The following is a 271853-nucleotide window of genomic DNA, read 5'->3' as shown; positions in this document are numbered from 1 at the left end:
CTTTGATGCATAACAAGCCTATGACACACTAATAAATAGAGTGCTTTAATAAATAAATAGAATGCTTTGTCTGTTTCTTCTACCCAAAATCAGAACACAATGGCAGCATGCCTTGTGAGTTGCCCTGCAGAAAAGATAAATTTCCTTTTGGTCCATTCCTGTGCTGAAGCTGCAGGTATTGGTTCATGCTTCATAAAGAGAAGAAACAGAAAGAGAATGGATTTTTCCAGTGAAGAACTTCACTTTGGCATCAGCATAAGGTGTTGGTTCTCCTTATGTAGGATGGCTGGGGGAGGGAGCAAACAGGTGAATGAAGATAAAGGGAGGGAACAGATCCACGTTACCCACATTTGCAAAGCAGCTTGAATTCTGCAGGGCCAGCGGAAATTTGCAGCAGTTTGAGTGAGTGCAGTGGGTCAGAGACGTTTTTGTTCTGGGAGTTTTCCAAGCCTGGGTAGAGGACACTGTCTCAGCCCTAATAAATTTGTACCTTGGAATAAAGTTTTCCTTTCTGACAATGACAGAGACAAAGAGCTGTGACCACTTGCTGAGTGTCCCACGTGCCTTGGAGAGGCCTTTGTGTCAGGAGCTGATGGAAATACAGGATGGGGCAGTGCTGGGGCCGCTGCCTGCTCCGGGGCAGATCCCAGGGAATGGTTGAACTCATACATCTTTCCCTCCAGGGCTTGGAATGGGTGCGTGTTTTGGGGATGAAGACTGAATGTTTACTGTTTATTGGAGCCTTGAGTGGCTGCCAGAGGAAAAGATTTGGAGCAAAACAGCCCCAGGTCTGCAGTTTGTTATTTTCAAATTAGGCTCCTGGTCAAACCATCTGCTGCTTAATAAAAGAGCATTTCATCACATGGTGAAGCTGTTCTTTTAGATTAATTGTATTCACAACAGGCTGAAGGTTCTTGGTCATCTAAAAAATGTTCCTGGAGGGTCCAACTTTGTTAATTAAATCCAGGAATACTTGTTCTATGTTCTGTGGACCCTGAAACCAGCCTCAATACCTCATTATCTGCCATTTAGTTTTGAGTTGGGGAGGTAGTGTTCCTGGCCTTCCTCACAAACGGAAGAATATTGTTTCTAGATTTACTTTTAGTTTATGGTCTGATGGCATCAGTCAGGCCTGGGAGGAATGTATTTTTATACATTATGTTTGCATTTTGACCTCTGTTTGTTTTTGGTAAATAAAGCTTCAGCTCTCCATCTGCTCTCACAGCCCCTCCAACATCCAGGTGTCCAGTTCATGGGAAACTTCTGGATGCAGCACCTCAGGGGCAAATCTGTTGTAGGGCTGCTGCAGCCTCCAACAAAGAGAGGAGGAGGCACGGGAAGAACCATAAACCACAGAAACCCATATGGCCACGCTCTGATTCTCCCAGTTTTCCAGAGAAAAACTCTGGAAGTGTTTTCCCTCTGTTCCCACAAGAGCACACGGATGGGCAAATTGCAGCTCTGAATTCACAGCCCTTGAGCCTCAGCCTGTTGGTATCACCAACAGCCACAAAAATCATTCTAGAAAAGGCTGCAGAGCAAGAGAAATTTATTCTCAATTTAAAATAACTAATCACAGGGCAAATAGGAATGTACAGCCAGCTCTGAACAAACCAGAGAGAAGGGCTTAGGCAGGGGAAAGAAGTTTGATATTTTATTTATTGATACTGTATTTGCCTGTGCTATTTCCTGCCATTTCATTCTTTGCAGACTAGGCCACATTTTACATTAAGCTTTATGGAGCTGTCTTGGGTTATAATTAATCTATTTTTCTTAGCTTGCAGGTGCTTGATATTACAACTCGACTACAGGGAAAGCCCAAAGAGATAAAAATCATCAATAGGTAAAATGTCCCTGAAGATCAGATCCAGTTGTTGCCTGAAGTAACTGTAGTCTGAAAATGTCAATCTCTAAATCCACCCTCTGCCAGCAAAGGCCCTGCTCTGAATTTTCATGTTATGAAGGAAATCTCAGAATCATGGAATTATTAAGTCTGGAAAAGGCCTTTAAGGTCATCAAGTTCAACCCTCAACCCACCACCACCATGGGCACCATTAAACCATGTCCCCAGGCGCCACATCCACATGTTTTTTGAACACTGGCAGGGATGGGGACTCCAACACTGCCCTGGGCAGCTGTGCCAGAGCTTTACAACCCTCACAGTGAAGAACTTTCCCCAGCATCCACCCTGAGCCTCCCCTGGCCCAGCCTGAGGCCGTTCCCTCTCCTCCTGTCCCTGTTCCCTGGGAGCAGAGCCTGACCCCCCGGCTGTCCCCTCCTGTCAGGCAGTTGTGCAGAGCCAGAAGATCCCCCCTGAGCCCCCTCTTCTCTTTCTGAGCCCCTTTCCCAGCTCCCTCAGCTTCTCTTGGGGTTTCAGCCCCTTCCCCAGCTCCACTCCTGTCTCCTGATGTGCTGCAGCCTCTAAATGTCCTTCTTGCCATGAGGGGCCAAAAGCCAGATATATCAACATATTAAACCTTTGAATCAGAGATGCTCTATCTGATATGAAACATCTGCTGTCCTACAGCTCATTAGGTGTCAGTGTCTTTGTGGATCGTTTGCTGGTAGAGGATCTTTTTGCATTGTGATCCTTGAGATTTTCCAGTAGAATGGATGGAAAATTCCCACTGATTTCCATGGGAGGCACCCACAGCCCAGCAGCCAATCTCAGGAACAATGGTGGAGTTGTGTTTTCGGTGCACAGAGCCCAGAGCTCGTCCTGATAACTGCCCAAGGTCAACATGCAGGTGGGTAAGGTGGAGCTCGTTGGCACTGAGCACAAGGTTAACGCCTGGAGAGCAGCACAGCTCCTGTGCTGCCCCGCTGGCACTGCAACCAGAGCTGTCACTAAGATCAGAAAGGAGCCGGTGCACGAGCTGAGATCCTAAAAACACATTTGCTTGAGGAGTCTAGAGAGGGAGAAATTGTCAGGATGTGATTCGTTATCTTGAAAGTTATCTGATCTTCCCAAGAGCTCTTCTCCACCCAAGTAATATGCACATTCTGGTAGTTTATCTAAGTCCCCGGCCAGGCTTGGTCTGTAAAAAGCAGGGAATTTATTTTATGTGGAAGATCACAGATCACGGAGTATTCCGAGCTGGAAGGGACACACTAAAGAGCTCAGTGGGAGCGTCTGGCTGTGCCTGGGTGAGTATCTGTGTGTGTGTGCACTGGCAGCTTCTGTAAATTCAAACCATGTTTATTCCTGGCTGGAATATCAAGATAACGCTGATTGTTTGCTCCCAGCTTTGTTTTAAAAAGCCTGAAAGGTGTTTGAAGGCATTCCTGGAATCCAAGCCATGGTATTGTTGGATGCTACTGACAGCTGAAACACGTCAGGCATTCAGGGCAGGCAGGATCAGCCCACTCTGGTCACATCTCCACCCCTCTGCAGCTCAACCTTCCTCATCCCCGTGGGGAGGAAACCTCTGTGGTCCCTCACTGCCAAGGACTGCAAATTTTCCAGTCACCTGTACTGCACATTAATCCAAGATGCTTTTACCGTTGAGCCCGTTCTCCTGAGAACTTCCCACCTCCCCAGATTTCCCCAGATTTTTCCCAGGGCAGTTTACCAAGGTCAGGATGTGACTGCTGCACCACTGTTGATCCTTTCAAACCCAGAGATTAATGTGGAAACCCTTAACCTGCTGAGAAATACCTTGTAAATGAAAGACACCACTTAAATCAGGAGGCATGGCAGATTTTCATGTATCTCGTCTGACAGGTCAAAACAAGCTTTCCAGCTTGCAGCAAGTCATGAAAAGGGACAGTAATTAACATTTTTTCCCTTATAGAAAGGATTCCCAGTAGCAGGGAAAAATTAAGCCAGACTGAAGAATTAAGCCTGCTAAATTAAACATAAATGGTGTGGTCTGGGCAGGCCAAAGATGTGAACAGATTTCCTCATCTGCTGAGTCTTCCCACCCTTTTTTTTTTTTTTTTTTTTTCCCCTACCAGGGCACAGTCAGGAGAGGAAAAAAAAAAATTACTCATTAGACAAGACCAAAAGTTGCCCCTGGAGTGTGTGTAACCACTACGAATTGCTCTGGTCGTGCATTGAACAACACAGCAAGATCCATGTGCATAAAGAGGACAAATTCCTCCCTCCAGCTTCAATCAAGGTGCCTGATTTTAAGTACTCAGATTATAAATTATCAGGAAGTGAGCTGGATCTTGCACCATTACTTATTTAAAACAAGTAAATGTCTTGGCCAATGAGCCAGGCCAGATTTCCAAGGAATGCACCCCAATCCTGGTGTATTTATTTCTTTCTACTGGAGCCAAGCACGGAGTGAGATTTCCATTGTCCACTAGATGGCAAATGGTCACAGCATCCTCGGGTTTTTGACGGCAGCTGGGACCCAGGTTGGTGAGATGCGCTGTCATTGGGCCGGTAAAAACACTGACTGTGAGCCAACCACAGCTCAGAAATAAAATAGATTTAATCCTGTCTACCAACAGTGAAAACCGAGTTAGGATACAAAGCATATATTTTTAAATATTCTATTATCTAATGGGACATTGCCTTTGCACGAGGTTTATCAATCAAATATTCCAAAGTGCTGCAGAAACACAAGTAGCAAAGGCTCACAAGCTCTAACACGGATGAGTGAAATCCTTTCCCTTTCAGAAAAGGTGCCCAGCAGCAGATGGAGGCTCAGGGTGACAAAGGCCAGCCCCATGCTGACCATGAGCACAGGTGCAGGGAGCAGCTCCAGCACTCCTTATCTCTCTCTTATCACCACCCTGTGCCACCAAGAGAAACCCAAGCAGCTCCTCCGCTCCTGTCCCTGCCCAGTCCTGCTCTGCCAGGGGGTCTGTGCTCTTGGCTCTTGTTTCACTTGGTTTTTTTGGAGGGGATCAAGGGCAGAGGGGGCTGGAAGCCTGGCTGGAGCTCTGCAGCCAGGTCTGTGCTCCTTCCAGGCAAGTCCTGCCAGTCCCACCCCTCCCCATGGCCATGTCCCCTGCTGGGTTTAGCGTCCCTCATGCTCCTGTGAGTCCTTTTCTCTGCCCTTTTTTGCGGCTCACCAAGAGGCAGCCAGACACAAGTGATCTGGCAGATCCCACTTTATTTAATTTTCTGAGGGTGTGTGCCAAGAGAGGATGGTGATTTAGACGTACTCAGTAGAGTCAACACAGGTTGTCATTTTTTGTTGGGTAGAAAAGCAAATGTAGCACCAAGTCGATCCTTTTGTAGTAATGCTGAAAGAGAAGAAAACACCTTTTAAAAAATCAGTTTGTATTTGCTGGTACTGGGATCAGAATTGATGTGGGCATTGGACCAGGTTGCTGTGACAGCTCCTCACAAACCAAGCCATGGATCCACAAAATAATTTCCAGCCTGTAAAGACATCTGCAGGAGCTGTTGCCTGTGGACCCTCACTTGCTTTGCCTCTTGTAAACTGTTTTTAAAAAGCTGCCAAGGAAAAAAGGACATTTTGATGTGCTTGTGAAATTTGGAGAGGATTCAGTGCTTCAGTTTGTTGCCTTGGATAGAGGTAAGATTTTCCAGGTGAGGAGATTTCAGCAGCTGCCCTCTGAGCCTTGGCCAGACCCCTGGCCAATGCTACTCTGACCAACCCAGACAACACAGCTGCAGAAGCCAGGCCAAGAGGAACAGAACATATTTGTAATTTTTGCTGCAATTGAAGTCAAAATTAGTGGGGTGTTTGAGCCAGTTTCCCTTAAACAAAAGGATGGAAAAGACAAAATTTGATATTCATCTGCATGGCAATCGAAGCAGAGAGAGGCTGGTGGCAACTTTTGTTTACCCAGTATGATTCCAATCGCTGAGTTACAGAAAACAGAAAGTAATACACTTTCATCTGTGATTTTTTAAGGCTAAACTTGAAAAAGTTATTTTTAAATGAATCAATCTTCTCTATTGTTATGTACAATTTCCTTTCCCTTTCTGATTCCAACCCTAACATTAAATAAACAGAGCAAGTATTAGATATGCTTGTCTAATTTTTCCCCATGTTTTGCTGATGTGATTACAAGCTGTTGACTTAGTCATTAATATCTAGTGCTGAGATATCAGCTAACACTGCCAGAAAATATTCCATCTCTGCTTAGCACTCAAGTTGACAGTTAAATAACTTAATGTTATTAATCAAAATTGTCAACAAAATAATTTTTGCTGACCCGAGTCTGTTTTACTCCCCATTGTTGAAGATCAGGACTCCTCAGTTCTGAAACCCAAGGACAAAATTTAGTGATTATTCCCAAGAACTTTGGTCATTTAGGGCTGTGAGAGCTTTCAAATGGAGCTCTGATTAAGGAAAAGAATCTTACTCCTCAAAAAGCCTGCTTGGACATGGAGCTGACAAGGAAAGGAGACAAGTCTGGGAGGTTTCTGAAATGTTTTTTCTGCAATTTTTTTTTTTTTTTTTTGTCAGTGTCACTGGAGCTGCTCAGAGAGTTTCCTGAAGTTTAACACCCACATGAATACCAAAGCACCAGAAAATAACTGCGTGTTGAGAGAAAGAATTTCAAAAATGTAAAATTAAAACTTTCTCTTGACCTTTTTCTGTCAAACTGTTCTGTGAAGGGAGTGTGATAAGAAGCCTGCAGAGTCCAAACCCCAGGGATTAAACAGCAGCTCCTCTCTGCTCATTAGCACTGCTCTCACTTTCTGTGTGAAGATATCAAATAGGAATTGATCTCTTTTTGACCATGTCTCACCAGGCTTGAATTAATTGAGGACTGAATTAATAAATTGTGTGACCATAAAAGGTATTAAATTTTTAATATTCTTAGAGACTGCATCCATATTTACCAAGGCATGTACCAAGCTCACGGGAGAGGAGAAGAACCAAGAGATTTTGAGACATTTCTCATCCCCTAAATGATATAACCAAGTAAATTCCTGCCCCTTGAATTAAGTGTGCATTTCTATTGCCTCTGTTTGTTCATTTTGATAATGAGCAGGGGGGGGGAAAAAACAGATTCAATGCTGGACTGTGACAGTCTCATGAAAGGTTCTAAGAATTTCCTGGGAATCCCTCTCCAACTGCAGGGCTGGGCAGTGAACTTGGTGGGTGCTACAAATTTCCCAGCTGAGAGCAAAGCCCAATCATGGCAGTGGCAGCTCCTCCAAATGTCTGCTGGAGGAGCGAGAACACCAAGAGCTGGGAGCTGGTGGTGCCTTTGCTGCACGTGACTGACAGGACACTGACAGCAAGGCCATGTCCAGCCATTTTTCCAGCTCTTTTCTTTCTGTTTCAGTTCCTCAGGCTTTGCCCTTGCATGGAATTCCCAGCTTCTCCTCATTTCTCTGTGCTGCCACGTGGCCGCTGGCCCACGAACGAGCCCAGGTTGCTCTGGAGCAAACGCACGTGGATGGGATCCCTTCCTGGAGCCTGGAGCTTCTGCTACCTCAGCAGGATTGAAAGAGGGAGGAAAGGGAATTTCCAGTGTCAGTGCAGGTAATTTGTGTGCCCTGCTGGATTTTGGGATCCCCATCCTCCTCACTTGCCTGGGAACGGCTGAGGGAGATGAGCCCTGGGCTCCCTGCGCAAAGCCAGTCGTGCTCCAGGTCAGGAGGAGCTGGTGTCACACAGGTTAAGGAATTCCCTGTGTCAGGAGGAACTGCTGTCTCTCAGTGTAAGGAATTCCCTGTCCTTGTGGCTGCCCAGCCTTCTCCCTTTCCTTCTTCTCCCTGGTATTTTTTCTTGATCACACAGGCTGTAATGCACTGCCGCATTTCTCCCCCGACACCCTTTCGGTAAATACCGTCCTCTAGTTTTCCAGTGACATCTGAAATGGGAATAGAGCCCCTGGGAAGAGCCCATTTATGGACAGGGAATCCAGAGCAGCCACGAACCAAGGCATACGGGAATAAGGACTTGGGCAGATGCAGGAATGGAAACTAATTTTAGTTATTCCACTGCAAGCTCATCACACTGTCAGTGTCACACTCCTCTTTATCTCCCATCTCACACCCAGCAGTTACCTCATGCCACAGTTATCTCCTGACAGGGACCATTGTGGGGCATTTTTGCAATAATTCCATTCTTGTATTTTGGAAAATCTCAGATCACATGCCGTGGTTGCTACAGCACATTTGCATCCCTCTCCTTCTTCCCTGCACTGGTGTGACCTAATGGAGGTCCCTGCCTAGGGAGCAGCCTTGATCCAAAATTCCTGGGGGGAGAAAAAAGGGATCAGAGAAACATTTTTTGACATTTTAAATGAAGCCTACTCTGTAGTAACAATCTAATTTAAAAGTCATAATGAAATTTTTAAGGTATGGACAGCTGAACCAAAACCCACATGAGTTTACAGGTGGGGAAATTAGATGTGACACTGCATAACTGGCAGACTTTTATCCCCTGGGGAACTATTCATGCCCAGAAAGCCCAGCCCACTCAAGCAAACACTGATCATCTTTTCCTGGGAAAGGTCCTCCCTCCAAGGCTGCTCTGAGCCTCTGGCTGAGGGCAGGTGTTACCCTGGTTTTTCTGAGTTTTTTAAAGCCTTTTGAATTTTCATAAAAATGGAGTCAGATCTTTTTAGTTACTGTACAATATTAAAAGCAGTTCTACCTTTTTCCCACAGATGTAACATAAACAAATCCTTTGTTTCTCATTCTCTCTCCTTTGTTTGCATATTTCTAACCTGAAAACAATTGTAACTGGTCTGGCCATTTGGCTTGAGAGGTGAAAACTCTAAAAGCCAATCTTCTGCTAGACCCACAAATGTATATAAAGTAAGAAATAAACAAGGAGGCTCTCTCTCCGCCTGGATTCAGCCTTGGGCCGGATCGGAGAAGGACCTCTGCCCTGCGAATCCTCTCTCTCCGTGTGACTGTTTGTGTGTCTCGGTAACAGGCAGGTGTTCCTCCACCCCCAAAACCGGGCTAAGAAAGGGCAAGGATGCTTCAAAACTACTTCATATTCCTTCTTGCCCAGAGGAGCATCGCACCCTCTGGCTCTCGTGTGTCCCGACCCTGGCACTCAGGACAGCCCTGCCTCACTTCCCAGCCTCCACCACTGCTCCTGCCCCCACATTCCTGCCCCCACATCCCTGCTCCCACATTCCTGCCCCCACCTGGCTCTTCTTCCTTGGCAGAAGGAGCTCTGGAGGCATCAGCTGGGAGGAAGCTGTGGGGTACCCCAGGTTAGAGTCTATTTTGGAGCCCCACAGTCTTCAGGATGGAGCCTCTGGACACGGGAGGGTTCCCAGGAGTGGCTACAGAGCCTCAGCTGTTCCTGTCCTCTCTGCTGAGCACTGGGGGCAGGAAAGGCCTCTCCGCTCTCTGGGCTGATTTTCTCTCCTGTTCTTCCCCTGGCAGAGGAAGGGATCCTGTCCAGCCCATGGTGCCTCACCAGCAGATCCAGCAGAGAGCTGAGGAGGGATCCCCTGATGCCAGGGTCAGTGCAGAGCCCTGGGCTGGCAGCAGCCTCGTGTTTCCACTGGGGGATGAGCACCAGCTCCATCAGAGTGAGGACCAGGAGCCCTTTCTGTGACCTTTCTGTAACCCATGCAACGAACCTCCTACTGCTGCTGAAATGGGGTCATTGTTGTTGCTGCAGATTGAATCACGATTAAACTGCGATGCTCATTAATGTTCCCTCTCCAGCTACCTCAGGTGATCTGGTTAGCACTGATTTTTTTGAAAGCAATTTCTTTCTAGGATACTTATTGGGTGTTTCTAGGGTGTTTCTTAGTCTCTTTCTAGGATACTAATGGTGTAAATTGCAGTGCATATGAGGGGAAAAAAAAGACAAACCCTTTCAGTGACATGAAATAAAGTCCTTCTGTTACACAAATCAATTCAGAAAAAATAATTATCAGTTTGTTAAAATCATCAGCCTGCAGCCTAAGGAAAGAGGAAGCTGCTTTTCTATCAGATGTGCTCTCTGGGTATTCCTTGTCTGGCAATTCCCCAGCAGGGTCTACATGGAATAAGTCAGGAAACTCAGCACAAGCTGCTTTGTGTACAACCCCTGCACTCTGCCGTTGTTCGAGGACTTATCAAAACCAGAGCAGAAATGCGAAAACACTTGGAATGTCTGAGCAAGAATTGTGCTCCTAATGAGCCACTGAGGCAGGATGACACTGCTGGGTGAGGAGATGGATGTCAGATCCCTGTGCTCACAACTGCTTTTTGCTTTACACAGTAATACCTGCAGGATGGGAAATGACAGGTTCAGAACAAACGGGCCGGGGCTGAGCAGGGCTCGGGGAGGTCCCAGCCCAGCCCCTGCGCTGCTCTCAGTACAGCCAGAGCAGCTGAAATGTTGCAGTTCAGTGTTGGCACCCAGAGATCTAGGGCTGCACAACAGGCTGAGCCTTAGTTCATGGAAAAGGAGAGCAAACCTAGAAAAGCTCCTCTGGCTCTGGAAATGCTCGTCTGCAATTCAAGAGAGTAACAGAGAGAATTTCATCAGTCTCTGATCAAGGGCCAGTGGCAGACCCCAGAATAGTTAATGTGCTCATGCTGAGAGCAGAAACTCAACTCAAAAACTCAGAGTGACACAAATTCTGGAGAAACCTTTTTAAATTCCAAACCTTCAGCCCTGAATCTCACAGAAAACCCCCATCTCTTTGAAAGGAGTTCCACAGATCCCAGTGCAGCAAGCTGCAGCTCTTACGATGTGCTTATCTCTTTAATTGAATAATATCTGCATATATATATATATTAAATCAGTGCATTTTTGAAACTAATATTAAAGCATTAAAAAAGGAAGCGCTCTGACCCTCATGACAAATGTCCTGCATCACTGGTTGTGACAAGCAGCCCCGAAGATTTTCCTTTACAGGACTCAGTGCTGTGCTGCATCAAGGAGTTAAGGCTAAGCCAATTCTCAGGGGTTTTGATGTTAACCTCACTTCCTGTGGAAGTAAAGACCTTAATTTGGTGATGAATCATCAACAAAAAGAAGACTGCACTTTTCTCTTAATTAACAGAAGTGACTCAAACTGCTCCAAGCCTTCTCCAAGATTTCTCCAAGATTTCTGTGCTCAGCTCTGGGAAGCCACAATATCCACAGATCAGCCATGATACAGCTGTACAGGATTTATAGGTAGCCATGAACTCCACAGTGAGGTCTAAATTAATCTTGCCAAGCTCGAATATCTACTTCTAATGTGGTGTAGCAATAACAGAGACCTTGACAGCACACTTTTCCTCTAGCATCAGGTTTCCCATGTTCAGAAGAAGAAAAGTTGAATAAAATGAGGTTAAAATGCCATGTCAGTGTCTGGCTCCATGACAGCCACACTGCACATGATTTTCACAAAAATATTGATATTTAATTAAAAACATAGAGGATTAAATTAAAACAGGCATGACTTGACCATGGTTCTCACTGTTGTGGCTGTTTGTGAGAGATTTGGTCAAACGACGAAGGAAGAAGATTGCAGCAATGGGGCAGCAAATCAATGAATGTGCTTAGACAAAAAGCAGAGTCCTGAAAATCCAGCAGGTCAGTGATTTAGTCCTTGGGTAAAATTCTCAGTGCTTGCAAGGAAAAGCTCTGCAGCACAAGCAGAAACGCCTCTTTATCTTGAGTGTCGAACCCCTCGGGGACAGGCACTGAGCTCAGGCCACGCTGCCAAAACAAGAGCACTTTGGAAAGTCTGTGGAGAACAGGGAGATTTAAGTGGACAATGTTATCTATGAACCAGACCAATTTTCGCCTGCGCACTGCTCACATTTTGTTGAAATTCGCACTCTAACACAAAAAGCGCCATTGATTTTAGCACATGACTTTGCAAAGTCATTTCTGTATTCTCCACACTGTATCCCTGAGCTGTTCGAATTGTTGAGAACCTGAAATCAGAGTCACCTGTTGGCCTTTGTGTGTTTTTAGTAATTTTTTATTTAGCAGCGCTATGACTAAATCAAGTATAACCGTGATTTGCCAAGTCACGTATGAAAGATGAATGAAAGAAAGATTTCTGAATCATTTGCAAATACTCCAGTCATGGAATCATGGAATACCTCAAGCTGGAAATGACCCAGGAGGATCACCAAGTCCAACTCCCTGCTCCTTGGAGGATGGGATTCTTGTTGCTCACCCTGAGCTCTTCTCCTCTGCATCCAGGGCCTGGTGGCCCTGTGCTATGGTGGCACCAAAAGCTCTGCACTGCACAAGTGCAGAAGAACTGAATTTTTCCCAAAGAAATTCCTTTTTAAGTTTAACGTAAAGGCCTGACTCTAAAATAGTTTTGAAAAGGGCAGAGGGAGCTGTTGTTTGCCCTTGGTGTGAAATGAGCGCATTTGGAGAGAGGCTCTATGGAATTTACGGGCTCACCTGCAATCCACACGGATGGAAACGGTTCACGTACAGCAGGCAAAGTCAGCTACCGGGAGGGAGAAAGGAAGGGCAGCTCCTCTCTGAGGAGAAACTTGTCCTATCTCTGAGAGTCCCGCGCAGAATGTTTACAAAACGCTCATTAAGGGAGAGGGGATGGCGAGATAGCAACAAATCTGGTGAGCAGCTTCCACTGGCCGAGATAAGAGAGGCAAGGCAGCCATAGAGGAGAGCGAGATCCAATTACTGAGACCTGGTTTTGGGGAGGGGGAAGGGGCAGACAGACAGGACGGATCACAAGTTTCAAGACAAGAGTTTCCAAACTTGTCATCCCTCTGTGACACAAGCCGCGCACAACCCAGCGGATAAAACCGCCACTGAGCCCACACGAGAGCCAGAGCTCATTGAGCGCGGTTGGAGGCTCGGGCAAAGCCATGGATTCTGTTGTCCTCCAGCTCTGGGCTGTCCTCTCCCTCCTGGTTCACCTTGCAGCCTGCAGTCCCATCCTCAGCTTGGAGCACTCTTCCCTCGAGGAAGACGCGCCTCTTTTTGATGAGATCCTCTCTGAGCAAGATGGGGTTGATTTCAACACGCTGCTCCAAAACATGAAAAATGAGTTTTTGAAGACGTTGAACCTCTCTGACATCCCCCTGCACGAGTCGGCCAAGGTGGACCCGCCAGAGTACATGCTAGAGCTGTACAACAGGTTTGCCACAGACAGGACATCGATGCCTTCTGCAAACATCATCAGGAGCTTCAAAAATGAAGGTAAGAGCTGCTCATCTCTGGGAGAAGCGAATAGAAAGGAGTGTCTTTAGAGCCAGCGTAAAATGCTCTGACCAAGTACAGAGCATGAAGCGTGCTGGGGAAAAGGCCTTTTGCTGAGGGGGCCTTGGAAATCAGCAGCTGTGGCAGGGCTGCCCAGACCCCAGCTCTGGAGGCAGAGTCCTTTGTCCTCTGCTCTGGAGACTGCAGGGTTTGGGGGTAGATGTGTCTTTAACATTGGGGCAGCACCAACTGCCATTTTAGTGCATCAATTTATTTATCCCCATAGTGACACGGATCATGTATAATCAGCTGATTGATTTTTTAAATGGCTACCTTAGGTAATATTTGAAATTAGAGGCAAGTTTCGTTTTTCCACACTGTTCAAAGTGTGTTTTCAAGTGTAATATTTTAAAGTTATGAGCTTAACCAAGTACAGCTTTCTGTTAATGCCTTCTCACTGTTGATCCCCGTGGCATTTGTAACGTTTTCTCCCTTTGGCATCGGCGCACAGTCCAGAAAATACACAAAAATAGGTGAAGAGAAATTTTGGATAACAAATAGGTTCTACTTTGGAGTACCAGACTATAGCCTAATAAAAACAAAACAAACAAACAAAACCTGAAGAAGCCTAATTATCACAGAATATTCTGTGTTGAAAGGGACCCACAAGGATCATCAAATCCAACTCTCAAGTGAATGACCCACACAGGGATCAGAGACATAACTCTGGCATTATTAACACCCTGCTCCAACCAACTGAGCAAATGCCCTTGTACCATTTTCCTCTCTTTTTCCCTCTGTTTTTTCTTCCACATTCCCCTCAGTTCAATGAGGACAAGATAATGCTGGAGCACTAACATTCAATAATTTGTCAATACCTTTTTATACCAAGAGGTTTCACGCTAAAAACATTTTTCAGCTAAACAATTTCAGGTATCCATTAATCCAAGTGGCAAATGTGTTTTAATTCATGTTCAGTTACCCAGGGGCACATGTGGCTGTTGAAGCTGCCGTGGGGCCTCTCTCCTCCTCTGTTTGTTTAATTAGTGAAGTTAACGACATTATTGCTTTTTCCTCAACATTTGCAATTTCAAAATGATGAGCTGTGAGGAGAGGCTGAGTGGAGGTGAGTGGGATGCCAGGAGAGAATCTTGAAGCTCTGTTCTGCTCCCATCTCCTGCCAGGCCCAGGCACCTTTTACCAGCAGTGCTTTTCTGGTGTGAAGGGACTCTGCACTGCGGTTTAAAGTTTCTTCACATCTCCTTTTCTCCAGCGTGGAGAAATTTCTTGGAGGCCTGGTGGCAAGCCCACTGCAGGCAGTGGTGGCTGGCTGCTCACCTTGCCGTGCCTCTGTCTGCTCAGCAGCAGGAGTGAAGGCACACAGGGGAGGGGTTGTTCTCATTTTGTTCTGTTTGAAAAAGAAATAGTGGCACAAAGATTGCCAAGTACAACGTGGTAAAGAATAAAACACCCTGCAGTTTAGTGATGCAAATCTGAAATCATTCCACCTGCAAAAATTCGGTTTTGCAGCACTGAAATGGCACAGACTGACCTTTGCCAGGGGGTGCTGGCAGCTCTGCGCTGTCCTGCTGTGCCTCGTGCAGAAGTTCTGCATCAAATGGAGAAAATTCACCTTAAATTTCTGCCATTTCAGATATTCTCTCACCTCTTCCAATCCAAATCAGCAAGATGCAAATGCAAGACTGCTGATGGGAACACAGCTTCACAAATACATACAGTTTAAGGACTGTGCAATTCATATTTTTTCATGTGTCCTCAAGGCCTGGATAATTAAGAACCATCCATCCCTTTCATGCTAAAGAGCTCTTTTGATCGAGAAATTAATTGCTTGCAACGAGAAGGACAGGAAAAACAGACCATGGAATTGTTTTGTTCACCTGCCTGATGAAAACTGGCAGTAATCCCATTACCATCCATCAAATCCTTTATTATAAAAATATAACAGGTGGCATGGCTGGAATTAGCTCTTTGTTTTAACCCAAGGACCGTAACAGTTTAGCTGTTAATGGGGCTGTAATCAGAAATAAAGTTTTAAGGGATTTTTTTCTTTTTCTACGGACTCCAAATCTCCCTTCCCAATCCTCCCAGGGGTATACTGGAAACAGCAGGAGGTCTGGCATGCTATGGACTTCCCAGCTGAAGAACAGAGTCACATCCTGGCTGGATGAGAGGTGCTCAGTGTCCACTCCTGCCCTGGCTCTGCACAGCGGGTCCTGCTCCCACCTTTACCAGCTGACAGGGAAATGGGAGCAGAATCTCCCAGCATGTCTTTTAATTTCTGAAGAGATAAAAATGCAAAATGAAAAACACACACACAAAAAAAAGCTAGGTGCCTCAAAGCCTCCAAACTGGAGTTAAACAGCACAAGTCACGTGCTGAAGTTCATGGCTTGCCTAAGTGCACTGGTGGAACATGGCCAGACCTTGTGGCTTTATCAGAGTAATTTTTCTACAAACACAGAAAAATTGGGCAAGGCAGAGATGAAGGGAGTACTAGGTTAATTACAGTTTGCCTTTGCATTAATTATAGTTACAGCCTCTGTGTCCTAATCTGCCTTCTGGGTTGCAAGGAGGCAGCAAACGCACCCTCATGAGCAGATCCTGCACTGTGGGAAGAAATGGATGTTGCTGCGCAGACAGCAGCAGTGCAGCTGGGACAGGCAGCCGAGGGGACGCCAGACACTGCCCTTCTCACCTGTTCAATTGCTAAAGGCGCCCAGGGGCCCTGGCTTGTTGCTGGTTGTGCACCCAAAGCCCACGGGGCCTGTGGCGATGTTGCTGTGGCCACCAAGTCACCCTGGTGTCACCACCTGTTCTTCCTGGTGTAAAACATCTTCCAAAGCAGCTTTTCCTCTCCTAGTGCTTGGCCCTTTCCATGTCTGAGGGGTGTTTGAGCAGCAGGGAATCCCTGCTAGCAGAGGAACACTACAGATTATGGTTTGTTGCCCATTTCATGTTGGCTTCAGTGCCACGTCCTTCAGCATTCACGCACCAATTAATGTTTTCCCTTCTTTATTAAACAGCTGCTGTGTGGCAACCTAGAAGAGATTTTTATGTCAATATTAGGCAACACATTTTTAATATGTAAACCTTCCAGTTGACAAGAAAGTCCCTGGAAAGCCTGGGGACAGAAGGACAATCACTCATTCCAGGTCTGTAGCGTGTCTGGGACCTTGTTGTCCTGACACACCTAAAATAACCTTGGCCCTTTTTCCAAGTGCAGTTGTGGGAAGTGCTGGAAAAACATTTTGATGGAGCTGTCCAGGAGAAACCCAGCATGCTGGATGACCCTCCGTTGGTGTGTTTCTGGATGTATAGACTGCTCTAAAACATTTAATTTTTGTCCTTTGCAGACTTGGATTCCCACCCTATTGGCATTACGGGAACTCGGAAATACCCGCTCCTGTTCAACGTCTCCATCCCTCACCACGAGGAGATCACCATGGCGGAGCTGAGGCTCTACACCCTGGTGGAGCGGGACCAGAGGCTCTACGAAGGGCTTGACCGGAAGGTCACCATCTTCGAAGTGCTGGAGAACATCCACGTGGGGGCTGGGGAAGAGAGGAAGATGGTGGCCCTGGCCTCCAGGCATATCTACGGCACGAGCAGTGAGTGGGAGAGCTTCGAGGTGACTGAGGCCATCCGGCGCTGGCGCAGGGCAGGGCTGACCACGCACCGGCTGGAAGTTCACATCGAGAGCAGGGAAGGGGAGGAGCAGAACGGGGAAGGGAAACTCGACATCGACATCAACTCCGAGGCCAAGCACGTGCCCCTGTTGGTTGTGTACTCTGATGACCAAAGCAATGACAAAAAGGAGGAGAAGGAAGAGCTGAATGAGATGATAGACCACGAGCAGCTCCTGGACCTGGAGAACCTGGAGATTGGCAATTTCCATGACCAGCCCGGGGAGGAGGCGCTGCTCCAGATGCGCTCCAACATAATTTACGACTCCACCGCCCGGATCCGGAGGAACGCCAAAGGCAACTACTGCAAAAAGACTCCACTCTACATCGACTTCAAGGAGATTGGCTGGGACTCCTGGATCATTGCCCCGGCGGGGTATGAAGCTTACGAGTGCCACGGCGTGTGCGCCTACCCCTTGACGGAGCACGTCACACCAACCAAACACGCCATAGTCAAGACTTTGGTGCACCTGAAGAACCCCCAGAAAGCCTCCAAGGCCTGCTGCGTGCCCACCAAACTCGACCCCATCTCCATCCTCTACCTGGATGCAGGGGTGGTCACCTACAAGTTCAAGTACGAGGGCATGGTGGTGTCAGAGTGTGGCTGCAGATAGTAGGAGGGAACGCACGCGCGGGGAGGGCACAGGGGGAGTATTTAATGATTCAGTCTGTAAATTTGTACATTTGGGATTTGCTATTTAATGAGGTTATTTAATGAGGCCTGTACAGATAATTGTATGTTTCCTGTAACAGGGGATGGGCGCATCATGTAGGGATTGTATATTTTGTTCCATTGCTTCCTTCTCGCTGCTCTTCGCTGTCCAGATCGCGACCGAGTCTCTCTTCCTGTCAGGGCATGGAGCTGATCACTGGATTGTTTGGGAGGGCTCTTGGTGCCAAAAGGGCACATCCAAATTCATGAAAATAAAGGCATATTTTTGTACTTTATCAATGTTGATTGGCATCACCAGGGCTTTCCAGAGTTGTTAAAGATACGTGAGTGATGGGCAATCACACCTAGATTGTTCAGTGTTCTGTAATATCTTTATAAAGTTCTTTATGTGCTCATTTTTTTCTTAATTTTATCTTACATCCCAATAATTCTCATGCTCCTGAATCACTAAGTCACAAGGCAGGTTTTTTTCCTTTTTTCTTAATACTTTCTTCACTCTTTCCCTGTTTCATTCAAAGGTAACTGGGAGGGATGATTTGGCATCTGGAGCAGAAGAGCACCATTCCCTTTCCCATCTTTCTTAGGAAAGCAAATGGCTCAGGAGCAGCGCCAGTCATGGGCCAAGGCAAGAAATTCCCCTGTGCAGGTTTATTACAAAAACACTCTGAGGCAGCTCTGGCTGTGCTGCACCAGCCGTGGGTTGGCTCACATGGGCCAGAGCTTTAGGTGGCAGAAGGAAGTGCAATAAATTCCCTGAACCCTTGGAGCTGTACCAGATAAAATTGTCCTTGAAACTTCTACCAGCTGAGAACCAGTCCCCGCTCCCAGTTAGTAAATCCCATGAGATGCAGCTGCATAATCTGACATGAATGGCCCAGCGGTGCCAGGGAGAACAGCAGAGCCCTTTGTGCCAGTGGGGCACGAGCATCTTCCCTTTCTCTAAGTGCTGAATTGTCCATTCACAGGGATATTCCTCCCCCCAGACTCTACAGATGGAGTCACATGCCATGTTTCCACCACTCTTCTGCAACAAATCGTGGTGATAAGGAGGTGTCAGAGCTGAGAAACAATAGACCCGTCACTTTATTTATACTAAGCTGCAAATTTGTCAGATTCTTGGGAAAGTGTAAGTGATGTTGACTCTTTTAGCCTGTACCAGAGCTTACTGTACTGTCCCTGCATCTGTTTTACACTTTTAAGGGAAAGTTATCTTCCCTGGAAATGATAAGGGTCTTTGAAAGAATCACTCTAACACTTCATGGGAATGAACACCAAAGACTTTATCACACTCCAACTAAACCCAATTTCACCCATTTTCACACATACTCTTCTGTGCTTCCCATAATTTATTGACCTATTTATTGACTGCCTGCCTTTGTAATATAATGTAGAATACAGAATGTTTTATTTTTGTGCTTGTGTGTAATCCCACTTGGATAAAGCCTTGTACTGATCCTACTTTCCATGGAATCTCTCTGTTGAGTTGTGTAGCACAGAGAATGAGGTTGCTGACTTCTTTTTCCTCCCCTGGACACTTGTAAATTCCACATGGCTCAGCTGCCCCCTCGCTTGCAGAGCTGCTCCCTCACTGCAGTGACTTCAGTGTAGTTCTGGAGTACGGTCTCATCCAATTTACAGCTCCTCTTGCAGGGGTATCACAGCTCCAAGTGCTCCGCTGTGTAGTTTATTGTAGAGTTATGCAGTCTCCAGATAGTGGCCGGCACACTGGGCTGTGATATTGCTTTATTCCTCACCCCGTGAGTGACTGACAGCCCTGACAGACCTTTCCCCCAAGCCACTCTGCAATCAGAGCCCGTGGCTCATGGCACGTTGGAGGAATTCGGGAGAGGTGTTACATTCGCTCTGCTGACATCAGCTGCAGCAGCCAACGGTTGAAGTGTGACCACACAGACCCTTTCAAAACTATCCACAATTCTTATGAAGCCATTTGCCAAGACAAGCCATTCACCTTGTTAGGAGTGATAATCCAGCATTAGGGAGATAATCCGACATTTGCTTTTATCATCTCATTTCTGCAGGCAGTCCCGAGGCAGAGCTCTGCCCTCCCCGCCTTTCTCCCCATCCTTCCCCGACACTGCCAATGCCCCAGAACAGGCTGCAGGGAAAGCTGTGCCTTAAAAACAATAAATAACCCGCTGCAATCACCCATAAATGTATGAACTCTCACTGTAAATCCTCAAGTGACCACGTTGCAAAGCAGAGCAGTGCCTGCACTCTGTGTCTGTCAGAGATTCACTCTGTCTCTGTCTGTCAGAGATTTGCTGGAGCAGAGCAAAGTCTGTGGTGTGCTCTGGTGCATAGCAAACACAGGCAATGTGTGTTTTATCATTTTATCACCTGCATGTGTGAACTCCTACAAGATCAGTAAAATTGTCAATAAATACTGATGGTAGTCCTTCAGAATTAGGGAGCAGCTGTTGATGTAACTTCTCTTTATAAAGAAATGAGGACTGTCCTGCTGGTTGAGGAGGATTTCAGCCAGAGTCTGTGGTGGAAGAAGCAAGCTGTGTCTCATTGTGCTGTTCTGGGAGAAAACTGAGCACCTCTTGGATCCTTCAGCTGCACCTGAGATCAGAATTCCTGGGAATGTTGTTTCATTTATCTGGGGTGTCTGTCAGGAGTCCACAGCTGCTTTATGAGCAAAATCCTCCCTTTGCCTTTACTTTCAACCGTGCAAAGGCATTTCTTGGGTGTTCATGCAATTCAATGACAGAGATCAGACCAAAAAAGCAAAGGAGGGCAGTTATTTCCTAAAGGTCTTTCCCCAAGTAGCAAATCAAAGCTGTTTCTGCAAGTTCAGAAGTGCTTGGCTTTAAAGCCCCTGTCCAAATAGACACAACACTCACAAATAACAGGGTGAGGGTGTGACAAGAGCCAGGGCTGCCAAGCTGGGAGTCCCGGGAGTCCCTGAAAAAATGTTCCAAGTCCCTGAAAAAAATGTTCCACTGCATGTTTTTGTTTTCTTTGTTTCTACACTCCTTTCTTCCATCCATCCATCCATCCATCCATCCATCCATCCATCCATCCATCCATCCATCCATCCATCCATCCATCCATCTGTCCATCCATCCATCCATCCATCCATCCATCCACCCACCCACCCACATTAGTACTGTGATTTCTGTTTCTAAAAGACTTTATTTGTCACATTAAACTCTGGTGTGCACTGATTCTCCTTTCATTTCTGATCCATTTTATCTCAACATATTAGCAGATGCTTGACTTAAATCTTCAATTCAATCTTAATTTTAGAAAAGTTTGGGAAAATATGGCTTAATTGTGGAGTTATCTATCTTTTCATCCATCTCTGAATTATTGTAAGCAACTAAAGCAACCCTGTCTCACTGAAATCATCAGCATCAGTAGGGTTTTTGCTTTCATGTTTCTAGTTGAACATGTATAAGAAATTGTGAGCAGCTGTGGAGCCCCTTTTTTGCTGGATACTGTATAAAATTCCAGGCAGTGCTTTCAGAGGCAGGAATAGGCAAAGGGGTGGGAGCAAAACAAATTACCCCAGAGTGGAAGAGCCTGGAGAACAGGTCAGCGAGGGAGCTGAGGGAAGAGCTTTGGTCTTGGATTGCTGCTCTGAAATCCACACACACAGAGCCTCCAGAAAAGCATAAACTGAGACATCCTCCTCACTCCTGGGCCTGGGCAAGAACGGTGACAGCTGTGTCTCCTGAGCCAACACTCAGCACCCAGGCCAGATTTCACCAAGCACTTGGAAGGTTCCCCTGAAGGATCCATATCTCTGAGCTCTCTGCACGTGGGCTCCAATTCCTCAAATAGATTTCTCCCCGGAGCCTCGCTGCGTTATCCCTCCCTGGGCTGTGACCCCAGCGTCCAGCCTCACTCTTCAGCACCCCATGGACCTGACTGAGGATACAGATTCCCAATTTTTTGAGTGCCAAACCTGATAGCTCAGCATGGTTTCCTGGCCCTTGCTCCGGGCTCTTTGGGGTGGTCTGAGGGCCTGGTCACAGCCAGGAGAGCAGGACACCCCTCTCCCTGGCAGTGCCTGTGCTGGCTCACGCCCATCCCATTTGTGGGAACCCAAATGCCAGTCTCTGGGGGGAATAAGTGCATTCCTCAGTATTATGGACACATCTCTTTCCAAGGTCTCTGTGCCCTGCCAGGTGAGCAGCATGTCTGGAGTTAAAGGCATGAGATGAACCTCCCCAAAACTGAGCTCACTTAGGAAAAATCATCCGAAGCAGCAACCCAGAGCCTATCCTAAATTTCTCCTCCCCAAAATTACTGCACTGTCCTTCTGAGACTGCTCAGAGAGCAAAGCAAACCAGAACCTGCAGCAGTGCAGAATTACCAAAGGAACATGTGATTTTTGACAGCAGTTTGGTTACCCACAGCACGATGGGAGAGGTGCAGTTTAGGATTTTCTGTGACACACGCTGAGCCAAAGCCCTGCAAAATCTATTGGGATTTTAGGGAAGGAAAAAAAAAAAAAAACAACCCACACAACAGGAAGATTTCATGGCACTTGAACATCTGCTTCAAACATTTGAAAAACTACAGCCCAGTGTTAATTTAAACTTCCTTATAACCCAGTTCATCATTTGGAGTGCAAACACTGTTAATAGGATGGGAACCGGGGTGGTGGTGGTTTGCTTACTATATTGGGAAACAAAACCAGAACAAAACCAGCTTGAGATAGAGTTTTTGTTTATGTTGCTGACCCATCTGTCTTCATTAATGCATTATTTACAGGAAAAGTTAAAAAATTAGCTTCTGCTCCCTCTTCAAGTGCAGCAGCAACAAGTAAAGGCTGAATGGTTCATTTGCCCTCGACTAAAAATGGAAATTCTTATCAGCATCCCTTGGATGAAGGGGTTTATGATGTGGAGTGTATTATTGTTGGGTATTATTGCTGGGATCAGGCCTTTGGCCACAGCTGGGTGTTTCCAGCCCAGGCAATGTCAGGGGTGCAGGGCAGCCAGGGAGCTGCTGTGTCACAGAAAGCAGAAAACGGCCACAAAACATGACCCTTATCTTACTCTAAACTTCTGCTTTGACATTGAAAGGAGAGATTCTGTGTTCTTTTCCCCTGTACTGACCCATGCAGGGTAATGGTGTGATTTTCCTGGTGGGAAAACATTTGGGGCTAAGCCCTGGCATGGCTCAGGAATCACCCAGGTGTCTCTGGCCTTGAGGACATGTTCAGTGTGCTTCTCTTCCCTGCACAAACTGATCCAGCTCCTGCTAAGCATTTCAAGGGCTTTGCAAGACTTGATTGCATTTTTTAACCAAAGACCGGAAACAGGAGGGATAAAAGCAATCAACAAGGCTGTAATAAAGGAAATTATATGAGAGGAATGGATTTCCGTGACACAGAGCAATGCTTCCTGAGCAGGAGGGTGTTGGCTTGTTCCATAGCTCCAAATATTTTGTTTTCTGTCCTGACCAACAAAGACAACACACTGGTTTTTAGCTTAGCTGGGCAGCTGCAGTAGCATTCATCCAAAATTACCACAAGAATCCTGCAGGAGCTGCTGCCACTTGTGCCTGCGGTGACTTTAGGCTGAGGGATGCTCGCTGCAGCATTTGAGCTCCCAAAACAGCGTCCTTCAGCTCCGTGTGACTGAGCCTGTCCAGGCTGGGAGCTTCACATGGTGTTGAAAGTCTATGTGTCGAGTTAAGTGAGAAGGTTTAGGTGCAGGGTGGTCTCTGCAATCAGGTACAGTAGCTGGCTAGCAACAGCAGCTAAACAACAGCCCAGCCTGCCAGGGAGCTCAGGTTTATGTTGGCTTTGCTGTAGCAACTCCTTATCTGCCAGAGATTAGAGCAGCTCCCATCAGTTGCTGTGAGATTTGGTGGAATCCATTTCCTGAGCTGTCACCGCTGCCTGGCCGGGCGCTGGGGAGATGCAAAGTTTTGGGAGAGCAAAACTGCAACGCTGAGCGAGTTCTGCCTGCTTCCAGCATTGCCAGGTTTTAGGGTGTTTATAAAATTTGGCTTAAAATTAGTCTAGGTTAACTAAATTTAGGTTAGATATTGGGCAGGAATTGTTCCCTGGGAGGGTGGGGAGGCCCTGGCACAGGTGCCCAGAGCAGCTGTGGCTGCCCCTGGATCCCTGGCAGTGCCCAAGGCCAGGCTGGACAGGGCTTGGAGCAGCCTGGGACAGTGGAAGTAGTCCCTGCCATGGCAGGGGTGGCACTGGATGAGCTTTGAGTCCCTTCCAACACAAACCAGTCCATTATTCCCTGATTTTGGATGCCAAGCTCATCCCAGAGAAGCCTCCAAGGCTGATCCCGCCCCAGCTGAACTGGAAGCAGAGCAAATGAACTGTAGGGGTAGTGAGCCCTGGTACCATTTCTGCAATCCCTGGGACTGGGTTCAGCAAGTTTTGCTCACAGTGCTCCTCATCTGGTCTGCACTGGGTTTTAACCTGTGGGGATTCAGTGTAGGGTCACATCTGCAGAAGTGTGAGTCCACACTCACTGGAGGCCCATGGGCTGATGCAGAGGTTGGAATGGGTGGAAATGATTCAATTTTTACTTAGAGCAGTCAGTTGCTGCTGAGACAGACATAAAATAGCAACATTATGCAAGTACAGCCTGCAATCCTAAATATTCCTTGGATCTTTCCTCCAATTTTGACATCATTCTGGCAGGGAAAGCAGCTACTTTCATCCACAGTCGCTTTCCTCACTGAGCTCCCTCCTTTTCCCTTGGGATTTCTTCTTCTCTGCCCATCAACAATTTACACCAGCTGCAAATACGGCCCAGTAATATTGACTGCGTGTCTTATGCTTCCTCTGTGGGCCCTAATTAGTGCCTTGGAGATAATGAGCAGGGAGTTAATGGCAGGGGAGCGGAGCAGGCCGCGCTTGGCAGGGCTGCCCCTTGCCAGCCTGACAGTGCTCAGGGCACAGCATTAATGAGCTGCAGGGCAGGCAGAGGAGGCAAGGGCTCAGCGAGCTGCCCAGAGATGCATTAACCCCTCTCTGTCACCCTCTGGACAGAGCTGGCTCAGCCAGGCCGTGCTGCAGTCCTGCCCATGGGAACACAGCAGCCTCTGAGGGACTGGGAGCCACTGGGACACAATAAAACCTCTGGGAATGAAGAATTGCCCACTCTCAGCTGCTCTCCTGTCAACAACCATCCTGTTCCTGCAGCATTCTTCCCAGGGGATGAAACCACTCTCTTCACCACGGGCACTGACATTGTCAACGTTTCTGGCCCCAAACCCTCAGCCCAAAGTTGCTAAAAGGAAGGGTGAAGCCTGGTGATCAAGTTATTATCACAAATATATTTACTGTAAGCTGGGACTCAGGACCCCCGAGTCTTGGTGTGGCTCTGCTCCATATGCGCCCTGCAGACATTTTCATAGGCTCCATCACTTCTGTGCCTTTTGGAAAAGCAAAAATCTGCGCCCTCGATGGCCTGGCCTTCACTGGGACAGGTAGAGGAATCCGTTTGGTTTGAGCTGAGCACTCAAGTGCAAATTCCTGCAGGGTGCAGGATCCTGGTGCAGGACCTTGGGCCGAGGACTCCTTGCTCAGGTCCCAAAGCTCAGCAAGGATGAGGAGGACTAGCAGGGGAAGCAAAGAGCAGCCTGAGCTCCGCTGGGCACCACCGTGGGTGCAAACCGTGCCCAAGCTCCAAGGCTGCAGTGGGATGTGAGGGAGCTTTGCCCCCACTGCTCTCCCTGCCTCTGATTTCTCAACTGCTGACAAACGGAGCAAAGGCTCAGCTGCAATTTTATTTTTAAAAGCCATCACCAGTGGGGCTCGAGCTCTGGGTGAGCAGGAGGGGTAGGGGGGCTGACAGCAATTTAATCTGCTGCTGCATTTCCATACTTCCCTGTGCTACCCCTGACCCCACGCCAACGCCTTTGCGCTGCCAGCAAGGGGACAGATCCAGCTCTGTGGAGACAATGAGTCTCTGAACGTGTGTCCCATGCCTCCTGCAAGCTGTAAATGTGATTTATCCCCATCTCACACCTTACAGAGCTTTCTTTACCCTGCATAGGAGGGATATAGCAAGGGAGCTCCATGTTTCCAGTCCCCCAGTGGAAACATCTCTTCCCAGGGTGCGACAGCACTCCAGCTTCCAGTGGATATTTTGACCTTTCACTCCTCAGCGCTGTCTGTAGCTGTTGTGTTGGGAACAACTGTCCTTGGGGTGCTTGGCTGACCTCCTGACTTCTTTTGGAAAGGCATTTCCATAGAGCTCTCAGCACTTCAAACGAGCACCAGACTTTTAGTGGCACCAGAAATGTGGATGCATGTGAAGGGAACACTTGACAGCGCTCAAAAATCCTCCCCCCGGAGCTCCAGGAAGGGACACACAGGGTAAAGGTGTTGCTGAAAAGACTCAAAACCCCCACTGGCCCTAGGGGTTGAGTGCGGATCTCACCCAGAGCACGTGGAGCTCAAGGGGAGCCTCTCCGGCTGGATGGCAGCCTGAGCCTGCCTTTATCGGGGAGATGAGGAAGGAAACACGGCAGCACTGCCAGGCAAAGGAAAGATTTACCTCTCACATGCTCAGAATGCAGGTGCCAGGCTGAGGCTTATCCTCATTTCGTTAGCCAGAGGTCGAAGCCTGGCCCCTGCCGCCCTGGCTGGGGGGAAATCTCTCCCTGGATGCACCAAAAGCTGGGGCCAGCTGAGATTACGGGAACGCTGCCCTGTTCCCAGCCCCTGTTATCGGGACATTGTGTGAAGAGGGCTGAAATATCACATCGTGTTTTTACGCGTGATAAAGCAAATTTTCACAAGCCGCACCAGCGGCTGCTGACGGCACCGGGAGCGCCGGTGCCCTCGGCCACGCAGGGGGTGCAGGGAGACCTCAGGGACGGGGTTCTGTGTGAAAAAGCCTTTTTGTGGAGCTTCCTCCCGTGATGGGCTGGGGAGAGAACAGGGAATCTCCTCTGCTGGGCGCGCTGCTCACCTTGGTGGATCCTCTGACGTTTCCTGAAGGCTGAGCACAGCCCGGAGTCCCGCAGTGCCAACACCGCTGAGACCTCTGCTCTGCCCCAGAGCCGGGAAAATCACACCCAAACCCCTGCCTCTGTATTTTAAATTGTAAACTTTATTTATTGGGACATCCGATCCCCAATTAACTGCTGGGCATTCATTCATTCATGGGAATTACCTGCTGAGGAAACTCCTGCAGAGGAAAAGAGGAGTTCGTGCTCGAAGGGAGCCCGTGGTGGGGATCCTCATGCAGGGAGAGTTTGGCAGCATGGATTCTCCAAGGACTGGAGCCCCTGTGCCACGTTCCCCACACCAGCACTCAGGGCCTGCTTGAACATCTTCCTAAACCTGCAGGGTTTGGGGCTGGAACAGACAAGGATTTTCTCCAAAGAGCTTATTTGGATGATTCTTACCCTCTGCTACCCCAGCTGCTTCCTCCTGCCCACATGTTCCCTGGCATTATCAAGATGCTTCTTTTTTCCAGGTTATTATTCCTGCAGGCCACTGTGGCTTCGTAGATCCTGGTGCTACAGCAAGGTGACAGGAAAACCAAGGGATGGTGGGACAGTGGGAATGCTGCTGCCAGCCTTTGGGGCGCTTTTCCCTCCCCACCTTGGTAAAGAGTTGGTTGTACACCCAGTCTGGGGGTGTTTTCTTCCCAAAAGCTGCCCGGTTCGGAGGTATCTTCCAGCTCTCACACAAAGGAAGGATGGACGGACTGCATCACTCTGGAATTGCCGGGGAGAACAACATGTTCTCACTGCTCCTGGGGTCTGGACAAGGCCTCCTCAGCCACGGCTGGACACTTCCCACACGTCCACCTCGCCTCCCACAGCAACGTGCTCCTCTGTGCACTGGCCAGGCTAAAAAAGGAAAGTTTCTATCATGCCAAAAACACAACTTTGATAAATATGAGGGGATAAGTCACAATAAGCATGACTGGCTTGGGATCCAAACGCAATAATGTGGGAAGGATAATTTTCTTTTCTTCTTCTCTCACGCCTACCAAACTCTTAGATACAAGAGAGTGAACTCCTAAATGAATTTATTTAGTAAATACCGGAGAAGAGCAAAACAGACTTTCTGCTCCAGCACAAAGAATGCAGTGAGGGGACTGAAAGGACGACCTGAAAGGTATCTTACTTTCATCCCACACTGAATGATTTAGCAGTTTTGGATGCATTGGGATCTGTGGTTTAGCAGCTCTCATCTGGAAAGCCACGTCACATTTAAAGGGAGAGGAAAATCCTCAGTCTGATCTCAGGGTTATCACCACGGTAAAGCTCTTGTGTCCTCACTGTGCAGTGGGAGGGTTAAGGGGTGAAAAATGTCTTCTTGGAGGTTTCCAAGCCTACAGGACAGGGCTGGAAAGGATCTTCCTTCTCTGTGGTAGACAGCCTGCTGAGTTTTTATATGACAGGAGCAGCACCACAGTCTCCAGGGGATCCAGAGTCAGTGCCCAAAACCTGCTGGGCTGAAAGGCCACGAAACCCCCACTGTGAGTTTAAAATGTCCCTTGCAACCCCGGCCCCAGGAACAGGAGAGATTCTCTGCTGCTCCCACCCCAAAAAGCCTCATGGCCTGGCTGCAGAAATAGAGGGAGAGAGGAAATGTAGGCTGGGCTCCAGTCAGTTTTTGGGGATCTCATATTGTGGGGTCTCTCAGAAGATGTGCAAGTGCCGAAAAAGCAGGCTCTGGGCTGAGCAGAGAGGAGACCCACCCCCTCAGGGATGAAGAGGGTGCAGTTTCACAGGTCTGGCATGGGCAGTTCACCGTTCTCTGTCTCTGGAAAAAGCTCATTTTTAAAAAAAAATAAATCCTCATTATCTTCTAGCGCCCATGGCAGCACCAGCTCACAAGGTGCCCGTGTCTCCCTCCCCTCCAGGCTCTCAGGAATTTCCAGCCCACCTGACCTCTGTTGGAAAGTCTCTCTTTCACAGATGACCTCTATAAACCCTGCAAATGTTAATGGGTGGAATATCTTCAAAGGAATCCCTCTGGTCCTCGCAGCCATGGGGTTGTTTTTGCCTATCTGAGGGGAAGCAGAGGAATGCACAGTTTATTTTAAATAACGTGCACTTGTCCTAATCGTGGAGATTTCTGAGCCTCAGCCAAGCCTTTGCACGTCATTACAGTCTGCTGTGAAGGAATTATTGGCCTCTTCACACTTTTGATCTTTGCAGAAAGGAGCGTGTGGCATTTCCAGCCCAGATGTTCACGATGCTGCTCCTGAACCCCACAGAGAAATTTCTCCCCAGTGACTCCCGGGCCTCACGCTCAGATTGGTGAGGAGCTTCTTGCAGAGGTAAAAAATTAAATGAACACTGAAGCAGCTCTGTCAAGGTCATTTGAAATCACAGAAAAGACTCGTGAATGGCAGCTGTGAAATTGTGGCACCTCGGAAGCTCTGGGTCGGAATGTCGGGATGTCACAGGTCCCACGGTGGGGACTCAGACTTGCAGCAAAAAGAAACTGAAAGAGACCTCAGGACGCAACTCCTGTGGTGTGTGGGACCTGCAGGCGTGGGAAGGGGAGCTTTGGGCGGTCATGGAGGATGGCTGAGCCTGGTGGAGGCCGCCCTGCCCTCCTTGGGGCTCCTCTCCGCGACGTCCACCCCTCTGCAAAGCTGTGGAGCTGCACCAGCAGGTCCAGGCCCATTGCCCAATCCTCACCATGGTCCTCACTGAGATTTCCCATCGCCAAGACTGAGATCTGAACCATTTTAGTCACATTTAAAACCCTGGGCTCAGGCTCTGTCCCTGGGAGAGCAGAGGACCTTGGCTCAGGGTCCTTGGGAGGGATTTTGCAAGGATTTTCCCTCCCAGGCCTCTGGAACAGTCCCGGTGTGAAGGTTTGTGGGCAGGGCAGTGAGGAGCTGTGTGGTCTCTGGGGGCTCTGTGCAAAGGAAAACCCCTGGAGTCAGGGTGTGCTGGTCAAATGAGCCACTCAGGGGTTGGATTTCTGAATACAGCTCAGCTTTCACAAACTGCTCCTTCCCCAGAATTCATACCCACAGCTGAGCAAAGCTGGGTTCAGTGCACCAAACTGAACCTGAGACAGTCTGGGCTCAGTTTTAGAGCTAAACCAGTTCCCCCTACCCCCAGCAAGGCGGAGAGCAGCAAGTGCTTTGTACCCAACACTGACTTTTATTCTCCAATAACATTTTCCCACTCCCACGTCCCCTTGTTTCCCACATTTTCCTCCGTGTCCCTTTCTCCCCCCAGTTCATTTTCCCTGTCACACAGCTCTGCAGCCCGTCTGGAGCTGAACTTTTGCCTCGCCAAAGCCGAGACCTAAGCAGCCAGAACCCAGAGTTGTGATTCCCCTCACCATGCCTGGCGCAGAGCCACGTCCTTGGTCCTGCTTGAAACCTGCAGATCTCTGTGGTTTTCCCTTTTGTGTCCCCATCAGGGCTCTAGGCTGGGCTGCTCCCCTTCCTCAAATAAATAAATGAAAGGATTTCTGTAGAAGAAAATGACTGTCCAGAGTCCTGTTCTTCTTCTTTCCTCCACCAAAGGCTGTGGCAGCACTGTGGTACTCCTGGAGGGACTCTGGCAGGGGTGGGGGACAAGCAGAAACCCACGAACAGCCACGGGGACACCTTTGGGTCCATGGGGTCTTTGCACCGATGGGGAGAGACCCAACATCCTCGCTGGGGTGCAAACCCAGGGATCCACAATCTGGCTGAGGAAATCCTGTTCTGTGCTTCAGGAACAACAAAACACCAAAAGCAGGGGCAGTAAACAGGTTCAGATTTGCCATCCTTTGAAGTCTGCCCATCAGGGAAAACACAAAATTTCTGTGCTGGAGTTGCTGATGGACTCCCCCTGCACAAAGAGCTCCAGGTGCAGGTGTGTGGAAGGGCTCTGTCAGCTGGGCTGGATTCAGGAACACCCAGCTGTGGGGTCAGTGACCCAAAACAGCTGAACAGCCCCGGAACTGAAAAGGTTTGTGTCATAGTGGGATTTTCCACCTGGAGCCACAGTGGGGGCAGGTGGCACAGCACATCAGGTGATGCTGCAGGAGATCTCAGACTCTGGCCCTGCCCCAGGAGAGCACAGAGCAGCTGGGGATTGATGTGAGCACCTCCACCACCCCAGGGCTGTGACTCCCCGGGTCCTGGGGCTCCTCTGCCTGCCCCAGATCCGAGATCTGTGGATGTTTTGCCTGTGGGTATCTCCAGCAAGGAGACAGGCAGCTGGAGGAGGGACACTTCTGCTTTCTCTTTGTGAAGGCACAATGTGTCCACAACCCAAACTCATGAGTGCAATTCTGGCTGAGCAGCAGGAAGTGTCGGCCTGTTCTCCAGGTAACCTAAGCAGCTGAAATAAGAGTTGAAATAAACACACCCAAAAAAAAGCTAAAGGATATTTCTGAAAATTTCTGGTTCAGAGCATGAACCAGCCTCTAAGCTCTGGTCTCCTTCCTCCCCTCGGCCTGTGGGCAGGAGCAGGACAAGTCCCTGGCTCTGAGCCTGCAATTCCTGTGCATTCACACAGCAGCATTTGGTGTCTGTGAAAAGCTGGGTGTCTCCTCCTAGTTGACTTTGGCACAGGTTTTACTCGTGGGTTTAGTTAAGTTTTTTATCTCCTCCTCGAGCATCTTGGCTTTCTTCTCCAGCTCCTCCTTCAAGCGCTGCATGTTCATCAGCCTCAGCTCCAGCTCCCCACACTTCTTCTTCTCCTGCTCCATGTCCTGGTTCAGCCTCACCACTTTGGCCCAGGCCTCATAGTTTTCCTTCTGGAGGCTGCAAAGGGAAACAGAGCATGAAAGGATTGGATTGGATTGGATTGGATTGGATTGGATTGGATTGGATTGGATTGGACTGGACTAGGGCTGGGAAATCATTTGGCTCTCTGGGAGTCTGACCTCAGCATCACTCAGCAGCAAAACAAGCAGAGATGCTGTCCTGAGCCCTGCAGTGGTCACACAGCTTGATGCAATACATCAATAAACATGACACGTGTGTATTGATAATGGGATTAAAATCATACTAAAATAACAATACGTGGGGCTGACGGTTACAGCCAATGGTGTAAATAATGCTACTGGTGAATTCTGAGAGTCTAACGGTCCGATGTCACAGCAATAGCAGGAATTATGACAGTGCAAAGGAAGGCAGGAACACTGCAGTGCCATTGAGTGACGTGATAAGAGCTATGGAGTATTGATATTGTAATAACACGTATCTGTGGTGAGAGCACAGCTCGTGCAGTACAGCGCATTGATTTTTAGACAGCCTGCTAAATACTGCACTTCATCATTAATCACTGCTATTATATACTGCATAACATTGCTGGGAAATAATCTGTGCAGCGTTCGCTGTGCCGAGCTGCGCATTTCCCTCTCTGCAGAAAGCAGCGCCCTGCAGTTACCTTTTAATTTGCTCCTCGTAGTCATTTCTCTGTGCCTCCATATCCTTTTCCAGCTTGAGGATCATGCTTTGCAGGAACTCCCTGCTCTCCTGCTCGGGGTTGGGGTCCTCAGCAGGGCTGCTGGTGGGACTGGCGGGTTCCTTTGGCTCGTGGCCGGGGCTGAAGCAGGGCAGGAATTCCTTCTCGGAGATGCTGCTGGCAGGGCTGGGGCTGGAGCCGCTGCCCTCCCCGCTCTCTGCCTGCGAGGGGGGAGCGCTGTCGTTGGTTGAAGCCCTGTGGAGGTCGAGCAGCTTGAAAAGATCATGGGACAACGTTCTCTTGTGTCCATCAGAGGCCACGGGGCGTGTGCTGCTTTTCCAAAAGTCACTGCCAAGGACGTTGTTCCTCTCCTTGCTGCCCTTCTCCCCCGGAGCGGCCGCTGCCGGGAAGGATTTCTTCGTTGGTAAAGTCTGAGTTCTTTTCCTTGGCTGTGTTTTCCACGTTCCCAGTGGGTCTGTGTCCTCCCCGGGGATGCTCGAGGCGGCAGCTGGGCCAGGGGCGCTGCTGGAATTGGGGTGATCCCTCTGGAAAAGAGAGCACGGCTTTGGGAGAGCCCTGGAGCAGCCCGGGCTGCCACCACAGCCACTGCTGCACTGCAAGGTTTACAAAGGGCACGTTTGAGAGTGCAGGAGGAATGGCCACACTTTTCCATAAAAAACCACTTTGAACTGCACCACATTTACCATTTTTGCAGAGATTCCTTCAGACGAAAGCGTTTAATCCTCAATGTTTTCCCTTCACCAGCCTGAGCTGAAGAGGTTTCATGTGCTCAGCTGTTTGGCCAAAAAGCTTTGGGAGTTTTCATATTTCCCAGAACAGCAGATTTTCCACAGGAAAGTGGAAAGTTTATCTACACCATTTTCCTGATGTAAATATTCCAGGGGTGACAGATACAGCTTTTTAACCTATAAATAGCACTTCAGTGCTTTCGTGGCTCGCTGACCTGTCAGAGCCTGCCACAATTAACCACACGTTTAATAAACGTAGCTTTGATTATTCCCCTGGGGATCAATCCTTACCAGCTGAGTGGAGCCTCGGGGTGCTGCGGGGTCCTCTGCAGCTCCCCAGCCCACAGAGCTGCGAGGCACAGGAGCTTTCTTCTCGGTTTTTTGGGCAGGTGGGGAGGGAGGCACATCCTTGGACGGGGGAAAGAGCTTTTCATGGTCACTGATCATCACAGTCATCACCTTCTGGACCTGGGGTGTGCCTGGAGGAATTAGAGATTGTCAGGGGCAAACCCAGTGCCACGGGATCCCTCACACCACTTGGGTTTCCTGCTTGGTGTTTCTGGTGTCTAAGATGGAGACGGAACGGAAAGCAAGGAGCAGGATCATAAAGCCAAACACAGTCAATTTAATGAGTAAAAGAAAATGAGTTCCCGCATTTCTTTGAGTTCCCCCAAGAGGGATTTTACACATTCCTGCTCTAAGCAGCGCAGAGATGACCCCACCAAATTCCTGAATCTGCTGAACTCCATGAAGGGAACGCACAGTGTAATTCCTGAGGGGTTTTTGTCACCATAAACAAAGACATGGCTTGACTCTGCCCTGCTGCACTCACTGTGCCCAGGCACATTTCTGGCTTTCTTTCAGCTCCACCACAGAAAATCTTTAATTTCAAGCCTGTGGATGCAGCTCAAGATTTCAGCGTGCCAGGTGTTCCTATGCCAATTATTCCCAGAGGCCCTTTTACCTCTCATGATGATTGCAGGGTCCTCTATCCTGGGTCTGATGAGGTTCACTCCAATCACTGTAGCCAGGTTGTCCACACTCATCTTGTTGACGCTGGAGTTCAGTTGTATTTCATAGAGAAACCTGCCAGAATTCCAGAGATAACATTTCACATCAGAGGTGGAAGATTGCAAAAAGCCTCACTGGTGAAAAAATCCTGATTCACCCTCCCAGCTCCTCCTCTCAGTCACAGGACAGAAATGTTTGGCCTCAGAACTGACCTGGATTTTACTGGCACCAGAATAAAACCCACCATGAGAGGAGTTGCTCCCTTTAGAAACAAATCAGAAAGGAAGAGAATCCCCTCATCAAACCTCCAACCAGAGAAAAACCACCCAGGCTGGGTGAAACCGGGAAATTTTGGCACACAAAGCTTTTGTCCAGGAAAACTACACCTGGTTTTCCTCCTCAGAGATTTGTGAGTTTGAGGGTGGTGATTCATGCTCAGACATTGTGAGGGGCTTTACCCCAGGGGCTGAAATTCTCCTCTACAAAAGTCGGGATCTGGTGACTCAAGAGGAACCAAGGCACAGCTTAGGAAGGCTCTGCCTGGAGGAGTCATCCTTCGGGAGGACGTTCCTGCTCCCCAGCACCAAACCTGAGCTGTCCATGCCTCGTGCAGAGCACTGACCTGCAGATGTAGCTGAGGAGGTTGTAGTTGTCTCTGGGGAGGAGGGACAGCTGCTTCAGGAGCTCCTGGTGGCCCTAAATGGTAAAGAAGAGTTCCAGGAGGAGTCACAGGCACAAAGGGATCCAAGAATGACTCTTGGTCCCTCCAGTCCTGTGTGGGGTCTCCTCCTGGACACTCCACCAGTCCCAGGGCAGTGGGGGCATCCCCAGCCTTCCAAACACGTGTGGTGGCACTTGTGGACGGGGTCAGTGGTTGATGATCTTGGGGATCTTCTCCAAACTTAGTTAATCCATGACTCTGATTCTCCTGGCATTTGCTCCCCTTGGAGTTACATTTCTCTCTGGGACACAGAGAGGTTCTGCAGGGCTCAGCAAGGAGGAGCAGCCACAGAAGGAGCAGGGTCCCCTCCAGCCCAGCACATGTGGGATGGGCTCTGGAAAGAGCTGATCCTGCCTCATCTCCTCTTGTGTCTTGTGTAGAAATATTTAGGACATTTTAAACCCCAAGGAGAAGCAGAAATTTAAGCTTTAAAACTCACAAACCCACATGGCTTGGGAAGCCAAGCTGGGAAACCTCACTGGCTCCGGGGGAGTTTTTCTTTTCAATGTTTTTTTCCTTCCTTTTTTCCCTCCCCGGATTCCAAAGCTCAGCGGCCGGTGCCGCTCTGCATTTGGCACCTCCAGCTCACAACGTGCCCTGGCACTGCACTGACCTTAAGGCCAGGAGGAAGAGAACCAAAGCACCTCTACCTTTGCCTCATCAGCCTCCAGAGCCTGCCCACAGAGCAGGAAATCCTCGTACTGCAGCCAGGGCACGACGGGCTCGGGGAGCTCCCGCAGGTACAGCTTGAACAGGGAGGCGACGGTGTGCACATCGGTGTCCCTGCAACGTGCAAAGGGAAGCTCAAACCCAGCAGGTCCTGGCTCTGTTTGAGCTGTTTGAGCTCTGTGTGCAGCTGTGGAGACACAGAGGTGGAAACGAGGAGGCCGGAGCGAGCTAGGGGCGTCCACGGCCAGGGAATGGCCGGCAGGGAAATGAAGGATTGGGGATGATTTTCCCCACCTTGAGGGTTGGCAGGTCCCAGTGTCCACACCTGGGCTGCACTGGGGTAGCAGGAAATCCTTTGAGGGCTCCTGCCTCCTCCCAAAGCCGAGATTTGAGCAAGCACAATCAGAGTCGTAGCTTAACTCAGCTGGCCTTCCCTTGGACATCCTGGCAGGCAATGCCTGCTCTGGCTGCTCCATCACCCTGGCACAGCTCTGGGCACAGCTTTGGGCACTGCAGGAGCCAAAGCCAACAGCAGCTGTCCCTGGCACGACACAGGGTTTGCTGTCTCAATCTCCCTGCTCTGCTTTGTGTACCTAAAATCACTTCTCTTCACCCACTGGACTCCTCTGGAGCCACTTTGTTTAACGAGTGGGAGGTGCAGGTCTGGAGCACCACCCTGGCTCTTGTCACTGCATTCAAACGGGTGAAGAACCAAGGAAAAGAGAGCAAAACCCTTCTCCCACCTCCCACTGCCAGCAAAGGCTGCTCTGGGCTCCCGAGGGTCCCGTGCAGATCCTCCCCTGCTCGGCCGCCCTCCCCAGCAGAGCCTCGGCGGGATTCCAGAGCAGCAGCAATTACTGGGGATGTTCTGCCAGGACAGATGTTTGCAGCTTTGCAGCCCTTGTATTTACATCCTGTCAAGGGGACACTGTCAAGATCACGGGCCTCTAATCTGACCTACCTTGAAGTCTCCAAACTCTTATAAACTTCAAGCAAAAATCCCCCAGGTCAGTTACTTCGACGATTGGTCGGGGTTGTAAAATACTGCTATTTATAATACTACAAGCATAAAAACGGAGGGACTTTCTCAGAGCTGCGTTTTTGTAGGACTTACCAATACCCTTCACTGGGCACCCTGGGTGCCTGGACTGCAGCAGCAGCTTTCTACCACTCCCCCCTCAATCCTGGCGTGTGCTTTCCTTTATTCCCAGGAATCTCATCTCAGCACCCTCTGACTCCGTTTTTGTGGTTTCTGCTGAATCCTCTCTCCTCCTCAAGCCCTCCTGGAGCGTTCATCTTTCCTGCAGGGCACTGCTGGGCTCTGGAAGGTGGAACTGGCTGCTCTTCCCTGGAATTTGGGGGTGGGAGAGGGGGAGGCAGCGTTACCTGTCGAACGAGGGTCTCTCCCCGGCGTCGAAGGCGTCCCGGAGCTGTCTGACCAGGTTGTCCTGGCCGGGCAGGCGGAAGATTCCCTCCTCGCCCACGCCGTGCTCCCGGATGAACTCGGTGCTTTTCTGCACCAGGATGGGCACCTGGTGCTGCCCCAGGTTCTGCTCGTAGGCCATGGTCTCTGCCAGGTGCTGCCCGAACACGGCTGGGGACAGGGCACCGGGTCAGAGCTCAGCTCAGGGTCAGGCCTAAAGGTTTAGCTTTCGTATTTCGTTAGTAAATAACTCTGAACTCCGTATAAAGTGTTAGTAAATTCTCATCACGGTTTAGTCAGACAAAACAATCCTTTTCCAGCCTGAGGACCAAGAATGACATTGCAGCTTTGGGCCCAAAAAGTGCAAACAGGGAATCGAGGAGAGCAGACTGGGAGGATGGATTCATCACCTGAAGCTGTAATTGGACAATTACCCCCAATATGGAAATGGACCAAGACTTATAAAAATGTGAAAACTCGTGACCCATCGTCTATCTTGGGTGTAGCTCTGCCCAGGCTCCTGCACTGCCCAAGCTGTGTCCTTTAAAGGCCTTTTAATAAATACCCCCGTTATTCCTTTAACACTGCCTAGCCTCTGTCCCAGGTGGCCTCTCAAGGCATCAAGGACACCTCACCTGCCCAGGTGTCGGGGCCAGCAGGAGCTGCTGCTCTGCCAGGCACCAGAACCCTCTGAACCCCTCTGCAGAAACAAAGTTCTGCAGGAAGCAGAGCTTTTCCCAAGATGAAAATGGCAAATCAAAACCTCGTTCCTCCTCCAAGCAGCTGACAGGTCTCAAAATGACTGAAAGAAGCCCTGGGGGCTGCTGCCTGTGAGCAGGACACTGATCCAGAGGGAGACAGGGCACAGGGAGGGAAGGAAGCTCATCCCACAAAGCTGAGGGGTGTAGAAAGCACAGGAGACCACCAAGAAATAAAAAAAAAAAGATCCTTGCAGGGATTTGGAGCTGGAATTCTTCCTGATCCAGCTGCTTTTCTTCCGTCTCCCCTCTCCTGAAACTCCCCTGTTTCCAAGGACAGCTGTGCTCCACAGGGGCTGGCACCTTTCCTTGCCATTAAACCTGGCATTTTCCCCCTGAACTTGCAGGAGAAGCAGAGCCTGGATCCCAGCTCTTCCTGCTTGGGGCCTGGAGCATGGCCAGAGCAGGAAAATCCCAATTCCATCTCTGGAATACCAGCAGCAAAGGGTCCCCTGCTCCTCTGCCACGCTCCTGCCCTGGCAGTGCCTGGGGTGTGTTCACCTCGTGGGCTGAGGGCTGAAATCGCTCCCAGGCATCCTCCAGAGCAGGGAAATGCAGGGAAACCTCATCTGGGGCCACAAGGCTTGTCAGCACCTGCCTGCCCCTGGGGCTGTTTCATTTGTCACTTGCTCACACTTCATTTTAAAGCCCACAAACCTGTCACTGTGCACACCAGGAGCAAACCTCCCTCTCTTTTTTTTTTTTTTTTTTTTGGCCCCTCTGCTTTGGTAGCTGATATTGAATTGGTTATTTCACTGCAGATTTGTTGCTCTGGGGGCACCTTCCCCAGGCCGTGGGAGTGGCAGCCAGCCCTGCAAAACCACACCGAGATTTTGGAGATGCTGTTGCTGTTTTCTTCACACTCTGCAGCTTTTCTGCTTCTCGGTGTGCAATAAGTTCACAGGACCTGGGCCATGGGGCTGCTCCCAGCTGGGGTCCGGCCAAAACTCCCCCAGGCAGGGCTTCCTCTAAAAGCTCATCTTGCCCCAGTTTACACTGGAGCCAAAACCCTCAAGTTTGGGGAGCTTTGGGACCTGTTACCCTGTGTATTGACATAAAATGCATCTCCACAGTCCCTGACTTCTCTGCTGTCCTGTGCTGCTATAAATTCACATTTTCTTTCATCTAAAGTCACTTAATTTAGCTGCAAGAGACCAACGGCCTCCTAAGTTTAAAAAGGATCAGAGGCAGAGCCATTATTAAATATTAGAGCCAGCTGGGACAATGCCCTGGGAATTCCTGGCTCAATTCTCCTTTCAGCTGGGTGATGCTGCCTCCCCCAGGGCACAGCCTGGTCCAGTTTAGAGGCAGAAAAACTCAGGGATGCAGAGGGAAAACAGGCTGGGAGAGCTGGGGGTGTCCAGCCTGGAGAAGAGAAGGCTCCATGGAGAGCTCAGAGACGCTTCCAGGGCCTGAATGGGCTCCAGGAGAGCTGGAGAGGGACTGGGGACAAGGGGTGGAGGGACAGGACACAGGGAATGGCTTTAAGCTGAAGGAAGAAAGATTTAGATGGGATATTGGGAAGGAATTCCCAGCTGGGAGGGTGGTGAGGCCCTGGCACAGGTCCATGCCTGGGTGTGTGAGGGTGAGGGTGTGACCCAGGCAGGCTGGAGAACAAATGGGGGCAGAAAGGAGGGGCTGAGCCAGAAAAGGCAGGGGAAAAGCAAAGCCAGGAGACTGGCAGGTGAAATACAACATTCTTTTCAAGGCTTTGTCCCTGAATGGGAGCTGTTCTCAAGAACATTTTCAGGGTCAAAAAGCCCAGGAGGAGGTTGACAGAAGAAGATGAAGCCAGCCAAGAGATGTTCACCCAGCCTTGGCTCTCCTCAGCACTGCCCCAGCGCCAGGGGCTGCTCCGGGAGCAGCTCACAGGGGAGTCACAAGGGACACGTTCCAGCCCCGTTTTCCAGGGATTTCCGAACCAAACCCTCCCGAGAAGTGCTGCAGGCCCCAGGGGAGCGGGCGATCCCCCTGCAGGAGCTGTCCCTACTCCCCTCCGTACCTCCGGGCGCCGGGCCCAGCGCGCGCTGGATGGATTTCACCCACTCCTCCATCTCCGCCTGGGAACTGGCCATGAGCACGCAGGAGTCCTGCCCGGCCCGGTTCTGCTCCCCAGCCACCCCTGCAGAAACAACACATCTAAGGAGGGGTTCTTAAATCAAAACACCTTCTCGTTGTTTTCTTAGTTCAGTGCTTCTGGCTCCGAGTTTCCCCATTAAAGCCCCGCTGGCTGCGGGGGGAGCGGAGCTTGGACGTTTCCCGCTTCGAGATCCGCAAGGAAGGAACAGAAACTGCTGCAGCTGCAGCTTGGCAGAGCTTCTCCTCAGCCTGGGACACGGGTACGGCCACAGGGCCCTGCCCCAGCCCCGGCGTGTGGATATGGAGAGCAAGAAATTCATTTTCCTGTGGGACGGCGCTCCGGGAACCCCGGAAAGAGGTGGGAGCGCAAGGACGGCGAAAGGAGCGGCCCGAGTGATTTTGGGTGGCCGGTCCAGCCCCAAAGCACGTGAGGAGCATCCTCACCTGGGACGATCTCAAAGATGAATTTCCCTCCTTCCTCTGGGTTAGCGGCCACCACCTTGATGGTGCTCCCCTGGAGGGACAGGCAGCCCTAGGACAGAGCAGAGCAATCCCCTGAGTGCCACCTCTGCCCTCAAACACCTTGCAGGAGATCATTTTACACAGGTATTTTCCTATAAACACACTATTATTTTCAAGCAATAAGGGTCACTCCTTAAATGCCTTTTTTTTTTTTTTTCCCCCCCAGTGAAGTGATTCTCAGAAGGAGAAAACCGCTTCTTTTGCTCTTTCCTATTTTTTTCTCACTTCTCTTGTCCTTTTAGCCCTTGTTGGGAATGGAAGAAGAGAGAACAGAGAATGGACTCGAGAAAACCCCAGGACATCCTGTTTCTCCTGGGCAAGGGCAGGAAAATGTTGCTTTAACACAAAGCACCAAAAGCCAACCCAAAGCTGGCAGGAGAGGAGTAGGGAAAAAGGAGAGAACGGATGGGAAATGAACAAATAAAGTGGAAAACCCATTTCTGGGGGAACTTCCTCCCACCGGCTGTGGAGGCAGGAAACCAGGCTGCGCCTCAGAAATGAAATTTCGCAGCAATTTCAGCCTCCTGGAAGGCCCCGAGCTCAGCCGGGGGCCTCGGGGCTGGATGCTGCCAGAAGCGTCACGGAAATTTTTCACGGCTCTTTCTGTTCCCAGCTCCTCCCCATCCCCCTGGAAATGGAGCTGGGTCCCACCGGGAGCTCCCACCCCGAGGATGCACTCAGCACCTTCCCCTTGAGAGTGTTTGGTCTTGAGAGGAGTTCTGCTGCTGGCAGTATTTTGTAGAGGTTACTAAAATGTTATTATTAAAAATTAATTATTTTATATATTAAAAAAAAAAAAATTGTGGAGGGAACAGCTTTTCCAGCAGATGAGACTTTTCCCTGGAATTTCTCCAAAGGAGGAAACGGTGGTGGAAACTCTAAAAGGGAGTTATGGCATGGAGAGCATGGTGGGAAAATAAAATAAAATAAAATAAAATAAAATAAAATAAAATAAAATAAAATAAAATAAAATAAAATAAAATAAAATAAAATAAAATAATAAAATAAAATAAAATAAAATAAAATAAAATAAAATAAAATAAACAAAATAAATAAAAATAAAAATAAAAATAAAAATAAAAATAAAAATAAAAATAAAAATAATAAATTTGGTGGGGAAACCACCTGATTTCTTCCAGACAAGTGCACTGGCCAGAGAGAGAGGAATTTCCTTCCCTTCCAGCTGCCTCTCCTGAGGAAGCAGCTGCCCTTTCCTGCCAGCCTTGGGCTGCCCCTCACCCCCCGGCTGTAAATGCTGCTGCTCTCCCACGGCTCTCCGAGCCCCCCGTGCCCCCGCTGCTGCTCCTGGCCCGGGGCTGAGCTCTCCATCCCTGGTTTGTTCCTCTGGGAAATGGGAGCAGCTCTCGGAGCTGAGCTCTCCATCCCTGGTTTGTTCCTCTGGGAAATGGGAGCAGCTCCCGGGGCTGAGCTCTCCATCCCTGGTTTGTTCCTCTGGGAAATGGGAGCAGCTCCCGGAGCTGAGCTCTCCATCCCTGGTTTGTTCCTCTGGGAATTGGGAGCAGCTCCCGGGGCTGAGCTCTCCATCCTCGGTTTGTTCCTCTGGGAAATGGGAGCAGCTCCCGGAGCTGAGCTCTCCATCCCTGGTTTGTTCCTCTGGGAAATGGGAGCAGCTCTCGGAGCTGAGCTCTCCATCCCTGGTTTGTTCCTCTGGGAAATGGGAGCAGCTCCCGGGGCTGAGCTCTCCATCCTCGGTTTGTTCCTCTGGGAAATGGGAACAGCTCCCGGGGCTGAGCTCTCCATCCTCGGTTTGTTCCTCCAGGGAAATGGGAGCAGCTCCCGGGGCTGAGCTCTCCATCCCTGGTTTGTTCCTCCGGGAATTGGGAGCAGCTCCCGGGGCTGAGCTCTCCATCCTCGGTTTGTTCCTCCCGGGAAATGGGAACAGCTCCCGGGGCTGAGCTCTCCATCCCTGGTTTGTTCCTCTGGGAAATGGGAACAGCTCCCAAGGCTGAGCTCTCCATCCTCGGTTTGTTTCTCCCGGGAAATGGGAGCAGCTCCCGGGGCTGAGCTCTCCATCCTCGGTTTGTTTCTCCCGGGAAATGGGAGCAGCTCCCGGAGCTGAGCTCTCCATCCCTGGTTTGTTCCTCTGGGAAATGGGAGCAGCTCCCGGAGCTGAGCTCTCCATCCCTGGTTTGTTCCTCTGGGAAATGGGAACAGCTCCCGGGGCTGAGCTCTCCATCCTCGGTTTGTTCCTCTGGGAAATGGGAGCAGCTCCCGGGGCCGAGCTCTCCTCTCTGCTTTGTTTCTCCCGGGAAATGGGAGCAGCTCCCAGAGCTGAGCTCTCCATCCTCGGTTTGTTTCTCCGGGAATTGGGAGCAGCTCCCGGGGCTGAGCTCTCCATCCCTGGTTTGTTCCTCTGGGAAATGGGAGCAGCTCCCGGGGCTGAGCTCTCCATCCTCGGTTTGTTCCTCTGGGAAATGGGAACAGCTCCCGGGTTGTGACTGGCCTGGGTTTTCCCAGCTCCCCATTGCTGGGCTCGGACGGACCCGGCCCACAGCGGGCACCTGAGGAGCTGAAATGCAGCAGTGATGTTCCTGAGCGGGACCGCTCATCCCTGTCACCGCCCAGAGGCAGGAAACTCCTTTAACACCCAACCCAGACCCATCCCAAAACATTTCACGGAATTACAGAATTCCGGGATGGTTTGGGTGGGAAAAGATCACCTTGTTCCACCCTCTGCCACGGGCAGGGACAAATCCCGCTGTCCCAGGCCGCTCCAAGCCCTGTCCAGCCTGGCCTGGGACATTCCAGGGATCCAGGAGCAGCCAGAGCTTGTCTGGGAATTCCATCCCAGCCCTGCTCCGCCCTCCCAGCCAGGATTCCCTTTCCGAACGTCCCCCCCATCCCTGCCCCCGGGCAGTTTGAAGCCATTCCGCGTTGCCCTAGTGAAAAGTCTCTCCCCATCTTTCTTTCCAGCTCCTTTCAGGCGCCGGGAGGCCGCGATGAAATCGCTCCGGACGCTTCCCTTCTGCCGGGCGGCCACCCCCGATTCCCGCAGCCCGAAATCCCCGGCTCCGGGGGACTCCGGGGGGCGGCCCCACCGCACCCCACCGCACAGCACCGCACCCCACCGCACCCCACAGCACCGCACCGCACCGCACAGCACCCCACCGCACCGCACCCCAGAGCACCCCACCGCACCCCACAGCACCGCACCGCACCGCACCCCACAGCACCGCACCGCACCGCACCGCACCCCAGAGCACCCCACCGCACCGCACCGCACCGCACAGCACAGCACCGCACCCCAGAGCACCGCACCGCACCGCCCCGCCCCGCCCCGCACCGCCCCGCCCCGCACCGCACCCCACCGCACCGCACCGCACCCCACAGCACCGCACCGCACCGCACCCCACAGCACCGCACCGCACCGCACCGCACCCCAGAGCACCCCACCGCACCCCACAGCACCGCACCGCACCGCACCCCACAGCACCGCACCGCACCGCACCGCACCCCACCGCACAGCACCGCACCCCACAGCACCGCACCCCACCGCACCGCACAGCACCGCACAGCACCGCACCGCACCCCACCGCACCCCACCGCACCGCACCCCAGAGCACCCCACAGCACCGCCCCGCACCGCACCGCACCGCACCGCTCCCCACCGCACCGCACCCCACAGCACCGCACCGCACCGCACCGCACCCCACCGCACAGCACCGCACCCCACAGCACCGCACCCCACCGCACCGCACAGCACCGCACAGCACCGCACCGCACCCCACCGCACCCCACCGCACCGCACCCCAGAGCACCCCACAGCACCGCCCCGCACCGCACCGCACCGCACCGCTCCCCACCGCACCGCACCCCACAGCACCGCACCGCACCGCACAGCACCGCACCGCACCGCACCCCAGAGCACCCCACCGCACCCCACAGCACCGCACCGCACCCCACCGCACAGCACCGCCCCGCACCGCACCGCACCGCACCCCACAGCACCGCCCCGCACCGCACCCCACCGCACCGCCCCGCACCGCACCGCACCGCACCCCACAGCACCGCACCGCACCGCACCGCTCCCCACCGCACCGCACCGCACCTGCGGCTTGGCATCGTCCTCGTCCTTGTAGTAGAGCAGCTGCTGCCCGCGGAGCACGAAGAAGCGCAGCTGCCAGTTCTTGACGATGGAGCGCTGCTTCCGGAGCCAGCCCAGCTTCAGCGGCCGCTCCGGGGCGCGGGGGGAGCCCGGGCCCGAGCCCGCCGGGTCCCCGCTCATCACACTGCGGGAGCGGGCTGCGGGACACACGGACACGGGCTGTGGGACACACGGACACGGCGTGGGGACACACGGACACGGGCTGCGGGACACACGGACACGGCCTGCGGGACACACGGACACGGGCTGGGGGACACACGGACACGGGCTGTGGGACACACGGACACGGGCTGCGGGACACACGGACACGGTGTGGGGACACACGGACACGGCGTGGGGACACACGGACACGGGCAGTGGGACACACGGACACGGCGTGGGGACACACGGACACGGGCTGTGGGACACACGGACACGGCGTGGGGACACACGGACACGGGCTGCGGGACACACGGACACGGCCTGCGGGACACACGGACACGGGCTGGGGGACACACGGACACGGGCAGTGGGACACACGGACACGGCGTGGGGACACACGGACACGGAGTGTGTGAACAGAGAGACGCAGTATGGGGACAGAAGGACACAATATGGGGACAGACAGATACAAGAATCAGGACAGAGGGACACAGTATGGGGACAGAGGACAGACACGGGGAGTGAGGAGAGACGGACACAGTATGGGGACAGACGGACACAGGAGTGAGGACAGAGGGACACAGTATGGGGACAGACAGACACAGTGTGGGGACAGAAGGACACAATATGGGGACAGACAGATATGAGAATGAGGACAGACGGACACAGGAGTGGGGACAGAGGGACACAGTATGGGGACAGACAGATATGAGAATAAGGACAGACGGACACTGTGGGGACAGACGGACACAGGACACGGGGAGAGGCTCTCTCTGCCGAGAGAACTGGCCCCGCTTTACAAAGGAAGTGGCTGCAGTAGCTGCCAGTGTGTGCTTCCTTTTTCCTGCGTGGGAGGAATTGTCTTGCAAGTGAGAACAGAATCATTAGCGCTATTTTTTCACTTGTTTGTTTGTTGTTTTTTGGGGTTTTTTTGAATGGGATTGTGTGGTTTTTACGCCCTCCCCAGAACAGCAGTGACAGCAGAGTGACCCAAACGGTTTGGAGGTCCCAGTTTTGCTCTGGGACAGCCGGGTGTTCCCAGCGGGGCAGATTCACATTTATGGGGCTGGAAAGTCTCCAAGGATGGCAAGAACACCAGCCTGGATTTGGCACTGGGCAGAGCAGTGTCCCTGTCACCTGTTTGCACGGCCCCACTGGTGCCAGGGCTGGTGGCACGGCCCTGTGGCATCTCCAGATGCCTCTGTGACAGCAAATGCCTCACAGGAATCACTTCCAGATGGGATTTTTGCCTCTGGACCAGGCACTGCACGCCCAGAGCCAACCCGGCTGGGCAGAGTTTGCATTTATGGCTGCAAGGCAAAAATAATGCCAAGGCTGCAGGGGAATTCGGCCTCAGCGGGGTCTGCATGTGGTGATTCCCTGAGGTGGAAACCACCTGGTACCCAGGGCTCCAATGGTTCTGTGCAGGGTGTCCCCATTTCCCCTCCCAAAACCTCCCAGAGCAAGAAACCCCACTGGGTGTTCCCTTTGTCCTGGGGAGCACCCCCAGCTCACCTCCCACTGCAAACCTGCCACAGGCTTGCAAATCACTTCCCAAACCCCAAAAGGACTGTGAATCCCAAACCCCAAAAGGACTGTGAATCCCAAACCCCAGAAAGGATTGTGAATTCCAAACCCCAGAAGGATTGTGAAACTCAAACCCCAAAAGGACTGTGAATCCCAAACCCCAAAAGGATTGTGAAACTCAAAGCCCAAAAGGACTGTGAATCCCAAACCCCAGATGGACTGTGAATCCCAAACCCCAGATGGACTGTGAATCCCAAACCCCAGATGGACTGTGAATCCCAAACTCCAGGACTGTGAATCCCAAACCCCAGAAGGATTGTGAATCCCAAACTCCAGAAGAATTGTGAATCCCAAACCCCAATAGGACTGTGAATCCCAAACTCCAGGACTGTGAATCCCAAACCCCAAAGGACTGTGAATCCCAAACTCCAGAAGGATTGTGAATTCTAAATCCAAAAAGGATTGTGAATCCCAAACCCCAATAGGACTGTGAATCCCAAATTCCAGGACTGTGAATCCCAAACTCCAGGATCATGAATCCCAAACCCCAGAAGGACTGTGAATCCCAAACTCCAGGATCATGAATCCCAAACCCCAGAAGGACTGTGAATCCCAAACTCCAGGACTGTGAATCCCAAACCCCAGAAGGACTGTGAATCCCAAACCCCAAAAGGACTGTGAATCCCAAACCCCAAAGGACTGTTAATCCCAAACTCCAGAAGGATTGTGAATTCTAAATCCAAAAAGGATTGTGAATCCCAAACCCCAATAGGACTGTGAATCCCAAACTCCAGGACTGTGAATCCCAAACTCCCGGACGTGAATCCCAAACCCCAGAAGGACTGTGAATCCCAAACTCCAGGACTGTGAATCCCAAACTCCCGGACGTGAATCCCAAACCCCAGAAGGACTGTGAATCCCAAACTCCCGGACGTGAATCCCAAACCCCAATAGGACTGTGAATCCCAAACTCCAGGACTGTGAATCCCAAACTCCCGGACGTGAATCCCAAACCCCAGAAGGACTGTGAATCCCAAACCCCAAAAGGACTGTGAATCCCCAGCGAGCCCTCAAAGCACCCTGAGGATGCTGCACGTGGCCCTGAGGAGGATGGGGTTGGAACCAGGGACATTGCAGAGGGATTTCCCAGCCGGCTGCTTCTGGGGATTGCCCTGATGGAAAACCCAAGCGGGGTTTCCAAATTGCTCCTCCAGCTCTGGCAGCTTCTTTGCTCTTTGTCCAAGCACCTGCATTCCTCAGATCTTGTAAATATTACAGGTTCTCGGCAAAGTGCTCAGGACCCCATAAATCACATTCCTTCATGTCGTGTGGCTGTCCCTGAGTCCTCAGGGTGAGGACTTTTGGGAGATGCCCGGCAGGGCTGGAGCAGCCCTGGGAGTGAGGAGCCTGGAGGGGCACAGAGCTCAGCCCAGCAGCGCTGATATTCCAGCAGCACAAGGAGAAATTGCAGGGTTTTAGGGAAAATGCAACAGTTTGCTGCCTTTTACGGGGGATGTCAGCCTGCCCCTCAGGCTGGCACTGCACCGGGGCTCTGCTGAGGGCAAGGGCGCTGCAGCCTGGGCTCCTCCTGCTCTCAGCCTCGAGCTTGGCTGGTCCAGCCTTGCTGGGAATGAGCTTTATTCTCTCCCTCCTCGCAGCCCCTCCAGCCCAGTCAGGACCCTGGGTTCAGAGGGATCCCCTGGAGTTCCCTTTCCTGAGCTCGAGGCTTAGTCCTGGCTTAGTCCTGGCTTAGTCCTGGCTTAGTCCTGGCTTAGCCGTGCTCCTGCAGCCCCACAGCTCCATCCTCCCTCTGCGTGGGACAGCTCTCTGTGGACTTCGGGCCCACTGAAGGCCAAAGGAACAGTTTATTATTTTTATTTCTTGCCCATGATGTGAGAGGTGAGGGGAGGGAGCTGCCCTGGGGCCCTTGGCCCTGCAGTGGAAAGTTTTCCGCCTTCTCAAAGCCAGAACCGCCGAGGCCGCGGCTCCTCCCTCACCACTTGTCCAGCTCTGTTTGTTTCTGGTTTGTGGCCACCTCAGAGCTTGGCATGGGGGCGAAGCTTTGCTCTGGCTCCAGAGCTTGGAAGCATCTCCTTATCCAGGGCATCCAGCGCGCTCAGCCCCGCTCCTGTCAGGGCAGGAAGGAGCCACGAGGAGCTTTGGTGGTGCCCCCAAAGTGTTTCCTGCCCCAACGGCCTTTGGGGTTGGGCATTTCCTCCAAAACATCCTCGTGCTCCCGCTGCAGGACATCTGCAGGGAGAGGTGCCCCCATCCTGCTGCCCCCTCCCCAAAACCAGGAGAAAGGGCAGAGGGTGCCCAGGCCAACGCTGGCCCCTGGCCCCGAGCCCCCCGGCACCTCCTGCTCCTGCCCAGGGGAACTCGCAATAAAAAATCCACTGAAAGAGCTCTCACCAGGGAATTTCTATCTCACTGAAATAAAGAGCTTTGCATTATTCTGGAGTTTCCAAACGCTGCCTGCGCCGCAGCCGGGGCTGGGGGTGGGGAGGGGGAAGTGTCCCCAGGCCAGGAGCAGCCAGAGAGGGCGGTGGCAATTTGCAAACGTTGCAAACATTTGCAAATGTGACTTCTTACATTTCTGCAAGTGAAGTCCCAGCAGCCCTGGAGACAAACACACCAACTCACACACACGAACCCACGCTCATCCAGCGGCTGGGAGCTGCAGAAAGCACCAGGGATTTCACCAAGGGGTAGATTTTCTTGAAAAACAATTCCTGGCACCAACACAGGTTCCAGCCTCTGCCCCATCTCCCCAGCACCCTTGGCGTCTCCCCTGGCCTTTTTATCTGAGCTGTTGATTGACTTCACCCACTGCTCTACAGACTCTGGGCAAAAAAAAAAAAATATTAATTATCCTAGGAATGAGCAGTGCAGGAGTCCAGGATGCCCCTGTGAAAATTCCGTGGGGATTTCTCCCTTGGAGCGTGGGAGGTGGCACCGAGGCCCTGCTCAGCTCGAGTTTCTGGGCCACCCGAGGTCTCACCCTGCATTTGGGGCTTCCATCGCTTCATTTGGAGCTTTGTGTGCAGAGAGTGGTTTGGCCACTCTGATACAAGTGGCTTCAGACAGAAATCCACGTTGGCTTTGCAGGGAAATCCAGCCAAGCCAGGGAGGGAGAGCGGGGCAGAGCCCAGCTGTGCCCAGCTGCGCTCCGGGCACAGACGCAGCCCCAGCGTGGGCTCTGGCCGTGTTTTGGCACCAGTGCCAGGATGGCCTGAGCCTCAGAGCTGGGCTCTGCAGCCCCTCGCTGACCACGGCATCATCAGCCCTGAATCCCCTCCCTGCCTGCTTGCCCCAGCCCCAGGCTCTGGGATTTTGGCCCTGGAGCCCACACCAGGATCCCGCTCTCCTGCCCTAAGGAGTTCTCCGGTGGTTTCCGTGCTGGAGAAGGATCCTGGGGTGGATGAGAGCTCAGCAGAGCCCGGGCAGGGGTGAGAGGCGGCTCAGGAAATCCCGGGGTGAGGCTGTCCCACAGCCCTGGGACCCGAGGGCTCCCTGGCACCCCTGAGAGGAAACCACTGATGTCAGAGGGGTCAGGAGGCCGGAGCCAGGGCCGGCTTGTTCCTCCAAACTGGGCCACGCCAACGTCCCTCGGCCTGAGCCTCACCTCCTGCAGGGTTTGTGCCACCAGAATGGCCCTGGGTGGGTTAAATCCTCCCCAACCCAGATTTTGGGGGCCAGCAGCCCTGTCCCCCTGCTCTGGCGGCATCCCGCACTGACAGCTGTGCAAAATCACTCCTTGCAAATCATTTGCAAATCATCTGCTCTCTCTCAAAAGAGGCACTTGGGGGCCAGGTCCCCCCACGCTGGGGCCAGAGCCAAAATCTCAGCTGGCCTTGGCCAGAGCCCCCGCAGCCCCTGACCCACCGCGGGCACCGAGGGGCACAAAGGAACGGTCACCGTACCTATTTTTGCGGCATCCATCTTCAGGTTGAAATCCCAGTTCCGCGGCAGCTTGAGGGACATTCTGGATCAGGAAGGTCCCTTTCTTTATTTCCTCGAGGTGAGTTTGCCGAGGAGATGGGCTGGAACCAGGCCCCGGTGGCCCCCCACAAAGAGCAGCAACTCAGCGAGGGTTGGTTTGCCAGCGAGCTTCCTGCCTCCGAGAGCCGCTGTGAAAAACCCCATAAAAGTCCTTTCCTGCCCTGCTTTCCTGCCCGGCCCTGGCTTCCCCAGCGATGCTCTGGGGTGATGCCAGCTGCGGTGCCCCCTCTTTGCCCCTGTCCTGCCCGCTGGGGACACGCAGCCCAGCCTGGGGCCGCTCCCCACGCGCCGCTTGGGGAACTTGAGGAAGTGGTGTCAGGAGCTCGGGGTGTCCTCCTGGGGCTCTGAGAGCTGCTCCGAGCAGGAGCAGGGCAGGAAGAGCCCAGCTCGGGGCTCTGGGGAACGCTCTGCCGCGGGGCAGAGCTCAGGTGTGAGCTCAGGGTGACACCTCTGCCTGTCCTGGGCCAGCCCCTGATGCCACCGGCGGCTTTGATTTCTCCTGTAAATCGCTGACGTGTCCCCACGGCTGATTTCAGGGTTTTACAGCGGTAAAAGCCAAACGGGTGTGAAACGAGGCAGCTCTGGGAGAAAAGGCCGCGGAAATCAGAGCGGTGAGCACCAAGGGATCTTGGAGCCGTGGAACAGGCTGGGTTGGGAGGGACCTCAAAGCTCATCCAGTGCCACCCCTGCCATGCCAGGGACACCTTCCACTGTCCCAGCCTGGCCTTGGGTGTTACCCTGGTTTTTCTGAGTTTTTTAAAGCCTTTTGAATTTTCCATAAAAATGGAGCCAGTTCTTTTTAGTTACTGTACAATATTAAAAGCAGTTCTACCTTTTTGCCACAGATGTAACATAAACGAATCCTTTGTTTTTCATTCTCTGTCCTTTGTTTGCATATTTCTAACCTGAAAACAATTGTAACTGACGGCTGGTCTGGCCATTTGGCTTGAGAGGTGAAAACTCTAAAAGCCAATCTTCTGCTAGACCCACAAATGTATATAAAGTAAGAAATAAACAAGGAGGCTCTCTCTCCACCTGAATTCAGCCTTGAGCCGGATCGGAGAAGGACCTCTGCCCTGCGAAACCTCTCTCTCCGTGTGACTGTTTGTGTGTCTCGGTAACACTTGGGCACTGCCAGGGATCCAGGGGCAGCCACAGCTGCTCTGGGCACCTGTGCCAGGGCCTCCCCACCCTCCCGGGGAACAATTCCTGCCCAATAGCTAACCTAAATTTAGTTAACCTAGACTAATTTTAAGCCAAATTTTATAAACACCCTAAAACCTGGCAATGCTGGAAGCAGGCAGAACTCGCTCAGCGTTGCAGTTTTGCTCTCCCAAAACTTTGCATCTCCCCAGCGCCCGGCCAGGCAGCGGTGACAGCTCAGGAAATGGATTCCACCAAATCTCACAGCAACTGATGGGATCTGCTCTGACCCCCCAGCCACGGCAGGGCCCCCCCCAAGGCTGGTGGAGGCTCCAGCCCCATCTCCCCGCACCCTGGGAAAGCCCAGGCCCTGTTAAGAGGGAAGTTGCCCCGAGCAGAAGCAGGAACAGTGGCAGGGGGATGAACAAGGACGCGGCCGATGGTTCCTGTTGTGATTCCCAGCCCAGCTTTGTGCCCAGGAGGCACCAGGACACCTCCAAAGGGGATTTTTGTCAGTGTTGGAACATAAACTGAGGACAGGAAAGAGCTGGAGCCTGCGCTGGGCGCCTGGTCACAGCACAGCCAGGGTGGAGCCTACTGGGGTTAATTAATTTAGCTTTAATTTGGGTTGATCACAGCTGAAAAACGACTTTGTTGCTCTGGGAAGTGACTGGAGCCAGCTCAGAGATCCCCAGCTCACAGATTCCACTTCCCAAAGTCCAGAGAATGTGACAGCGTGGAATTTCACAGCAGAGCAGCCCAGGACGTTCCCCCAGCCTGAGATTAACCCAAAACCCAGCTCTGGACCCAAACTCCTCCATTGGCTCCATTTCTGCTGCACCCTGAGCAGGGGGCCCCGAGTGAGCCCTGGACAAAGCATTTCTGGCTCTCAGTCATATCTGCAGGCAGCTGAAGGAGCTCCACGGGCTCACACATTTTGATCCTTTTCCCCTCAGCCGGGCTGTCTCTGGCTGTCTCTGGCTGTCTCTGGCTGTTTCTGGCTGTCTCTGGCTGTTTCTGGCTGTCTCTGGCTGTCTCTGGCTGTTTCTGGCTGTCTGTGGCTGTCTCTGGCTGTTTCCGGCTGTTTCTGGCTGTCTGTGGCTGTCTCTGGCTGTTTCTGGCTGTCTCTGGCTGTCCCTGGCTGTTTCTGGCTGTCTCTGGCTGTCCCTGGCTGTCCCTGGCTGTCTGTGGCTGTCTCTGGCTGTTTCTGGCTGTCTCTGGCTGTCCCTGGCTGTTTCTGGCTGTTTCTGGCTGTCTGTGGCTGTCTCTGGCTGTTTCTGGCTGTCTCTGGCTGTTTCTGGCTGTCTGTGGCTGTCTCTGGCTGTTTCCGGCTGTTTCTGGCTGTCTGTGGCTGTCTCTGGCTGTTTCTGGCTGTCTCTGGCTGTCCCTGGCTGTTTCTGGCTGTTTCTGGCTGTCTCTGGCTGTCTCTGGCTGTTTCTGGCTGTTTCTGGCTGTCTCTGGCTGTCTCTGGCTGTCTCTGGCTGTTTCTGGCTGTCTCTGGCTGTCCCTGGCTGTCTCTGGCTGTCTCTGGCTGTCTCTGGCTGTTTCTGGCTGTCTCTGGCTGTCCCTGGCTGTCTCTGGCTGTCTCTGGCTGTCTGTGGCTGTTTCTGGCTATTTCTGGCTGTCTCTGGCTGTCTCTGGCTGTTTCTGGCTGTCTCTGGCTGTCCCTGGCTGTCTCTGGCTGTCTCTGGCTGTCTGTGGCTGTTTCTGGCTATTTCTGGCTGTCTCTGGCTGTCTCTGGCTGTTTCTGGCTGTCTCTGGCTGTCCCTGGCTGTCTCTGGCTGTCTCTGGCTGTCCCTGGCTATCTCTGGCTGTTTCTGGCTGTTTCTGGCTGTCTCTGGCTGTCTCTGGCTGTCTCTGGCTGTCCCTGGCTGTTTCTGGCTGTTTCTGGCTGTCTCTGGCTGTCTCTGGCTGTCTCTGGCTGTCTCTGGCTGTCCCTGGCTGTTTCTGGCTGTTTCTGGCTGTCTCTGGCTGTCTCTGGCTATTTCTGGCTGTCTCTGGCTGTCTCTGGCTATTTCTGGCTGTCTCTGGCTGTTTCTGGCTGTCTCTGGCTGTCCCTGGCTGTTTCTGGCTGTTTCTGGCTGTCTCTGGCTGTCTCTGGCTGTTTCTGGCTGTCCCTGGCTGTCCCTGGCTATCTCTGGCTGTTTCTGGCTGTCTCTGGCTGTCTCTGGCTATTTCTGGCTATCTCTGGCTGTTTCTGGCTGTCTCTGGCTGTCTCTGGCTGTCTCTGGCTGTCCCTGGCTGTTTCTGGCTGTTTCTGGCTGTCTCTGGCTGTCTCTGGCTGTCTCTGGCTGTCCCTGGCTGTTTCTGGCTGTTTCTGGCTGTCTCTGGCTGTCTCTGGCTATTTCTGGCTGTCTCTGGCTGTCTCTGGCTATTTCTGGCTGTCTCTGGCTGTTTCTGGCTGTCTCTGGCTGTCCCTGGCTGTTTCTGGCTGTTTCTGGCTGTCTCTGGCTGTCCCTGGCTATCTCTGGCTGTTTCTGGCTGTCTCTGGCTGTCTCTGGCTGTCTCTGGCTGTTTCTGTCTGTTTCTGGCTGTCTCTGGCTGTCTCTGGCTGTCTCTGGCTGTTTCTGGCTGTTTCTGGCTGTCTCTGGCTGTCTCTGGCTGTTTCTGGCTGTTTCTGGCTGTCTCTGGCTGTCTCTGGCTGTCTCTGGCTGTCTCTGGCTGTTTCTGGCTGTTTCTGGCTGTCTCTGGCTGTCTGTGGCTGTCCCTGGCTGTCTCTGGCTGTCTCTGGCTGTTTTTGGCTGTCCCTGGCTGTCTCTGGCTGTCTCTGGCTGTCTCTGGCTGTTTCTGGCTGTCTGTGGCTATCTCTGGCTGTCCCTGGCTGTCTCTGGCTGTCTCTGGCTGCCTGGAGCCCTTTCGGGGCCGTGTCACAGGCAGGATGTCACGAGGTCCTGTCCCCTCCTCCAGAGCAGAAACGCTGCTTGAGCCCCAAACCGCGCTGCAGCCCGAGGTTGTGGTCACAGCACCGAGCTCAGCCCGCCCTGGCACCCCAAAACAGCTCCTGTGAGCGCCCCAGAGCCGCTCAGGGACCTGGCAGCTGCTCCAGGCTTGGGAAAGGACAATACCAGGTTGAGTTTGTTCTTAGCCAGCCCTCAGGGCAGCTCGTTCCTGAGCTGGACCGTGGAATTCTGGAATGGTTTGGGTTGGAAGGGACGTGAAGAATGATTCAGTTCCACCCCTTTCCACACCTTCCACTGTCCCAGGCTGGCCTTGGACACTTCCAGGGATCCAGGGGCAGCCACAGCTGCTCTGGGCACCCTGTGCCAGGGCCTGCCCACCCTGCCAGGGAACAGTTCCTTCCCAATATCCCATCCAAACCTTCCGTGTCTCACAGAGACCTAAAAAAGGCCAATCTCCGCCCATGAAGTTGTTTTCACATCCCTCTTCCATCAGGATCTCGTGCACAGCAGGGCACAGGGAGGCAGCCTGGCCTCACTCTCTGCCTGGGGCTGGAGCACAGCGAGCAGCAGGATTCCCACTGGGAATCTGCAGTTTTCCACCTCTGACCAAATTAAATCGGCCCAGGATGGGGGAAGGAGGCAGCGGGGAGCCCTGGCACTGGGCTGGGCTGGGCTGGGCCATCTCCTGTCCCTGGCCCATCTCCTGTTCCTGTCCCATCTCCTGTCCCTGTCCCATCTCCTGTTCCTGTCCCATCTCCTGTCCCTGTCCCTGTCCCATCTCCTGTCCCTGTCCCATCTCCTGTCCCTGTCCCATCTCCTGGTCCTGTCCCACCTCCCGTGCCTGTCCCATCTCCTGTCCCTGTCCCATCTCCTGTCCCTGTCCCATCTCCTGTGCCTGTCCCATCTCCTGTCCCTGTCCCATCTCCTGTCCCTGTCCCATCTCCTGTGCCTGTCCCATCTCCTGTTCCTGTCCCATCTCCTGTCCCTGTCCCATCTCCTGGTCCTGTCCCACCTCCCGTGCCTGTCCCATCTCCTGTCCCTGTCCCATCTCCTGTCCCTGTCCCATCTCCTGTGCCTGTCCCATCTCCTGTCCCTGTCCCATCCCCTGGTCCTGTCCCATCTCCTGTGCCTGTCCCATCCCCTGGTCCTGTCCCATCTCCTGTGCCTGTCCCATCCCCTGTCCCTGTCCCATCTCCTGTCCCTGTCCCATCTCCTGTCCCTGTCCCATCTCCTGTCCCTGTCCCTGTCCCACACAGCCCCGGTGTCACAGCTCCACGGCTGCCTGAGGGCTCCAGAGCCCCTTTCCTGGCAGATTTACCACCACAGGGTCAGGCAGCCCTCAAACTGCTTCACACACCGCTGAATACTGAACGTTGGATGTTGAACGTTGGATGTTGAATAGTGAATGTGGAATATAATGTTGAATATTGAATGTGGATATTGAATGTTGAATACTGAGTGTTGAATATTGAATCTTGGATGTTGAAATGTTGAAGGATGAATATTGAACGTTGAACGTTGGACATTGAATGTTGGATGTTGAATATTAAATATTGAATGTTGAATACTGAGTGTTGAATATTGAATGTTGGACGTTGAATGTTGGATGTTGAATGTTGAATATTGAATGTTATATATTGAATATTGAATATTGAATGTTGAATGTTGAATACTGAATGTTGAATATTGAATGCTGAATGTTGAACACTGAACGTTGGATGTTGAATGTTATATATTGAAAATTGAATGTTGGATGTTGAATGTTGAACGTTGAGTGTTGAGCGTTGAATACTGAATGCGGAATATTGAACACTGAATGTTGAACATTGAATACTGCCGCCCAGCAATGTGGGAGTTGGGTTTGGAGTCACCTCCATCGAGCTCTGCTGCTGCTGGAGGCTGAATTTGCCTGCAAGTGCCCACGCAGTGACAGGAAGCCCTGAGAGGCAGCCGAGGGGCTGCTTTGGCTTAGCCGATAAGTCGAAAAACAGACAAAATAACACCAGAGCTAAAAATAGCGTTTTGCTGGGTAAACAGAGGACTCTGCCCTCCTGACCCCCGGCAAGTCAGGAGAAAGGGCTGAAATGAAGGAGTAACTCATGGTAAGGGGAACTCGCAAGGATTTTTAACATTCCCAGTGAAATCTTCAGGTGAAACGAGCTGATTTTGCAGGGGGCAGCAGTGCCGACACTTCCCTCACCACTGAGCAGGATAAACCTGGATGATCCGAGCCCAGGGTCACCCCAAATCCCCAGGGAATGTGGCTCTTCGTGCTCCGGTCCAGGCCTGCCCACCCGTGTCCTTGCCACAGCCAGGTCTGCTCTCCAGAAAATCCCTCAGGAAAGGGAGCTCCAGGGCAAGGAATGTGAGTTTGGAAAAGGTGGAGCATCCCACAGCACTGAATGAAACTCCTCCCCGGATAATGGAATTTATATTTATTTAACAGTAACATACAGTATATAAATAGGGTAAATACTTTAAAATATACAATATTTCACATTCGAACATTCGGTCAAAGAAAGGCAACTCTACGTGTGTAGCTAAAACTGGAATCAAAAGAACAACACACAGAGAAAGAAGCCGGTGGTGGGAAGAGGCCGGAGCTCGGGAATTGCACAGGGATTACAGGAGCACAGAGCTGCCACCCCGGGGCTTCCACGCGCGGGTTTTCGGGACTGAGCTGTCCCCAGGAGGGGCTGGGTGGGCACACACAGCCCTGCCCTGCTCCCACACAGAGGGCAGGATCCCCCCAGCCAGGCTCGGGGGGCTCCCTGCACACAGGGCACACGGGGCACATTCCCTGGAATGGGATTCCACAGCCAAGCTTTGGGGGGATGCTGCAGGAGCCCGGCTCCACGAGCCACAGGAGAGCTGCCCCTCAGCTCAGGCAATTCTATTTAACCCAGGGAATTCTGTTTAACCCTGCAAACGCCTGCTTAAGCCCTGGGAATTCTGTTTAACCCAGGGAATGCCTGCTTAGCCCTGGGAATTCTGTTTATCCCAGGGAATTCTGTTTAACCCTGGGAATGCCTGTTTAACCCTGGGAATGGCTGTTTAACCCTGGGAATGCCTGTTTAACCCTGGGAATGCCTGTTTATCCCAGGGAATTCTGTTTATCCCTCGGAATGCCTGTTTAGCCCTGGGAACTCTGTTTAACCCTGGGAATTCTGTTTAGCCCTGGGAATTCTGTTTAGCCCGGGCTGATCCCACAGCATGGCTGCAGAACCCAGGCCTGGTGCTTCCCTGAGCGTGGGCTGGCCCCTGCCTCCCACCTGCAAGCTCACCTGGGCTACAGCCAGGCAGGAAAAGCAAATTCCCACCCAGGTGTCCACAGGCCTGGCACAGCTGTGGGTCAAACGCGTCCAAACCCAACCAGCCCCTAACAAACCAACCCTGGGGGTGCCCAGTGTCCTGCCCAGCAGCCTCCCAGTGCCATCCCAGTGCCTGCTCCCAGCTCCCTGGCTCAGTGACACTGGGCAGAGGTGGCTCCCACACCAGCCTGTGCCCTCTGCACCAGGCAAATCCTTCCTGTCCCTTTCTCCCAGCCCACACACACAAATCCCAGCTGGCACCACCTCCCCTTTCTTGCTCTGCTCTTCCCTTTGGAGCTTCCCTGCCGCTGCTGGAGCCCACTGTGAGCCATTCTTTTGTGCCAGGCTGAGCTGCAGCCCTGCAGCTGCAGAGCTTCCCCCAGCTCTCCTCACCCACCATCCCTGGGGTCACTCTGGCCCCTCCACAGCGAAATTCCCGAGAGCTGCAGCATCACCAGGCTCCTGCAGGGCTCCGTGTGCTGCTGCACATCCCTGGACAAGAGTTCCCCTCTCAGAAGCAGCCCAAGTCAGGAACAGCAGTTTTCATCTTTCCCCAGGGAGTCACGAACGCCCCATCCCCGGCAGTGCTCGGGATCAGACGTGGAGGGGATATTCCCTGCCCATGGCAAAGGAGGTGGAACAAGACTTTAAGGCCCTCTCCAACCCAAACCCAGGATCCAACCCCCGATCCTGTGAGTTCAGCTGCACAACTCTCAAACAAATCCCAACACCCGCCACCTCCCTCCCTCCCTCCCTCCACTGCTCCCTCTCACTTCGCAGGAAACCCTTCCCAGGCAGCTTTCCCCGTGAGGACCAGCCCAGGTTTGGAAGGGAAGAAGCAGGAATAAAGCTGATCAGGGCTCTTCTGCTCAGGAATTGTCCGATCAGGGAAGCCACCCACAGGCAGAGCTGCTGCTGCTGCCGCTTCTCTCGCAGCTGCTCGGTGGAACTGCTTTGCCCTCCAGTGCCCACATCCAGCATTTACAGCCCAGACCTGCCCCAGAGCAGAGCCTGCAGCAAAGCTTTGCCCCGCTGATCACGACAGAAGAGGAACAAAAGGTTTAAAGCAGACGAGCAGGGGACTAAAGACCCACCGAAGGAATTTGTCACTAAAACAGAGCACACCTTTGTAATATTTATCAACACTGTCGCTCCTGCCTGTGACCCAACAGCCACAGCAAGGGGTTTTGGCAATGGGCAGGGAAAATGCAGAGCAGCAGGAGCTGGTCCAGCCCATGGCAAAGCAAACCCTGGCACCCCCAGCCTGCTCCCATGGGTGCTCCTGGCAGGGGCCTCGCTGAACTCAGGCAAACCCTCATTAAACACGGCCCAAATACTGTCCCTGGGCAATGCCAGATGGAAGCAGCTCCATTCCCCTCTGCAGTTTCTGTATCAGGGGCTTGGACCAAAATGTGTTCCATCGACAGAAAACAAACCCCTGCCTAATTCCAGCTGGAAGGGAACAGTGTCCACAACCAGGAAAAACCTCTGCCAACACCAAACCCAACCCTGAAGTGGCTCAGTGCAGAACTTTGCCAGCACCAACTGACAGTACTTGGTAAGAACAGAGCCTTCTCTGCAGCCTGTGCTTTCCACCAGATGCTTTCCTGTGCATTTGGAGCCCAAACCTCAGCTCCTGCTCAGGGGAGGAGCAGAGCCCTCCACAGGCCTGCAGAACTGCAGGAGAGAGGCTGGGACCTGTGCTGCACATTTACACACACCCAGGTAAATGAAGGCAGTGGCATCATCAGAACATGGAGTAAAGGCTCTGAATTTGGGGTATTTTCAGGTGGTTTGTTTTCTGTTGATGCCAAGCCAGCTCTCAGCAGGCGCAGGTCTCACATTGGGGGGGCTGTGGCTGAAATTTTGTGGCAGCAATTGCTTGAAAACATCAGTGTACTTCTGTGTGAGCTCTCCCTGTCACTCGTTCCCCAGGTTAAAATAAGGTAAACTTTCTCTCTCCCATGCACAGACAATGGAAAGAATGAAAATCAGAGTCAGCTCGTGTTTGGGAACATTGCAGGAGGTGTAAATGGGGATATTTTCACTAGCTGATAAAACAAAAAACAAAACAAAACAAACAAATTTTTTTTAAAAAAAAAAAAAAGGAAAAGTTTTCAAATCTTTAGGGCCCTCGTTTTTAAATAATAAAAAAGCATGACAAAATAAAGGAAAGGACTTTGATAAAACTTGTGGCTATAAAGAACAAACTATTTCTGACAAGATTCAGCGAGCGAAGCAGGACAGTGACTTGCAGAGAAATGGACCCAGACTGAAACGCAACACAGACCGTGGTAAACTCAGCAGCACGACTTCTACAACTCAAGTAACAAACAGACATGATCCCTGAAAGAAAACAAAACCCCCAGCTGCAGCTGGAGCCCACCCAGCAACAAAACTGGCTGGAAACTGCTCCCCAGGTTACTTCAAATATCCCAGTGTGGGGTTCCCAACCTTGGATAAATGAAGAAGTGTGGTTTTTGAAGGTTATTTAATGGGGGAAAGACAAACCAAGTTGTTTAAAAGTTGTTCTCACTTGGCAGGAATTGCTCAACGGAACTTCAACGTTCTTTAAAACTTACTTACTTCCATCAGTTTTGGAAGAATCTGAACCTCCCACATTCCCACACACAACTGCCACTTCCTCGACTCCTCATCCCCAGTCTGTTTCTGGTTTAATTGGTTATAAAAAATCTGATTTGCCGAAACAGCAGCCCTGGAGGGAGGGAATGTGAGAGGCTCTGCAGAAGCAGCAGGTGAGAGCAGGAGCAGGGCTGGGCAGAGGAAATGGGGCTGGGTTAGTACAAGATCCTTGTGCAAGGAGATTCCCACGGCAGGAACTGCTGGGACAATTCCCAGCGTACTCCCAGCTGTCCCTGGAGAGGAGCAGGGTCCCCAGAGCTGCCACCCTGAGCACAAGGGCCAGGGGAGAGCACAGCCCCAGGCTCTGCATTCCCTGCCAAACCCGCTCCCAGGGAAAGCTCAACTCTGCCCACACACCCCAGGGCTCAGAACAATCCACCGGGACAGTCACACCCTCCTGCCCCACCCAACAGTCCTCCCAAGCCTTAACTCCTCCTCAGCTACCAACCCAAGATTTGCTCGTTTGAACCAAAGCTCTATAAATATATTATTTAAAAAAAAAAAAAAAATAAACCACAAATGCAAACATTTACCAAGAAAGGAAGAAAAGTTACAGTGAAATGAGGCCTTGTTATTGTCTCCAATCAGGCAAGCCAGGAATTCCCTGGAGGAGGCCTGTCTGTTCTCAGTCCTGCTCCAACCACCTCCTCCTGTCTACGCGTCCTCCAGGCTCCCCAGGACTCCCCTGTCCACCAGGTGAGCTTTGAGCGTGTTGAAGATGTGGAGCTGCTGGTCTGGCCTCAGGGTCAGGAACTGCTGGATCAGTTTGCTTGGGTTGGGGCCTCTGCAACACAAGAGCATCGTCAGCAATGGGGCTCCAGTGAATTCCATCGGAGTAACGGGCTGAGGTTGATTGCTGCGCTGTCCATTCCTCCCCCAGCTCTACCCTGGGAGCCTAACTCCCGGTGGGATGTGGAAATGCACTCAAAAAGCACAGAATAAACACAAAATAACACCCCAAACCCGATCTATCTGAAGAGGATTGTGCATCTCATCAGCAGATGCTCCCCCTCAGAATTCGAAGCAGCCACACAGACAGCTCCTCAGCTCCCCCAGCACATCCTTCATGGAACCACAGGCTCCTTTCCTCTGTGCTTGGCTGCAGAATGCTTGTCAGTGCTGCAAAATTAGATTTCCCTGCTTGTTTGACTCCAGAAACCTGTCCAGGATTCCCAGAAGGGACACGGAGGAGTTTCACTGGGACTGGAATAAAACAGCCCACGGGGAAGCCAGGGCTGCATTTCCAGCTCTGCTGAAGATCCTTCCCCTCCTCAAGCCCCAGTTTCCTCTGCCTTGTATTTTCAGCTGTTCAATGTCTCAGAGAGCACAAGGGCCTCTCATCCCAGCCTGTGCAGGGCTCACCCACCTGATGAAGCTGGCAATGTACACGTTGACAAAGGTGGCCATCAGGTACTGGCAGTCGAAGCGATCCATGATCCCCCCGTGCCCCGGGATGGTGTTGGCAAAGTCCTGTCAGGGCAGAGGGGTGGCACTGAGCCCTTCCCAGGCTCTGTGCTCGCCCTGGCGCCCCCACACACCACGCTCACCCCCTGCCCCAGTTCCTCCCAGAAGGCAAAGTCAGACCAAGGAAACATTTTGTTTAATGTCTTCCGGCTTCCAGAAGCTTCTCCTTTATGAAGCTGCCGGTGCTTGAGGGGCAGCGAGGCTCAACTCAGCTGTTACTCAAAGGTCAGGGAAGACAAATGTTTATCTGCTGCCACCCTGCCTTGCCTTTCAAGGCATCTAAACTGAGCACAGGCTGTTTATATGTGAAACCAGCCTGCAAAACATCAAGGGAAACCTCAGATTGCAAAATTTCCTTCCTCTACCTGCACCACAGCGGGGTTTAGAATATCACAGCCGAAATCTTAAGGTCTCTTTCCTTTTGGTCAAAAACCCCAGATCCTGCTCCAGCATTTTATCTGTGACTGACCAAACCTCCCTTCCCCTCCTTTCCCTTGGAGCTGCCTCGTGTGGCAGCACCCACTTTGTGTTTCCTCCCCAAAATCTCCATCCTCACCTTGATTTTGAAGGCCCTCTTAAAGCCACTGGCAAAGAACCCCCCGAAGGGCCCGATGAGGGAGGCGAAGGTGGAGAGGGCGATGCTGTGGATTTGGAAGGGGTACATCCGCACGGTCTTCTGCAGGAGAAACAGCACAGGAGGATTTTCAGGGCCTGCCCCTCCTTCTCTGCCCCCCAGGCTTTAGCTCAGCTGGCTTTCAGGTGGGCTGATGTCCCACCAGGCTTGTGATAATTCAATCAACAACAGGCACTGCCGCCGCACTCCCCCTTTTTTTCTGGATGCGCCTTTGTTCTTTCACACCAAAACCAAGCCCTGCTCTTTCCTTAGAGACCCTACCCCGCTAAATAAGAGCCAGAGAACAGAGAGGGTCGTACCCAGCCCACCACAGACTGCAGCACCACGGGGATGTTGTACTCCTGCAGCTGGAACAGCTCCGAGGGCTCGCAGTCCACGGTGAAGCTGTTGGTGTCGTTGTTGAACTCCACGGGGCAGGTGAAGCAGCGATACCCCGACATGACGTAGGACAGCTCCAGGAAAAAGAGAAAGAGAACAGGATTCATGCTTTCCCCAGGGATTTCTCAAGGGGAAAAGCCGTGCAAGGACACGAGGGAGGAGGGAATCACATTCCCAGCTTCATTAAGGAGATTACTCCCATGAGCAGCAGTAACTGGCTGAAGGCAGAGGAAGAGCGAGGCTGCACCCTGAGGTGGAGGGACAGCAACAGCAGCCACAGAGAGGGGCATAAACACAGGGAGAAAAGACTCCAGGAGTGTGGAATTCCCCACACAGCCCCCGAAACGATGCACAGCACCACCCAACAGCACCAGAGGGAAAATGGTTAATTATTGTAATGAGCACATCACAGGGTCTAACAGGGATTAAAAACTTCCTCCGGCTCCATCGGCAGCGCCTGCACACAGCCAGGGATTGCTTCAAACCCTGGGCAGCAAGAAAAGGTGAAATATCTGACAGAGATTCAAGCCTGACTGCATCTTTTAAACAGAACACCAGGACCCTGTGGAGGGAAAACTCCCGTGGGGGAAGTGACAGCCACTTACCAACAATCCAAAGAGAACGGTGGAAAAAAATCCTCCGATAAAACCCTCCCAGGTCTTCTTTGGGGAGAGCTGCCAGAGAGAGAGAGAGAGCAAAGGGACAATTATTGATGCACCTCTGCAGCCCTTCCTCACTTGTGAACCGCTGAGGCAACACAGAGGGATGCCACCAACCCACAGAGGGTAGTTTGGTCAGGATCTGACCCCAACAGCTCGGTATGAGATGGTTCATTCACGGTTGGACTCGATCATCTTTCCAACCTCAGGGGATCAATGATTTCATCTCACAGCCTCAAAGACTGGGATGCACACTGGGTTTCATTTGGAGACTTGCTTCACACCCCTCAGAGGCCACAAAGCAGGAGCTGGGGGAGCACAGAGCTAAGACCCAAAGGAGCCAAAGTTCACGTTTTGTCCCCCAAAACGTCCCAAACCTTGATGAGCGGCGTGCGGCCGAAGAAGAACCCGAACATGTAGGCCATGATGTCATTGCAGATCACACAGGAGATGGGGACAATGAACCTGCAGGGGACAAGAGTCAAACCATTGGCAAGCGCCAACATCACACAGCTCCGAGGCTCAGGGAGCAGCTGCCACCACCCCAGCATCCAGCTCAGCGCAAGGAACAACCAGGAGAAGCTCCAAGGGGAATCTGGGGTCACTCCAGGTGGTGTCCCCAGAAGGGTCTCTTCAGCCACACCCAGCAGGGTGCTGGACACCCCCTCCTGACCTCCTGTGTAAATATTTCCTGCATTTCAGCCCTAAGCAGGAGGATCCCAGAGCACCCTGGGCTAGTGTGACACCCTGAGAAACACAACCTGAATTCACGGCTGGCCCTGCTGGTTTTGGCAGGGTCACCAGAGGAGCCCCCCCGTGCACAGCAGCTGCACTGAGGATGGCAGCTCCTGCCTCTCAGGGCTGCTCTCACCACAGGAGCAGCGCATTCCCAGCCACTGGGCACCTGTGGCTAGCAGCAGAAAGCACCTACCCAAAGACATCTGAAAGGTCCCTGCACCTCACAGCAACTTCACAAAATTCTCCTTTACAACACCTCTCTATATGGTGAAGCAGCACAAAGCAAGTCCTAAATCTCTGAGGATTCACTTGATCTGCTGGTCCCTCACAGGAAGCACCTCCTCCTTGGCCATTTGCTTTGGAGAGAACGGTTTTAACTCAAAACCGAGTTTTGAGATTAAAAAAAAACATAGATATTAGGAATTTATTCCTACTATAATGGTGGGGAGGCATCGGTACAGGCTGCCCAGAGGGGTTCTGGACTCCCCATGCCTGGAAATGCCCCAGGCCAGGTTGGACAGGGCTTGGAGTAACGTGGGATCCTGGGAGGGTCCGTGCCCGTGGCACTGGATGATCACTAAAGCCCTTCCCATCCCAAACCAGTCTGGGATTCTAGGATAAGACAGGATATTTTTTTTTCCAGGCTGCAGAAACCAAAGCAGCTCAGGGGACAGAGCAAACTCACCAGATCATTCCTTCAAACAGGTTGTGGATGATGAGGTGGGACTGGGTGACAACGATCAGCAACGTCACGTGGGTCCAGCCGAACTGCAGGAGAGGAGAGCACCTTGTCCAGCCTGCCACTGGCCAGCTGAGTGCTCTGAGCTCCTCAGAACAGCTCCAGCACCAGGGCACCCCTCACAGAGCTCATTCAGCAATTATTGTTTGTCAATGATGACGGACAAACAGCACGAGCTGCCCTGGACAATGGGGCCAACACCGGCCTGGCACCTCCCAGCTGCCAACAAACATCTCACTGGTGAAGGAACATCTGAACAGACAAGCTGGAAATTCCAACCCCAAATTTAACCTCACCAAGACCTGAATTTGACCTCACCAGGCCTTGAATTTAACATCACCAAAACACAAATTTTAACCTCACCATGACCTGAATTTAACATCACCAAAACATGGATTTTAACCTCACTAGCCCCTGGATTTTTAACCTCACCAGGCCCTGGATTTTTTAACCTCACCAGCCCCTGGATTTTTAACATCACCAGCCCCTGAATTTTAACCTCACCAGCCCCTGGATTTTTTAACCTCACCAGCCCCTGGATTTTTAACATCACCAGCCCCTGAATTTTAACCTCACCAGCCCCTGGATTTTTTAACCTCACCAGCCCCTGGATTTTTAACATCACCAGCCCCTGGAGTTTTAACCTCACCAGCCCCTGGATTTTTTAACCTCACCAGCCCCTGGATTTTTAACATCACCAGCCCCTGAATTTTAACCTCACCAGGCCCTGGATTTTTTAACCTCACCAGCCCCTGGATTTTTAACATCACCAGCCCCTGAATTTTAACCTCACCAGCCCCTGGATTTTTTAACCTCACCAGCCCCTGGATTTTTAACCTCACCAGCCCCTGCAGTTTTAACCTCACCAGCCCCTGGATTTTTATCACCAGCCCCTGAACTTTAACCTCACCATGTAGAACTGGAGGCGATAGTGTTTCTTCACCAGACTCAAGACAAACATGCAGAAACCTGAGGAGAGAGAGGAGGAAAGTCTGTGGTGGGAATGTGCCTTCAAATTCTTTTGGGCCAGAAATCCTTTTGGGCCACGATATTGCACAGCTGCCGGGGATTTTACTGGAATAAAGGAGCGCTGTGCTTTGGAGGGCACACCAAGCAGCGCTTGGGCAGATGAACAATCTGGCTGCCCCCATGAAGATTATGGAGTTTTCTCCTCCAGGACCTCATGGAAAAGATTTGCCACCACTACTCCAGAAAGAATTGCCAACTTCCAGCATCCCTGGGGAGCGGAGATGATTTGCTGCGGATCCTGCACTGCACACAGCACTCCAGGCAGGAGATTTCTTCCCTCCAGCCCAGCCAAAAATCAAGGTGGTGCCCACCTGTCAGGTAGAGGGCAAAGGAAATGAAGCGATGGTATTTGCTGAGGATCCTCAGGGGCTCCTCCCTCTGCACCAGGGTGAAGAAATAATCTGTCACCGTCTCGCCGTAGAAGAAATAGTTCACACACAGCAGGAAGTACCTGGGGAGGGTGGGAACCTCGTCAGCAGGAGCCCTAAAAGCTCCTGAAGTGGCTGACCCCTGAGGCCTGGAGGCTTCTCTGTGACGCTGCCCAAACGTTTTGTTTCTGCCAGCCAGAGCTGAGTCCTGCAGTTTGGAATTGTCTCCTTCATTCCAAGGAGAGGCTGCAGCCTCAGCCCCAGGCTGGGATGGGTCACAGCTGGGGTTTGTGCCTCCCCAAATCCTCTGTCCTGTGACTCTCAAAATCCCACACCCTGTGCCTCCCAAAATCCCACACCTTGTGCCTCCCAAAAATCCTCTGTCCTGTGACTCTCAAAATCCCACACCCTGTGCCTCCCAAAAACCCACACCCTGTGCTTCCCAAAATCCTCCATCCTGTGCCTCCCAAAATCCCACACCCTGTGCCTCCCAAAAATCCTCTGTCCTGTGACTCCCAAAATCCTCCATCCTGTGCCTCCCAAAATCCTCCATCCTGTGCTTCCCAAAATCCTCCATCCTGTGCTTCCCAAAATCCCACACCCTGTGCCTCCCAAAATCCCACACCCTGTGCCTCCCAAAATCCCATATCCTGTGATTCCCAAAGTCCCACACCCTGTGCCTCCCATAATCCCACACCTTGTGATTCCCCAAATCTTTCACTCTGTGATTCCCCAAATCCTCCACCCTGTGCCTCCCAAAATCCCACACCCTGTGATTCCCAGAATCTCTGTCCCTCACAGAAGCCCCTTTCTGGAGCCCACTTTTGGGGTTTCTGTGCCCCACAAGCCCCGGTCCTGCCCTCTCCACAGCCCCCAGGCAGTGACAGGACAAGGGGAATGCCTTACCTGCACCAGGGCAGGGTTAGATGGGACACTGGGAAGGAATTCCTCCCTGGGAGGGTGGGCAGGGGCTGGGCTGGAATTCCCAGAGCAGCTGTGGCTGCCCCTGGATCCCTGGCAGTGCCCAAGGCCAGGCTGGGCAGGGTTTGGAGCAGCCTGGGACAGTGGGAGCTGTCCCTGCCAGGACAGGGCGGGCACCGGGTGAGCTTCAACGTCCTTCCCACCCAAACCATGCTGGGATTCTGTGACTTTCCTCTGCAGGCGCTGCCAGCACAGGTCACTGCCAGCGCAGGGGCTGCGGCTGTGCCCCCTGGGTGCCCAGGTGAGGGCTCAGGGGCACAGAGGCCACGGGAGCAGCCCTCACTCACCAGCTGAGCGTCCTGAACCAGGGCAGGTCGTACGAGTGGTACACGTTGTAGCCGATGGTGATGATCTCGTGGAAACATTTGATCTGGACACACATCACCTGCACAGAAAGGACAGCCAGGCACTCCAATTAATTAAACACCTCTTCCCTTGAGGAGATAAAAACCAAGCACGTGCACGGCACAGGGTCCTTCAGCAGCTGCCATCGGCCCTGCAGGAGTCTCCCAGTCACACATGGGATACTCAAGGTGGCATTTTTCTCCCCCAGTCCCACGTGGGAAGCTCAGGGTATCATTTTTCCCTCCCAGTCCCACGTGGGAAGCTCAGAGTGGCATTTTTCCCTCCCAGTCCCATGTTGGAAGCTCAGGGTGGCATTTTTCCCTCCCAGTCCCACGTGGGAAGCTCAGGGTGGCATTTTTCCCTCCCAGTCCCACGTGGGAAGCTCAGGGTATCATTTTTCCCTCCCAGTCCCATGTGGGAAGCTCACGGTGGCATTTTTCCCTCCCAGTCCCATGTTGGAAGCTCAGGGTATCATTTTTCCCTCCCAGTCCCACGTGGGAAGCTCAGGGTGGCATTTTTCCTTCCCCTTTCCCCTGCAGGAGGTTTCTAACATCCCCTTGTGTGTGTTCCAGCTGCAGCCAAATACTGACCAGCAGATTCCTCCCAGGTTTCCTCCATGGAGAGAGGACTCCAGGATCTCTAGCACACGAGGCCCTGAGCTCCCCACCACCCCAGCAACCTCCCCTCGCTGCAGGGGAGCTCAGGACACCTCTCTGCAGCACTTACTATTGTCATCAAGACCATGGGGCCCAAGTAGATGATGATGAAGAAGAAGGTGATCATTGCCAGCGTGAGGATGCCTCTCACCCACCAATTTTTCCATCTGGGCCAAAGAGAAGGAAAACATCAGAGAAAGACAAGACAGAGCAAAGCAGCCAAACAGTACTTCTGCTCTGTGTGTGTGTGTGTGACAGGAAGGAAACTGAGCCCTGGAAACCCCAAGTTTCCTCTCAGTGGTGCAGAGAGACCTTGGTGTGCTGATAAAGGCCTGGCTGCAGCAGCTGCACTCGGGCCTCACTAAAAGCAGGAAGCTGAGCACCTGCCAGGGCACTGAGACGGGACAGGGCAGCCTCTGCTCCGGTCTGCTGCAGCTCCCCCACACCTTGGACAAGCTGCAGGATGAATTCAAACTCTCCATGAGGAGAGGGAGCCCCTGGCACGTTGTACCCTCACTGCTTTCCTGCTGGGAGCCTCTCCCACCCTCACAGCACACTCAGGAAAGGCACCTTCTCCTGTGATATAAACAAGGCCATTTCCTCCCAAGCAGTTTGTGGAGGATATCCCTGGCTTGTTCCCAAATCCTGTCCTTCCCGGTGCAGCTCCTCAAGCATTCCTGCACAACTCAGTTACAGCAGGGGCTGAAAACCCCCACAGCTCAAACCTTTGCTGTCAAAGTCACCCACGAGCTCTGGGGGTCTGCTCCACCCAGGCCTGGACCTGCCAGGACCCAGCAGGCAGCGAGAGCCCCCAGCACTGCCCTGCCCACTCCTTCCCACCCAAATCCCTGACCCTGCTGCTTGCCATGGCCTCAGGGGCAGGGAGAGGCTGGGGAGAGGCTGGGGAGAGGCTGGGGAGAGGCTGCTCAGCTTCCAGTAGCCCCCAGTGCCGTGGGGAACCATGGAAAAGGTGCAGAGCCCTGGGAGGGCACAGGAGGATGCTCAGGGGTCTTACCTCCAGGACAGGTTGGACAGAGCCCTGCTCAGGGGTGTTATCTCCAGGACAGGTTGGACAGAGCCCTGCTCAGGGGGGTTACCTTGAGGACAGGTTGGACAGAGCCCTGCTCAGGGGTGTTACCTCCAGGACAGGTTGGACAGAGCCCTGCTCAGGGGTGTTACCCTGAGGACAGGTTGGACAGAGCCCTGCTCAGGGGTGTTATCTCCAGGACAGGTTGGACAGAGCCCAGCTCAGGGGTGTTATCTCCAGGTTGGACAGAGCCCTGCTCAGGGGTGTTACCTTGAGGACAGGTTGGACAGAGCCCTGCTCAGGTGATGTTACCTCCAGGACAGGTTGGACAGAGCCCAGCTCAGGTGATGTTACCTCCAGGACAGGTTGGACAGAGCCCAGCTCAGGTGATGTTATCTCCAGGACAGGTTGGACAGAGCCCTGCTCAGGTGATGTTACCTCCAGGACAGGTTGGACAGAGCCCAGCTCAGGTGATGTTATCTCCAGGACAGGTTGGACAGAGCCCTGCTCAGGGGTGTTACCTCCAGGACAGGTTGGACAGAGCCCAGCTCAGGGGTGTTACCTTGAGGACAGGTTGGACAGAGCCCTGCTCAGGGGTGTTACCTTGAGGACAGGTTGGACAGAGCCCTGCTCAGGGGTGTTACCCTGAGGACAGGTTGGACAGAGCCCAGCTCAGGGGTGTTACCTCCAGGACAGGTTGGACAGAGCCCTGCTCAGGGGTGTTACCTCCAGGACAGGTTGGACAGAGCCCTGCTCAGATGTGTTACCTCCAGGACAGGTTGGACAGAGCCCAGCTCAGGGGTGTTACCTCCAGGACAGGTTGGACAGAGCCCAGCTCAGGGGTGTTATCTCCAGGACAGGTTGGACAGGGCCCTGCTCAGGGGTGTTATCTCCAGGTTGGACAGAGCCCTGCTCAGGGGTGTTACCTTGAGGACAGGTTGGACAGGGCCCAGCTCAGGGGTGTTATCTCCAGGACAGGATGGACAGAGCCCTGCTCAGGGGTGTTACCTTGAGGACAGGTTGGACAGGGCCCTGCTCAGGGGTGTTACCTCCAGGACAGGTTGGACAGAGCCCTGCTCAGGGGTGTTACCTCCAGGACAGGTTGGACAGGGCCCTGCTCAGGGGTGTTACCTCCAGGACAGGTTGGACAGAGCCCTGCTCAGGGGTGTTATCTCCAGGAGAGGTTGGACAGAGCCCTGCTCAGGGGTGTTACCCTGAGGACAGGTTGGACAGGGCCCTGCTCAGGGGTGTTACCTTGAGGACAGGTTGGACAGGGCCCAGCTCAGGGGTGTTATCTCCAGGACAGGTTGGACAGGGCCCTGCTCAGGGGTGTTACCTCCAGGACAGGTTGGACAGAGCCCTGCTCAGGGGTGTTACCTTGAGGACAGGTTGGACAGGGCCCTGTTCAGCACCTCTGGGGTGTCATCCGAGGTTGGCACTGGGGATGAACCCCCAAACTCGGATTTGCTCTCGCTGTCTGACGCTGTCTCTCCATCCAGCTTGTTCTCAGACTCTGACTCCTGCAGGACAAAGAGAGCCAAGGAGCTTTAGCAGCCACTCTGGAGGAACCTGGCCCAGCCCGCTGGCTCCAACACTTGCCACCACTCCGCTTCTGCACGAGAGAGGGAGGAGAAGAAAATATTCTGGCAGTTACACAGGGGTAAACACACGAGAAACATCCTCAGGTGTTTTAGGTGGCATCCAGAGGGGTTTGAAGAGGGTCTCTTTCCCCTGCACAATGACAGATGCCTCGAGGTTGATAAATGAGCGTCTCCAAGAGCAGCAAGTGCTCCGGGGCTTGTTAGCAGGAATTTTTACAAGGTCCTGATCCCCAGGCAGGTCTCAAAGAATGTAACACTGCCCAAATAAGCCAGGGAGAAAGGCCTCCAAGTGGACAGGCTCAAGGCTTCCAGACAGACTTCTGAAGTGCTGACTACTTGAGGACACTAAAAATACCGCTGAGCCCATCCTCAGGCAGCTGAGGAGGAAGAGCCTGGCTTATCACCCCGGCCCAAGCATCCCCTCTGGCCACGGGAGAAACGAGGTGCTGCAGGGGGACACCCGTGCTCTGTGCTCTCCCTGCCCCTTGGACTGCTCCAGCACTCAGCCCCGAGCAAAGTCCTGTGCTTAGGGGTGAATAAACCCAAGAGAGGCGGGGTGCTGAAGGCTCTGCCCCAGCCCAGGGCAGGGAAGGGGACTGCAGGTGAGTCCAAGCGGCACTTTTCACTCTGACCCAGCTCCTGAACGGGGGACAAACACACAGCTCCACATTTTGCTCCCCGTTTCAGCAGCACAGCTTCATCCTGCTCCTGGCAAGGAAGGAAAAAGCCACTCCCTGGGGAGCATCCAGGCAAGGCAGAGTCCATGCCCTTGGCCTCAGCCCACGGGCTCTCTGAAAACTCCCAGAAAAGTGACTTTGCCTGCAGGGGAAGCTCAGGGGGAGCTGAGCTGACAAATGCTGGGAGCTCTGCGAACAATGAGACTTCATCCCCTGGGGCAGCTCCAAAACAACCAAATCTGCTGGGTGCAGTGCACGGCAGGGGGTTCTGCAGTTCAGCAGAGCAGGAAGGCTGGAGCTGCTCCCTTATTTAAAGCAGGAAAAGGTAATTACTCCCCAGGCTGGAACGTGTCAATGGCTGCAGGCCAGGATCTGAAATCAGACAAGGACAGCGAGGCACTGTCAGGTGGAGGCAGCTAAAAATACCTCGGTGATGTCAGAGATTATTCCCAGGGATGAGCAGAGCTCCGGCCATGCACCGGCAGCACCCAGTGTCGCCTCCTCGTCACCTCCCTCCACGCTCCTCCTTCCCATTCATCCGCTGGGAAGGAAGAGTTTGGATTTGCTTTCAACCCAACGCCTCTGCCAGCCCTCACACAGGTTCGGGGAGCTGGCAGTGAAATGCAACCTGGATTTTCTCAGGTGTTTTTTAACTGACCCATAAAATTCATTTGGACCTCAGGTTTTGGAGAGATGTAGTGCCATTTAGCTGGGAACACAAATCCATACGGCAGCTGCAAATGGCAGCAGGCAAAGAGACTGGAAATGATAAAAGTCCCTGGAGACAACAGATTTGGCATCTTCCAGCACAGCACAGGTCAGGTTTTGGGCAATCTGTGTTCTGTATTTAGCTACAGGCTCCTCTCCCATTGCAATGCATTCTCCAATGAAAGGGTTCTCTGCAGAATTCCCCTGGGACCAATCGAAATAGCTCCAGCCAGAGCAAAATCAGCTTCTCCTCTGCGCAGGCTAAACTCCAAATCCTCCTGCACGCTTCTCCTGCAGTCCTGGCGTCCCTCACCCCACACAGGTCACCAGCCAGGCAGGATCCAAGCAGCATCCCTGGGTTTTATTCACCAAACTGCAAAGCAGGCAATTCCTGCCTGGGGCCAGGAGGATTAGAAGCTTCCCAAAGTGCCCAGAGACCAAAGAAAGGGAAAGAGCACTTGTGCCTTCTTCACTTCCACCACTGGGAAAGAGGTGATGAAAGAAAAGCTCAAGGACTGAGGAATCTCACAGGGCAACCAAGCTGATGTCCTGATCCCTGCCACATCCTGATCTCTGTCACACCCTGATCCCTGTCACAGCCTGATCCCGGCTCACCATGATCCCTGTCACACCCTGATCCCTGTCACACCCTGATCCCTGTCACACCCTGATCCCTGCCACAGCCTGATCCCTGCCACAGCCTGATCCCTGCTCACCATGATCCCTGTCACATCCTGATCCCTGTCACATCCTCATCCCTGTCACACCCTGATCCCTGCTCAGCCTGATCCCTGTCACAGCCTGATCCCTGTCACACCCTGATCCCTGTCACAACCTGATCCCTGTCACAGCCTGATCCCTGTCACACCCTGATCCCTGCCACACCCTGATCCCTGTCACACCCTGATCCCTGTCACACCCTGATCCCTGTCACACCCTGATCCCTGCCACATCCTGATCCCTGTCACACCCTGATCCCTGCCACATCCTGATCCCTGTCACACCCTGATCCCTGTCACACCCTGACCCCTGCCACATCCTGATCCCTGTCACACCCTGATCCCTGTCACAGCCTGATCTCTGTCACACCCTGATCCCTGTCACACCCTGATCCCTGCCACGCCCTGATCCCTGTCACACCCTGATCCCTGTCACACCCTGATCTCTGTCACACCCTGATCCCTGTCACACCCTGATCCCTGTCACATCCTGATCCCTGTCACATCCTGATCCCTGTCACACCCTGATCCCTGTCACACCCTGATCCCTGCCACATCCTGATCCCTGTCACACCCTGATCCCTGTCACACCCTGACCCCTGTCACAGCCTGATCCCTGTCACACCCTGACCCCTGTCACAGCCTGATCCCTGTCACATCCTGATCCCTGCCACAGCCTGATCCCTGTCACACCCTGATCCCTGCCACATCCTGATCCCTCTAACAGCCTGATCCCTGCTCAGCCTGATCCCTGTCACACCCTGATCCCTGCCACATCCTGATCCCTGTCACACCCTGAACCCTGCTCACCCTGATCCCTGTCACACCCTGATCCCTGCTCACCCTGATCGCTGTCACACCCTGATCCCTGTCACACCCTGATCCCTGCTCACCCTGATCCCTGTCACATCCTGATCCCTGTCACACCCTGATCCCTGTCACACCCTGATCCCTGTCACACCCTGATCCCTGCTCAGCCTGATCCCTGTCACACCCTGATCCCTGTCACACCCTGATCCCTGTCACACCCTGATCCCTGTCACATCCTCATCCCTGTCACACCCTGATCCCTGTCACAGCCTGATCCCTGTCACAGCCTGATCCCTGCCACATCCTGATCCCTGCCACACCCTGATCCCTGCTCACCTGATCCCTGTCACACCCTGATCCCTGTCACACCCTGATCCCTGCTCACCTGATCCCTGTCACACCCTGATCCCTGTCACACCCTGATCCCTGTCACATCCTGATCCCTGTCACACCCTGATCCCTGTCACATCCTCATCCCTGTCACACCCTGATCCCTGTCACAGCCTGATCCCTGTCACACCCTGATCCCTGTCACACCCTGATCCCTGCCACACCCTGATCCCTGCTCAGCCTGATCCCTGTCACATCCTGATCCCTGTCACACCCTGATTCCTGTCACAGCCTGATCCCTGTCACACCCTGATCCCTGTCACACCCTGATCCCTGCCACAGCCTGATCCCTGTCACACCCTGATCCCTGCCACATCCTGATCCCTGTCACACCCTGACCCCTGTCACAGCCTGATCCCTGTCACACCCTGATCCCTGCCACATCCTGATCCCTCTAACAGCCTGATCCCTGCTCAGCCTGATCCCTGTCACACCCTGATCCCTGCGATGAATCCTTACACCGACTGCACCCCACAGACGTTGCAGGTAAATAGTAAATCGATGTCAAACCACATCTCCGGGCACCTGAGGCACCGCCTGCAGGGCACGTCCAGCCCAAACCTCATCTGCAGAGCTCTGGGTTCCACGAGCAGGAGCAGAGCCCCCGTGTCATCCCAGCTGTGCCCCACTTCACCCTGGGCACTGCCAACAGCGGCCTGGAGCAGCACAACACCCACAGCTCCCACAAACATTGCCAGGTTATTCCCAGAGAGCACAAAGAAACCGATCAAGAGGTTTGTCACCATAAAGGGACGTTGTTAGGGCTCGACATGAAATGCAGGAATTCCTGCCCTGTCTCTTCTGCTCAGTTTAAGCCTGATGGAAGAAATCACCAGGCAAAGCGAGGGAAAACTGACAATTTAACATCTTCACTTTTAAAACAATTGAGCAGCACTGGGAATGAGCTCTGCTCCCTCCTCAGATCCCCCTGAATCAGGAATGAGCTCTGCTCCCTCCTCAGATCCCCCTGAATCAGGAATGAGCTCTGCTCCCTCCTCAGATCCCCCTGAACTGGGAATGAGCTCTGCTCCCTCCTCAGATCCCCATGAATCAGAAATGAGCTCTGCTCCCTCCTCAGATCCCCCTGAATCAGGAATGAGCTCTGCTCCCTCCTCAGATCCCCCTGAATCAGGAATGAGCTCTGCTCCCTCCTCAGATCCCTCTGAATCAGGAATGAGCTCTGCTCCCTCCTCAGATCCCCCTGAATCAGGAATGAGCTCTGCTCCCTCCTCAGATCCCTGTGAATCAGGAATGAGCTCTGCTCCCTCCTCAGATCCCCCTGAATCAGGAATGAGCTCTGCTCCCTCCTCAGATCCCCCTGAATCAGGAATGAGCTCTGCTCCCTCCTCAGATCCCCCTGAATCAGGAATGAGCTCTGCTCCCTCCTCAGATCCCCCTGAATCCGCTGAGATTTTGTAGGACATTGTGCCAGATATAGGCTACAAGAGAGGACTCAGTAATTGACACTATTTTTATACCTTTTATGCAAATTGCCCCATCAGCCTACAAATCATCAGTTTAAGCAGCTGAGTGGGTGCTAAATAACGAGTTTAAAGCCCGAGCTGATGCACCCTGGGGTGGGCACCGAACCCAGCTGTGGCACTGCTTTGGGGACACTTCCCACACATCCCCTCCAGGATCACCATCCCAGCACTGCCCTCAAGGCACTGAGCGCTTTTAACCCATACTGGGTTATTTAATAAAGGGGTTTTTTGTCCAACCCTGTAGGTGAACCCGGGGCTCCTTCCATCTATCGTCTCAGTATTGAAGGCTTCTTACAGAATAATGGGAAAAAGGAATGCAGGAGTAAAACCGAGATAGGAGTTGATCCCAGTTTCTTGATTTCTACACAAGTCATGACGAGGAGAAAGAGTAAAACCCCAAATCTCTGCGAGGGCTGTCTCTCCTGACTGCTGAGCCAGAGCTGGGAAAATCCAGGACACCTGCTCACTTCTTCTATCTATGAAATCAACAGCTCTGAGCAACGTTTGTCAACGGATATTTTATCACCCTGAAGAAAAGATACACGGAGAATTGAGTTCTTCTGAACTTCCCTTAAACAACTCGACTCCTTCAAGAGGGTGGTAAGAAACTTGCACTCACGCTGCAATGGTTCTCTCACAGAGGAAGCAATGAGCACCGGGTTTTTTACACAAATATCCACGACATGATCTCAGTTGCCATAGAAACGAGCCTGCTCTCTCCCTGCCAAAAATCTTCTGCCCAATACAGATATACAGTTAAGTATTCAACGCTGGCAGCTTAAATTAGCTCACAAAATGCCATTATTTAGGTATTTTCCTTGGAGCCGGGGACTACTTTATTCAGACTTCCTGCCAGATTTTAATAAAAAACTGTGACAGAAAATGTTATTGTAAAATAAATGCTGAAAAGGGAAATGGAGTTGCTTTTTCAGGCAGCAGAGCTGACAGCTGAACAAAAGGGACCAACTGTACCTCTGTTCTCACCTCCGAGCACATCTGCAGGATCAAAGCAAACGCAATTAATTTAATGAATACAAACCCAGCGGCCTCAGTAATGAAAACCTCAGTGTTTTCCAGAAGGGGCTTTAATTCCTAATTTACATCTGAGGAAACTGCTCCATTCCTCTCCCCTCTCTAACCTCCACAGCACCTCCCAGAGCTGCTGTGCCCCCCAAACCCACCAGGGTGACATCACGGCCAAAATTCATCCCACAATTCCCAAATTACAGAATATTCTCTCCTAGAGGTTTCCAGCTTGGGAGGGTGAAACAAGAGAAGTCTGGAGATCATTAACACCAGAAGGAAAAATCAAACTTCTGGGCTTGGTTTGTAGGAAGGTCCCAAAAAAGCATCGGAGTCTTTTTGCAAGACTTGGTCTTGTGCTGTGACATCACCTGCAGGGCAATTAAATTCAAGTCTCTCATGTCCCCCCACCAAGACATCCACCAAGCTGGCACCTGGCTGCTTGGTTTGTTGTCTGAAAAAAACCAAAAAAAGCTCAGGTCTCATTTATGCCGATACAGGATTCCCTTCCCCATCCCAAAATAGCCATATTCCAGCTGAAAACACGCACAGAAATCAGGACATGCCTAAAAATGGAGATCTTTAGCAGATAACAACATCACAAAAAGCAGGAATGTTTGCACAGTGGCTGAAACAGCGGAGAAAATTCATCCCCTGCTCCCAGGGCACCGGCTTGGTTTGGTTCAGCCACGGGATGTGCCGGGAGCCAGGCTCAGCCCGCACAAACAGGATTCATGGAAGTCAGCACAAACAGGATTCATGGAAGTCAGCACAAACAGGATTCATGGAAGTCACATAGGATTCGTGGAAGTCACACAGGATTCGTGGAAGTCACTCATCCCTGGGACTCAGCAGGAGCTCTCTCTCTGCTGGGACCCCCAGCACCCACTCCAGAGGCTGCTGCTTCCAGGAAATCAAGGAGGAAAAGGCACCAGCTAATGCCTACACAAAAGGAGCACAAAAATCGCTGGGTGGTTCTGGCACTGCCCCAGAATTTCCTGCTGCTCAGAGAGGACCCTGCCTCCCCTCTGAGCACGTGATGGAGATGTTTTGGGGAGATGTTTTGCCGGGTCTCAGTGGTGTCCTGGTGCTGCCATGGCATTTCTGAGCTGGCACTTCCCTGCAGAGACACAGAAACAGGAGAGCAGAGCTCCGAGAGCCTGAGCGGGGCTGGAGCTGTGTCTGCTGGAGCCTGCACAGACATTTCAATCTGCTGTTGTTCGGGAGAGCTGGGGAGAACAAACAGCTCTGCAGCAACTGTTCACGCTGGGAGGTTCCTGCAGGAAAAGGCTATTTTTGTCCTCTGAAATGAGAGCCTGAATCACACCAAGGCCGGTGCCTCCTGACCCTCCATTCTTCAGGAGTTTGTACAGATTTTTCCAATACATAATGAGGAAAAAAAAATAAAAAACTTACCAAGCTATTTAATTTGCTTACTCTCAGGCGGTGCCTTGCACTGTCTTGTTCACATTTCTCTGCCAGTCCAGTTTATTTGGACGAACCAAGGAGGGGACCTGGACCAGTGTGTTTAGATGTGAACCTGACAAACCCGAATCTGCGCTGTACTGAAGGCTCAGGTGTCAGCAAGGCCAGGCTCAACGGGGTTTGGAGCACCCTGGTCCCCCGGTCTGACGCCCACGGCAGGCTTTAAGGTCCCTCCCAGCACAAACCAGTCTGGGACTCAGTGATTTTAAGGGTTTTACCTCCAGGGGGCACGGGGATTTTTCCTGCTTGGAAACATCCCAAATTCTCTCTTCTCAGCACCCTCCATCTGCGGCAGCACATTTGGGAGCAGGAGCAGAGAACTGTTCCATGCACAGAACAGCCTGAGTGCCTCAGCCTGCAACAGGGGACAGCAGGAACATCGCCCACCAACCACTCCTGCCACCCTGATCTTATTATAAATAATAACAATAAACATCCAGGAGCAAGCACAGAGCCCTGGGGCAGCAAGAGGGAGCTCGGGAAGAAGCTCCCAGATCCACCAAGGCCCAGCAGGAGCAGAGAACAGCAGAGCCCGGAGGTGACGGTCACAAAAAGGGGGACACGCACCTGAGCAGCCCTCCAGACCAGACAGAAACAAATCTGCCACTCATGAAATAAGGATAGGGAAGGAAAGCCAGCTCTGAACTACGCTGAGTAACAGGAAAAGCAACTTGGGGGTTTGACACGAGCATTGGGAGTCACACACACGTGCTGCACACAGGGAAGGGAAGCGAGCTGTGCAACTTCCAAATGACAAATCTTCCTGGGATCACGCTTCCCTGGCACCCCCACAAAGGAGCAAAGACACGGGTGGCAAAGGCAAACACCTTCCAAAGGCAATGCTGCAAAGGTGTTAAATTTGAGTCACTTTTCCACTAGGGACACGCCCAGGCCAGTCCCTGTGGCCACAATTAAGGATGCACAGGAGCTGTCAGGCACGCACAGAGCGGAGCATCAGACTGCAGGGAAGGCTGGAGTGTCCCTGCCAGCAGAGCTGGGACTGGGAACCTCCATCAGCAACAAATGAGGGTCCTGCTTCAGCAAACTGGCGCTTGGATTCCAGCCTAAAATAAGATTAAGAGCTATTAAGAAAATGATCTTTTGGAGTGGGTCTGGAAGCAAACTTGGACTTCAGCCTCCCTTTATCATGGATGAGATGAAGAGAGGCATCACTGCAGTGGTTCTTTTGGTTTGGTCCTACAAGAGCCTCCTCTTGTTATCACCAACTCCCAACCAGCAGGAGCTCTCCTGGAATCTGGGAAGTAACAGCACTTGAAATTGCCTGAACCTCCAGTGTGCCTGCACTGTTATTTCTGTGTCCAGCACCTCTCCCGAGCTAAAAGCCAAAATCAGAGCTGCTGCCCCCACTGCAGCTCTCCCCAGGCCACTGTCCCCAGCCAAGCTCCACCCTCCTGAGCAGGGACAGCACAGCCCTCACTTGGCTCAGCTTGTTCAGAGCACGTCAGACCACCAGGGAATTCTTGCAAAATGCCTGGAAGCACAAGAAATAAATGCCTGGAAGCACAAGAAGTCACAAGGCTTGGATGCCAGTTTTTCATTCTGTGTACCACACAAACCAGATGCAGCCAGACAAAGGTCACGTTGTCAGGCCACTGAAAAACCAGGCTGGAAGGAACCAGAATTTTCCTCCTCAAACCCTTGGTGACACAGAAGGAACCAGAATTTTCCTCCTCAAACCCTTGGTGACACAGAACCATCCCACCCTGGCACTCTGCTCAGAGCCTCCCACCAGCCAAGCAGGCTCCTGCAGCCACTGTCACCCCTTTTCCACCAGAAATGGAAAACTCCAAAGCCAAGCACAGGGACAGGATTCTCCAGCTGGGACCTGCAGCCCACACGAGCCTGACTCCCCTTCCCTGGAGGAGGCCATGGCATGTCTGGGAACCCCCTCCAACTTCAGACAGCTGCTCGTGCAGTGTCCCAGCAAGCCGATGGAAATGGAAAAAACCCTCAGTCCTCACTCACACAAAGCACAGCTACTGAGAAATGATCCCAAAATCCCCCCAAACCAGCAGAAGCCTTCAGGAGCCCAGCAGGCACAGGGAAACAATTTTGTTTTGTGTTATTTCTGTTTTCTTTGGGAGCTGCAGAGAAAATGTAATTTCATGGGATGTACACAGCACAAGGGGGGAGGCACTGACCTCTGGGTTCGCATTATGAACGAGGCTACAAAACAAAAGAACAAGTCTGTGAAGACCAAGGTGTCTCTGGCAGAGGGTGGGACCTGAAAGGTACCAAGAAACTGGAACTGGTTTCATTGTGAGGCCCTGGCACAAAAGCTGTGGTGCCCCGTCCCAGGAAGTGTCCAGGCCGGGTTGGACAGGGCTGGGATGGTGGGAGGTCTCCCTGCCCACGGCAGGGGGTGGCACTGGATCAGTTTAAAGGTCTCTCCCAACCCAAACCATTCTGTGATTTTCCACTCTCAAATATTAACAGGTAACAGCACCGCTCAGGCTCAGCTAATGGGTCCAACAACACCAGGAAAAGGTTCCCTGGTTTTTCACCACAGAGATCAGAGGGAGCTCACTGAGCAGAACAAGCAGATGTTGCCTCACTCCCTTCAGGACAGAGACTTTGTGCTGCACAGCAGTTTTAACAAAAATCTATTTTAAACCACTCTGGCACGAGGATCTCCTGGGGCAGCCCGGGGGACACATCAGAGCTGGGACACCGAGCAAGAGTCAGAGCAGCAGAAAGTGAAACCAGCTCCTCACTCCCCTTTGCCGAAACAGAAAAGTGGCAACAAGCACGAAACACCCCGATCTGGATGTTTACATCCCATTGTAACGCATTTCTGCCAACACAGAGCTCTTTCCAGAAGCCTCCAGGGTTCCTGTCACATAAAAGATGCTGAATTATTCCCCTTGGCAAGGCTCCGAGTGTGACAAAGCAGCAATGGGAGCGTTCCCTCCCCGAGCAGCACCTGCAGAGCCTGGGCAGCCCCAGGTCACCAGGAACGCCACACACGAGTGGTTCTGCTGCTCCCAAGCTTTTCCAGCACTAAAAACACAACTGCTGGATCTCAGGGCAGGAAATCAAACCCTGCCACTGAGTGTGGAAAGCACGACACCGAGGGTTTCACTAAGGATTAGTTACCAGGTAACCTCCCTGCAGCTGCATTCGGCAGTTTTGGGAAATTCTCTGCTCCCATCACTGCCTTCTATTATGAAACATCACATTCAGCACCTCAGAGGAGCTGTTCCTCACTGCCTGGGAACATTTCACTCCTTTTTTTTTCCCTCCTGCAATTCATTCTGAGCTGTTTTACGAGGAGCAGCACAACATCGACGTTCCCTCTCTCTAGTAAGGACACTCCAGGTCACCGGCTCGAAGGAAATATCAGAGTCCTTCAGAAGGCTCACTGTACGTGAAAATGCAGGCATGGAGATAACAGGATTGCCCTCTGACCTTCTTTAGGGGCACAGCACGAGCAGCTAAAGCGAATCCCAGCTTGGCCCTGCCTTTTTGTTGTGCACCAGTTAAGCAGCACCAGCCCTGCCAGTCTCCCAGCTCCCACCGCAGCTCTGGAGTATAAAACTCCCAGAAGGTTTTCTGCTGCAGGGTAAATTCCAGCTGAGATGAACACACCTCAAGGTCTCACCCTCTGCACCACCACCACAAAACTGGAGCCATCTTAGAGCTCCTTCCCTGGTTGTCAGAGAGCCCCGGTGAGAGAGGCACAGCCCCCAGGCCCACACCAGGGTGACCCATTCCCACCACTGCTGGCTCCTTCTGTCCCAGATCCCTCCCTGATCACATCAGCACCATGAAGTTTCCTCAAACCTGCCCGCACAGCCCCTAGCAGGTGTTTAAGTGGCATTAAAATCGCATTAAAATTGCATTTAAATGGCATTTAAATTGCAGAAGAATTCTGTCTGATGATTTTGTGCTGCTCTGAACTGCTCCCTTCGTGCACTAATGGAGAAAACATCAATATGATATCGCTGAGGGCAACATCCCAGTCCCAAGGTAAGTGCATTAAACACCAGCAATGCAAGAACCGCTCTTCCCTCCAGCTTCTGTTCCCTGTGACCCTGCAAATGTTATTTACAAAGTTTTCCCTGACTGTTTATTCCTCTTGGTCCCTTCCTCTTCAGGGAGGCGCAGGAGCAGAGATGACAAGGGTGACAAATGAGCAACTGTGAGCATCCAGCCGGGCTCGGGGCTGGAACAGAAGGGACGTCACAGGAAAACAGAGCCAGGTTTGCTTCCCAGGGCTCTTCTGCCGTGAAAAGGAAACTTTTTCCTTCAGAGAAAGGCAATGTCAACCCTCATGAAACTTCCACAGAGCCCTCACAGGGACGGCATTCCCTGGGCATGACTTAGGAGGCACCAGAGTCTTCCCTAAGGGAACCTGAGGGGTTTGAAACCCCTACATCCTTCCCTAAGGACAGCTTAGGAGGCACCAAACCCTTCCCTAAATGCAGGTTTGTAACCTCGCACCTCAATCCTTGAGAATGATTTAGGAGGCACCAAACTCTTCCCTAAATGCAGGTTCGTAACCTCGCACCTCAATCCCTGAGGATGATTTAGGAGGCACCAAACCCTTCCCTAAAGGCAGGTTTGTAACCTCGCACCTCAGTCCCTGAGGATGATTTAGGAGGAACCAAACTCTTCCCTAAAGGCAGGTTTGTAACCTCGCACCTCAGTCCCTGAGGATGATTTAGGAGGAACCAAACTCTTCCCTAAAGGCAGGTTTGTAACCTGGCACCTCAGTCCCTGAGGATGATTTAGGAGGAACCAAACTCTTCCCTAAAGGCAGGTTTGTAACCTGGCACCTCAATCCCTGAGGATGATTTAGGAGGAACCAACCCCTTCCCTAAAGGCAGGTCTGGAACCCACACCCCGTCATTCGCTAGGCACGGCCTGGGAGGCACCGAACTCTCCCCTGAGGGAAGGTTCCTGACCCCACCTGAGCCATCCCACAAACGCAGCTCACGCTCAGATCTCCGCGCTCCGGGGCCGTTCCTCGAAACACCCCCTGGGGCGGGATCCGCTCCTCCAGGGGCGAATAAACCAAGCGGGGCAAATCCCCCGAGCGCGGGGCAGCCCGGGCGCCGCAGAGCGGCCTCACCGCGGGCCGGCAGGACCCCGCGGCGCACGGGCCCCGCTCCCCCCGGCGCTCCCCGGTTCTCCCCGTGCCCGCAGCCCCCTCACGCCCCCCGGGGCCGCTCCGCACCTTGTCCTGGGGCTCCCGCGCCCCGCCGGGGCCGCGCCCGGCCCGCAGCCGCGCCTCGCTCATACCGGACCCGCGCCCGCCGCGCCGCGCACCGCCGCCGCCAGGGGGCGACACGGCACCGGCCAAACCGCCGCCAACCAATGGGCGGCGCGGGACGGGCGGCGGGGGCGGGGCCGGCGCGGGGCTGGCCCCGCCCAGGCGTGCCCGGATGAGGGCGCGCGCCATGATGGGTGGGGCCGCCGGCCAATGGGAAGCGTGGGATGGGCGAGGGGCGGGGCGTGGGGAGCGCATGGCCGCGCCCAGGTGTACCCGGATGACGCGGGGCGCCATGATGTGTGGCGCGAGTACGCCGCTGAGGGAGGGGGCGAGCGGGAAGGTCCCCGGGCGCTGGGACGAGCCTGAGGGGTTTGTCTTAAGGGACAAACGAGCTTGGGTTATGGCTGGTTTTTCCTCAGGACGCGGTGCCTGAGGAGAGGCCCTGTGTGCGGCATCGGCGCCGCTGCAGGGATCGGGCCCTGCCTCCGTCGCTGCGCAGCGGGCCGGACGCGGCGCTGAGTGTCCCGCTCGGTGATTGGCTCTCGTCGCACAAGGGGGCGGGACTAATGGGAGGAGCGGCGCTGGGATTGGCCGGAGAGCGGCGGGGTCCTCCCTGTTGGTGGAGGTTGGGCTGAAGGAGAGCGGCTCTGGTGATTGGCTGCAGCACGGCGGTGGGCGGGGCGGCGGAGTGCATAAAGGGGCTTGGCGGGGCACGTCTCACTTTCCAGTGTTTCCGCCGTTTGGTTTAGTCAGTCCTGTTCCCGTTGGTGCTGCCAAGATGTTCGAGGCGCGGCTGGTGCAGGGCTCGGTGCTCAAGCGAGTGCTGGAGGCCCTCAAGGACCTCATCACAGAGGCCTGCTGGGACCTGGGCTCGGGCGGCATCAGCCTGCAGAGCATGGACTCCTCTCACGTCTCGCTGGTGCAGCTCACGCTGCGATCGGAGGGCTTCGACACGTACCGCTGCGACCGCAACATCGCCATGGGCGTCAATCTGTCCAGGTCAGCCGGCGGCGGGGTCTCATCGGGCGCTGGAATGGGGCCGCCGAGCAGAGCCGGAGGCTGTGGCGCTGAGAGAAGCGGGAACTGCCGGGGAAGGGGATGTGAGGGAAGATCTCGGGGCGAGGGGCTGCGCTGGAGGTGTGGGGGGTCCCGGGGGCGCTCGGAGCCCCCTCATTCCTTCTCTCCATTCCCTCCCCCCCCATTCCCCTCACGGCTCTCGCGCCGTTTTTCGCGGCGCGCGCGGGGCCCGTCGCGGCCGTGACGTCACTGCCGGCTCCGAGTGGCGGGAAAAGCCCGCGCTGGCGGGAGGCCGCCGCCATGGCCCCGCCTGGGGAAACGAGTGACAGCTTGGGAGTCCTGGCGCTAGGAGAGTCCTTACGGGATTCTCGGGAGCGTCAGGATGAGCACTGCCAGCGGGTCAGGGAGGTGATCGCTCCTGCCCCGCTGTTCAGCCCTGTGAGGCGCTCCTGGAGCGCTGTGCTCAGCTCTCTCACGAGAGGAGAGACACGGAGCTCCTGAAGCGGATCCAGCGGAGGACGACGAACATGGGGGCCTGGAGCATCCCCGTTATGAGGAAAGGCTGAGGGAGCTGAGGCTGTTCAGCCTTGGGAAGAGACTGTTGAGAGAGGGAAACTCATCCCTGTGTATAAATATGCATAAATACCCATGGGAGGAGTCAGAGGACAGAGCTAGGCTCTGCTCCGAAGGGCCCAGCCGTGGCACAAGAGAAACAGGCAGGAGCTGAGGCACGGGAATGTGGAAGAACTTTGTGGGTGACCAAGCGCTGGAAGAGATCGGCCAGAGAGGCTGGGGAGTCTCCCTGTACACTCACTTTTCCAACAATGTTAAAAGGAGAGCTTGATAACTGTAATATCACATCCCCTCCTGCTCTGTCAGCTCTCAGCCACCTGAGTCACCTGCCTTTCTCCCCTCCAGCATGTCCAAAATCCTGAAATGTGCAGGGAACGAGGACATCATCACCCTGCGGGCCGAGGACAACGCCGACACCTTGGCTCTGGTGTTCGAGGCACCGAGTGAGTGTTGGATTTGGGAGCTCGTTTGTTACTGGGATGTGTTCAAGCAGCTTCATCAGCCACAGGGATGCAGGAGGGAGGGAGGTGGCAATGAATCCTGCAGGAATGGGAGGGGCCAGCTGATTCTTGGAACAGTCTGGAGATTGAAACTTCATCACTTGATAAATGTTTTCTTTGTAAGAAGAAGACTCTTAGCTCTTAGGCTGCACACAGATGTCCTTGGCTGTGCCCTTACAGGCTGGGAAAGGCTGCTAGAGCATTCCCAGAGCTCCAGCTCTAAGGAAACAAGGGAAAATCTTAGTGTCATTATTGAGGTGGTTTTACTTGGAGGGAGTGGGGAGTGGCAGCAGTTAAACTGAAGTTTGACACTCGTTGTAAACATGTGCTGTAACTGCTCTGCTTCTTCAGACCAGGAGAAGGTTTCTGATTACGAAATGAAGCTGATGGATCTCGATGTGGAGCAGCTGGGAATCCCAGTAAGTAACAACTCGGGTGACTGGTGGCACTGGGTGTTTGCCATGATCACATCGGGTCCGGTAACACAACGTCCTTTGGAGCGCTGGACAAGCCTGGGGTGGCAGGGTGTCACTGTGGGTGTCCCTGTGGGTACCTTAGGGCTGGCAGGGTGTCACTGTGGGTGTCCCTGTGGGTACCTTAGGGCTGGCAGGGTGTCCCTGTGGGTACCTTAGGGCTGGCAGGGTGTCACTGGGAGTGCCTTAGGGCTGTCAGGGTGTCCCTGTGGGTGTCACTGTGGGTACCTTAGGGCTGGCAGGGTATCCCTGTGGGTGTCACTATGGGTACCCTAGGGCTGGCAGGGTGTCACTGGGAGTGCCTTAGGGCTGGCAGGGTGTCACTGGGAGTGTCATAGGGCTGGCAGGGTGTCACTGTGGGTGTCCCTGTGGGTGTCACTATGGGTACCCTAGGGCTGGCAGGGTGTCACTCTGGGTGTCCCTGGGAGTGCCCAAGGGGTGGCAGAGTGTCACTGTGAGTACCTTAGGGCTGGCAGGATGTCCCTGTGGGTGTCCCTAGGAGTGTCCAGCCCTGGCACAGTGTCACTGTGTACCCTAGGGCTGGCAGGGTGTCACTGTGGGTGTCCCTGAGAGTGCCCAGCCCTGCCAGGGTGTCACCGTGGGTGTCACTGTGGGTACCTTAGGGCTGGCAGGGTGTCCCTGTGTACCCCAGGACTGGTAGGGTATCACTGGCAGTGCCCAGCCCTCCCTGGCAGAGTGTCCCTGTGGGTACCTTAGGGCTGCCAGGGTGTCCCTGTGGGTGTCCCTAGGAGTGTCCATCCCTGGCACAGTGTCACTGTGTACCCCAGCCCTGGCAGGGTGTCACTGTGGGTGTCCCTGTGAGTGCCTTAGGGCTGCCAGGGTGTCACTGGCAGTGCCCAGCCCTGGGAGGGTGTCACTGTGGGTGTCACTGGCAGTGCCCAGCCCTGGCAGGGTGTCACTGTGGGTACCTTAGGGCTGGCAGGATGTCCCTGCGGGTGTCACTGTGTACCCCAGCCCTGGCAGGGTGTCACTGTGGGTACCTTAGGGCTGCCAGGGTGTCACTGGCAGTGCCCAGCCCTGGCAGGGTGTCACTGTGGGTGTCCCTGGGAGTGCCTAGCCCTGGCAGGGTGTCACTGTGGGTGTCACTGTGTACCCCAGCCCTGGCAGGGTGTCACTGTGGGTGTCACTGTGGGTACCTTAGGGCTGCCAGGGTGTCACTGGCAGTGCCCAGCCCTGGTAGGGTGTCACTGTGGGTGTCCCTGTGGGTACCTTAGGGCTGCCAGGGTGTCACTGGCAGTGCCCAGCCCTGGCAGGGTGTCACTGTGGGTGTCCCTGCGGGTACCTTAGGGCTGCCAGGGTGTCCCTGTCCCCCCCAGGAGCAGGAGTACAGCTGTGTGGTGAAGATGCCCTCGGCCGAGTTTGCGCGCATCTGCCGGGACCTGAGCCACATCGGCGACGCCGTTGTCATCTCCTGCGCCAAGGACGGCGTCAAGTTCTCGGCCAACGGCGAGCTGGGCAACGGCAACATCAAACTGTCCCAGACCAGCAACGTGGACAAGGAGGAGGAGGCTGTGAGTGGAGCTGCAGGGATCGGGGGTCGCCTGCAAAGCCAGTTCTCTGCCCTGTGGGGGTCCTAGAGTTAGGGAATGGTTTGGGTTGGAAAGGGCCTTAAACAGTCACCGAGTCCAAGTGGTGAGCAGGGACAGGCCCGTGTGTCCCTCTGGTTCATGGAGACCCTGAATCCCTCCAGTTTGGCCTGACCCTGGGAGCAGCGCTGGAGGCCTTTGCCTGAGCTGTCCCAGGGGTCTGGAGCCCTGGAGCTGCCTTTGCTGAGCCTGACCCACGTCCCCAGGTCACAATAGAGATGAACGAGCCAGTGCAGCTGACCTTCGCCCTCAGGTACCTGAACTTCTTCACCAAAGCCACCCCCCTGTCCCCCACGGTCACACTCAGCATGTCTGCAGATGTTCCTCTGGGTGAGTACAGCGGCTCTGCCTCAGGAGAATTGGAACTTGAGGCTGGATTTGATGTAGAACCTTCTGAAGGCCCTGTTTTTTTCCATTCTGTTCCCAGTTGTGGAGTACAAGATCGCTGACATGGGACACCTGAAGTACTACCTGGCCCCAAAGATCGAGGACCAGCAGGATGGCTCTTAACTGGAGCAGGACTGGCAGGGATCTGCTCCTGGCTGGAGGCAGCAATTCCTGAGCCTCGGAGCATCCTGGGAGCACTGTAGCCGTGTTTTGTAGATATCTCTGTAAATATTTTTCAACTCACTATTTTGCTATCCTGGTATCATTGGAAATAGGAAACCTGAGGTTTTTTTAGTCTGTCTATGTACTCCCAACCATCTCTTGGATGCTGTCTGAAGGTGAAATTTCTTACTCCTTTCAGCTGCTGTTGGAGAAGAGGGGCAATATTTAATGGGTCAAGATGTTTCCTGGCGTTTCCCCTGTGGAGCTGTAGCTTTGGGTTGCTGTTTTATTTTCCTACGAGTTTCTGTGATCTTACTTCTTTTATTTGAAGCCGATATTTTGACTGAAACTTGGAAAGTGGGAATAAAGAACATAATTTGGTGGAGTTTGTGGCGTTTAAATGTGGGTGGGTGAACGGATGCCTTTGAAGCTGTGCTGACGTGCCCTGATTCCCTTCTCAAGGCTCGGAGCTTTGATCACTCCAAGGTGTGAAAGGTTCTCTGTTCCCTGGATGTGGCACTTGGGGACAGGGGTTCGCCGTGACCCCGGTGCTGCTGCTGCTCTCACGGTCGCAATTCATGATCCTACCGAGGCTTTTTCCAACCTAAGCGATTGCCTGATTTTCAGTAGGTTTTGGGGGGGGCTGTGTACTTCCCGCGGGTGTGGAAGACACGAGAACCCTGGGGACAAGCGGCCTGAAGCTGTCCCCGGGCAGCCCCGGCAGGTGACGGCGATGGCACCAGGTGGCAGTGCGATCCGTGCCCGGGGCAGGGCACAGCGCTGCCCGGCCCCGCGCTCCTGCTGCGCCCGGCACCCCGGGGACGGCCGGCAGCGTCCGGGGAGCTTCGGGGGACACCCTGGCACAGGGCGACGTGTCCCTGCCACGGCAGGGGTGGCACCGGGCGGCTTTGAGCTCCCTTCCAACCCAAACCGTTCCAGGATTCTGGGTTTAGACATCGATTTTCTGCTCCTGTGGTTCAGATGCCTCTCTTGAGCTGTGCCGTGTCTCCAGATGCTTCCCCGTTTATCCTCCAGCTTTGGTTTGCGGGTTACATCTGTGACGGAAGATCTCTCGCCCTAAAGCTTTTTCAGCAATTCCTGACCTCTTGCCCGGACCAGGGGTCGGTGCTTAAAGAACCCGGCGGCTCCTTTCCCCTGCCGAGGCGGTGCCGGGCCGCAGCAGCACACGGGGGCGGTGCCGGGGCACGGGGAAGCTGGGACAGCCCGGCCGTGGCCCGGAAGGGAAGCGGCGGCAGCGGCATCAACTTCCCGGGGCTGCGGAAGGACGGGCGGGGCCGGCATGGGGCGGGCGGGCGGCAGGTACCGGCCTGGCGGGGCTCCGGTGGCTTTGGGGTGGGTTGGGGTGGGGTTGGGGTGGGGTTGGGGTGGGGTTGGGAGCGGCCCGGCGAGGCCGGGACCCCGCTCCGGGTGTTCCCCGTGGTGACAAAGCGACATCCCCGCCCCTCCTGATGCGCCGAGCGGGGCGATGCGGGGCTGTGACCGGGGCGGATCGGGATTCCGGACGGAGCTGCCGTGTTTGGGTTTCCCGGCGCTGCCCTGCCGCCTCCACGGGGTTTAAAGCACAACTGCCGTGTTAGAAATTTCGAGTTTCAGCATTAATTGTTTCGGCCAAGCTGCTCAGGCCCCGATTATTTGTTTAGCAGTGTGCTGGTTCCTGCTCTTGAACCTTTGGGGTGCTCGCTTTGTGTGGAGCTCAGTGGGGTTGAACCTGGCCCTTAAACTTGAGATCTGAGAAAATATTTTATATTTCTATTTTATATACATTTGTCCTCAACGGCCTCTTTCTTGGGAAGGACAGGGCAACTTGTGCAAGTGTAAAATGGGAATAATTCCGAAGAAGCCACTGAACAGCCTGGTAAATAATGGGGAAGTGGGTAAGAAAAGAGCAAAATGGGGCAGAGTTGAGAAATCTGGAACCTTTCAGAAAGGTTGGTTTATTCAAGCTTTTTCCCCTCCTGCACATCTACTCTCGGGCATGCAGGAGAGCCTGGGGGTGTTTGGGTTGTGACCTGAAAAACACGGATGTGTGGGGAGCAGGGAATGCCACCCTGCAGGTGTTTCCATTATCCACGGGGCTGAAAATGTTTTGTCCGTGTTTGGTTTTTGCTACTAAAACAAAAGCCCAAAGTTCAAACCAAAGGTTCGGTGCTGGGAATTTCAGATCAGAGGGGATTTTATAAAAGTCAATTTTACAGCAGGAGGAACAAAGCTGGGTGGGGAATGTGCCAGCAATTAGTGACGGGGAGACAAAGGGCTTCAGTTCAAGTGGAGACTCAGCTGAGTCTGTTTTGAGTGGATGCATCACCTCTGATGCTAAAGTGTTGTGGAAACCGAGTTTTTATCCCTTCCTGTTGGCACCACTGGAATATCTGCTTTTGTTCCCTTGGTTCCAGACTTTCCCAGAAAATAAGAGCTCTGTTGAGGCTGGGAGGTGTGGGGAGCCCTTCCCTGCCTCTCTGTCCCCTGGGAACGCGTGTCCTGCTGGGAGAGGTGCCCGGCTCTGCAGTGCCAGGGGGAGGTTGGCAGGATGGATCCTTGGGAAGGCTCTGGGGGACAGCAGCTGGCTCTGATCCCTGTCCCCGGGGTGTGCCCTGGCACTGGGACCCTGCTCTGCCCACCCTGGGCTGTGGTGACCTCACCTCCCTGTCTCCCTCGGAGTCACTCCTGCTGTCTCCATGACACCTCCATTTCATGCCAGGTTCCAGTGGCTTAGGTTGGGTTTGGTTTTTTGGGTTTTTTTTTTTCCTAAATTGCTCTCTTGCAAAATCTCCTGGTGGTTGAAAAGCTGCATTGTTTCGGTCTGCTTTGGGTTTATTTGCTGGTGTTCCATTCAGAAACAGCCAGAGCTTGGACATCTCGGTGCTGGCAGCAGGAGCTCCTCGAGGAGAGAGAGCTGGGTCATACCCTGGGCCCTGCCCTGGAATTTCGATCTGGCTTGAAGCACAGGTTCTACCTTGATTCCAAATATTGTTGCAGCCGTATCCATTTTGTATTTTAGAATGAAATGCTTGGATCCTCTGTTGACAAAGTTTTAATTTATGAAGAGGAATACAGAGGCCCTTTGGGTGGCATAGCCTTGACACAGGAGATTCTCTTCAGAAACTTTTGTTCTGTGTCTCTCAGGCTCCCATCACTCAGTTTCCTCTCCTGTTTTTGCTCTTCCCCTGGTTTCCAGGCTGTAGCTGATGCCCAGGCCCCCCTGGAATGATGCCGTCGCGGACCAATCTCTCTGCTGGGATTCCCAGTAGCAAAGTCAAATATTCCAAGCTCTCCAGCACCGATGATGGATACATTGACCTGCAGGTAAGAAGTGGGGAAGGGAGCTGTAAACCCACGAGGATGGGCAGCCACAGCTTGGCCTTGCACAGGCAGCAGCTTCTCTGAGCTGGTGGAGCAGCTGCAGCTCAGAGAGGGACAAAGCCGAGCGGGAGCCAAACCCTCAGCCCTTCCCCTCTGGAAATCCCAAAGAGGCTTCCTGGGAACAAGACTGGGAGTAAGGGCTGGCTCAGCAGGGTCTCCATGGGCAGAATTCCTCGTGGAGGGGCTGTTCCAGAGCCTGAGAGCAGAGCTGCTGCAGCACCTTGTCCCATGTCACCCCCGCCAGCTGTGGGGTCACATCCGTGCTGGGGTGGGAAGGGAGCTGTGCTGAGTTCAGCTGTTCAATATTTGGGTTTTTCCATCCAGTTCAAGAAGAGCCCACCCAAAATCCCCTACAAGGCCATCGCCCTGGCTGTGGTGCTCTTCATGATCGGGACCTTCCTCATCATCATCGGGGCCCTGCTGCTGGCAGGGTACATCAGCAAAGGGGTGAGTGCTTAGGGACACTTCTGGCACTGGCTCTGCACTGTCCTCAGAGCTGCCCTCGGCCCTCACTGGCCGTCAGGTGACAGGAAACAGCCTCAGCTTGCACCAGGGGAGGTTCAAATTGAAAATTAGGGAAGGTTTGTCATGGAAAGGCCTGGCACACCTGCAGTGGTGGAGGCCCCATCCCATGGCACATCCCCATCGAGGATGTGGCACCTGAAGACATGGGGCAGTGGTGACCCTGGGGGTGGTGCTGAGTCATGGCTGGACTTGATGACCTTGAAGGTCTTTTTCAGCCTCAAGGATCCTGTGATCTTGTTCAGTGTAGAACTTCAGAGCCACAGGAAGTGAGCAGGGAATTGATTGCCACTGCAGCCTGGCTGTGCTGGCAGCCCCCTTTCCCTGGGATCCTGCAGTCAGCCTGGCTGGAGCAGGCTCTGAGCTGAGCTGGGCATGTCCAGGGAGGGCTGAGTGTCCCTGGGGAGGTCACATCCCTGTCCTGGAGAGATCTCAGACCGTGCAGGGACAGGGAGGAGCTGCCAGAGCCCGTGTGGGGCACAGCAGCACTTCCCCATCAGCCTGTGGTTGTGATCCATGGGGAGGGGATCTGCTCCTGCACTCCTGCCCCCGCTCCCTGTGCTGTGGGCTCACAGCAGGTTGGCAGCTCTGCGTTATCTCTGTGGCAGCAGCAGCCTCTGGGCTCTATCAGCAGCTCTCCAGGCACAGATCTCTGGGCTCCTTGGCCACGCTCGCAGCTCCCCGCCCTGGCTGCACATCCAGGGGGGTCCGTGGTGCAGGACAGGGTCCCTTGAGGGCTTCCTGCAGCAAGGAGGAGGTGCCAGGGCAGTGTTGATGACAGCTGAGATATTTCTGATGGAAGATCCCCAGGCCTTGGGGATGGATCACAGAACCACGGGATGGTTTTGGTTCAAAGGACGTTGCAGATCACCTCATTCCGACCCCTGCCTTAGGGAGGGGCACCTTCCCCTAGAGCAGGCAGGGTGTGAGAGGGAGGAGAGGCAGAGGTCACTGCCCCGGGCCGTCTGTCCCTGCAGGAGACCGACCGCGCCATCCCCGTGCTCATCATCGGCATCCTCGTGTTCCTGCCGGGCTTCTACCACCTGCGCATCGCCTACTACGCCTCCAAGGGCTACCGGGGCTACTCCTACGACGACATCCCCGACTTCGATGACTGACCCGTTCATTAACCCCGCTCTAATTAGGTTGGTCAGAGCTGCTGGTCCCCTGGATGCTGCCAGGGCACAGCTGATGCGCGTCCCTCCCGCGGCGCCGCTTCCCGGGCTCCGGCTGCTGCAGGGTTTCCAGTTCGGGGGGTGGGGGCTCGAGCCCGGAATTGACCAAAAGGAATTGTAAAGAACTCGGGATTTATGGTATTTTTCCTCTCGGGGCTGTGAAATTCCCCTCTCTGGGAAGTTCTTCCTGGGTGAGGCAATCCTTGCGATTTTCCAAAAATAGATGAGCTGGTTTTAGCAGCAGGTGCTTGGTTTTTTTTTCCCCTGAGTGTTTTCTAGAGTTTATTTTAGCTTTCCGTGAGATTGTGGTTATTGCTGGGTTACCTTTGCAGACACACCATAGTTAAATTCTCCTTTTGCTCTCTGTCCATCAGAAATGCTTCCAAGCTACTGGTTCCTGAGCTTGCCTGGAGTAAATAAAGTCTGACAAAAGGGGGAAAGCAGCACTGGCAGGAAGTGATTTCCACACAGTGCACTTGCTCCACCGCTCCCTGTCAGACTGACCAAGCTCGTTTCCTCACAAGCACATCCTTCCCAAGTGAGCTCTCCCTGTGCCACTGCTTTTGGCAAAATCTGTTTATCCTTCACAAGGACTTGTGTTGGACTTTGCTTGTTATTTAAACAACCAAATGGATAATGGGAGAAGGATTGGAATCCAGACTCAAGTGTCTAAATACCAGAACTCTTGACTAATAGGGGTATTGGAGACACTTGAATTCCAGCTTTCTGTCTTTTGGAGTCTTTGTGTAGATAATTTGCTGCGCAGACCTGCCCAGGCCAGTGCAGAGAAGTTCTCTGTGTAGTTTGTGCTGAACAAACCCTCTCTGGATTGCTTTGCCAGCTTTGCTGATGTGTCATTCAGGGAGATCAGGGTGATGACTCCACTTCTGTGAGGCTGTCTCCTGAGCTGGGGCATCTCGGTGTCCTGGAGAACGAGCAGTGATGCCACGGGATGCATTTAACATTAATAAAGTTCTGTATTCTCTGTAACCATCCGTTTGTCTTTCCCGCCTTCACAGGTGTCAGAGTGCACCAAAAACTGTCCTGGGCTTTGGCTGCTGTTGCCTCCAGCTCCCAGGTGCTGCTGGAGCGAGGGAGGCAGCAGCTCTGGAATAGCCCCAGCAGTGTCTGTCTGCACAAAGCACTCCACAGTGGTCACCTGAGCCCCAGGTGGGCTGAACATTCCAGAAGGAGGGGGCAGGAGTGACTGGCAGTGCAGAGCAGGCCCGCTGAGGAGTCCAGGGCTGGACAAACACCTTGCTCGGAACGTACTCCTAGAATTGCCTTTTCTCCTCCTTCAGTGCTCCAGATTAGACCCAAACCCTGAGCCAAGCTCTTTTTTTTCAACCTGCATCTCTTCCCTCCCTTGTCTCAACTCCCCTGTGTGAATGCCAGCGCTGCACTCCGAGGAAGAACTGGTTAAATTCAGGATCTCCCGTTCCTCCTCTGGGGGCACAGCTGGGCACGTTCCCTCCCTGCTGCCAGCCCCAGCTGCCAGGGTGGCACAGGGGACGAGGGACACGTGCTGCTGGCAGCAGCTGGAATGTGTCACTTACAGCTGGCTGTGGCCAGGAGAGCGGCCGCTGACGTCAAACCATGAATCGGCCTCTCTTAGGGGACAAGAACCTGTGTTCATTCGGTTTGGAGAACGACCGGGGAGAGGAAGTGGAAGTTTAGATGGAAAAAGCAGAGAGGGAGGGAGAAGATGCAGAAAGTTGGGAAGTGGGGAGTCACCTAAGCGGGGTAAATGAAGAGGACAGGAGAAGAAACTGGACTTGGACGCTCCTTGTGGGTTCCTTCCAACTCAGGGCATTGTATGACTGTGATTCTAAGAACATCTGATGTTCCTGGAGGAAAGGAATTAATGAATTTACTTTTCTTTGACAGAAGCAAAATGGATAAATAAGCAGGGTTGTGTGAGGGATGGCCAGAAGAAAAAGTCCTCTTCACAGGGGTTTTTTATATCTAACTGGGAAAAAAATAAACACTTCTAGGAAAAAGAAGGGGGATTCTGACCACTGGAAATACGTGGATGAGGAGGAATTCATTCTTCAAGCTGACATCCAGGTTTGGGGGAGCCCTGAGTGACTCCCTGCAGCAGTGAGGGGAATAGGAAAAGAGCTGGGAAGGAGTTTGTGGTTCTAGAGCAGGGCTGGAATGACAAATGAGGCACTGATGAATGAGGGTAACACTGAATAGCTGCTCCCTTTGTGGAGCATCCTCCATTCTGGGCAAGGCAGCTGTCTCAGGGAAAAACAGTCGGCATTTACAAAGCATTTACAAAGCATTTACCAAGCCTGACAGGTGTTACCATGCACAGAAGCTCTGGAGAAAGAACAGGCAGCCAGATTCCAGGCTTTTCTCTGGTTTAGGAGTGCTCAGATTCGTGTCTCCTCAACGCCATTCTTGGATTGCTGTTGCAGGGTATAGTTACATAATTAATTACCCACTTAATTTAATGCCATGGAGTTGCTGGAAAGATTTGGAAACGTGATTCTTGAGTCCTGTGGCCTGAGCTACCAGCAGTGCCCAAGAAATCCTCCTGGTGTATTTGTTATAAAAGCAAAGATTTTAGTCAATCTCATGTTTTTTGTTTTTTGGTTTTTTGGTTTTTTTGAGTGAACAAAGCCAGAATTTTCCAAAGTGTTGTGCAAATGGTGCCATAAACCCTTGAAAGGAGAGGCAGAAATGGTGCTCGAGGTGTCTGCAATGGTGAAGGACTGGGGAGGAGTTTCAGCAGCCTGGGGATTGTGTGTGAGCCCCGAGGCCGGGGGAAGCCGCAGCCCTGAAGGGATCCTGGTCCTGTCCCAGGCTCTCAGTTCCTCTCTGGTTGAAGCTCCCCAGCAGCATTGACTCTCACACTGAGGATTTTGCACATTTCCATCCACAGATCCGTGTAACGAGACACAGAATCGTTAAGAAACCTTTAATTAACAGCGCTGAGTCCAACCATTAATTCCCAAGAGACATCATTCCCGCTGCAGGGCAGCAGCTGCAGGCCAGTCCTGGCAAAGCAGGTGCCCGTACTCCAGACTTGTGCCATAGATGTTTCTGGCATCGCTGCCGCTCCTTCTCTCTCTCCACGTGCTTGTGCTGCTGGAAGTTCATGGGGTGGGGAGAAGAGCAAAGCCCAGCACTGGTCCCACGGAAACTCGAGTTTGTAACTCCTTGCTCGTGTTTTCTCAGCAGTGAATTCCATTTCCTCTCACTTTTTGGTAATCTCATCCTCGGGGCCCGGCTTGGCGTCGCCCTGTTTGGGAAAGGTGCAGGAGCAGCACGGCTCGGACCTTAGCCCAGAAAACATTTCAGGAGAAGTTGTGTGAAACAGCACGGAGAGGATGTGAAGCCACGACCCGCGGGCTGTAAAACAGCCACGAACTCAGTGCAGCGTGTGAGCAAACAGCAAAATCAGCAGCGTCTCTGCTGCATCGCTGGGGCTCCTGCAGGAGCACCCAGCCCAGCCTGGGTTTGCTTTCTGTCACCTGCAATTAGCCAAACTCGGCCCCACTCTTCACAGAGAGGCTCTGTACAGAAACAGGGATTTGCTGTGCCATAAACACCCGGTAAAACCCCCTTAGGGCAGGAAGAAATGACTCAGCACAACAACTTCGAGTGGGGTCTGTGCCCTGCTCCCAATGAGCTTCTCCAAGTGCTCTCCGCACTCCTCCCCCTCTGCCCGCTCCTTAAAAGTCCCAAACGTCAGCCCGTTCATGCGACTGCTCCCCGCTCCTGCCTCTTCCTGAACCTCACCTCGAGCCTTCTCCCGGCCCTTCCCTTGGGCTGTTTGTCCTGCTCTTCTCAAGATCTCTGCTCCTCCAGGGCTCCGTGGCTGCTCCTGCCGTCCCGCTGCTGTCCCCGGGAGCTGCATCCCTGCCGCAGGTAGGGGACATCACCCAGCCCCTGGATCTCTCCGGCCTCCCAATCGCTGCAGACACCTTTGGTTTCCTCCTCCCAGCTCGGGGCAGTTCTGCCTTCACTTCCTGCCTTCTCAGCCTCTCGAAAAGAAACGTTTTTTTGCCGTTTTCCCAGGGCTCTGCGCTGACCCAGCTGTGCTTCCCTGCTCCCAGGCAGAGGCTGTGTCCCACTCCCGTGTCCTGGGTGGAATGTGGATGTGCACAGCGGCTCCTCTCCCCTTCCTGAGTACAAAAACAGCTTGAGGTTTTTCAGGAATGCTGGATTTGATTAAAAATAGTCCAGACAGTCCAGCAAGGCCATGATAGAGCCTCCCAAGAAAGTCGGCTTTGTTCTGAGTTGGAGCCAAGGGTCACGGGGGAAAAAACTCGATTATTGATTAGGAATTATTGTTTGCAGTTGATTGAATTGACTGGTTTGCTGCTCTGGGCTCAGGCAGACCGTGGTTTGTGCTGGTTCAGGACTTGTTACCCCGAGGCCACTCCTTCCCTGCTTCCCCTGTGTCTAGGAAGGTGTTAAGGAACTGCTTTTAATCAGAAATAAAGCAATTACTGGGAGCTCTGTTTTAAGGCCTGCATGGACAGAGCTTTCTTCTGATAGGAATCAGGAAGTGACATTTCCTTCCTCCACACTGTACTTGGGCCGGATTCTGAGCCGTGCTGTTGTCCTCATCCCTGGGGCAGCACAAAGGGACCTCCCCTCCCACAGCCACACAGATCCGTGAGATCCGTGCAGAGCTTTTCCAGCTCTGCAGTTACAGAGAGGAACAAAACTGTCATGAATCTTCTTGGAGAGGACTTTCAGCTCCTGTGGAACAGCAGGTTTGGCACTGAAGCAAAAATTCTGTGGAGGAATCACTGTTTCATCCTGGGCTGTTAAAGCAAAGGGCAGCAAATCCACTAGTCACCACTAATTATTTTTGTTTTGAAATATTTACTTGGGCTGAAGTAGTAGCTGCTCTTAAGTCTTTAAAGGATTAGCTGCCTGCTGTTCTTTATACCTGCAACCATTTATTTAAGCTGTAAATCATGCTGTTAACCTGTCATGAGAGGTTTCAACCTTCCTTCTCATCAGTGAGAAATGCCTGGTGCAGATGGCCCTGCTGATGTGACAGAAATTACACATCCAGTCAGGTCCTCGGCGCTCTTCCCCCAGTTTCCTCAAGGAGGGGCAAGACAGAAAATTAATTTAGTGATAATTATCTACATCAGGGCGTCGCAAAGCCTGAGGAGGGGCTGTGAGGAGTTTAGGGAACATGAGCTGGTTGATGCAGGAGCATCAGTTTCTGAGCTAAAGCCATGTGCAGCAAAGGAAGTGCTGTGGATCTAGAACAAATCCTCAAAGAAAATGAGAACTCGCCTCAGCAGGGATTATTTCTTGCTCTCAGGCACATGTTTAATGTAAAACAGAAAGATCTCAGGTCTTTAAAGCTACAAATACTAATTAGCATCACCATATAATTTTCTAGCAGTTTTCATTAATATGTCATTAGAAGAAGTCTGCCAGCTCCTATAATCCTCATTTTTTCTTGTCTCTCAACACTAAGAGTCCATATCACAGCATGACCTCTTCCCTGCTATTTTGGGTGGTTCTTTTCCAGACAAATGCCTTATTTTCTCTGTATTTGATACTGGAGGTCAAGTGAATCGTCTCTGCCTTTTATTACACAAGAACAGAGGCAGGATTGTAACAGGGCCAGTGCAAATGTGTGCCTAAAAATAAACCAGTGGATGGTCTCCAACTTCAAACACAGAAAGAGTAATTGTAGAGGTCTCTCTTTGTTGCGTGACCGTGTTTCAGCTCACTGAGGAGACGCTTCAAAGTTCAGCTCACAAACAGTTCATGGTTTAATCCTCCCCATGAAACAAAGGCAACTCTTTGACTTGGATCCACGGTCAGCTGCCACCCTGAACCCTTGGAAACCCTTGGAGTTGGCAGAGGCTCACTCTGGAGTGGATCATCCCCGGGGCTGGGGCAGTGTCTGGGGTGCTGTCCTGGGCTGCTGCCTCCCACCCTGGCCACGGGCCTGGGGCTGCAGAGGAGCAGGGAGGGCCAGAGCCTTCTCTCACCTCTGCTGGAAACAATTCAACAGTGGCAGGAGGGGCCAGAGCTTGCAGAACACTTCAGTGACACCGCTTGGCCCCAATTAAGAATAGCAGAGAGGTGGCACTTCAGGCAGGGAAGGGGTTAACCAACTACAGGGCAATTTTCGGGGGAGAAGTTAGAATTCGTTGTTCCAGGCTCTCTGTGGATTTCTTTTTTGTCCTTTCATCTCTGGCTCTTGGTTCTCATCATAAGAGGGGTTGCTAGGCCTTCCTCTTTCTGGTTTTACTTGGCCCGTGAGCCTTTCGGGGCTTGGCCTGTGCCTTCACCTGTGGCAGGAGCACAGAGCTGCGCTGCCTGGGAGCTATAAATAGAGAGCCTGGGCAGCCCTGTGGCATCCGTGCTTCTATAATTGCTGCTCTGCACTCCCGTGACAAGCCTTGCCCCGGCTGTCAGGGCAAGGAGGAGCTGCAGGGTGTCTCCAGTCTGTGCCAGAGCTGGGCCTGCCCACGGAGCCCCGCTTTGGGCCCAGCTCTCCCTCTGCCTCCAGCAGTTCTGCTTTTCCTGTGTGTGAGCGACCACTCCTGGTGTCTGCCCGGTGGGATTCAGGCAGTGCAGTTTCACAAGCTGCTTTGTAGAGGGTTCGTGGTCTAACTCATGCCTCACCACCACTTGTTTGTTTTGCCTTCTGCCCCTTGCTGTGAGGCTGGCGTGTCTGTGTCACTCCTGATGTCGCCGTGTGGTTTTGTTGCTATGTGCTCACACGAGGGATTAAATGAGTCACGGGGTAAAAGTGACCCAAGCCCATCCTTCCTCTCTGAGGATGTTCTTGAGGGATGACTTGCAAGTGGGTTAAAGCAGGGGCTGTGTCTCTGCTCTCACTTCTCTGCTGAGGGATGAGTAAGCAGCCACCAGGCGCTGCTGCCTGTGCTGGGCAGGGTGAAGGACCTTCCCTTGAACTGCCAGTGCAGGTGGCTTAAGAAAACCTCTTCTATTCTGTGCTATAAAATTCCTCTAAAGGACTTCAAAATGATTTTGTGCACCATGTCCCCCTCATTTTGGAAGTAGTTTAAGTGGGAATGAGCTGCTCTGGTCTTGCTTATCCACATCTGCCCACAGCAGCTGCTCTTCATTCCCAGAGCTTTGAACATGTGAAGGTGACACAAGGTGACAAATCCCAGCTTGTCTCCCCCTTGGAGACCATCCCTGCAGATGCCTCAGGGTTCATCCCATGGGGAGAAGATCTAATGGAACAGAACTCCAGAGTGAGTGTGCCCAGGAGAGCAAAACCATCGGGAGCCATCAGCCCCAGGTTCCTGCTGTGCCTCTGCTGCTGCTACAACACCTCGGAGCCAGATGTGGCTCCAGAGACTCAGCATTTGGACAAGGAGAGCCTGGCAGGAGAGCAGACCAGGCAGGACAAACGCAGGCTGCTTTCCCGACCTCCTCCTGCTCCCACTCTTCCCAGGATTTCAGGGCTCTCGGCTCGTTTCAGGAGCTGTGCTTTTGGGAAGCAGCCTGGGGATGAACTGGGAGAGGTGACTCAGTCCATCTCCTCCTCCTGTCAAACACGGGCTTTGCCCCTGACTCAGCAAGTGAAATCTCATTTCTTTGGTACAGCCCTGAGGTATCAGACAGAACAGCAGCAGGAAAAATTTCCTTCTGCAGAGCACAGGCTGTCCAGCTGAGTTAGTGTCACCGGGAGCACTCTGGAGCACTCTCCCCGCCCAGGGACAGCTTAGGATGAAGATCCTGTGGTCAGCGTGGCTTGAGCAACGCTACAGGGCCGAGCAGAGGGACCTGAGATGGGTTGTTTGTACTGTCCTGGGTTGTTTGCACTCTCCTGGTTGTTTGTACCTTCCTGGTTGTTTGTACTCTCCTGGCTCCCACAACCTCATCTCCACTTACAAAATATTTTGCAATCCCAAAGCTGAAGGAAGGTCTCCTCTCTCCAAAACCTGCCAGAGGGGACACCATTGTGAGAGGACCAGCAGGCCCCCAACAGTTCTGCAGGCACGCAGATCTCCTCCCCTGCTCACCTACTGATTTATTCATTACTTGCATTCCGACTGCTGCTGTTCCTCCCCGGATACCGCAGGCACAACAGGGGCTCTGCCGCGTGGGTCGCTGGCTGGAGCCTCCGTAATTTGAGTACTTGGCCCGAGATCCTCGGACCAAAAGCTCTCTTTGCTACAGAGAGCACTTTGCACTAATTAAATTCATAAAAATTCTTCCTGCCTCCGTTTTGGAGCTGGCAAACCGGGGGGTTGAGCTCAGCTGGCAGAGCCCATCTCGGTTCTGAGAAAGAAACACGTTTTTGCCGACTCGATTTCCATCTGACATTGGGGGGAACAGCAAGTCATGGGTGTCCCCGCGAGAGTGATAAATTCCTGTGGGAGCTGGAGGAGTTTCCCACCAGGTGGTGTAGGCGGTATTTCAACCAAGGGCTGCTCACACTCGCTTTCCTCACCTCACAGAGTGCTACCCAGGGTCTGCCCAGCTCCTCCCCTTAGTTACCATTCCATATTCCAGAGGCAGAAGCAAAAAAAAAAAAAAAAAAACACTGTTGGTGAGTTGTTAACTTTTTTTTTTTTGCTTATTTGGGAAAGTTTCCACTCACCTCCTAGGCTGCTGTTGAAATAGCAGGGCTTTAATTTTTATTTTGTCTAATCCGGTTAAAGCTATTCCTGTTATCCGTATACAGGAATGCTGGATTCTTAATTGCTGGATTCCATATCTGTGGGATTCACACAAAATGTTATTAATCTAATGCAAGGCAGGCTAATTTTTTTTTTCTTTCTTTTTTTTTTTTTTTTTTTTAATGTTATAAAAATTAAACTTGAAACATGCCAAGAAAACAAGATTGGAAAGGAGCCATGGATCCCAGACCCAAACCAATTACAGGCTCATGGGATGGTTTGGGTCCGTTGGAAGGGACCATCTCATTCCATTCCCCTGCCAAGGGTGAGGATGCCGTTCACTAGACACCATCCCTGGATGCAAGTTTTGATTTGGTCTTTTGGACATCCTGTGCTCAGATCGGTGATTCACATCCCAGCCAAAACAACACTTGGATTTCAAATGGAAATTTTGAGTAAGAGACGCCAGCCAAAAACATTTCAGCATTTAAATTTATGCCAGTAATGTCCGTGCTGCATCTGAGGAAAACCCTGACCTGCAGTCCTGTCCTTCCCATTGGATCCACACAGAGCCATAAAGAAACAACCAAAATAAAGCTGGGGGATGTCCTCAGTAAAGTTTCCTTGGACTGTTACGTGACAGGGTGCAGCAACGCCTCTCCTGTTCAGGTATGTCCCTGAGTGAGCTTTGAGGAGCTCAGGCAATCCAGACAAGGTGTAGGGTAGAGGAGAAAACAAAGGCAATGCGTCTCCTTCTGGATCTCAAAGGTCTGCACACCAAATGATTGATAAATGCTAATTTCTCCTGCTGCGTGGTCAGGAAGGATGTGCACATCCCATAGCTCCAATTCTTCCAGCTTTTTTATGGATCTGTGAATCATTTAGGCAGGGAGTGATTGAATGTTTAGATAAATATCTCAGGGTTCTTCACTACATTTTAATAACACAAATTATATATGCCAATAATCCCAGTAAAATTGTTTCTGTAACAGGACAGTGTGATGGCATAAAATGGGCTCTGACTTCCTGAACAAGGGAAATGCCAGGGAATTTTCTCAAACTTTGCAGCATGAGATGCCACCTGGAAGGGAATTTATCAAATTAAGAGGAAAAAGGACTGAAAAAGGCTTTACTGGGTTTGAACCCATGGTTCCAGGGCGTCTAGCTGTGTCAAATTCAATTCTTGGAGCACTAAATCCACTTTTATCATCCTTCCCCCAGCTTTTCCTTGGGATTATCATGACCCTGAGGTCTTTATCTGTTACATTTCAATCTGACTGATGTGTTTTCTCTCCTATTTCCCTCTGCCATCTTTCACCTGGGGAGGGCAGGTTGGAAAATTGTAACACTCAAAAATAAAATAAACAGCTCTGTGTCTCTGTCCCCGATCCTGAACACTGGGAGGCCTTGCACTCAGGAGACACTGAGCACACATGATCCGTCTTCCTGCACAAACTCCTGTCAACAGCAAAACTGCTGCAGCCTCCATCAATCCGGCGTTACTAAAATGTCCCTTCCGTCACGGCCCCACGCTCCCCCACCCTGACAAACAAAAGCTTTTAACGTTTGAAAGCTGCACTGAAGTCTGTGTCTACATTTGGGATAAGGCCAGGTATCGAATAATGCCGAGGATTGATATCCATAATCAAGCATTGTGCCTTAGCCCTGCCCTACATAGTTCTCCATATGTCTCACTGGAAAACCTTTTAGAAGCTTAACAAGGAGAGTATTGCAGTGACCATGGGAAAAAAAAAAAATATATGCCCAAGGATAAGCACAAATTCTCCAGAGGCCTCCTAGGGTCTCTGGTCTTAAAGTAAGCTCCTGGGTTTTAATGGGATGGGATGAAACCCTCTCTGTGGGGGAGCGGGAGGGAAGGGCTTGGACAGCTGGTGAATAAACACCCCGCCAACATTCCTGGTTGCCAAACACCGCGCAAACAGCAACGATTGAAGCAAGGACCCAAAAGATCAACAGAGAACTGCAGGTCTGGGTGAAACAGGGTCCAATTAGTGCCAGGGATCTGGGGAGCACTTTCCCATCGACTTGGGGCTGCGCCTTGATTAAATAACAGCAGAGCTGGGGGAGAAAGCCCAGCATGGGTCAATATCTCCTCAAGGACAGCGAGTGTGAGGAGAAAGGGCAGGAATCAGCTGCAGGGCTCAGCCTCAGAACAGCCCTGAGCGAGGGAAGGAGCCACGGGCTGATGTGTCTGACAACTGCACGTTCTGGAAAGGGCAGGACACAAATTAGAGCGAGTTAACGTTGTCAGAAGCCATTAGGGATGTCAGATGTTGCCGAGAGGGACGTGAGAGAGGCAGCGTCCAGTGCTGGGTACCGGAGCTGCAGACGTCAGCAGTGCCTGAAAACATCCAGCTCTGTGGGCTGGGAGGGGGGATTTGTCACATTTGTGTCACTTTTGTCCTGGCCCCCACCAGAGAACTGGAAATCTCAGAAAAATGGTGTTTTCAGACGAGGGTTGTGGATGTGGTGGAGGCATCATCTTTTTGGGCACTCAGCTTAGCCTCCTCTAGTAAAACAGGGGAAGTTTAGGTTGGCCATCAGGAAGAATTTCTTCCCAGAAAGAGTGATTATTATTGGAATGGGTTGCCCAGGGAGGCGGTGGAGTTACCAGCCTTGGAGGTGTTTAAGGAATGACTGGATGTGGCACTCAGTGCTCCAGTCCGGTTGGGATGGTGGTGATTGGGCACAGGCTGGGCTTGACCTCAGAGATCTTTTCCCACTTAAATGATTCTGTGATTCTTTCATTCCTCCCTAAACTCACTCTCCTGTTGTAAAAGTTTGATTTTTTTAACCTAAAAGATAGTAATTAAAAAAAAAAAAAAAAAAAAAACCAAAAAAACCAAAACCACCACAAAGCCCCAGGAAGGCCAGGGCTGGGGGCACCAGGCAAGCACATTTTCCTAGGGGCTGCAGAGGGACCCCAGATAAGGGGCTTTGTTTGGGGGCCTCATCAATACCCATCAATACCTGCAGGGAGGTGTCAGAGATGGAGCAGGCTCTGCTCCCTGGGGCCCAGCAATGGGCAGAAACGGATGCCCACAAAGTTCCACCTGAACATGAGGAAGAACCTTCTTGTGCAGGTGACCAAGTACTGATTCCTAGAGCCAGAATAACAGAATAACACAATCTCCTGAGTTGGAAGGGACCCTTCAGGACCACTGATCCCACTGTCAGGCCTTGCACAGGACATCCCAACCACCCCACCATGTTCCTGAGAGGCTTATCCCAACACTCCTGGAGCTCTGCCATCCCTGAGGCCATGACCATTCCCTGGGGAGCCTGTTCCGTGCCGCATTGCCTAGAGAGGCTGTGGAGTGTTCCTCACCGAGGATGTTCCAAACTCGTCTGGATACAATCCCGTGCCATGCGCTCTGGGATCACCCTCCCTGAGCAGGGAGGTTGGACCAGAGGCCGCACTGAGGTCCCTTCAACCTGCGCCACGCCGTGACTCTGCGAATTGTGCCTTTCGTGCATAAACCGTTAACACGTCCCTGCGCCTGGACGCTTCTCCCTCAGGGAACACGAGGCTGTTTCCCCGCGAAGCGCCGGGGCCGCCATGGCGGCCGAGCCCTGAGGGAGCGGGGCCGGGGCCGCGCCATCTTGTCGGGGGCGGAGCAGGACCCGTCCCGCCCCGTGCTCTGCCTGCCGGGGCCGCCCGGCCCCGCCGCACTCGCCGCGGAGACGGAGGGGAGCGGAGCCGCAGCCCCCAGCGCCATTGCCGCCCTCAGCCCGCCATGGCAGGTGAGCCCGTCGTCCCCCTCCTGCTCCCGCCGCCGCCCGCCCTGAGGGAGCAGCCCCGTGGCGCTTCCCCGCCGCGCTCTCCCCTCCGCGTTCTCCGCCACGCTCTCCTTTCAGCGCTTTCCCCTCGGCGCTCGCCCCTCAGCCTCCCACCCGCTGTCACCTCCATGCTGGCCCCGCATCGCCGCGCACCCGCGGCTCGCCCCTCGCTGCCGCGGGCCGCAGGGTCGCGGCTCCCCGCAGCCTCCACCATGTTAGCCGGCCGCGGTTCACCTTGGCCGCGCGACTCCCGCGCCGTCCGCACCTCTCCGCTCCTCCTTTCCCTTTTATTTCGCGTTTGCGGGTTAAATAAAGCCTTCCCTGTGCTCCGCGCCGCCGTTTTCTGGCTCGGCATCGTCTCCAGGGGTTGGGGAAGGGGCGCGGGGGGATGCCCGGGGTGGCACCTGCGGCGGGGTCACCTGCCCGGCGAGCCAGGACCGCGCGGGCATCGATCCCCGGGGTGGGGTCTTCTCTCGGTGCCGCCGAGGTAATTATTTTTATTAATTATTTTTTTTTTCCCATTAATCTGAAACAAAATGGGTGGCAGAGCCGTGAGCTTGCAGATGGGATGGAGAAATGCAGGTTAATTCTCCCCTGGTCCTGAAGGGGTGGCCTCGCTCTTCCTTGATCCCGTTCTCGTGATACGCTTTAAAGATTTTTTTTTTTACCCCCCTTTTAAAATTATTTATTGGCCTTTTTTTTTTTTTTTTTTTTTTTTCAGTGCACATCGAGGCAGTAAATATTTCATTTTTCTGGTTTTAACTTGCAAGCCCCGTTCGATATCTTGTGTGATTTTCTTTTGTTTTAAGGTACATTTTGGGTAGAAAGAAGTGATGTACGTAGTGCAGAAAAATGCCCGAACAAAGCTTGTTGCAAGCCTATTAGGTTTCCTAGAATAAGGACTAACCACTATGGTGCATTTCTGTTATTAGTGGCTTTTGCCTTTTTTCCATAAAAGCTGGGAATGAGGCGGGGGCTTTACAGTTTTATTCCCGTCCCTTCATTTTGGAGCCGTCGTTGTCATTTTGTACGCAGGGAAGAGCAGCCCTTGAGGCGGTTTGGGGCTCTCCTGGCCGGGCTGGGCTGACCCCAAAGGCAGCAGCAGAGCCGATGGAAGATTCTGGCAGGGAAGGGAAATCCCCAGAGTTTAAGGCAAGGTAAAGACCTGGCCTGTTAAATTTTTCCGCCTTGTCATTTCCCACATGCAGCTGACTCTTGGTGTCAGTTCAGTGCCAGGTAAATGCCAGGCTCCCTGTTGCTGAGCTTTAATTTTCAGTAACACCAAATGCTCTATATTCACAGGGAGCTTAATATGTCTGTGTGTCCTCACTGCAGTATAGTGCTTCCAGGCTTGAGCAGGCTTTGAATTACCCAGTTTAAGCTTAAAAAAAAGAGTTGGTTTGGGTAGTGTTTTTCCTCCAGGTGGAGTTTGATGCAGGCTCTAAAATGAAGTGGAGGAGCAGAACAAATGCTGATGGGCTGCACAGTGCCAGAGCCAGGCTTATCTACACACATTGGTCTGACAGGTGATTTCAGTGTAGATAAAGGGTTATTGCAACAGGTAGCTCAGGTTAGGAAACTGGAAAATAATCCTTGAGATATGGAGAACAATTGGATTAGTTGATGAGCTCTTGCACCCCTACTCATAGCTCCCAGTCATGATCCCGATAGCTTGAAATTAGAGCAGTGTTCACATGGAGATGCACTGAGACAAATTCAACCTTGGGCTGGCGAGGAGGTTAAACAAGCCCTGAGATTTGTATCATGGGTTTAAACAAGCCTTTAGCTTAGTCAGGATGCGAGGAGGGCTTGAAAATGTCTTGTCCGAGCCCTGGGGACAAGAGGAGGTCGAGCTGAGGTTCTCAGGGGCGGGTTGTGCTCCTGCTGTGCCTTAACAGGGCGATCTCGACTGGTTTAAAATCCATCCCAGTGTGGCACTGGGCTGTAAGCCCTGCTTTGAGCCAGGCTTAATGTTGCTGAGCTCTCTGGAAGCACACGGCTCTCAGCAAATGGAAGGAGCAGTATGGCAGTCGGGTTCTCTCAGAGCACGGGCCTGTTGCTTTTTCGGCATTTTCGGATTGGGAACAAACCGGGAGGAAAAGCAGCTTCTCAAACATTGGGAGGATTTGGGCTGCAGGTTGATGGGTGTTTCCTTGGGTGATAGGAACGATTTCAGCAGCTCCAGTCCCTCACCCCTGGCAGTGTTCCCTGGGCACTGGGACACTGGAGGGATGGCAGCTCAGTCAGGCTTAGCCCACCAAAGCCTCGTGTGTCTGTGGCAGCCAGATCTGCTCGGGGAATTTTTGTGCTCTTTGCCCTCCCTGAGTCCAGGTAGACCTGAGTGTACCTCCCTAAGTCCCTATTAGGTGGTCTGTGTTATTTAAACCTTGCTAATATGAGAATTTCTGTCTCGCGAGGTCGGCTAACACGGAGTTGAATTCCAGTGGAGAAATAGAAATAATTTCTTTCTTGGTGTTACTTAGTTGGAGACTTCTTCAGGGAAGCTTGAGATAATGGCAGTGTTTGAGGATTGGTTTTTTTCCCTAACAGAAAACTTCGACTGTGGATTTCCTCCATATTTGTTTAGAAGAACCTGTAAAAAATGCTTAATTTGCATGCAGTTCCTATTTCGAATGTTTTTTTAAATTAAACCGAGTTTTTTATCTTTGATTCTGTCAATATGTTTGGGGTTTATTCCTGCTGTAGCCAGATCCGCCAACTTCCTCGGTATGATGGAGTGTCCCCGAGGGGGCTGTGATGTGGCTTTGTTGTGTTGTGGAAGTTGATTGGAGACCATTGAAAGGAAAATGGGTGAAACTTCAGGCATTGTCGGTATGGATTCCTCCAGAACTGGCTGCTAAGCTGCTCTCGATTGGTCTGAACTGCAGCGATTAAACCCCTCCTGATCCTGAGGGCAGGGGAAGGCAGCTGGCACCCCCTGGGAGCTGTTCCCACCACGAACTGGTGTCGTTTGGAAGGTTATAGAATCCTGGAACGGTTTGGGTGGGAAGGGACCTCCAAGCCCATCCAGTGCCAGGGACACACCTCCCACTGTCCCAGGCGGCTCCAAGCCCCGTCCAGGCTGGCCTTGGACTCTTCCAGGGGCAGCCACAGCTTCTCTGGGCACCCTGTGCCAGGGCCTCTCCACCCTCCCAGGGAAGTATTTCTTCCTGAGAAGGTCTTGTTCTGCTGTAGCTGCTCCTGTCAATGTCTTTGTGTGAACCATGTAAGAAATCTCAAGCCCCAGAAGGTTCTGTAGGGCCATTTCTTCAATAGATTTACTTTGCTTTCGAACACTTCTTTATGTGTTTATCCCCACAGGAGAAAATGCAGATGGCTGCACACAGCCCTTCTACTTCCATTGGAGCTGATGGTTTATATGTTGCTGGAAAATCTATTTATATCAAGTGTTATTTATGAAGCCTCAGTGGTCATGACGTGGCCTGACAACAGTTCCAGTGGGGGTTATTTTACTTAAAAGCTGCAGGAAGACAATATTGACAGTCAGCATGAGTAAGAGATGGGCATCCCTCAAGATCTAGTGAAGGCAGGAGTAAAATAAATCATTACAAATGAAAAGTTCTTGCTGTGTTCTTTCTCTTCTCGGGGGTGAAGTGTGTTCAGACACGGCCAGCTTCGTGGGGTGCGCTGAGTATTTCTGTCAGTACTTGGGAGCACATTTGCTTTACGGGCAAATGTTTTTGGTTGTTATGAGCTGTCTCAGGACAGGGTTTCTTTGATGGCAGGAAAGAAATCTGATGAGATTTGGCTGTTTTCAGGTTGTGGGAAGGAAATGTTTGCTGTCTGAATGTTTTTCTGTTGGAGATGAATCTACATGGGGATTTCTTGCCATGGTAATTTGGCCCGGAAAGGAGCAGAGCTACTTCCTTGGAAAGGCAGTTGGGGTGTTGAGACATCGCTGGCACTTGCTGGGGAAAGAGGAGGAGGGAGAGCTGAACTTGTAGCTCAGAAGTCTCCTGTTGTAATTTCATCTCTTCCACTCACGTTAATCTCGGCCCTTTCTGGTTCCCCACACTGGGAACTGTGTGGCCTCGGGAGCGCCGCGTGCCCGGCGGTGCCCTGCGCGGCTCCGGGGTTTGGAGCACATTTTCCAGAGGAGTTTTGATCTTGTGGTCCCCAGTGTTGTCATCAGCCCCGTCAGCAGTGAGTCACCCTGGCCTGGGAGCTGTGCCTCTTCCCTTGACTCTGCCGTGCCCCGGGGCTTTGAGAGCTCGGGAATGGTTTTGGGAAGGATGAATGTGCCACGAGGGCTGTGCCCAGGGAGCCTTGGGCTGTCTCCCTCCCGTGTTGTGGGAGTGCATCCAAACGCTCTGTGTTCCCATCCCACAGCTCTGTTTGGTTGTTTACTGAGGGGTGGCTGAGCTCGTGGTAACTGTAAAACTAGTATTTTAAAGAGTTTATAATTAGAAATTCAATGATCTTAATCTCCCCATGTCTCAATTCTCAGGCCAGAAGATGGAAGTGCTGGTTAAGGAGAGGATGGCGGCAGGGAATGCGCTCAACATCCAAGTGTCTGCCCTTAATTATTTTAATATTACTTTTAGATAGTAGCTTCAGGAGAGAATAAACTTTATCCTATTTCGCTGAAAGGGAATTTCCAGAATTCCTTATCAACGCATTCAGGCAACCAGAATATTTTATTCTTCCCCCAAAACCCCAACATTACTGAGCAGTAACAAATCGATGTGTGTTTCTAGGAGTGTCCCAGGCACCTTGGAGGATGGCATGGCTGGCTTTTAGCTGCGTATTTTGGAGGCTGAAACATCTCTGTCCTCTGAACCAGGAATGTTTTGATCTCGGACTTGCGTCAGCAAAGTGCCTGAGAAAACAAGCTTTGTCTGATAGTTGTATTTTTAGGAGCAGAGGAGTCCAGTTGTTGTGGTGGAGGAGCTCAGTTGTCCCACAGTACCTGAGAGTGTCTGAACTTCCCAAGCTCTGTGTGCTCTGAAAACAACAACTGACCTGATTTCTGTATGTTTGGATTAAGCCAGCGTGTGCCCTTCCTGATAAAAGGCACTGTTGAAATTTGTCACCCACTTTATGCTCACTTTAGAGTAAAACTGCTTGAAGAATGGGCCTCAAATGGGTGCGATGGTGAAGATTGACTCACCATTTTTTGGTTTTCACCGTTTGGAAATGTGAGTCACCAAACTGAATGTGAATTTGATTTCAAAGGGCTTCATGTTTCCCAGTTAGTCGTCTGAATTTATATTTAAATCAAACTGTTGCAGGGCTCGTGCCATTCCAGCAGTTGGCTGAAGCATTTTGGGAATGCAGGGTAGTGGGAAAGTAAGTGAAAGACAGTTTCAGGGGGGCTCAAGCAGTGACATTCCCGGCATTAACCTCGGCTGTGAGCTTTGAGCAGTTTGGGCTCTCAATGGAGTGTCACATTTGAATTGGCTTTACTCCTGTTTTGCATGGCCGTGAAGTGGCAGCCCAGGGCAATAATGTCGATTTTAGTGGTTTGCAGGCTGTTACCGACTTGTGAGATTGTAAAAGTTAACAGAACAAAGTGCAGCTTTAATAGGAAGGCGCTTTAAACACTAATGCACTTGGCTGTGTTTATGTGCTGGGGTGGTTAATGTGAATTTATCCCAGGCTCCCAGCCCTCTGGAAGTCCCGTGGATCTGCTGCTTGCAATGGCAAGGAAATGCTGGAAGTCTTTGAGCACCAAGCACAGCTTTGCTTAGCACCCTGTTTTCTAGCCCAGAAGCCACCCTCTGAAGGGTTTCCTATTTTTCTGACCTTACTCGTGTTATCACGTACCTGGGGTATCTTGAATTTCCGCTGGAAGCTCAGCTCAGGTGCTGCTGTGTTGTGCTTTTAAAGGAAATTGTGTGTAAATGTTCTTAGCAGCATTCAAGGTCAAGAAGAGGATCTCATAAAACGGGCACGTGACTCCGTGTCATGGCTTTCACTTTTTTATTTAGGAGCTTGGAAGGGAAATAAAATGCAGCACTGCGAAGTTAGCAACCCTTTCTTTTGTGTGCTGATTGAAATGAATCTGTCTCAGAGCTAATAGCACTTAGTGGACTCTGCTGTGGGAAGGTTTGAATTTTTATGTAGTCTTGGAATCCCTGTGACAGGAAAAAACTACTTTTGCTCTGTTTATTACTTGTCCTTTGTGTGGAGAATCGAGACGTTCACCATAGCTAAGCAAAGGAAGCACATCCTTGTTTTTGCAGGCTCTGAAGCGCCAGCTCTTCACAGGTTACAGCAGCTTTTTTCCCTTCTCTTTTTCATATTTTGTGCAGAACTAATTGTTTCTGGGAGGTAACTAAGCCTTCCTGATGCAAACAGCATTTGCTTGGTCATATTTTAACAGATCGGGGTTTTTTTATAAGAGCTGACAGATCATGGTTTCCTGATGAGCATTTTGTTGTGTTAAGACCAAACTTAAAGAGTAATTTGGATTGAGACTGACGAGAAAGAAATTGGAGCTGCAAGTCCCTCTTCATAGGTTCAGAGTGCAGGAAGTAATTGCTGTATTCTCATAGTGTTCTGTGTCCTTTCATCTCTGGGAACAATAACAATTACCAGTAATTTGCTGATATTGGATGTATTTGCATGGGTGCCATTTAATTTTGTGTGTGGAATTTTGGGAGGTTGTGCTGAGCAGAATCATTATTACCAATATAATCTCACTGGGCTCTGGTCTGGTTTATTCAGCCTGTTGACACTTGTTACTTGTAATTATTTCAGCTCACTGATAGATGCTTTTAAAGCTATAAAAAAAAGAAAAAAAAAAAGATGGACGGGGGAGAGGATTTGGGGGTTTTTTAATGCCCAAGTGTTGGGGGTTTGTTGTAGTCCTGTCAGATGTTTTCCTTGTCCATCTGTCCTGTTGGCAAATACCAGCAAAGCCAAAGGATGGAAGGCTGAGCTCCTTTGGAGCCGTGATCCTCCTCATAAAAAACACAATCTGAAAACCCCTCCTGCAGCAGGGGAAGAGCTGCTGGTCCTGTAAACATCCCCTGCTAATGAGCTGCTCTGCTTTGGAGGGGATCAAACACAGCTAATGCTTTTCATGGAGATGCCTAATCAGGCACAATAGAACCAAGCAAAGCTGTCAATTAAACCTTCTATTAAATTTCTCCGTATAAATGAGCCTGAACCCACAGCGCTGTCTGAGCTCCCCTCCTTGGCTGTTGGGGTTTGCTGAAGGTTTTGTGATCAGTATTAGCCCAGGTTTGGAGCTCACTTTGGTACGCTCCATCTGCATTGGTCTTTCTCCTAATTATTCAAAGGGCAAAATGTATGCTGAAGTGCTGTTCCTTCAAATGCAGTCTTGCATTTATCTGGTGCCAATTAAGTAAGAATAAGTGCGATTATTTTGTTAAAAGCAGTGCTGAAACGCATCTGCCAAAGAGCCCTGAAGATGCAGCAGCAATTAAGGCGCAGTATTAAACACACAGTATATTGATTAAAAAAGGATTGGTTTACGGGCAGAAATCACAAAGAGGCTTACTAAAGGTGAACTAGATGTTTATTTTACTAAATTTTGCCAAAATACTTTTTTTTTAAAGCCTTCCCGAAACCAAGACGTTTTCCTTCAATAACCTATAGTTGGTATAAATATTGCTGTATGTAGTGTGAACTATGAAAATATTATAATTCTTTGTGCTTTTCTTGAGCAGCCGGTTGGGTGTTAAACTGGCTGTTCCATTTCCTTCCCTTGGAGAAGCCACTTAACCTTTACCAGTTCTGTTGCTCACAGGGATATTTAATGCATTAATATCTATTTAATGCATTCTTAATTATCTGCTTGCACAGGGAGGAAAATCTTCGAAGCCACCGCACTAACTGACGTTCCCCATCTCTGCCTGGTGACGTGGCGTGTGAGACAGGGGTGAGGTGGAGCTGGGCTCCAGCAGGTCCTGTCCCCTCCTGCTGCCAGGACTGTCCCCATGGATTCCGAGGGTGGAAGGACCAGTAAATGAACATTTCTGAGGTTGATGCTGGTGGCTGGGCAGGAGCTGCTTTCACCTGAGCCTGCCTGAGGCAGGAGCACGCATGGGAGTCACCCAGCGAGGCTGGCTGAACACAGAAACGCTGCCAGGCTTGTTGTGAAATTAATAAATTAGTAATTGGTTGGCTTAACGTGTGGGAATCAAACCCAGGGCTGCTTACAGTTGTTTGGTGTGTGGGCAGGGAGTAAGGAGTGCTGGTTTGGCTTGAATATCATTAATGGCAATAATGATTTAATTTTTCCCCAGTGGCTGTGGGAAACCGAGCTGTGCTTGGTGACCGAAGCTCCTGGGGCAGACAGCTGGGCACCAGTTATTGGTGGGAATATCAGCATCTATTATTGCTAATACAGTGAATAAAGGCCCCTGTTCTCGCTCTGTGACACCAAGAGATGCTCAGCCTGTGCCCTGCCTCGTGCCAGCTCCAGCAGGAAGCTCCTCCTGCTGCTTTGGGTTGGCTCCAGGTCAGGACCCCCAGACCCCAGCGCGGTGCCAGCCCACCCTGGGAAGGGGTCGGAGCAGCCGTGCCACGTTTGCACTCCTGGCAATCCTGAAGCCAGAGGATGCAGTCCTGCAGCACCCAGGGTCCTGGGAGCACAGCAGAGATTCCTGCACACCGAGAGTCCTGCTGGCTCTGCCCCTCAGCCTCGGGAGCCTTGGCACGCTTCCTCTGTAAGTGGTGTAAATTCGCTGATTATTCCCAGGAAAGGTTTTGAAGTAATCTCGAAGGAGTGAAAGGTCACTGAGCAAGAAGGGCATAACTCTCACAACTGGATAATTAAAAAAGAAAATTAAAAAGTGTGCTAAGTTGAGATTGACTTGTGGCCATGCTTTGAAGATTAAAAGGGCTTTTTTCATTTCAGATGCGGAAGGTTGGGATTGGTGGGAGGAGGAGCTGTGGCTGCTGGAGCAGTTGGGCTGTGAATTACTGAGCTGTGAACAAGATCCCAGGATCACTGACCAAAATTATGGATATATCTTCTTCCCCCCACCTCAGCTTTTTAAGGCATTTGGTCTTGCAGCTGGAGTTTTTAGCCCGGCTGCTCACTGTGTAACGCAGGGCAATTTTCAGGCATCCAAGCAAATGCCATACTGAATGAAAAACTAAACAAATTATTTTGCATAGAAGTGTTTTGCCTCTAGAAAATTAAAATCACAGCAGCTTCGGCTAAAGGGTGGGACTTTCCATGTTCTTTGCACAACCCGCTGGATTTTTCTGTACAGGAGTTTGGAAACTGTTGAAACTGCTGTCACAAAAATAGGGAGAGAGAGCTAAAATACGAGTGTGCAGACTGGTAGATGGTGTGTTGAATTTGGCCGTGTTTCCCTGGGCATGGGAAGGACCTCAAAGTCCATCCAGTGCCACCCCCTGCCCTGGGCAGGGACATCTCCCAGTGTCCCAGGGTGCTCCAAGCCCTGGCACCGGGCGCTTCCAGGGGTGGGGATTCCGGGAATACATGGAGGTAATGATGTGTTAAGGGTAATTGGGAACTCAATTACTCAAAGGTAATGACGCATTAAGGTTCACTACCTCTTACGCGGCTCTGTTGCTGATGGCTTTGCTTCTGCCTTCTAAGACAAAGGATTTGAGCTTTTGCATTTAATTACAGGGATACCTGGAGCTCCAGGGAAGGAGTCTGACTTAGTTTATGGACAGGGTGAATGCAGTAACACGTCCCAAAAAGCACATTCCTTCTCCAGTAATTTTGGAAGTGCTTTGATCAGTGCCTGTGCAGTGTAGGGCTTTTGTTGTTCTTTCTTGACAATGATTCCTTATTTCTTGCCCAGAAATAAGCCACAGGTATTCTTAAAGGCACTTCCATCTTGAATTTCCTTTTTACACAGAACTCGGTGTCTGCTTTGATGTATATCTCAGATCCTGGGTTCTTACAAGTATTTAAAAATACCCCGTTGCAGGAAAAGTTCCAATAAACACCTTCATAATACAGGCTGTAGATGAATTAGGGATTTAAGAACAGAAGTTGGCCACAAAACCAACTTGTCCAGCTGGAAATGTGGGATTCGTTTGCCGTGGATTGTCCCAAGGTGTCCTTTCTCTAGGAGAGAGGGATGTGTGGGTTCAGCCAGTACAAGGGGGACACTCTGAGTAGGAGCCAGGACTGGGCATCGCTCCCTGAATTACCTGGTAAGCTTTCAGAGCAATTCCAGTAATTCTCGCTGTCAATTTGAGTCAGCACTAGGGAAGAGCAGTAGATGTTTTCATATTAGAGCAGATCTTCTGGTAAGTGCTTTTTCAAGGAATTCATAATTCAGTGAATTTATAAACATCACTCTAAGATCAAACATAATAGCTGAGGCTTTCTGTTCCCAGTTGTGGGTGGAAGTGGATCTATTTATTGTGCTTGTGTGCGATGCTATTTTCTGTGTTTGCTGTATTACGTTAACTGTGTTCTGGAGCATGTTCATCAGAGGCTGCTGATTAAATAAGCTGATGTAAAAGTTCTCATATTGGCTGTGGCTTTGGGAGGAAGGATACTTAAATTAGGAGAGCGCTGCAAAAATGTAGTGAGGGGGCTCATTGAGCTGTTAGAAATAAGGCCTCCTGCACCTCACCCTCCGGATGAAACGGGATGTTCTTGCAGGGAAGCTGTGCCTCTCCCTGAGCACTGCTGGCACTGAGTGACTGACTGCATCACTCTTGCTTTTGGGTGTTTTTCTTGTTCTTACTGAAGTTTCAAAGGAAAGGTTTGGTTACCAGGTGTTTGCAGCACGTGGGTTTCATTATTGTCATTTCGGTGATGGGACATAACCACTGTGTGCCACCCCTGTGCAGGGTGAATAGGGGACTTCAGAGAAGGATTTTATCCTGCCAGAGTGCTGCAAAACTGCAGAGAATAAATCCTCAGAATAAATATTCCAACTTGGAACGTTGTCAGTAGTTTACCAATCATTTATCAGTGTGTGTCCAAGAGCAACCAGAATTTGGCTGGAGCACTCGTGTTGGTTCATCCTCAGACTGAGCACTGAGTGCCTGAGAATAAGGCAAAATACTGGATTTTCTTGTAATAATCAAAGGGAACTCCTCCTAAGAGTAACATTTCCAAGCAGTAGAAATGCTTCCACCAGTTTGCATTTCAGATATTAAGCAGGCAATAAAACTGATGAGTGGTTAGATCGGACCATCACGACCAAGCTGCCTAGGCTGAAGCAGAGCAAGATAAATCCTTTGCTGTGATTCCCCTCCCACAGTAAAGTGCAGCCCTACACAGCTCTCAGCTCTTCATTCCCACCTGGCTCCTGCACCAGTTTGGAACGTGAAGCTGCGCTGGGAAATATTCCAGTGCTTGAGCCAGTGGAGTTACACTCCAGGGGAATGCTAATTCAAAGTGTGACGGTGATTCCAGTCCCTGCTCACTGCAGCAACCCATGCTTGGATCGATCCTGGCAGCTGGGATTGAAGTGGAGGTACCCAGATTAACAGGTGATTTATTTGGATTGAGTGTAAATGCAGAGTAATCAGAAATAAATTGTTCGAATGTTAAAATTCTCCACTCACCAGTGATGAGTTTTGGAGTGATTAGTTTTAATTGCAAGGTAAATAGACAAGTCTTTGATTGCATCCTTAAGAATTTTAATAGCATTGAACTCAATTATACTTTGAACTGTCATATTCAGGGCAAGAAGTATTTGAGTCTCTGGGATTGTTTAATCCAACTATTAAAAAAATAGTTGGAGTCAACAAGAGTTGGATATCAGCATGAAAAAAGCAAGTGGCTTACTTATTTCAAAAGCTCGACTTTTCCTCTTGCCGTTGATCACTCAGTCCTGTAGGTCCCTGTGAGCGAATTCAATTTCCAACAACGTTCCAACAATTTCCAGCGTGTTCCTTTAAAGTGTTAGAGATCAGTGATGTTCAGCCGGTCTGGGTACAGCAGCTGGTATTTTGTGGTCTTAAGGTTTGGTGATGTTTGTGTTAAGGGCTCCAGGATTTATGTTGAAATTAAGATACTGTGTTTGTGAAAACATGTGGAATTCAGAAGGAAGGAGGAAAGGATCTAACAGTTGGAAAAGGAGCAAACGGAGGGGAAAGCTTTTCAACATCCCTTTGCAGTGGGGATTAAAGGCTGGAGTATCCTTTGGGTTTGTGTGCGCACACAGCGCACAAAGGAGTCGGTGGAGATCCTTGGATCGCTTCCAAGGATCTGAGCGAGGGCTGAATGAGGAGCATCGCACGGGGCAGGCATCGGCTCTCAATTAACCGTGCCCTGCTCAGGCCTTGGCGCTTTGATGCGGGACCGAGCACACGCCGAGCCCGGAGTGAGCCCGGAGCTGCGGGCGGCGAATTCCGACTTGTGCGAGACTGCTGGGGCTCCCGGAGCCGGGGGGCTGGATGGACCTGGAGGGGCTGGATAGAGCCGGGGGGGCTGGATGGACCATGGGGGGCTGGACAGAGCCAGGGGGGGGGCTGGATAGAGCCAGGGGGGGCTGGATAGAGCCAGGGGGGGCTGGATGGACCATGGTGGGCTGGACAGAGCCACGGGGGGCTGGATGGACCATGGGGGGCTGGACAGAGCCAGGGGGGGCTGGATAGAGCCAGGGGGGGCTGGATGGACCTGGGGGGCTGGACAGAGCCAGGGGGGGCTGGATAGAGCCAGGGGGGGCTGGATGGACCTGGGGGCTGGACAGAGCTGGGGGGGGCTGGATAGAGCCAGGGGGGGCTGGATGGACCATGGGGGGCTGGATGGACCTGGGGGGCTGGACAGAGCCGGGGGGGCTGGATGGACCTGGGGGGCTGGACAGAGCCAGGGGGGGCTGGATGGACCATGGTGGGCTGGACAGAGCCGGGGGGGCTGGATGGACCTGGAGAGTTGGACAGACCCGGAGGGGCTGGGTGGACTGGGGTGGGGTTGGACAGAGCCAGGGGGAGCTGGACAGTGCTGGGGCGTTGGACGGAGCTGGGGGGCTGGACAGACCCATGGTGGGCTGGACAGAGCCCTGGGGATGCTGGACAGACCCGGAGGGGCTTGATGGACCTGGGGGAGGCTTGATGGACCTGGGGGACTGGATGACAGAGCCGGGGGAACTGGATGGAGCCAAAGGGGCTGGACAACACTGGCAGCTTGTCCCTGCCTCCACGCATTGAGTTGCAAAAAGGGCATTTCAGGTACAGTGAGCTCATCTTTGTGCCCTCAAGCTCCACGCTCTTGGCATGCTCTCCCTTGGGTGCAAGGGGTGGAGTCACTGCCGGTAAATCCAGGCAGAAGCTGCTCACTGGGTGCTGCTTTGTGGTGGCCTGTTCTGGTTATGGCTTCAGTATCAGTGGTAGGGTGATGGTGTCTCGTTGATCCTTTGCAAAGGGAAATGGGGGATAGGGGTGAGTACCTCGCTGGCAGCTCGAGGCAGGGGCTGTGATGTGACAAAGTCATGTTCAGGAGTGTAAGGGCCTTAGGCTGTGCTCCCACAGAAAGGGAGTGGGGCAAGGAGAAGAGGAGATCCATGGGAAGCAATTCTAGAATCCTAGAATTGTTTAGGTTGGAAAAGACCTTTAAGATCAAGTCCAACGATTAAACCAGCACCATCCACCACTAAACCATGCCCTGAATGGCACATCTCCATGGCTATTATACACCTCCAGGGACGGGGACTCACCCACTTCCCCTGGGCAGCCTGTTCCCTTTATTTATTTCTTGTTGGTTTTGTTATTGTTTCAAGTCTTTCACTTCTTCTCCCACATCCCTTTCCATCTCGCTTTGCCCTGTGCCCGTCATTGTTACTCAGCGTTTTCCACTGGGGAAGTGGATGAGCCCAGCACGAGTCCTGATGTGTTTCAGTTCCCACTGAGGTTGAGGATCACTGACCCTCATCTTAGGGAAGAGCTCGGAGATCTGGGACCTCTCCAAAATTTGTCCAGTTGCTGATAAATAAAACATTTCCGTGCAAGTCGCGCAAGGGAGGCTCGTGGAAGAAAACACTTGGAGGGAAGCCCCGTCCTGATCGCAGCTGCTGCAGCCAGGCGTGTCAGCGTTGGTGCCAGTTGTGTTTGGGGTTTGTGTTCTCCCTGCGAAGCCGCAGTCAGTGGCCGAGCTGAAGCTCCCGGGGCTGCTCTGCGTAAACCCGGCGGAGGCGCGGAGTAACGGGGGTGTAACCGGGGTGTCCAGGGCAGCCTCCTGCCCCGCCCTTGTGTAACCCTGGGCTGGCATTGGGCACGGGGCAGTTACACAATGGGGAAGTGCACGGAGAGTATAAAAGCGCTGCCGGGGGTGAATGTCTGCATCCTGCAGGCTGCGGCTGGAGAGGCGCTGCCGGAGCTGCCTCCGGGAGGTTGGTGCAGCTTTGCCTTGGGATTCGCAGCCCGCCGCGGACGGTTGCAGAAACTCAGCCGATTTGGTGTCTGCATTATGAGGTGAGAAGCTTAGAAACTTGTATTTGCGGGTGTTAACGGCTGATTTTGCGTGTCGTAAGGGTCGGAGGATTTAATTTCTCGTTTTAAAATCGCTGTCACTGTAGAGAGATGCTTACTGTTTCAAAAGTATTTGCTGTTTTCTGTTTATGTGTAAGCTTTGCTTTCCTTTTAATCTTTTAATAGTGGGAAAAATTTATATGATAGTTAAGTAGTAAAAGATTTTAAGAAAGCTTGAGCACAAAGGTACAGCGTCTTGGTTAGTTTCTGAAAGTTTATTAATTCCAAATCCTGATAAGTTATGCTAAGTGGAAGTGAAGTGTTTATTTCCAGACAAGCCTAATAGATAATTCAGTGTAAAACTTTTCAAGTGTGGGATCAGTTGCTGGGTTTGTGTTGATTACTGGGCTCAAGCTGTTCCCTTTCCCAAGGAGCCACAGGGATGCCTCAGCCTTTGGGAAGGAGCTTCACATCCAGAGCTGAAAAGTTGGCACATTACCTCGATTTACTTAATAAGTGGAATTTTTCCTAGATGAGTCTTTAGCTCCACCTTTGTTTTAATGTGATTAAAGTCTTGGAAAGAAGGGACCTTTCAGCAAAGTGCCAAGTCCAAGTACAAAGCAGGCTGAGAAAGGACCCAGTGTGAGCTCAGGTTGCTTTGAGGGCTGTGAAGGAGCTTAACGAGCTGTGTATTAATATCCATAATAACGGGGAGCTATCAGAATGCCCAAATTATTAAATCTCTCCAGGGAGACTGTAAGGACTCCATAGCATTATAAATCAAATTACTGTGTGCCATCCAGAGGTGTGCCGAGCTCCAGGGCAGACTGTGAAGGACCAGTGAGACAGGATTTAATTTTTATTTACCCTGAGTCTGGAGAGCTCTGCAGGTGTCAGTTCCCAGCGCTGTCTGTGCTGCTCTGTTCAGATAACGAGCTCTAAATTGTGCTCTCCCACCTTCTGCTTGCGCTGCTTTGGAATTTAATCTCCCGGCTTCTCCCACGTCCTTTTCTCATCCCTCTCCACTGGTGGGATCTCCCGGGAGGGTGACAAATGCGCTGCACAGAATTCGCTGCCTTTTGGACCAAGAAAAGGAGTGATGGGGTGAAGGATGAGCGGGAGCAGCTTGGCCAGCAGCGTTTTGATCAAACACCCTTCAGGGTGACTGAGGCTGGAAACACTCAGGTTTCAGCTCTCCTGGTTAAGAATCGCAGCCTAACTAAGCTCTGGTTAACACCTCGACTAACCAAACTTGGCGTTTTTGAAAGCTGTGTGATCCTTTGTTAAACATCCCATTCAGCTGGAATTAAGTCCCCTTCTCAACGAGCTCATTCACACAGGAAGTTAATGAGATTTAGCTAATGTGCTTTAAATACACGGGAGGTTTGAGCTCGGCATAACTTTCCTGCTTAACTTTGTGTAGACTTGCCCTAATAACGTTGGTCAGTTATTAAAGCGCCGTTCTGGACGGCAGTCAAAATACCAACTACTTAAAAATTCATTAGAGTCTCCGAAGAAAGAATATGTTTGTGCTTTGAAGAGCTGCTTTGAAGTGAGGAGAGAAGCTTCTTAAAGTGCCCATCGAACTCCTTTTAAAACCTGAGGTTTTTTACAACTGAAATGTTAGGAAATGTGGGTATTTAGCAGTATTTTATTTGTCTCCGCTGCAGGTAAAGACGAACTGTGTGGTGTTAGGTTAAATTTGGAGTCTGCTGCTCTTCAGCTGTGGATGTGGTTCAGTGGAGGAGGGAAATCTCTGGAGCATTTAGGATGTGCTGGCGTTTTTGGTGTAGCTTCAGTTCATGGGAAGGAACTCGGGAGGCCCCTGCTGAAGAGAAATCACGAGTTTCCTGGGACCAGAGGCTGCTCCAAACAGCTCGGGGGAAAAAACTCGCTCTGACACTGAAGCAGGAGGCTGGTTTTTACAAGTAGCAAGAGAAAATTAAATGTGGGTTCTGGGCACCTTCTTCACAGCTCTCAGATGGTGAAAATACCCTGGAAGGCAGAAAAAAAATGCCTTTTAGGCACTCCCTGCGTATGTGGACAGCGGGTGGGACCTCACAGGTGCTGTATCCAGGCGCAGATCTGGGGTGTAGCAGCATGAAGCAATTGGAATTGTGGTTGTGGTTCTGCAGGCAGGACTTTTTAAATACTTACTGGGCTTTTTTAACCTCAGTGATGAGGTGTTTGTGGAAATTTTTTTAACTGGGGAGAACCTTTTTCCTAGGAAAACATCCAGCATCCTTTGGACACCTCTGAGAAGCAAAGTTGGTGCTCTTTTGGTGGCTTGTGATTTGGTCTTTAATATTTGAAAACCGCTTGGTAATGGGCTGTTTCATTTCTAACAGGTTCTCAGAAGTAAGTGACCCTCATGTGTGTTTATTTGAGCTGTGAAATAGGTCTGGAGAGGGAAAAGGTCTGTGCAGCTGGAGAGGGAAAAGGGGAACCATGTTCTAAGGTTTTTGTGGGATTAAAAATAGCAGAAAAGTGAGAACACGGATAAAGCAGTGCCTGGAGCTGATGCACAGCAGACAAGATCTGGCTAATAACAAAAATATTAGATTTGGGGTTTTAATACCTAAATGGCACAAAACCAGTACAGAAGTTTTGTGAGGGTGTAGCTAGCGCCAGTGGCCGTCTGGAGAAAGCTGCTGGTCCTTAATTAACTGGGAATTGCCTTGCTTTAGTGTGGGATCGTGTGTCTGGCCAGGCACTGCTCTGCTCTGTGAGCAAACTTTTTAATTGGAGATTCTGATACGTTCCTTAATTGTCTGCACCGCTGGAGCACTCCTGTGTCCCTGATCAGTTCAGTGAAGGGTTCTGGGCAAGGAATTCCTTTCACAACTTCCCTGATCTCCTGGCATCCATGCTGTCCCTTCTGCAGCTCCCTGGGTACTCCTGGTGCCGATCTGTGTCTGCCTGGCCCTTGTCTGGCTCTCCCTGCTGGAGTCCTGCTCTGTCCCACTGGGGTGGTTTGGATTCTTTGTGACTTATCCTGGAGAGCAGCATCAGCTCCTTGGCCTAAATGCGCTTTTTTTACCCCAGACCGAGTAAATCTGGTTGGTTTGTTACTGGCTTCAATTCTTCACAGCTGTGACGCTGCAGGAGCTGAAATTCTGCTTCAGCCTCGGTGTCTGGTGTGTCCTGCCCACACTGAGCTCCCCAGCCTTAAACAAGTGGGGTTAAAGCTGGTTTTATCTTCAGCTCAGACTTGGAACATGTAACGAGAAAATAGCATGCAGGGAGTCCGAGGTCCCTTTCTGCATCTCTGCTGCCTAAAATACAGTTTCAGAGGAGGCCTTGATGTGTGTTAAAGCACATCACATGCCCGAGTTTCAGAGGTGCCAAGCACTTGGAAATGCCATGGGAGGTGGTGAAATTCCAGCGGCACCTCAAGTGGGACAGCTTCTGGCTGAGCATCATCTCTGCTTGCAGGAGAAAGTCGGTCTGTTCACATGAGCCTGACAGCTAATTAAAATAATAAATTGATGACGGTAATTAAGCAGGGACTTTAATTTGATTCTAATCTCCTTAGTGTGTGCAACAGCCGGAGGTTTTTTGGCTCTTCAGCTGTCTGTAACAGCCAGAAATGTTCTGCTTGGCTCTGCCACCACTCCTTCCTCAGGGAGGTGTGACATGGGACAGACCCAAGCGTGGGATGTCCCAACCCCAGCTGCTTTTATCGGCACACTTGTTGTGCTTCCTTTACGAATATTTCCCTTGTGCAGCAGGGAAGGGCCCCCAAATTCAGACCAGCCCCTGATTTTCCACAGGGTGGGGAGGAGAGGCACACAGGCAGTGACTGGGGATCGGGGCAGGGATTGTCTAAAGGGACAGGGAAAGTCTAAAGGATTTTGGTTGTCATTGGGTGGTGAGCTCGGCTCAGCTGGGAGAAATTTAGGATCCAGTTGGAATTCAACCTTAATGGGTTTAGAAGGTTTTTGGTTTGGGTTTGGCAAGTAAGGGAGTACACGGAGCTGCTGGAGATCCTTTCACTTTGGGAAAAACTGTGATTTTCAGGGCTGGAAGTCGTGGGAGAGCCTGAGCTTCCTCCAGAGGGTAAATCTCTAGGTCTGCTTATTGCAAATGAGCTTTACAGCGTTGCCGTGTCCTGAGCATGACCTGGTGCTGCCAGGCCAGCAGCACCTGGCAAAGTGTTGACTCTTCTAAGAGAAGTTTAAAAAAACCCCAAATCAACCCAAACTAAGAAGAGCCCCAAGAACTTGTCAATTCCTCAGGAATGTCACAGCCTGGAGGTCTGGTGGGTTTTGTTTCCCCCAGTCTTCGCTTTTCCAAGCTCTGTATTCAAATGTTAGTGTTGAAGGCCCTTCAGCCCTGTAGGGAGGAATTGGCATCAGCAAATCTGATCTAGGGAGTATTTTTGGCGTGGTTTAGCCAAAAACTATACCCAGTGCTTTTAAAGGAAACACTGCATGCAAGGGAGGTGTCTGTATTCCATTCCTCCTTTGTGGACTCATGGCCAGTTTTCCCTCCCGTGGCAAGAAGCTCTTTATGTCTGTCTGCACCTTCTGTCCTGCCCAGGTTAACCCTTGGATCTACTTAAGAGATGAGCTTTGAAAGGATTTTTTTTTACTGACTCACAGGCAGTTGGGTGCCTCATGAAGTGGAAGCTTTTTGTGCAGCCTCTGGTGGCACAGGGGCGGATTTCCCTGGAGGAAAACCTTTGTGCTCCAGTGGATGTTTTTATTTGTGGTGGAGGTTCCAGAGCAGAGACTTGCAGGGAGAAAAAGAGCATTTCAACACAGTCCTGCATCGTAGATCTCTGTAGCTCTGGTGGGTTTTATCTTCTTCCCACGAGCTTCGAAATGCATCCTCATTTGTTAAAGCGAAATTTGTTTAAACGAACCTTGGCAAAAGCGAAAATGTAGTGGGTGGTCCTGGAAACGTGAGAAGGTGATGTTGTGTCAGACCAGACGCTGCCAGCTCTTTGTGTCCTCTCCTGATGGCTCCGAGGCTGGAGGGAGCTTTTTGCTGCAGAAGAGGCAGATGTTGAAGGTGCAGAGTGGCCTTTCCCTGCCTGGGAGGTTTTTCATCTTGAACCTGCGCCGGGGCTATCTCCTACCCTTTGCCTAAATTCTTATCTTATCTCCAGCACTGTAAACCCCTGGCAGCTCTCAGCCCTCTGTGTTAAACACAGGTGTACACTGGAGGTAATTTGGTGTGGAAAGGTGAACTTTGTATCAGAGTCCCCGTGGAAATTTCACTTCCAGGCTTTCTAGTTGATCCCAGCCTGCAGATGATGGGTTTTACTGAGTGTACCTGCCTGATGCCAAACGGCTTTTATCTCTTCCTTCAGAACTTTTCAGCTCCTGAGGAGCTGGATTTGCTCTGGAGGGCTGTAAAAATGCCTGAGTTGTGGTGGGACACGGGGGCTGATAAGGAGTGATCTCTCCCAGAGAGAGATCTCTGCTGCTTTAGGCAGCAGCAGCGTTCATCTGCTTCTCCTGACACTCCTGATTGCAGAATCAAAGCATTCCAGAAATCTCTGATCATCATCTGTGCCATTAAATGCAATTTTAATTGCTGGGTAGTTCTGGTTTTTCTTGGACCACCCTCTCCTGACACAAACCCTCCCTCTCTTTAGGAAAAGCAGCAGTGAGGGTTTTTTTTTTTTCCTGTGAATTGGGAGTTGCCTGTTGAGAATTGTTATTTCAGCTATAGTGTGTCAGCTCTCAGCAGTATCTTGATCCAAGGCAAGCTTTGCTGCTGTCCTGCTGGAGTTCCCAGGAGTGATTCCCAGGGGGTGATGCAGGCCTGGAGAAGGCAGCAGCCCTGCTGCTGTGCAGTGCCCAGCAGAGCAGGATTCCTGAGCCTTGGCTTTTCTCTCTGGAGATGCTGGTTAATGCCAGCTAAGCAGCTTAGGGTGCCAGAGCACCTTCGAGCAGATCCTGTGACTGGCAGCTTCCCTGGCTCCAGATTTCTTGGCCCTGGCTTAGGGAGGTGTCCTGCTGTCCTCTCCCTTCCCAATCCCAGAGGATAAAGCTGCCAGACTAAACCTCGCCTGTCTCCATCTCTGATTTTCTTGGAGAATAAAATACGTCTGCAATGACAGAAAGAGGCAGATTCTGATCTCTTTGTTCTTGTATGCTAGGGGAAAAAAACAACAAAAAACAAACCCTCATTGCTCTACAGTGAAAGCAAACAAAAAAAAACCCCTCCAAAAATCCCAGCCCAGACCCTCCAGTGCCCCCAGTCTTTAACCTTTAACCAGTACCTGTCTCCTCTCTGCCCCGAGCTGCACTTTGAAGAGGAGCTCTGTGGTCACTGTGAAAATGGGAATGACAGGTTTGTTCCAGAGCAAGACAGTAAGTGTTCAAACTGTTCTCCTTCAGTCTTCAAGTTAGAAATAATTAATTATGCTACCTTAATATTTACACTCATAAACAAATCTTAACCCTGATTTGCAGGCACTGCCTTCCATCCCACCTTGATTGAATTAATGCTTCAAGGGATCTCACTGCCCGAATTGTCCTTTTTATGTAACTTTTCAAGAGATATCTACATCGCTTTGAAAGATTCAATATTTCTTTCACCCCGAGGAACCCGAATTTTCCAGCAGATGAGCACTTAACAGCAATTAGAAGGTTCTAAAATATTAGTATTCATATATTAGTACAGTCCTGAATTGCCCTCAGCTGAAGAGTCTTTCTCAAGTTCAGTTATTATTACAATTACAGGAGCAGCTGGCATTTCCTGAGCAGCATCTGGAAGAGAGACTGAAGGGAAAACCCAAATTCTGCTTCTTTTTTTCCAATCAAACCTGTGTTTGTGAGTGTCCATGAGCTGTGTGTCCACCTTAGGGTTCAGCTGAGCCCCTCTTTAACTTGCATCTGAAGTAACACCAGTGTGAGTGAGTTCTCTTGAATGGATGGATGCAGAAAATTCCACTTCCTGTGGCTTTCAAGAGACCATTTTCAGTTTCTGTCCTCTACTTTCACCTGTACCTGACCCGCTTTCACCTGCAGGTGTTGGCAGCTGCATCCTCTCTTTAAAGCTCAGTAACCACAGGTTGCAAAACTTGGTTTGCTGCAGGATTTTCTGCGCTGTCCTGTGGGGAGTTTAGGTTCAAATCTGTTCATTCCTGTTCTTTGGTCTTGAAAATGGAAAATGTGGGATGGCCGTGGACTGGCTGGTCTGTTTTAAGGGGCAAATGTGGGAAAACTGTACTGTAGTGACCCATCTGGGTAAACAAAAGAGCCCCCACTAAGGTCTCTGATCTTTCCTGTTCCTGTGCCAAAAGAGAAGTGAAACTCATTAAAATACAGAGTTTATCCTCAAGCAGTTCCTTCAGCATCCTCGGGCAGAGCACTTGGAAAGTTCTTCATGCAGCTGAGAGGTTGGGGATCATTTGGGGTTAGGATGTTCAGCAGAAAGGGCTGTTTCTGTCTGAAACAGGCTCACTGAAAGGCAGCTGTGCCTCACTGTCCATCCAGTCTGAGCTTCCCAGATGCTTTTTGTTTCAGAGTAAGTTTGTTTCGAAGAAGGGATTCGGCAGTACAGAGGTAACCCTGGAGCAGCTCTGCAAATTTACCCTCCTTGGAGGAGCCCAAGTCTCGTTTGTGGTGGATGTTCAGCTGTTCTGCACTGCTCTGTGCCTGGAGTTTGTTCCCAAAAAGTTCTGTGGAAATGGCTGTGAGATTGGAGAAAAACTAAGGTCTCAATGTACTGCTAATGATTGGAAAACGCAGGAGAAGAATGAGAGAATAATCAGAGTATTCCCAGTATGAAGGAATTTCAAATACCTTGACTGATAATTATCAGGGAGGAATGATGAGAGTCACGAGCACAAAAGGGAGCCCGGGCTGTGGGGCTTGTGCTTTTGCACATCCATTTTAGGGAATTAAAACCACCAATTTCTCCCTTCACTCCTAGGAGCCGTTGATGCGAACGACACCCTGATGTCCCAGCTGGATTACTGAGCTGCTGTGTGATTCCTGGAGCTGCTGCTGCTGCTGTTGGAATAAGGAGCCGTCCTTAGCTCTTGGCCCGTCCCAGAAGCACCTCCTGGGTGCTGCATGCAAGTCCTGGACGTGCTGGAAACGATGGGGATTGGCAAGAACACCACGTCCAAAACGGTGGAGGCGGGAGGCTCCACAGAGGGCAAATACGAGGATGAGTCCAAACACCCCACGTTCTTCACGCTGCCTGTGAGTAACTGCAGGCCTGCAGTCAGGCTCAGTGGGAATCAGGGGGTAATGTTCCAGTTGTGTTGTACAAAGCCTTCATTGCCACGAGCAGTCGGTGAGAAACCTCTGCTCCCCTGAGTGTTTGTGGGTGAACACGGCCGGTGCTGCTGCGTGCGGTTGTTCCGTGTTCCGGGATAACGGCACCCGGGCGCCGCGAGCTCAGGGCCCTGAGCTGTCCTGCAGCAGGCACCAGTGCCCTGGGCTGGAATCATGGAATCACTGAAGTTGGAAAAGACCTCCAGGATGGTCAGGTCCCGCCTGTGACCGATCCCCACCACACCCAAGTGCCAGATCCGCTGTGGTTCTGAGCAGCTCTGGGTGTGGGGACACCAGCACAGCCCTGGGCAGCAGTCCCAGTGCTTAACAACTCTTTCAGCGAAGAAACACTCCCCATATCCAACCTGAGCTCCCCTGGCACAGCCTGAGGCCCTTCCCTCTGCTCCTGGCCCTGTTCCCTGGGCTAAGATCCCAAATCCCCCCCGGCTGTCCCCTCCTGTCAGAGCTGTGCAGAGCCACAGGGTTCCCCCTGATCCCCCTTTTCTCCCTCTGAGCCCCTTTCCAGCTCGCTCAGCCCCTCCTGGGGCTCCATTCCCTGCCCTGGACACGCTGCAGCCCCTCAGTGTCTCTCTTGTGAGGGGCCAGATCTGATCACAGCCCTTGAGGGGCCTCAGCAGAGCCTCCTTGCCCACCTGGGCTCGTGTCCAGCCTGGACTGACCACCTGCACTGCTCAGCTGAGGAGGAGGCCGCAGCACGGGGACTTTCGCTTGTCTTCTGCTTCCTCCCATGTCCACTTGAATCATTCTCTTGTGCACATTGCCTCTGGAGAACTCTTCCAGTCAATCTGCTGCTGGTTCCCCCTGCCCCAAGCTGACACTGCCCAGGTTTTCAGGAGCTCTGTGGGATGTTTCTCAGGAGCTCTGTGGGATGTTTCTCAGGAGCTCTGTGGGATGTTTTTCAGGAGCTCTGTGGGATGTTTCTCAGGAGCTCTCTGGGATGTTTTTCAGGAGCTCTCTGGGGTGTTTCTCAGGAGCTCTGTGGGATGTTTCTCAGGAGCTGTGTGGGCTGTTTCTCAGGAGCTCTGTGGGATGTTTCTCAGGAGCTCTGTGGGATGTTTCTCAGGAGCTCTCTGGGATGTTTTTCAGGAGCTCTCTGGGATGTTTCTCAGGAGCTCTCTGGGATGTTTTTCAGGAGCTCTGTGGGATGTTTTTCAGGAGCTCTGTGGGATGTTTCTCAGGAGCTCTGTGGGATGTTTCTCAGGAGCTCTCTGGGATGTTTCTCAGGAGCTCTCTGGGATGTTTCTCAGGAGCTCTGTGGGATGTTTCTCAGGAGCTCTGTGGGATGTTTTTCAGGAGCTCTGTGGGATGTTTTTCAGGAGCTCTGTGGGATGTTTCTCAGGAGCTCTGTGGGATGTTTCTCAGGAGCTCTGTGGGATGTTTCTCAGGAGCTCTGTGGGATGTTTCTCAGGAGCTCTGGGGGCTGTTTCTCAGTAGCTCTGTGGGATGTTTTTCAGGAGCTCTGTGGGATGTTTTTCAGGAGCTCTGTGGGATGTTTTTCAGGAGCTCTGTGGGATGTTTCTCAGGAGCTCTGTGGGATGTTTCTCAGGAGCTCTGTGGGATGTTTCTCAGGAGCTCTGTGGGATGTTTCTCAGGAGCTCTCTGGGATGTTTCTCAGGAGCTCTGTGGGATGTTTTTCAGGAGCTCTGTGGGATGTTTTTCAGGAGCTCTGTGGGATGTTTCTCAGGAGCTCTGTGGGATGTTTTTCAGGAGCTCTGTGGGATGTTTTTCAGGAGCTCTCTGGGATGTTTCTCAGGAGCTCTGTGGGATGTTTCTCAGGAGCTCTGTGGGATGTTTTTCAGGAGCTCTGTGGGATGTTTCTCAGGAGCTCTCTGGGATGTTTCTGAGGAGCTCTGTGGGATGTTTCTCAGGAGCTCTGTGGGATGTTTTTCAGGAGCTCTCTGGGATGTTTTTCAGGAGCTCTCTGGGATGTTTTTCAGGAGCTCTCTGGGATGTTTTTCAGGAGCTCTCTGGGATGTCTGTCAGGTCTCTCTCTGTCCCTGGCCCTGCTGTTACAGAAATAAAGACTTGCCTCGTGTTTTCTGTCAGAACGTCAGACGCAGATGTCAGAGTACCTGGGAGGGGAAAACTGAGTGACATACGAGGTGTGATTGCAGAGGAAATGTTTCTTTTTAAAAGACCTCGTGTTCCTCTTTTTGTTACGTTTTTTTAAGGTGGTGATAAATGGTGGAGCCACATCCAGTGGTGATCAGGACACGGAGGACACGGAGCTGATGGCTATCTACACTACAGAGAATGGCATAGCAGAGAAGGTACGTGGGCCTTCCCTGCTAGGTGGGAGCTCTCTCTTGCTCTCCCAGCCCGTGGTTTGCCTCCCCTCACTGTGAGGTTTCCTGTCTCAGAGCTGCTGACTTGCAGATTCACATCACCCCAGGGAGTTCTGCCCTCATGACTCCTGGTCACACACTTTGGTTGCAGCACTCGGGGCATGACTCAGGGAATGGTGGAAGCAGTTCCTGCCCTTGTGATTTTTCCAGCCTTTTTTCTCCATTCCTTCGTTCCCTGGGCCTGTGCAGTAATAATCCTGCAAGATGAGATGCTGTGAGTCTGAGCCTGTGTTTAAAATAAGGATGAGGATTATGGTAAATCTGAAATGTTCAGTCAGACTGGCTTTGTAGTAAAGCCTTGTCTCTGGAAAGCCTCATCCTGACCCAAGTTTTTAAATGTCCTGATTGAAACAAGAACAAAACTCCTGGTTCCAAGCAGGGGCATCATGATTCTCCTTCCTTCGAGGCTGTAGTTTCTGTTGGGGCAAGGATGACACCAAGGGGTGCAATTAATGTTTTCCAACTCAGACAGCAAAATTCACTCCTGAATTTCAGATTTAAATCATCCCCTGAGCAGCCAGAGGTCTGTCAGTGCTGGGTTTCAGAGGAGGCTGGGCTCAGGCTGTCCGGGTGTCTCACTCACATCCCCACAGCCATCATCATCATCACACTCACATTTCATGGACAGATCTTTGTTGACCTGCAAAAGTCTTTGATGGCTGATTTTTGGAGCATGCTGGGGCTGGAGTGGAGAGGCACAATCTGATAAAGGCCTTGAGCAAAAGGTGTTTGGGTGGAATTTTGCAATGAGATAAGCGATCTCTAGACATGAAAGTGTTCCTGGTTTTACCAAACATGTGCTTTTCTCCCTCCCAGTTGATGCAGTGATCAGAACCGTGGGTGATGGAGAATAATTCACCTAAAAGAGACCGTGAGCTTTTGAGTAACCAGATCTCCTTGAGTTACAGCTTTGCTGTGGCTCACACTGAATGAGCAGGGTGGGGAGGCCCTGGCACGGGTGCCCAGAGCAGCTGTGGCTGCCCCTGGATCCCTGGCAGTGCCCAAGGCCAGCCTGGGACAGTGGAAGGGGTCCCTGGCATGGCAGGCGTGGCACTGGGCCTTAACCCAGCCAGGGGAGGGTCGGGCTGGACACCAGGAGGAATTTTGCTGTGGAAAGGGTGGCCAGGGATTGGCAGGGGCGTCTCAGGGCAGTGATGGAATCCCCATCCCCTGAGGTGTTCAGAAAATGTGTGGATGTGGTTTGGTGATGACCGTGGTGGTGCTGCTGTGTTGGTGTCAGACCTGATGATCTGAAAGGACTTCTCCAACCTTAACAATTCCATGATTCAAATCCCTGATGATCTGAAAGGACTTCTCCAACCTTAACAATTCCATGGTTCAAATCCCTGATGATCTGAAAGAACTTCTCCAACCTTAACAATTCAGTGATTCAAATCCCTGATGATCCAAAAGGACTTCTCCAACCTTAACAATTCAGTGATTCAAATCCCTGATGATCCAAAAGGACTTCTCCAACCTTAACAATTCCATGGTTCAAATCCCTGATGATCTGAAAGAACTTCTCCAACCTTAACAATTCAGTGATTCAAATCCCTGATGATCCAAAAGGACTTCTCCAACCTTAACAATTCCATGATTCAAATCCCTGATGATCCAAAAGGACTTCTCCAACCTTAACAATTCCATGATTCAAATCCCTGATGATCTGAAAGGACTTCTCCAACCTTAACAATTCAGTGATTCAAATCCCTGATGATCTGAAAGGACTTCTCCAACCTTAACAATTCAGTGATTCAAATCCCTGATGATCCGAAAGGACTTCTCCAACCTTAACAATTCCATGGTTCAAATCCCTGATGATCCAAAAGGACTTCTCCAACCTTAACAATTCCATGATTCAAATCCCTGATGATCCAAAAGGACTTCTCCAACCTTAGCAATTCCATGATTCAAATCCCTGATGATCCAAAAGGACTTCTCCAACCTTAACAATTCCGTGATTCAAATCCCTGATGATCCAAAAGGACTTCTCCAACCTTAACAATTCCATGATTCAAATCCCTGATGATCCAGAAGGACCTCTCCAACCTTAACAATTCCATGGTTCAAATCCCTGATGATCTGAAAGGACTTCTCCAACCTTAACAATTCCATGATTCAAATCCCTGATGATCTGAAAGGACTTCTCCAACCTTAACAATTCCGTGGTTCAAATCCCTGATGATCCAAAAGGACTTCTCCAACCTTAACAATTCCATGATTCAAATCCCTGATGATCCAAAAGGACTTCTCCAACCTTAACAATTCCATGATTCAAATCCCTGATGATCCAGAAGGACCTCTCCAACCTTAACAATTCCATGGTTCAAATCCCTGATGATCTGAAAGGACTTCTCCAACCTTAACAATTCCATGATTCAAATCCCTGATGATCTGAAAGGACTTCTCCAACCTTAACAATTCCGTGGTTCAAATCCCTGATGATCCAAAAGGACTTCTCCAACCTTAACAATTCCGTGGTTCAAATCCCTGATGGTCCGAAAGGACTTCTCCAACCTTAACAATTCCATGATTCAAATCCATGATGATCCAAAAGGACTTCTCCAACCTTAGCAATTCCGTGATTCAAATCCATGATTTTTTTTCCACATGTTTTTTATTTTTTTATTTTTTTTAAGAGAATTGGCTCAGGAGAGGATTTGTTCCTTTTTCAGTTGATGAGAAGCTGTCAGTGGTGCTGCAGGAGGGGTTGGGCAGGGACAGTTCCCTCCTGGCTCTGTGCATGCCCTGCATCCTGCATTGCTCAGTGCTTAAAGTGCTTTAAAGAGCGCTCTGAAATGAGAGTTTCTGTATTTTGCTTTTCTGCTCCGACCCCCTCGACCTTCCCACAGCACTGTGCTCACTTGCACTCCCTGGAAGTGGATCATCCCAGTGGATTTGTTTTCCCAGCAGAAGGCTGAGGTGACGGGGGGGGTGCCAGGAGTCAGCTTGGCTCGCTGACCTTGCAGGGGACACCAAGTGGAGATTACCTCAGCGTAATCTGTGGATGTGGTGGGATTTTTGGAGAGGCAGAGACCATTTGAGGCAGTCACGAGTCTGGCAGAGTTCCCAGGCTCTGTGTGAGGCAGCTTCACGTGGGCTCGCTGTGTCTCGGGCTGGATTAGGGCAGAGCAGTGGTTGTGTAAGGTCATTTTTTAGTTACTTGATCTGAAATGACAGAATCTGATACTCCCTCCTGCTTTTATCCTTGTGCTGCGCCTTTGGAGCAGTGTGGGTTTGTTCTCAGGGATTTCCAAACCAGAGGGTTTGGAGGGAAAGGATTTCACTTGTTTGTGCCAGAGAAATGACAGAGCTGGCCCTTGTTTTCATGGAAGATCTGCAGGGGTGCTGGTGTTGGAATTTCAGTTGTGGTCATTGTCCGTTGGCTCTCTGGGACTGGTAGGGCACAGCGTGGCCTTGCCTAAATTCCTGGGGGAATTCAAATTCCTGGAGCAATTCTGCTTGACTGATAGAAATTGGTGGGGGATTAATTGGGGTATAATAATTAGCGTTCTTCCTGACTGCATAAAGCAGGGGGCAGAAGAAAAATTGTAAATTCTTTTGGCTAGAAGTGGTTAACCAAGATGAAATTGGGTAAGAGCGAAACAGGGAAGCAATTATCATAATGGGGATTTATTTTTGCCAGTGATTTTGGTCTGAAATGCAAGGGCAGAGCTCTTCTGCTTTGGAAACAGCCAGGGTCGGATCTTCTTAGTTCCAATTCACCCCTATTTCCTTTTTTTCGTTTGTTTTTGTGGGTTTGGGGTTTGGTGGCATTTTTTTAACAGTCTTGTCATGATTAATCCATTTTGGGGCACCTTTTGGCTGCCAGATCAGTTCTGTCACAAATCAGCAATTACAAATAAATAAGCAGGGAACGGCTGTCAGAAGGGAACGTGCTGAGTACAAATCCAGGAGCTGGATGTGAAAGGCTTTGAAATCGTCACGAATCAGCGTTGCTTGGGAGTGCTGAAGCAGCCTTGGAGTGCCTGCCGGTTAAAATTCACTTCATTGCCTGCAGCAATAACCTGCTGCTGTCCTTGTTCCTGCAGAGCTCCCTGGCAGAGACCCTGGACAGCAGTGGCAGTTTGGATGCCCAGAGGACTGACATGATTTACACCATTGAAGATGTTCCTCCTTGGTACCTCTGCATCTTTCTGGGCTTGCAGGTACATGCCAAAACAGAGAGAGTTCTTTCTTCTGTAACTTTCAAAGCCTGTTGAAGGTTTTGTGTCCAGTTCCTTGCGTTTGTTTGTGTGTGTGAGTTTTCTCCTTCTCCACTCTCAGGTGTTTGAAGGAGGTGTTAAGAGGTTTCTTCTGAAGCTGATAACGCTCAGATCGTTGTTCTGAGAGCGATTTGTGTTTTCAGCTCCTGCATTTGTGAGATTCACTTCACATATTTAGAGTTACAAGCTGCTGTTAGTAAATGAGTGAGCAAAGGCTCAGTGGTGGCCTTCACAAGGGACACTGGGCACCTCTGGAGTTAAAGATGGAGAGAGAGAATGGTTTAAACCTGAAATATTGAATATTAAAGCTGCTACTGCAGTAATTTCAGTTCTGACAGCATCCCCCTGGACCTGGTTTGCCCTTGGAGCACGGGCAGGTGCTTCCTGAGGGCGTGGGCAGCAGGACCCTCCTCCAGCTCAGCCACTGCTTGTGGGCAGCAGAGCAGCTCCAGTTCCATCTCCCTCTCCAGTGGTAATAACTCCTGTCCCACAGGAATGCTGAGCATTTGGTCATCTCTGATGGGGACGTTGAGGTCTCCAAGCAAACACATTCCAAAGCATCCCTTTTATTCCTGCCTTTTCCTCAAGGACGGGCAGTTGTGTAGGAATTCTGTTTTCACTTGTGTGTGGAGTATGGTGAAAATTCGTTTTGCTTTTGGTGTGCTTGGGTTGAGGAAGAGCTAACGAGTGCCCAGCTGCTGGTCCTTGGGAGCTGCTTCAGGTGTGCTCCAGGTTCATGTGGAGCCAGGGGATGTGAGCCAGCGTGACTGGAGTTATTTCTGGGTTGGAGGCTGCTCTCAGCACAGTTGATGCCTTCTCAGGAGAGCAGCTGTGGAGATGTTTCAGTTCCCTGTGGATCCCCCACATCGGGCCCACGAGCAGCAGGGGAGCGGTCGCTTTGCTGGGGAGTCAGAAGCAGAAAGAAAAGCTGCTACTGAATGAATGATTGATTGATTGAATGATTGATTGAATGAATGATTTGCTGCAGCACTAACCCCCCCTGTGCCCCCAGCACTACCTGACGTGTTTCAGCGGGACCATCGCCGTGCCCTTCCTGCTGGCCGATGCCATGTGCGTGGGCTTTGACCAGTGGGCCACCAGCCAGCTCATTGGGACCATCTTCTTCTGCGTGGGCATCACCACCCTGCTGCAGACCACCTTTGGCTGCAGGTGAGACCTGGGGCTTGGGGCTGGCTCTTGGCACCGGGATAGAGCTGGGCATCGTCAGGGATTTGCCAGGATCCAGAGTCGGGGGAGTTGCCAGGGGAGAAACACAAAACTTAGCAGCAGCGTTTAGGGAAAGCTTTTGGAAAGCTGCTCCCCAAAAAAAAAAGATCTGAAATAACACAAATACAGCAGGGAGAGGGGGGAGGAGGAGGGAAACGCAGCAGAACAGAGAAGGCACAAGTGTTCCTGGAGGATGAAAAATTCATACACCTTGGTAAAGAGGAGCTAGCTGTGGTGCTTCTGTTGATTTCTTGGATGAAATTCTTGGCAATATTTAGGTGATTGCATTTTTGATGCTGTGAAGGCCTTGCAAGTTAAAAAGGCAGGGGAAAATGATGAGGGAAACTCGTCACTCTCTGAACTGAGCCTCTGTTACCTCCCAATCCATGAAATAAATTGGGTTTATTTGTTAGCTGCTCTGAGTTATGGATAGTGATCATTCCTGGAGTTGGGAACACACACAAAAGTATAGCCTTGTGTAAATCTGGTGTTGGCAGGAACAGGATGTTGTTCAATTAGAATAAATCTTTAAAAACACGTTTTCCACAGTGACCACTGCACAGATGTTTAACGTGCTGACCTAAACTTTGGGAATAACTAAAACCTGCAGAGTTATTTCTGCATCTTCTCCAATAAACCCAAACCAGAAGAAAAGTGCATGTTTAACCCTCAGGTGGCTGCTGAGGTGATTCTTGAGACACTCAGTTCAGTTTCAGAGCAGTGGGAGCTGAAATCTTGCCTTCCACTAGGAAATTCTGAACACCCTCCACATTTTTAAAGATTTAGTTAAGAACCAGAATCGTGAGGTGGCAAAGGTGCCTCAGTAGGGTGCAGAAGGCAAACCTGTGGTGGATCAGCTTTTCATCTAAAACATTTCCAGATACTGCAGATTTTTCAGTGTACTCTGGTTGCTGTTTGAGTTAGCTTTGGTTCACTTGCTGGTCTTTCTCCTTTGGAAAAAGAAAACCTTCCCTATATTTTCTTTGTCTTAGTGGACTTAGGAGCTCACTCCTCTGTCTTGTATGAAAAGTTCACTCTGATGACAAGACAGCACAGTGAAAACTGCTGAGAAAGCAAACTTTCTTTCCCCAATGTATTTTCTTCAGTAAAGGCTCCCCAGAGTTAATCTTATTTCCAGCCTGGTTGGCTCTTTGTGCTGCAGCCATAAATCCTCTCGTACCTTGTCTGGAAGTTTGTCATATTTGGAGTTTTTTTTCCCCCCCTAACTAATCTTGGCTTTTCATCACTTACCTGAGAGAGATTTGGGGCTCATTCGGAGAGGAGGGGCCCAAAATTACGGTGCCATCATTTCAAAATTCTCTGTTCTTTCTCTGTAATCCCACCCCTGCCCTCCACCCTGCTGGGATTTTTCCCTTTTCAGTGGCTTCCACTTGCACTGTACTTACATTTTTATATCCCTGAAGGCCAAATTGTGTTTGGGTTCTTAAAATAACTTGTGTTTAAGGAGGAAATTTCCACGCTTGGATGTTTTATAACTATTCCCCATGTGACAGAGGGTTTATGTAAGGCTGGGAATGGGATACAGCAGCACAGGCCTCTCAATGAGATTTGCAAGTATTCATTGGCAAGTCTGTCAACTGCCAAGTATTTCAGCAAATAAAGGTTTCAAAAGGTCAAATTCCATGGTTTAAGGGTCCTTAAAGATGGATTTAGCTCAATTACGAGGCGGAATTGTGGTCAGTTCGGTACCCAGACCAGTTCTAGGAATTCCAGCTATTCACTGGGTTATGTAGTGAGCCCCAGCTCTGGCAGGGGTTCATTAGTGGGTAATTAGTGGCACTGAGACCATCAAATACAGCTTTAATCCACACCAGGCTGGCAGCGCTGGTGCTGTGCCCGTGGCTGCACTGGCTCAGCTTTCTCACATCTGTGAGACATGTGAACGTAATGAGACATTTCCAGATGCCTTCGACTGCAGAAAACCTCTTGTCTTCACGAGGGCTGGTGCCAAAATGGAGCAGCTCGATGATTTAGAGATGAAATTTAAATGATATCCCGCTCACAAGCTTTGATACTTCAGACTTCAGCTGGCTAGCAATGAGTGGCTGCCTTAAAATCTGTAAATCATCGTTCCAGACTGCAGCTGTCGCTTGAGAAACAGAGATCTTGCTTAACTGATTTTGAGCAATTTGTTGAAAAAATCTAAGAGATTAAATTGCTTTTTTTTTTTTTTCTGCCTGGCTTAGGCGGGGGGGAAAAAAAAAAAGTTGCTATTTTGAGCCTTTTGGGAGCTCCCTCAGTTACCTGTGTCAGGTGAAAGCTGAGCAGGACACGCTGAGATGTGATTTTCCATCCCTGTGCCGGTGTTTAACGGGATCCAGAGCAGCCCAAGCCGGCAGCAGTGAGCTCAGCAGCGGAGAATGCGTTTGCAGCGTGTGTTTACCAAACCTCGGGGCTGTGTAGGTGGGATGGAGCAGTAGCAGCTTGTTCCAGGTATTGCAGTCCTGCCACGGGCACCAGCTTTGCCTAATGAACCTGGGAGAATGGGGTGAATCATTCCCTGAGCCAGCAGCCCTGAGTTCCCCGAGATAAAGCTGGGAGGTGTGCTTGGAGGAACTCCCACTGGGAGTTGTGTCCAGTCAGCCGTGGCTCTGGAGTTGATGAAGTTTGAGTTTCTGGTGGAGTTTGCAACGTTTGGTGGGTTTGAAATTGCCCGTGGCTCGAACTTCTGCCTGTGAATTTCACAACTGCCATTGATAACGTGCCTCTGGTTTGATCATTTCTGTGCTCGGTGTACGGCATTTTCCCTCCACGCTTCTCCTCCTTTGAGCATTTTCTGATCTTTGCCTGAACCTGAGCGGTTCATTTCCCTGCCCTGGTGTTTGCCCTGCCCTCGAGGTGCTGTAAAACAGCCCCACAGCAATCCCCAGTGTCACACCTTGGGATCTCCTGGTAAAGGGAATCTCGTGGCAGTGCATTAATGTCAGTATTTGTGTATAGTTCAAAGTGCATCTGTAGTTAAGTAACGTTGGGATATTTGTTACATGAGGTCTGGTGGGTTCAATAAATTCATAGTTGGTGCAGGTAGATCCTCTTTAGGTCTTTAAATCTTTCGGGAAGTATAAACATCAATGCTAAGAATGTAATCTTGAAATTCTTGTGGTGTTTGTATTTATTGGTGGCAACCACTTGGAACATCTAATCTGCTCCCATCGACCCAGCAGTTGTTGACACACACACTTAAAAATGAGTGTACTCGGAGTCACGGAGGGGAAGGGATGGAGCCTGCACCCTCAGAGAGCTGTTCCTGTGCTGGGATGCTAAAAGCTGCACGTTCAGCTCTCTGTTCCCCAGCTCAGTGTCCACCTGTGTCCCTGTGCTGCTGGGTCAGTGCCTGCCACCAGCGTGGCCCCTGCTTGGGTGGTAACTTCAGGCAGTGTCGGATCTTCGGCCTGTGAAGTCTTTGTATTTCTCTGGCTGGGTTTTTTTTTGGTGAGAAATCCTCCAATGTGCCGGTTTTGTGGCTCAGTGAAGGGTGGTTTGAAAGCCCACCCACTGCAGTGACCCCACGGAATGTCACCATCTCTCCTCTCCCTTTCCACCAGGTTACCCCTGTTCCAAGCCAGTGCTTTTGCTTTCTTAGCACCTGCCAGAGCAATTCTCTCTCTGGAGAAGTGGAAGTGCAATAACACAGGTAATTGCTGTTTATCCTTGTTCAGGTTTAAGTGACAAATGGCCCAGGTCACGTGGAGTGCAGCTGCCAGAGCTTCTGATACAAAAACGGGGAGTAATGAGCAGGGAATATGGAAAAACTCTGGTTTTACAGTGTTGCAGTACTGTGCCACAGGAGAACATTCCTAAAAATGTCCTTGTGGAGTTCTGTTTCTGGGGATTTTTTTTTTAATATAAAAACGTTGCCGAAAGAAATCTAAGTGTGGCATAAAGCAGTTCTTCTGTTCTGTTTACATTCCTTTAATGTTCCTTCCCATAATGTTCCAAATATTTGGAAATAGCAAGTCCAGCTGTGAGTAGGAGGGAGTTTGAGCAATGTACAGCATCACCTCCAGACCAGGGTTTTCCCCTGTTTAAGTCATACCTGACAGGTTTTGACAAGATTTGCATGTTCTTTTTCACTCTTTTCTCAGCTGATGTCGTCATTCCTGGAGGGTTTGAACTTCAGAGGGAATGGGGTGGAAGCATTTGCTTTAGATGGATTGGGTTGGAAGGTGGAGTGACTCTGGCAGTTTTCTGTTCAGTGGAGGGTGGTTGTTCAGTACCAGGGCCGTGGGCAGTGGGAAGCAGCAGCACAGGGAGTCAGGCTCCTGACTGAAGCTCTTCCCAGGGCTCCTCTGGACCCTCTGAGAATTGAGTTTCTTACATTGGTGTGTTTCTACATCTCTGTTAACTCACATTCAAAATGTGATCAATACCCAGCTTGTTGAAAGGAACTCTGATAACCCCGGGTGGCAAAGCAATTTTCCCCACAACTCCAGATTTTCCAAAAGAGCTTTGCTGCATCCCCCTCCTGAAGCTTTTCACCTTCCAGAGCTGCCGGCTGGGGCTGTCCCCACGGGTCAGCTCAGTGACCTCAGCTGGGGAGCAGCAAGCACTGGGGTTTGGGATTCCCGGCGTGCAGCTGACTTGGTGTGGGGAGAGAATTCCTGACCTTTCTGTCTGGAAGTCAGGGCGTTTTTCCACTTTGGAGCAGAGGGTGAGGTGAGGGCCTGGCTCGTGGGGAAGGTGAGCCTGGTGTCGCTTCATTTGTAGCAGAACTCGCTCTCTGTGTGAACCGGGGCGCATTCGTCGGACGCAGCGTGAGGAGGGGTTGGTTTGTGTGGGATGGTGGCAGAGTGGCTGGGGAATAAATCCCTGTGTTTTTTTCTCCCTTCTGCAAGATCTAACAGTTACAAATGGGACAGCAGAGCTGCTGCACACGGAGCACATCTGGTACCCCCGGATACGAGAGGTAATGTGGGAGTTGCCTTTAGCTGTCACTCTCTCCAGTTCCAGTTAAGTTTCTCACTTAATCATCTGTGTGTTCTTGTCTTTAAGTTGGTAATTTCTTGTTTCACTGCAATCTCCATTTGAATATATCCCTTTCCTCATTTCATGGAAGTCTTTGTCTTTTCCACCTACTCATTGCTGGACAGCAAATACCAGGAGTTAGTTACCACATGCCAAAAGACGTGCAGTGAAATGCTCAAGTGAGATGAAAACTCTTCTCCTGACTTTGATTTGTGCTCGCTGGCAGCGGTTAAGCTGCTGCCAGGCCTCTTGTCTGCTGTCCCTGTGCAGTGGGGCTGGCCCCTGGAAGGTGAATCCGCAGTTAGGAAATCTGGTTCGTTCCCAAGTGTCTCAAGCTGGAGACTCTCGTGATAAGAGGTCGATTGTCCCGAGAGACTTGTGAAATACCTGGAACCCTTCTCCACTCGCAGCACTGCAGTGTGAAGTCATGGTGCCCTGCAGGGCAGGCTGAGGGCTGTGCCACGCCAGGGTGGCAGCTAGAGTAGTCCAAATGAAGGCGTGTGTCATGGAATTGATCTCCCATCCCGTTGCTTTGGGCTGCCAACTTTTTCTTAATTAAAAACAACCCCTCTCTCTTCCCCATGTTCAAACCATAGCTACATCCTGCCAAGAGCCCTGCAGCCAAGAGGGCTGACAGTCTCCTGAGACCACAACGCTGCTCTAATCCAGCTTCTAAGGAGCACTTGTGACCAATGCAGCACACACTCTGCCCCTAGGAGCTAGGAGCATCACCTCGTGGCGCACCAACCCTTGCCGTTCGATCTGAGAGCTTAAAGGTTAGCCTGGACCCCAGGTCTCCTGTCTGACAGTGTGATGTGCTTTCCACACAGCTTCCAGACTGGCCCACTGGTCTGTTGTGTAATAGTTTTGTGGAGAAAACCATAAGTGTTATGCTTAAAGCAATAAGTCACTTAAACATAATGAGCTGTTTTATGACGGGGAAAAAAAAAAAAAAAAAAAAATTTTTTTTTGCTGAGTTCTTCTGTGTCACTGAATTCTTTTTAACTGCAGTTTGTAATCCAGAGCAGAAAGACAAATTGGCTTTGCCTGTCAGATGGGACTGAGCCGCCTCTCTGCCCTGTTGTGTGTTCAGATCCAAGGTGCCATCATCATGTCCTCGCTGATCGAGGTGGTGATCGGGCTGCTGGGGCTGCCCGGGGCTCTGCTGCGCTACATCGGCCCCCTGACCATCACCCCCACCGTGGCCCTCATCGGCCTCTCGGGCTTCCAGGCTGCTGGGGAGCGAGCTGGCAAGCACTGGGGCATCGCCATGCTGTGAGTACCCCTGGCTTCCTGCCGGGGAGGCAGAGCCGAGGCTGCTGGGGGAGAGCCGGGGGCAGCTCGGCCGCCTCGGCGCTGCCAACGCCGAGAAACGCCGGGAGCGGGAGCGGGGAGGAGTCCGGGGAAGGTCAGCTGTGGAAATGGGGAATAAGGACGCAGCAGCTCAGGGGAGTTGTCTGAAGAAGCTTTTCTCTGGGAAGAAATCCTTCCCTGGGAGGCTTCTGAGCAGCTGTGGCTGCCCCTGGATCCCTGGAAGTGCCCAAGGCCAGGTTGGACAGGGCTTGGGGCAGCCTGGGACAGTGGAGATGTCGCTGCCCGTGGCTCCTCCGTGGGGCTGGATGGGCTTTGAGGTTCCTAACAACCCAAACTGTTCCATGGTCACAGGAACTCGAGGAGAGAGGAAAGGACAGTGGCCAGAAATTAGGTGTGGAGAGCAGAATTTTATAAAGCAGGAATTGATCTGGGAGCCATTGACTGGGAAAAGATGATTTAACAGAACACCAGAGAGATGAAATACAGTGAGCAAATCGTATTTCTGGGCTGGCATTGCCTCTTTCCTCTCCTGCAGCAGCAGATAAATACCACTGGTGGTTCCATTGGTACTGCTTTGTTTACCTGTGCCCAAGAGAAATTCAGTTGTGTGGTGACACAAGAGGGCACAAGAATTGCCATAAACTCCTGCAGGAGCTGAGCCATGAGCAGAGAGATTCCTGTCCAGGGCACAAAACGGCTTTTGGAGGGAATTTCAGGGCCTGGGACGTGTGCCATCAGCTGTAGGCACCAGGGAAATGAAAGAATGGAAAGGAATAAGTGAGGAAAATGAGATGAAGAGAAGACAAAAGCTCCCTGAGTGGGTAAGCAGCCAGATAAGGCTGGAAAGGCCGTTCTGGGGGCTGAAGCAGTTGCTGTGTTCCGTGTGCAGCACCGACTGTGCTGGCTCTGGGAGCAGGAGGAATGCCTTGATGAGATCAGATTGTGAGCTCACTAATCTGTTTGCACAGTGCTTTGAACATGTAAAGTATTCTGTAAGTGCAGCTTATGATTAAAAGGGCTCTTTAATTCTCTTTTATCTTGGATGTTGGCATCACGAGTGTTTTTGTGATTCTGTTCTATTAAGCAGCTGATCCAAAGGAACGTTTGCTTTGCCTGTAAAACAAATTCTGTGCAAGTTGGGGCTAACGTTAAATGAATCAAGCAGATCTTTGAATTGGACATGGAAACGTGTAATTAAAGCTGACATCTTTGCAGATAGGAGAAAAAAAAAAATAAATCAATTCAGGAGCGGGATTTGAATATTACCCAGTCAATAAAGTATTTATTTCTGGCTTCTGCCATGCAGAAATGTGCATTGGATTGTTGAAAACAACTCCGGGGCTGTGGGGCACCACTCAGAAGTGACTGCAGCTGTGAGATGTGGCTCCTGGAGTTGTCTTGGCTGTTCTGATGAGGTCAGGGTCTGCAGAATCAGCTGTGGCAGAGCTGGGGGCCTGCAGGTGCTTGTCCATGTCGGACAGGATTCCCAATTTCCCACACAGTCTCCTGACTTGACTTGTTCCGAGGCTGCTTTGTTCCAGAAGACACTTTGCATTGTGATTTGTAAAAAAGGGAAATATTCCTGAGCTGGGCTTTGCCTGTTTATCCAAATTTTCCTGGCGCATTTCAAGGATTTGGTGCTGTTTCCCAGCCCCTCTGCCATGAAGCCAATAGAAAATTCCTTGCAATAATAGAATATTATCTTCTTTTTTTACAGCTCTGTACTGAATAAAATCCAAAGCTCCCTGTCCTCAGGGCATGGTGGGTTTTGGGGGAGATTCTGGGGTTTCCTGCATGGAGAAGATGTGGCTTTTGCTTTTCTCCTGGAGTACTGGGAGCTGCAAATGCTCCTCCTTGTTCCTGGAGCCTGAGAGGGAGGAAAACTGATCTGTGTCTGATCCGGGGCAGAAGAGGGAGAGAGGCTGAAAATCCTCTTTTTATTTTTCAAGTCAGCTGATAAAAACATAATCTCAGATTTCAGTAGAGCTTTGCTTTTTCAGCCAGCTCCAGTCTTTGGGAGGCCCTTTCAGAACTGAGCAACGTGCCCTGGCTTCTGATTTTTCAGTGCAGTGGGGGCTTATTTCAGCTATAAAAATGAATTTTTCGTGTCTAGAGGAGCTTGGCAGTTTCACTGGGGAGGGGCAAATGCCTAATAATTGAGGCATCTGATACTGATGAACTCTGCACTTGCAGCAAATCTTGGGGGTCTGGCTGCATTCTGCTTCATTGGCAGCTATTTAGTGAAAGATTCATATTAAAAAAAAAAAAAAAGAAATGGATTCTGAAGAACAGGAAAATTTCCCTGACAGGAATGTTTCAAGTGCTTTGGAGTTTTATGCAAATTTTGAAACACGAAAATTACTGTATTCAGGCTCCAGTTTTCCTGTTTCTTCACAGTTGCTGGCAGCAGGTTTTGTGCTTTGCAGAGCAACCCAGGATCACAGGTGGAGTTTGGGAGGAAGGAAGGGGCAGCACAGGAATTTTAACGGAAAAATTAATCCTCAGTCCGGGCCTGATCCTGATTCATTTTACCTGCTTGCAGCTGCTGAGTTTTGCAGCACTTTAGAATTCAATTTCTGTTTTGGCATTTGAGGAATGATCATTTTAATCATTTTGCTGCCTCGTCTTCTGCTTAAATGGAAAATCTGCATTTATATTCTGCATCCAAAGGGTTTGAAGAGGTTTGTGCTGAGAAGAATTTATCATCGATTGGTGCTAATGACATTTCTCTCTTGTCCCCACCCTCCTCCTTTTTTCCTCAGGACTATTTTCCTAGTGTTGTTGTTTTCTCAGTACGCCAGAAATGTCAAATTTCCCTTGCCCATTTACAAATCCAAGAAAGGATGGACAGCATACAGGCTGCAGCTTTTCAAGATGTTCCCTGTAAGTCGCTGAACTTGTTCTTCCTTAGGCAAATAAAAAATTCATTTCTGTTTCGTTGGGTTTTTTCCCCCTTGGTTTCGATTTTTCTTAACAACACAATGCTCACAAAGGTGACATAAAAGCTTAAATGGATTTATTGGAAATGAAACGGCTCGTTGGCCGCAGGAATATTCTGATTTTGTGGCTGCTCTGGTGTCTCCCTCTGCTGAGGAGCTGTTGGAGTGCTGCAGAGCCAGGAAGGGAGGGAAGGGCACAGGAGAAGGGATGTTTGTGTACACAAGAGGAGCCCTCAGAGCTGCTGATATCAGATCCTTATCATCTCCTTTTACCTGAACAATCCCCCTGCCCCTGTGAAAGGCTGCTCTTATTCCTGTGGTAAAACTCGGACTAATTCCCTGGGTTGTTAAAAGCTCCCGTTTGGAGACTTTCCCATTTGTTAAGGAGAGGAGGGACTTGCTCTGATCCCAAGGACTTGCTCTGACCCCAAGGACTTGCTCTGACCCCAAGGACTTGCTCTGACCCCAAGGACTTGCTCTGATCCCAAGGATTTTGGAAGAGCACCTTCCCTGGGCTGGGGGAAGCGCTGTGGATCCGCTGTGGGGTTTGCTGCTCGCTCAGACTCACAGCCCCGAAGGGGAAATGAGGGTTCATTTATCAGCTGCTCTCCCCCAGATCATCCTGGTGTCCTGTTCATTTATCAGCTGCTCTCCTGCTCCCCCCCAGATCATCCTGGTGTCCTGTTCATTTATCAGCTGCTCTCCCCAGATCATCCTGGTGTCCTGTTCATTTATCAGCTGCTCTCCTGCTCTCCCCAGATCATCCTGGTGTCCTGTTCATTTATCAGCTCCTCTCCTGCTCTCCCCAGATCATCCTGGTGTCCTGTTCATTTATCAGCTGCTCTCCTGCTCTCCCCCAGATCATCCTGGTGTCCTGTTCATTTATCAGCTGCTCTCCTGCTCCCCCCCAGATCATCCTGGTGTCCTGTTCATTTATCAGCTGCTCTCCTGCTCTCCCCAGATCATCCTGGTGTCCTGTTCATTTATCAGCTGCTCTCCTGCTCCCCCCCAGATCATCCTGGTGTCCTGTTCATTGATCAGCTCCTCTCCTGCTCTCCCCCAGATCATCCTGGTGTCCTGTTCATTTATCAGCTGCTCTCCTGCTCTCCCCCCAGATCATCCTGGTGTCCTGTTCATTTATCAGCTGCTCTCCTGCTCTCCCCCCAGATCATCCTGGTGTCCTGTTCATTTATCAGCTGCTCTCCTGCTCTCCCCCCAGATCATCCTGGTGTCCTGTTCATTTATCAGCTGCTCTCCTGCTCTCCCCCCAGATCATCCTGGCCATCCTGGTGTCCTGGCTGCTGTGCTTCATCTTCACCGTGACGGACGTGTTTCCCCCGGACAGCTCCAAGTACGGCTTCTACGCGCGCACGGACGCGCGCCGCGGCGTGCTGCTGGTGGCCCCCTGGTTCAAGGTGCCCTACCCCTGTAAGTGTGTGTGCCTGCTCCCCGGGAACCCGGCAGCGCCCTTCCCCTTCCTCCTGCAGCTCTGCTGGCTCTGTCCCGGCGGTGCAGTCCCGTCCCTGGCAGCGTCCCAGGCCGGCTGGGGCTCGGAGCAGCCTGGCACAGTGCGGGGGTCTCTGCTCGTGGCAGGGGTGCGGCTCTGGAGGGTCCCTTCCCGTCCAAACCTTTCCACGGTTCTGACACACGCTGCTCTCCTCACCTGCTGCGTGGGGCTGGTGGTTTTTCCTTGTTTTCGGCTGATACCTTAAGGTCTCACCCGAGGAAGGCTGAGGATGTGAACCTGCAGTGTGCAGGATTTCTCTGGGTGACTCTTGTGATGACAAGCGCCCGTAATCCGAGGGCTGATTGATTGATCTGTCCTTGGCGAGCCCGTTAACGTTACACAACGGCAGGGCCAGGCTGTTACAGCTCTGCTGGAGTCACTGACTCTCATTGTCTAAAGGATCGCTCTCGTGGGGAGTTTCTCCCAGCCTGCTGCACGTCCCTGCCCCAAACACACCCATTCCTGAACGAGCACAACTGTTCCTGGCAGAAAAATGCCCTGACTTGCCAAGGCACTGCTGCAGCTGGCAAGCCAGAGAATGCCAGGCCCTGCTTATCAGAGGGCAGTGGAATTATTTACAGGAGAGCACTAAACACTTTACACGGCGTTTTGGATGCTTTGGGTGTATTTTTATGTTGGCCACCTCCGAGTTTAAAGCTGTTAAAGGCTGGGTTTATGGCGTGAAATTGCACAACTGGTTCACCCTTCAGAAATTAACAGGGTAATTAGGGAATAATTTTCTTTTAGAATAGAATCGTAGGAATTATCAGCTCTGCCACCAGGCTGTGATGAGGCAGCTTCCTTGTGGTTTTCCATATGCTTTGGTTCTTAAAAGAAACCACTTCTAAAGCAGCAGGTGAGGAATAGAAGCTTTTGGGAAAGAAGAGGAGGAAAACTTCTCCACCCTGATCAGCCTTTCGTATTTGTGAGGTTCATTCACTCTTGTGTGACTGAAGATCCCTTTATCTGTTTCAAAGAGATAAAAGCGTCGAGGCAATTGCTGTGGAAAACCTGCCAGGCTTTTCTGCAGGCTTAAATTAATCTTATTTTCTTTACTACAAAAATTTGGAGCCGGGAGGTGTTTGTGCAGTGATCAGAGCTGGCTGTTGCCATCTTCTTTGGTAGACTAAACTTGTGACCAAAGTGAGTTTTTGGAGCATTAATAACTAAGTGACATTTTCCTCACTGGCCAGAATTGTTTTCTCACAAGCTGTAGTTCAAATTCCTGATTCCTGAACAGGGGAATTATTATTTTTTTTTTTTAGTGGGGCTTTATGGCTCTCTGGGATTTTTCCAAGTGTGATCAAAGCAGTTGGTTTGGCGGTTTTTCCTTTGCTCCTTTCATCTCCTTGAACTTGCCAGACTGTGTTAGAGTGAAGGGAGTTTGTTGTTTCCATCAAAGACAAATAAACAGTGCCCAGGGCAGGGCTGGGCACTGGGGAGGCCCCACCTCAATGCCAGGGTCACTTCTGGCCCCTCAGGGCAAGGACGTGGAGGGGCTGGAGCATGTCCAGGGCAGGGAATGGAGCCCCAGGAGGGGCTGAGCAAGCTGGGGAAGGGGCTCAGAGGGAGAAAAGGGGGATCAGGGGGGATCTTCTGGCTCTGCACAGCTCCCTGACAGGAGGGGACAGCCGGGGGGGATTTGGGACCTTATCCCAGGGAACAGGGCCAGGAGCAGAGGGAAGGGCCTCAGGCTGTGCCAGGGGAGCTCAGGTTGGATGCTGGGGAGTGTTTCTTCCCCAGAAGAGCTGCCCAGCCCCGCTCAGGGCTGGTGTCCCAGTCCCTGGGGGGATTTAGCAGCGGTGTGGATGTGGCACTTGGGGACGTGGCCAGCGGTGGCACGGGCAGTGCTGGGGGAACAGCTGGCCTCAGTCATAAAAACCCTTCCCAAGCCAAACCATTCCACGATTCCATCAGATTGCTGCTTGTTCTGATGCCCAGCCTCTTTCCTGGGGCAGGAGAGATTTCAGTTTCCTTCTCTTCACAGTCCAGTGGGGGCTGCCGACCATCTCTGCCGCGGGCGTGATCGGGATGCTGAGCGCCGTCGTCGCCAGCATCATCGAGTCCATCGGGGATTACTACGCCTGTGCCAGGCTGTCCTGTGCTCCTCCTCCACCCATCCATGCCATAAACAGGTTTGTCCAAACCAGAAATACTTCCTGTGGCTCAGGCTAGTTGGGTTTTCACTTTTTTGCTCCTTGGGACAAGACAGGAGTGAGCTCTGAGATGAAATGTTACAGCTCGGTGGAACGCAGGGGCCGAGGATCTGAAATCCAGGATGGAGGTGTCATCTTGGATTCTTCTGTTACAGATGGAGCATTTGAATCCCAGTCCTGTTCCTGCTGGAGTCTGTGGAAGTCAATAGCACAGTTTCCATAGGGATAGAACTCTAAACTGGTCCTGGAATTGGGGTTGTCAAAATCAGCTGGAATGCAGCTTAGAAACAAAGAGCAGCTCTGAAATTTTATTTGAATTTTTTATATCATTTCCTCAGTTTAGGAATGTGGGGTCTAAGACCCTGTGTGTTTTCCAGGTGTGTTGGGGCTGGAAACATGAATTACAGTAATTCCATGAGGGAGCAGGTGCCCCTGTGGCATTCAGCCATGAATCTGTGCCTGTACCAGCGTGACTCTTGTGTTCTCTTTGGGATTTACAGGGGGATTTTCATCGAGGGTCTCTCCTGTGTTCTGGACGGAGTGTTTGGGACGGGGAATGGATCCACCTCTTCCAGCCCCAACATTGGGGTCCTGGGCATCACAAAGGTGAAGTGCTTTTCTGTGAGCCCTCAGGGGCTCGAGTGTTCCTTATGTTCATAATCCTCTTCCAGGAGACTGTTCTGCTCCATTCCTGTGCAGACCAAACTTCCCAGATCATTCTGAGTGCACCTGACTGCCTGTACCAGCTCTTGTCTGAGAGAAATTCATTATTGTACGTCAGGACCTCAAAAATCCTTTTAGTCAGAGTAGAAGGCAGTTAGAATCCCCATAAAGCAGATGCTGCTGCATAAACTGTCTCTTGGAGAACCCAGGCAGCATTCCAGTGCTCTGGGGTGGTTTGAGTTGAGGCATAAACACTGTAAACTGTGTAGAAATCCGTGCTTTTTGGATGTCTTGGCTCTGAAAACATCCGTAGGAAGTGGCTCTTTAGTGCCTCACTTAAACACAGTAAAATGCAACGTGAGGTGCTTGGGTTTTATCTGCGTCTGTACTGGGACATTGCACTGGCACAGGGGTTGCAGTCAAGGTCATTTCAGAGTGAAATGTCCCCTAAACGTTTGGGTTTAAGGCTTAGGGGTTTACGGATCTCTTGTGATGTTGCTCAGCAAAACGTGTGAGCGCTTGAGGAATTCCTTAACTCGCGTGCAGGGCTGGATGTGTGCCTGGATGGGCTGGAGGCCTTGGGCTGCAGGGAGATCTGCCTGATACTGTCCATTTAACCTCGGGAAGAAATAGCAGCAGCCCTGGGAAGAGTGAGTTATGATGTAAACACAGGTCCATCTTGTTGGCTGTTGAACGTGGGAAGCGTAAATCCTTCGTACAAGGATAGAAAATGTCTGTCCTCCGCTTGCAGTAACTCATCCCCCTGGCCTGATCCCAAATAAATGATACGTTTGTCCTCGGCCGTTCCTTCTGCTGCACAAAGGATGATTCTGCTGGGTTCAGGGTGCAGTTCAGCACTAACAGCACCATCTGCTGTCTGCACCAGTCGCCATCCAGCTGCCGATGCAGATCTCCTAGGAGAACTTTCGGTCAGAAAAAAAAAAACAACCCTTAAAGAAAGGTTTATTCTGTTCTGCTCCCTTTCTATTGTTACTTCATGGGGGTTGAGATGAATTAACAGCACTTTTTTTATGAGCAGTCCACAGAAATGAGTGTGCATTTCATGCTGGAGCAGTGGAAAGCTGAAGTGGCAGCTGTGGCAGGGAGCGGAGCTGCCCAGAGTGGCACAGCTGGGTGGCTCTGCAACAGGCTTTGCTCTTGTTCCCCTTCCTGCACATTCATTCCCCAAAACTCAGGAGTTTTTCAGCTTCAGATAGAATTTTGGCGCAGAGATGCTCTGCTGTTGATTTGGGAGGGGAAATCTTCTGTGCTGCATTGCCCTGCTGATCCCAGGGCATTTCCCTCTCTTGAAATGGGCATTATAATTACACTTAAAATTGAAATTCAGCTGGATGGAAGTGCTGCAAAGTCTGTGAGCCAGTGTGTGTTTTACTTGATGAGAGGAAGATCAATTAACTCTGATTAGCTGGGGCTAAAGCAGCTCTCGCTGTAGTGGTGATGCTGAAATGGAGGCACCAGGTACCATTTGATGCACTCCAGAATAATCACTGTAAGTGTGTGTGCTGGGAATAAACACGGAGCCTGAGCTAAATGCTGCCTGGGATGTTTTCAGTAGCTTTCCAGAGCAGCTTAATTTGTTTGCATAAATAAATGTCACTGCCAAGCAGATTTTCAAAGAATTTGCCTGTTTCTGGCAGGAAGAGAATTGTAGGGCAAGATCTCAGTGGCCCTGCAGAAATGAATGTCTTTATAAAGAGTAGAGGAAGGTGCCAGCTAAATTCTGTTGTAATTCTCGTTCGTGGTGTAGCTTCTGTTTGCAGGGGAAGGAGCTCACCTGGGGCTCAGCAGTGAGGAACGTGGGGGAAGGAAGGACTTTTCCCCTCCTCAGGCCTGTTGGATCTCATTTCTCATTTCACTCATTTAGCTCAGTCACACATGATGGACAAGTGAATATTTCCTTTTTGAACCCCAATGCTCTGTACCAGGGGACCTGAAAGGGCTTTTCTAGAGACCATCGTAATGTAAAAGAGTTTTTATTGTCCCTGGGGCACCTCTTCTGTCAGTAGAAGAGTGTTAAACTGTTCAGGTTTCTGCAGTACCCCTGCACCACAGAGAACCACTGACTGCTTGAATTTTGAATGCTTAAAATAAAACTGGGAAGGAAATGCTGGCCCTTGGTTTCAGTGGTAGCACAGCCCTGATTTGCATTCAGCCCTGGTGTCAGAGGATGTCACAAAACCAGCCACTAATCTAAGTCTAAAAACCCTGTACCTCCTTCCCATGACCTGGCAACTTTATTCTATTCCTGTGTGCAAGGGCAGCAACACCCAGAACTGAATTTATTTTTTCCATTTGCCATCTCTCCTCGGTGGGGTTTGCCTGTTCTGCTCTCTCTCTCTCTGGATTTCACCTGGTGATTTCCTGGTGATCGTGGCAGCTCCAGATGGTTTCAGGCCTGGCCTGGTGCTCCCCAGCCCCAAGGCAGGGAAGTTGAGCTCAGCACAGCAGCTGTGGCTCAGCTGAGCCCTCCGGCACCGAAACGAAACGCGCTGGGGAGCTGGGAGCGAGCTCCAATTCAAACCAACCCAAAATAAAGGCTCCAGGTGTGAGGCTGGGCTGAGGCAGGCCTCACCCCGGGTCCTGTCCTGTTTTCCCTGCAGGTTGGCAGCCGCAGGGTGATCCAGTACGGAGCGGCCTTCATGCTGCTGCTGGGCATGGTGGGCAAGTTCAGCGCTCTCTTCGCGTCGCTGCCCGACCCCGTGCTGGGGGCTCTCTTCTGCACCCTCTTCGGTAAGGGGGCTTTGTGCTCCTCTCTGCTGTTTCTAAGGATTTTGCTGTCTTTTTTTAAATTTTTTTTTTTTGGAAGGAAAAGCCTCGTCTAAAAGCTGGTCCTTGGGGTTTTTTGCGTTTAGGGATGATCACGGCCGTGGGTCTGTCAAACCTGCAGTTCATCGATCTGAATTCTTCTCGGAATCTCTTTGTTCTCGGATTTTCCATTTTCTTCGGGCTCGTCCTCCCGAGCTATCTCAAGCAGAACCCTCTGGTCACAGGTACGCGTTCCTGCTCCTTCACATCAGCATTTGTGCCTTGTGCTCACGAGGAAAATCCATCCAGGTACGGAGCAGTGCAGAGGGTCACGAAGAGGGAACCCAAATTATGGAGAAAAAACCCAAACGATGCAGGCAGTGCAGGCTGTGGGTCCGGACAAGCTGTGTGTATTCAGAGGAGAATTCACTGGGAGGTTGAGACCTGCAGGGAATGTTCCAGTGGCACACGGCTGAAGCTCTCCTGCTTTCTTTGGGTGCTTTGTGGAGCTATGGAAGGAGGCAGTTAGCAACTGGGCTGAAAAAAGGGTGAACGTGAGCTGTAAATGATGTTAAAACATTAAGGGGAAACACCAAGGCAGTTTGGAAAGAATTGTTTGGGGGTTGAAATTCATTGTCACTCAGACGTGTTCTGAGTGTGAATTTTGATTTTAGTGAATCCCTTTGCAGATTGTTTAATTGAATTGTAGCTTTGAGGAGTTCACTGAGGTTTTCTGTCTTGATGTTACCCTCAGCAGTGGTCATGCCACTGTGTGATAGCAGAGATGGACTCAAAGGAAATATTTCACTGCTTTGGGTTTGGTTGGTTGGGTTTTTTTTAAATGAAATATTAACTGACTTTTCTTTCCACTATGCCTTCAGACCAGGATTTAAGGGCATATCTGTCCTGCTGTAAGTGGTTAGAAAAGCAAATCCTTCCAGCTTCATGTGGTCAATGCAGTGTTCTTCCATAAATGGGGTTGTGAATTCTTGCCCCTTTAAAAAGCAAAGATCTATAAAAATAATTTTCTCAGTCCCTGCAATTTTACAGTCTGAACGTTTCTCTTTTCCATTTCATGGTTTTCTGCTTAGTTCAGATTAGTTGTGTCTGCAGTAGGAACTAAAATGGTGCTTTGTGATATTTTTGCGAGCAGCTGAGAGTTCCTGAAGTTGTGTTTGGGGGAATACATTGTCCCGTGGTGGTGCACTGGGGAAAGGTTCTTCTGCATCCATCCCCATGTGGCTTCCAGAGCCATTTTGGAGCAAATCTCTCGCTGAGCTCAGGAACAAGTGTTCCTGCTTGGCCTGGCTGTAAATCAGCAGGGTGTGGATGATAAAGAACCCAACCAGGTTTTCCCTGTTGCTGCAGGAATAGCAGGCATTGACCAGGTGTTGAACGTGCTGCTCACCACAGCCATGTTCGTCGGGGGCTGCGTCGCCTTCATCCTGGATAACACCATCCCAGGTGAGCCCTGAGCTGTCCATTCCCAGGGTATCACAGCATTCATTCCCAGGGTATCACAGCATTCATTCATTCCCAGGGTATCACAGCATTCATTCATTCCCAGGGTATCACAGCATTCATTCCCTGGGTATCACAGCATTCATTCCCTGGGTATCACAGCATTCATTCCCTGGGTATCACAGCATTCATTCCCAGGGCATCACAGCATTCATTCCCTGGGTATCACAGCATTCATTCCCAGGGTATCACAGCATTCATTCCCTGGGTATCACAGCATTCAGTCCCTGGGTATCACAGCATTCATTCCCAGGGTATCACAGCATTCATTCCCAGGGTATCACAGCATTCATTCATTCCCAGGGTATCACAGCATTCATTCCCAGGGTATCACAGCATTCATTCCCTGGGTATCACAGCATTCATTCCCAGGGTATCACAGCATTCATTCCCAGGGTATCACAGCATTCATTCCCAGGGTATCACAGCATTCATTCCCTGGGTATCACAGCATTCATTCCCAGGGTATCACAGCATTCATTCCCTGGGTATCACAGCATTCATTCATTCCCTGGGTATCACAGCATTCATTCATTCCCAGGGTATCACAGCATTCATTCCCAGGGTATCACAGCATTCATTCATTCCCTGGGTATCACAGCATTCATTCCCTGGGTATCACAGCATTCATTCCCAGGGTATCACAGCATTCATTCATTCCCAGGGTATCACAGCATTCATTGCCTGGGTATCACAGCATTCATTCCCTGGGTATCACAGCATTCATTCCCTGGGTATCACAGCATTCATTCATTCCCAGGGTATCACAGCATTCATTGCCTGGGTATCACAGCATTCATTCCCAGGGTATCACAGCATTCATTCCCAGGGTATCACAGCATTCACTCCCTGGGTATCACAGCATTCATTCCCTGGGTATCAGCAGGAGATCCCTGCTTTTGTGGCTGGCTGTTTCCACAGCAGGAGCAGAGTCTCACACCTGCTCTCCCTTCCCCTGAGAACCCCTGGAATCCTTCCCAGGTTAAAATTCTCTCCTGTTAAACACCTAAAAGTGCTGATAGAAACCAAAGCCGTCCCCAGGAGAGAGAGTGAAACTGGGTTTGAGATCCAAACCTGCTTCCATTCATGAGGAAAAATTAGCCTTGACTTCCAGTTACAAAATTAAACAGATTACGTGTTTTTCCCTTTTTGAGGAGTCTGGAAGATCTTTCCAGAGCTTTGCTGAACTTGTTGGCTGAGCCTTGGTGGTTTTTTTTCTCCTTTCAGGTTCTCCTTTAGGCCTATGTGTTCGTATAAAGATATCCATGAATATATATATTCTTTTATTTTGACTTCTAGGGAGCCCTGAAGAAAGGGGAATACGGAAATGGAAGAAAGGGGTTGGTAAAGGAAGCAAATCCCTGGATGGCATGGAGACGTACGATCTGCCTTTTGGCATGAACTTCATTAAAAAATACAGGTGTTTCAGCTTCCTGCCCATCAGCCCCACCTTCATGGGATACACGTGGAAGGGCTTCAGGAAAAGCAGCAACTGCAGGAGTTCAGACGAAGACTCAGAAGCTACAGTATAGCCTTAGCTGAAATCATGTTATCTAGTTGTAGTTAAAGATGTATTTGCAGTTTCTTGCTGATTAAGAAGCATTAAAATATATGTTTTGTATATCTGCATTTAAATTCTGGAACCAGAGCTGAGACAGATTTAAAAAAAAAAAAAAAGAAAAAAAAAAAAAAGCTTTTCCTGCTGTGGGTGGTGGGAGCCAGGTCCAGTGTCTCTGGGGCAAATCCCACTGATTTTGGGAAGTTGTAGAGAGCTGTGCACCTAAGTCTGTTTGGTTTCAATGGGTTTAGGTGGAGGTGTGGAGGTGCTGCTGCAGACTTTTTGTTTTTATGGTGATTTTATTAAAGCCCTCAGTGTTGGTTGTGCCAGGAAAGCTGAACCTTGAAGAAGGAGGGGGGGGAAAAAAAAATAGAGAAAAGGAAAATTTTTTCCTTCTGATCATGTCAAATCCCATAGACGCTGTCCTGCTACTCAGTGATTTGCACATTCCATGTTCTCAGCGTCCTGGAAACCAGGCTCAGCTGATGCTTGCAAATCACGAGAGTTTAATTCTGAATTATCTGTGATTTCAGTGACACATCCAGTGCTCAGACAGGAAGTTTCTGGAATAACTTTGCCCTCGGAAACTGTGACAGGCTCAGCTGGCACAGTGCTGCAGCAGCCACTTACTTTATTCACAGCACTTCTCATTTCTGAACGTTTGCTTTCCCCACCTGGGATTCTCCCAGCTCACCGCAGTGTCCAGGATTTCCTTACACACGCGGCTGGGGTGTTCCAGGGCTGGGAAACCTGAACTCAGACGGGGCCTGGAGGCAGCGTTTCGGTTCGGTGCCCGTGTCCAGCACCATGTTTCCTGGCCAGAAATGCTAATTAGCTGAGCAGCTCCGAGCAATTAACAGTTGTTCCCTGCAGGGAAAGCCGCGTGCTCCGAACGCTGCCGGCGCTCCTGGCTGGGGTCTGAGCGGGGTTTTTATTGCTGCTGCTGCACGAGGCTCGCTCTTCTCCTCTTGTGGGCCTTCTCCAGAAGCTGATTCCTGCTGGGAAGGGGGTTTGGGCCAGCAGAGACACTGCACCTGCCAGCCCCACCCATGGCTGGGTTCACGGGTATTGGGTCCAATCAGGGCACCACTCAGATAATCTTTTTGTGTTTTTTTTCCTGGAATAGTCTCAGCTCTGCTGTTTATGTGGGTGTTCACGCTCATCATGCATTCATGATTAACAGTTTGATTCCTGTTTAATGTTCTTAACCTATTGCAAGTTAGTTTTAGACTACAGTGTGGCCCCAAAAGCGTTTTCAGCTGTGGAGATCATCAGGGAAATGTTGTGTAATGTAATTTCAAGGCCAGTAATGCTCTACGGTGCTTGCGTTCTGTATTCCTGGAAAACCCTAACAGTAGCTCCTGTAAGCCCCTGATGTGTTTCTCCAAGTTTGACTACTGGACAGGAGCACGGGAACTCTGTTACTCTCCGAGTCTGCTCCCAGGGGAATTCGTTCTGGGTTATTGAAGCATGGCCGGGTTGGGGTGGGGAGGGCAAGGACAGAGCTTGACGGATCAGTACTGAGTAGTGTAGAGTCGGAATGATTCCGTGGATATCGTTCTCAGCATGCCATGGCTGTTCCCTTCCCAGAAACTGTTTAATCCCGCTTTTCCCATGTCCAAGCATGCCTTTGTTCCTGCTTCCTTCGGGGAACTTTCAGTAGTTTGCAGTCTTGGTGTCGGTTGGACTCGAGAGCTGGTCGGAAGAGTCGTTGTGTCGTAGACGAGGTTGGTTTGCCTGTGAAACAAAATCATTTTTGCTCATTTTTCAGCGTTTCCTCTCCGGGTGGTGAGGGGTTGGATCCCCACGCCCCGCCCGCGCGCCGTTCGGGTGCGGGGATTTCTGATCGGTGGCACGAAGCTTCCAGATTCCCCCAGCTTTCTGTGCAAACCAAAGATGCGTGGCAGACGGGGGGGAGTTGAAAGCATCCATCCAAAAGGAAAACAAAAGCCGCCTCTGGTGGCTGTACGACCTGAGGGGTTGTGGTGATGTCGAGTGCCAAAGTTGGTTATCCTGTGAAAGGGGAGGAAGGGAGGAAAAAGCTTTGCATTTCCAGCTCCCTCCAGAGAGAGAAAGGTGTGAGAGCAGAGTTTGTCTCTCACCCTGTTGAGGGAAGTCTGGGTGAGTTCTCAGTGGGGATTCCCAAGACACTCCAAGTGCCAGGGCAGCAAATCCCAGGACAGTTCTCTCCTCCCTGGAGCAGAGCACCCCTCCTTCCTCGCGGCACTCCCCGAGCACGTGCGGCCCAGTTAGCTGTTGGATTTCATTGTTTCTGCGATTTCTGCCCATTCCCCCCGACCGAGAGCAGAGCAGCCCCTGGCCTTGGGGAGCAGCTGCAATTCAGGGTCGGTTTGGATCCCAGTTGGGCAGTGGGACAAATCCCCACCTTCTCCCGGGGTGAACGGTTAAAGGGGAGCCCCGGGCTCTGGAAGGACGCCTGGATGTGCGGGAAGGGCTGTGAAATTCCGGGGAGTGCCTGTGCAGAGCTGCTGGCAGGGGTGGCAGAGGATGGAGCTGCGGCTTTGGGGGGCACGAAACACGAGTTGAGCGTGCTGGGGACGTGCAGGTGTAACCTGACTGCCAGTGCAGTGCTGGATCTTCCCCTCTGTCCTTCCCTGCCTTTCCAACAGCCAGACTCCCACCACCCAGGGAAGGCGGCAGCTGAGAGTTGAGTGAAGAGGTGATGAGAGGTTTCAACCAAGTTTTGAGAGGGAAGGGCAAATATTCATGGTAGAAATCTCATTTTGTCATATCAGAGATGGTATCAGTGTAAACAAAGGAAGTAACTCGGGATTTTTGTAATTGATATTCTCTTGTATTTTTTTTTTTTTTTTTTTTAGGTTAAATTAAGGGTTCTTGCTGACATGTTAAAACACGTTTTCTAAAGCAAATACTTGCAAATTATGCCTATAGAAATTTAGGTTTGGTAGCTGACAGCTATGACTGATTTAACATTGTCATACTGGAGGGACTTCACCACGTACCTCGCTCAGAAAGCTCAACCTTTTCAACCCCCAATTTGCTTTTTATTGCCTTTTAATACTGACTTGAAATATGACAACTTGGTTTGTACATGAATATTGCAGTATTTTATTTCCATATATTAAGAAAATAACATTTCCGCTCAGGATGACGGCAGCGCTTTTCCTGGGAGGGAGTGGTATGAGTGTCATGACAATGTCATGTGATGGTAGAATTTCTTCATTGACGAATCTGTAGTGGTTGTGTATACTTTATTTACCCATGTTTGTGTTCCTACCCAAAACTGGAGGGTTTTGTTCTTTCCTCCCTGCTGAGTCCTCGGGGCTCCTGGGGGGCAGAATTGGAGAAGAACCCCCTCAGTGGCGCCCTGAGGAGCACCAGTGAGTGTGACCCGTCATTTACACCCCAAAACCCTGGGGATCCTGTCATTTGGGGTGCAAACAGCACTCCAGGCACTCGTGGTGGCAGACCCTCGGTGTCTGCTGAGCCCTTGGATGCCTCCAGCCCACCTCAGCTTGCCAGAATTGCTGGGTCGATGTGTGAAACGCCTGCGTGAGACCAGCACCACCTTCACCTTGCTTCTTTGTGGCCTTCTTCAACCAAAAGCGGCTTTTTTTTTTTTTTTTTCCCCCTTTTTCCTTTCATTTTTTGGAGCGGGGGCACTGCTGGGGGGGGGTCACTCGTTTTTTTTGCAGCCGAGTCCCACTCGGTGCAGTTTTTCGGGGGGCTCGGGGCTGTAGGGGGAGGGTTGGGGTGGGTGCTGGAGCCACCCCGAGCGCTCCTGGCTGGAATTCCCCGGGCAGTGACATCCAGGGTGGCCTCTGCCCTTCCCGGGCGCTCCTCGTGCTGCCAGTCCAAATAATTCCTGTATTTGTCTGTTTAGAACAACCTCTGGCATAACAAACTATTGACTGTTCTTAGGCGGTGGGGATAAAATTTGGGTTTTTTCGGTTGGTTTTTTGTTTGTGGGGTTTTTTTTTTTTTCCCCCATGACTTTTTGTGACTGACTTTGGCTGTAAAACTTTTTTTGTTAAACAGCAAAAGTTTATTTTGGGGTGGGTTTGTTTGATTTTTTTTGTTGTTGTTGTTCTTGTTTCAAGATGTGTGATTCTTTTACAGAGTTGTGTTTGTTTTTTTTTTTTTTTTAATTATGATTCCTTTTTTTTTTTCTAACATTGCTTCATTAAACAACTGAATATTTAAAAAAAAAAAAGTAATATTTGGACCAGATGTTGTGAATAATAGTAGATAAAGCTATTTTATTCTGTATTTTTAAAGCTGTTCAGTATAAATAAATGCGGGCATAGATGCAGTGTGGCAGTGCGGTGTCACAGTTCCTTTCGTGGCGAATCTTGGAATTAGAAATCCTGGAATGGTTTGGGTGGGAAGGGACCTCGAAGCTCATCCAGTGCCACCCCTGCCATGGCAGGGACAATTCCCGCTGTCCCAGGTTATCCCAGCCTGGCCTTGGGCACTTCATGGATCCAGGGGCAGCTGCAGCTCCTCTGGGAATTCCATCCCAGCCCCTCCCCACCCTCCCAGCCAGGAATTTCCCCCGCTGTTTGATTTCTTCCCAAAGCATAAATAATTTCAGAATCCAGGATGATGGCAAGACCCGGAGTTTTTTGTAGCAGGCAACCCCCCAAATGCCTTCCTGAGCTCCCAGCTCTCATCCCACGGCTCCCGGCACGTGGAATTCCTGGGTTTAGGGGGCAGAGGCACAAATTCCGGCCTGTTCCCGCGGTTCCTGCCCGTCCCTGCTCTCAGCTGAGGCACCCCCAGGTGCCCCTGTGTGCATGAAGGAGCCGGGTGTCTCCTGCCACCTCCTCCCCTCATCCCCAGCCCTTCCGTGCTCTTTTCTTCAGCTCCCGTGGCCGGTTGCAGGTTTCAGGCCGGAGCAGCAGCAGGGTGGGTGTCGGGGGCTTTCCCCATTTTTCAGGTGGTTTCAGGGTCCTTGCTCCCCTGCACAGCTCCGAGCCGAAGGAAGAGACGGAGTTCTCAGGTTTAGATTTCTCAAGGTTGCATACTTCGTTTATTGTTTCTTATCTTACAATTTTCTTGGAGTCCGACAAGATGTTCGCAGCTGCATGGATTCCTCACGTCTCCCCCCGAGCTGGGCTGTCCTTATCTTTTATACTAATTACTACGTATTTCTTATTTACTATTTCTTACCAATGTCTATCACTATTACTAAAAAGGTAATCTTTACTTTGACCCAATCCTCACTAACTACTTTGTGCCACGCCAATGCAGCAATGGAGTGAGGGAAGAAGAAGAAGAAGGAGACAATGCCCCAGATTCTCCATCTTGTCCCCATTCACTTCAATGCTAGGAACCTAAAACTATTATTTTCTCATTCTGTGATAAGCTAAACTACTATTTCTCACATTCTTGTGGCATGTAAACCTTCTCTCAGTGCAGGAAGTTTTTCCCATGGACTGAAATCAAAGCCAGTGTCTCTCTGAGCCCTGGGCTGGGGTCCCAGACCCCCCTGCCCAGGTCCCTGACCCTCCAGGGCAACCAAAGGAATGCCCTGGACTCCAAGAGGTGGGGTTGGGAGCTGAGGGCACCCAGCGCCCTGAGGTGTCTGCAGCGCCCAGGGGAGCTGCTCCTGCCTCTGGGGACACCCCAGCACCTCCCCGGACTCGGATGTGGTGAGAGCCCAGCAGAGGTGGACAGAATCAACACAGCAAAAACCTCAAAACGCGAATCCTCGGCGAGGGGCTGAGAGCAGCTGTGGGATCAGAGCCAGAGGAGCAGCTGGGAGCAGGGCCAGGGATTTCTGAGCACCCCAGGTTCGTGTCCGTGATGAAAACCTGATCCTAATCCTGGCTAATCCCCTGTGCTGCGGGCTCACAGCTCAGGCAATAATTGTGTTTTCTCCTCCTGCCTTGCCCGAAGCAGCACCGACCCCAGGCCAGCAGATCCTGGGCAGGATCTCGAAACTTGGGGATTTTCAGAACAACAGAAACACCCCCGCTCTGGGGAGGTGATTTTGTGAAGGAGATGCAGGTCAGGGACGAGGAGAGGCTTTTCCAGAGTTTCCCATCTGCTCCCCAGAGCTCCCGCAGCAGCGTGGGTCCAAGTGTGGGATATTGCTCTGCATTCACTGGCCATCGGCTGAGGGGGCTTAAAGCTGAAACCATGAGAAGCTGCCGAGGTAGGAAAGAAGGGATTTTGGCTGCTTGCACGGTCTGGGGGGAAATAATTGAATATTGGAGAGTTTTGGAGCTGGTGCTTCATTCTGGAGCCTCACAGGAGTAAATCCATCCAAGCTCGTGGTTTAAAGTGTCTGCAGTGATCCCTGCGTGGAGCTCAGCACAGAACAGGTGTGTAACATCCTTTTCTCCTTTTCCTGAGGGATTTTTGGCAGCCTGGAGCAGCGCAAGCTCTGCTCCCCTTCCCCGTGGAGTTGGTTCCTCGCCCTGCCGTGGAGGCAGCGTCAGCCTCGCAGCTGCAGGGAGCCCTCACAGGGCAGGAATGGCTCAGAGTCCTTCGATTTGGTAAAAAAATCCCCCCCATCCAGGCTCCAGCCTCCTCCCCACAGCCCGTGCACTGATGGCAGCGAGAAGGACACGGCAAAAATCAGGATTTAACCCGAATTCCGCAGCCAAGATTCCCCGGCACTCCCGCAGGTGCCCGCCCCAAGCCCCGGATTTATTTTTATTTTTCTGTTTGCATCCACCCCACGAGCTGAGGGTCAGGGGAAGCTCTCCCTGCATTTGAGGCCGAATCCCTGGGGTTTAGGGCCGGCTCCATTGTGCTCTCTTCCCACCACAAAGGGCCTCTCATCCCCGGCAGCCCTCGAGATGCTGCTGGAATATCAATCCTGACCCGGCCCCGCTCACTTTCGCCGAGTCAGTGCTTCCCTGAGCCAGATGGCTCCTCCAGAACTTCTCGTATTTTACATAGAAATCCAGGAAAATAAGGGGGAAAGGCCCATTCCAGGCTGTGCCTGCAGAGACGCCTGTTTGGCTCAAGCAGCTGCTTTGATTATTTCTTTGTTTTGGGGTTGGATTTTTTTTTTTTTTTTCCCTTTCGTGTGGGCTGTTTCTAGGCAAATTCCTTAAAAAGAAAAAAAAGCTCAGAGAAGCCACAAAGCACTGGGAAAGGTCAGGAGCAGACAAAGGAGGAGGGACACGGCCGCTGCTCCTCTGGAATACTGAACTCCCCCAAACTCTCTCCAAACTCTCCCTGGGGTGCTGGGACTGGATGTGCAGGATGGGACCCCGATCCTGGGAGCGCTGAGTGCCGGCTCAGAGGTAACTGTGACCCCCAGCTGCAGCTGCTGCTTCCAGGCAGATTTGATTTGATTTGAATTTATTTCCTCCATCCCCTTCTCGGGGGCGGTTTTGGATCCGAGTGGGATCCCAAGGCCGAGGTTGGGAACGAGAAACACGACAGCCAAGCGTGCAGCCTGCGTGGCTCTGGCACTGGATATCCCAGGATTTGGGGCTTTTACAGGCAGAAATAACTGCTCCAGCCTGCGTGATGCAGCCCACAAAGCTCCTTCTGGGAATTCTGGACAAAGCTGGAGCTGATTCTGAGAGCGTTTCCAGCCTGGCTGCGTGGGATGGGGATTCCTTTGGGATTCTGGTCTTGGTGAAAGGGTTGTAGAATCCCTTGGGATCCTGTTCCTGACAGGAATTGGGGCATCTTTCGGGATCCTGGTTGTGACTCTGGGGATGGGGTGTCTGTTGGGACGCTGGTCTTGGCACCAGGGATGGAGAACCCTTTCAGACCCTGGTCCTGAGGCACAACCCGGGTGAGCCAGGGTGTCCTTCGGGAATCCAGAACCTGTCCCAGGGTCGTTGCTGGAGCATCCTTCTGTTTGTCCGGGCGGGGATAACCCGGCTTCCTGAGGCGGCATCCTTTGGGATGCCCACTCCCGGAAGGGATCCGGGTTCCGGGATGACCCCGGCTGCGGGACTCGGTGTCCCCCGCGCTGCCGCCCCCGGCCCCGCCCGCGCCCCGCCCCGCCCATGGGCGGTGCTCCGGGGGCACCGGCTGCGAGCGGAGCGGCACCGGCACGGCACCGGGTGAGTGCGGGCGGGATGGGGCGTCCTCATCCCCGTCCTCATCCCCATCCCGGTCTCTATCCCCATCCCCGTCCCCTGCTCGGGGAGCGGCCCCGGGGCCGAGCCGCGCTCCCCCCGCAGCCGCGGCCGCAGCGAGCGGAGGCGCAAACCGCGCTCACCGCGCCGGCAGCGAGGGGGGACCCGGGCGCCACCCTCGGGTGTCACCTCGGCACCCTCCGAGCGCCCTCAGCATCGCCCTCCGCGCCGGGCTGGAGCTGCCGCAGCGCCCGCGGCTCCCAGCCGGGCACGGCATCTCCCGGTCCCGTCCGCCCGGCTGGGACCCGCGAGGAGCCCCGGTGGGCACCGGCTCCTCCCGGAGGGCTTCACCCTGAGCGCTCCCAGTGCCTCCCCTCGGCCGTCCCCGAGCGAGCCGGCACCGCCAGGGCATCTCCGGCGGCTCTGCCTCGGCTCAGCGGTCCCTCCTTCCCCTCTCCCCTTCCAGGACGGAGCGATCGGGCCGGAGAACAATAGCGGCGCTGGAAAACAATGGAGCCGCCGCAGCTCCCCGCGTAGGGATGCGGGCCGGACGCGGGGCAGGAATCGCAGCCCAGGAGTAGCGGCCGGGCCGGAGGCAGCGCAGGATCCGCGGGACGCGGTGAGCGCTCGGCCGCGTCCCATCGTGCCCCGACACCGCGGAGCTGCTGGAGGCTCCAGCGCGCTCCGGGCGATGCTCTGCTACCGAGCGCGGCGGGATCGAGGATCGAAGCGCCCTTGGGCCGGTTAAAAGCCGCCCCGGGCTGCGGGGGCAGGAGGGAGCAGCGCGGCCTCCCCGGGGAGCGGGATATTCCCACAATCCCTCAGCCGCGCCAGATCCGCGGGGATGCTGCTGCCGAGGCTCCCGTGTGCTGCGGCGGGAGTGGGACCGAGGCAGCAAAAACCCCCCAGAAACGCAGATTTCTTTGCAGGAGCAGGGAAGGACATCTCTGTCCTGCTGAAAACGCGCGTTTGGGGCGGGTTGTCACTTTTTTTCTCGTTCTGTTGCTCTGGAGCTCAGCGGGAGCCGTGAGCGCGGCCAGGCTCCCTCAGGTTGGGCTGCAGGGATGCGGGAAGGGATTTAGGGAGGTTGTTTTTCGGGAGGGGAACCAGGCTGAGCTCCGTGGGGTCGGTCAGGCCTGGGAGCAGCCGGGAGGAGGCAGAGAGGGCCGGAACCCTCCTGCGGCGGGCACGGGGCGTTGGTTCCGTCTGGAGCTGCGCTAAAAGCGCTTTGCAAAGCGCCAGGAGAGGCTCGGGCCGGGCAGGGCACGGCGGAAACGCGTCAGCTCCGAGCGGGGAAACTGAGGCACGGGGGTGCCGGGAACGGAGACGGCCCCAAACCGCCACGGTTGAGCAATGGAGCAACTTCCACTTTGATCTGGGTGATTTCCAGCCTTTTTCCAAAGCCGTGGTGGGATGTCCGGGGCCGTCAGTGCCTGGCCTCTGCTGGGGAATCTCCGGGAGCTGCCTCTCCCCTCCACTCCCAGCCTGGTTCTCCGCAGACCCAAAAAAGGAAGAATTTGCCCCTTTTCCTCAGTGCTAGGAAGGGGATGTGATGACGGAGGCGAAGGTGGCAGAGCCGGGGCGTAAACAGGAAACGACTCCTCAGCACGGGAGGATGAACCTGCGCCTCGGAGCTCCCCTTCCACCCCAAAATCGGCCTTTTTTTTATGGCTGCACTTCACCCCCCGTGTCTCCTTCGAGGGAACTGGGATTTTGGCTTCACCCCTTGGCATCGCCTGGATGCTCTGGAGCAAAGCTCCCAGTGGTACCAAAGGCTCCACCCTGGGCTGCTCTAGGAGGTTTTTTTTAACTCACTTTGGTATTTTTGCTGCTCTAGGAAGGGGGTTTTCTTTCACTCACTTTGATGTTTTTGGCACCATTTTCACCCTTGCCAGGAGCAGCGTCCTTTAATCCTCCTGGAATATCCCCAGAGCTTTTCAAATCTTGCCAGGGGACACTCCATGAGCAGGATGCTCATTCCTGCCATTCCTGCACCTCCCAGCTGGGAACCCTCAAATCTGGGGTCCCGCACGCAGCTGCTGCCCCCAGACCCCAATGGGTTTATCCCAAACCCATGAGCCAAAATCCCAGTACCATTTTTGATGGATAAATAAGATTATTCCTGAGTTCGTTCCCTGTGGAGAATGGATGGATGCAGGAGAGGCGGCTGCTGGCTGCAGGAGGAGTCTTGGTGCTGGATTTTGCCAAATTCTGCCAGATTTTGCCTGGTTTTGCCGAAACGCCCACGCGGTTCCTCAGCTGCTCAGGAAGCCCAAAGCTTTGTCAGCTCTTCCGTGATTTTTTTGGTGCCGACTTTTTCTTCTGCTTTTTCTCCGAGCCCCAGGGCTGGGCTGATTTCCTGCCCTTCCCCTCCTGCTCCAGGTCCAGCACGGCCTCGTGTGGGGTTTCAAACCCACCACAGAATATTTTTGCTGTTGCCGATCAATTTTTATCGTGTGGGGCGGAACCCCGGGATCGCTGCCGTGCAGAGGCTTTGGGGTTTTGGTTCATCCTCTGACAGGTTTTACTGCCTTGACCTGGATTTTGGTGTGGAATTGGGTGTTTTTCTTTCAGGAAAAGGGGGTTTTTTTCTCACATGGGACTGGGAGGAAGCACATGGCAAAGTGGGAGGTGGAAGAAAACAGCAGCTTGTGGAGCAAATGTTTTTTCTTACCTCAGTTTCTCTCCTAGGAGGAGGGAAGGGAGGGAAAAGACCCTGAAAAGTCAAATCCTGTCTAGGATTTTGTCCAAGGAAAAGTAGGACCCCAGAAGCCCTTTTCTCATCATTCAAAGCCACTCCAGTTCCACATTCTGAGGTCTCTTTGATGTTCGATTTCCAAACTCTCCTGAGCCCACGAGCAGCCAAGGGCTTCACCCCAAACCCCAGTTTCATTCCCTTCTGTAGCATCCAAAAATCACACTTGAGATCTAAGCCAGGGCCTGTCCCAGGGTGGGATTTTGGGGATTCTCCAAGCATTTGTGTGCCCCAAAAGTCCAGCTGGGGTCATTAAAAAAAAAGCTGATGGATTGGCTCAGAACCTCTGCCTCTTTGGAGAATCATCCCTGGTGCCACCACAGGGGCGGGGATGGCTCAGGAAAGCAGCAGCTGGACCCAGACCCGCACGTTTGAAGTTTTGTCAGATGAAAAAAAGAGTAAAATGATCGGAGAAAAGGAACAATTCCCACTTAATCCCACTCCCAGCCGCAGCTCTGGCGTCGCTGGGACACCCGCGGATGCTCCAAATGCAAATTTAGCGTAAGGGTATCTCGGCGGGGATTAAATTTTCAGTGAGCTCGCGGCGCCTCTTGCCCTTATCTGATCTCGCTCCTTCCCCACCGCTTTCCCCGGAGGAGCCGCACCGAGCTCCGCCCGCGCCTCCGGGGCCTTTCCCAGCGCCGGGAGGGGTTCATTTTTATTTCCCGTTCTCCAGGGGAGGGTGGCGGGATGCGGGGATGGAGCGGCGCCCCTGAGGTCCCTCTGGTCCCTCCCGCAGCTCGGCTCCCATGCCCCGCGATGGAGTTGGGCGGCGGAGGGGACGCGGTGCCCTGCGGGAAGGACAAATTCATCTCCAGGTAAAGCGCCGGGAGGGCGCGGGGCGGGGACGGGGAATGCGGGATGTGATGGGAATGGCTGATGCGGTGTGTGGTGTGTCACCTGTGACCCAAAATATGCAATGTCTAACGGTGTATACCAGTATATAACAATATACAATATATGCCAACATCTAACTGTGTCTACCAATATATAACAGTATATAACAATATACAATATATACCAACATCTAACTGTATCTACCAATATATACCAGTATATACCAGTATATAACAATATACAATATATACCAACATCTAACTGTATCTACCAATATATACCAGTATATAACAATATACAATATACAATATATACCAACATCTAACTGTGTCTACCAATATATAACAGTATATACCAGTATATAACAATATACAATATATACCAACATCTAACTGTATCTACCAATATATAACTGTATATAACAGTATATAACAATATACAATATATACCAACATCTAACTGTATCTACCAATATATAACTGTATATAACAGTATATAACAATATACAATATATACCAACATCTAACTGTGTCTACCAATATATAATAGTATATAACAATATACAATATATACCAACATCTAACTGTGTCTACCAATATATAACAGTATATAACAGTATATAACAATATACAACATATACCAACATCTAACTGTATCTTCCAATATATAACAGTATATACCAGTATATAACAATATACAATATATGCCAACATCTAACTGTATCTACCAATATATACCAGTATATACCAGTATATAACAATATACAATATATACCAACATCTAACTGTGTCTACCAATATATACCAGTATATAACAATATACAATATATACCAACATCTAACTGTATCTTCCAATATATAAGAGTATATAACAGTATATAACGATATACAATATATACCAACATCTAACTGCGTCTACCAATATATAACAGTATATAACAATATACAATATATGCCAACATCTAACTGTATCTACCAATATATAACAGTATATACCAGTATATAACAATATACAATATATACCAACATCTAACTGTATCTTCCAATATATAACAGTATATAACAGTATATAACATATACAATATCTAACAGTATATAACAATGTATAACAGTATATAACAATGTATAACAGTATATAACAATATATACCAACATCTAACTGTATCTACCGATATATAACAGTATATAACACTATCTACCGATATATAACAGTATATAACAGTTTATGACAATATGCAATACCTAACAGTGTATACCAATGTATAACAGTACATAACAATATACAATATATAACAGCATGTAACAATATATACCAACATCTAACTGCATCTACCAATATATAACAGTATATAACAGTATATACCTATGTATAACAGTGTATAACAATGTATACCAACATCTAACTATATCTACCAATATATTACAGTATATAACAATATATACAATATCTAACAGTATATACCAATGTATAACAGCACATAACTATATTTACCAATATATAACAGTATATACCAATATATAACAGCGTACAAAAATATATACCAACATCTAACTGTATCTAACAGTATCTAACAGTATCCAACAATATACAACAATATCTAACAGTATCTAACAATATACAATATATAACAACATGTAACAATATAAACACCTATATCTACCACTATGTAACAATATCTAACAGTATCTACCAATATATAACAGCATATACCAATATATACCACCATATAACAATATAAAGCATTATAAATACAATATATAACATATTCTCTATTACCGATAACATAAAATATTTCTTTGAGATAAATGTATGTGATATATTGATTGTATATATATTATATAAAATATACAATGTATAACTTATAACAACATGTACCAATATATAACAATACATAACAATATATAATAATATAACAAACTATATGTAACAGTATCTAACATTATAAACACAATATAAATAAAATATATGACACAATATCCATTACCTATAACACACAATATTTCTTCGAGATAAATATATCTCATATACAGCTAATATATCTAACATATAACAATATATAGCGATATATTGCAATATATAACAATATGTAACGATAGGTAACAATAGATAATGATATGTAACAGTATCCAACATGATAAATACAACACGTAACACTATAAACACAAACTATAACAATATAAATACATGACACATTATCCATGACCTATAACACAAAATGTTTCTTCGAGATAAATATATATTTTATATATAGAGGTAATATATCTAACATCTAACAATACATAGCACTATATAGCGATAGATAACAATATGTAACAATAGATAACAATAGATAGCAATAGATAACAATAGATAACAATAGATAACATATAACAATATATAACATGATAAATACAACACATAACACTATAAACACAACCCATAATGATATAAATACAATATATAACACATTATCCATGACACACAATAATTCTTTGAGCTGGAAGGATGGGAGAGACCCTGGGGTTTAACTCAGTTCAGAGGGTTTTGGAAAGAAAAAAACATTCTGGGTGAAAAAAAGGCAATTTCCTTAACAAGAAAATGGTCTTTGGTGGAACTTTGACTTTTTCCTTAGCAGTGTGACCAAATGCTCTATGAACTCCCATAAAAAAAATAGGATTTGCTGAAAAAGTCCTGACTAATAATTGTTCTTCTCTTCTTTGGGAAAGAAGTTAAATGATCCTTAAGTCTGAAGGGGGATTTAAAAGGAGAGAAAGCAAAAAGGTGATGTTTTCCCTAACCCCAAATGTGATAACCAAAAGGTGATATTTCCCCTAACACCAAATATGATAACAAAAACGTGATATTTTTCCGCTCTCCTGACCCCAAATCCCCAGGGCTCAGGGATTCAGCTGCTTTCTGTCAGCTGAGCATCCTGAACCTCCCTCAGCCAGCGCAGCTTTGGGAATTATGGCCGGAGGCGTCGTGTCCTGTGACTCGTGGCTGGGCTCAGCCAGCCTGCCGTGGCTCGGTTTTTATTTTTCAAGGTGTTTTTTTTTTTTAATTGCTGTCGTTTATTTATTTTCTTCTTCTTCTCATAGATCTCTTCGTTTCAACCTTTGAAATTATATTTTTATCTTGACTTTTGTCCTTATTTTTTAATTTTTGTTTTTATCACGAATTTGCCCCCGGAGCCGGGCTCGGAGCTTTGCTCTGAGCTCGAGGCTGACGTGATCACTTCGCCTGTGATCGCTTGTGACTCCAGTGTGACCCCCAGAAAACTGATTTATTTTTCAGCCTCGTGACCGACTGCCCCGAGCTCTGATGCGGTTTCTTGTGCCTTTTTTGGAAGATTTATGGGGGACAAAGTCAAGGAGAGCTTCTCCCCCTAATTGTTGGACCCCCTGCAAAAACCTTCACTAAGGGAGGTCTGGAAGAGGCAAAAGACCCCAAGTCTACCTCAAATAAAGCAATTTTTGGGTCCCCAGCAGCACAGCGGGTTCCTCAGGCAGGGAAGCAACTCCTGCTTTCCGCTGGGTCCACCCCGGACAGCTCAGGGGTCACTGGGTGGTGCCTGCAGCATCTCACCCCAAACCCCAAACCCCATCTCAGCTCCATTTTTTTCCCATTTTTTCCCATTTTTTCCCAATTTTTTCCCATTTTTTTCCCATTTTTTCCCATTTTTCCCCCATTTTTTCCCATTTTTCCCCCCAGGAATGAGCTGCTCCTGCACCTGAAGACCTACAACATCTACTACGAGGGGCAGAACCTGCAGCTGCGGCACCGGGAGGTGAGAAATGCCCTGGGCAGGGGGAAACTGAGGGAACCGAGGCAGAGGATCATGGAATCAGGGAATGGTTTGGGTGGGAAGGGATCTTAACTCAAACCTGTCCCACCCCTGCCATGGCAGGGACACCTCCCACTGTCCCAGGGTGCCCAACCCGGCCTTGGACACTTCCAGGGATCCAGGGGCAGCCTCAGCTCCTCTGGGAATTCCATCCCAGCCCTTCCCCACCCTCACAGCCAGGAATTCCTGAAATCCCATCTAACCATGGACTGGAGGGGACATTCAGGATGATCTCACTCCGACCCCCTGCAGTGGGTGTGGACACCTCCCACTCCCTGAGGGTGCTCCAAGCCCCATCCTTGGGCTCTGTGAACTGGATCTAATGGATCCTCCCAGTGGAGATGGAATTCTCCCTGAGGTTCACCCAATGGAGATGGAATTCTCCTTCAGGTTCACCCAGTGGAGATGGAGATGGAATTCTCCCTGAGGTTCACCCAGTGGAGATGGAATTCTCCCTGAGGTTCACCCAGTGGAGATGGATATGGAATTCTCCCTGAGGTTCACCCAGTGGAGGTGGAGATGGAATTCTCCCTGAGGTTCACCCAATGGAGATGGAATTCTCCTTCAGGTTCACCCAGTGGAGATGGAGATGGAATTCTCCCTGAGGTTCACCCAGTGGAGATGGAATTCTCCCTGAGGTTCACCCAGTGGAGATGGAATTCTCCCTGAGGTTCACCCAGTGGAGATGGAATTCTCCCTGAGGTTCACCTAGTGGATATGGAATTCTCCCTGAGGTTCACCCAGTGGAGAAGGAATCCTCCTGAGGTTCATCCCACAGCTCCCAGTCCTTGGGCACTGCCGGATCCTGTGCCCAGGTCCAGCTGGGCGGTGGCAGCTCCCCGACCCCGCAGGGTCACCACGGAGTTTTCCGTGGTTTGTCCCAGTGAAGCCACCTTGGCTGTCCCCAGCCCTGATTTGCCTCAGTACAGCTCCCAGGAGGATCTGCCCCTCACCAGCCCCAGGAGCCCCAAAAGTCACAGAACCACGGAAAATTCGGGTTGGGAAAGAGCTCACAGGCCGCAGCCCCCACCCCACGTTCCCGATCCGTGTCTGCCGCAGGAGGAAGGGGAGCTGATCGTGGAGGGGCTGCTGAACATCTCGTGGGGGCTGCGCCGCCCCATCCGCCTGCAGATGCAGGACGACAACCAACGCATCCGCCCGCCGCCCTCCTCCTCCTCCTGGCACTCGGGCTGCAACCTGGGCGCCCATGGGTGAGTGCGGGGCAGAGGCAGCCCCCAAAACGGGCAGACAGAGCCAGAAAATGGGCAGGCACCCACAAAAACCATGTTCAGCCCCAAAACACAGAGAGCCCCAAAAACAGGCAGAGTGCCCCAAAACCTCACACAGACAGCCCCCAAACACACACACAGCCCCCAAAACACACACAGACAGCCCCCAAAACCTCACACAGACAGCCCCAAAACTTCACACACACAGCCCCCGAAACACACACACACAGCCCCCAAAACACACACACACAGCCCCCAAAACCTCACACAGACAGCCCCCAAAACACACACAGAGAGCCCCAAAAACAGGCAGAGTGCCCCAAAACCTCGCACAGACAGCCCCCAAACACACACACACAGCCCCCAAAACCTCACACAGACAGCCCCAAAACCTCACACACACAGCCCCCAAAACCTCACACAGACAGCCCCCAAACACACACACAGCCCCCAAAACCTCACACAGACAGCCCCAAAACCTCACACAGACAGCCCCAAAACACACACACACAGCCCCCAAAACACACACACACAGCCCCCAAAACTTCACACAGACAGCTCCAAAACACACACACACAGCCCCCAAAACACACACACACAGCCCCCAAAACTTCACACAGACAGCCCCAAAACCTCACACAGACAGCCCCAAAACACACACACAGCCCCCAAAACACACACACACAGCCCCCAAAACTTCACACAGACAGCCCCAAAACCTCACACAGACAGCCCCAAAACACACACACAGCCCCCAAAACACACACACACAGCCCCCAAAACTTCACACAGACAGCCCCAAAACACACACACAGCCCCCAAAACACACACACACAGCCCCCAAAACTTCACACAGACAGCCCCCAAAACACACACACAGCCCCCAAAACCTCACACACACAGCCCCCAAAACCTCACACAGACAGCCCCAAAACACACACACACAGCCCCCAAAACCTCACACACACAGCCCCAAAACCTCACACAGCCCCCAAAACACACAGAGACAGCCCCCAAAACTTCACACAGACAGCCCCCAAAACACATTCAGCCCCACAAACAGGCAGAGTGCCCCAAAACCTCACACAGACAACCCCAAAACTTCACACAGCTGGCCACAAAAATACAGACAGCCTCCAAAACACATTCAGCCCCAAAACATTCAGCCTCAGAACCGGGCAGAGAGCCCCAAAACCACAGACAAGGAGCCCCGAAACTTCACACAGACAGCCCCCAAAACACACACACGGCCCCCAAAACACACACACGGCCCCCAAAACACACAGGCACCCCCAAACCACCCCAGCCTCCCCCCGGCCCAGCCCCTCAGGGTTTGCTGTTGCATCCCCAGCTGCCTCCTCCCGGATTTCTGTCCCAGCTGGAATCAGCAGCGAGGGGGGATGAGGGGCAGAGATTCCCGGGATTGCCATTCCCTCTGTGCCCGCACCCTCGGCCAGGACACCCACGGCCCCTGTGTCCTCTCCAGGTCCGTGCTGAAGCCCAGCACCCTGCCGGACATCCCGGTGACGGACGGGAACCCCGCACCCGGCACGGAGCATCCCGGGAATGGCGCAGGTGAGCCGGGCTCGGATCCACCGGGATCGCTCCCGGTGCTGCCTCTGCTCCGGTTTTATTCGGGAGAACACAAACCGGGCTTTGTCCTTAACTCCACACTCGGTTTCCCATCCTGCTCCAGCTCAGCCGCCCCCAAAGCACCTTGAATTGTTTTATTCAGTCTTTTCCCGGACGGACCAAAACTCGATGATCTCAAAGGTTTTTTGGGTTTTTTTTTCCAACCTCAACGATTCCCTGATTCCCAAGGGTTTTTTTTTTTTTTTTTCTTTTTCTGGGGGAAGGGGCAGCGGTGAGATGCGCTGGATGTTGGAAAGGAACGGGGGGATGGAGCAGAAATCCCCCGAGGGATTGCAGGGAAAAGGAGGAGAAGGATGTTGGAGCTTCCCCTTCCCGGAGGCTCCGCGTTTCGGGAAGAAGAATGGGAGCACTGGGAGCGCGTTACCATGGAGAAGCCTCCGCTGGTGCGAAGTTTGTCCCCGTGTTTGTCCCTCTCGGTTCCTCCTCTGCAGAGGGGGAAGAGCTCGGCCGCAGCTCCGTTAACCCTTTGTGCTCGGGAGCGGGGCCGGGCTGTCCCACGGGGAATTCCCGCAGGGAAATCCCGCTGGATGCGGTCTGCTCGTTCAGCTCTGGCAGATGTTCTTGGTTTGGGGTGTTTGGGGTAAAGAAGGACGAGCTCATCCTTTTGGGAGGAGCTGAGCCCTTGCAAAACTTGACCCACGAACCCCCAGCCGTGCTCCTCCAACTTTTTCCCTTTTTCTTTTTGCTCTCCCCACTCACAACACTTTCCTCCCTTAATTAAATCTTTCCCACCCCACATCACCCCACCACGATTCCCCTCAGCTTTACGGCCTCGATCCTCTGCCAGCACATAAGAAAAAAAGCGTTTTTATTAAAATTTCCCCTAAAATCCAGTAAAACTCAGTGCCCGGCGTGCATGCACGGCTCCTCCCAGTGCTCGGTCACAGTTGGTGCCGCTGGAGCAGCTCCTGCCGGAGATTTCTCCCTGCTGCAGACATGCTTTGAATTAAAACACCCAGAGCTGGAGCCCGAGAGGTTCATTAAAAATGGATGAAGAGCTGGTTTATAATAATCTGGATCCAGGCCAGTTTTCATGCAGAGATCTGAGGCTCTGCCCTCGTTTGCTGCTCTCATTAAAGGGAAGGAGAACAGAGAAAGTTAAATTATGGAAAAGAGAGGGAAGATGCTCGAGTTCCCAGGAGAAGGGGTTTTATCCAGGTAGCAGCATGGATTTAGCGGTTAATTCTGAATTAATGACCTTCCTCGGGAGCTGGGGGAGAATAAACCAGCTGCTGTGGTTTGAACGTGTCCTGGGAAGTTTGTTGGGGAGAGAAGTTTGTTCTTGGGGTGAGGATTTCTGCGTCCAGGTGGGGACTCCCAGTGGCCGTTCTGCAGCAGGAAAATTCTGGAATCACAGAATCCCCTGAGTGGGAAGGGACCAGAGGGATCTTTGACCCAGCTCCCAGGACACGCCGTGCTGGGAGCGTTACCCAAAACCTCCAGGAGCTCCAGAGCAGAGCCCCGGGCGCTTCCCCCTTGTCCCCATCTGTGCATCCCCGGCAGCGTTCTCCAAACGCTCCTGGAGCTCCAGAGGAGAACCAGGGCGGCTCCCACCGTCCCCGGTCCCCATGCCCAAGGTCCCGGGGGTGTTTTGCAGCCCCCAGGCCGGCGGACGAGGCCCCGCAGCTGATGCGGACCCGCAGCGACGTCGGGGTGCGGCCCCGCGGCAGCGCCCGCACGCCCGGGGAGCAGCGGCGGCTGCGGCGGCACCGCTTCTCCATCAACGGCCACTTCTACAACCACAAGGTGAGTCCGGCGTTCCCGGGATCCCGGGGGGATCCGGGGGGATCCGGGCAGCGCCCTCAGCGCTGTCTGTGCCCCGCAGACCTCGGTGTTCACGCCCGCCTACGGCTCGGTCACCAACGTGCGCATCAACAGCACCATGACCACGCCGCAGGTGCTCAAACTGCTGCTGAACAAATTCAAGGTACGGGCACCACTCCCCGGGCTGCTCCGAGTGCGGAGTTCGTGTTGTATTTAAAACAAATTAATGTGTTTGCTTCATTTAAAAATTAATTATATTTTATTTATATTTATAAATATACATATAAAATATGCATGCAGATTATTTATATACATATACACATATAAAAATATTTAAACCATATCTATGTAATTTGCAGATTATATATATGAATTTTACGTGTGTTTTATGTATATAATCTTTTCGTTATATATATAATCTGCATTCAGATTTCATGTGTATATATATGTATTTTTATGTGATGTATGTCTTTATATTACATATAAAATCTTTATATTATATGCATGAAATCTGCATCCAGATGATATATATATGTATCCATATATATGCATATCTATAGATAGATAGATACACACACATGTATGTGTGTGTGTGTGTGTGTATATGTGTGTGTGTATATATATATATATATATATATATATATTAGCAGAGCTCTGTATTTTCCCCCAGATCGAGAACTCTGCAGAGGAGTTTGCTCTGTACATGGTGCACACGAGTGGAGGTGAGTACCCCAAATTATCCCGGATGTGAGTGCCCCAAATCCCTGGACATGAGTACCCCAAATTATCCCGGATGTGAGTGCCCCAAATCCCTGGATGTGAGTGCCCCAAACCCCTGGATATGAGTTCCCCAAATCCCTCGATGTGAGTGCCCCAAATCCCTGGACGTGAGTGCCCCAAACCCCTGGATATGAGTTCCCCAAATCCCTCGATGTGAGTGCCCCAAATCCCTGGACATGAGTGCCCCAAACCCCTGGATGGGAGTTCCCCAAACCCCTGGATGTGAGTGCCCCAAATCCCTGGATGTGAGTGCCCCAAACCCCTGGATGGGAGTTCCCCAAACCCCTGGATGTGAGTGCCCCAAATCCCTGGATGTGAGTGCCCCAAACCCCTGGATGGGAGTTCCCCAAATCCCTGGATGTGAGTGCCCCAAATCCCTGGATGTGAGTGCCCCAAACCCCTGGATGGGAGTTCCCCAAACCCCTGGATGTGAGTGCCCCAAATCCCTGGATATGAGTTCCCCAAATCCCTCTATGTGAGTGCCCCAAATTATGCCAGATGTGAGTCCCCCAAACCCCTGGATATGAGTTCCCCAAACCCCTGGATGTGAGTGCCCCCAAATCCCTGGATGTGAGTGCCCCCAAATCCCTGGACATGAGTGCCCCAAACCCCTGGATGTGAGTGCCCCAAATCCCTGGACATGAGTGCCCCAAACCCCTGGATGTGAGTGCCCCAAATCCCTGGATGTGAGTTCCCCAAACCCCTGGATGTGAGTGCTCCAAATCCCTGGATGTGAGTTCCCCAAACCCCTGGATGTGAGTGCCCCAAATCCCTGGATGTGAGCGCCCCAAACCCCTGGATGTGAGTGCCCCAAACCCCTGGATGGGAGTTCCCCAAATCCCTGGATGTGAGTTCCCCAAACCCCTGCATGTGAGTGCCCCAAACCCCTGCATGTGAGTGCCCCAAACCCCCCAACCAGGAGCTCCCCAAATCCCCGCGGCGCTGCCGCCCCGGCCCCGGGCCCCCTTGTGCCGACGCCGCCGTTCTGGCGTTGCAGAGAAGCAGAAGCTGCGCGGCAGCGACTTCCCGCTGCTCGCCCGCATCCTGCAGGGCCCCTGCGAGCAGGTGTCCAAGGTGTTCCTCATGGAGAAAGACCAGGTGGAAGAGGTCACCTACGACGTGAGTGTCACCCTCGGGTGGGCTTGGAAAAACCCTGGGGATCGCCGGATCGTGGGGTGGTTTGGGTTGGGAGGGGCCTCAAATCTCATCCAGTGCCCCCCCCCCTGCCATGCCAGGGACACCTCCCACTGTCCCAGGCTGCTCCAAGCCCTGCCCAACCCGGCCTTGGACACTTCCAGGGATCCAGGGGCAGCCACAGCTGCTCTGGGAATTCCATCCCAGCCCCTCTCCGCCCCCACAAGGCGGAATTTCTCCCCAATGAACAGAAGCGTGTTGGGGCTGCAGGAGCTGCTCTGCTCCTGCGGTTCTCCGTGGAAACTCCCGATCCTACGGGAAACTCCTCGTTCTGTGTTCCGAGAGCAGCTTCCAGCTCCCAGGCGGAGCAGAGGCCGCCAGCCCCGTTGTGCCATGCCCAATCCCATCACGGAGGAGCCAGCCCAGCCTCGGGCAGAATCGGTGCTTTTCCCTTGTGCCATCTGCCAGCTCTCCAGGCCGGCCGTGCTCTGAAATCCCGGCTCAAAGCGGGAACTTCGGGGGGCGAATTTGGGCTCAGACAGCTCTGGGACTCTCGCACAGAGCTGCCTCTCACAGCCAGAGGGTGAATTAAAGTAAATAAAGCCCAGGCGGATCTTTTTTTACCATAATTACCCCGTGCTCGCTGGCTTGCGTGAGCTGAGGGTCGCAAGCGTAATTTTTTCAGGGTTTGCTGGAAAATTTTGGGCTCCTTGGTTAAATTTAAGGAGGGGATGGGAGGGGGGGGGGGTCAGTTCATCGCCCTCTTCACCATTTCCTGCTGCTCCTCTCCCTCCCAGGTCGCCCAGTACATCAAATTCGAGATGCCCATCCTCAGGAGCTTCATCCAGAAGCTGGAGGAGGAGGAGGATCGGGAAGTGAAGAAGCTGAAGCACAAGTACGTGGGGCTGGGTGGATGCTGGGAGGGCAGGACGCTCCTGGGGGGCTGCTTTGGTCCCAAAAAATCCATTTGCATGTAGCCCCGCATCCCCAGTGTGGGGTTTGCATTAATCCAGGATTTTCTTGGATGCTGGAGAATCCCCTTTCGTGCTGTGCCTCCCCAGATACTCCATCCTGCGGCTGATGATCGAGCAGAGGCTGGAGGAGATTTCTGAGGGCCCGACGGCGATGTGAGCGTCCGGGGGATGTGCTGCACCGAATCCCAACCCCGAAACGCTCCCGGTGTCCACCTGGATGGCCCCAGCCCCGAGCCGACCCTCCCTCCCACGCCTTCACCCCTGCAGGATCCTCGGGGGGCTCCTCCCAGGGAGGCTCTGGCTGGTGGCAGCTTCAGCCAAAAACCTCAAATCCCTGGAAAATGCAGGGAAAATAACAAAAAAAAAAAGGAAAAAGAGGAAATCTGTGAGCAGCACAAAGGCAAGGAGAGGGTTGAGCAAGGGCTGCCAGCATTCCAGAGCTGGAATTTTGGGGGTTCAGTTTGGGAATGCCCAACGTGGCTCCTGGTGAAGGACCTGCTGCTCGGCAGCGAGAGAGCACAAAAAAATTCCTCTTATTTTTAGCAAAAAAAGCACATTCCTACCGCAATAATTCACAGGCGTCGGGAGGATTTTGGAAATCCGAAGGGTTGGCTGAGATTTTGGGGCGGTTGAACCCTGACCTGAGGGCTCACAGGTGGATTTCCAGCACAGGAGAAAATCCCATTTTTTTCCAGCGCCTTCCCCAAACCTGCATCTGACCCCCTCCGTCCCCTGCTCTAATTTGCACTAATATTTAGGGATTTTTAAGAAAACCACGATGTCAAACCTCTCTGGTAGCTGTAAATGCCAAATAGCACTCGCAGGGATGGCTGAGGGCCTCGAGCGCCTCGAGGGATGCTGGATGGGAAAGGAGGGAAGGCAGGAGGTGGGGGAGGCAGAAATAAAGAGGATTTTATTTTCCAAATCCATTTTCCAGCAGTGCCAGCAAATGATCCTGGTGAAACCAGGACCAGACCGGCTCCATCAGCACAACCAGCTGGAAAAACCTCTTTCCTCCCAGGCTAAACCAGCAATATCCATTTTATACCTCGATGTGAACTAAACCTCTGACTTTCTCCCCCTCCCTTTGAGTTTTTGCAACGCATCTTTGTCATTTTTTCTCTTTTTTAAATTTTAATGGTACATTTTCCACCTTTAACTCATGTTCAGGAAAGTGTTGTACAGCGAGAGGAGCTTTTGGTGTGTCTGAAGGATGATTGTGGCACTGCTGCGTGGATTAACAAGGAAATGAAATAAAATATGTAGCAACTTAATGCCGAACGAAACCCCGAGTCAGAGCCTGGCTTGTCCAAGATAAAACACTTTGTGTGGGTAGAAATGCCATGGAAATGAGTAAAAAATGAGATAGGGGAAAAGAGTAAAACCTGCCTGAATCCCAGTGGAGAAATTCCCCAAGGAAAAAACGCTTTCACCTTCCAGATTTAGACTCACATCGAAATTCCAGGGGGATTTTTGGGGAATATTGGGCTGGTTTAGGGCTTACCCAGCCCTTAGGGATTATTTATTCCCAGGCACCGTTGGTCGGCAGCTTCCATCCCCTGGATATTTCTCTCCCAGAAGGTAAAACCGGGGTGGGTTTGGCTCTCCTGGAAGCTGAACTCGGCTCCCCGCAGGATGTCCCGGCTGTGCTGTCCCCGGAGCTCTGCCAGCCCCCCCCGTCCTCCCTCCCCGCGCAGGAGGGGCAGGACCTGCCGCTGATCCCACCGGGAAAAGTCGGGAGCGAGCCCAGCCTGGCGGGCACACGCGGGGACAGCCAGCACCGGCCCCGGCGCACGGGTAAGAGCAGCACCCTCGGATTTGTGGGGTGAAAAGGGGAGGAATTGGGCGCAGAGCGAGGCCAAAATAAAGTAAAGGGGTTTGGCACCAACCTGAGCTGGAGGCTGGGATGGGGAAAGGAGCCCCGGGATGCTCCAGCGCAGGGATTTTCCCTGGCTGCTGGTTCCTAAGTTTGGGGAGGTAGAGAAGAGGGGAATATAGGAAGGGAAAATCCTCGTGTCGGGATTTTTTGTGGGATTTGCCGCCCGGTTTTGTGGAGTTTCCAGCAGCGGTGCCGCTGCCAGCAGCTGGGAGGGGAACACTCCTCCGTGCTTTCTTTTGAAAAACCCCAACAGCTGGAGGAGCGGGGCAGCAAAACCAGGCAAATTAAATTAATCAAGGCTGATTTTCATTTTTGAGGCGCAGGGTTTGGAAGGGGGGTGGGGGGGGGGTGGGGGGTCAGGCCTGGCACCTTCCAGCGGGGAGGGAATCGCTGACACAGGGATGCCACGGCCGCGGCTGCGGGCCAGGGGGGCTCTGCTTTGTCAAAAGGCTTTTGTGTCAACATTCGGGGATGGTTCGGGGCCCGCGATGGCTCAGCAGCTTCAGCACAATGAGGCTGTTTGCTCAGCCCGGCCCGCGGGCTGGGGCACGGCGCAGGATCGCGTCCCGCCGCTCCCGAGCTTCGGCCCGGGCTGGGGGCGAGGCGGGGTGTGGGCTCCGTGGTGCCCACGCTCCCTGCTCGGTAAACGTGGGGAAAGAGGTAAAAATGTAGAATAAATCACAGAATCCTGGGGTGGAGCGGGTTGGGAGGGACATTAAAGATGGTCCAGGCCAGCCCCTTGTTGTGGGCAAGGGCACCTTCCACTGGAGTGTGTTAACTGCAGATCAATGTAATATATTAAAATAGGTGAAAATACTTTTTTTTTTTTTAAAGTAAACTAAAATAATATAAAACAAATAGCAAGAACAAAACCAATAAATTCATACTTATTAAGTAACAACATCTAATACACACCACTATTATTATATCTCGGTGTGCTGTATTAGAAACTGTCTGTTATTGATCACGTATTGTTATATATTCTATATTATATATAATACATAGTGACCTGACAATAAATCAACATATAAATAAATCATAGAGAGAATATGGAGAGATAAACAGAGATAATATAGAGAAATAAATAGAGATAATATAGAGCAATAAATAGAGATAATATAGAGAGATAAATGGAGATAATAGATAAAATATGCAGATAAAAGCCATTGAGGCTAACTCGGTGCTAATGACACCAAGCCTGGGGGTTTGATCACTGCCTGTGCCATTCACGGAATCTCAGACTCACCGAATGAATCAGGTTGGAAAACACCTTTGAGGTCACCGAGCGCAGCCTGCGACCCAACACCTCCCGTCAGCCAAACCACCGAAGGGTTGGACTCGATCCCCGCGGGTCCCTCCCAACTCAGAGCTAAACCCAGCGCGGTAAAAAGCAAAACTAAGACCCGGAAAGCCTCCCGAAGGCGTAACTCTGCCGGGCTCGGCGCTCCTCAGCCGCCCTTGTTCCGCAGGTGGGGCAGGATGCGGCCCCTGGACCACGCCCGGTGCTGGGCGCTGCTGCTGCTGCTCGCCCTCCTCAGCGACTCTGCCGGCGGCCGCCGAGGGGCCGGGGGGCTCCGCGGGGGTTTCCGCGCCGTGTCCCGAGGCGGGGGAGCTCCGGGCCGAGGCTCCAAGGTGGCCGGAGCCATCGCCGCCGGAGCTGCCGCCGGCTACGGCATGGGGCTGCTGGGTCGCCCGCGGCCGTCCCGCCTGGGTCACGGCGTGCCGGCGGCGCGACAGCCGCTCCCCGCCGGAGGGTTCCACGCCGGGGGCTGGCCCGAGGCGGGGGGCAAGCGGGGAGCCCCCAGCCGAGCCCCCGGGCGGCGGAGCGCCGGGCTGGGGCCGGCCCTGCTCCTGGCGTGGGGCGCTTGCCTGGCCGGGCACGGGCTGCAGCGCTGAGCGCCGCGCCCGCCGGGCTCTCTCGGAGAGGATCGACTCGCCCGGGAGATGGGATGCGGTTCGGGGAGGTGGGACGGGAGCCGTCGGCGCGCACCGGGAGCCGGATGGATGCTGCGAACGCCGCCCGGGATGGAGCCTCCGTGAGCCAAGCCAGCCCCGCAAGGACCTTGTGGAAATCCGCACCCGCGGCGATGCCGGAGCGGCCCCGCAGGAGCTCGGCTCTGCGTTCCCGTCGCACGGCTTCACCGAAGAACGCTCCTTTCCCCCCAGAAGAGCGCTGGGACTCGTGGGGAGGGGGGTGTGAGGCTTGGAAGCGGAGCCCTCCGCCTTGCAATAAAGTTTGGCCTTGAGACATTTCCCGGTTTTATGCAAATCCATCGTCTTTAGCCCTGGGAGCCGCGCAGGGGTTGGGAATCTCCGAGGGAAGCTGCCTGGGTACAAACCCTGCCGGGTCCCATCTCTCTGGCTTTGATCCAACCCAATCCCTGCTATCCCGATTTTCAGCACTCCCTGCCCAAAACACACCGAGCTGTTGCTCTGACCCTCTCTCAGGTGCTTCGTGTTTGTCAGAGAGGAGGCAAATCCTGCGTGGAAGAGATCAAAAGGAGCAGTGAGGGATGTTTTGTCCTCCTGCAGCTGCGTTTTCTTCTCTAATCCCTGTCCTGGGGGCGGGGTTAGACCTTCCCTAAGTCTAAGTTTTAGCTGCAGCAGCTCAAGCATTGCTGTGAGAACAGGAAATAAAGCGGCACCAAGAGGAAAACGAGCCCCAAAAGGCTTCTGGGCAGGTGCAGTCCCATCCTCCGGCAGGTGAGTGCTCACTGAGGGTTTTGGAGGCTGGGTTTCTGTGAGTGCCTCATCTCTTCTGGGAATTAAGGTTTTTGGGGACGTGAATGTCCTTATCATCTCCCAGCGCGGGGGTTGGGTTGGGCCTCACCTCTAGGGAGGGTTGAAAGGAGCCCCAGACAACAGATATTTAGGGGGGGGGGGCTCTTTTACACAATTCTTTTACAAAATTCTTTTAAAATTCGGCAGAAGTCTTTTGGCTCCTGAGGGATGCAGTTACAGTTTGGAGCAGGGATTCCCCCAAGGCCTTGTCCAAATCATCACCACCCCTGGCTGAGGAGCGGCTTTTAGGCTGAATAAACCCATCCACACCTACGATGCACCCCGGGGTTATTTTTTAACGGGCTCATTTAAAAACACCGAACAAACCTCTGGCCGCAGCTCAGATTTCCATTTTTCCAGCATTTATTTTGCATCCAGACCCAGGTGAAGCTTCACTGTCTGAATCCATCACGAGCTCTCTGTTCCTGGCCCTGCTTTGAGCTCAGAAACGCTGCAGGGATGACCCTGCTCTTCCGAAATCACGTTCCCGAATTTTTCTTGCCTTTCCCCTCCCGTCAGTGAGCAGCGCATGGGGATGCTTTTGACGTGGAAATGATGTTTCACAAGGACACCGAGAGCCGGGACAACGGGAAATGGTTCCCTCTGCCAGAGGGGCAGGGTTAGGTGGGATTTTGGGAAGGAATTCCTGGCTGGGAGGGTGGGGAGGGGCTGGGATGGAATTCCCAGAGCAGCTGCGGCTGTCCCTGGATCCTGGCAGTGTCCAAGGCCAGGATGGAGCACCCTGGGGCAGTGGGAGGTGCCCCTGCTGTTAGGAAAATTAATCCACGAACACCAGAGGTTGATGTCCAAAAAGGAGACAGAGGAGTCATTTTACTATATTGGAATAAAGGGAGAGGCCATGGGGCATTTCCCCTGGGGTTTCTCAGTTTTTCAGAGGACGCAGCCTCCTTTTTATCCCAATTTCCCAGCTGCATTTCCCTCTCTCTTTCCCCATTGGCTGAGGGACTTGGGAGGTACAGACTTCCCGAAATGCCTAAGATTCCCCTTTTAATGTATGACCCCCCCTAATTTTTAATTCTTACGGGATTTATGGGTTTCCCCCATCGTTACTTTCATCTTTTGATATTCAATTGGTTTGTTCGTAAAGGCAAATTTCTTCTTTTCCGTCCATCAATCAGCAGAATCCTTCCTGTGGTTTCTCTTCTCTCTCAGCGCTGGTTTCATCTACAGCAGCCCCAGAACTTGTAAAGGTAAATCTTGTCATTCCTCTCATGCCAAGGCAGGGGTGGCACTGGGTGGGATTTAGGGTCCTCTCCAACCCAAAAGCCGCGTTCTTGCCCCGGTTTAATTTCCAGCCCCTGCTGCTGGGAACAAACAAACAAAAAACCAACAAAAACAAACAAAAAAAGCCTCAACAGCCATTAACACCCTCGTTAATCACCTCCTGCTGGGGAGCTGTGGCGTTGAACGCTCTGCCCGGAGAGCATCCTGACCTCGAGCATCGCCGGACGCCGAGATCCCTCGGGATGCGCTTTTCCAGGTGAGAGGTGAAGGGAAATCGAGGCATTTCCCGGCTCCCGAACAGCGACCCGGCACAAAGCTCGGCCGGGTTTTGGAGCGGATTTTTTGGGATGTTCAGCCGCGTGAAAGCAGCCCCGGGAGCTGCAGCCGGGCTCGGACGGGAGATGGAGCTGTTGGCCCGGGATCCCCGACCGCGGAGCCGCCGCAGGGATAAAATCAGCCCCGGCTGAAGTCCGGGCTCTCGCTTCGCATCCAAATCCTCTAAACCAGACAATTCCTCCTCCAGCCCTCTGCAAACCGGGCAGCTGTGCACCAAAACTCCTTTTTTTACGTTTTTTCCCGGGCAGGAATAACGTACTCAGCTGGTGTGCCTGGGTGGGGGGCGTTTGTTTGTGGAGATGGGGGATGCTGAGCGCCGTGAGAGGAGAGATTTGGAGAAGATTCTAAAAAAAACAACCTCGGATTTTATTGTATTTACACTTCGGGGTGTATTTACGCGTGGGGGGTGTTTACTCTTCGAGGTGTACTTGTCACCATCCTGGTAAATCAGAATCTCTCACCATCCTCGCTCTGTGTGTGGCTCCTGTGCACCAGGATTTGGAGGATTTAGCTGGTTAGTTAAATTCTCTGCTTCGCCGGATCACTCCAGGGGTTTTATTTGATCCAGTTGTCCTCAAAGGATACGAGAGTTCAGAGAGTGTCACCACACGTGGGTGTTCTCGGAGCCCGGAAAGTTCTGACCTTCCCTGCTGAGCAAACGGCTCCAAGAACCACCCCAAACCCCCGAGAAGGGGAGAAAACCGGGGTATTGTGTGTGCAGAGAGGGGGAAATGTTACTTTTGAGCTCCTCTGAGCATTGCCGATGTGTTTGCCATGATTGGGAGGGAGGGAATTGAAGATGGGGGTTTTGGGGTTAAAAATGAGACATTTATATTTCTGCTGCTGCTGAGGTCAAACCCTCCCCAGGGGAGCTCATGGTGCAAATGCTGGGAGCCTCTTCCTGGAAAAATCCATGAGTTCATCTCGGAAAATAGGAGGATTGGTTTTGTTCCTTCTTTTTTACCCCTTCTTTTGGATGGGGTGAAGTTTTTTCCTTCCTGCTTTTGGGGGAATTTCTCCCCCTAATGCAGGGCTGCGACTTGCCAGAGCTGGGGTACTCTGCTTGCGAAATGCAAATAAATGGAAATAAATTCCATTGAGCCCGATTTGCATCGAGGCCGCGCTGATTCCCCCCAGCGCGGGCAGCGGCTCCGGGGGGATTCTGCCCCTGGGCCCCGCTCAGGTGAGAGCCCAGCTGCAGGATGGGAGCTGCTGGGGCGAGCCCAGAGCAACTGCAGCCCCTCTGGAGCCGGGCTGGGAGAGCTGGGAATGTTCCCCTGGAGAAGGGAAGGATCCAAGGAGAGCTCAGAACCCTGAATGGGCTCCAGGAGAGCTGGGGAGGGGCTGGGGACAAAGGATGGAGGGACAGGACACAGGGAATGGCTTCCCACTGGGAAAGGGGAGATTTAGATGAGATTTTGGGAAGGAATTCCTGGCTGGGATGGAATTCCCATAGAAACTGGATCCCTGGCAGTGTCCAAGGCCAGGCTGGGCAGGGCTTGGAGCAGCCTGGGACGGTGGGATGTGTCCCTGCCATGACAGAGGTGGAACTGGATGGGATTTAAGGTCCTTCCAACCCAAACCCCTCCAGGATTTCACGATTTCGTGTCCAGGACTCCATGATTAAGCAGGGCTTGGGCCGGGCTCGACGCCACTGAAAACAGCAAATGTAAAAACTCCTTTATTAGACAGAAAGTGGAATTAGACAGAAATAAGAAAACACTTCTTGGATTGCAGCGATACGAACAGTGGGAGCAGGGGAGGAGAAAAGGTTAACTGGGACTGTGGGGTTTGGGCCAGATTCGGTGCTGGAAGGGAACAAAGGCTCCCTCAGGCCGGGAAGGGGGGGACAGGGAGGGCGGAAAATGCGGGAAATGTGGAAAATGCCGCTTCTGTTTGGCGGCGCCGCGGGGCCAGCCAGGGGCTGGCGCACGAAGGAGGCTGCCGGGCACCTTGGCTTGATCGGTTTTAATTTGTACCAGACGTGGAACACTTAGAAAAGGCTCAGCACGGCAAATCCCGGGCATGCACCGTGACGGGTTTACAAAACATCCGCGTATCACAAAGTACGGGGCACCTCAAAGCCCTGCTTTTCCGGTGGGTGTCCTCAAAGGTTTATTTTCTCTCTATTTATATATATTTTTATGTAATATATATATATATATATATGTGTATCTTCACTTAGCTTACACCAATGCAAAAAAAAAAAAAAAAAATCTCATTTAGGACAGTGTTATTCAGTGCCTCGCAAAAAAAAAAAAAAAAAAAAAAGGAAAAAATACACGAGAGATATTAAATCGAGCTCGGTTCGACAAGAGCAGCGCCACGGATGTTACAGCTCGTCCCCAGCCCAGCATCGACACGAGAAGCAAGAATTTCACCCGCTGCTTCCACGGGGCGAAGGAATTACTCACAAATGACACTTTTTTTAAAGCATCTCCCTTCCCAGGCGCATTTTTCCCGATGCTGTTCGCTGTACCGGCGTGGTTTAGCTGATTTCTGTCTCTTGCTACGTGCTTGACCCCCCTGAGAATCCTTTTTGCTGCATTTTAACGTCCTTTAGATCCAGATGTCGAAGTATGAACACGACTTGTCGCCTAGAGCATCCCAAACAGCTTTTTCTCGGGCTCTAATGCTATTTTGGGAGTGTTTGGGGCATTCAGCAGCACTTTCTGCCTCTAAAGACCGACTGGTGTTTCAGCCTCGCTGTGGTGGGGAGTAAAAATCGCCTTTGTTTCGGTGTGTTGCTGCAGGGGGTTTGCAGCATGCAGGGTGTGCAGTGGCAGCTCCTTATGTACACGAGGAAGGGGGGGATTTTTTTAGGATTAAGCGGTTCAAGCTGCGACCAGGCCGCTTGAAAACCCCGTAGCTGCCCCTCTGAAATCCCCAGACGTGCTGGGGTGCCCCAGGGGAAAAGGGGGTGTGGCGGCAGCGGGACTGAGGGGTGAGACAAAACCCTGCCTGTTAACGACGAGGAATTTCGGAAACACCCTCGCAGGGGTGCCAAGGAGAGCTCCCCTCTGCCTGGTCCCTCTCGGGGTGGCCCCGAGGAGGAGGAGGAGCTGAAGGCCGCGGTTTTGGGCTCCAGCGCTGTCCTGGGGACGCGTTTGGGGCAGAAAAGGAAATTTTCATCCCGCCGCCTAAGCCGGACACTCCGTGGAGGCGCCGGGGAGCGCCCCAGGGGCTCCTCACCAAAAACGACCGCAAGCGAGAACGGGGGGGACCCCACGGGGACACGGGCGACATCCGGAAGCCGCGGGGCGCTCTAGTGCAGGGCGACGAGGACGAGGAGCAGCAGGGCGGCCAGCGAGGCGTCGGCGAGGCGGGGCCGCATGCCCGAGGCCAGGCGATACTCCTGGTACTGCTGGATGCACATCTCGCGGATCACCTTGGTCACCACGCGCGTCTCCAGCTCCGCCTCCGTCTGGTTGGCGGCCGCGCCGGCCTCCGAGGCGTTCCTCTTGGCGGCGGGGCCGATGTTGTGCTCGGTGACGGTGATGTTGAAGCAGTCGGCCACGAAGACGTCCTGCGGCACGGGGCCGCGGTAGTCGCGGTAGTAGACCTGGTTGGGGTAGCGCGCGGCGTTCTCGTTCCACCAGCGGTACTCGTCGGGGCTGTCGAAGCGATAGTGCATCCCCGACATCACCCTGCCCATGGCGTAGCCCCCCAGGCCCCCCACCACGGCGCCCGCCGCCGCTGCCCCCGCCACGTGCTTGAAGTTGGTCTTGGGCTTGGGCGCCTTCCACGGCTTCTGGTGGTAAGTTCCTCCGCTGGACGGGTTGTAGCCCTGGCCCCAGCCCGGGTAGCCGGGGTTGTGGGGGTAGCCGGGGTTGTGGGGGTAGCCGGGGTTGTGGGGGTAGCTCGGATTATGGGGGTAGCCGGGGTTTTGGGGGTAGCCGGGCTGGCGGGGGTAGCTGGGCTGGCGGTGGCTCCCCGTGCCCCAGCCGCCCCCGCCGGGTTTGCCTTTGCCCTTCTTGGAGGAGGCGAGGTCGGCGCAGAGGCCGAGGAGCAGCAGCAGCAGCAGGCAGCGGGTGCCCAGGAGCCTGGCCATGGCTGTGGGGAGAAGGAGAGCGTCAGGGCAGGGCCACGCGCCCCGGATCCACCCTCGCTGGGGCGGGTCGCGTAAAACACGGCCGGCCCCCTTCAGACCCGCCGCAGAATAAACAGCGTTGGAATAAACGTGTCTTTATCCCTCCCCAAAACCTCTATTTATACATAAAAGTACAATACTTTATATATATATGTATATATCTATTTGTCTATATGTGTGTATTTATATACATACTATATATGTATTTTCATATGTGTGTATATATGTATGTGTATAAATACCATACATGTGTTTTTATAGGTGTCTATATGTATATATATGTATTTTATACATGCATTTATATACACACCATATGTGTATTTCATAGGTGTATATATGTATTTTATATGTGTACATATGTATGCATTTGTATTTTTAATATAGGTATTTGTGTATTTTAAAAAATATATATATATATATGTGTGTGTATTTACATATATCCCCCAACAGGACCCCTGCTGGCAATGGCAGCTTTAAGAGGTGAAAGAAAAGCTTTGGGGAGGAAACGCTCCGCCTGATTTTGAGGTAAAACTTCGCTTATCAAACCCGCCCTACCCAACCCGAGGGCAGAAACGAGATTCCTGCTCTGCCGAGATGATGCTGTGAATGGATCCAGCCCAATCCCAAAGCTTTTGGGCACTGGTGCTGCAGGGAGGGCAACGCCCAGCCTGGCCCCGGGGGGTTTCTTTTCCCAAATTCATCGCGTTTTGCCCAAATTCCTGTTAATGGGCGCCAGGCCTTAGCTGAAACCCGGCATTTTGGGAATTCGGCGTTCGCCAGCATCCATTGACTCAGCGTTTGCTGCTGGCGCTCCGGGCATCTCCCACACCGGCCGGGGGCTGGCGAGGCTGAAATCCGCCGAGGAGCCATTGCCATCCCTGAGCGCGTAATCCTGCCGGGAATATCCACACCAGGGCCGCAAATCCTCGGGAAAAACCTTTGGAAAACCCCTCCGGGTGCCTCCCCGCGATGCCAAGGGCGCTGAAGTGCTGCTCCCCCGTGTTTGTGCAGAGTGCAGCGATAGAAAAGGGTTTTGTTTTTCCATCCTGCCCGAGGCTCAGCTGTGCCCCAGGATCACCCCTTGCCCCGTTCTTGGTGAGGGTGGGCGTTTCGCAGCATCCCTGGATGCTCCTTCGGGCTCGTGTTACAGCGAGAAACAATTCAGTTGGGGTCCTAAATTTATTTATAGGGTTTTTTTTCTGGCAGCGGTTAATGGAGCAGCTTCCTATCCCAGGGATAATCATAAGCCAGGCAGGAGATGCTGAGCTTTCCTGAGACAGCCAAAGAGGCCAAGCAAGCCCCTGTTTAAGCCAGAAATTTTCCTGCTGTCACCTAGACATGGCTTTGTGGGCCACAAAAAGCAAATTAATCTCTTTGGGTTCATTAATGACGCTTTTTCTCCCCTTCCCCTGCCAAAATCTGGGTTTATGTCCAGAAATGCTTCAATTAAAACCCTTCGAGCTCACTGTTTTGGTTGGGATCGTTAGCAAGAACCTCAATAAAAACACAAGGGAGACGCACCAGCCCGTCCCCGGTGATGGGCAGGAATTCCGGGTTTGGGATTGCTTCTCCATGGAAAAATCTGGGTGCAAGGCACCCTCTCTGGAGCGCTGCCTCCCTCACCCTGCAGCACCCACCCGCTGGGGCAGGGATGAGATCAGGGGGGTTAAAAATAGCCAAAAGGCAGGGAAAAACAACCAGCTCCTTGGGTGCTCGGGGAAATGAAAAACGGAGGAGGAAAAGGCGGAAAATCGGCCTTTTTAAAAAAATATTTTTGGAGACATCACTCCCCGCTGTGAGTTCCGAGGGGGGGAAAAAAAATCAGGCCCTGGTTACAGAGGGGTTCTGGCAGAGCACTGCGATGGTTTTATTGAATAATTCGCGGGGGTTGAGGCTGATTCAGGAATCTTGGAGAACTGCAGCGTCTGGCAGCGCTGACCGGCTCCTCTAATTGCCTTTAGAGCTCTGATAAACAAAGCACTAATTAGCGAGCAAGGAGCTTTGCCCCAAATAAATGAGTTCCCTGCCACAAACCCCTGACGGGGGTCAGGAGCCGCTTCCTGGGAATCCGGGATTTTCTCCCAGAAAAATCCCGGATTTCTCTCGGAGAAGAAAAATCCGGAGCTGGGATCTCTCTTCTCAGAAATTCTATTTATGGCCTGACCATGACATTAATATTAAATTATAGATCGAGCGACTTCACAGGGATTTTTTTTTTCCCCTGACGCTTTTTAACCTTCCTCCCCCAAATTCGCCCTCCCGGCGGATGCTGGAAATGAGGAATTAATTCAGGTGGTTTGTGCCGGAGCTGTTTTCTGCCCATGCCGGAGGACTGGAGGAACCCTGCGCTCCCTCAGCGGAAAATGGAGGCTGCGAGGAGCGATCGCAAGCAGCAATTACGTGCTCGGCGCTGGCAAGGAGGAGGTTTCGGTTTGGAGGGGAAAACCCAACACCCGCGTGTCAAAAGATACCTGGAAATAACCTTGGGACGGCCCCCGGGGAGGGGGGAGAAGGAGCGAAGGGAGGTGGGGAAGGCGGAGGTGGGCAGATGCTCGGGGATGGGGGCGTCCGGACCCTCCCGGCGATGCTGGGGTGAAAATTCCGGGCTGACGCTCTGGGAAATGGAAATTTCCCTGAAAATGTCACCGCGGGTTTAGAAATCTCCCCCTCACCCCTTTCTCTTTCGCTTGCCCCCAACAGCGGGGGAGCAGCTGGCGGCCGAGAGAAAAGACAGAACCCTCGGAGCAGAAATTCTCCGCCCAGCGCCGGCGCTGAGTAAACAAGGACCGGGCAGGGCTCTGGCTCCTAAGGAGACGCTGGAAATGTCAATTTTTAGGCGGCCGTGGCATGGAAGGAGGCAGCCCCGCATCCCCGCGATGCTCGCGGTTCAAACCCCCCTCTCCTCTGGATTTATCCCTCCCGGAGCGCCCCGGTCCCGTTTTCCCCGGCACTCACCGGCTGGAGAGCGATGCGCGCCCGCTCCGAGGTGATGGAGCGCCCGCGCAGGGCTCAGGGATAAATAAGGAGAGGGAGGAGCCTCCAGCTCAGCCCGGCCCCGCTCAGCCCGCAGCCCTCATCCATCCCCTTCCCCAGGGAAAACCGCGGCCGGCTCCCCGCAAACCCCGGCTTCACCCCAACTCATCCCCCGGGCGTGGGGAGCGACGGCGGCAGCCTGGAAAATCGCGGCATTCCCACGGCTTGGTTGAAGAATAAATCAGGGTTCGAGGCTGATTATAAAACCCGGGGATGTTGCAGCAGTTGGATTTTATACTGAGGAAAGATCAGGGCTCGGGGCGGATTTAAAAAATCTCGGGAAGCCGCAGCACCTGGATGGTTTTGTTGAAGAACTGTCAGGGTGTGAGGCCGATTCAGAAATCTCGGAATGTTGCAGCGGTTGGATTTTATGCTGAGAAAATATCGGGGTGTGAGGGGTGTTGGGAAATTTGAAACATTTGGATGGTTTCTTGAAGAAATATTGGTGGGATCGCCAGGATTTGGGAATCTTGGAAAACCGCAGTGCTTTGATGGTTTGTCAAAGAAATAACAATAGAATCTCCGGGATCTGGGGCTGGTTTGGGAATCTTGGAAAATCGCAGTGCTTTGATGGTTTATCAAAGATATAACAATGGAATCGCCGGGATTTGGGGCTGGTTTGGGAATCTTGGAAAATCGCAGTGCTTTGATGGTTTATCAAGGAAATAACAATGGAATCGCCGGGATTTGGGGCTGGTTTGGGAATCTTGGAAAATCGCAGTGCTTTGATGGTTTATTGAAGAAATAACAATGGAATCACTGGGATTTGGGGCTGGTTTGGGAATCTTGGAAAATCGCAGTGCTTTGATGGTTTATTGAAGAAATAACAATGGAATCGCCGGGACGTGGGGCTGGTTTGGGAATCTTGGAAAATCGCAGTGCTTTGATGGTTTATTGAAGAAATAACAATGGAATCGCTGGGATTTGGGGCTGGTTTGGGAATCTTGGAAAATCGCAGTGCTTTGATGGTTTATCGAAGAAATAACAATGGAATCGCCAGGATTTGGGGCTGGTTTGGGAATCTTGGAAAATCGCAGTGCTTTGATGGTTTATCGAAGAAATAACAATGGAATCACTGGGATTTGGGGGTGGTTTGGGAATCTTGGAAAATCGCAGTGCTTTGATGGTTTATCGAAGAAATAACAATGGAATCGCCGGGATTTGGGGCTGGTTTGGGAATCTTGGAAAACCGCAGTGCTTTGATGGTTTATCGAAGAAATAACAATGGAATCACCGGGATTTGGGGCTGGTTTGGGAATCTTGGAAAATCGCAGTGCTTTGATGGTTTATCGAAGAAATAACAATGGAATCGCCGGGATTTGGGGCTGGTTTGGGAATCTTGGAAAATCGCAGTGCTTTGATGGTTTATCAAAGAAATAACAATGGAATCGCCAGGATTTGGGGCTGGTTTGGGAATCTTGGAAAATCGCAGTGCTTTGATGGTTTGTCGAAGAAATAACAATGGAATCGCCGGGATTTGGGGCTGGTTTGGGAATCTTGGAAAATCGCAGTGCTTTGATGGTTTATCGAAGAAATAACAATGAAATCACTGGGATTTTGGGGCTGGTTTGGGAATCTTGGAAAATCGCAGTGCTTTGATGGTTTATTGAAGAAATAACAATGGAATCGCCAGGACTTGGGGCTGGTTTGGGAATCTTGGAAAATCGCAGTGCTTTGATGGTTTATTGAAGAAATAACAATGGAATCGCCGGGATTTGGGGCTGGTTTGGGAATCTTGGAAAATCGCAGTGCTTTGATGGTTTATCAAAGAAATAACAATGGAATCGCCGGGATTTGGGGCTGGTTTGGGAATCTTGGAAAATCGCAGTGCTTTGATGGTTTATCAAAGAAATAACAATGGAATCGCTGGGATTTGGGGCTGGTTTGGGAATCTTGGAAAATTGCAGTGCTTTGATGGTTTATCAAGGAAATAACAATGGAATCGCCGGGATTTGGGGCTGGTTTGGGAATCTTGGAAAATCGCAGTGCTTTGATGGTTTATCGAAGAAATAACAATGGAATCGCCAGGACTTGGGGCTGGTTTGGGAATCTTGGAAAATCGCAGTGCTTTGATGGTTTATTGAAGAAATAACAATGGAATCGCCGGGATTTGGGGCTGGTTTGGGAATCTTGGAAAATCGCAGTGCTTTGATGGTTTATCAAAGAAATAACAATGGAATCGCCGGGATTTGGGGCTGGTTTGGGAATCTTGGAAAATCGCAGTGCTTTGATGGTTTATCAAAGAAATAACAATGGAATCGCTGGGATTTGGGGCTGGTTTGGGAATCTTGGAAAATTGCAGTGCTTTGATGGTTTATCAAGGAAATAACAATGGAATCGCCGGGATTTGGGGCTGGTTTGGGAATCTTGGAAAATCGCAGTGCTTTGATGGTTTATCGAAGAAATAACAATGGAATCGCCAGGACTTGGGGCTGGTTTGGGAATCTTGGAAAATCGCAGTGCTTTGATGGTTTATTGAAGAAATAACAATGGAATCGCCGGGATTTGGGGCTGGTTTGGGAATCTTGGAAAATCGCAGTGCTTTGATGGTTTATCAAAGAAATAACAATGGAATCGCCGGGATTTGGGGCTGGTTTGGGAATCTTGGAAAACCGCAGTGCTTTGATGGTTTATCAAAGAAATAACAATGGAATCGCTGGGATTTGGGGCTGGTTTGGGAATCTTGGAAAATCGCAGTGCTTTGATGGTTTATCGAAGAAATAACAATGGAATCGCCGGGATTTGGGGCTGGTTTGGGAATCTTGGAAAATCGCAGTGCTTTGATGGTTTATTGAAGAAATAACAATGGAATCGCCGGGATTTGGGGCTGGTTTGGGAATCTTGGAAAATCGCAGTGCTTTGATGGTTTATCAAAGAAATAACAATGGAATCGCCGGGATTTGGGGCTGGTTTGGGAATCTTGGAAAACCGCAGTGCTTTGATGGTTTATCAAAGAAATAACAATGGAATCGCCGGGATTTGGGGCTGGTTTGGAAGTCTCGGAATATTGCAGCATTTGGATTTTATACTGGAGAAGTATCAGGGCTTGGAGATGATTTCAAAGTCCTGGGAAATCACAGCAGCTGGATGAATTATTGAAGAAATATCAGGCTTTGAGGCTGATGTGTAAACCCTGGAATATTGCAGCATTTGGATTTTATACTGAAGGAATATCAAGGCTCGGGGCTGGGCGGGGAAATCTTGGAAAATTGCAGGATCCTGGTGGTTTATTGAAGGAATGCTGAACGGAATGAGGCGATCTGGGGCTGTTTGGGGAATCTTGGAAAATTGCAATTTTTTTTAATTGAAGAAATATCAGGGTTTGGGGTGGGTTGGGAATCTGGTCGAGGCTCTGGGAGAGGACAAGATGCTTTTAGCACTTGCTGACTGCAGCTCCAAATCCATTATCCTGTGGAACAGAGCTGCTCCCAGGGCTGATGGAGAGGAAATAAAACCGGCTCTGACCCGTGGGAGCGAGGATGGATTTGCCTTTCAAATCTGTCTCCCTGCAGAGGAGCAGAACTCACTCCCACAATCTCGCTTTATGTCGAGGAATCCTGACGTTTAATGGGAGGAAATGCCACAGAAAACAATTCAAAATTCCATGGCATGGCAAAATGGGGGGTTTTTTTGAGGGTAAGGATACATGACTAGAATATACAGAGACCTAAAGGCCAGAATGGGTGAGTTTCCCAACTTTTAGGGGTTTCCAGAGAAGCTGAGGCTGCCCCTGGATCCCTGGAAGTGTCCAAGGCCGAGCTGGAGCAGCCTGGGACAGTGGGAGGTGTCCCTGCCATGGCAGGGGTGGCACTGGATGATTTTTAAGGTCCCTTCCAACCTAAATTCCAGGATTTTATTATTTTAACACATCCAAAACCCTCCTGAGGCTGCCCAAAACAGCTGGACCAGGAATGACCATCCTGGACCGCAAAACACATCTGGATGGAAAAAGGGATTTTGCCCTGGTGCTCCACAGCCTTGGGATCCATCTGGCTGCGTTATGTTAAAATAAATAAAAGAGGTTTTTCTCTGGCAGGGGAATGGGAAAACATGGATATTAATCCAGGGAGGAGAAAATGGAATAGGCAGGATTGAGGCCTGTGGAAGCCCGGCCCTACCGGGGGGATTTGTTCTGCGTGTGCAGATGGCTCCTGATTGCCTGGTCTGGGTTTAAATCCTCCTCCAAAGGTTATCCAAATTCCATGCCAGGAAAAGAAATGAACCAGGAATGGGCTGGCTGGGATGAATTAATCCTGCATAAATCTAAAAAAATCAGGGGTTTACTGTAATAATTTATCCCAGAAGGAGAGCAACAATGGCAAATTATTTCTCTGAGAAGAACGTTGACTGAAAACTGAAAAAAAAGTAAACTTTTTTTTTTTTTTCCTGGAAACAGAATTTCTGTTTGCACAAATAGAGACGTTTTGTCAGATCCCAGCTGCACGTCAAGCAGGAGCAGCCTATGGATTATTAATGAATTTTTAATTTATTCTGGAAGTCATTAGGGCTGAAACCTCCCCAACCAGTGCATCCACGGCAGCTCTTTAATGGTTTTTTAGCATCCCAGGGTAAAACTTCTCTCAGCCCCAAGCCAGGAGCTGCATTGATCTCCTCTGGAGGTTTGGCCCCTCCTCATCCACAGTGGAAATAACGCTCCAGGCCTCGTGCCAGGGCACAAATCATTAATGGGATGAGTTTTTCTCGTAACGGCCGGAAAACGCTGACTTTGGTTTAGTGCTGAGCTGGGGAGGGAGGAAAGTTCATCACCCCTCATTGATTTTATGTTGGTTTTTATTGCTTTAATTCATTGAGAATGCTTTTCTTCACCCAGGTCAGGCTTTGGAAAGGCAGCAAAGGAATCCAGGAGGGTTTTGGGGATGGATTTGGGGTAATCTGGGGGGGTTGAGGAAAGGATGAAGTCCTCACCGCGTCCTCACTCCCTGGAGCTGGCAAAAAACCCTGAACTTGAGTTCAAATTCCACTGGGTTCATCCAGAAACCTCTTTAAAAAGAATTGGGAATAAAATCATGTTCAGAGGGTTAATGAGATGTGTTTTGCAGAGCTTGGTTTATTCTCTAATGGAATTCTCACTGTGGAATTGTCTCTTTGAAGCAAAACTCCTGGATTTTCCTTCGGAATTTCCTCTGGATTCTGTCTCTGGATTTTTCCTTTTTTTAGAAAAGTCACTTTTAGCCCATTTTTTGTGGCAGAAGGGCTTTTCCACGCTCTGCATGGGAACCCTGACCTGCATCATCATTCTGTGTTCAACTGCAGGATTTCACGGATGGGATTTCTCCTTCGCTCCTGACACCTGGAAGTTTTTCTGTGTGAAGAAAAAACAGGATAAAAGGGCTAAAAAAAGGACAAAAGGTGTTCAGGGCCAGGTTGGACAGGGGCAGTGGAAGTTGGGAGGAGATTTAAGGTCCTCTCCACCCAAACCATTCCACGATTCTGTGAATTACATAAAATTTTAGCCTTTTCTCTGAGGGAAAACAGGACAGGAGGAGGAAATGGGAGGAGCAGGACCTTAATTCCCTGCTCTTCCAGGGAGTCATCCTTACGTAACCCACGGTGGGGAGGAGGAGGAGAAGTCCCAGCAAATCCCAGAGAAACGTGCCAGGAGAGGAAAACCACAGAGGGGAAAAACCAGCCGGCCAAACTTTCCATCCTGCACCTCCTGCTGCTTCCAGAGGGGTTTTCTCCTTGGCTCTGTGGAGGAGCCGAGGAGTTCACGGTAAAAATAAATCAATTTATGGCTCTGCAGCCAGTGAAGCCTCAGAGCTGGGGAGGAGTTTGTCCCTTCCTCGTGGATCTGCTGCCCTGGGTGAAGTTGTTTTGGAGCAGAGGTGACTCACGGGCCCCAGGATCCTGCTGGAATCTTCCTGCTCTGGGAGGCTCCGTGGCTGGAGCAGGGAAGGTGGGGTTGGTGCAGAAAACAGCAAATCAGCCAAAGCTTCTCCTCCCTGTGCTCCTGCAGATCTGCCCAAATAATTCAGTATTCATTTCTCTTCCGTGGGAGTGGCCACTGGAATGTGAAATATTGGGGGGCTGCGCTCACCCTCCTGAGCTTTGCTCTTGGACGAGGCCCTAAAAAGGCTCCAAGTGTTCACCTTTTGGGGTTAAAACATTCATCTTTTGGAGCTGAAAAAGTCCATCCACAGCGTTATAAATGTTCCTCCATAGCGCTAGAAATTTTTATCCATAGGTTTAGAAATCTTTATCCATTGGGTTATAAATTTCTTATCTGTTGAGGTTAAAAATGTTCATCCACAGGGTTAAAAATGCTTACCCATGAGGGTATAAATGTTTATCCACAGGGCTTGAAATCTTTATCCATTGGGGTTAAAATGTTCACCCCTGGGGGTTAAAAGTGTTTATCCATTGGGTTCTAAATCTTTGTCCATTGGGGTTAAAATATTTATCAGTTGGGGTTAAACTATTTATCAGTTGAGGTTAAAATGTTTCTCAATTGGGCTTAAAATGTTTCTCAATTGGGGTTAAAATGTTTATCAATTGGAGTTAAAATATTTATCAATTGGGGTTTCAAATGTTCCTCCATGGGGTTATAAATGTCCATACATGGGGTTAAAAATCTCCACCCATGGAGTTGTAATTATTCATCAATAGGGTTAGAAACCTTTATCCATGGGTTATAAATGTCAGTGGAGCTGCTCCAATCTGCTTAGGGGTGTGCTAACTCAGCTCCTGGGCTCGCTGCTATTCCAGGCAGGGCTCCACGTAAGCTCCTTACCCTCCCTTCCCTGATGCCTCCCCGATGATGCATCCAGGCCTTGGCAGATCACCTGCGTGGGACACAGCTCCCAAAAAATGCCTTTGGCCCCTCCCAGGCATCACCGGGCTGCTAGAAGATAAAATAACAGCTGTTTTATATATATATATATAATGGTCATTTGGGGAAAAAAACCCCAACTTTTTGGAACAAAGCCTGGCAATAAAAGCGCTTTGAAGTGGGGGGGAAATCGAGTTTGTGTATTTGAGGCTCTATGTGGATGAATTCATGGGAGAAGGGAGAAGTCAGTCCTTGTTTGCTGCCTGCTCCAGTTTCAGCCCAGCGCTGGAGTTAAAAATAACCTCTGCCAGTGCCTTGGGAGCCGCTGCTGCAGGACACCAACAATTCCCTGCTGTTCCTGGGAAAAGCCTTCCCGGAAAGGGCTCCTTGTGCCCTTTGGAGTGGACAAATCTCCCTTCTCTGCTCAAACAAGGACCCAGCGTTTTTTAAAACAAGGCATTCCTTCCTAAAGCTTCAGGAACAAACCACCTTTCCCAGAAATCCTGGAATTCCCATTAATCTCCTCCAAAATTCCATTACCCGCCCGTTGGCTCCTTGGCAGGAAAAACGGAATTTTCTTCCCCTCGGAGCAGGGTTGGTCACGCCTGACTCGCCGCCAGGTTTTTCCTTTCTTTTCCTTCCCTTCTTTCCCGGTTTATTTTTAACTCTCCATCCCCTTGGAAGGACTCTCCCGGCTCGGAGCACGCTGGGTGACATCAGGTGGCAGAGCTGAGGTCACCTCCTCCAAAATAACCCGGGATGGGCTCAGGCGCTGTCGTTCCCATTGTTTTGGCATCAATCATCCCTGATCCTGCTCGGGGAGTTGCTCCGAGCCCGGGATGCGTCAGGACGAGCTCAGGGCTTGGAGGGACTTGGAGAAATTCAGGCATTTAAATTTTGGAGCAGGGAGAAGGTTCTTGGTGCTTCTCACGGGTTCCTGGCTGGGTTGGGCAGGGGAAAATCGGTTTTCCCGCTGGGAAAAGGGGTTGGGGGTGAGCTGGAGAAAGCTGGACCCCAGGAAATGTGGATAATGACTTGGTTTTTATTTAAAAATAGTAAGTCAGGTGATAGAAACAAGGGCCAGGTTGGTGATGGAGAAATAATTTAAGAAGTATAATTAAAGATTATATTTCAATAATTTCAAATATATATATATTTTTAAATCATATTTTTCTTTGATGCAGCCGTATTTGGTCCAGGTCTTTGCCTTGCTTATTCACCTGAGAACTCAACAAGCTTCCCCCTGCCCCGAGCTGGTTTCTCGGTGAGGATGAGATGATTAAACCCAACACGTAAATCCTCTTACCCGAGCCGGTGAGGAAATCTCCACCCGGATCTTCCCTTTTTCCCTCCATGGGAAGTGTTCCAGGAGCCTTTGTGGGGTTCCACCATCTTTTACTCTGAGCATAAATGAGAATAAACAATGGAACCGGGCTTGGGAAATGCGGGTCAGGGGGGGAAATGGGGCCAGGATTTTATCCATTAGGATTTATAACATTTTGGAACCATTTCCCACGGGATGAGCGCCCTCTCATCCCTTTTGGGGCATCTTCCAGCTGGGATGAAGACCCCAGACCCCACACAACTCTGCCCAAAGCTTTGCTGGCCCCTAAAGCAGCACTTTAAAGGCTCTTTATAAAGTTTGTCTTTATAAAGAAACCAGGAACACTTTATACACCAAATATCCTGGCATTCAATGACAAATCTGCCCTTTGACCCTGGAAGGGGAGCTGCCCATGAGGAAAAGCTTTGCCATCACCCACCCAGGAGCAGGAAGGAGCCAAAAACCGGCAGGAGGAAAAGCTCAGGGGGAGGCTCTGAGGATGCTCAAGATGCTCCTGCGGGGTTGTCATGGGCACGGCGCTCCCCCGGGCCGTTTCCACGGCTACGGAGGGATGCGAGGGATGCAGGAGCGCTGCTGAAACGCCGCTCCCTCTGCCGCAGCTGCTGTAAATAAACCACGCTCCGAACCGTCCCGGTGGTTTATCCAGGGAAAACGCCCGGCTTTCAGCTGGAGCTTGAAGGCAGCTGAGGTTCCAAAGGGTTTTATTTAGGAAAAATTGAGTTTATTTAGGAAAAGCTGTGATCTGGAGCTGTTGCCATGGTGGTCTGGAGATCTCGGAGGTGATTTCACTCACCCTGTGCCAACACGATTGAAAATCCCAGATAAAATTCCTGCCTCTGCCCCAGGATTATTTCTCAGGCTGCCCTGAGAAATGTAGGATGAGGAAGCTGAGCTTTGGCAGGGATGAGGAGAAGATGAGGGGGGTTTTCCCCAGCTGGAAATATTTTGGATAAAGGCAGAGATTGTTAACAGAGGCTGGGATGAGGCAGTTTTGGGGGCTAAGTGGAGGTAGGAGCGCTGACAATTCTCCCGAAGGATTTCTCCTGGGTTTGATCTGTTTTTCCAAAGCAGCTCCCAGCAGCTCGGGGCTTGTGTGGAGGGCAATTAAAATCGTGTTAAATCTGGGCAGAGAGCTGGAATTACCAGGCAAGGAGCCCACAAGCTCTTCAGGGCTGGGAATTGCCGTGATCCACATGCCAGCAAGAGGAAAAACCCAGAGGTACCAAGCACAAGCTGCAGGGTGTTTTCATCTCGTGGTGCTTCCAGGGGATGGAGCAGAACGGTTTGTAAGTGATGAAAATAAACCTGGCTGTGAGTCCAAGAGCAGCACCAGAGGGCAAAGCCCAGCTCGGGACAGGCTGGTTTACCCCAGAGATGGGCAAAAAGGATTTTTCCTGTGCCTCAGTTGTCCCTAAAGCTGCCTCTGGGTGATGCCACCACTGGAACGTGCCCTTTTCCCAGCAGCTTTGGCCACCTTGGCCTCTGGTTTGGCTCCTTCCCCAGCGAGCCCAGAGGGACTTTGGGCAAAGAACAACGATCAAAGCACAGAAAATGAAGGAAATTGGGTTTGTATTTGCAGCAGGGAGTCAGGGCAGGGTGTTTATCCCAAGCTCACACTGGAATCACCCCAGAAGCAAAGCCCCATCCACAGACATTAAAAAAACAATTAATAATCAGCATTAATAAAGCTCATATTGTTTCTCCCAGGGTGTTTTCTTGCCTGCGTTGAGGCCTGAAACCTCTGTGCCTCCAAAATATTTTTTGTGGCGTCAATAATCCAAGGAGTTTTCATGTCAAAAACAAAGGAAAATGGGAGCAAACCCTCTGGGATTTGGTTTCTCACAAAGCTGAGTTTGGGAGCCTGGGTTAAGGAGTCAGTAGGGAACCAATCCATGACTCAAAAAAAAAAAAAAAAAAAAGGGAAGTTTGGTACAATTCCATCAACTCCTCGGCTGAGATTGAATGAAATCCAGCTGGGAATTGGGATCTCGTTCCTCCCTCACTCATTGCTGGAGCTCTGCTGCAGAAACAGCTTTAAAAGGAATATTTTGGGGATGGGGATGCAATTCTGAACAACTCTCCGCAGCAGCTGTTTTGTGCCTCAGCTTCCTGAGCCGTTTTTAGGGGATGATGAGAAAAACAGATGGAAGAGGTCAAGGATCCTTTTTGTGGAGAAGAAAAAGAGGTTGGACTTCAATGGAAAACGGGGAGAAAAATCAAGGGAAATGAAATAAGAATGGGGAAATTGAATGCTGTTATAATTGCAGGAATAAGCTGAACCTGGCAAAACTGGCCGGACTTTTCCTGCATTTCTCCTCAGTTCCGGGAATAGAGAAGAACAATTTGTGCCCTGCAATAGGAGTTGGTGAGGAACAGCACCTGGGCTGAGCAGAGCTCCCAGCCCAGCAGGAAAGGCTGACAGAGCTGCAGCCCTCTGAATTATTGATTATTTATGAATTATAGACACTCCCCTGTCTATAATTCATAAATAATCAATAATTATTTATGCGGGGACAGCACGGGGGAGGTGAGGTGTCCCAGGGGCTGTATTCCAGGGAGGGGTTTGAGAAGGGAAGTGGTTTAATCAACATCGGTTAATTAAGTCCTTAGAAGGCAAAGAACACAGATCCAGATAAACTGAGACAGAAAAAAAACCTTCAACACAGATCCAGAGATCGAGATAAACTGACATAGAAAAAACAAACCTCAAAGAACACAGATCCAGATAAACTGAGACAGAAAAATAAAACTCAACACAGATCCAGAGATCCAGATAAACTGACATAGAAAAAACACCTCAAAGAACACAGATACATATAAACTGAGATGGAAAAAAACCCTCAAAGAACTCAGATCCAGATAAACTGAGATGGAAAAAAACCCTCACAGAACATAGATCCAGGTAAATTGAGACAGAAAAAAACCGAACTCAACACAGATTCAGAGATCCAGGTAAACTGAGACATAAAAAAACCCTCAACGAGTACAGATCCAGATAAACTAACACAGAAAAATAAAACTCAGCACAGATTCAGAGATCCAGATAAACTGACATAGAAAAAACAAACCTCAAAGAACACAGATACATATAAACTGAGATGGAAAAAAACCCTCAAAGAACTCAGATCCAGATAAACTGAGACAGAAAAAAACCCTCAAAGAACTCAGATCCAGATAAAATGAGATAGAAAATAACCACTGAATCATTAAAAAAATACATTTAGGAGAGGGAAACTATGGTCTTTAATTTATCAATACAAGTAATTAAGAAGAGACAAGGTGCCTTTGTGAGGGTGGGACTGGAGGTTAATCATAAATTCTTGTTTTGCCTGAGGTGAGGAATCATTATCCAGCTCATCCTCATCACTTTTTATTTTTTCGCCTAGTAAGCAAAGTGCCCTTCAGTTGGTTTAGGGCAATTTTCTGGATTACTCATGGATGATTTACCATTAACTCAAAGATCCTCACGTTTTTAATCCATCCACAGCCCAGGCAAGGGACAGGGATATTCATGGATCTATAACAAACACTTATTTTGGGGTGAATCCTTCTGCCATTCATTATTTAATCCATTATTTGGAGTGGCCCAGCTATAAGAAATAACATCAAGATGCAGCTGAGTTAATCTCATTTGTTTGCAGACCGAGAGGATTTGATGACCTCGGAGGTCTTTTCCAGACTAAACAACTCCAGGTTTGTTTCTGCGATTTCTTTAATCAGTGAATGGACTCGGTAAACATTATTGCTTTTATGTTATTTAACACTTAAAGTCGATAATCCCTCTGCTCTCCTGCACCACCAAGTGGGTATTACAGTGTTTAAAATACGGCACTGCCGTGCAGAGGAGCTCATAAAAAAAATAATTTATAAAAACCAGGCAAACCTTTCCTTTTTAATTATCTCAGAATTTTGTGACTTCAGGCTTTTGAAACATGTCCAGCTGGGAGCATTTTATTTCCTGACTGAGCCCCAGGTAAGAACACCACTTTTCCACACACCTCTCCCCACCGCAGCGCCCTTTGATCCCCAAAATCCTCCGTTTTAATGCTGATTTTTGATGCCATCAGATGGTTTCCAGATGGGATGAGGACATCCGTGGGGATGGGGGTTCCTGCAGAAATCCTTCGGGATTTCCACTCCCTAAAATCCCTTTGGAAAAAGCCTTTCCAATGCTGACCTCTGCAGGCTGAGGAACTGCTTAAAACCAGCTGGCTCCGGGCAGTAATAACCTAAATAATGCATAAACCAGGTGTTTTTACTGTTGCTGGCTGTGGGCAGGAAAAACCTTTTAATAATGCATAAAAATGGGGCATTTCTCTCTCAGCTGGCAAACAGAGAGCGTTTTGGGGAGGGAAATCCTCACTTGGAGGATCTGCAAACTCCGGGATGGATTTTGTGAATAATTTGCTGGCTGGACAAAGCCCTTGTGAAAACAGGGGATGAAGGATCTGAGTGAAAAGCAAGAATTTCACACAAAAAACCCTCACAAACTGGGATACAAAGCCTGGCCTGGGCTTCCTTGGGATGAGGGGCAGAGGTCCTGCCCATACCAGGGGACAGATCAAGATGATTTTTTAATGTACCTTCCAACCCAAATCATTCCATGATTCCACGGTTGTGCTCACAGCAAACCCCCCTTCACCTGCAGTTTTGGCCCGGAGCCCCCAGCTCTAATTAAGCTCAATTAAGCTCTAATTAGCAGCACCTCGAGGCCAGAAGGGTCCCCACCCCTGCGAGAGGAGGGGTTTTGTGTGCTGGTTTTGGGGATCCCATGGGGCACTGCTGGGGGCTTGGGCTGCTCATGTCCTCAGCCCCAGAGCCCCCTCGGCCCCAAAACCACCTCAGACCTGGTCCTGGAGTCCCCATGGCCCCAGAGCCCCCTCGGCCCCAAAACCACCTCAGACCTGGTCCTGGAGTCCCCATGGCCCCAGAGCCCCCTCGGCCCCAAAACCACCTCAGACCTGGTCCTGGAGTCCCCATGGCCTCAGAGCCCCCTCGGCCCCAAAACCACCTCAGACCTGGTCCTGGAGTCCCCATGGCCCCAGAGCCCCCTTGGCCCCAAAACCACCTCAGACCTGGTCCTGGAGTCCCCATGGCCCCAGAGCCCCCTCGGCCCCAAAACCACCTCAGACCTGGTCCTGGAGTCCCCATGGCCCCAGAGCCCCCTTGGCCCCAAAACCACCTCAGACCTGGTCCTGGAGTCCCCATGGCCCCAGAGCCCCCTTGGCCCCAAAACCACCTCAGACCTGGTCCTGGAGTCCCCATGGCCCCAGAGCCCCCTCGGCCCCAAAACCACCTCAGACCTGGTCCTGGAGTCCCCATGGCCCTGTCACGCCCTCAGCCACCCCCAGTCCTGGAGCCCCCTCAGCTACAGAACCCCTCAGCCCCTGACCCCTCCCTCACCCTCAGCCACAACCCCAGCCCTGGAGCCCCTCCTGGGCTGTGGCAACTCCTCACCCTTGGAGCCCCCGCAGCCCCAGAACCCCCTGGCGACAACCCCGGCCACAGAGCCTCCTCAGCCATGGGCCCCCCTGAGCCATAACCTCAACCCTGAAGCTCTGGAGTCCCCCTCAAACCCATAGCCACGGGCTGCCCTCAGCCCCAGAGTCCCGTCAGACCCCCAACAGCCCGAGCCCTAAAGCCCCTCTTGGCCACAACAACGCCCTCAGCCCAGAGATCCCCCTCAGCCCCTTGGCCCTGAAGATCCCCTTGATTGTGGCAATTCCTCAGCCTTGAAACCCCAGAGATCCCTCAGCCCCACAGCCTCCTCAGCCATGGGCCCCTCTCATCCCCAGAGCCCCCTCAGCCCCCCTCAGCCATGGGCCCCTCTCATCCACAGAGCCCCCTCAGCCCCCTTCAGCCATGGGCCCCTCTCATCCCAAGAACCCTCACAGCCCCATAGCCCCCTTCAGCTGTGGGCTCCCCTCAGCCATGGATCCCCTCAGCCCCCTCAGCCATGGGCCCCTCTCATCCCCAGAGCCCCCTCAGCCCCCTTCAGCCATGGGCCCCTCTCATCCCCAGAGCCCCCTCAGCCCCCTTCAGGCGTGGGCCCCTCTCATCCCCAGAGCCCCCTCAGCCCCCTTCAGCCATGGGCCCCTCTCATCCACAGAGCCCCCTCAGCCCCCTTCAGCCATGGGCCCCTCTCATCCCCAGAACCCTCACAGCCCCATAGCCCCCTTCAGCCGTGGGCTCCCCTCAGCCATGGATCCCCTCAGCCATGGGCTTCCTTCAGCCCCCTCAGCCATGGGCCCCTCTCATCCCCAGAGCCCCCTCAGCCCCATTCCTACCCTCAGCTCCCTCCTCCCCTCAGCCCCCTGAGCCGTTGATCTCCCCCGAACCGTTCCCGGTGGATAATGGGAAGATGGAAGGCACAAACAAAGGAGCCGAGAGCAGGTTTTTAGGGGAGGGTTTTAATGTGCCCCACACCTCCCGGGAGCCCCGGGAAAGGGGAATTGTCGTGGGGCAGCGGCGGGCGCCCTTCCCTGTGGGGTGTGAGAGGATGGGGGAGAGCGGGGGAAGCCTCCCCTTCAGTCGGGATCAGCCCGGGGAGAGCCGGGGGAGCCTCCCCTTCAGTCGGGATCAGCCCGGGGAGAGCCGGGGGAGCCTCCCCTTCCAGCCGGGATCAGCCCGGGGAGAGCCGGGGGAGCCTCCCCTTCCAGCCGGGATCAGCCCGGGGAGAGCCGGGGGAGCCTCCCCTTCCAGCTGGGATCAGCCCGGGGAGAGCCGGGGGAGCCTCCCCTTCCAGCCGGGATCAGCCCGGGGAGAGCCGGGGGAGCCTCCCCTTCCAGCCGGGATCAGCCGGGCTCCGGGAGCGCCCCGAGGGATCCCAAACCTCCAGGTGCCCCAGACCCCAAGAACACCGAGAAAGGGGCATCAGAGGGATCCAAAGCCCTGAGAGGTGACAGAGAGACCCGGAGCCCTGCAGTGCTTCTGCACGGGTTTGTGGGAGCTCCTGGAGAGTGGGGCACAGGTTTGTGGGAGCTCCTGGAGATACAGACATGGGTTTGTGGGAGCTCCTGGAGAGCTGGGCACGGGTTTGTGGGAGCTCCTGGAGAGCCGGGCTTGGGGTTTTGGGAGCTCCTGGAGATACGGGCACGGGTTTGTGGGAGCTCCTGGAGAGTGGGGCACAGGTTTGTGGGAGCTCCTGGAGAGCCGGGCATGGGTTTGTGGGAGCTCCTGGAGAGTGGGGCATGGGTTTGTGGGAGCTCCTGGAGAGTGGGGCATGGTTTGTGGGAGCTCCTGGAGAGCCAGGCACGGGTTTGCCGGAGCTCCTGGGGCACCGCACCTGGCAGAGCCCCATCCTAGAGCTTGAGCGCCGTGACACGGGGGATGTGGAAGGGACAGGTCTCCTCTGAGCCCGTGGAGCTGCATAGGAGAAGAAGAAAGCACGAGGGATGGTCAGGAAGGAGCCCACATCCCCCATCCCCGTGTCCCCCCGTCCCTGCCCGCCTCTCACATGAGCCGGTTGCGGATGGGGCGGAAGTGTTTGGTGAGCCTGACGGCGAAGATGATGTTGGGGATGAGGAAGAAGGTGCAGCACCCCAGGCTGAACCAGAAGGCGTTCTGCAAGGAGAACCACAGGGCTGAGCTGTGCGGGGAGGGTAGGGGCAGCCCCCGGGCTCTGGAGGGGTTTGGGGAACCTTGGTGGTCCTGTAGGTGCCCACTGGACCCCAGGGAGGGGGATCCTTACCCAGGGGTCAGCGATGCGGTCGCACAGGATGACCCGGCCGTTGTCCAGGGCCGTGGCGAGCGGCTGGCATGAAGCCACATCCTCCCTCAGCTGGAATGAGGAGCAGAGACAAGGCATCAGCCCACACCTGGCTGCTGGGGATGTGTTTTGCTTATGGGAGGGATCCACGGGGGCTCCTGGGCCCCAACAATCCCTGCGGGGTGACGGGGAACGCTCACCGTCTGCCCGACCCAGTTGAGGTACTGGGTGAAATACCGCAGCTCCTTCCTGGTGAAGCAGCCGAGTTCCTGCGTAGGGGGAAGGCAGCGTGGAGGGAGAGTCCCGCACTTCCCAGCCTGGCTCCAGCCAGAAATCATCTCTGCACTTCCCAGCCTGGCTCCAGCCTCTCTCCAGCCACCTCCGGGCTAATGTAGGCTGGGAAATGAGGGCTGAAGGCTCCTGGTGCCCTCTTGCAGTGCCCTGTTCTCCCTCTTTCATCCTGGCTGTGGGGAATTCTACCCCCAATGGTTCATCCAGCCCCGCCTCACCTGCCGGAGGATCTGCTGGGCTTGCACGGGCAGCCGGGCTTCCACCGAGGCCGTGGTGGCCAGCGTCCTCTTCACCCGCTCCTGAGGAAGCACAGGGAGGGAAGAGCATCCTTAGGGCCCGGAGCAGCAGGATGGGTGCCGGGGGGGTGCAGGGAGCAATGCTGAGCTCCAAACCGGGTCCGGTTGCCAGAGGGCAGGGAAAGAGGGACGTGCCCTGAGCAGGAAAACGCCTTTGCAGGGGGATTTCTGATTTGCAACAGCAAATCTAATCACTCATGGAGATCAGTTTTCCTGGTTGCCATTTTTCCTGGCTCTCCCATCACCCTGCAAGTTTGGGGTTTTTTTTGCCAACGGGACCCATGGGACACCGCAAGATTTTTGGGGCTGGAAGAGACGTGTGAGTACCTTGAGGTGCGGTGCCAAGTGGGAGAGGAACTGCACGCTTTCCCCCAGCTTCGCCTGTGGGACAGGGAGGTGAGAAAGGTTCAGAAACCTCGTTGTCCCCTTCAAGGAGGTGCCAGCAGCACCGCTGCCACCAGCCCAGCATGGACTCACCACCAAAGCCTCTTGGGACTGCACCGTGGAGTTCTGCATGTGCCACAGCGCCCGTGCCTCTGCTGCGAGCCGCCCGGCCACCGTGCTGTTCCTCTGCAGGGCACGGCGGGGTGAGCACATCCCTGTGGGCACTGAAGGCTCCCCTGCCGCCTGCCCCACCAGTCACCTCACCTGCATTTTCTGCAGCCCCTCGAGGTTCCTCGCCAAGCCGGGCAGGCTGGTCTGCACCACGGGGTTTTTCATCTGTGGGGAAACGGAGTGGGGGGCTGCCCAAAACCCAGCCCCGGTGTGGGGCACATCCTGCAGCAGGGTGCAGCGCACCACGAGCACCCCTCACCTCCTCCTGGAAGCGCCCATAGTCCACCTCGTCCAGGCCGCTGCGGGCGAAGGTCTCCAGGTCCTGCCTGCCCTCGCTGCGGAGGAGCCGCACGTCTCCAAGGTTCGCTGTGAAGTCGCTCAGGCGTTTTTGGAAATCGGCCGTGTACTGTGAGGGTCAGACAAGGGGTTCTGCAGGGCTCCAAGTAACCCCAGTAAAGCTCGTGCGTCCCCCTGCTGCCACCAGCAGCTCTGGCTGGAGCCAGCCCTCACCTTGGGGGTTTTCAGGTGCTCATCCAGGTCGTAGGACCTGTCGAGCTGCAGCACCTCCCAGAGCCCCGCGCCGCTCTTGCACTCCCTGAAAGGCAGAGGGGCGTTGGCAGAGTGATCCCAAATCCGCCCTGGCTTCATTGCGGGGGCTCCTGCAGCGCTCACCGGTACGTGGAGCTGAGGTTGGAGTCCCTCCTGAGGTTGAGCTGGCGGGTGAGGTTCATGGACGGCGGAAGATTCCCAGGGGTGTCGATGAACTGGGCCAGAGGAAAAGCGGAGTCAGGGTAAGGCACAGGCATTCCCAGCAGTGATTTTGGGGGTGTTCTGCCCTCGCAGGTGCATCCTGGGGTAGCTCATCGCAGCTTGAATTAATTTTGCCTTTGTTTGTACATTCCCCACTGCAGAGCCTCGGTGGGTGTGTTTGGAGGGACAGCCCCGTGCTGGGACCTCCCGTGTGTGTGACACTGCCGTGGGAAGAGTCCTGATCCCGGTCCCACTGCCCCAGACCCTCTCTCAGCCCCATCACACTGAGCTGCCGGCCCCAAGCACCCCAGGGATGCCCAAGGACCAGGGAAAGCAATTAGCAAGTGAATTAACAGCACAAGGGCAATTCCCAGCTGAGATGCAAATCCGAGGAGCTAATCCTAAACTTAACCCTCCGGTCTAGGACGGGGCTTTTCCAGTCGGGTTTAGGAGGAGGACGCAGAGCCTTTGGAGGCGTTTTGGTGCAGGCAAGGAGAGATTTACAGGGCGATGGGTGGATTTGTGGCCACCCACCTTATAAATCTCCTGGTTGACCCAATTCCTGCAAACCAGCGTCTGGATGTTGCCCCCGACCAGGAAGGTGGCGAAAACCAGGAGGATGAGGAGCCAGGAGAACAGGAAAGCCAAGCCCACGCCGCTGAAAGAGGGAGAGGAGGTGCTGGCGGTGGCTTTGCAAACCCGAGCGGGCAGGAAGGGACCTGCCCGTCCAGCTGCAGCCCCGCAGCTCCTTCCCGAGCCCGGGCACGCCGTGCAGGGCAGGGCCCTGGGAGCTGGGTGTGCCAGGCAGAGGGGCCGCCGGAACTGCCGGCTCCCAGGGCCAAGCAGCTTCTCCCAAACCTGCCAGCGCAGGCGGCGGCTTCAAAAGCTTTTCCGCTGGGACGGCTCCCAGTCCCTCCCTTGATTTTGCCTGCGTTATTTTGGAGGTGTGTGTGATGGAACAGCCCCCCAGCACCCAGAGAGGCGCTTACACCAGGAGAAACTTGGCGCCAGCTTCTCCTCGGCACTCGTAGTCACTGGGGTCCTCCCGCTTGGAAAGCCCGTACGCCCCCAGGGCCATTCCGGTCACGTTGCAGAGGAGGATGAGGAGGATGATGGAGCACAGCACCGTACCTGCGATCCACCTGGAGGGAAGAGCAGCAGGGCACGGCCTCGAGATGAGGGGCTGAGGCACCTGGGGCTCGGGGCCTTTCTCTGCTGCACCCCCTGCACCCCGTGCTGCCCCCAGGGTCACCTGTAGCGCTCGAAGCGCTCCACCTCCCTCAGGTACGGCTGGCTCCGCTCCTCGGCCTTCACCAGCGCCTCGCTCATGGGCCGGGTGTAGTCAGGGAGGGGGAAGCCGTCGGCGATGGACTGCACCTTCTCCGCTGTGCGGGCCAAATCGCCCCGCAGATCTGTGGGGCCAAGGCTGTGCTGGAGGGGCGGTGGTCCCCGCATCCCGCCCCGTGTCCCCAAACTGGGATTCACCGCGCGGAGGATGTCCCCACTCCGTGCGGCCACCCCACTCACCCTGCGTGACCTGCGCCATCCTCTCCACGGCCAGCTCTGGGATGGAGTTGAAGGTGCCATTGCCCTGCAAGGAAAGAGGGGGTGCTGAGCAGCTCAGCTGGAGCTGCCTGCCCGTGCTGGACCCCACCTCGCTCCACCCTGACCCCCCAACCTGGCGAATCATCTCCGCAAAGTCACTCCGGGGCAGACCGGCCAGCGCCTTCAACACCTTTTCCACCGACGGCACCTTGGAGCGGAAGAAGGAACCCGTGAGCCGCGGGGCAGCCGGGTGGGGAGGTGACGGCGGGGGCCCAGGACCCCGTGCCCACCTTGCCGTAGTCAGCGCCCAGCTCCAGGCCCTGTGCCCTGCCCAGGACGCTGGCGCAGGAGGTGCAGCGCGGGTCGTCCAGGAGCTCGACCACGCGGTGCCTTCGTTCCTGCAGCGCCGGCTCCAGCTCGGCCCGCGCCGCCGCCAGCGCCCGCACCGTCCTGTGGAGAATCTGTAAATGGTGCAGCGAGGTCTGTAGGTCTTAAAGAGAAAGCCCAGGGCTAGTTCACGCTGCTCGGCTCGGCCGCCCCGGCGAGGCTTCGGCCCCGGCCCTGGCCCCGGGGACAGTCGCGCTCCAGCCGTACCTCCGGCCCTGTCCTGCAGGTCCGCCAGCGCCGCGTAGGTCATGGCCTTGAGCTGTGCGTGGATGGAGAGCCCCACGCTCCGGCTGAGCCCTGCAAGGCACCGGGGCACGGTCAGCACATCGTCCATCCCCGGGGCAAGCTCGGGGTTCTGCCCGGTGCCCTGCTTACCACCCAGGTCGGAGATAATCTGCTTTCGGGGCACCTCGAACTTGTCCACCACCATCTGCACCCCCTGCCAGGAAAGAGGAGCCGCTCAGCCGGGGGTAGCAGCTGTCGGGAGGGGAGGGAGCCCCGCGTTGCCATTCAAAAGACATTTTTAATGCAGCCGCGTCACCTCCTCTTGCCTGCCAAACTATCCCCTGAGGGAAATGCCGCCATCCCTGGGCAGCGCCCCATGCCGGGGGCGAGGCCGCTCGGGGACCCACCTGGGGGACATTGGCAAGGTGCTGCCGCAGCGTGCGCAGGGTGGAGGGCACAGCCCCCAGCCCCGGCTCCATCTGCCCCTTCACCCGCTGGCTGGTGGCGAAGGCGCAGGTGACGCTGATCCTGCGGGGGGTGAGCAGGCGGTGACGGCGCTGCCCGGCAGAACCTCGTCGTCCCGGAGGACGCGATTCCCCCAGCCCAGCGCGAGATTTGGGGGGTGATTTGGGGGACTCACAGGATGATGAGGGAGGTGAAGGACAGGCAGGCCAGCAGGCAGCGGCGGCGGCAGCCCAGCGAGCGCCGGTGGGCGCGGAGCCGGCCCCCGCACCGCCGCCGGCTCCGGCAGTAGCAGAAGCACATCCCGGCCACCGGCACGGCCACGGTGAAGAGCAGAGCCACGGCGGCACAGACGACATAGCCCAGCTCGTACTGCACCACCTGCACCACGGGAGAGCCTTGTCGGCACCTCTGCACCGAGCTCGGGGCGCTCCGTGTGCCCTGTGCCAAGTGAATCCCCATGGGATTCCCTGCCCCACATCCCGGCTCACCTGCGACGTCCGCACAGAGCCGGGGTCATTCAGGGCTGTCCTGAGCAGCTCTGCAAAAAAATAAATCATGGCACAGGTCGAGGAGGCCCCACCTGATGAATCCCCAACCTCCCTGGCAGCAGCACCGGGACAGAGGCGGAATCCTGAATCCCTGGGGACCCCTGGAGCAGCTCCAGGCACGGCGATTGCAGCCAGCAAACCCCCGCGAGGTCCCGGCTCCCGCAGCAGCGGGGGTGCAGCTCCCCGGCTCGGGGTTCACCTGTGGGCAGCGGGTTTTGCTGGATGAGGTCCAGGCAGCGCCGGACGAGGCCGTAGAGGGGATCGAGCGAGCTGGGCACGCGGTGCAGCGCCGGCACCTGGATCTCGGCGTGCCTGTCGGTGAAGCGGAGGACGCCGCCGGGGCTGGAGGCGGGGTGGCACTGCTGGCCGGCAGCGGGACGCAGCAGTGCCCAGGCCAGCAGCAGCCCGGCAGCCCGCATGGCTCCGGCGGTGGCGAGCAGAGAGCCGGGGGCTCCGTCAGCCTGCGAGCGGGTGGAGAGGCATTCCCGGCCCCGGACGGCTCGCTCCGGCTGGGCTGCTGCTCCGGGAAACCTGCCTGACGGGTCAGCCGCTGCTCAAAGCCCAGACGCTGCCGTGGCTTGTTCCCCCCACGGGCTGCCCGGGGCGGCTGGGCTTGGCGGGGCTGCGTGGAGGCGTCTCCCAAACCATCCCGGGCCTGTTTCGCAACCCCCGGCATCCCTGAGTCACCGCCGCGGGGTCCCCGCTGTCGAGGCCTTTCCCCAAAGCCGTGGCAAAGCCCCCCCGGGGTTTTGGGGAGAGGGACGGGGGTGGTGGTGAACCCCCCGTCCTTGGGCTGGAGGCTGCTCGACCCCACCACAGCCGCCTTGGAAGGCGGGATCTGGGCTTGGGGGCCTCACCTGAGGAGTGGGGAAGCCCTGAGGGGATGCTCATGTGTGGATGGGGTACCCGGGGGTCAGAGTCAGCCTTGGGAAAAGCATCCTGAGATCTGGGGTAGCAACAAGAAGGCAAAATAAGCAGGAACGCTCGGAGAGGGACACGGAGCCCCAGCTGGCGATGCCCACTCGCCGGCCCGCTGTGAGATGAGTTTTCCAGCCTCAGCCGGGGCCTGTCTCACACCCCCGAGGCGGCCGCGGCTCCTTCCCAGGGCCCGGATCCTGCTTCCCGGCATGGATCTAGCGCTAATTACAGGCTCGGCTGGAAGCGCAGGAGGTCCAACCTGATCTCTTGGTGCGGGGGGTGCAGCTCCGCTGTGCCCAGACGGCCGCGGGGCATCCCGAGAGCCGGGACCCTGCTCGGCCGGGCGGGTCGGACCGGCCCTTCCCCACCGCCGCCTGCCCACGCCCCCGACTCCCCGGCGTTGATGCTAATCCGGGTTGTTCCCCTCCCTCTGGAAAAGGGGCTTTCCGCCCAGCTGGAGGTGCCGGCAGCTTTTTTCCAGGCTGATTCCCCACCGCCCGCTTGGGAATGGGATGTTGCTGACAGGAAAATCCTGACTGGGCTCGGCTTGTCCCGTCCTGGGACAAAATTGCCGGGGCCGGGAAAGCCTGGGATTTTCAGCACGGCTCGTTTCTGTGTGAATGTGTGTGTGCACGGCGAGGGAGCCCCGGCTGCCCGCAGTGACGGGGATGCCAGGGATGATGTCCCATTTCCCATCCCCATGATGATTTCCCAACCACAACCTCCATTTCCCGTTCCCACGGTGATTTCCTAACCCCAGCCTGGATTTCCCATTCCCACAAGGATTTCCCACTCCCACCATGATTTCCCATGGTGATTCCCCATATCCACGATGTTTTGCAGGGCCAACGATCTTCCATCCCAACAATGATATTTTTGGGGGTGGAGGTGTTTTTCATGTCCGAGGGAAAGGGATGGAGTGTCACTGGTGACCCTGCCACGTGTGTGTGCTGCCCCAGAGGTGGGAGGGGATGATTTTGGGATGTTTTGGGGTTGGTTTTGTCCTCTCTCTTCCTGGCCCAAGGGACAACTGCTGCTCCCAGCTGTGTTTGAACCATGCCAGAACAGTGTGGCCATGATGGGGAGCCCGTGGGGGGCCCTTCAGCGTGGTTCTTGTGGGATATTTTTGGGAATGGTTCCAGGGATGTTGATGCCAGGATGGGGTCAGGGATGCTGGTTCTGGGAGCATTGATTAGGGATGCCGGTACTGGGGATACCGGGACCAAGTCAGGGTTCTGGTACCAGTACTGGGCTGGGGATGCCAGTCCAGGGTGCTGTGCTGAACTGGGATGCTGGGACTGGGACGGTGACACCGGTACCAGCACAGAGACACTCACACTGGAGTAATGATGCTGGTTCTGGTACTGGTATGGCGATGCTGGGTCAGCACTGGGGCAGTGATGCTGGTGCTGGTGTGGTGATGCTGGTTCTGGTACTGGTATGGCGATGCTGGATCAGCACTGGGGCAGTGATGCTGGTGCTGGTGCGGTGATGCTGGTGCTGGTACTGGAATGGCGATGCTGGATCAGCACTGGGTCAGTGATGCTGGTGTAGTGATGCTGGTTCTGGTACTGGAATGGTGATGCTGGGTCAGTGATGCTGGTGCTGGTGTGGTGATGCTGGTACTGGTACTGGAATGGTGATGCTGGGTCAGTGATGCTGGTGCTGGTGTGGTGATGCTGGTACTGGTACTGGAATGGTGATGCTGGGTCAGTGATGCTGGTGCTGGTGTGGTGATGCTGGTGCTGGTACTGGAATGGCGATGCTGGTTCTGGTACTGGAATGGCGATGCTGGATCAGCACTGGGTCAGTGATGCTGGCACTGGTGTGGTGATGCTGGTGCTGGTGTGGTGATGCTGGTGCTGGTACTGGAATGGCGATGCTGGTTCTGGTACTGGAATGGTGATGCTGGGTCAGTGATGCTGGTGCTGGTGCGGTGATGCTGGTGCTGGTACTGGAATGGCGATGCTGGATCAGCACTGGGGCAGTGATGCTGGTGCTGGTGCGGTGATGCTGGTGCTGGTGTTGCGGCAGTGAAGCCGGTTCGGTCCTGGTGCAATGGCACTGGTTCGGTGCCAGTTCGGTGGTGCCGGTTCGGTCGCGGTGCAGTGGCGTTGGTTTGGTTGCTGTGCTGTGGCACTGGTTCGGTCCCAGTGCGGTGGCACTGGTTCGATGCTGGGGCAGTGGCACTGGTTCGGTGCCGGTTCTGTACCGGTGCCGTGGCACTGGTTCGGTGCTGGTTCGGTGCCAGGGCAGTGGCACTGATTTGGTGCCGGTTCGGTCCTGGTGCGGTGTCACTGATTCGGTGCCGGTTCGGTGTCGGTTCTGTCCTGGTGCGGTGTCACTGATTCGGTGCCGGCTCGGTGCTGGTTCGGTGTCACTGGTTCGGTGCCGGTTCGGTGCTCGTTCGGTGCCGATTCAGTCCTGGTGCGGTGTCACTGGTTCGGTGCCGGTTCGGTGCCGGTTCGGTGCCGGTTCGGTGCCGGTTCGGTGTCACTGATTCGGTGTCGGTTCGGTCCTGGTGCGGTGTCACTGATTCGGTGCCGGTTCGGTCCTGGTGCGGTGTCACTGATTCGGTGCTGGTTCGGTGCTGGTTCGGTGCCGATTCAGTCCTGGTGCGGTGTCACTGGTTCGGTGCCGGTTCGGTGCCGGTTCGGTGCCGGTTCGGTGCCGGTTCGGTGCCGATTCAGTCCTGGTGCGGTGTCACTGATTCGGTGCCGTTTCGGTCCTGGTGCGGTGTCACTGATTCGGTGCCGGTTCGGTCCTGGTCCGGTGTCACTGATTCGGTGCCGGTTCGGTCCTGGTGCGGTGTCACTGGTTCGGTGCCGATTCAGTCCTGGTGCTGTGTCACTGATTCGGTGCCGGTTCGGTGCTGGTTCGGTGCCACCCCGGGGCTGCTGTACCGCCTGTCACCGCTACGCGGCGCCAGATCCCCAGGGCGCCGCGCGGGAGGCGTGGCCTCTCATTGGTGGGCGTGGTCCTTCGCTTTGGGGGCGTGTCCTCGTCTGGCTCCGCTGTCGCTTACTGCGGGCGCGGAAGTGACGTCACGCGCGGGCGCGGCGCCGGCGCCATCATGGCGGGCAGAGGGGCGTCGCGCGTCCCGGAGCGGTGAGCGCGGCCTGAGCGCGGCCTGAGCCCGGCCTGAGCTCAGGGTCCCAGAACCCGGCCGGGGCTTGGCAGCGGCGGCGCCGCGTGCCACTGTCGCTTGGGTGTCGTGGGGTGGGGAACGAGGGTCGCTGGGGTTACCGGATTTAAAGGCCCCCGGGCCTGGGGAGCCTTGAGAACCTCTGGCCAGGGTGGGTGTTGAGTGTCCGTGAGCCAAGGGGATTTGAGAGTCCCAGGCCCGGTGGAGATTTGAGGGGGGATTTGGGAGTCCTGGGCCCTGCGGAGGTTTGAGGGGGGATTTGGGAGTCCTGGGCCCGGTGGAGGTTTGAGGGGGGATTTGGGAATTCCGGGCCCTGTGGAGATCTGAGGGTCCCCAGACCAGGGCCATGGTTCCCAGGCCAGGGTAGTTTTGAGGGCTCTGGGTTTGAGGGTCCCCAGGACTGGGGGGAATTTGAGGCTCCCTGGGCCGGACAGAGTTTGAGGGGTTCTCAGGACAGCGGGTTTGGTGGACCATGGGTCAGGGGGTGGCTGGTGGTTCCCTGGACGTGAGGGATTGTGAGGGTCTCATGCCGGTGGGAGGTTGAGGTCCCTCAGTCCTGGTGGATTTGTGGTTCCTGAGCCGGGGGAATTGTGTTCCCGGGTCTGGGTGTGTTTGGGGGGCCCCGGCCGGGGGTCTCTGCCCCGGTTTCACACCCCCGTGGGTTCAGGTGGACCGACTACATCCCGCTGGGCCGCAGGATGCCGGGCACGCGCTTCATCGCCTTCAAGGTGCCCCTGAAGGAGGTGAGGGGCCAGCGGGGCTTGGGGCAGTGTGGGCTGGGTAGCAGCTGTGGGGAAGCACGGCTTGTTGGGGATTCCTTGAGGGAATTCCTGAGAGTCAGAGCCGGGTTTTGGGAGCGCAGGCTGTCAGGGGTCAGTGTGGCAGCAGCTGGGCCTGGGCTCTGCCCCCAGTGAACAGGGACAGGAGGAGAGAAAACAGCCCCAGGCTGTGCCAGGGGAGGCTCAGGGTGGAGAGCAGGAGGAATTTTTTTCTTCCTGGGAAGGGCAGTCAGGCACTGGAGCTGCCCAGGGAGGTTTGGAGTCCCCACACCTGCAGGTGTCCGAGGAAGGCCTGGACGTGGCACTCGGTGGGGACAAGGTGGGGATCAGGCACAACTTGGACTTGGTGGTGTTAGGGCTTTTCCAGCCTCAGTGATTCTGTTATCCCATGTGTTTGAGCTCAATCCCAGGGTTACAGCTTCCAGCAGGAAACCTGCAGTGTCTGGGAGTGTTTGTCACTGTGGGGTTTTGCCACGGTTAGAGTTGTCACTCACCCCTGGGAAGTCTCAGCTGAGCAGCCCCGAAGCTCTGAGGCCCTGAGGGAGTCCCTGTCCATAGAGCTGGATGAGTTTTTATTAATTTTTCAGCTCAAACCATCCCAGGATTCAGTGATCAAACTGTGTTGTTCTCCCTGATCTCCAGGGAGCCTCTCCCCACCCATCACAACGCACCCAGATTTTAATAACTGCTTTAAAACATCGCTTCCTGCAGAGTTTTGATCAGAACCTCCTGCCAGAGGAGAGATTTTCCCCCCATGACCTCATCACGAAGGTGAAGGAGCGGAAGGAGGAGCTGGGGCTGATCATCGACCTGACGTACACCACGCGCTACTACGGGCGCGAGGTCAGTGCTCAGAAACGGGGGATCCTCCTCAAAAACAGCGGCCTGGGAGGCTGGGAGGGCCTGGAATCCTCTGGCAGGGGCTGAGGTGAAGCCTCACAGGCCAGGGGGGTGTTTCTGATCGAGCCTCCAACCCCCAGATCCTCTTTGAACCAGCCCGAGGTGGGGATGCCGTTGAGGTGGGGTTCGTGGGCTCTCCGGAGGGAAGAGCTGGTTGCAAACAGCTTTGGCTGCGTGGGCAATCATGGGAAGGGTGTTCCAGGTTCTGTTTGTGTTTCATCCTCCCCAGGGAGAAAACAGGGCAAAGGCAGGAGAAACACTCCAGAACATTTGTGCTTTGTGCAGGGAGCAAAACACAACTTTTCTGACCTAAAACTGTGTAGCTGCTATTTAGGGCTGGGAAAACTCATCTTCTTCTGGTTTATTAGCTGTGATTCTTTAATTAATCGGGATCGTTGTGTTTTTTCTGGGAATTATTGAGGCTTTTTCCTGTAGGAACTGCCCCCCACACTGCGCTACTCAAAGATCCTGACCATGGGACACGAGATCCCAAACAGAAGAACCATCTTGAGGTTCAAATACCTTGTGAAAAAGTTTCTGGCAGACAACAAAGACAACGGTGAGCGTGGATCTCCCCGACTCTGCTGCTGGCATGGGCCAGCAGGAATTTCTTTTCCTTCTCTTGCCGTGGGAACATCAAGGCAATAAATTGGGTTTTTCCTGGTGTAGAAATTCCCGTTGGCTCTGATAATCCAGGCCAGGCTGGACAGGAGCAGCCTGGGACAGTGGCAGGTGTCCCTGCCCGTGGCAGGGGTGGCACTGGATGGGCTTTGAGGTCCTTTCCAGCCCAAACCATTGCAGGGTTCTGTGATGATTTGAGCCTTAATTGCGTTTGAGCTCTGGGATTGTGCAGATGAACTGCCAGAATCAACGAGCTGATGAGCTGAGTGCTAATTAGACGTAGCTGTGGTGATGTGTGTGGCTGTTCCTGTTGGTTGTGCTGGTGTCACTGACGGAGGGTTGATGCAGATGGGCTCGTTCTGGGGAGATCTGAGCGATTTTTGAGGAAATGCAGCTGCACATCCGCTGTGTGTGTTACAGATAAACTCATCGGGGTGCACTGCACACATGGCTTGAACAGGACTGGCTACTTGGTCTGCAGGTGAGTTCTCCGTGGTCAGCTGGGGTTCAGCAGTGGCATTTCCAGGAGAAAACAGGAGTGGAGTGATGTGTGTGATCCCCGACTTGCAAGGATTTACAGCTTTTGTTAGGGGGCAGTAAATGCTGATCCTCCATTCTAGCACACAAACAAAAAGTTAAAAACCCCCCAGCCCTTTTCTGTTTGTTTGAGTCACCGCCAGCCCGTCAGTGTTTTCATAATTAATTGTGTAATTAGAGGTGTTCTGCTGCTCTGTGCAGGTACCTGATTGATGTTGAAGGCATGGAGCCAAATGCTGCCATAGAGTGTGAGTATCCTGCTGGGATGGGGAATGTTCAGGGAGCTTTGGGATGGCTCCAGGGAGGGACCTGTGCCTGCTGAAGGGCTTAAAACCCCTCTGGAGGGTTTCAGTTGCTCAGCAGCCCTGGGGGTGATTTGTGTTGAGGGAACTGTGTCTGTCCTCAGTGTTCAACGAGTCTCGAGGGCATCCCATAGAGAGAGCCAACTACATCCAGGATCTGCAGAAGAGAGCCCTGAAGAGGTGAGTCTGGGTGTTCAGGGGCGAGGAGAGCTGCTGGGGGAGGTCATGGACCTCAGGAGCGGGGCTGGGACAACACAGGGAGAGCCAGGGCAAGGGGGAAATGGTTTAAAACTCAGAGGGCAGGGTTGGGTGGGATTCTGGGGAGAAATCCCTCCCTGTGAGGGTGATGGTGGGCTGGGATGGAATTCCCAGGAAATCTGTGACGGCTCCATCCCTGGAAGCTTCCAAGGTCAGGCTGGAGCAGCCTGGGATAGGGGAAGGTGTCCCTGCCCATGGGACTGGATGGGATTTGAGATCCTTTCCAGCCCAAACCATTCTGGGATTGGAACTGGGTGGAAAAACCCCCAGGCCCCCTTTTCTGGAAGGGTGTGAAGGAGCTGCTGGGATCACTCAGTGAGTGAAAAAATTCAGCTTTTCCACTGAAAACATCTGACACTCGCTTTAAAATTCCCTTCAAAAGCAGCTGTGACCTGAAGAATTTGGGCTCAGATCTCCTCAGGAGAAAAGGCAGTGCCCCAGCCAAGCCCCAAAAGCAGCTGGTGAAGCACCACCCGAGCCAGCCCCCCCTGGCAGTGCCCAGGTAGGTGTTTGCCCCTTCCCCTGGCTGTACCCTGAGCTCAGGCTCAAGGAGCTGCTCCCTCCCTTTGGAAACAATTCCAGCTGGATTTCTACAAGCTGCAGCTCACCCAGGGCTTTGGCAGCTCTGGGAGGGTGAAAAACCCTTCTCTGAAAGTTGTTGGGAGCCAAAGTGCCAACGGAGACGCTCTTGTGCAAAGCTGTGCCTGGGAGTGCCAGTCCTGTGCCTGTAGGGGTGGGATGGCATCCTGGCAGTGTGGGAGCTGGGTCCCAGTGGGGCTGGAATGTTCTCCAGCCGGGAATTTTCAGGGAGTGGAGTGCCAAGGGAGGCAGCTCTTCCCTGAGAGTGAGGTGGGGCCTTCTGGGCTCTTTCTGGGCTTCTCCTGGAACAGGGGATGCAGGGAAGAGCTTCCCTCAGCTGGGATATGAGCTCTGGCAGCTCCTGGCTGTGGGGGAGCTCCCAAACCATCTCCAGGACACGTTTGGGAGCCAGGGCCAGCTTTGGCCTCCTTCCCCTCCTCGCTCAGGGGTGCAGAAAACACTCCCTGATGAAAACCTTGTGCCAGAAATCAGGAGTGAGCCTCTCTGGGTGTGCCCATCCTTCAGGCTGCAGGAACAGCCTCTGGGTGCACCCAGAGGGGCTGTGGGCATTCGCAGCCGGCCTTTTTTGGGTGCTGGCTCCCAAATTTCCTTGCAGGAACCCCGGCAGCGCCAAGAAGAAGCAGCGGCCTGACCCCACAGCCCAGGGACAGCCCCAGGAGCTGGGACACAGGCACGGAGCCCTGGGGCAGAGGCAGCTGGAGCAGAGGCAGCAGAATCACCTGGAGCAGAGGCAGCAGAATCACCTGGAGCAGAGGCAACAGAATCACTTGGAGCAGAGGCAGCAGAATCACCTGGAGCAGAGGCAACAGAAGAAGCTGGAGCAGAAGCAGCAGAAAAAGCTGAAACATCTGGAGCAGAGGCAGAATCACCTGGAGCAGAGGCAGCAGGAGAGGCAGAATCACTTGGAGCAGAGGCAGCAGAATCAGCTGGAGCAGAGGCAGAAAAATCATCTGGAACAGAGGCAGCAGAAAAAGCTGAAACATCTAGAGCAGAGGCAGCAGAATCACCTGGAGCAGAGGCAGCTGGAGAGGCAGAATCACTTGGATCAGAGGCAGAATCACTTGGAGCAGAGGCAGAATCACCTGGAGCAGAGGCAGCTGGAGAGGCAGAATCTCCTGGAGCAGAGGCAGAATCACCTGGAGCAGAGGCAGAAAAATCATCTGGAACAGAGGCAGCAGAAAAAGCTGAAACATCTGGAGCAGAGGCAGCAGAATCACCTGGAGCAGAGGCAGCTGGAGAGGCAGAATCACTTGGAGCAGAGGCAGCAGAATCACCTGGAGCAGAGGCAGCTGGAGAGGCAGAATCACCTGGAGCAGAGGCAGAATCACCTGGAGCAGAGGCAGCCCTGCAGTTTTCCCCCCAGGAACTGTTGGCTTTCTCCAGCCCCCAAGAAGAAGCACAAGGAACTGTTCCCACCCCAGAGCCCCCAGCCCTGGCTGCCCCAGGAGCCCTCACGTGCCAGGAAACGCCGGCACCGGCACAGGAAACGTGAACTGAAGGAGGAAATGTCCTGACAGCGTTGGGAATGTGTTCCACGAGGAAAAACCCTCCCGGGCTGGAGGAAGCAGCTGTGGCTCAACCAGGAGCTGCCAGGCCGGGTGTGGGGCAGCTGATCAGGGCTGACTTTTATTCTGTTTTCTCTTGCTCCCCCCAGCGCCGATGCTTTTACAAGGAATTTTTTATCTGATGCTGTGCAGGGTCTGATCCATGAGGGATGCAGGGAATAAAAATAAACACAGACTCAACCAGAGCTGGAATAATCGTAAAGAAACATCCTCAGGCACTCCTAGAGCTTTCAACAAAACGGGCTTTTGTTTATTTCCTCAATATATGACGAGGAACAGGATTGGGCCTGAAAACACCAGATTTTTTTCCTCTCCTTTTTACCTACTTTTGTTAAAGTAAATTTCCACAGTGTGCAAACTCCAGCCTGGGTGTGGAGCAGTCATTTCCCCTGAGGGGCCCGTGCAGGGTCCGCGCTGGGGGGGTTGTGCGGGGCTCGCGCAGTTTTGGGGTGAGAACGGCCGGGTTTGGGCTGGGCCGGAGCGGGGCCTCGCCACTGCCGCGGCCCCTTTAAGACGTGGTGCCGTGACGTCATGACGCACGACGCTAAGGGAACGGAAGCTGGTGTGCACCCGGCCGGAAGTAGGGGGTGTGTACTACATACCCGGATGTTGAGGCGGCTTGTGATTGGCTGTCGGGAGCGAGACGGTGCGGTGCTGCGGCGGGTGGGGAAGAACCCGGAAGTGCTGAGGGGGAACGGCGGCGGTGCGCGGCAGGTCAGGGCTGGGCCGGGGATGGGGGAAGCCCTGCGGGATGGGGGATCCCGGCCTCTGCTGGGGGGTCCCTCTGGGCATCGGGGGCGGCTCGAGGCGTCCCGACCTGTCCTGAGAGACCGCGCCGGGAGGGCTCCGGTTTGCGGGGCCGGAGGGTCTCGTGTGGAGGTGCGGTCAGGGGGGTCTGGAATATTCCCGAAGGGAGACCCGCTCCGGAGTGTTCTGGCTGCGGGAACCTCACTTTGGGGAGGGGGATCTGCTTGGGGCCGGGAGTTGTTTCCCCTCAGGACTGGGGATCCGCTCAGGCGGCTCTGACTGTGCGATCTTCCCCCTTAGGACAAGGGGGTTCGTTTGGGGCTCCCCTTGCCCTGTTGTGGGGGGCGGGGGCTTTGGTTTGGGGGTCTTCGTCTCGTTTTACGGGGGAAGATTTGGGGGCACAGTCGGTGCCGGGGGGATCTTCCCTGCGCTCCCTTTTAGGACAAGAGCTGCAGGACTTGCGGAGGGCTCTGATTTTGGGGAGGGGTCATTCTCTGGTGGGGTCCCCTGGGGATGGTCTGGAGTTTGGAGGTGCGGATTTGGGCACTTTATTTGGAGGGGTGCTGTGGGATTTTGAGGGTTTCCAGGGTGTGGGTGGGGTTTATTCTCCCGGGGGGAAAAAGGACTGTGAGATTTAGACAGGGATCATCTTGAGGAAGGGATTCAGAGCTCTGAGTTGGGGGAGCAGCTGAACCCCCACCCCCCGAGCTGTGGCTGTCACATCCCAAAGGGGTGAGGACGTTTTTAGGTGTTTTAGGAAATCCGTGTGATTTCACAGGGAGTTTAACCCTTCCCTTGGCCCAGGGTGGCTTTTCCAGGGAAAAACTGCTTTTGATGGAGGAGAAGGAGCCTTGTGGAGGATTTCTGGGCTCCCTGGTGCTTCCTCCACTTGGAATCCACCAGCTCCTGTCTGTGGTGATTCCCACATGGATCAGGTCGTGGTGCATTCCTGAGGTGATGGGAGTGCCTCCCACAGCACAGGCAGAGAGGGATTTGGGATGGATCCTGTTGGGTGAGGATGGGTTTGGGATGGATCCTGTTGGGTCAGGATGGATTTGGGATGGAGCCTGTTGGGTGAGGATGGGTTTGGGATGGATCCTGTTGGGTGAGGATGGGTTTGGGATGGATCCTGTTGGGTGAGGATGGGTTTGGGATGGATCCTGTTGGGTCAGGATGGGTTTGGGATGGAGCCTGTTGGGTCAGGATGGGTCAGGGATGGATCCTGTTGGGTCAGGATGGATTTGGGATGGAGCCTGTCGGGTGAGGATGGGTTTGGGATGGATCCTGTTGGGTCAGGATGGATTTGGGATGGAGCCTGTCGGGTGAGGATGGGTTTGGGATGGATCCTGTTGGGTCAGGATGGATTTGGGATGGAGCCTGTTGGGTCAGGATGGGTCAGGGATGGATCCTGTTGGGTGAGGATGGGTCAGGGATGGATCCTGTTGGGTCAGGGATGGATCCTGTTGGGTGAGGATGGGTCAGGATGGGTCAGAGATGGATCCTGTTGGGTCAGGGATGGATCCTGTTGGATCAGGATGGGTTTGGGATGGATCCTGTTGGGTCAGGATGGGTCAGGGATGGATCCTGTTGGGTCAGGATGGTTTAGTTGAGGTGATGTTAGGACATGAGTTGGACTCAGTGATCTTACAGGTCTCTTCCAACCTAGTGATTCCATGATTCTGTCATTGATTCCGTGATTTCTGTAATTCAGTGATTCCACGATTCCTGTGATTTCCATGATTCTGGAATTGATTCTGGGATTTCTATGATTCCATGATTCTGTGATTGATTCCATGATTCTGTAACTGATTCCATGATTTGGTGATTCCGTGATTTCTGTGATTGTGTGATTCTGTAGTTGATTCCACGATTCTGTGATTTCTGGGATTCCATGATTCTGTGATTGATTCTGTGATTCAGTGATTTCTGTCATTGATTCCGTGACTCCATCATTGATTCTGTGACTCTGTCATTGATTCCATGACTGTCATTAATTCTATGACTCCGTCATTCATTCCGTGACTGTGATTGATTCCATGACTCCATCATTGATTCTGTGACTCCATCATTGCTTCCATGACTCCATCATTGGTTCCATGACTGTGATTGATTCCATGACTCTGCCATTGATTCCATGACTCCATCATTGGTTCCGTGACTCCGTCATTGGTTCCATGACTCTGTCATTGATTCCATGACTCTGCCATTGATTCCATGACTGTGATTGATTCCGTGACTCCGTCATTTGTTCCGTGACTCCGTTATTGATTCCATGACTCCATCATTGGTTCCATGACTCCCTGATTGATTCCGTGACTCCATCATTGGTTCCGTGACTCCATCATTGGTTCCATGACTCCATCATTGGTTCCATGACTCCATCATTGGTTCCATGACTCTGTCATTGGTTCCATGACTCTATCATTGATTCCATGACTCCGTCAGTGATTCCATGACTGTGATTGATTCTGTGACTCCATCATTGGTTCCATGACTCTATCCTTGGTTCCGTGACTCCGTCATTGGTTCCATGACTCCACCATTGTTTCCATGACTGTGATTGGTTCCATGACTCTATCATTGGTTCCATGACTCTATCATTGGTTCCATGACTCCACCATTGGTTCCATGACTCCACCATTGGTTCCATGACTCCATCATTGGTTCCATGACTCCACCATTGGTTCCATGACTCCACCATTGGTTCCATGACTCCATCATTGATTCCATGACTCCATCATTGTTTCCTTGACTCCGTCATTGGTTCCATGACTCCATCATTGGTTCCGTGACTCCATGATTGATTCCGTGACTCCGTCATTGATTCCGTGACTCCGTCATTGGTTCCGTGACTCCATCATTGGTTCCGTGACTCCATGATTGATTCCGTGACTCCGTCATTGATTCCGTGACTCCGTTCTGCGCGGGTTCTCACGCCGGTGCCTCGCTCCCCGCAGATCCCCGGCACGGCCCATGTGTGTCACCATGCCCGGCCCCGGCGGCGCCGGCCTGGCTCCGGAGGAGCGCGTGCGGCGGCTGATCCAGGCGGGGAGCAGCGTGGAGGTGAGCGAGGACATTCCCCCGCGCCGCTACTTCCGCTCGGGCGTGGAGATGCTGCGCATGGCCACCGTGTACTGCGAGGAGGGCAACCTGGAGCACGCCTTCATCCTCTACAACAAGTACATCACGTAAGGGCTGCGGGGCTCGGGGCCTGGGAGAACTCCACAGCTCTGCGTTCTGGCCAGGGCTCTGCTCCTGAGGGGTTTAGGGACCCACAGCTGGTGGAACTGGCCAGGAGATGTGGGAAAGGGGAGGCACAAAGGCACAGAAACAGCTCAGACTGGCCAGGAGATGTGGGAAAGGAGAGGTGCAAAGGCACAGAAACAGCTCAGACTGACCAGGAGATGCAGGAAAGGGGAGGCACAAAGGCACAGAAACAGCTCAGACTGACCAGATGTGGGAAAGGTGAGGCACAAAGGCTCAGAAACAGCTCAGACTGACCAGATGTGGGAAAGGGGAGGCACTAAGGCAGAGATACAGCTCAGACTGGCCAGGAGATGCAGGAAAGGAGAGGTGCAAAGGCACAGATGCAGCTCAGACTGACCAGGAGATGTGGGAAAGGTGAGGCACAAAGGCTCAGAAACAGCTCAGACTGACCAGGAGATGTGGGAAAGGGGAGGCACAAAGGCACAGAAACAGCTCAGACTGACCAGATGTGGGAAAGGTGAGGCACAGAGGCAGAGATACAGCTCAGACTGGCCAGGAGATGTGGGAAAGGAGAGGTGCAAAGGCACAGAAGCAGCTCAGACTGGCCAGGAGATGTGGGAAAGGAGAGGTGCAAAGGCACAGAAGCAGCTCAGACTGGCCAGGAGATGTGGGAAAGGAGAGGTGCAAAGGCACAGAAACAGCTCAGACTGACCAGGAGATGCGGGAAAGGGGAGGCACAAAGACACAGAAACAGCTCAGACTGGCCAGGAGATGCGGGAAAGGTGAGGCACAAAGACACAGATAGAGCTCGCTTGTGAAAGTTTCCAGAATCCATAATCCCAGAAAAGTTTGGATTGGAGATCATCCAGTCCAACCCCCTGCCCAGGCAGGAGGTGACACAGGGACACGTCCAGGTGAGTTTGGAATGTCTCCAGAGAGGGAGACTCCAGCTGTTCCAGGGCTCTGCCAACCTCCATGGAAAGAATTTCTTCCTCCTGTTGAGGTTGAACTCCTTGTCCTGTCACTGGGCACCGATGGAAGGAGTCTGGCAGCATCCTCTGACACCCCTTTGGGATGTTGGTATCATGGGAATGAAATCCCCTTGGGAACCAGGCTTATCTTGGATGGCTCTGTCCCTCTGGAGACTCCTGTCAGCAGCAGAGAGATTTTATCAACCTGTAGATCAAAGTTTGAGGTGTTTTGTCACCTCAGTTGGCCTCAGTTTTTTTCAAGGTTGGCTGTGAAATCCTAGGGCTGGGCCGGGATCCGTGATGAGGGGTTTTTGTATCCAGTGTCTACCTGGAAGGATCGAGGCTGGATTGTGGTGTCTCTACTAATCCTGCTTCAGAGGAGAAGCCTCTTTTACTCTGAGCCTGTTTTACTCTGAGGTTACTACAGCCTCCACAGCAGGGAGTTCCTCCTTTGGGACCAGGAACCACTCGGATTTATTTTACACCTCAGGAACATAACCCAGCCCCCTCAAACACAGCTGTGTGCCTCTGGGTGTTTAAAGGGATGAAAACTCTGACCTCAGTGGTGCAGTGTCCTGTTCCCGTGGGGTTTTTTTCTTGAATCTTTCCCTCCTGCTTCCACCCAGTGCCACTGGTGTGTGGCCTGTGCTGTGCCCACTCTCCTCACTCACCCCAAATAGGGTTGGCATCTCTGTGGGCATTTTCCCTCCCTGCCCCCGTGGGCAGGGTTGCTGCCCCTTAAACCCAACACATTTTTCTCTGATTAGCTTTCCTCCCCGCCTCGCCCTTCCTGAGCTTTTATGGGCATGGTGGCGAGGGCCTGGGAGGCTGCATGGAGAGCTGGGAAGTGTAAAACCTTTGGGAAGGGTTCCAGGCCTTTTACGCAGCTGGGGCCAAAGGAGAAACTCTTTAACTAAACAAATGAGCCGGAGGCTGTTTGACTGTAGCAGCCAGAGGTGCTGGGATGTGTTCCCAGCAGCTTTCAAATCATTCTCCTGGCGTTTCCATCCCGGCTGCTGGGCTGAAGGGAAAACTTCCCCTGGTGGGATTTCTCCAGTGCTGACGAATGTGAGCTCCTGCCCAGGAGTGTCCAAAGATAGGAGCTTAATGCCAGCGTCATTTGTTCCAGTCAAGATGGGGAGCAATGGGTTTGATGTTTTCTAGATGTCCTCATCCAGACAGCAGGAGGAGGCACTGGCAATTCACTGGAGCCTCTCACAGATTTGCTCTGCTCTTCCTTCCATGGAATGAGGCCAGGCTGGGGGAGCTGGGGGTGTTCAGCCTGGAGAACTGGAAAAGCCCTGGGGAGCCCTGAGAGTCCCTTCTGCTGCCTAAAGAGGGGTTACAAAAAGGAGGGAGAGGGATTTTTCACACGGGCAGAGAGTGCCCGGCCAAGGAGGGGTGGTTTTAAACTGCCACAGGGCAGGGATGGATGGAATATTGGGAAGGAATTCCTGGCTGTGAGGGTGAGGAAGGGCTGGGTTGGAATTCCCAGAGAAGCTGTGGCTGCCCCTGGATCCCTGGAAGTTTCCATGGATCACCCTGGGACAGTGGGCGGTGTCCCTGCCGTGGCAGGGGTGGGATGAGCTTTGAGGTCCCTTCCCTTCCCAGCCATTCCACGATGCTGGAACTCTCTCCAGGATTTTTCACACGTGCCTTGTCACCTTGCAAGTCTTTCCTTGCCTGTGCTCCTGGGCAGCTTCTCCTGCCTTGATCCAAATGGGTGTTTTCCTTGAATTTCCTTGAATTAACAGGAACACTCAAGTAATTTGCTAAAGCCAAACAAGAAGGAGAAAAGTAAAAAGACACAACTTTGAGCCAAATAAGAAAGAAAACAGTAACAAGATACAACTGTAATGTTGGGGCTCCTTGATTGGCTTGGATCAGCTCCAGGGACTCATGGGGGTGTCCCAAGGGCCTCGAGAGCCACCGGCTTGGCCTGGGCACAGGAGCTGGGCTTAAAAATAGTCCTGGCTCTGGCTGCTCGGTGCCAAACAGCTGCTGCTCCGCTGGGCTCGGGAGCAGGCAGAGCTTTGAACCAGCCCAAACCTCCTGGCTGTGGGAGGATTTGGTCTTGCCAGGGATCAGCGGGGCTGTCCCTAGGAAACACGAACTGTTCCAGCCCTTCCCCTGCCCCATCCCAGCCTCCACTGCTGCTCCTGCCCCGGAGTTTTCCTCTGGCTGCCTGAGCCCTCCTCTCACCCTCCTGCCCAATTTTTCCTCCGCTTCCTGACTTGTGGAAACCCAGCTGTCTCTGCTGGTTTTTCCATCCTGCCCAGGCCAGCATCTGCTCTTAATCCTTGCTAATTAATCCCTTCCATTTGAATCTACGAGCTGCTGGCAGCGCTCGGGGCCTTGTTGTGTCTCCTCGGCACAGTGACCTACTTCACACCCCCAGCTGGGCATGGGGACTTCGCTGGGGGTTTGGGAGGGAGCCACGGCCTCTCCAGGGCTCCAGGCTGTGCCCTGGCTCTGCTGATCCTGCAGCCTCACCGGGAGCATTCGGGGAAACAAAAAGTCCTTCCTCGTCCCCGAGGGCTTGGAGCAGCTGGCTTTGTTTACTGCGCACACAGAGGTTTCTCAGAGTTTCTGTGCCCCCTGAGTTTTCCCTGCTTGGCTTTGCTTGGTTGGTTTCTTGTGCTCTCTGTGGCACTCTCTGTTCCCTTATTCCTTTTTCCCCTGTGCCTGGGCGGGAGGAGCTGGAACATCCTCCCGTGGGTGCTGAAGCAGGAAGGAGGGCAGGGGTTTTGGGTTATCCCCAAAGCTTTGTGGATGCCCAGAGCCAGCAAAGCTCCGCTTGCAGGAGAGAAGGGCCTGGCTAAGCTCAGCCTGAGCACTCTGTCAGTGCTGGGGACTTGATCACGAGTGATGAACTCAAGATGTCTCGAGCCTGGGGAGCCTCAGAGAGCTGAGCCAGAGTGAAGTGCCCCTTGTTTTGTTTTTCTCCTTGTTTTAGTGCTCATAGAACTCTGTGGAAGGATCTCACTGTGGCCTTCCAGTGCTTAAAGGAGGCTTCTAAGAAAGAGAAGAGGGACTTTTTTACCTTGGCAGTGACAGGACAAGGGGGAGTAGCAAAGCTTTGGATTGGATGTTAGAAAGAAATTCTTCCCTGGGAGAGGCACTGGGACAGGATGCCCAGAGCAGCCGTGGCTGCCCCTGGATCCCTGGCAGTGTCCCAGGCCAGGCTGGATGGGGCTGGGAGCAGCCTGGGATGGTGGGAGCTGAGTGGGCTGATGCTGAGCTCAGTCTGGATTTCCCCAAAGCCAGCACAGAATTCTCCCTCCTGCCCAGAACACCTGGGGTGCTCAGGCTGCAGAGCCCAAAGCTCCTGGTGCAGCAGCTGGGGCTGTTGGGAGCCTGCTTTTAGCTCACCTGCAAGTTTTCCCTGGCCAAGGTCTGAGTTAATTTGCCCTCCTGCCCAAACTCTTTGTCCCTCTGTGCAGAAGGACGGGGAGCTCTGAGTCAGCCGAGTCCTTGAGCTCGGGTGGAATCCTGGGACGCTCTCAGGTGTGGGCAGGTGCCCGAGCGCCTTCCTGAGTCACCGCTGTGCCCTTGGTGGTTTAGACCAGGTTATTAATGGTTCTCTTCAAAACAAATGTGCTCATCCCTGAGGAGCACCTCCAGAGGCCAGGTGGAAGGAAAAGCTGTGTGAGGCGCTCCCGTGAGAGCTGAGTGCTGTGTGAGGCGCTCCCGTGAGAGCTGAGTGCTCTGCGGAGCTCCAGGGGCTGTCGTGGGATGGAGGTTCCTGCAGACAGACAGATTGCCCTGAGGGGGAGCTCGGGGATCCCCAAAAACACCACTGACTGTCCTGAGCTGCCGCTTCTGTCCCCTTTTTCCAGGCTCTTCATCGAGAAGCTGCCGCAGCACCGCGATTACAAAAGCGCCGTCATTCCTGAGAAAAGGGAGACAGTCAAAGTGAGTGGGGACAGCGCCAGGTCTGGAACGGGAACGTGGTCGCTGTCATCCACCTTGGGCTTCCGTGGCTCTGGGATGAGTGATCCACACGCCTGCTGAGAAGTCTTGGCTTGGCCAGGCAGTTCTGACCCCTTGGGAGTTCAGTTCTGGGCTCCTCACTCCAGGAAATCCATCGTGGGGCTGCAGCGTGTCCAGGGAAGGGAGTAGAGCTGGGGAAGGGGCTGGAGCTCAGGAGCAGCTGAGGGAGCTGGGGAAGGGGCTCAGAGGGAGAAAAGTGGGATCAGGTGGGACCTTGTGGCTCTGCACAACTCCTGACAGGAGGGGACAGCTGGAGGGGTCAGGCTCTGCTCCCAGGGAACAGGGACAGGAGACGGGGAAATGGCCTCACATTGCACCAGGGGAGGCTTAAGTTGGATATTGGGAAAATTTCTTCCCCAAAAGCATTGTCCAGTCCTGGCACCGGCTTCCACCATCCCTGGAAGTGTTTCAAAACATCTGGGGACATGGATTAGTGGTGGACGTGGCAGTGCTGGGGGAATGGTTGAACTCTCTGATCTTGGAGATATTTCCCAACCTAAACAATTCCACGATTATCTGAGTTACGGTTTGAAGGGTTCTGATCCCATTGCACTTGCACTGGACTGGCTGTGGCGTCCAGTTTACCTCCTGTTGAGCACTGGGGTGTCCTTTCTTCCATGGTCAACTCCCTGCTTTTTATAAAGACCATCTGTGGTGGCTGGCTGTCCAAAGCAGTGATTTTCCAGAGAATCCTTGGAGATTCCTCACAGCCACAAGAAGCTGCAGCTCCTCTGCTCAGTGCTCACCAGATGAGGAAAGAACAGCAAAGCCTGAGCTCTTGCTCGCTGATTTTGGTGGTGGTTTTTGGATTCTGGAGCTGCTCAGGTTTCATTTTCCTTGCCTTGGGGCTGCCCCACACTGATGCTGTGTTTCCTCCTCAGAAACTGAAGGAAGTAGCCTTTCCCCGAGCCGAAGAGCTCAAGGAGGAGCTGCTAAAGAGGTACGCCAAGGACTATGCTAAGTACAAGGAGCAGGAGGTGAGTGACAGGAGACTGGAGGCCTGTGCTCCCCAGGAGCCCCTCGGTCTTTAGAAGCTCCAGGGCTCCCTGGGTGCTCGGGAATGTCCAGTCTGGGTGGCCCCAACTCTTTGTGGGCTGTCACTGTGGGTGCCTCTGTCAGAGGTGTCCCTGGCTCTTCTCCCCTGCATCCCGAGCCAGCCTGAGCTGGGGCTGTTTGCTTGGTTTGTTCTCTCTGTCCCAACACCACATCCAGGTCTTAAGGTCCAGCAACTCAGCGTGGGCAGGGATCTGGGGCTGAGTGGGCAAAGCAGACACCTCTGATGCCAGCTTTGCTCTGGATGAGTGTGACTTTAGAGACAGCATAGAGGGAAATCGACCTGGATTGTAAATCCAAGGAAGAGGGAGGGTAAAGCCGTGGTTTTCCTGCCCTTGCTCCAGCTGGCTCTGGATCTGTGCCCTGCAAGCTGAAGTTTCCTTGCAGAAAATGCTGTTTGCTGGTGGCCTTCTGCAGACCCTTTGGGAATAACCTGGGAATGGCTGGGGCTCTGCAGAGGCTTCGTGTTCTGCCCCGGGCCGGTGTCCCCCTCTCTGCTCCTGTCCTTGGGCGTGTTCCTCCTTGCAACAGGAGGAAGAGGAGTAATTTGCACCCACTTTGGCTTTGCAGCAGCAGCTGGAGGAGGAGAAGACTCGGGTAGCCCTGATGAAGCAGCAGCAGGCAGAGCAGGAGCAGTTCCATGCCTTCGAGGAGATGATCCGACGGCAGGAGCTGGAGAAGGAACGCCTGAGGATAGTGCAGGAATTTGGAAAGCCAGAGCCCGAGTCTGTGGATGGACCCCTCATCCCTGGCGTGGAAAAGCCCCCAACAGCTTTAATCCCAAAGGTTCCAGTCTCTCCAGTTCACCCGGCCAGTCCATCAGCGGGGACTGTCCCGTCCAAACCTCCTGTTGTGGACAGATCTTTGAAGCCCAGTGCTTTGGGGAGCACGGAGAACAGTTAGTACCTCTTGGAGCATCCCTTCTCCCCTGCTGGGGCTGAGCCTAACACAGCCAATTTCTCTTGGATCCTGGCTCCATCCCTCCCGAGTCACTGGGTGTTGTCCAGTGAGCGCTCACAGGCCTGGGGAGAGCTCTCTCCTCTTGGGAATGTGCCCTCCCTGCTTCTCCAGCCCAGTCTCCCTGCTGTTCCAGGGTCTGCAGCCTGTTTGCCTTTCCTTGATCCCAGTACTTGTTGGAGATTAGGGTTTAGCTCCTGGCTGGGCTGATTTAATCCTCCTCCAGACCGAACTCCACTAAATATGGTTCCAAAATACTAATTCAGACATGTCCAATGGCTGAGTCTTGCCCAGCGACACATCCTGCTTTAAATAACATTTTCTGAGGTTGTGTGGTTTCATTTTTGCTAACAAAACGCTCCTTTTGACCTCCTGCTAGAGGATCCTCCCTCTGCCCTTCTCCCTTTCCCTGTTGTGACAGAGGTGGTGCCTGTCCTTTACCAAGTGTCACAGCGACACATTTCCCTGAGCCCGCCACTGGAAGGAGACTTTATCTTCCCAGGTGGATTTTCTGTTTCACCCCTGCAGACCCTGGCCCGAGGGAGCATTTCTCCAGCGTTCCTGACTCTGTGCTCGCTGTGCTCCCTCCTCCCCACAGATGCAGCCGTGGATGTCCTTCGCCAGGTCATTGTCCCCAGGGAGCTGTGCCACAAGTTCCTGCAGCTGGCTGATGCCAACACGGTGCGGGGCGTGGAGACGTGCGGGATCCTCTGCGGGAAGCTGGTAAGGAAACGACCCCATGGAGACCCCAGAAGTGGCGCAGGGACTGTTTGTCACACTGCCACGGCTTTTTTGTCCTGGAATCCTTCAGTGTTTGGGATGATGTGCCTCTCCCTTTCCTCGTTTTCAGCTCAGGGTTTCCCCACCCTGGGTTGGGTGCCAGCCTGAGTCCCCGCTCAGCCTCTTCTCTCCCACTGGGGACATTCCTGGTGGCAGGCAGCTCCAGGCCCTGTCCTGTGCGTGTCCCAGCTGGTGGCCATCACGCAGACAGGGCTGATGGGACACTGTTCTCCCCCAGACTTTGCGTGCCCAGGTTTTGTTGGCAGCTCCAGCTCATCTGCCCTGAGTCACTCCCAGGAGTTTGCTTTGAAATGAAGTTGTTTGATGTAGCAACTTCCTGCAGTCCAGCTGCTTGCAGACACTGGGGATGGTTTAGGCATGAGGAACTCTCCCTTTAGAGTGGAGAGCTTGGTTTGGGTGGTGTCCAGGACTTCTCTGAGCTCCCATGGGTGCTCTTCACAGCAGGGAGATTGAAACGGGGAGAAAATCCTGCAACTCCTTTGTAGATAACTTGGAGCTGCGCCTGCAGATGGGTGGTAGATGCATCCATGGGCTTGTTCCAAGGCTTAGGAAATTCCCTCATATCTGGGGGGGGTTCAGCCTCCTGTGCTGCCACTGCCTTGCAGATGAGGAACGAGTTCACCATCACCCACGTCATCGTCCCCAAGCAGCTGGGAGGCCCCGATTCTTGCACCACGGAGAACGAGGAGGAGCTCTTCGTCATCCAGGACCAGCACGGCCTCGTCACCCTGGGCTGGATCCACGTGAGTCTCCTTCCCCTGGCACTGCCCTGGCCTCCAGCCCCAAGGGGAAGGGCTGGTGGAGGAGATGGCAGGGAATAGCCAGCAGCCTCTGCTTGGGTTCTCTCTCTGGTACGGTCTCGTTCACTACTCCGATGGAGAAACCCAAGCCTGGTTAATGTTTGGGTCCCTTCCTAAAGCATCAAACCCTCCGGAAGGAAGGGAGGAAAGGTTTGGATGAGATATAGGAAAGAAACTCTTCCCTGCGAGGGTGGGGAGGCCCCTGGATCCCTGGCAGTGCCCCAGGCCAGGTTGGACAGGGCTTGGAGCAGCCTGGGACAGCGGGAGGTGCCCCTGCCATGGCACTGGGTGGGCTTTGAGGCCCCTCCCAACCCATTCTGGGATTCTCTGGAAGTGGGAATCTTGGAAATGAAGCTTGTTTCAGCTACAAGCTGACTCCGGTGGCTCTGTGGGGCACCCCAGGCTCCTCTCCTGGAGGCACACACGTCCCATGCTGTGTCCCTGTGCAGCCCTGTGCTGCTCTGCTGTCAGCTGTGCCAGCTGCAGGCTCCTCCCTCGCTGCTCGCCGTCCCCACGGAGCCTTTGGCAGTCGGATCCGTGCCAAGCAAAGCTGAGTAATCTCTCGAAAGCAGCAGCTGCCTGAGGGCTTGGGCAAGGAAATGCTGCTGCTCCGAGTGCCTGGTCCATGCAGGGTGGCTGCTCCAGGGCCACCTCTGCAGCGACAGCCCTGCCACATCCCACTCTGGAATTGCTTTGGCCCTCCTGCTGGTCTTGGCAAAAAAAAAAAAACCAAAAACAACTCAAGCAGCAAAAGGAGCGAGAGCTATCAGCAGGAGCTGAGGTGAGGGTTGTACAGCCCTCCATGGAATGTGATATCCTCCATGGAATGTGATATCCTCCATGGAATGTGATATCCTGGGGTGCCGTGGCACCATGGGATGTGCTGAGCCCCGAGAGCTGCGCTTCAGGAAGGTGTGAAGTGCCCTGCAAGGACGTTGTTGTGGCTTCAAGGTGTGATTTTTCACGGCAGGAATGTAGAGTTCCTTCTGTGGGTAACTCCAAAGGGAAAAGAGCAGTGCATGTTTTAGGATGATCCAAAAAAAAAACGGCTACAGAGAGCTGGAAGGGACTTAGGACAAGAGCAGGGAGTGTGATTGGATGAGGGGGAACTGCCAGAGGCAGGGTCAGATGGGGTATTGGGAAGGAATTCTACCCTGTGAGGGTGGGCAGGGGCTGGGATGGAATTCCCAGAGCAGCTGTGGCTGCCCCTGGATCCCTGGGATCGTCCAGGGCTGGGTTGGACGGGGCTTGGAGCGGCCTGGGACAGCGGGAGGTGTCCCTGCCCATGGCTGGGGTGGCACTGGATGAGCTTTGGGGTCCCTCCAACCCAAACCATTCCACAATTCCCTGAATTCCACCCCGGGTGTGTCCCCTGTGCCCCGCAAGGAGCTGTGTCTGCTGTGCCACAAGATTCCCTCGGCAGACGTGATCCCTTGGGAGGAATTTCCCAGGCTGCTGTAACTGCTGTCCCCGTGTCCCTGTTGCAGACCCACCCCACCCAGACTGCCTTCCTGTCCAGCGTGGACCTGCACACACACTGCTCCTACCAGATGATGCTGCCCGAGTCCATCGCCATCGTGTGCTCCCCCAAATACCAGGAGTGAGTATGGATCCCAGGGGTGAGTGTGGATCCCAGGGGTGAGTGTGGATCCCAGGGGTGAGTGTGGATTCCAGGGGTGAGTGTGGATTCCAGGGGTGAGTGTGGATCCCAGGGGTGAGTGTGGATTCCAGGGGTGAGGATGGATTCCAGGAGTGAGTGTGGATTCCAGGGGTGAGTGTGGGTTCCAGGGGTGAGGATGGATTCCAGGAGTGAGTGTGGATTCCAGGAGTGAGTGTGGATTCCAGGGGTGAGGATGGATTCCAGGAGTGAGTATGGATCCCAGGGGTGAGTGTGGATCCCAGGGGTGAGTGTGGATTCCAGGAGTGAGTGTGGATTCCAGGGGTGAGTGTGGGTTCCAGGGGTGAGTGTGGATTCCAGGAGTGAGGATGGATTCCAGGGGTGAGTGTGGGTTCTAAGAGTGAGTGTGGATTCCAGGGGTGGATGTGGATTCCAGGGGTGAGTGTGGATTCCAGGAGTGAGGATGGATTCCAGGGGTGAGTGTGGATTCCAGGAGTGAGGATGGATTCCAGGGGTGAGGATGGATTCCAGGGGTGAGTGTGGATTCCAGGAGTGAGGATGGATTCCAGGGGTGAGTGTGGATTCCAGGAGTGAGTGTGGATTCCAGGGGTGAGTGTGGGTTCCAGGGGTGAGTGTGGATTCCAGGGGTGAGTGTGGATTCCAGGGGTGAGTGTGGATTCCAGGGATGAGGATGGATTCCAGGGGTGAGTGTGGATTCCAGGAGTGAGAATAGATTCCAGGTGTGAGAACGGGTTCCAGGAGTGAGTGTGGGTTCCAGGGGTGAGTGTGGATTCCAGGAGTGAGTGTGGATTCCAGGGGTGAGGATGGATTCCAGGAGTGAGTGTGGATTCCAGTGGTGAGTGTGGATTCCAGGGGTGAGTGTGGATTCCAGGAGTGAGTGTGGATTCCAGGGGTGAGTGTGGGTTCCAGGAGTGAGTGTGGGTTCCAGGAGTGAGTGTGGATTCCAGGGGTGAGCGTGGATTCCAGGGGTGAGTGTGGATTCCAGGGGTGAGTGTGGATTCCAGGAGTGAGTGTGGATTCCAGGAGTGAGGATGGATTCCAGGGGTGAGTGTGGATTCCAGGGGTGAGTGTGGATTCCAGGGGTGAGTGTGGATTCCAGGGGTGAGGGTGGATTCCAGGGGTGAGGATGGATTCCAGGGGTGAGGATGGATTCCAGGGGTGAGTGTGGATTCCTGGGGTGAGTGTGGATTCCAGGGGTGAGGGTGGATTCCAGGAGTGAGTGTGGATTCCAGGAGTGAGTGTGGATTCCAGGGGTAAGAATGGATTCCAGGAGTGAGAATGAGTTCCAGGAGCTTGGGCTGGGGAGGCTTTTCCCTCTGCCTGGCCTGTCAGGCACACCCTTCCTCTCTCAGATTCCTGGCCCGGGGCTGGAATGTCACACGTGGGGCTGGACAGCTCCTGTGGGGCTGGAATGTCACACGTGGGGCTGGACAGCTCCTGTGGGGCTGGAATGTCACACGTGGGGCTGGACAGCTCCTGTGGGGCTGGAATGTCACATGTGGGGCTGGAATGTCGCACGTGGGGCTGGACAGCTCCTGTGGGGCTGGAATGTCACACGTGGGGCTGGACAGCTCCTGTGAGCTGTCTCCAGGGGCTGTGTCTGGGCAGGGGTTGCCCACCCCTGAGGGGAGGTTCAGAGGTGGGGAGAGGAGTTTCCCTGGAACTGGGGTGTCCCTTAGCCTCAGTCTCTGCTCCTGCTCGAGGTGAGCGGCCCCAAACGCGCCCCAGGGGATGTGGCCGGGCCTGCAGAGGCTGGAGCTACAGAGCTGCTGTTCCTCCGCTCCAGGACAGGGTTTTTCAAGCTGACGGAGCACGGCCTGGAGGAGATCTCATCCTGCCGGCAGAAGGGGTTCCACCCCCACTCCAAAGACCCCCCTCTCTTCACGGTGAGCTCCGTGGGGGCTCTGGGGAGGGGAGCGGGTGCGCCGGGCGCTGCTCTTGCATGAAATGCGCATTGAGGGGCCGGGCTGTGACCGGGAGGCTCAGCCTGGCAGGGGCTGCTCTCCAGCTCCCAGAGTGGAGGTGCAGGAGCTCCCCGGGATTTTCCAGGTGTTGGGAGGGGGATGCAGAGCTCCTGGCTGCAGGAGCAGGGTGAGGCAGCGGCCCAGGGCTGTTGGAGGAGGGGATTTGTGTTTGGGGCCGGCCGTGGTGGCTGCGTGGCACCGGGCAGTGCCAGCGGTTGGGGGGATCCAAGGAGCTGGATCCAGGGGCTGTTCTGGAAAAGCACTGGCTGCAGGTTGTGCCAGGAGGTAGGGGAGACTCACCTGAGCTGTGGGAACATCTGAATAACCCCCTGTCCCTTCTTCTCCTGTCTTCCAGACCTGCAATCACGTGTCGATAGTGGAGAGAGACGTGGTGCTGATGGATCTGCGATAAAGCCTCTTGCCTTGTCCCTTCACGGGAACCACCCACCTTCCTTTAGGCCTAGGGAACCGGTTTTCTTCTCCTGTAGCAGATGATTTCTACCGTGTAGTGCTCCCTCCCCTCCCTCCCCCTGCCCTCAGCGGGAGCCCCTGGAACCTCAGTGCCTGGCGTGGGGCTGGCAGGGGCCCCAGGTGTGGGGAGAAGCCAGCTGGGAGCTCAGAGACAACACTAAAGCAGTTGTTTAACTCTAATCCACGGCTTGAACGACCTCCTGGAGAGGTTCCCCATGATTTGCTGCAACCCTGAGGTGCGGAAACCTCTTCAAGTGCTTTTGGGACTTGCCCAGTTTAACCCATGCCCTGTTTTGTCCCCCGTTGCGGGCTGCTCGGTCTCAGCACAGCTTCCAGGAGCAGATAAATCTTTCCTGCAGTTTAAAGTCAAACCTTGCTGACCCCTCTGACCCCCACACGAGCTCAGTGCTGCTCCCTGGTACTCGCCTGGGGAGGGAAAAGGGCCCAGCCTCCTTGGGATCCCTCTCCCAGCGTTTCAGGGCTGAAGATCCCTGGATGTGGCCCTGCTTTGCATCCCAGCAGTGTTTGGGGCTGTCTGGGCGCCTCATCCCTTTCCGTGGCTGGGGGATGCCCCGGTGTCACCACGGAGGAGCTCGCTCTCCTGGCCGCCATCGCCGCTCCGCGACGGAATTCCAGCAGCTTCCACCACTTCCATCCCACTCCGAGATGGGATTTCCAGCAGCCTCCACCACTTCCATCCTCCCAGATCCCTGTGCCTGATTGCCTCGGCACATCCCAGAGCAGCAGGAAGCCTGTCCCTGCCAAATCCGAGCCCTCCGTGACGTCGCTCATGTGCGGGACCCTCCTCGAGGTGCTTTAGTCGGGTGCCAAGATGAGATTTTCCTTCCCCGCCGCTCCAGGCCGAGCCCGCGGCCTCGGGGAAGGGGGGAGGGAAGCAGCGGCATTCCAAGGTGGAAGGCAGCTGTGCCGCGGCCCGGGCGTGCTCCGCGTCCCCGCAGCCCGCCGCGGGAGGGGATGGTGGGCACACGGCCGTGGCCGTGCGGGGAGGGGAAGGGGCCGGAGCTGCCGTCCCACCTGGCGTGCAAACATCGCGCTCCTTGTGTCGTGTGCTCGTACAGCCGGCTCCCCGCGGCTTTCCTGTGACACACATGGAGGGGATTGTCGGGGCCGCCCCTCTCCTCGGAGCTCTCTCTGCGGGGTGGGGTCCGTTCCTCCGGGGGTTGTGCGTTTGTGGCGGCCCCTGCGTGACAAGTGCTGCTTCCCGAGTCGCTTTTGGGAACAGGCTGGCTCCGGGGGTGGGAGGGGAGTGAGGGGCCTTTGGGGCATCTCTGGGAACTCGTTTTCAGCCCTAATTAATTTAAACCATGCTGAGGAGGGAGGTGCAGTTCCCGTGTAGGATTGTTCATCCCGCAGCTCCTCACCCCGAGGGCTCCCCTGGAGCAGCGTGGGGACACAGAGTGGAAAATCACATCTTGCAAAGCAGCAATTCCTTCAAAGCTGTGGGGAATATCCCAAGGGATTTATCCCAAGGGATTTATCCCAGCTCCGCCTCCCTGCAGCTCTCAAGTGTGAGCTGCCTCCAGGAGAGGAGATGGTGGCACATCACCACTTCTGTGTTGTCCCAGTGACTGATAAACCTTTCCAGGGAATTTTCCACATTCCTTGGAGCAGGGAGCTCCTCAGGTCAGGGCCCAGCTGCCACCTCCCTCCCAGCGCTGCTCCCTGAGCTTTTTCATCCCATTTTTTCACCCCAAGTCCCCGAGTCCTCGCTTTGTGTGTCAGTGAATGTCAGGCACTGCTGCTGGGTCCCACGAGCCCACCCTGCCTCTCCAGCTGTGCCAGATGTGGCTGTCACACCTTCGAACCACTCAAAATCGGCTTGGAGTAAACTACACCGGGCAGGAACGATTTCTTGGCTCTAACGACGTGGGCCGTGTGTTTTGGGGAGCAATGCTTATCTCCACCTCAGCAAAGGGAATGGATCTAAAAGCCTCTTTTCGGGGCTTTGCCCATTCTCGGCAGCATCCCGAGAGGTTCCAGGCGTGAACGTTCCCCCCCCCCCGAGGGAGGTGCCGAGGGCTGGGCCGGCGCCGGGAGTTTTGAAACGCGGCGGCCAAGCGAGGATCGCCCCCTCCCCGTGCCGCGCCGCTCCCGGCCTCGCCTGTGCCGTGGGATGCCTGGCGTTCCTGCGAGCATCCCGGGCCCGCCGGCGGCTGGATTGGCTGCGGGGGCCAAACCTTTCCTTTTTAGGCTGCGCGTGGGCTCCCGCTCGGGGCCGCGCTGCCGCCGGCGCCGCTGCGGCCCCGCCGCGGGCCGGGATGCTCGGGGAACCCCCAGGGATGCGGGCGGCCCCGGAGCCGAGCCGTCCCCAGCGAGAGCGATGAGTCCTGGAGCTGCTGAGGCGGCTCTGGGGATGCTGGGACCAGTCCGGAACTGAGGGATGTCCCCGGGGTTTGGGTCGGGATGGGATCCTGCCGCCGATCCCGTGCGGCTCCCGGCACAGCCGTGCTCCCTCTGCAGCTGCTGCCTCCGTCAGCCCCCTCTTCCCAGCCCCGCGCCGCTGGATTTGGGGAATCTTTTATTTCAAAGGAGGTTTTTGTAACGTGTCATATATGGCAGCCTTTCCCCTCGGTGACCTCATGTTTGGCGGGGACCCAGCCAGGCTGGGCTGCGGGGTGGCAGCGGGACCCCGGGGCTGGGGCTGCGGGGGGACACCGAGTGCAGGGCCGGGGGACAAATCCAGCCCCTGCGAGCTGGTACACAGCGAGAGGGGACAACCTGGCAGAGCCACCGTGGGGACACGAGCTGTGAACGGGCTGGCAGTGCTGGGGGGACACCGTGTCACTGTCCTGCTCTGGGGGGTGACAGCCCAGACAGGACAGAGCCATCCTGGGGACACTGGAGCTGTGAACGGGTTGGCAGTGCTGGGGGGACACAGTGTCACTGTCACCAGATGGGACAGAGCCACCCCTGGGGACACTGGAGCTGTGAACAGGCTGGCAGTGTTGGGGACACAGTGTCACTGTCACCAGGTGGGACAGAACCATCCTGGGGACACTGGAGCTGTGAACGGGCTGGCAGTGCTGGGGGGACACAGTGTCACTGTCACCAGACAGGACAGAGCCATCCCTGGGGACACTGGAGCTGTGAACGGGCTGGCAGTGCTGGGGGGACACAGTGTCACTGTCACCAGACAGGACAGAGCCACCATGGGGACACAAGCTGTGAACGGGCTGGGAGTGCTGGGGACACAGTGTCACTGTCACCAGACAGGACAGAGCCATCCCTGAGGACACTGGAGCTGTGATCGGGCTGGCAGTGTTGGGGACACAGTGTCACTGTCACCAGACAGGACAGAGCCATCCCTGGGGACACTGGAGCTGTGAACGGGCTGACAGTGTTGGGGACACAGTGTCACTGTCACCAGACAGGACAGAGCCACCCCTGGGGACACTGGAGCTGTGAACGGGCTGGCAGTGTTGGGGACACAGTGTCACTGTCACCAGGTGGGACAGAGCCATCCTGGGGACACTGGAGCTGTGAACGGGCTGGCAGTGTTGGGGACACAGTGTCACTGTCACCTGGGGGGTGACAGCTCAGACTGGACAGAGCCATCCTGGGGACACTGGAGCTGTGAACGGGCTGGCAGTGTTGGGGGGACACAGTGTCACTGTCCTGCTCTGGGGGGTGACAGCCCAGAGCCCATCCCCTCCCTCTGCCATTAGGGGGTCCCTTGCTTGTGCTGGCACCCTGCAGCTCCTTGTCACTGCTCCAGTGCTGGGATGTCCCTGCCCCGGGCACAGCTCGGGACCAGCCCGGCCCTCCCGTGCCTCAGTTTCCCTCAGTCGCGGGGGTGACTCCGGGGCGTCTCTGCTGCCTCCCCCAGGTGCTCCGGGAGACTCCCTGCTGAGGGCCTGTTGTCCTTAAAAAGGCAGCCGGGAGTTTGGGAGCTGCTGGTTGGCCTCTGCCAGGGCCAGGGGCCTCTGCGGCTCCGCTCCCGGTGCCACGGTGACCCCGGCCCCCCCGGGTGGGGGGGCTCAGGGATAGCACCCACCGTGTCCCCTGGGGGGGCCGAGCTCATCCTGCCTCCAAAATCCTCCCAGGAGGGATCAGAACCAGGCTCGCCCCGAGTGCGGGATTTGGACCCACAACCCCAGGCCCGGCTCAGGCCGAGGATTTGGGGCACGAGGGACTCCGGGATCCCAAAAGCCCAAAAATGGGGGCGGAGAGAGAAAACCACAGGGAGAGGCGTCCCAGAAGCGCCGGATGCCAGGGATGCGGGGGGAAGCGAGGCCGGGAGGAGGCGATGCGCCGACCCTGCGCGTCTGCAGCATCTCGGCCGCGCCACGTCCCCATGCCGGCTGCGGGGCATCCCCAGGGCAGAGCCCCGACGCCCACCCGGGTGGGCTTTCCACCCGCGCTCCCCAGCAGCCGGAGTCACTTCCACCTCCTTTTTCCCAGGCCGTCGCTTATAAGGACTTGTGTCTCACTTGTTTATCGGAGCGGAGCATAAAAGGAACGGACTGGCAACGGGGCCGTTGCCTCCCAAGCATCCCAACCATACGTTTTCCTACAGTAATTAACCGCGCTGGGTCCTACCACCAGCCCAAGGTCAATTTAATGAAATAAAACACCTTATATGGCCATATGGCCAACACACCATCACTGAGCCTATTTAGGGTCTTTGTTTAGAGAGGATCCGCCTCTGAGGTTCCTCGGGCTCGCTGGTATTTATACCCACGGCTCCCCGGGGCTCGGTCCCAGAGGAAAGGAGCTCTCGCCTCTGTGGTGAGTACTGCCCTGCCCAGCCCTGCTTCCCTTCTTGCTTGGAGGAGAGTGGGCGGGAGAAACACCCCGAGGGGGTTTTTTCAGGGTGCCCCAGCATTTTTGGGGCGGCCCCAGCTCGGTCTGCGCGGCACGGAGGGGATGCCAACCTCGGCATGACCCCGCGGCTGGGGGCCTCGCTGGAGGTGGCGAGAGCTGGGCTGAGGCCAGAGCAGGTTGTGCTCTTGCAGAAATCTTGCTGCGATTTGGGTTTGTTATTTTTGCTTTTTTTGGGCTCCTGCAACGTTTTGCCTGTTTCCCTCTGGATTCGGGAGCTCAGCCCCTGGCACAGGGGGCAGCCCCTGGGAAGGGCGATTCTTTTTTCCCCACTTTGGGGAGCAGATGCGAGGTCAGAGCAGCAAAAGGCTGCTGAGACAGAAGCGGATAAGAGGGCATCACCCTGCACCCCCTTGCCTGCTTTTGGGGGGCACCAGCCGGGCACGGCAGCACCAGAGCTCCCCGGGGCGCACGGGCAGGAGGCTTTGGCACCGATCTTGGGCAGCAGCTGGAGAAGGATGGAGGAGCAGCACCAGCGTGGAGCAGCACCCACGGGAAACGAGCGTCACCCCCTCCCAGCATCGCCGCACTGGGGTCAGAGCGTCCCTGGGCACGGCCCACGGAGGATTTTGTGGGGCCGCCCGTCCCCGAAGACTCCAGCACTTCTGACCCCAAATCCGGACGCGGTGGCGCGGGACAAACCCCGTCCCCCACCTGCTCCTTAACACCGCTTCCCCCCCTCGCCAGCTTTTCCCCCCAGGTCCCCCTGAGCACCAAACGCTGCCGGCTCCACCATGTGCGACGAGGAAACCACCGCCCTGGTGTGCGACAACGGCTCCGGCCTCTGCAAGGCCGGCTTTGCCGGCGACGATGCCCCTCGTGCCGTCTTCCCCTCCATCGTGGGGCGGCCCCGGCACCAGGTGGGTACCAGGGGGGCCCCAGGGGGGCCGGGGGCAGCCCCCGCCCCGCTCCAATCACCAAAAGTGGCTAACGAGGCCTCTCTCGCCGGCGTTAGGGTGTCATGGTGGGCATGGGGCAGAAGGACAGCTACGTGGGCGATGAGGCGCAGAGCAAGAGGGGGATCCTCACGCTCAAGTACCCCATCGAGCACGGCATCATCACCAACTGGGACGACATGGAGAAGGTGAGACCCTCCCGGGGCGGGGAGTGGGCGTCGGCCCTGCCGTCAGGTTGGGGTGAGACCACAACTCTTTGCCCGCCTTAGATCTGGCACCACTCCTTCTACAACGAGCTGCGCGTGGCCCCCGAGGAGCACCCGACCCTGCTCACCGAGGCACCCCTCAACCCCAAGGCCAACCGGGAGAAGATGACCCAGGTACGGGGCTGTGGGACCCCGCCGATGGGGCCGGACCCTCCAAAGCCACAGGAAGGGCCGGGGGGGGTTGGGGGGTTCTGCGGGGGGAGCTAGTGAGGGGTGAGCTAGTGAGGGGTGGGGTGCAGGATAAGGGCAGAGATCCCGCTGGGAAGTTCCCGTGCCTGATGGCCCCAGAGGTTTCCTGGCAGCTCCTGCAGGATTCGCCCCATCACGCGTTCCCCGCTCGGCCCCACGTGGCTCTGTGCCTTGCAGTGGCTCATGTTTCTGTGCCGTCCCTTGACCCGCGTTTTCCCGCGCGTTTCCCGGAGCGGTCGGCGGTCGGCGTCCTCCATGCAATGGCCTGACCCCAGGAAGGCACCAGCCCCCAGGGGTTGGGTGGGGCGTGCTGGAGACCCCCGTGCCCGCCCCTCACCCCCTGCCCCTTTCCTTTCCCCTCTCAGATCATGTTTGAAACCTTCAACGTCCCCGCCATGTACGTCGCCATCCAAGCCGTGCTCTCCCTCTACGCCTCCGGCCGCACCACTGGTGAGTAGGGGACCGTGGGCGACAGGGACCGGGCCAGCCTGGAGCGTCCCCTCACCTCGTCCCCCGTCCCAGGCATCGTCCTGGACTCCGGGGACGGCGTCACCCACAACGTGCCCATCTACGAGGGCTACGCCCTGCCCCACGCCATCATGCGTCTCGACCTGGCCGGCCGCGACCTCACCGACTACCTCATGAAGATCCTCACCGAGAGGGGCTACTCCTTCGTCACCACCGGTACGGGGCTGGGGAGGCGGGGGTGCGCGACGGGGACCCCGCGGTGCCGCCGCGGCGCCGCCGGCTTGAGCCTCTCCCGCCGCCGCTTCCCGCAGCCGAGCGGGAAATCGTGCGCGACATCAAGGAGAAGCTCTGCTACGTGGCGCTGGACTTCGAGAACGAGATGGCCACGGCCGCCTCCTCCTCCTCGCTGGAGAAGAGCTACGAGCTCCCCGACGGGCAGGTCATCACCATCGGCAACGAGCGCTTCCGCTGCCCCGAGACCCTGTTCCAGCCTTCCTTCATCGGTGAGCCCACCCCCAACACCCCCAGACCCTGTTCCAGCCCTCCTTCATCGGTGAGCCCACCCCCAGTGCCCCCAGACCCTGTTCCAGCCCTCCTTCATCGGTGAGCCCACCCCCAGTGCCCCCAGACCCTGTTCCAGCCCTCCTTCATCGGTGAGCCCACCCCCAGTGCCCCGAGACCCTGTTCCAGCCTTCCTTCATCGGTGAGCCCACCCCCAGTGCCCCCAGACCCTGTTCCAGCCCCTCTTCATTGGTGAGCCCACCCCCAGTGCCCTGAGACCCTGTTCCAGCCTTCCTTCATCGGTGAGCCCACCCCCAACACCCCCAGACCCTGTTCCAGCCTTCCTTCATCCGTTCTCCTTGGAAGTGGTTGCCCCGTCGCCACCAGCGGACAAATAAAACCTGGCCCTTTGGAATGTCCCTTTGGAATGGTCCATTTGGAATGGTCCCCTTGGACTGGGCCATTTGGACTGGGGCATTTGGACTGGGCCATTTGGAATGGTCCATTTGGACTGGGGCATTTGGAATGGTCCATTTGGAATGGTCCATTTGGAATGGTCCCCTTGGACTGGGCCATTTGGACTGGGCCATTTGGACTGGGCCATTTGGACTGGGGCATTTGGAATGGTCCTTTGGAATGGTCCATTTGGAATGGTCCATTTGGAATGGTCCCCTTGGACTGGGCCATTTGCCAGCTCCCCTGGGTGCCCCGTGGAGATGTTCTGGGGCTCCCCCAAGCCCTTTGCACCGCCGGTGGTGGGACAGACCCATGGGCGCCCCCGTGGCTCTTTCTGGGGAGCCCTGAGGAGGCCCGGGCGGGGGGCAGGGAGGTGACAGCGCCATCCCACCCCAGGCATGGAATCCGCCGGGATCCACGAGACGACCTACAACTCCATCATGAAGTGCGACATCGACATCCGCAAGGACCTCTACGCCAACAACGTCCTGTCGGGCGGCACCACCATGTACCCCGGCATCGCCGACCGCATGCAGAAGGAGATCACCGCGCTGGCTCCCAGCACCATGAAGATCAAAGTGGGTGTTGGGCGGCCGAACCCCGGCCAGCGGCGCCCCAAATCCTCTCCCTCCGTGGGTTTGTGGCGGCTGCTGCTACAGGCTGCTGTCTCCACAGATCATCGCCCCGCCGGAGCGGAAGTACTCGGTGTGGATCGGCGGCTCCATCCTGGCGTCCCTCTCCACCTTCCAGCAGATGTGGATCAGCAAACCCGAGTACGACGAGGCCGGACCTTCCATCGTCCACCGAAAATGCTTCTAAGCCCCTTCCCCGCCCCGCGGGGGCCCCCCGTGCCCAGGCCGGGGCGCCCCGCTCCCCCTCGGACCCCGCTGCTCCTCCCCACCGCCCGCTGCGCATTAAAAGCCTTTTCTCCAGGCTCTGCACCTTTCCTGGGGGACCTGGGGGTGGGAGGGGCTGGGGGGACTCGGGCTGATGGGGGGAGTCCTGACCTCCCGTTGGTGCCCGTGTCCTGCTGATGGCCTTGGCTCTGCCGTGATGCCCCCAACCCCGCGGCACTGCCCTCGACCCCACGCTGGTGACCCCAAAGCACCAACAGTGCCGCGTTGGTGCCCCTGACCCTTCGCTGATACCCTCAGCCTCCCCGTGGTGTCCCCAACCCCGGATTGATGCCACCCTGGGGAAGCCTCCGACCCCAATTCAACGCCCCCGACCCTGAGCTGGTGATCCCAATCCCGCATCAGGGACCTCAGCCACATGCCCATGCCCTTCACCCCCTGTAGGAGACCCCAATGTGGTTTTGGTGACCCCAACTCCATGCTGATGTCCTTGGCCCCGTGCCAGGGACCCCAACCCCGTGCTGGTGACCCCAATGTGGTTTTGGAGACCCCAACCCCACTTTGATGCCCTTGACCCCATACTGGTGACCCCAATGTGGTTTTGGAGACCCCAATGTGGTTTTGGTGACCCCAACCCCATGTTGATATCCTTGGCCCCGTGCCAGGGACCCCAACCCCATACTGGTGACCCCAATGTGTTTTTGGAGACCCCAATGTTGTTTTAGTGGCCCCCAACCCCATGCTGATGTCCTTGGCCCTATGCTGGTGACCCCAATGTGGTTTTGGTGGCCCCAATGTGTTTTTGGAGACCCCAACCCCACTTTGATGCCCTTGACCCCCCCGTTCGTGCCCCCGACCCCCCATTTTTCGTGCCCCGCCCTCTCTCCCCTGCCCCCCGCATTGCCCGCACGCGCTGCGGACAGCGTCTCATTTGCATAAATTACCATATCGCCCCCCAGCCCCCCCCGTTCCGCCCCCCCCGCTGTTTCCGCCCCCCCCGCATCCCCCCCGCCCACTTCCCGCGCGATGACGTCACGGGGCGGTGGCGCGCGCTGCTCATTTCCATGTCATTAGCATATGACGCGCGAAGGCGGAAGCGGCATGGGGCGGTGCGGGGCCGCCCTGCGCCTGGCCCTGGAGGGGAACATCGGTACCGGGGGGACGCGGGGGACAGCGGCGGCGGGACCCGCGCGGGGAGCGGGCGGATTTGGGGGGCGGTGGAAGGGGAGCGGCGCAGGCTGGAGCATCGCGGGGTTTCGCGTTAATGCCTGTAATTATCTTAATTATCACTGCGCCGTGGGGCGCCTCTAAACCCCGAGCTCCTGGGAGTCGGGAGGGGCGACACAAAAGCTGTCCCCGGACCCCCGGGTTCACCCCGCGTTCCTCGGAGCCGGGAACGGAGACCCCCAGACTTACCCCAGTGTTCCCAGTAGCCACAGCGGGGAAACGCCAGGCTCACCCCAATATTTCTGGGATTTGGCTTTGGGGGAAGCCCCAGACTCACCCCGTGTTCCTGGGAGCCAGAGCAGGGAGACACTCAGGCTCATCCCGGGTTCCCAGGAGCCGGAATGGGGGAGCACCCAGGCTCATCCCACATTCCTGGGAGCAGGAATGGACACCCAGGCTCACCCCGGGATCCCGGGATTTGGGGCGGGGGTGCATTCAGGTTTACCCTGTGTTACTGGGGTTGGAGTCGGGGGGACACCCAGGCTCACCCCACGTTTCTGAGATTTGGTGGGGGGACACCCCACATTCCCAGAGTCCAGAGCTGGGGCACAGCCAGGCTCACCCCACATCCCCAGGAGCCGGGATGGGGGGCGCGGCACACCCAGGCTACCACCCTGCTCTCCCTCCGCTCCCGCAGCCGTGGGGAAATCGACCTTCCTGAAGCTGCTGGGTGCCACCTTCCCGCGGTGGCACCTGGTGACCGAGCCCGTGGCACAGTGGCGCAAGGTGCCGGCCGCTGGCGCCGCCCAGGTAACCGCGGTTCCAGCCGCGCCCCGGCTCCGCCGGCGCCGCCCCGGGACCCCCTGACCCCCCGGCGTCCCTCCGCAGGCGGCCGTGGGCTCTGCCAACCTGCTGCAGATGATGTACCAGGAGCCAGCCCGCTGGTCCTACACCTTCCAGACCTTCTCCTGCATCAGCCGGCTGAAGGCGATGCTGGAGCCACCGGACGAGGGGCCCCCCGAGACCCCCCACCCTGTGAGGGTCTTTGAGCGCTCTGTGTTCAGTGACAGGTACCCGGCGCCCCAAAATGGAGGATGAGGGGATTGGATGGGATTGGGAGCATCCACAGCAGCTGGGCTGTGGGGTTGGGTCCTCAGAGCCAGCAGAGCCTCTGTCCCCAGTGTGATGCTTAATTACAGGAATGGGATTTGGGGGTAATTTGGGGTTGCTCCGTCCTCACCTGTGTCAGGTGGCAGCGTGGAGCCCTTTGGGTGATGCCAGGCTCGGCGGGCGCTGCTCGTGCCCCAGATTAGGGATTTTTGCCTTGGTTTAACCACCTACAGTTCCTCATCGGTGCAAAAAAAAAAAAAGCCCAAAACCAAAATAGCTGAGGCCCCCTGGGCGTGGGGCTGCTGGAGCTGCCCGCTGCCCCCTCTCCATCCCTCCTCAGGTACGTCTTTGCCAAGAACCTCTTTGAGGCCGGGCACCTGCAGCCCCTGGAATGGGCCATTTACCAGGACTGGCACGACTTCCTGCTGCGGCACCTGGGGCCCCGTGCCACCCTCCACGGCTTCCTCTACCTGCAGGCCACGCCCCAGGTGGGTGCCTGCTGCAGGAGGCCTCCAGGCCCACCTGGATCCCGACAGAATTGCCAGAACGTTGGGATTTCACCGTAAATCGCCGCCCTGGAGGAGCAGAGCCTGCTTCTCTCCCCGTGGGAACGTGGGTGGGAGTCTGCCCATGGATTCCGGGGTGGGGTTTGGGGAGAAGGGGCTGCAGCATCTGCTGGCTTCATGCTTCCCACATTCCTTCCCTGCCGGTGACCCCCCCGGTTTTCCTTCATCCTGTTCTCCCGTTCTCCCCCAGACGTGCCTGGAGCGGCTGCGGCGAAGGGCGAGGAGCGAGGAGGGCGGGATCCAGCTGGGGTACCTGCAGCAGCTCCACGCCCAGCACGAGCGCTGGCTGGTGGACAGGACCACGGAGTGAGCCCCAGTCCGTGCCCAGCTTTGGGGTGACCCCCTGGTTTGGGGGTGCTTATCTGGGGGCTTTGATCCTTCCCTCCTTCTCTCCCTCCCTCCTGCAGGATCCACTTTGCGGATGCGCGGAGCGCTCCCGTGCTGGTGCTGGACGTGGACAAGGACTTCGAGCACGACGTGGCCGTGCAGAGCGTCCTCATGGCACAGGTGGGGTGGCACAGCCTGGCGGCTTCCCGGTGCCACCAGAGCCACGCTGGCTCCCAGCCCCCACCTCTGTTCAGTTTTCCTTGGAAAAAGTAACTTCCACACCGTGGGCCCGCTGTGGTTTAAACCTCAGCTGTCCCGGGGCCATCCTGGTGCCACCTTTGCACAGTCCTGGTGCCATCCCAGTCCATTCCTACACTGTCCCAGTGCCAGGGCCATCCCAGTGCCATTCCAGGGCCATCCTGGGCCATCCTGGTGCCACCCTTGCACAGTGCTGGTGCCATCCTGGTCCATTCCTACACCGTCCCAGTGCCAGGGCCATCCCAGTGCCATCCCAGGGCCATCCCAGGCCTTCCTGGTGCCACCTTTGCACAGTCCTGGTGCCATCCCAGTCCATTCCTACATCGTCCCAGTGCCAGGGCCATCCCAGGGCTATCCCAGGGCCATCCCAGTGCCGTCCTGGTGCCACCCTTGCACAGTCCTGGTGAAATCCCAGTCCATTCCTACACTGCCCCAGTGCCAGGGCCATCCCAGTGCCATCCCAGGGCCATCCCGGGCCATCCTGGTGCCACCATTGCACAGTCCTGGTGCCACCCCAGTCCATTCCCACACTGTCCCCATGCCAGGGCCATCCCGGGCCATCCTGGTGCCACATTTGCACAGTCCTTGTGCCAGTCCATTCCTACACCATCTAAGTGCCAGTGCCATCCCAGTGCCACCATTGCACAGTCCTGGTGCCATCCTGGGCCATCCTGATGCCACCATTGCACAGTCCTGGTGCCATCCCAGTGCCATCCTGGGCCATCCTGATGCCACCCCAGTGTATCCCCACACCATCCGGGTGCCACCCTGGTGCCACCCCTTCAGGGAGCTTGTCCCTGCAGGTGGAGGCCTTTGTGACATCCCTGAGCGCCGACACTTCTCCGTCCCATCCCGACCCCCTCGGAGCCGGGGAAGGGGCAGCGTCCACCTGAAGATCCCGAGGACAAGGGACACGTCCTGGTGCCCAGCTGCGCCCTCAGCCCGTTTGTCCTGGGCCAGGGGTGGAGTTGGGGTGGATCCTCAGAGGCGTGTAAGGAGTTTTGGGGGGCAGGAGGGGCTCCCCGTGCTCAGGGGACCAGGTCCTTGCTGTGGCCCCCTCCCCATCTTTAGGGATCCCCGGCTGGGGCCGCAGCCTGGGGTGGGTTTCATGCACTGGCTGAATTCCGATGGAAAACCCCCTTGTTTTGTTTTTTTGTATCTATTTTTTTTCCCCCTTAAATTAATGAATCTCTGCGAAGCTGCTCCGTGTCTGGGCCCAGGGGTGTGCAGGGTCGGGGGGGACACGGGGGGACATTATTCCCCCAGTTTTGGGGTGTTGGAGGGGTTTGGCAGTGCTCTGCGGCTCTGCCAGGCGTGGGTCAGGCTGGGCTGGATTTGGGGGAAAACCGAGGGGATTTGGGAGCCAAAAGGGGGGTGGGGGGTGGTGCTCGGCCTTTAGGGGGGCTGGGGGGGGGTTGAGACCCTGCACAACCAGCGGTGGGGCAGCTGCCCCATAGGAAACGGGGGGGCGGGGACTGCGCTGGGGGCGGGATTGGGGTGGTGGTTCGGGAGGCGGTGGGGTGGGATATGGGGCAGGGTAAGGGGGAGTTGGGGGGCAGTGGAGCAGGATTTGGGCGGGTGGGGGGGTTCACAGGAGCCGGGCTGCCGCCCCCTGGGATTTTCTGCGGAGACCCTACAACAGCCCAGAGCGAGACCCGCACAGACCCTGCTGGCGACCCTACAAAAACAACAACACAGGAGTCACAGCTGACGGCCCCACAAAGCCAACGGGGTGGCGCGACCACCCCCCCCCGACCCCCCCCCACCCCCCGACAATCCTATAAAAACAACCCGGTGCTCCCCCGCGCTCAGCGACCCTACAGCAACAACCCCACAACAACCACCCCCTCAACAAACCCTCTTCCCCCCAAAAAACCCCTCCGCAGCCCCGGCGCGCACCCCCGCGCCCCCTCCCCGTTATCCCCGAGGCTCCGGGCGCCCCCCGAGCGCTGGCCCGGAGCCCCCCGGCCGCCCGGCGGGTCCCCCCGAGCGGGCGCTGCAGAACAAAGGAAGCAGCAGAGCAGCGGCGGCAGCAACGTGCGGCGGCTCCGCGGCTCCCCTCGGGGCTCCGGCGACATCCAGAGCCCCCCGCCGGCCCCCCTCGGGTCCCCGCCGCCCCCCGCCGCCGGCAGAGCGCCCAGCCCCGGGCAGAGCCCCCGCAGACCCCCGTTCCCACCGCGGGGAGCCCGGAGCCCCCTTTTTTTTTTTTCCCGGTAAACGCTTCTTTCTGTCTGATTTTGGGGAGTGGGGAGCGGGGGAGGTGGAAAGTTGCCGGTGCGCGGCTGAAGTTGCGAAGTTGCGCGAAGCCGCGCGGGTTTGAGGGGTGGGGGGGAGAAGAGGAAAGGAAAATGGGGTTGGGAGGAATAAGGGGTGGGGATTAAAAGCGGGGAGGCAGCACCCCGGGTTGGTTTTTTTTTGGGGGGGGGGGGGGGGGGCTCGGGGGCAGGAGGGGTGGGGAGTCAGCGGGGCCGCGCCCCCCCCCCTCCGGGGTGGAAATTAAAAGTCGGGGTGACTCGAGGCTCGGCTCGGCGCTCCCAGGGCAGAGCTCGGCGGCGTTCCCAGGGCGGGGGACACGGTGACCCCGGGATGTCCCTGCTGCCGGGCAGGGGGCTCGGCCAGCCCGGGCCAGCCGCACCCCCGGCGGGGGGAAACCCCAAAATCTAACGCTGTCCCCACCCCGGGATGGAGATGGAGAGGCACGAGGGGCTCCGCAGGGAGGTGAGCGATCCCCAGCTCCCCCAAACCCCTCCGTCCCCCCTCTCGTCCCCACACCTCCCCCTTTTCGGGGTGATTTGTGGCCCCTCCGTAACGTCACCGTGACTTGGAGGGGGCTCGTCGGGGTGGGCAGGGAAAGCCCCTCCTTGGCTGGTGGATGGGTTTGGTTTTTTTAAGGGTATTTCCGTGGGAAATGGGACTTTCTGCTGCCTCAAAGGCCACTTCGATGCCTTAAACCCCCTCAAAAAAAAAAGAAAAAAAAAAATCAGCTCGTCCCTGGGGCATCCCCAAAACAGCGCCGCGGGACGGGTGGAACAAAACCCACCTTTAAACGGAATTCCTTGGGATTTCTTGGCGTGAAAGAGCAAAACGCTGCACGAAACCCACCCGGGTGCCATTTGGGGTTTCCCCAAAAAGAAGGGGGTGGCAAGGGAGGGGAAGGCAGAGCCGTGCCCGGGGGGAGCGCCTCGGAGCTAACAAGTTGCGGCATTTTCTTCACCCAAAAATTCCAGCGCCTTCCTTCGGCGCTTCTGGTTTTACCGGCCGGGGTTGTTGTAACCGGGATCTCGCGTTTTGTGCCCACGCAAGAGCCGGGGAGAAAGGGGGGGGGCTGCTCCAGCTGGGGGGTCTCCAGCGTGGGAGGGAGAAACATCTGCTCGGCGTCGATTTTCGGTGCTTCTCACTCCCCCCCCCCAAAAAAAAAAAAGAAAAAAAACAATTAGAAAAATTAGAAAAGTTGGCGCTGCTTCTCCTATTTTTGCGGTGTCGGGGGCGATCAGCTGCCCTGCGCCTCTGAGCTGCATCCAGCGGGTTTTTCCCTCGGCGTGGCTGCGGGAGGGAGGGATGGGGACCTGGGGACCTTGGCACGGGTGGCTCGGCGAGGCGGCGGAAGGACTTTGCCCTCGGCAAAACGCAAAAACCGACGGCGAGGGCTCGTCCCCGGCGCTTTTCCCGCCTGGCTGTGGGGAAGAAGATGATTTCCTGGGATGCTGCCGGGGCCAGGGCGGGCAGCGGTGGGACCCCCGGAGCCGGGGATGGTGCCGGTGGCCGCGCCGGGTGTGCCGCGATTCCCACGTCCCCGCCGTCTCTCCCGGCGTGGGTTGGCAGCCGGAGCCGGCCGGGCAGCCAGCCCCGTCCCAACACCAGTTCCACCAGTTCCTCCGGCTGGGCCAGGCCCGGGAGAACCGGCTCTGCCCTCGCAGCTCTGGCTGGAGCTCCTGCCGTCCCTTGGGGGCTGATTTCCCATCCGTGAGGGTCTGGGAGAGGAGGATGAGGAAGATGAAGGTGGCAGAGGTCAAGGTTTAGCCCTGTCAGACGCTCTCCTGCCTTCCCAGGCCGCTCTGGGTGTCTTTCCCGTTCATTTGCATAACTAATCAACGCCTTGGGAAGCCGCTCGTTAGCGCGGAGCGCTCGGCGCAGCCCCGCTCCGCACCGGGAGCCGCCGGTGTCCGCCCCAGCCGGGGGAAGGACGCTCCGAGCTGTCCTCCTCAGCTTTGGGGAGCAAACCCTAAATGAACCCCACAGAACGGCGCATTCCCAGCAGGAATGGGCACAGCGGGCCCCAGAAGCGTTTTGCTGGGTGGCGGGGATGGGGCACGGAGCACCTCAAGGTGTCCCTGGCGTGTCCTTGGGGCATTCCCGGCGTTCAAAAATCCGCCTTCATCCTCGAAATCAGAGCCCCTAACTGAATTTGGCAGCCAGGCTCGGGGCCGAGCGCTGGCGATTACAGATAATCTCATTTAAGGCATTACTAATAAAAGTTACTAAATTTGTCCATCTCTGAGGCTTTCCCTGGAGGGTTAAGGTGGGATTTTTTTTCCCCCCACCAGCGTGAAATCGCCTCAAAACACGCCCAGCATCTCCAAAAAAGCATCGGGCTGATGGACGGGATGGAGGACAGGCTGGGGTTTGGCTCGTTTTCATTCGGCACACGCCGGTGTCACCTGCTGGGGGCTGTCCCCGGGTAATCCGGGGGGATTCTCGCCCTGTCCGTGCCTGGAAAATGGAAATATTTCCAGTCTTGGCTGCGATGTGAACAGCTCAAAGGGCTCGGGAGCAAATCCGATGGATGCTGGAGCGGAGGAGGAGGAGGACGGGAGGGAAGAGGCGGCTGTCGGAATTAAATCCCCGCCGCGCTTTTTGCAGAGCCGAGCTGGGCCGGGCAAAGAGGGTTTGCAACCCGAGGCTGGAAATTTGGGGGAAAACCAGTTCCCGGCACCAGTCGATCCCATTTATTCCCGTGGGAGTCGCGTCTCTCGGAGCAAAGGTCGGGTCCCGGCGAGATCTTGGCCTTTTCGGGAAGAAAAAGGGAATATTGCTCCGGGGAATGTTGCAGGGATGGGGATGTCAGGTCTGTGCTTGCGCTTCCACCTGGACTCGGGTTTATCCAACCCAGTGGGCATTTCGTGGGCTCCTCAGATCCATTTGGGAAGCAGTTTTCCTGGGAAACCTTTGGGAATTTCGAGTTTGTAGCCGTTTCGCTGGCGATTTAGCTGAGAATCGGCTTGGAAAACTCTTCCAGGAGCATCGCCTCCAAGCCCAGGTGGAGAAGTTTGGGGGGGAGGAATTCGCTTTCCTCGCTCCCCTTTTTTCCTTTTCTCTCTCTCTCCTCCTGCCCCGAAATACTTCCGTGCATCACAGGGAGACCTGCCAGCTCCAGCTGGGCTTGGAAAAGCTGGAGCTGAATTCCACCAGGGCTTTTTCAAGGATCCAGCCCCACCTTAACCCTTTCGCCGTCCAATTCCCACAGGAAAACGCCCGCATCCCCCCGTTTTCCAGCAGGGCCTGGATTCTGGGGAAGGAGCGGTCGGACGACGTGCATGTTTTTGGAGGAGGATTGAAATGTTTCAAAGCTCTGATGTCCCCAAAATTAATGAAGGGACCCAGCTTAGTGATGTCCCCAAATTAATGATGTCCCCATGTTGATGAGGGCCCCGAGCGATCAATGTTCCCAAATTAATGTACGCGATTAATTAATGGAGGAAAATTAACGAGGTTGCCAGGGGTTTAAAGGCAGGAAAACATTGCGGGGAGGGGGTGTAAAGAGCATTTTGGGGGCTCCCCTGGCTGCCGTCGGAGTTTTTGGCTGCCTCAGTTTCCTGGGGGGGGACAATGACACAATGAGCAGGGTTTGGGGGTCCTGTGACCCCATTTTGGGGTTGTGGCTGTGTCCCTGTCCATGTCCCCCTCTGTGCCCCACCTGCACCCTCCTCGCGTCCCCACATCCACCTTGTGTCCCACCCTGTGACCCCCCTCCTCTTTTCCCCCCAATGTCCCCTCTCTTGTGTCCCTCTTGTTGCCCCCTGTGCCCCCTCTCGTGTCCCCCGTGTTTCTCCCTGGATCCCCCCAGTGTCCCCCCACATCCCCCCCATGTCCCCGGGGCTCCTGTGGCTGCTCTCACCCCCCGGGCGGGCTGATGCCTCAGTTTCCCGGGGTCACGGCCGCGCAGTGCCGAGGCTTTGGGGGTCCCCTCGCCCCGTTTTCTGCGGGCGCGGTGTCGCGTGTCCCCCCGTGTCCCCCGTGTCCCGCGTGTCCCCGCGCCGCCCGCGTCCCCCCCCGTGTCCCCCTCGTGTCCCCGCTCCTGCGCAGCGCAGGGAGCGGGCGGGCGGTGCCACTGCGTGGGGAAGGGGGGGGCTGCGCGTGGGGGGGGAAAGGAGGAGGAGGAGGAGGAGGAAGAAGGAGGAGGAAGGAGGAGGAGGAGGAGGAAGGAGGGAAGAAGAGGAGGAGGAGGAGGAGGAGGGGGGGGCGCCGGGATGCGGCGCTCATTCCCCCCCCCCGGCTGCAGCGGGGCGGCGGTGAGGGAGCGCGGAGGAGAGGGAGACAAGATGGCTTCCTCCTGAGGGCCGGCGCCGTGCGGGGCGGCGGGGGCTGCGGGGGCAGCGCGGGGGCAGCGGCGAGGTAAGCGCACCCCTTCCCCCTGAAAGCACTCCCTCTGAACCCCCCCCGAAACCCCCCCAAAAAACACAATCCCGCTCCGGGTTTGCGGGGCGGTGCGGGGCAGGTTAAAGCCCCCCCCCCCGCGGTGCTGGCGGCCCCGCGGGGCCGTGAGGACAAAGCGGCGGGGCCTGGGGAGGGACACACGGCCCGCGCCCCCGGCCCCGTTTTGTGGCTGTTTTCCTTCTTTTATCCTTTTCCTTTCCCTCCAGCATCGCTTCGTTTGAGGGGGGGGGGGGGGTGAGGGACGGGGGGGGGGGCAAGTGGATAGGAGTGGGAGGGCGATAAGTCGTAAGGTGCAAAAAAAACCCCCCCCCTCATCGTTATTCCCCCGCGTGCTTTTCGCCTTTATTAATCATTATTTGTGTTAACTGATGCCGGCCGACCCCGAAATGTGCTGAGCTCAGAGGTGCGGCGGGGTGATGCGAACAAGGGCGATGAGGCTCCCCGCCGTGACGTCACGGTGACGTCACCGGCCGGTGGCAGCTGTCATCCCTCGCCGTGACGAGGACCCGGGGTCGGGCACCCCCCGCTCTTCGTCACGGCACCGTGCAGGTGGGCAGAAAAAGCAGCTGCTCCTCCTCGGGGCCCTCTCACTCGCCCGCCCAGGCGGCGATTTTGGCTATCCCGGTGCCAGGAGCGGCGCGGTGCGGCAGTTTTGGCATCCGAGCGGCTGCGGGTGCTGGTGTCTCCGAGGGACATCGCCGAGGTCAGGGGGGAGAGCGTTGCCAAAAACGTGCGGCCGCCCCGAAGTTTGGAGTCGGTGGTGAGCAGCTTTTGGTACCACGTGCTTTCGCAGGGATGGGGATGCTTCGGATCTCGCACCGGCGCGTGCGCCCGCCAACGCCGGAGCTGCCTCCGGAGCGGCGGATGCTGTGCAGGAAGAAAAATAAGAAATCGTAGCTAGAGCCGGTGGCAGGTGCCGGGGCGGTGGGTTCGGCGCCGTGCCGGGATGCGGTGAGCAGCCCGAGGTTGCATCATGCTGGGAAGGGCTGGGCAGCCAAGGAGCAGAGTCCTCGCAGGTTGTTACTGGTGGCCCCATAAACAAGCCCCACTCTTGGCCTTTGGCACCTCGTTAGCTGTGACGAGGTTTGTTTTAAGGATTGCTCGACATGGACTCTTTCTCGCAGGTAATTAAGGGGGAAGGTGGCTCCGGATCTGGGGAAGGCAAAGTGTGTGCCTCCTCAGCGTTTTGGCCTTTCCTTGGAGAGGCTTTGCTGGCCCAGCTGAGAATGGGGATGGCAAAGTGGTGGCACAATAGCTCTGGGACACATGGTTGTGCTTTGGGTCTGTGTCCCTAAAAGCCCTTGCCAGGGTGTCCCCCGTGCTGGCACACTGGGAGTGAGCTGTCCCCATGGCACTGGGGTCCCCATCCCCTGCCTGCATGTGCTGAAGTCCCCAGTCCCTGTCCTCATGGCACCAGGGTCCTTGGTCCTGGTTCTGCATGTTCTGCAGTCGCCTGTTCTTGTCCCCATGGCATCAAGGTCCCCAGTCCCCTTCCTGCATGTGCTGCAGTCCTCAAATCTTGTCCTCGTGGGGTCCCCAGTGCCCTGTCTGCATGTGCTGAGGTGCCTGGTCCCTGTCTCCATGCCGTTGGGGTATTCAGACTCCTTCCTGCATGTGCCCGTGTTTCCAGTCTCCGTTCCCACATTATCGGGGTCCGTGGTCCTTTGCCTGTGTGTCCTGGGATCGCTGGTCCCCATCCATGTGACACTGGCATGCTCAGCCCCTGCCTGTGTGTGCCAGGGTCTCCTGTCCCCGTGGCAGTGTGTGTCCCTGTCCCCATAGCACTGGGGTTCCCTGTGGGAGTTTCCGGGTCCCTATCTCTGCTGCCTCAGGATCCTTGGTCCCCTGCTTGTGTGCGCCAATGTCCCCATCCCTACGGTGTCCTTGTCCCCCACCTGTGCACACTTGGCTCCCCGTTCCCTGTTTCTGCAGCATTGGCATTCCTAATCCCTTCCCTGCATGTGCGGGGTCCCTTGTCCCCATTCCCCTGGGATCCCAGTGCTCTTCCTGGGCTCCCTTCTTCCTGTGACATTGGGGTCCTCGGTCCCAGCACGTGCCAGCTTTCCCTGTCCCTGTTGCTGTGGCTCTGGGGTCCCCATTCCCTGCCCCCGCCGTGTCCCTTGCTCCGTGTGTGCTCAGGGAATCCTCTCAAGGGGATGTCATGAGGGGGCCAGTGCCAAAAGCCACTGTCCCCTTGCTGTCCCTTCGCTGTCTCCTCGCTGTCCCCTTGCTGTCCCCACTGTGGATGGGGTTGGGGGCTGGGATGAGAGAGATTCCCCCTAGATCCCTCCTGGGGACATCCCCCTGCTCCCTCCTCTGCCAGTGCTTTAATCTCGATGCTTTGAGCTCTGTGAAAAAGGGTGCCAGACCATTTCTGAGGATGAAAGAGCTTTTTTTATTTATCCCCCTGCTCCCCGGGCCGGCATCCAAGGGGAGATGAAATGAAACGGGAAGAGGCTGGAGGTGAAACAGCTGCGATCGGCTCCGTCCCCGCTTCACATCTGCCCGCCACACCACTGCCAGCCCCGCAAACCCAGCTCAGCCCCAGTTTTCTCCTCTGTCCCAGGGCCAAAATCTCCTTTTCCTGGGCGGCAGGGTGGCCTGGGATTTGCAGGCAGGGCTGTCGGAGGGAGCCGTGTCGCGGGGACAATGCAGCATGTTTGTTTGCTACGGCTAGAATGGCAGTTCTTAGGAGGAAAAAAAGAGAACGAGAGTGAAGTGCTTCTGCACATCCAGTCGCCGCATCTTTTGATTAAATGAGATTTTGCTGTCGAAGGGGGGAGCTGGGGACTACGAGCTCCTGAGCCTGCAGTTCCTATCGCAGCCAAATGAGGGGAAAAAAAATATTCCGAACTGCCCCGAGCCCTGAAAATGCTGTTAAAAAAAAAGAGATGGATTGGAGCGAGTTGTAAATGCTGCAGTTGTCAGCGCGGAGGCCGGGGATGCCGTGGGGCGGCCGGGGGGTTTGTCACTGCAGGGCTGGTGGCACAGCCCTGCTCAGCGTGGCTCCAGCTTTGTGGAAAGGGTGGAGAAACATCCTGGGAGCTGCAGCCTGCCATGCTGGGATGGAGCAGGGAATGGGGAGCAGGATGCGGAGCAACAGAGTGAGGGGCTCCAAAGACCCTGAGCCTCAGGAACCCGGTGGTGTTGCAATTAGAACCTCTGCACTTAAGGCTGTTGCGTTGAAGCCACTGCAGTTAAAGCTCAGGCACCTAAATCTGCACCAATTAACGCCATTGCAGTTAAAGCCCCGGCGCTTAATTAACACTATGGCTGCACCGGCCCCGTGGCGGTTTCTCCCAGCCGTGCCAGGCGTCTCCATGAGCCTCCCTGGTTGGGATGGTTGGTGTTGGAGCACACTGGGAACGCACTGCTGGCTGCTGGGGCGCACTGGGAACAGCCTGTCTGCCAGCTGGAGCACACTGGGAGCGCACTGGGAGCATCCTGCCTGTCCTCTGGAACACACTGGGAGTAAGCTCCCTGCCCTCTGGATCACACTGGGATCACACTGGAAGCACGCTGCCTGTCCTCTGGATCACACTTGGAGCAAGCTCCCTGCCCTCTGGATCACACAGAGTGCACTGGGAGCACGCTGCCTGTCCTCTGGATCACACTGGGAGCACGCTGCCTGTCCTCTGGATCACACTGGGATCACACTGGGAGCACGCTGCCTGTCCTCTGGATCACACTGGGATCACGCTGGGATCCCACTGGGAGCACGCCGCCTGCCCTCCGGATCACGCTGCCGGCCGGAGCACGCTGCCTGCCCGCACATGGCTTTTTTTAGGTTTACAAACATGACAGCCCCGTGCATGCGCCGCTTCCCCCCCTCCTTCCCCGTGAGTCATCAGCCCCGTCACCGGGGCCGGGGAAGCCGGAGGCGGCGTCGGCGCTTTCCCCCGTGGTGCTGCTGACCCCAGCGAGGGGGGAAAAAAAGAGGCAAAGCCAGACTTCATTTTTCTGTTCTTTTACCGTCCCCATTTCCACTTTTGGCGAGCGAGATGGGGAGGGTGCGGGTGGCCACCGTGGCTGCCACCCCGGCTCGTGGGTGGTCTGTGGTGAGGTGCTGGAGAGCACCACGGCGCTGGTTGGAGGGTGGGAAGAGTTGAGACGTCACTGGCTTCCCCGGCTTCCTCACCCTTTGTTGGTTGCGTTTTCTGTAGTGTTGGATTTAAGGCGACGCCGATCGACCGGTGTGGTTTTGGGGACGGGTGGGGAAAAGCCAGCGAGACCCCAAAATGTTGGCAGAGGTGCTGGCAAAAGACTCCCGGGGGCCCGGCAATGCCGGTGAGCGTGGAGATGCCAAACCCCCGCGCTGAGCTCATCGGCTGAGGTGGCCCTGGTGACTCAGCAGTGCCGGTGCTGACTCAGCGGCCCCAGCCCCCGGGGAGGCAGTGGGATAGCGGGAGAGCTTGAAATTTTTGGGTAGAAAAAGGGATTTCTTTGTACAGCGTGCTGCAGTTTGCTGATTCCGAGCCGGTACCCGTGCCGCCAACACATTTTCCTCCCCGCGCGTCTTCCTCCTGCTTTGGGAAAGGGATTTTATCCAAAGGGTTCGCGTCTCCCACGTGATGCTTTTCCCCACGGGAAACGGGTCGTGGCGGCGAAATGGGCTCCAGGTTTGGCAGGGGAGGCGTTTTCCCTGCTCCCAGATGGGGCAGGGCCGGCTCCCACTCATCTCCCGGCTCCTGCCCGCCGGCCGTCGCGCCGTCGACTTGCCTGTGCTTGCCGGGTGGGAGGGCGGTGGCACACACGGTTCTTCTCCTCCTCCTCCTCTGCCAAAGGTCGAGCTGTGCAGCAGCGTGAGGAGCCCCACGTCCCGGGGAGGGGGGGCCACGGCAGCATCCCCCAGGTATGATGGGATGGGGGTGACCTGGAGGGGAGCCCAGCGCCCATGGGTGCTGCCTGGCACATCCCTGACTTGCACCTGGGGACCAGCAGGGTGCAGGAACTCCTCCTCTGTTCAAAGCAGGGGAAAAAAGCCTTGAGAACTGGGGTGCAGTTTGGTCAGTGCGTGGCTATGCAAAACTTTTCCTCCTTGCTCCTCAAAATCTGGCTTTTCCCTCTGATTTGCAGTGTGAAGCGATGAGCAGGGTGGAAATGCACCCACTGGGGACTGTGGGGGCTGGAGTGGCTGAGAGGCGATGGAGCCTGGTCCTGTGGGGAATGCTGGCAGTGGGGCTGTGGAATTGGGCTGCAGGGGGATGGGAAATACAGCTGGGCCAGGGGAGGTGGGGAGAGGCCCCAGGCCTTTCCCACACAGCCCGTGCGCTTCCACTTCTTTCCCTGCCAGGGTCCTCTTCCTTCTCTGCACCTGTCGCTTTCCTCCTTGCCCCTTTCCTGTTCTTCCCCTTGTTCCCCATCCTCTCCATCCCCATCTTCCTTTCCTATCCCCGCTTCTCTTCCTTGCCCATCCCCTTTCTCCTATTCCTTCCCTTTTTCACCTTTCTCCCCATTTCTCATCATTCCCTTCTTCTCCTTCCCTATCCTCTTTTCCCCCATCCCCTTCCTTCCCTTTTCCTTCACCTTGCCTTTCTCCTTCTTCTTCTCCTTTCCCTTCATCTCTTTCCCCTCATCTGCTGCCTCTTTGCCTTAATCTCCTCCCCCTCATTCTCCTTTCACTTCCCTCTTCTCCTTCCTTTTTCCCTTCCTCTCCCTCCTTCCCCTCCTCTTTCCCTTCTTCCCCTCCCTATTACCCTCTTCCCCTCCTTCCTCTTCCCTTTCTCCCCTTCCTCTTCCCCTTCCTCCCCATCCCTCCTTTCCCTTCCCCAGGGATGGAGCAGGCGCAGTGATTCAGCCTTGCCAAGCCAGCCCCGGTGCCAATCTGGGAGCTGGCACGAGGGGAGCCAGCTGTGTTTAAGGAAAAAACGGCTTCAAGAAACAAAAATAGTCCTGTGGGGTTTTTTTGTTGTTGCTTTTTTTTGCGTTTTTTTCCCTCCTTCTTTTCCCTTTCAAGAGCTCGGCTCCCTCGCTGTCCGCCCGGAGCCGGCAGCCTGACGAGGCTCCGTGCTGTGCCAAGCCTTTCCCCCTGCCCGCGCCAACTGGCGGCTCCCGGCCCGGCTCCACGCCGCGCTGGGAATGCTCGGCGTGGTGGGAGCACACGCCGTGGCTTGGCCGCGGCAGCCGGCTTCCCAAAAACTGCTCCAGTGGGAGCAGCTGCTGAGGCAGCGCTCGCCTGTCCGCAGTGCTGAGCATCCCCGAGTGTCCCTGCCCCAAGTGTCCCCGTGCTGAGTGTCCCTGCGCCGAGTGTCCCTGCTCCGAGTGTCCCTGCCCTGAGTGCCCCTGCTCTGAGTGTCCCTGCTCCGAGTGTCCCTGCCGTGAGTGTCCCTGCTCTGAGTGTCCCTGCCCTGAGTGCCCCTGCTCTGAGTGTCCCTGCTCCGAGTGTCCCTGCTCCGAGTGTCCCTGCTCTGAGTGTCCCTGCTCCGAGTGTCCCTGCTCCGAGTGTCCCTGCCCTGAGTGCCCCTGCTCTGAGTGTCCCTGCTCCGAGTGTCCCTGCCCTGAGTGCCCCTCCTCTGAGTGTCCTTGCCCCAAGTGTCCCTGCCGTGAGTGTCCCTGCCGTGAGTGTCCTTGCCCCAAGTGTCCCTGCCGTCAGTGTCCCTGTGCTGAGTGTCCCTGTGCTGAGTGTCCCTGCTCTGAGTGTCCCTGCCCTGAGTGTCCCTGCTCTGAGTGTCCCTGCCCTGAGTGCCCCTGCTCTGAGTGTCCCTGCTCCGAGTGTCCCTGCTCCGAGTGTCCCTGCTCTGAGTGTCCCTGCTCCGAGTGTCCCTGCTCCGAGTGTCCCTGCCCTGAGTGCCCCTGCTCTGAGTGTCCCTGCTCCGAGTGTCCCTGCCCTGAGTGCCCCTCCTCTGAGTGTCCTTGCCCCAAGTGTCCCTGCCGTGAGTGTCCCTGCCGTGAGTGTCCTTGCCCCAAGTGTCCCTGCCGTCAGTGTCCCTGCTGTGAGTGTCCCTGCCGTGAGTGTCCTTGCCCCAAGTGTCCCTGCCGTCAGTGTCCCTGTGCTGAGTGTCCCTGTGCTGAGTGTCCCTGCTCTGAGTGTCCCTGCCCTGAGTGTCCCTGCTCTGAGTGTCCCTGTGCTAAGTGTCCCTGCTCTGAGTGTCCCTGCCCTGAGTGTCCCTGCTCCGAGTGTCCCTGCCGTGAGTGTCCTTGCCCCAAGTGTCCCTGCCCCAAGTGTCCCTGTGCTGAGTGTCCCTGCCCTGAGTGTCCCTGGCCTGAGTGTCCCTGCTCTGAGTGTCCCTTCCCTGAGTGTCCTTGCTCCGAGTGTCCCTGCCCTGAGTGTCCCTGTGCTGAGTGTCCCTGTGCCGAGTGTCCCTGCTGTGAGTGTCCCTTCCCCAAGTGCCCCTGCTCCGAGTGTCCCTGCTCTGAGTGTCCTTGCTCCAAGTGTCCCTGCCCCGAGTGTCCCTGCCCCGAGTGTCCCTGCCTCGAGTGTCCCTGCCCCGAGTGTCCCTGCCCCGAGTGTCCCTGCCTCGAGTGTCCCTGCCCCGAGTGTCCCTGCCCCGAGTGTCCCTGCTGTGAGTGTCCATGCTCCAAGTGTTCTTGCTCCGAGTGTCCCTGCTCTGTGTCCCTGCTCTGAGTGTCCCTGCCCTGAGTGTCTCTGCTCCAAGTGTCCCTGGAGTATCCCTTCCCTGAGTGTCCTTGCCCTGAGTATCCCTGCTCCGAGTATCCCTGCTCCGAGTGTCCCTGCTCCAGGTTTCCCTGCTCCGAGTGTCCCTGCCCTGAGTGTCCCTGCCCTGAGTATCCCTGCTCCGAGTGTCCCTGCCCTGAGTGTCTCTGCCCTGAGTGTCTCTGCCCTGAGTGTCTCTGCTCTGAGTGTCCCTGTGCCCTGAGTGTCTCTGCTCTGAGTGTCCCTGCTCTGAGTGTCCCTGCTCCGTGTCCCTGCTCCGTGTCCCTGCTCCAAATGTCCCTGCAGTGAGTGTCCTGACCCCAGGCATCTTCATTCCGAGCATTCCCCCTCCAAACATTCCAATCCCAAGCCTTCACCGAGCATTCCTGCTTCAAACATCCCCCTGCTGAGCATTCCTGATCCCAAGAATCCTGGTCCTGAGCACCCCAACCATCCCCACTCTTGAGTATTTCCACACTGAGCACCCTGACCCTGAACATCCCCACTCAAGCATCCCCTCCAAAAGTGAAAATACTTTTCCTGGAGGAAACGAGGCGTTTGGAGGTGGGAACAAATTTTTTTTCCACCTTGAAAAAAATCCTCCATCTCCCTTGGAAACCCCTGGTACTTGTGGGATGCTGGTACAGGAGCTGGGAGTGGGACTATATCACGCTTGACTGCCTCAGAGGAGGAGGAAAAGCGTGGAATGGTTGCTCCAGCACCGTCCAGAGAGGGGCTGTGACCATAGGAGTCTCTGAAAGTGCTCCTGGGACTGGAGTACAGCAGAGCTGGGCTTCCCTCAGCGTAAATCAGCTCAGCTCCCTCAGCATCACCGTTATTCCGGCTTTTCTCCGGGCTAAATGAGGACAAGAGCGAGCAGCTCAGCCCCAGCGCTGGGGTCAGCCGGGGCCATGGAAACAGCTTGGAAAACAAGGCGGGAGAGGCAGCCGTGGCTGCCCGCGGCGGCAGGAGGCAGCGGGACCGTGAGCCGGCGCTGTGGGTACCCCAGCCAGGGGGAGCCGGGGGGAAACTGGGGGCTCTCACAGCTCTGACTCGGTGCTTGGCCTTCCCAGATTTCCTTGAATTTTCCCTTTTCAGGGGGCGTCGAATCGGATTTAGGTCATCTGCTCCTCTCCCGCCTGGCAGCTGGGGACTGTGGCGGTGGATTGGGAGCGGGAAGGGGTTTCCCATCTCTTGGGGTCCGGCGGTGCAGAACGGTGCTCCCCAGGAGCATCATCCCGGTGGGAACGCGCGTGTGGTTGCGGCAGCGTTCCTGTCCCTGGCACCGGCGGAGCGGGTCGTTGCTGTAGGGTCTCCAGCGCTCAGGGACGCTCAGGGCTTCCCCCGGCGGTGCCCCCAAGCCACCATCCCAACGGAGGATCCCCGGGGTTGTTGCCAGAGGAGGAAAACCACAATCCGAGTGCCGGGGCTGGCCAGGCTCCACTGGAGCGGGGCCGGCAGCCAAGCTCCCTCTTGGCCGGCCCGTGCCGCCGGCTGGCAGCGGCTCCGCTGACCTCCGCGGCTCCCGGCCGTGCCCTCGCCGCAGCCCCGGCGCACGGTGCCCCCACAGCCACCCCGGTGCTCCTGTGACGGGCTCAGCATTCCCACCGAGCTTCCTCCACGTTCCTTTGGCCCCCCAGATTCTCCACTTCTATTCAAATTGTGTGGGTTTTGCAGTGGGATGGCATCAAGCATCTGCTGCGTATGTGCCGAGTTGCTCCGCTCTCTGCAGCTCCTGGCTCGTTTGGCTCCTGCTGAGGGGTTTAACAAACTCACAAAATATTTATTTTGAGGAATCTTTGGGGCCTTGGTGTGGGGAGCCAGGTGTTTTGGGAGAACGAGGGATTTAAGATCCATTTCCCTCATGGCTTTGGGTGGGTTTAGTTTGTTGGGGGTTTTTTTTTGTATCGGCAAAGGGTTGAAAGGAATAATCTGAAAAAGTGAAAAAGGGGAAAAATAAAGGGGGAAAAGCGGGTTTGGAACTTGGGGCTGGAAGGAGGATGGATGGATGGATGGATGGATGGATGGATGGATGGATGGATGGATGGATGGACAGACAGGGTGTCTGTCTGTCCCACCAGGGCTTGTCCCTGGTTTTTGGGTCAGTTTGAGGCTGCTTTGGAAATTGGATGTATAGGACTGTGGAATAGCCAGGTTTCTGGCCATATAGGGCTGTTGGAGGTATAGGTCAGTGGATATATAGAGTTGCTGGGAATATGGGAATCAGGAATTTAGGGTTGCTGGTTGTTTAAGATTGGTGGATGTATGGGATTGTGGAATATCTGTGCTGCTGGATATGTCTGGTTCCAGGATTGCTGGATGGATAAGATTGCCGATTTTATAGGCTGATGGATATATAGGGATGCTGGATAGATAAGGTTGCTGGATATGTTGAGTTGCTGGATATATGATCTGCTGGCCATATAGGATTGTTGGATGTGTAGGTCCCACACTTGGGTATACAGGACTTTGGTATTTAGGATTGCTGAGTGTTCAGGGTTGCTGGATATGTGGGATTGTGGAACATTTAAGGTGCTGAATGTATAAGCTGCTAGATACGTGGGTTGGTGGAGGTGTAAGAGGTTGCTGATTGTATGGGGCTGCTGGATGTTTAAGTTTGCTGGATATCCAGGTTCTTGGTTGTATAGATTATATAGGGTGAGTGGATATACAGGATTGCTGGATATATGGGTCACTGGATCTACAGGGAAGCAGGACCTATAGGGCAGCAGGATCTGTAGGGCAGTGGATCTCTAGGCCAGAGGGATCTCTAGGGCAGCAGATCTGTAGGGCAGTGGATCTGTAGGGCAGTGGATCTGTAGGCTAGAGTGATCTCTTAGGGCAGGGGGATCTGTAGGGCCGAGGGATCTCTAGGGCAGCAGATCTGTAGGGCAGAGGGATCTCCAGGGCCGCACCAGCCGGAGCTGTGACCGTCCCTCCCCGCCGGGTCTCCCCGTGCTCCTGCGGGGGTCGAGGCAGCTCTCGGGGCCCGGCCAAGGCCGGCGGGCGGCGGGGCTGGCGTGGGGCCCCCGCCGTCCATCCATCCACCCCTCCATCCATCCACCCCTCCATCCCTCCGTCCCTCCGTCCGTCCGTCGGTCCGTCCGCCGGCCGGTCCGTACGTGCGCGCCGTGCCGGCACTAATGGCTCCCGCGGCAGCTTTGGCAGGGGGCGGGGAGGGCCGGGGCTCCCGCGGCCCCGCTCGCTCTCCGCTCCCCGCACGGTTCCGCCGTCCTCCGCGCCTTCGCCTCCCGCCCCTCCACACGTAAGTGCAGAGGCGTCCCCGAACCGGGCACCGTGCCCCCGCCGCGCTCCCCGGCGCTCGCTGCCTTACGAGCGGCTCCGGACTATTCCCAGGGAGCGCAGCCCAGGCTGGAAACGCTCCAAGCCGGGCTCAGCGTGTGTGGTTTTTTTTTTTTTCCTCCTTCCCTCTGTTTAAGGCATTTAAACGGGGGATGGGGGGGGGTGGGGGAAATAGAATAAAATAAAATGAAAACAAAAAAAGGGGAGGAGATGATTAAAAAAAAAGTTTTTGTCCTCACGGGGATTTTCTCCCCTTTTATAGCACCCAGGGAATGCAGAATGGGATGTGCAGGAGCAGCTGAGTTAACCTGAACCATATAGTTCGGTTTTCTCTTTATTTTAGTTTATTTCCTCCCCAGCTTTTGTCCTGTCCCGAGTGAATGGAAGGAGGTTCAGGAGGTTTGGGCAGGCAGCACTTTTTCCGTGATAAATAGGCTGAGGGCGGAGAAATTGGTGCCCACGGCAGTGAGGGGGGGATTGCTGTGGATGTGGCCAGAGTGTATCGGAATGGGGAGAGGGGATCAATTTTTGGGGAGAAGCCGCGAGGTCTTTCCATCTCCCAGCCAACAGGGCCAGGAACAAAAGGAGCTGGATGGGAGAGCCAGGAAAAAATATTGTTTTATCTATCTATCTATCTATCTATCTGTGTATTTTTTTCCTCCACTGATTTTGAGAAGGTTGTGGCTTTCGGGTTAACTCTTTAGGAGCAGTGGGGGATGTCAGCTCCTTCTTTCAGTTCACACGATGGGCTATTTTCCTGCATTCCCAGCCCGGTTCCATAACCCAGTTTATGGGATGGAGCAGCCCAAGGTGCCTCCCTGGCCCTGCGGCTGATTTTTGGCGCTTCCCCTGCCCTTTCCCAGCAGGTTCCTCCCTAGGGAAACCCTTGGGGCTGCTCCCCACCCGGAGCAGAACAGGTTTGCCATCATTTCTCTGGCCTGGCATCACCACCATGGCCCTTTGGGGCACCATCCCCCCGAGCCTTGAACGGGGGGCATTTATCTCCCCGGCACTTGGGAAAATCCCCTTTGGCTGGGCAGGAGGGTGACGGCGTAGGAAGCACGGGCGAGGCTGTTCCCTGCTGGGTTTGCAGAGGAGAGCGGAGGCGTGCTGTCCCCGCCCTGCTCGGGCTGCGGGAGCAGCGCTTTCTCCCCGGACCTGCCGGACCGGTCCCATCGCTGGCGGCTCCGGGGATGCCCTGAAGGCACCGGAGCCCCTCTAAAAACCCACAGCAGCATCGGGGTGATGCCGGAGTGGAGCCGGAGCGATCCGCGCCAGCACTGTGCTTCCCTGGGGGTTTTCACTGCTGGGGAAAAGGGGGTTGTTGGGTTTTTTTTTGTTTGAAAGAGACGTGCTGGGAGTGGTTCCTGCGAAGTTTCGCTGGAGTCAGCAGCGTTCTTATCTCTCCAGTGTAGCGTTCTTATCGCTCCAGCGTGGCTCTGCTCACGCTCTCACTCGAAGGGTGAAGGACTCTGCTGGAAGCCGTGGTGCCTGAAGGGTTAAAACAGCTGCCCAGGGACGCTTTGAACACCGGCTCCACTCAGAGCTGTAACTTCGTATTTCGGCTCTCCCCATGAATCTGAGCTGCGGATCCTTCCCACGAGCCGCTGCCGGCGCCGTCCAGAGGCAGGAAACTCTGCCCACAGCCTCTGCTTGCTTTGGCACGGTTTTTCCAGTGAACTTTGCTGTATTTTTAGCTTGCCGGAAGCTCCCCCTGGTTATTGGCAAACGGCTCAGTGCACTGCCTGCTCGCGACACCGAAATCCCCACTGCCGAGGTGGGACAGCGCCGTGGGAAACAGAAAGACCCCCGTCCATCTCTGGCAGAACCCCTTGGAGGGTTTTAATGGGGGTGAACAACCCAGACGCTACGGCCTTGGGCTCGCTGGGTGCCACCACGTGTCGCTGGCGTGGCCGGGTGGCTCTGGTGTGTCCCCGGCACGCCGCCGGTGCTGCCAGCGCTGCTGCTCGGTGCTGCCGGGGCCCTGGCCAGCCGTGCTGATACCGACTCCGGGTTATTTGAGGTGAAAGCAGCCCCTGGCATCAGCGTAGCCAACTCGGCGGCTTCCTGCTGTGCCTCAGCCCCCGGCGAAGGACGGCTGCTCCCGGCCAGGATGTTCGCTCCTGGCGCAGCTCCAAAAACCCCCCCTTCTCCTCCTTGTGCCGCTTCCTTCACCGGAGCAAACTGTGTCACCGCAGCCAGGGACCCTGTCCCACCCCGTGCGCGTGGCCCTCGGCGGGTGATGGAAATCCCGAACGGTCCCGTGAGCAATTTCGAAAGCAGGTGGTGGGGTGGGGACGTGGGTGGCACGGGGCCGGCCCGGGGGAAAGCGGCCGCCTTCCAGGCTGAGCCGCTGCTCACTCGGCCGGCCAAAACCCGCGTGGCTTTGCCGGCGGAGATCGGATTCTCGAGTGGCTCGTCTGTGTCTTCATCCCGCCCCTCCCCAGTCAGAAACAGAGACAGGGACAAGGGGAACTAAAGGAAACAGAGGGAAGAAATAAGGTTGGGGGTGATGGCACGTGGGGATGCTCACATCTCTTCTCTCTCCCACCTAACAGACAGGTTCAGCGGGTGACGCGGTTGATGGACCCAGCAGAAGCCAAATGGAAGAAGGGCCTATTAATTATGTGGAAGAAAGGCGGCTGAACGAGGGCAGCGGGCTCAGCCTGGTGAATGGGGGCCGGCCGGAGGCGGGGGGTACCGCGCTGATGGAGCCCAGCGGGTGGTCGCCGGGCCAGCCGCCCGCCGCTGGCAAAGCCCACTTGGAAGACGTCCGGAACCTGGTGGCCTTCTCGGCGGTGGCCGAAGCCGTTTCCTCCTACCGGCTCCCACCGCCAGGGTCGCCGTCTCTGCTGTACGAGAAGTTTGACTCAGAGATGAGCCGGGGCAGGCTGGGCTCGGCAGACGGGGTGCCACGGGGAGAGGACCTGCACGCCCTCAAGGCCGCCCTGGCTTTGGCCAAGCACGGTGTGAAGCCCCCCAACTGCAACTGCGACGGCCCCGAGTGCCCCGACTACCTGGAATGGCTGGAGCAGAAGATCAAGACGGCTCTCGGAGAAGAGCTGGCGTCACCGCGGCCCCGCGCTGCCGCCGTCCCCCCGCCTCCTCCCCCAGAAGGTGCTATTGACCCCCAGCCGGTGCCTGAGGCTGCCGAGCCGTGCCCGCCCGATGGCCTCCCCTTTTCCCAGAGCGCGTTGACCATCGCCAAGGAGAAGAACATCAGCCTGCAGACCGCCATAGCCATCGAAGCCCTCACGCAGCTCTCAGCCGCTCTGCCCCAGCCCGCGGGCGATGGGCAGCCGCCGCCGCCGCCCCCCTCCGTCCCTTTCGGCTCCGGCCCCCTCGGCCCATCGGGGGCCGCGTGGCAGAGAGGGGATGAGCCCCGTTACCCGCCGGAGCCGGGAGCAGCACCTGAGCCATTTTTCGGCGCGGCACCCCCGCGGGGGAACTTCACGGCTGCCTGGGGGCTGGAGGCCGAGGGGGCAGCGGGGGCTGGAGACCCCATGGCAGAGCTGGAGCAGCTGTTAGGTAATGCTGACGACTACATCAAGGCTGCTTTCAAGAGACCCGAAGCGACGGCTGGCAAAGTGACGGCCCCCAAAACAGAACCCCCTGAGCGAGCACCCAGCAAAGAAGCGCCGGGCGGCCCCCGCTTGCCGCCGGCACCGCCGGAGCCTGACCTGCACAAGAAGACGCAGCTGGTTCTGCAGCAGCATCTCCACCACAAGCGCAGCCTCTTCCTCGAGCAAAGCCTGACAGCGGCGGCGGCACCCCCGGACCGGCCGAGCGGCTGGTGGGCTCCCAGCACCCCGGCCGCGCCCTCCAAGCCCTTCGAAAAGCAGCCCAAAGAGAAGAAGAAGAAAACGCCGCCTGAAAAGCCCCCGCCGGCCAAACCTCTCCGCAAGCAAGTGCAGATCAAGAAGGCGAAGCAGAAGGACTCGCAGCCGCTCTTCCCACCCCTCTGGCAGATCAGCCTGGAGGGATTTCGGACGCCCGCCGAAGCCCTCGCCGAACCCCCCGCCGAAGAGATGCAAACGGAGCCGCCGCCAGCCTTCCCGCACCAGCCTCTTGCACTACCCCTGCCCGCCGCATGCCCCCCGCCACCAAACCCCCTGGACGGCGTCCCCCCGGCTTCCGACTCTCAGGAAAGGGGTGCCCCCGGTGGGGGCCCCCAAATTCACTTGGCGCCGGCGGGCTTGACTGGCTCGGAGGAAGCGCCGGCTGCCGCCCCGCCGGCCACCTCGGCTCCCATCATGGTGGACGACAAGCTGGAAG

The 271853-nt window shown here is 53.8% G+C and overlaps 15 protein-coding genes across 33 annotated transcripts in view; 11 read left to right on the top strand and 4 right to left on the bottom strand.

Annotated features, from left to right (window-relative positions):
- The first annotated feature begins 12697 nt into the window (after positions 1-12697).
- Positions 12698-17348, top strand: BMP10 (bone morphogenetic protein 10). The gene is made up of 2 exons (XM_040087834.1): positions 12698-13031; positions 16405-17348. Exons 1-2 carry the CDS (start codon positions 12698-12700, stop codon positions 17346-17348), a joined length of 1278 nt encoding a protein of 425 aa, XP_039943768.1.
- Positions 17349-29364: 12016 nt separating this feature from the next.
- ARHGAP25 (Rho GTPase activating protein 25) lies at positions 29365-49466 on the bottom strand. The gene is made up of 11 exons (XM_040087846.2): positions 49406-49466; positions 43758-43951; positions 39611-39698; positions 39090-39209; positions 36293-36500; positions 34888-35020; positions 34139-34212; positions 33470-33591; positions 32797-32984; positions 31739-32301; positions 29365-31110 (listed from the first exon to the last, which is right to left on the bottom strand). The coding sequence occupies exons 1-11, from the start codon at positions 49464-49466 to the stop codon at positions 30900-30902; spliced, it is 1962 nt and encodes a 653-aa protein (XP_039943780.1). The 3' UTR covers positions 29365-30899.
- A 6481-nt stretch (positions 49467-55947) lies between these two features.
- On the bottom strand, positions 55948-82667 carry CDS2 (CDP-diacylglycerol synthase 2). 4 transcript variants are annotated; one of them, XM_040087733.2, is made up of 13 exons: positions 82597-82667; positions 69877-70019; positions 67543-67639; positions 66759-66856; positions 65434-65573; positions 65004-65062; positions 64040-64122; positions 62994-63081; positions 62563-62631; positions 61879-62031; positions 61502-61621; positions 60848-60951; positions 55948-60265 (listed from the first exon to the last, which is right to left on the bottom strand). In XM_040087733.2, exons 1-13 carry the CDS (start codon positions 82657-82659, stop codon positions 60136-60138), a joined length of 1347 nt encoding a protein of 448 aa, XP_039943667.2. In that variant the 5' UTR covers positions 82660-82667; the 3' UTR covers positions 55948-60135. The 4 variants fall into 4 exon arrangements, with proteins under 4 accessions (XP_039943667.2, XP_039943666.1, XP_058279692.1 ...); XM_040087732.2 differs by lacking the exons at positions 69877-70019; positions 82597-82667 and adding an exon at positions 69508-69526; XM_058423709.1 differs by lacking the exons at positions 69877-70019; positions 82597-82667 and adding an exon at positions 69426-69444.
- A 647-nt stretch (positions 82668-83314) lies between these two features.
- Positions 83315-87735, top strand: PCNA (proliferating cell nuclear antigen). The gene is made up of 6 exons (XM_040087909.2): positions 83315-83631; positions 84568-84665; positions 85074-85141; positions 86533-86727; positions 87009-87132; positions 87230-87735. The coding sequence occupies exons 1-6, from the start codon at positions 83411-83413 to the stop codon at positions 87310-87312; spliced, it is 789 nt and encodes a 262-aa protein (XP_039943843.1). The 5' UTR covers positions 83315-83410; the 3' UTR covers positions 87313-87735.
- An 864-nt stretch (positions 87736-88599) lies between these two features.
- TMEM230 (transmembrane protein 230) lies at positions 88600-94972 on the top strand. Of its 2 annotated transcripts, XM_040087837.2 has the most exons (5): positions 88600-88671; positions 90548-90675; positions 91057-91179; positions 92232-92399; positions 92804-93419. In XM_040087837.2, exons 2-4 carry the CDS (start codon positions 90577-90579, stop codon positions 92370-92372), a joined length of 363 nt encoding a protein of 120 aa, XP_039943771.1. In that variant the 5' UTR covers positions 88600-88671; positions 90548-90576; the 3' UTR covers positions 92373-92399; positions 92804-93419. The 2 variants fall into 2 exon arrangements, with proteins under 2 accessions (XP_039943771.1, XP_039943772.1); XM_040087838.2 differs by lacking the exons at positions 88600-88671; positions 92804-93419 and adding an exon at positions 93449-94972.
- A 9697-nt stretch (positions 94973-104669) lies between these two features.
- On the top strand, positions 104670-158923 carry SLC23A2 (solute carrier family 23 member 2). Of its 2 annotated transcripts, none has more exons than XM_040087648.2 (16): positions 104670-104788; positions 127067-127341; positions 129609-129707; positions 133835-133951; positions 135021-135178; positions 138802-138890; positions 140092-140162; positions 141315-141496; positions 144298-144418; positions 145746-145902; positions 147969-148116; positions 148638-148743; positions 151422-151551; positions 151674-151811; positions 152935-153030; positions 154387-158923. In XM_040087648.2, exons 2-16 carry the CDS (start codon positions 127210-127212, stop codon positions 154617-154619), a joined length of 1977 nt encoding a protein of 658 aa, XP_039943582.1. In that variant the 5' UTR covers positions 104670-104788; positions 127067-127209; the 3' UTR covers positions 154620-158923. The 2 variants fall into 2 exon arrangements, with proteins under 2 accessions (XP_039943582.1, XP_039943583.1); XM_040087649.2 differs by lacking the exon at positions 104670-104788 and adding an exon at positions 119055-119176.
- A 2838-nt stretch (positions 158924-161761) lies between these two features.
- Positions 161762-178914, top strand: RASSF2 (Ras association domain family member 2). Of its 4 annotated transcripts, none has more exons than XM_040087651.2 (12): positions 161762-161889; positions 163148-163300; positions 166176-166254; positions 169964-170039; positions 171156-171307; positions 172812-172900; positions 174576-174724; positions 174804-174905; positions 175413-175464; positions 176520-176641; positions 177454-177551; positions 177718-178914. In XM_040087651.2, the coding sequence occupies exons 3-12, from the start codon at positions 166196-166198 to the stop codon at positions 177785-177787; spliced, it is 969 nt and encodes a 322-aa protein (XP_039943585.1). In that variant the 5' UTR covers positions 161762-161889; positions 163148-163300; positions 166176-166195; the 3' UTR covers positions 177788-178914. The 4 variants fall into 4 exon arrangements, with proteins under 4 accessions (XP_039943585.1, XP_058279731.1, XP_039943584.1 ...); XM_040087650.2 differs by lacking the exon at positions 161762-161889 and adding an exon at positions 162609-162666; XM_058423748.1 differs by lacking the exon at positions 163148-163300 and having other exon boundaries at positions 161838-161889.
- Positions 178915-180988: 2074 nt separating this feature from the next.
- LOC120763956 (shadow of prion protein-like) lies at positions 180989-181405 on the top strand. Its single transcript, XM_040087592.1, has one exon. The coding sequence runs from the start codon at positions 180989-180991 to the stop codon at positions 181403-181405; it is 417 nt and encodes a 138-aa protein (XP_039943526.1).
- Positions 181406-185539: 4134 nt separating this feature from the next.
- On the bottom strand, positions 185540-190957 carry PRNP (prion protein). The gene is made up of 2 exons (XM_040087727.1): positions 190917-190957; positions 185540-187924 (listed from the first exon to the last, which is right to left on the bottom strand). Exon 2 carries the CDS (start codon positions 187920-187922, stop codon positions 187137-187139), a length of 786 nt encoding a protein of 261 aa, XP_039943661.1. The 5' UTR covers positions 187923-187924; positions 190917-190957; the 3' UTR covers positions 185540-187136.
- A 15473-nt stretch (positions 190958-206430) lies between these two features.
- Positions 206431-212318, bottom strand: PROM2 (prominin 2). Its single transcript, XM_040087716.1, has 23 exons — positions 212099-212318; positions 211840-211889; positions 211527-211729; positions 211294-211414; positions 211037-211100; positions 210869-210958; positions 210565-210764; positions 210408-210482; positions 210257-210320; positions 209982-210141; positions 209719-209871; positions 209264-209387; positions 208652-208743; positions 208490-208574; positions 208239-208385; positions 208073-208144; positions 207902-207994; positions 207752-207805; positions 207347-207427; positions 207038-207106; positions 206820-206909; positions 206586-206692; positions 206431-206494 (listed from the first exon to the last, which is right to left on the bottom strand). The coding sequence occupies exons 1-23, from the start codon at positions 212316-212318 to the stop codon at positions 206431-206433; spliced, it is 2478 nt and encodes an 825-aa protein (XP_039943650.1).
- A 3555-nt stretch (positions 212319-215873) lies between these two features.
- Positions 215874-221887, top strand: DUSP11 (dual specificity phosphatase 11). 7 transcript variants are annotated; one of them, XM_058423745.1, is made up of 10 exons: positions 215881-215925; positions 216630-216705; positions 217453-217584; positions 218077-218200; positions 218611-218743; positions 219001-219047; positions 219206-219281; positions 219742-219861; positions 220555-221041; positions 221234-221887. In XM_058423745.1, the coding sequence occupies exons 1-10, from the start codon at positions 215891-215893 to the stop codon at positions 221471-221473; spliced, it is 1470 nt and encodes a 489-aa protein (XP_058279728.1). In that variant the 5' UTR covers positions 215881-215890; the 3' UTR covers positions 221474-221887. The 7 variants fall into 7 exon arrangements, with proteins under 7 accessions (XP_039943652.1, XP_039943651.1, XP_058279728.1 ...); XM_058423744.1 differs by having other exon boundaries at positions 220555-221095; XM_040087718.2 differs by having other exon boundaries at positions 215874-215925; positions 218683-218743; positions 219745-219861; positions 220555-221887.
- Positions 221888-222130: 243 nt separating this feature from the next.
- STAMBP (STAM binding protein) lies at positions 222131-238148 on the top strand. Of its 4 annotated transcripts, none has more exons than XM_040087722.2 (10): positions 222131-222234; positions 225229-225459; positions 230289-230364; positions 231324-231419; positions 232066-232393; positions 233051-233175; positions 233859-233996; positions 235541-235653; positions 237479-237578; positions 238012-238148. In XM_040087722.2, exons 1-10 carry the CDS (start codon positions 222131-222133, stop codon positions 238066-238068), a joined length of 1368 nt encoding a protein of 455 aa, XP_039943656.1. In that variant the 3' UTR covers positions 238069-238148. The 4 variants fall into 4 exon arrangements, with proteins under 4 accessions (XP_039943656.1, XP_039943655.1, XP_039943654.1 ...); XM_040087721.2 differs by having other exon boundaries at positions 222164-222238; positions 225229-225450; XM_040087720.2 differs by having other exon boundaries at positions 222164-222238; positions 232069-232393.
- A 693-nt stretch (positions 238149-238841) lies between these two features.
- Positions 238842-246677, top strand: ACTG2 (actin gamma 2, smooth muscle). Of its 2 annotated transcripts, none has more exons than XM_040087724.1 (9): positions 238842-238938; positions 243657-243829; positions 243925-244053; positions 244135-244245; positions 244686-244770; positions 244843-245004; positions 245100-245291; positions 246142-246323; positions 246421-246677. In XM_040087724.1, the coding sequence occupies exons 2-9, from the start codon at positions 243704-243706 to the stop codon at positions 246562-246564; spliced, it is 1131 nt and encodes a 376-aa protein (XP_039943658.1). In that variant the 5' UTR covers positions 238842-238938; positions 243657-243703; the 3' UTR covers positions 246565-246677. The 2 variants fall into 2 exon arrangements, with proteins under 2 accessions (XP_039943658.1, XP_039943657.1); XM_040087723.1 differs by lacking the exon at positions 238842-238938 and adding an exon at positions 242817-242876.
- Positions 246678-247623: 946 nt separating this feature from the next.
- DGUOK (deoxyguanosine kinase) lies at positions 247624-251215 on the top strand. The gene is made up of 7 exons (XM_040087726.2): positions 247624-247749; positions 248464-248576; positions 248655-248836; positions 249217-249364; positions 249633-249748; positions 249850-249949; positions 250831-251215. The coding sequence occupies exons 1-7, from the start codon at positions 247677-247679 to the stop codon at positions 250918-250920; spliced, it is 822 nt and encodes a 273-aa protein (XP_039943660.1). The 5' UTR covers positions 247624-247676; the 3' UTR covers positions 250921-251215.
- An 18966-nt stretch (positions 251216-270181) lies between these two features.
- TET3 (tet methylcytosine dioxygenase 3) overlaps positions 270182-271853 on the top strand; it is a 10112-nt gene continuing 8440 nt past the window's right edge. Inside the window, exon 1 of the mRNA XM_040087731.2 lies at positions 270182-271853. This exon is cut by the window's right edge and continues 498 nt beyond it. Coding sequence (XP_039943665.1) covers positions 270182-271853 — 1672 coding nt within the window.

The sequence above is a fragment of the Hirundo rustica genome, chromosome 28, assembly GCF_015227805.2.
Source record: "Hirundo rustica isolate bHirRus1 chromosome 28, bHirRus1.pri.v3, whole genome shotgun sequence".
NCBI classification, from domain to species: Eukaryota; Metazoa; Chordata; class Aves; order Passeriformes; family Hirundinidae; genus Hirundo; species Hirundo rustica.
The sequence above is the reverse complement of the archived record's forward strand: the minus strand, read 5'-3'. Positions and strand labels throughout refer to the sequence as shown.

Excerpts from the sequence above, each read along its gene's own strand:
- PROM2 (XM_040087716.1), bottom strand. The coding sequence starts at position 212,318 with ATGCGGGCTGCCGGGCTGCTGCTGGCCTGGGCACTGCTGCGTCCCGCT. Across the intron at positions 211,101-211,293 it reads ACCTTGCCAATGTCCCCCAG|GGGGTGCAGATGGTGGTGGA; the intron begins GTGGGTCCCCGA and ends CTTTCCTGGCAG. Across the intron at positions 210,321-210,407 it reads TTGCGGAGATGATTCGCCAG|GGCAATGGCACCTTCAACTC; the intron begins GTTGGGGGGTCA and ends CTTTCCTTGCAG.
- DUSP11 (XM_058423741.1), top strand. The coding sequence starts at position 215,891 with ATGGCGGGCAGAGGGGCGTCGCGCGTCCCGGAGCG. Across the intron at positions 219,048-219,205 it reads GCCAAATGCTGCCATAGAGT|TGTTCAACGAGTCTCGAGGG; the intron begins GTGAGTATCCTG and ends GTCTGTCCTCAG. Across the intron at positions 219,862-220,554 it reads CCCCCCCTGGCAGTGCCCAG|GAACCCCGGCAGCGCCAAGA; the intron begins GTAGGTGTTTGC and ends ATTTCCTTGCAG.
- TMEM230 (XM_040087838.2), top strand. The coding sequence starts at position 90,577 with ATGATGCCGTCGCGGACCAATCTCTCTGCTGGGATTCCCAGTAGCAAA. Across the intron at positions 90,676-91,056 it reads ATGGATACATTGACCTGCAG|TTCAAGAAGAGCCCACCCAA; the intron begins GTAAGAAGTGGG and ends TTTTCCATCCAG. Across the intron at positions 91,180-92,231 it reads CAGGGTACATCAGCAAAGGG|GAGACCGACCGCGCCATCCC; the intron begins GTGAGTGCTTAG and ends CTGTCCCTGCAG.
- BMP10 (XM_040087834.1), top strand. The coding sequence starts at position 12,698 with ATGGATTCTGTTGTCCTCCAGCTCTGGGCTGTCCTCTCCCTCCTGGTT. Across the intron at positions 13,032-16,404 it reads CAGGAGCTTCAAAAATGAAG|ACTTGGATTCCCACCCTATT; the intron begins GTAAGAGCTGCT and ends TGTCCTTTGCAG.
- RASSF2 (XM_040087651.2), top strand. The coding sequence starts at position 166,196 with ATGGAGTTGGGCGGCGGAGGGGACGCGGTGCCCTGCGGGAAGGACAAA. Across the intron at positions 174,906-175,412 it reads TGCTGCTGAACAAATTCAAG|ATCGAGAACTCTGCAGAGGA; the intron begins GTACGGGCACCA and ends ATTTTCCCCCAG. Across the intron at positions 175,465-176,519 it reads CATGGTGCACACGAGTGGAG|AGAAGCAGAAGCTGCGCGGC; the intron begins GTGAGTACCCCA and ends CTGGCGTTGCAG.
- DGUOK (XM_040087726.2), top strand. The coding sequence starts at position 247,677 with ATGACGCGCGAAGGCGGAAGCGGCATGGGGCGGTGCGGGGCCGCCCTG. Across the intron at positions 247,750-248,463 it reads GGCCCTGGAGGGGAACATCG|CCGTGGGGAAATCGACCTTC; the intron begins GTACCGGGGGGA and ends CCGCTCCCGCAG. Across the intron at positions 248,837-249,216 it reads CGCTCTGTGTTCAGTGACAG|GTACGTCTTTGCCAAGAACC; the intron begins GTACCCGGCGCC and ends ATCCCTCCTCAG.
- CDS2 (XM_040087733.2), bottom strand. The coding sequence starts at position 82,659 with ATGAGCGAGGCGCGGCTGCGGGCCGGGCGCGGCCCCGGCGGGGCGCGG. Across the intron at positions 65,063-65,433 it reads CTTTGCCCTCTACCTGACAG|GTTTCTGCATGTTTGTCTTG; the intron begins GTGGGCACCACC and ends CTCTCTCCTCAG. Across the intron at positions 62,632-62,993 it reads GCCGCACGCCGCTCATCAAG|CTCTCCCCAAAGAAGACCTG; the intron begins GTTTGGGACGTT and ends TCTCTCTGGCAG.
- ARHGAP25 (XM_040087846.2), bottom strand. The coding sequence starts at position 49,466 with ATGTCCCTCAAGCTGCCGCGGAACTGGGATTTCAACCTGAAGATGGAT. Across the intron at positions 36,501-39,089 it reads GCTGGGCCCGGCGCCCGGAG|CCGTGTTCGGGCAGCACCTG; the intron begins GTACGGAGGGGA and ends CCCTGTCCCCAG. Across the intron at positions 32,302-32,796 it reads CCCGAGGCTCCACTCAGCTG|AGGGATCACCCCAATTCCAG; the intron begins GTAAGGATTGAT and ends TCTCTTTTCCAG.
- PCNA (XM_040087909.2), top strand. The coding sequence starts at position 83,411 with ATGTTCGAGGCGCGGCTGGTGCAGGGCTCGGTGCTCAAGCGAGTGCTG. Across the intron at positions 85,142-86,532 it reads TGGAGCAGCTGGGAATCCCA|GAGCAGGAGTACAGCTGTGT; the intron begins GTAAGTAACAAC and ends TGTCCCCCCCAG. Across the intron at positions 87,133-87,229 it reads GTCTGCAGATGTTCCTCTGG|TTGTGGAGTACAAGATCGCT; the intron begins GTGAGTACAGCG and ends TTCTGTTCCCAG.
- ACTG2 (XM_040087724.1), top strand. The coding sequence starts at position 243,704 with ATGTGCGACGAGGAAACCACCGCCCTGGTGTGCGACAACGGCTCCGGC. Across the intron at positions 245,005-245,099 it reads CTACTCCTTCGTCACCACCG|CCGAGCGGGAAATCGTGCGC; the intron begins GTACGGGGCTGG and ends CGCTTCCCGCAG. Across the intron at positions 246,324-246,420 it reads CCAGCACCATGAAGATCAAA|ATCATCGCCCCGCCGGAGCG; the intron begins GTGGGTGTTGGG and ends CTGTCTCCACAG.
- STAMBP (XM_040087722.2), top strand. The coding sequence starts at position 222,131 with ATGTTGAGGCGGCTTGTGATTGGCTGTCGGGAGCGAGACGGTGCGGTG. Across the intron at positions 225,460-230,288 it reads CTCTACAACAAGTACATCAC|GCTCTTCATCGAGAAGCTGC; the intron begins GTAAGGGCTGCG and ends CCCTTTTTCCAG. Across the intron at positions 237,579-238,011 it reads AAGACCCCCCTCTCTTCACG|ACCTGCAATCACGTGTCGAT; the intron begins GTGAGCTCCGTG and ends CCTGTCTTCCAG.
- SLC23A2 (XM_040087648.2), top strand. The coding sequence starts at position 127,210 with ATGCAAGTCCTGGACGTGCTGGAAACGATGGGGATTGGCAAGAACACC. Across the intron at positions 133,952-135,020 it reads GCATCTTTCTGGGCTTGCAG|CACTACCTGACGTGTTTCAG; the intron begins GTACATGCCAAA and ends CTGTGCCCCCAG. Across the intron at positions 148,117-148,637 it reads CCCATCCATGCCATAAACAG|GGGGATTTTCATCGAGGGTC; the intron begins GTTTGTCCAAAC and ends TGGGATTTACAG.
- LOC120763956 (XM_040087592.1), top strand. The coding sequence starts at position 180,989 with ATGCGGCCCCTGGACCACGCCCGGTGCTGGGCGCTGCTGCTGCTGCTC.
- PRNP (XM_040087727.1), bottom strand. The coding sequence starts at position 187,922 with ATGGCCAGGCTCCTGGGCACCCGCTGCCTGCTGCTGCTGCTGCTCCTC.